Source organism: Leptodactylus fuscus, chromosome 3, assembly GCF_031893055.1.
Source record: "Leptodactylus fuscus isolate aLepFus1 chromosome 3, aLepFus1.hap2, whole genome shotgun sequence".
Lineage (NCBI taxonomy): Eukaryota > Metazoa > Chordata > Amphibia > Anura > Leptodactylidae > Leptodactylus > Leptodactylus fuscus.
This window is the reverse complement of record NC_134267.1, coordinates 130,806,959-131,058,732: the sequence shown is the minus strand read 5'-3', so window position 1 is coordinate 131,058,732 and position 251,774 is coordinate 130,806,959. Positions and strand designations below refer to the sequence as shown.

The 251,774-nt window shown below is 41.3% G+C and overlaps 2 protein-coding genes and 1 non-coding gene across 4 annotated transcripts in view; 1 reads left to right on the top strand and 2 right to left on the bottom strand.

The window, feature by feature from the left end:
• COL19A1 (collagen type XIX alpha 1 chain) overlaps nucleotides 1–25,711 on the top strand; it is a 661,532-nt gene extending 635,821 nt beyond the window's left edge. Inside the window, exons 51-53 of one of the 2 annotated variants that reach the window (XM_075268349.1) lie at nucleotides 3,779–3,910; nucleotides 24,630–24,707; nucleotides 25,515–25,711. In XM_075268349.1, the coding sequence (XP_075124450.1) occupies nucleotides 3,779–3,910; nucleotides 24,630–24,707; nucleotides 25,515–25,636 (332 nt within the window). In that variant the 3' untranslated portion in view covers nucleotides 25,637–25,711. Of the gene's footprint in view, nucleotides 1–3,778; nucleotides 3,911–5,587; nucleotides 5,657–24,629; nucleotides 24,708–25,514 lie in introns of those variants that run through there. The other variant, XM_075268350.1, reaches the window with a different exon arrangement.
• Nucleotides 25,712–120,988: 95,277 nt separating this feature from the next.
• Nucleotides 120,989–121,070, bottom strand: TRNAS-CGA (transfer RNA serine (anticodon CGA)). Its single transcript has one exon. It is a non-coding gene; the product is annotated as a tRNA-Ser (tRNA).
• Nucleotides 121,071–123,310: 2,240 nt separating this feature from the next.
• Nucleotides 123,311–250,710, bottom strand: COL9A1 (collagen type IX alpha 1 chain). The gene is made up of 38 exons (XM_075269540.1): nucleotides 250,660–250,710; nucleotides 250,292–250,365; nucleotides 248,572–248,649; nucleotides 247,534–247,666; nucleotides 246,136–246,532; nucleotides 210,581–210,664; nucleotides 203,441–203,569; nucleotides 201,284–201,358; nucleotides 201,084–201,119; nucleotides 200,942–201,004; nucleotides 184,574–184,627; nucleotides 182,973–183,008; nucleotides 180,026–180,049; nucleotides 178,867–178,920; nucleotides 176,427–176,480; nucleotides 174,162–174,194; nucleotides 174,015–174,071; nucleotides 172,157–172,210; nucleotides 171,571–171,624; nucleotides 170,311–170,364; nucleotides 167,240–167,293; nucleotides 166,783–166,836; nucleotides 166,213–166,266; nucleotides 164,511–164,564; nucleotides 162,563–162,616; nucleotides 156,420–156,464; nucleotides 154,916–154,969; nucleotides 154,105–154,158; nucleotides 148,336–148,389; nucleotides 147,776–147,847; nucleotides 137,136–137,171; nucleotides 136,973–137,017; nucleotides 136,115–136,147; nucleotides 132,459–132,605; nucleotides 132,324–132,378; nucleotides 130,981–131,169; nucleotides 126,602–126,679; nucleotides 123,311–124,348 (listed from the first exon to the last, which is right to left on the bottom strand). Exons 1-38 carry the CDS (start codon nucleotides 250,671–250,673, stop codon nucleotides 124,152–124,154), a joined length of 2,886 nt encoding a protein of 961 aa, XP_075125641.1. The 5' UTR covers nucleotides 250,674–250,710; the 3' UTR covers nucleotides 123,311–124,151.
• Nucleotides 250,711–251,774: the final 1,064 nt, after the last annotated feature.

The window sequence follows — 251,774 nt, the reverse complement described above, 5'->3', positions numbered from 1 at the left end:
TCCCATTGACTTAAATGGGAGCCGGCATATGTGCGCTACCCATTGAAATCAATGGGAGGCCTTTTTGGTACTTTTCCCTTATCGGGCCAGCATCGCAGTTCAGCATCAGCATCGGGACATGCTGAACTGCTGCCTGCTGGCCTGATGCTGGCGGGCACTGGAGCTGTGTATAAAGGAGCAGCGGATCACAGGATGCCAGAGGGGTTGCCCAGACCCTGCCCTCACTCGCGGTGTGGAGAGGATGGTGGAGCCCGTCCTGGTGTGAGTGATGTACCACCGTGACAGATGCTGTGTGCATGTCACTGCAGCCGCAGCATCAGGGGGTGACGTCCGGCTTCACCAAGTCCTCCGGGCACTGGGACGTGCAGCCCGGCCGCTGACAAGCTTGTGCTCACCGACAATCACCGCAATCCCCAAGTCAACCCACGTCCCTGTCGGGACATGAGTTTACTTGGTGATTGTCGGTGAGCACAAGCTTGTGAAGCCGGACGTCACCCCCTGATGCTGCGGCTGCAGTGACACGCACACAGCATCTGTCACGGTGGCACACCGCTCACACCAGGCCGTGCTCCACCATCCTCTCTGCACCGCGAGTGAGGGCAGGGTCTGGGCGCCCCCTCTGGCATCCTGTAATCCACTGCTCCTTTATACACAGCTCCAGTGCCAGCCAGCATCAGGCCAGCAGTCAGCAGTTCAGCATGTCCCGATGCTGATGCTGAACTGCGATGCAAGCCTGATTAGGGAAAAGTACCAAAAAGGCCTCCCATTGATTTCAATGAGTAGCGCACGTATGCCGGCTCCCATTCAAGTCAATGGGAGCTGCTTTTTACGCGCTCATTCTGAACGTGTTTTTACGTTCAGAATGAGTGCAGCGTAACTCCGTGTGTATGCTCCCTTAGTGTCCAGGCCTGCCGCTTAATTGCAAAAAATAGTACAGACATTATCACCTTTATTAAATTTTAGTCGTCTTTATTCTACTCTGTAAGGTGTTTAGAATAGAACGTGGGTGATGCCATCTCTATTACTGTCTCAGTTAGAGACTCCTATTCATTTATGCACATGACAAGTTTATGGTCTTTCTATATTACACAACATGATTTTCATGTTTAAAAATTGCATAACCTAGGAAGTCTGATAAAAAGAATTAGAATTTATATTTGTCAGTTTTCCCATTATTTTCTGCTAAACATAAATTATTTGACTTGCTTACATGGACCAATGTAATAACATATATCTTGACGGACCAATGAAGTGATGCAATATAGTGTGTCATGGATGACCCTTCATTAGACAAAGTAGAATATAACTATACATCATAAAAGGTATTCATAGAGAACCTATCGGCTCTTTAAAAAGAGTAGGGACAGTGGCATAGAAAGTGGAGTAACATTTCAGAATAGAAGTGTTAGACCAAAAGATGCATCAAATTTATTTAACATTTTCATAAATGAAGATTGGCAAAAATTATGGCATAGCAGAATCCAAAAAAACTGAATTTAATAGTTCTTATAAATCTCTAAATATATTCAGATACATTAGCGTGAAGGGTTTGTCCAGCACTATGGTGTATGCTGCCACTGTCCATTCGTGCGTCATACCTTTGCTGCCAGAAGTCCTGCGCTGCACATGGCCACATCAGTGGCCATAGGAAAGGGCATCACAGAGACATCAAAGGTCCTTTACAGCCAATACCTCCAGCAGCAAAGGCACAGTGCACTCCCAAATGGTCAGAGGCAGCTAACACTGGACAAGTATGATATTATTTTATGTTTTGCCTTCCCTGGCCTCCTCTGTAATTTGTCCAATACCTGGGCAACCACTTTAAGAAGTATTACACTGGAAAATAATATATAAAGAAAATGACCTGAACAAACTATTATCTGTTTGGATTTACTTTTCTCATTCACATTTCTCTGCCGTATCTACAGGACATGGTCTACTTGATTACATGTCACTGAGCAGACCATATGGTCTGCATGTGATACTGTATCTCATCACTTTCCATATAGCTAATTCCATGGAGAGATAAGTGTTTGTGGTATTACTTATTAAAATCATAACTGAGTTTAAGGAAACGATCCTTAGAGAGAGAAATTTTTACCCAAGCATTAATTATTTATGCAGTTGCTGTTACTGAATACATAATCTACCAACACCTTGAAACATATGGAAAGAGGCAACACACTTCATTTTTCATAAAGCTCCTATGTATTTCCTCTAACACTGGCTGTCAACTTGGATTATGTAAAGATCAGAACAATTAATATTATTTATTATTTATTTATACAGTGCTAACATGTTCTGTAGCGCTCTACAGCAAGGAATACAAAGTACTGTACCAATGGTAGCCAATTTATTGAACAAGACGTATTTTTATAAATTGTAGAATCATCTTCAAATATGGCAAGTGACCCTGCTCAGTAGAGCCTACAGTAGTATACATTAGTATATATTATAATATATTATATAATTATATATGTACAGTAGTTGTAGTTATCAAGTTAACAAGGGGATTCAGACTGAGGTTCAGTTGCAGGTTACTTACCACGTCCAACCATGTTTGTAAGAGACTGTTCCAAAATATGATAATTTACTCATGGGCATAGAATTCAAGAACAAAGTTAGTTTTTTAGAGTAAGGACAACACTATATAGTATCAAAAACTATGATACAGGATTTAAAGTATTGGTCTCGCCATATGAGGCAGATGAACTATTTTTTTTTTCATGTACTTTTTTTTTCTTTCATTTAATGATGTCTTTGTAGAATTGGTGGTAATCCACGCAAACACGGGGAGAACATACAAACTCCTTGCAGATGTTATTCCTGGTGAGATTTGAACCCAGGACGCCAGCGTTGCAGTGCTAACCACTGAGCCACCATGTTGCCCTTAGGCAGTTGAAGTATTTGAGCCCCACTTTAGGTTCCAGGTTTCCTGAATGAGTTGCATATAATAATTCTAACCCCCTATTCCCATATCTCCCTGGAGAAAAAATATCTTATAAAACTGTTACTTAAGTTGCAGTATTCTTTTTTTTTTTTTTTTTTTTTTTTATGTAGATTATGAGCCCCACATAGAGCTCACAATGTACATTTTTTCCCTATCAGTATGTCTTTTTGGAATATGGGATGGAAATCCATGCAAACACGGGGAGAACATACAAACTCCTTGCAGATGGTGTTTTTTGCCCTTGGCGGGATTTGAACACCAGGACTCCAGCGCTGCAAGGCTGCAGTGCTAACCACTGAGCCACCGTGTAGCCCCCGCAGTATTCTTTTTTGTACTTCCATTGCTCTTCCATTCACTAGCTTTAGTGAAATTGCTGAATTTTCCATGAACGGTATTACGGTATGTGACACATAATACATAGTTGAAGATAATATTTATCATTTTATATATTATAATTTACTATTTGAAAGTAACCATGTGATAGAAGACTGGAATGACCTAAACCGGGCTGACTAATTTTCTCTATTAATCTGACTTGTAGGTTACTGGCGAGCTACAAAACCAACAATTTCTTAAAAGTATAGAGATATATTCATGTACTTTAATTTAAATACAGATAATTCTTTACTATATATTAATTATGATATTGAATAATATGTTTCACATGCTATAAACTAAGGGAATCATTTTCTGTAGAAAACTCTACTACCGTATGTGCAATGAATGTGGTGTGCGAACAATCTGTGTCTCACACAGTCATTGCAATTTAAGATTCTTCCATTACATTCTCACATTCTGGAACTCACCTTTCATGTTTATTTCCTACAGAGAAAATGAGTGATTTCCTCTCTCAACTGAAAACACCAGCTGCTTTACTTGCTGCTCAAGGAAAACCTGGCCCACCTGGAAATGATGGCCTCCCAGGACCACCCGGAGATCCTGGGCCTCCTGGACCACAAGGTAAAAATCACAACCAAAAATGTTTATCCATATCTAAAGCTAGACTAAGAAAAATGTCTTAAAGGTACATTCAGGGGATATATTCTATAGTATGCCTTAAAAAATATAATAATGTAAAAAATACAAAAATATAATATAATAATATAAAAAAATAATTCATACCTGATACAGCAACTCTGTATTCTCAGAGGGTTGTAACATTTCAGTGTAAAGAGATTTGTATGTTGAGATATTTTAAAAGGTGTAATATCATTGTTTAACAAATGTAGCACAGACATACAATTGCCAAGGTTGCATGTACTTCTGTTTTATCATGTACACACGAGAACATGTCCATATTTCTATGGGATTAGCTATTTTCCAGAATGGGATTTCTAAGGCAGATGCAATGACAAAGTAAAGTGTTCTATAACATTAATTTACAAATGTGTCCTTTCTGTCCTTTTGGATGAACATATCTGGATATGTCTTTTCAAAACAACATGATTTCATAGTACTTTGTTTTAAGGGGTGTATTCTTTATATGTTTATATGAGACCACTGGATGTGTTGGGAATTGTAGCTTGTCAAAGCCTTTGTTAACATGTTTTATTATTGTGTCAAATTTTTCAATGTATTTACGTAACCAGATTTCAGAAAAAGGTAGGGGTGGACACATCTGTATATTAATTCTTGAGTTTGCAAGTATAACTATTTGAAATTTGGGATATTGTCTTGTGTTCTTTCCGAAATCATTGATGGATTTTATATAGAAATTCAGATATCATATCACATAAAGTTGTTGGATGAGAATCTTATTCACTTCACATACCATTTCTACACAACTGATGTACCGCTAAGCATGAGTCACACAACTTAAAACAGCCCTAAAAACTTTGCATCAAACTACTACATGACTAATTTCCACTTCAAGGGAAGAAAGCACTAACAGTAGATCTAACAACAGTTTGCTATTCATCTGAAAATGAGACATTTTGACCTTGGCTTTTGTTTCTAGCTACATTGTATTTGTGCATTACCATACTAAGTAATAATATTTCAATATGCATATGCTGTAGAGTATGCTAAGTCATATGCTTTTAAATAATTAACAAAGTAAGAATATGATATGCAGATACTTAATTGACATTAACACAAAGCTTTTCTGCCTACAAAAAAGCTTATCCAAAATTAATGAGAAAATCTAGGACGCTGAAATAAATGGTGAACAAACAATGGTCTCTTTAAAGTATTAGACTTTATTCAAGAGTTGCACTGAAGGTTTTTCAACAGTGTTTGCATTCTTTTTATGCTACAGTATATATTATAATTGTCCTGCTATAGTTGTGCCTAGCACTAGATGGACCATAGCACAGTTATGTAGATACTAGCAAGCCTCCCCAATGACATTATCATGAATCTTAATACTTTCTTAGAATTTACAGAGTCTTGGAATTATTGTAATCCCTCAGATTATAGCATTTGTTCCAAGTTCATAGTTACAAAACTGCAACTCTGTATCTTAATGGCTGAGAGTTCATCTAAAACCTGGACATTAGTTCCATCCCAATCTACAGTAAGAATAATGCATAAGCACTTAGTATTTTGTCCATACTTATATGCTTATAAAGAGACAAGCATGCCAGTCTTTTTGGTAGTTTCTTGATAGGTGGTTCCTATCTATTATTTTTCCGGTAGTTTGGTCTTCTCTGGAATCAAAATGAGACTGAAATGAAGACAAGACAAAGGTTCCTTGAAGAACTATGGAGTCTTACTTTGGAAAGCAACAACAAAAACACAAAAAAACCCACATTTGCTATGTATGCAAGAATTCTACTAACTGGAAAATAACAAAAAAAAATGTGAAGATTGCAGTAGTTATAGGTTATCTGACTGTATTTATACACTGTGTGTAATACTGTGTAGAATAGTTATGTTGTGCTTTTGACATGGTGATATGTAATGAATGATTTGTTATGTTATGAATTAAATGATGTACTGTATTCTAATAATATGTGAGTCAGATCATTGTATCTGACACTGAATGGTTAATGTTAATAAGGATAATGTCCACGTTGATCATCATGGAGTTTTCTAAAATTGGTCATACACATTCACTAGCTGTCAGATGGATGGCCATTCAGTTGGCAACTATTTTCACTACAGAAAGGGGACTAAGTCTCTGCCAAAAACCAATAATAGATGGTTGGGCAATCCTGTTGAAATTGGCAGCTTCATCTGACTCTGACTTTAGTGTAATGTTTATGGCCAGCATAAGTGGTTGTACCATGAATTAAACATCTGATAGTGGGGTCTTACTGCTGGGTCCACTGCAGAAGTTGAGAATGGGGATCCTGAGTTCCTCTTTTTGAAAAGAGTGGCAATAGCAAAGTGCTGTACTTGGCTTCTCTATATCAGTCTCAAAGAAAATGAATCAATTCAGACAGGTGACTTGGAACCCCCATTCCAAGTGATTGGACCCCCACTAAATCTATATATCTTATTGACGTGCTATTATTGTATTTGAGAGTGAATCTTCATTACTATTCATGCTTATTTTTTTACAAGCCACAAGTATGTTTTGGGCAAAATGTTGAGCACCCCAGATATTTATTTTAATGTGAAGTTCTCCTTTAATGTGACTAGATGTGTTTCATACTTTATTCTTATTTTGTGGATGAATCCTGAAAAGTCAAGTAATGTTTAGAAAATTTTCTATAGAGACGTAGCCTTCACAATGTTATATAATTTTTAGTGTAACTTTTATTTGATTTTTTGCCACTGTATCATGAGATATGTGGGGAACATTTTTGTAATATACTTTATTTACTTAAATCTCTAACTCTTTTTTTTAACATTAAGAATGTTATTGAAATTTTTGTTATATCACAAAGAACAAGTCAAAGTATCAACAATAAAGGGTGTACATGGTGGAGGGAAGGTCGGGGTATGGAGGAGATGGCAGGGAGAACAAGAAATGATAGGTAGGGGCAGGAAGGAACATGGAGGAGGGTGGAAACAATAGCTCTGTCACAGCAAAGCCAGGTACTTAATTCAGAAACCAAAACAATAGTAAACATACCTCATGTCATTTTTGGAAAATAGAAAGAAAGGTATCGGGGGGGTTGGGGGAGTAGGAAAAATCAAGAGGACACAGAGGGGAAGGCAGACTCAGTGGAATTCAGTGGAGTAATAAAGTGGTCCACAGGAGCCACGTTTGCTGATGGGCTCTATCATCATGTTTCAGTTCTGTGAGCAGATTTTCCATGCTGAGTATGCGTAAGACCTCCTGAAGCAAATACAGCAGAGAGGGGGTATCCGGGATTTCCACAGTTTAATGAGAGTGGATCTTGCTGCTACTAATAGGAAACCTAATAGCTTGCATGTGTGCTTCCTAAAACCTATGCGGGAAGATAGAAAGGAGGAGGGTCATCTTCCAAAGCAATCCCAGTGACCATCTGAATAACACGACATCTAACTTTCTTTTATTAGAAGACAGGCTATAAAATTCCCACTAGCAATGTGCTAATTAAGCATTGCCATGGAGAGTCTGTACGATACACCCAAAGCCAGAATAAAGGGTGGGCTCTCCACCACTGAGCAGGAAGAGGGGGCCTTTACCAATTGCAGCAGCTGGATAAGATGTGCACATTAAGAGCATGTTTCAATCTCTGCAACATGGCTCAGTCCCAGGGAGTATTTTATGGGTGAACCTCATGAGATTCATCTTGCAAGGGTCATCTGACGGTTTCATTCAGTCCAAACTCATCCAAAACGGTACTGCTATTATATGGTACTGCTTATCTGAAGATACCCCAGAGTATAATGAGCGGAGGCCTAGGGAAGGTGATTAAACACAGCAAGCAATGTTACTCCCCTGCCCTGGGCTCGAATCTTTGGTCCTCTTCTGGTCTCTGAGACTTCATGAATGATGTCAGAAACTGCTGGCATGCTGCGATTTACAAAAAACAAGCATTTTTAAAATCACAGCATTTCCGCTGCAAATTTTTTCTGAAATGTGTGGATGTGTCAAATTGCGACGTTTACAATACACTTCAGCTCTACACACTCACAATACAAAGGTGTATGGACTTTCCCCAGTAACAGATCAGTTAGAGGGTTGAGAGCGGGAATGTTACAACTTGTTTTCTATTAAAGGAAATTAAATAGGTTCATAAAGTATATTAGAAAAATGTTCACCAAACACCCCCTTATACCATAGCAAAAAATAAAATGTGAGTTATACTTTATTAAAATAATTTCAGCATACCAAGGATAAAACTCATTACAAAATATTAGGAGATCTTGTATGCTGCTGTATGAGATTTGAACAGACTGATCTTTTAGATTTTTCTGTACTGTTGATCATATCAATATCACTGAGTTATGGACATTATAGAAATTTACAAAGGATAGAAATATTTAATGAAAATTATGACCTTTTGGAGATTTCCTAAATAGCATGGCAGTTAGCAATCCAATGCACAGAGTTGTCTGTGTACTTACTGTAATGCAATATATACTTATGTATCCACATTTCTGCTTTAAAGAGGACCTTTCACCATTTTGCACACAGGCAGTTCTATATACTGCCAGAAAGCTGACAGTGCGCTGAGTTCAGCGCACTGTCGGCTTTCCCGATCTGGGCCCGGTGTGAAGAGCTTACGGTCCCGGTACCGTAGCTCTTCTATGGTCAGAAGGGCGTTTCTGACAGTGAGCCAGAGACGTCCTTCTTCACAGCACAGTCAATCGCGCTGTACCGTGTGAGCCGGGAGGAACGCCCCCTCCCTCTGCTCGCAGTACTCGTCCATAGACGAGTATTATCAGGGAAGAGCTACGGTACCGGACCGTAAGCTCTTCACACCGGGCCCAGATCGGGAAAGCCGACAGTGCGCTGAACTCAGCACACTGTCAGCTTTCCGGCAGTATATAGAACTGCCTGTGTGCAAAATGGTGGAAGGTCCTCTTTAAAGTCTACATTGAATTCTGCATATAAAGAGTTCTACTTTATATAAGACCAGTCTCTAGTCACACATAAAGGGATATTGTGATTACTTATGTTTACACTTGTAGGAGGCTTCTTTGTAGCAAGCAAGTTTAGCAGTAAAGCTAGGTTCAGACAGTGTTCATGGTTGATCGTTTGGTGTGTATGCTGGTAAATTTGCATGGCATAGCCATAGGTTATCATTACCCAGACATGTCCTAAAAGAATTTTGGCTGGTATATGTTAGGGTATGTTCATACAGAGTTTTTTGCAGGCGGATTTTGACACGGAATCCGCCTCAAAATCCACCAGCAAAAAAGCTCCCATTCATTTCGATAGGAGCCATTCGCTTTTTTTCCCCATGCCCTATCTTCCCGCGGATTCCACGGCTGGCTCAGCTGTGGTGTCCGCGGTGCGAGACCCACTCCCAGGTAGGCCCATTCATTAGGGCGTAATCAGGAGCGTGATGCCGTGCGGAGAAATCACGCGTGAGAACTAGCCCTTCGTGTACTTTCCCTCTAATTTATTGAAATGTATAGTTAAATATGGGTTTTAAGTCATTTAGAATAGGGCAAATGCAGGATTTTGCTAGAACCTGTATATGCAAACATGTAAATTATTCTAGAACAGAGATTGCATATTGCCAGGGCTGCAGTCATACCAATAGCAGTAATACATGGAAATTTGTATTAGATAACTATGTACTGGATACCTATGTGCTAGATAACTATGTTGCTGGAGATTGGACCTAATCCTATTTATTGATTTGGGCTACATCTAATACAGTTGCTATTTGTGGAAAAGGACATTTGTTGCTGAACTGTACTTACTAAGCTCTCAATGGATTCACTAGAAAAGCAGACAGGGACGTCTAAGATAAAAAATAGCTAAATCTTCAGTTTTCTTTCTTCCTGCAAACATTGTAGTAGTTAATAACTGATCTCATACTATCCTTTGTCAGCTTCACAAAAAGACTATGGCACTTTTACCATAACTTTAAATCTTTTCGTCTTCATCAATCATTCTTCATAATGATGCTTATCACATTTTGACTATTCTTTACATTCACGGTAATTAATATTCCATGATAGTGTTCTACAAGTACTGTTCTGCTATATAGCTTACTGTATAGGAAGTTTGTGAAGGAGACCTTGCATCTGTTTTTTATATAGAAGTAAAAAATGAACATACAAAGTTGTGTAAAATGGTCTTACCAGCCATGTATGGAAAGAAATACATTTGTTATATATCTCTTCTTAAAATGAGTGACCTGCTGATGCTTGTTCTAAAGTTATTGAGCTTCAAAGATTAAATCAATAATTGGATAAGCCAATAGCTTAAAGGGGTATTCCAGTAACAATAAGGTAGCCCTTGTCCAAAGGATAGGGGGTACCTTGATGCTCAGTGGGGGTCTGACTACTGGGATTTCAACAGATCATGAGAACTGGGGTGCTTATGTGGGGAAATGCACGTCACCACTTTATTCATTTCAATGGGAACTGCTGGAGAAAGTTGAGCTCTGATCTTTGGCTATCTCTGGTGATTGTCATTCAAATGAATGGAGCTACACATTTTCAGAAAGTCTCTCCATTTGAATTAGGGCAAAAAACACCACCATAATGGTGCTGGTATTCTGGTAACTTATTACCAGAATACCCCTTTACATATTACTCAGTGAGGTTTCATATGCACCAATATGATTTCAGAAAGTATCTCCTGGACCTGGCAATTCCTAATGTCAGTAACAGATCTTTTGGTGTATGAGCATTTACTGGTCTGGTGGCTTCCAGTGCTATAGTGGACCCGTTCCTAATGGTCACTTACCTGTTCTTCTGTTTCCATCCTCAGCCTATACGGCAACAGATATGTAAATTATTACAAGTGTGATCTGATTAGACACCGGGTCTTGCCAAAATGCTCCTTTTGGGTAGTGTACGCCATGGTGAGAGATTATTGACTTAGAAATACCTCTACTATGCATACCTCTGCCTCCATTTCCATCCATGTTTTTCAAGGTAATATTGTAATCACATACATATAACATCATTACATTCACACATGTAAAGTTTTATTTGATTTCAACAACTCCTTCTTCTTGGGGATCCTTCACACGAAGTTTACGCTCGCTCATTCTGAACGTAAAACTCGTTCAGAGTGAGCGGCGTAAAAAACAGATCCCATTGACTTGAATGGGTGCTGGCATATGCACGCTGCCCATTGAAATCACAAGATCCTCCTTTGTCTTCTTGCTCAGCCTGGCACTAGAAATGTTATTCATAGAAATTAAGAGGAGATGTGTTTCATAATGTACAGTATTTTATTACATGAGATGAGACCGAGTTTGGATCATTACTGCCACAACTGCTAGATGGAGAGACTTAGAGAACATGATACATGTTCTATTGCACAACAGATTTTTATTGTATAGTATCTCTAATTATTCACATATTACAGTTTTGTATGTTCACCATATATGAATCTATAATGTAATATTTGTAGTAGCAGGAGATGCCTCTTACCTCCTGTTCTCAGTTTACAGTTAGGGATTGCTGCTTGGCTATAGCTGTGTAATAATAGCAGATATTCATTGCAATGTTAAAGGCTTTGTAACATACTTCATGATTTTCCTAGGCAGTGTTAGTCTTCATTCATACCTCAGATGCCTTATGAATATGAAAACTGTTTACAGATGAAGTTTTTCTCAAATGCTTTAAATGTTTCTACTTTTGGTAAAACTGTGAAATAAAATTGCTAGATACAATCTCTGAAACTATGTGTTATATTGTCTTATACATTGTTTTGTTTGTTAAGTAAACTGACAAGTGTATGGGGGTCTCCTGACTGTCACCTGGTGACCTATATCAGGGTAAAGGGGGTTCAGGTATGTTAGGGACATAGGCTGCTGCTGCTGGAAATATTTCACCTCTCTGTTAGTCTACATTCACATCTCATTTTTAGCTTATGTATTAAACATTTCATGACCATTCACTTTCCCTGAATGGAAACATATTTGGGTGTTTGGTTCATGCATTTTTGAAAGCTGTGACATTTTTTTTTTTTGCTCTTTTATGTATCTTTTATCGTTTATATCTTTTTTTACCTATTTATTTTTGTATCTTTTAGGCTAGAGCCCCCAGTTGCGGAAACACAACATTTTTTATTGCAGATTTGGCTGTATTTTTTGAGCCAAAGTCAAAGTTTGTTTCTTTTTCATATAAGAAAACACCAATATGCCCTCGGAGAGTTAATTGCCATCCGTCTGGATTTATATATTCTATATAGGTGTCGGAAAGGGGGGTTAATGAATTCACATGAAAAATCCATTAGGTTAAGGCCTCATGTTGTGGACACGTAGCATTTTTTTCCAGCAGAAAAAAATCAGCATTTTAGGCTGAGAAATGCAGCTGCAGATTTTGATAAATTTTTTTGAGCCAAAGCAAGGAGTGGAGTGAGCAGAAGGTAGAAGTAGAAGTACTGCCTATATATTCCATTCCTTTAGTAGCTGTTCTTGGCTTTGGCTCAAAAAAACACAAAAAACTGTGTTTCCGCAACATGGGTTCTCAGTCTTATAATACTAGAAAAATGAACGAGATTCTGGTTAATATTATCCACACATTGTGAAGAAAAAGAGCTAGAGTTTCCATATATGTTGGATAGGGGGGAAAAAACTGAGAAAAACGCAAAAAGCAGCCCGTTTTTGCTATTTTTTTTTCTGCAGCATTTTTTAAGCTACGATTTGCAACATGGGGTCTTATCCTTAAATGAATACTTCCAACAGATGCTGTACAGTGACACCAATCACCATAGGGTTTCACGGAAATTAAAAATATATGTTTAAGGCTAAGGCCCCATGTAGCGGGTCACAGTCAAAAAGCGCTGTGGGCAAAACTGTGGTAGATACATATTGCACTTTTACCCGCAGCACTTTTCACAGAAAGTCCATAGAGGAAACCTTCTGGAATATTTATGCCTCTATTATACGTATACAGAAAACGTCAGAGTTTCCGTAGATATAATTGACATGCTGCGCTTTACATTTTTGCGTTTTTGTAATCTCAGAATTTCTGATGCAAATTTTTTCTGCAATGTGTGGATGGTATTAGCCAGAATCCCATTCACTATGTAGGTAGTGTAAAACGCAACATATTTTTGCTGCAGCATTTCTGCAGCAGCAAAAATGTTGCATTTTCGCAATGTGGGGTTTCAGCTTTAGGGTGCATGCACACTACGTAACGCCGGGCGTGTATGAGAGCCGTACACGCCGGCGTTACAGCAGGGCTGCCGAACACTTCCCATTCACTTCAATGGGAGCGCTCGTAACAGCGGCGTTTACGAGCGCTCCCATTGAAGTGAATGGGAAGTGTTCGGCAGCCCTGCTGTAACGCCGGCGTGTACGGCTCTCATACACGCCCGGCGTTACGTAGTGTGCATGCACCCTTAGATAGGAAATTTCCTCCATTCTAGTAGCTGTTAGGGTATTTTCACATGGTGTATTTTGAAGAGCAATTGAAGAGGTGGTTTTTACCTCAAAATCATTTCCAAAAACCACAGTATGAACATACCCTTAGGCTATATTCACACAACAATTTAACAGATGTCACGTGGCATCATTAAAGAGAACATTTCATGTGCTCTGGCATTTATATACCACTAGAAAGCCGACAGTGCGCTGAATTCAGCTTTCCCAATATGTGCCCTTGGTGAAGAGCTATCAATGCTGTTACCATCGCTCTTCACTGTCAGAAAGGTGTTCCAGACAGTCTAGCTGGGGGAGGTGAGAGAACCCAAAAAAACTTACCTGTCTCCGATCCTCCCTTGTCTTCCGGCTGAAGTCAACACTGCATGTGACCGCTTAGGCCAATCTTTGGCCTCAGTCAGAAACACGGGACATCACTACCTGTGACATCCCTAGATCCTTTCTCTAGGCCGCTTAGGCCAATCATGTGATTACCAATTAGGTCTCAGTGAAAGGGACACATGACGTCACAGCCGGCAAGTACTTCTGGCAAAAGAAGACAGCCGAGCAGCAGGACCGACCGTGCTGGGAGGACACTGTAGTACCGGGGGCAGGGGAGTATGGGTTTTTTAAATGCTTTTTTACCTCCCCCAGCCTAATTAAAAAAATCAAATAGAGTGGACGACCTCTTAAAGTTTATGAATAATAGAGCAACATTTAATTTCTTTAATTCCCTATGTTTTACAAGCAGCGCACAAATGGCATCTATGTGTTGTCCATGATTTTCATAGGCCCATACACCTTAATGGAGCTCTGTGGTCCACAAAATGGACCAAAATAGAGCACGTCTGAGGTTGTTGGCTAAGTAAATGTCACATTTTTTTGCTACTTTAGATTATTCTTATATATTTATTTCTGGTGCCAGTTCTATTGTTCTAAAGACGTTATTTTCTCATGAAATGTGGGCAACCAGTGTGACAAAGTACATAACCAAACCTGAATACGTTTTATCCCCTCAAGGTCAGAATTTCAAAAACAAAAGCAGTGTGCTTTCTTAATATGCAAATTCAGCCTATGTATACTATAGACTGGAAGAAAATTGTGTTTCGGCTACAAACAAATTAATCTCTTCTGCACTTGCCTACTCTCTTTATTCTAGTTTTGCTTGTTATCTGTATCGCATTCTCTTGAATTATTAAACATTCACTGGGAAAATCAAATCCATATTTTTCAAAAGTTCTGACAATAGCTTGTAATTGTATTTTTCTAAACAAATGTTACTTGGGGTCTTTCTGCTGTGTGGTATACTTTTATTAGACAAGTATATGAAAATACATTTTAGATGGTGTGTCATCAAATAGGAAAGCAGTTACAATGTTGTAGTGTTTGCGAATAATGATCATCCATAAAGTATGGCAATGGACTATGAAATGCCATGTATTTTCAAAGGGACGAATTTACAGTAGAAAAGAGACCAGTTACAAAAAATAGATGCAGTGATGGATCTTCAGATAATACCCAATGGTTTAGCATTTTCTGCATAAAAAAAACTAACTAAAAACATTAAAGGGATTCTACCACTAAAACACATTTTTTTCTAGTTAACACGTCGGAATAGCCTTTATAAAGGCTATTCGTCTCCTACCTTTGGAAGTGATCTCCGCCGCGCCGTTCGTTCAAAATACCGGTTTGTACCGGTATGCTAATTAGTTCTCTCGCAGCGATGGGGGCGTCCCCATCGCAGGAGCAGCGATGGGGGCGTCCCCATTGCAGGAGCAGCGATGGGGGCGTCCCCATTGCAGCTCGAAAACCGACCGCAGTGCCGCCTCTATGGTCTTTGGTATCCTCCCCTTCCTTCTTCAGCGTCCTGTCGGATGCCTGCGCAGTACGCTGTGTTCGGCGACGATTGCCGAACGTACTGCGCATGCACGAAATTGCGGTGCCTGCACTATGGCTGGGACCGCAATTTCGCGCATGTGCAGTATGTTTGGCAATCTTCGCCGAACAGAGCGTACTGCGCAGTGTCCGACAGGGCGCTGAAGAAGGAAGGGGAGGATACCAAAGACCATAGAGGTGGCGCTGCAGTCGGTTTTCGAGCTGCAATGGGGACGCCCCCATCGCTGCTCCTGCGCTGGGGACGCCCCCATCGCTGCGAGAGAACTAATTAGCATACCGGTACAAACCGGTATTTTGAACGAACGGCGCAGCGGAGAGCACTTCCAAAGGTAGGAGACGAATAGCCTTTTTAAAGGCTATTCCGACGTGTTAACTAGAAAAAAATGTGTTTTAGTGGTAGAATCCCTTTAAATAGTTAGATATTTGAAATTCTATAAAGTATGTTAACCCAGCAGCATATGTCCAACCATGCTAGTAATGAGTACAATAATATTCATGTTAAGCATGCTACCCTTTCCTTCCATCCACTGCCTGACAGATTTTCTGACTAAGCACAGTTATGGTGAAAGATTAGCACCTGCATGGTGAAAGATGGTGGCACTGGAGGACATGCATATCATGAATGTCATTGGACTCTTTGTTGGCCATGCTATGTGTATGCTATACTGTGTGTGCTCACCTAGTTGTTTGTGATGTGAATTGCAGCCTGTCAACGGTTCTGACTTTGTATCAGGAGAAAATAAAATTTGTATTAAAACGTGTTATGGTAGACACATCTATAAATTGTAAAATTATAGTACATGTCATTTCTTGGCTTACTCATAGAACAAACATATTATACTGTACCTGTTAATGTGCTTAGAGTGGTTTTTTTTATTTTTACAAATATCTGTTTACAATATCTGTTTACAACCTGAGACCCGTGGAATCTAAGACAGGCTTAATACTAGGAAATTGCTGCCCGAGGACACCGTCAAAGATGCAGCTGTTAGTCTATACATCTCTAGTGACCAGTCTGCCTTAAGTGATTCATCTCACAGTTCGGCTGGCACTGTAATAAGAGCAGAGAAAGATTAAAGTTATTTGACATCAGTATATATATATGAAATCTGTTATGTAAAATATTCCATTTCATTACTTTCAATGCAGCTACTAGTGCCTGTTTTAGGTTTGTGGGTTTCTGGTCACTTTTTATGTTTTATTTTATTTTTTCATTTTCCGAAATGTAATCATGATAGTTTTACCTGCAATAATAGACTTTTAATAAAATTTTTCAAAATGTCTACTGTTTACACCTTGGTATGCTTACCAAGCTTTAACTGAAACTGGACTGTTTACATAGTTACTACAATAGGTGCCTTAGTAAGTGTTTAAGTATGAAGGTTATTTAGGAATATTTTAGCAAAGTAGGTATATGTATAAGTAGTGCTTAAAATGATTTTGTGACAGATCATAGATACATGAGAGTAGATCACTTTGGAAGTCTCAGGTCATCACTGACTTCCACAATCTAAGGCTTTTATATAATATTTAAACCCATATCGCACTGCTCTGAGCCTTTCCTTATTGAAGTTGTGATTCTGCTTGACGTACTAGTTTGTACTAATACATTACTAATACAAACCACCCCTTCGAAAAGATCTTTTATATTTATATATACTATATAGTTTTCATTATATTGTAATGCCATTTTACTAGATAATGTAAACTACTCATGCATAATTTGTGCATTTGGCAGGATTAGGGTGTGTTCACACTAGCATCATGATTTCCATTTATAACATACAAGAAGAGCACTGTAGACTATATAATGATGTTTGTTAAAAACACTAGAATAGCACGAGAGAAGGAAAACTATGCCTATGTAAACAGAGCTTTGAATGTCTTACTATATATTCTATACAGTAGCTCAATGAAGCAATAAATTAGAATTCTTAGTGTTTTTTAACTTGTTATTCAACTTCAAGAAAGATTTATCTAGTATGTCACAGCGTGTATCTCCAAATCATTAAATAAAGTTTGACTTGTATAATACATCCTGTTTCCTTGACGTTCATGTATGTGTACGTTTTTTGCAAATCCTTTGGAAATGGGAAGTTAGGGGTATCTAGACACCTACATTACAGCATACTTTTGAGAAAACAATTGAATTAGGAAGAAAACTCATTCTTGCCCCAATTATGGTTTAGCAGTATCCATCATACACAAGAAGACCTTCCTTAATTGAATAGCATTTGCATAGATCAATTTCATCATAGTGTTGCCTACTACACATTCAGAATACCGGTGTTTAGCAAAGATACAGACATAAGCCATAAGTATGGAGTAACGGTAGAATGTTGCTGATACCATTCATCTATATGGGAGAGGAGGAAACCACATAGAGCAGTGACACTTGACTCTTTCTGTAAGTTCCACCTTTGTGGTCTGGACTTGCAGGCAAGTATTCCTAACTCGCCAGCAATTTTCTGCAATTCTAATATGCCTTCCATGACTTTGGCCAGCTTTAAAGTGAGTCCTTGAGATGTCCAGACTAGATACTTGTAAAGGTACTGTAGGTTCATAGATTTCATACAGGAACTTCTCTGACTGAAAAATCCATTCCGTATATCTAAGTAGTGTTTGTTTTTATAGAATACTATGGTTACTATCTCCTGCTTAGTTTACTGTAACACCCTTCTCCATGGCCTCCCAGCAAACACTTTCGCCCCCCCCCCCCCCCTCTATAGTCCACCTTAAACTGTGCTGCTTGCATAATACACCTCTCTTACTGTTTTTCATTGGCTACTCCCCTCTGCCAATCCCTTCACTGGCTACCCATTGCCCAGCAAATTGAGTTCAATATACTAACGCTGGCATAAAAAGTCATCCACAACCTGTCCCCCCCATATATCTTTGACCTAATCTGCCCACACATAACCTCTGATCCTCCAAAGACTTCCTACTCTGCTCTGCTGTTATCTGCTCTTCACACAACTGTCTTCAAGATTTCTCCCATGCAACCCCCATACTCTGGAACTCCTTACCAAGACACATAAGACTGACCCCACAATCACAGGCTTCAAGAAGGCCCTGAAGACTCACCTACTCAGGAAGGCCTACAACCTCCAATAACACTGCTGTCGCCACATCACCATCTGAACAGTCTCTTCCCCCTCACCTTCTGTCTCTATCCCACTTTCCTCATAGATTGTAAGCCCTTACGGGCAGGGCCCTCTACCCCTCTGTGCCAGTCGGTCATTGTTAGTATGGTATTTGTTTTGTATATTTGTGTACCGTATGTAAACCTTCAAATGTAAAACACCATGGAATTAATGGTGCTCAACAGATAAATAATAATAATATGAATATAGACTAACATGGATTTCTGCAAGCATCATTTAAATACATGGAACAATAAAAGAGACTTCTGCAACAAATCTGGCAGAAAAAATTTACAAAAAAACATCATAAAAGTCTTGTCTTTGAGTGAAATTAGCATTTACCTAATTCCTCACCTTCCTGGGGTGAATAGTGGGTAATGTGCTGTTATTCTATTTCACTAAGTGGCAATACCATTTAGTGGATGTGAAAGTACAGTAAAGTGTTGCTCCATGTGGGCATGTTCAATATCTATACTGGTATAAGTGGCAAACGTCAGCATGATATTGTGTGGCATTTTAGCGACCTGCTACCTGCTTACATGAAAAGTAGTCTGCATGTGCTTCCAGCTGTGATCATATCGTCTGTATTACAAATGTAGCATGCTTGTATGAGGCATGGCTTGTGTTACTGTAAATAGCAGAAATGAATGTAGATATACTTCAGACATTAGTACTTGTCTAAGATCGTCAATATTCAAGCTTTCTTCTTCCCGGTACAGGCTCACACTGGGAATGCAGGCTATGCTGCTGCGGGCTTTACTTGACAGAAATCTGCCAGAGCACATTTTAGTTCACGTTACATGAATTGACTGCACCGCATGGTCACTCACAGCCTTTCACTTTCAATCTTTACTATTCACTGAGAAAGTGCTCCAAAGGCCTGAAACTTTACTTTTTTATGTTGGGGGGAAAAGATTTATGGAGACCTTAATCTCAGTAGCAAGATGTGATGTTGTAAGGATTTCTAAACTGGGAAAAATACAACATGAATGAAGAGGTCACTTTGTAGATGTGATATATATTTTGGGATTGTACTTAAAAGGTATACATTCAACTTAAAAATTAAATATCCATTTGTATTAACTGAAATGGAAAGTAATATACATCATGAGGAACTGCTTGTTGGTATAGATACCTAATGTTTATTTGGAATAGATCTTTCCACACTTTCCATTTTGTCCCTATAGTGCCTACCAATTTTTATCAAAACTAGTGATATATCTGTTATTTAGTTTTACTCCCAATTGATCTCTGAATAATCTAATTCAGGGGTGCTCACACTTTTATAGCATGTGAGCTACTTTCTAAACTGACAAAGGGATAAGATCTTCTACCCAATTCTTGTGGGCGGGGCGGGCCTGTGGGCAGGCCGGGGTGGGGCCAGGGGCGGGGCAGAGCGTGAGATCAGGAGACAGCTCTCTGGTGTCTGCTTGTTCACAGCGCAGGCTGAGAATCATCTCTGGACACTGGCAGGCCAGGGCCTTGCACTCGTTCACAGTCAGAGCTGTGGCAGCCCCGCCTGCCAGTGTCCGGAGGTGACTCTCAGCCTGCGCTGTGAACAAGCAGTACCCCAGCTCCCTTCATCCCTAAGGGTGGGGAGCGCATCATCCCCCGGAGCTGCTGCTGTCCGGCGTGCTTGTTCACAGTACAGGCTGAGAGTTATCTCCGGACACTTGCAGGCGGGGCTGCATCCCGCAATCGACCCATACGTCCTTTGTGATCGACCGGTAGATTGCGATCGACGTATTGGGCTCCCCTGATCTAATTGTTTCAAGAACAGTAAAAATGTTTTACAGTATGACACAGCATGTAGTCAAAGGGTATGTAGATTTCTTTGATGAGTCCTAAAAACTATTAGAGAAATTCTATCCCGAAACTATTGTAGATTGGTCATATATTAGTTAATTAGTAATAGATATAGAAAGCACTGTTGCAACACTTAAAACTTAACATTTAAATAATAATGCTTAAAAAATAGGTCCCTACAATAATGCCATACATGATAATGTCCCCACAACAGATCGTAAGGTAAATAATAGTATGAAAAGTATTGATCTTACCAATGTATGTTGACGGAAGTCTCACGGTGAGGGTGCATTACAAAAGGGAAAAGACAGTCCCAATATTCACCCTCCAATGCTGTCCCTCAAACCCCATAATGACTCCCGCCCTCACCAGGGCAGTACCAAATTGTACCCTAATATGACCCTAAATGTCCCTAGTCTCTACACGTTTCCTGGTACAGTAACACACCACTCATCAGGGGACTTTCTGAACTAGAAGATTTAAGAGACCATCAAAAAATGGTTTGTGTCCTATTTTTACCTGTTTTCATGGATCCCTCAACAGATTCATATTTATGAGGGGTCTGTGAAAATGGGCACACCTTAGGTTTAAAATGGCTGTGAAAAATATCAATTTATCACAATCATTTGATCCAACATTTGTTACACTTTGCTGTAATATCTATACAGACCATACAAGAAAGCAGCATGTGTCTCCAATATGGCTGCCCCAGGGAAAATTACTAAATGATCAAATAAATCCTATAGCTACATCTAAGCAGCTGTACAGACACAGCTTTTCTCTTCTACAGTATTTCTCTTCTACAGCTGTACATCTAATTAATGAAACTAAAATTAAATACCAAAAGCCCCTAGAGATACAGCTAGAATCTGCAGGCACAAAACTTACGTCGCGCCCTAAGTCAACCTCAACATATTTTCACTGAGTACAAATTGTCAGTGTTCCAGTTGTTTAGAGGTATCAAAGAGCTTCTATTTCCTTACTGTAAACATCTCATTAAATAAAAGCATCAATTCATCTAAATTCACATAACTGTCACACAGAACTGAGACGTGTAGGCATAGGCCTCCAGTGACTGAGGATACAACAAGGGTTCTCTTCTATTGAAATATTGCAGGTAATATGGTTTGTGGAGGCCATATAATATACCACCCTTCATTACCTTATCTATGTTACAGATGTATGGGTTTATTGCATAAAAACATTGTTTGATAGCATTAATTTCAATTAGACATGAGCGAACAGTAAAATATTCGATATTCGTTTCGGATAGCCCCTCATTATTCGACTATTCGAACGAATATCGAACCCCATTATAGACTATGCGGAAGAAATGCTCATTTCAGGGGATCCCACTCTTTGACTCTGGAGAGTCACCAAGTCCACTATGACACCCCAGGAAATGATGCCAACACCCTGGAATGCAACTGGGACAGCAGGGGAAGCATGCCCAAGTCACTGTATTATGTTGGGATCCCTGTCAGCTTGCGATATGCGTGAGCTGACTTTTTCCCATAGGAATACATTGACCGGCATTGATTGGCCGTATGCCATATAGAGTATAGCCAATCAACGCTGGTTCTGTCGGAGGCTCGTATGTGAGGAGGCGGAATCTAAGATCAGACCAGAATGGAGACTGCTGTGGTCCGATCTTAGACTCCGCCTCCTCCGGCAGAACAGCGTTGATTGGCCGAATGCTGTACTCTGTATGGCATTCGGCAAAATCATCACTGGTCAATGCATTCCTATGTAGCAGTGCTGGTTGTGCGGTCAGCTCGTCTACACTGGAGATGCAGCCAAGCTGAGCGCACTGGCAGCACTGTTACACCTGAGATGTGAACCCTGCTGCACACTCAGCTCTGCTGCATCAGAGATGTAGCAGAACTGAGTGCGCTGAACTCTGCTGCACACTCAGCTCTGCTGAGATGCAGCAGAGCTGAGTGTGCAGCAGGGTTCAGCGCACACTCAGCACTGCTACATCTCTGATGCAGCAGAGCTGAGTGTGCAGAAGGGTTCAGCACATCTCTGATGCAGCAGAGCTAAGTGTGCAGCAGGGTTCACATCTCCAGTGTAGCAGTGCTGGCTGTGCGCTCAGCTCGGCTGCATCTCCGGTGTAGACGAGCTTAGCGCATGGCCAACACTGCTACATCTTGGCATAGGAATGCATTGACCAGCGTTGATTGGCCGAATATCATACAGAGTACAGCATTCGGCCAATCAACGCTGGTTCTGCCAGAGGAGGCGGAGTCTAATATTGGTCCACAGCAGTCTCCATTCTGGTACGATCTTAGACTCCGCCTCCTCACAGACGAGCCTCCGGCAGAACCAGCGTTGATTGGCCGAATGCTGTACTCTGCAATTCCTATGGGAAAAAGTTAAATCGTGCATATTGCAAGCTGACTGGGATCCCGACCAGATAGAGCCCCAAAGAGCTGGGTGAGTAACATTCCCACCTAAATAAAGGTAATCCCTATCTAACCCTGCCTGTACATCTATCCCTGTCTAGTTCACAGTCTCAAATTAACTGAATGTTAAATCCACAATTTGTATAAATTGGAGGTCACCTGATTTAGCCAGCCAATTACTTTTTCCAATTTTTTTCAATGCCTCCGCTTTTGTAGTTCCTGTCCCACCTCCCCTGCACAGTTATTGGTGCAAAAAAAGTGCCAGGGAAGGTGGGAGGGGATGCAAATTTTTTGTGCGTTTGCCTCGTGGCATTCGATTGGAATCGAATACCTCGAACGGCCTGATATCGAATATCTATTCAATTGAACAGTGTTCGCTCATCTCTAATTTCAATGTAATTGTAATATAAATAACACAAGTATATAATAAACACGCTACAGTTATAACTAACTTATGCTAATATTATAGTTACCACTAAAACACAAAATATAATATACCATGTTCTAAATTTTTTTTTTTGTAGATTGTGAGCCCACGTAGGGCTCACAATGTACATTTTTTTTCCCTATCAGTATGTCTTTTTTGGAGTATGGGATGGAGATCCACGCAAGCACGGGGAGAACATACAAGCTCCTTGCGGATGGTTTTTTGCCCTTGGTGGGATTTGAACCAAGGACTCCAGTGCTGCAAGGCTGCAGTGCTAACCACTGAGCCACCGTGTGGCCCCTCTAAATATATTATAAGCAGTAATCTACATTATTAGCAAATAAACGCAAAATAACTGAATGTATAAATGAATGATCATTCACCTCTTCAAGTCAGCATGCAGTATAGACACTCTTAAAAGCACAGGCATGGTGGCTCAGTGGTTAGCACTGCAGCATTGGTGTCCTGGGTTCGAATCCAACCAAGGACAACATCTGCAAGAAGTTTGTATGTTCTCCACGTGTTTGTGTGGGTTTTTTTCCCACACTCCAAAAGACATACTGATAGGGGAAAAAATAAAAAAGCGAATAGAGTCTTGAACCTTCATAGGGAAGACTTTAGAGGGAATTGATGTAGAGTTGCATTTTTCATGTCAATGGCACTAGTGGAGAATGCACCTAATTTATGACAATATATAGGTGTAGATTCACCTGTACCTGTCTGGTACAGTTATCTATTTCATTCAACTTTACACATATTATGTGTTTACTGTATGCTACAATTACTTTATCACACATGTAATCTTATAATTTTGCTTTTCAATAGATAATGTACATTTTCCATATTAATGAGCATGAAAAAATTATATATATTCTCTTATTTTAGATTTGTGAACCATAATGAACAAAGTTGAATATATAAGTTGTGTTTAATACAACATTAAAGGGGTTTTAGAGGATTTTCCACAAACATAACCCTAAAGTTATAGACATATATAAAGTTAAAGTTGTAGACAACTAAAATTTATGCAAATTTAAGTAATTCCTATTTTTCCAGCATTTTAAAGATTTTCTCTAAACATCTTAGTTGTGACAATCTGTTGTTTTTATTGGCTGTATCTTAAGCTGAATATCCATGGCTATGAGAACTACATTGTGCAGTATTATACCACTAGGCTATTGTATATGTTTTATCGTTGCACATATCCCAATATCTACACTTTTGGCAGTTTATTTTATCATGAGTTTATTGTTTGCATAATATTGGTTATGATATACACCAGCAATAATGTAGCTATAAACACATAAGGAAAATCCCTTTGTGATTCAAGTGTAATATTATGTTGTTCCCTCGAGAGTTTCAATATTCGGTGTAAATTGGTACCTTATGATGACCAGTGTTGCTAAATGGTTCAATTATAAAGCATTGTGCTATGCTCAGCTTCTTAAATGTTATTGTTCTGTTTGTGTCAGTCGGTCACTCTCTGGATATTACTGCTTGAGGTTTATTTTATTTACTGTCTCTTAGTTTCCATTATTGGCATTCAGTTCCATCGGAAGCAGTTAAAGAGGTATTCTGTGCACATTCAGTGTTCATGTATTATTTGTTTCTTCTTTTTAATAGGTTTACGAGGACAGAAAGGTGAAAGAGGTGAATTTGGAATTGGTCTTCCAGGGAGTCCAGGCCCCACAGGACCTACAGGTAATCACTTCCCATTGCCTTCTATGTTTTTCTGTATTTCTTTGCTGAAATAGCTCCGTTGGTCTATGTTAAGCAGTGTTTTTATTGTGTGAGTCAAATACTTTGCTGAACATAAAGAAATCTTTTTTTTTTTTATTTGAATACTATCTTTGCTACCAACCACAAAAGAACATGACTCTTTACATGTCCATTTTTAACTCTAGCATATTTTATGTATAGGTCTTTCGATCTTCAACCCTATAAACGACAGTATTTCCAGTAATGTAAACTATACATGAGAGAAATATGTATAGAAATACCTGGGACTGATATAATTCAAGATACATTTCTAATTTGAAATGGTATATTTAGCCATATAAAGCATAAATTGTCATTTACCATATCCATACATACCACATGAAAAATGTTAGACATTATATACTTGTCTGGTTTGCTAATATTACCAAATGCTTGAAATTATTAGTTTTCTGTCTATCTTGTTCTCTTTTTGATATTAGTAAGGCCTAATATGAAATCTTGGTGCATTTTTAATTGGCATATATAGGGCACAAGTGTCTCTCTCTATTCATTTCTGAGGGAGTACTGTATACAGTCAAGAAAATGTGCTATGCTATTCAGTTTGAAGAAACCAATAACCATGTAACATAAGATCTAAGTGCCCCTTTTTACAATATTTGCCAGAAAATACTGTATCTTCTTCAATGTTGCTATATGGTGACCAGTGATTAGTAATATCAATGTCTTGTAGCATGAATGGACCATTTTTTCTGCCTTAAGTGAATATGTTATTGATTTTTATTTTCTTAGGTGACCCAGGTCCTCCAGGAACTCAAGGACCCCCTGGGACTCCTGGTATAAGCGGAAGATGTAATCCAGGGGATTGTTATTATCCAACTGCTCATGGTCGAGCAAGATTGAATGGAAGATAGATTGATTTCTTTGGTATAGATTAAATTTACCAGTCCTGCCTCTTAAATGTGGCACATTGAAGATATGGAAAAACATAACAGCTATCCTCGCATGGCTGGGTGGTGCAATGGAACTCACTTTGGTACTTTTTTTCCAAGAAATGGTACATATCTTGGAGTTTCATTATTTTGAAATCTTAAATCAAGGAGAACAATCTTTTATTTATAGGAAGTACCAAACATTACATCAATTCTTGCATGATATAAGGATCAGGTTCAGATTTTCTTAAGGCAAGGTTTGTATATATTAATATTTTGTAATGAAACAAAACAGATATTCAAAGAAATGTGAAATACACCAAAGCAAGGTTTGATGTGTTGTCTATAGCAGCTGTTTGGGGACACCATATTTTATAACATTGATCTAAACCACATCTATAGTCTTGAAGAGTTTGAGTCATTACACAAACACTCTGTGGTGCTGATTTCACTTTCCTCAAGGTCTAGTCTTTTTCTTTATTGCAACGTATTATAAAGTTTTGTTAAGATATTTTCTAAAACTATATTGTTAAGTGATTCTGTTACACAATATGTCATATGAAAGACAGAAAAAGCACAGTTTTATTGATTTGTACCATAAGAGGGACAAACTGTACAAATGTAAAAATTTGGTGGTCTAGGAAATGTGGATGTTAAACACTGATTTTTTTTATTAGAAAACACTGGAGCTATAACCTGCAAGGTCAGCAGCTGCTTGAGAAAATCCATATACCACCAAAGTTTTAATAAAACTTGCACTGATTCCAATGTTGCTGACCTTCCTGGTGTACATATAATTTAATATAATGATTTGCAGTTTTTATACTGTGCACATATCTATTTTCATATGCATAAAAATATATTAATTTTAAGGCGGTGGACATTTTGATTTTGTGTATTTTTTTTACAGTGTTGTACTTATTGCACATTGAGAGATTACAAGTCTTAAGTCTTTGATCCTTCTATGCTGTTTGTCCATACATAGTAGCTCAAATCCTGGTATAACAAGTTTGGATAATGTTGGTTGATCATTTTAAATCCTTTGACTTGGAAATAGTGATGAGAGAGTAGTATTCGATGGAATACTTTGCCGGCATAGGTATGCGTGTAATCGGCCGAACACCAAGGGGTTAAATGCATCGAATATTTGAAGCGCTTAACCCCTTGGTGTTCAGCCGATTACACGCATTCCTATGCCGGCGAGGTATTCGATCGAATACTACTTGCTCATCTCTACTTGGAAACCTTACTAAGTAATATTGTTTTTCCTTGTCATAGATGCATTGTCAAATAGAATGGTTAGAAATATTGAGCAATTATCAGTTTTGCATTTTGTATCAATACTTGTTGGGGCTACGTATAATCCTACTTAAACAAGTAATTAATATGATTAATTAATGAAAGCTGACCTGTAGAAATCCGGCCTGGCTGCTACATAGTATACAAAGCTGCTTCCTGTTATGAACACTTGGGAGTATTGGCAGCCACATCTGTTGATATCAGCTGAAATGTGGGGAAGTCGGCTGTAAAGCTCCCACTTATCTGAAATTTCGGACCTATGCTAAGGATAGTTCATCAATATCCATGCCCCTGGAGAATAAAAAAAAATGTAATCAATCATAATAATGTAATATGTCTTATTAAGGTAGTGCCATCTTTCTTACCTTATAGCAGTTTGTTCTCCTCTCCAAAGTTAAAGATTCTCTGTTTATATTCAGAAACTTCTCAGTCCTCTAAAAAAACCCCCATCAAATTAAATAATAAAAACTAAACAATAAAGAGGTGAAGGAGAAGGATGAAGCTGAAGCGTCTCTGGCTCAGTGTTCCAGAAGGAGAGAGATATCCTATTTATATAGGAGATATATATATATATATATATATATATATATATATAGGTATACTGTATATATAGAGAGAGAGAGAGAGAGAGAGAGAGAGAGAGAGAGAGAGAGAGAGACCTTTCCCCATAACTCTATACAAATTTACTAAATATGTAGACCAATGTTATTGTTTTAAACTCAATTCACAGTAGTACTATAGACTTGGTCAAACTCCTTTTTTTCTTACACTAGGTTCGCACCTGCATCCGGGACCCCCTGAATAGAAACCTAATTCGCTTAAAAAAGTGGTTACCCATGGAAACCCGTGGATGCAATCGACTATAATGGGGTCCGCTGGGTGTCTGCCCCTTTGTGGAGAGAAAAGCACTGCTTGCTGGACTTTTCTCTCCACATTTTTATAGCAGAATGCAGAAGGGAATCCCCCAATGGAAACCCAGCGCAGGCGTGAACCTAGCCTTAAAGTCTTAATTATATGTTGTTTGCCTTTATGTTCATTTTATATTTACATTCAGGAAATAAAGAGAAAACTGTTATCAAGCACATTGCATGAGTGCAGGGAGTGTACATATACAGTGTAAAGAATTTTATGTATATTTTTTATTTTCAATATTGAAAACAGTACAAATGTATTTACATTTTTTTAATATATGTAGTTCAGTAAGAATGTTATGTTTTGAAAAGTATGTAATATTCAACTATATATTTTCATTAGTTTTCTATACCTTATAAATGTAAACAGATTCTTTAGTTGGAAAACATATTGGTAGGTATTAATAGGTAGGATCATTGCTCACCTCAGATGTACAGAAACTTTCATCTGTACTTCATTTTTTTTTACTTGTATTATTATATTAGGATCGTTGCTTACATTGTTACATCAATAGCTATGCATGTACAATCCTAGGTGTAACTATATTATGTGCAGCAGCAGTTGCATCTGAGCCCCAAAGTTTGAGAGAGCCAGAAAGGACTTTTTGTGCAGTAGGAAACCAGAGCTATAAATGGTGTCATAGCTGCGAGCACCTTTTTAAAATGATACATAAGATTGTTTAAAAAAAAAAAACTTCCTTTGCAATGGTATATCTGAACCATATTGAGAGCCAAGGGTGTAGCTGTAGGGGTTACAGAAGCAGCAATCGCTACTGAACCCTGAGGCCTAAGGAGGCCCAAAAGCCTCTCTACCACATACGATGTTGTTGAAGGGCCTACAGATTTTGAATTGGAACCCTTGAGCGTCAAGTTCATCTCTGTTAAGAGCCATCAAGTTTGACTTTATTTAAATGGTAACTATGCATATGTTAGTGCCAAATCTTGTCTGGATGGCAGGGGTATGTGTTGATTATCACTATTATTAAAATAATTACCTTTGTAATCCTAAGGCCCCAGCGAAAAAGCGCTGTGGGAAAAACCACAGTGGAAAAGCATTGAGTGAGTTTTCCTCTGTGGACTTTCTACTTCATTTCTAACTATAGCGAAGCTGCTGGCGTTTCCATAGGTATACTTGACGATAGCTCGATAGTATTTCTGTTGTGCATATTTTTCTGCAATGTGTGGATGGGATTCGCACATTGGTCACACATACTCAGTAACTCTGTCCCACTTCCCGGATCCCTTTTTACCCTGGCAACAAAGATATTCTTAAACTTGAGACCATTCAGTGAGTATTGGTTTGTTAGATGTGGATTCTCCTCACCAGGCCTGGACACGTTATTTGGACCTTTTGAGAGAGAATTGGAAAAAAGTACATAACAATATCTGGACACAATAGTTTATTTTAGTGATTGCAGTTGAACAAGTGTTAAATTCATTTCTCAGAGTAAAGTCATAAGTAATATGTAAGCCCTTTACTATATTTTAGAAACCATTTTTATCTTGTAATTGAATTACTTTGATGCTTTCAAAAACGTATGTTTTGTAACCTATCTATTACTGCTTGTATGGTGGTGCTTGCTAGCAACTTAGGTGAACTAAATAGACAAATGGGTGTGCTCCTCTTAGCTCACAGATCCATTTTACAGCTGGTTTTAGCAGCATTTATTTATCTTAGTTAAAAATGGTGCGACCAGATGCTTGCTGTTAGTCAAAAGGAAAATATAACACTTTAAAAGTTTTGGTTTGTGGCGTTTCTTTGCAGGAACTTTTAGGAGGTCTTGACCCCATTGAAATCAATAGTTACTAAAAGTAAACTAAAAATGTCTCTGTCTATATGGCTTATTAGCAGTATTTGGCGCAGTTATTATGGCATCTTGGAATGTATTTCAATGGAAAAGGTTTCAGTTTTTTTTTTATATTTTTTCCTTTTGGATTAATTTTTCCCTGCTAAATGTAGGGAATCCTATTTTTATACTACTAGTGACATTTAGCATTTTTTATTTGTTCACCTTCATCTGCAGTTACATTTTATTAGCAAAGTAAACTAAAACCGCTCACTGTCTATATTCTGCTGCCATGACAGTTTTTCAGTGCCAGTGTAAGGCTATACATAGCAGTACTAGGGGTAAAAATGTAAAATTATAAACTAATGTTAAAGTTATTTGTGTTAATCTGAAATCAGAATATGAATATTAGTTGATCTTTAATAAATGGCTGCAAGCATTTTTCAAGCCAGCAAGGCAACAGAAAGAGAAATGCACTGGCACCCCATTCAGAAAGAATGGCAGATCAGCATGTGTCCCGCAACTGATTTTGATCAGGAAAGCCATTGCTAGCTTAATGGTTTATGCAGGGAAATGTAATAAAACCAATAAATGTTTGTACATGTTTTACATGCGTGGCTCAAGTCTTTCATTATGGTACCAATCTTACAGAACAGCTTACAGAGCAGAGTTTTCTATACCATCCTTATGCCTTACTCCTATGGACTGAGGTTGCCTTCATAAGAAAAGCCCTTTAAGATTTTAAGAATCGCAGAAAGCCAGCAGTTTCTATTTGCCGACTCTAACGTTATTTTATTTCAACAGTTATTACATTTGCAGTTTTCTTGGATATAAGTCACTTTCACATTCTACTGTATATTCATTGCTTGCTCTATTTTCATTGTTCTCCTGGTTTTCTACCGACTGCACTTTTATGATTTGATAAAAGGTCTGTTGTTAGAACACCAAGACTCCATAAGCTACAATAATAACACACACTGAAAATAACAAGATGATAAAAGTAAAGCACAATGAGCCTTTAAAGACGTTGTTGTGGTATGTTTAGGACAAAGCCAATACTCCCTCCTATGACCCAGCAATCACAATCATGGTCAAGTGCGTTCTTTCTAATACACCAGACTTAGATGTTTTGGCTGTTAGTATACCATTGTGACAGTATGCAGAATAAAAACAAAACTCGTATTACCCCTGTGTGTCTACAAGTAAAATAACCCAGCATGCATTATTTTATTTAAAGAAAGAAATAACAAAAATGCTTTTACTTGTGCTAGGAAAAGGCTATATACAGTAACCAAATGTTTGTATAAATCTTTACAGAGCATTACCAGAAAACCTTTTATTGCTGATATTTGCAGAAGTGCTCCAGCAGTGTAAATCCAAGCCATCCACTTAACGGCTTGCTAAAAGCTGAGCATAGGAATTGCCTGCAATGTGTTGAGTTTTGACGATCAGGCGCTTGTGTTTGTTTCCTGCACCGGAGCTTACCTCCTACGTGTTTATTTATGGACACTTAATTAATTACACCATCGGGAAAATCTATAAACTGGAATTCAAATACACACACTTGTTTAGGATCTTAGATAAATTAGTCTGCTGGCTCATGGCCAGATGTCTTAGTAGACTGAGTGAATGTCTTAGAGAGTTATAGCAGAGTTCTTCCAGTATGCTGTGTATGTGTGCACGAGTATTTGTTGGATTTAGTCCTTCTAGTTAGTGGTGATACTATATCCCTAGTTTAGCTCCGGGTGTATGGATGCATTCAATATGTCCTGCTATAATTGTACGTTTTCTCTGTGGATTTCCAGATAGTGCCAACCAATATTGGCCCTATATCTCCCTCGATCTTCTGCAATCTTCTTCCTCCACTGGGAGTACATGGAGACCAGTAATTACAGTGTATGGGTGGATGGCACAAGGCCTTGTTTTTCTCTAATCACGATGACTCAAACATAGCATGTGTCAGTAATTGGCAAGACTTACTATCGCTGGATCTCACAACTTTTGTTATTTTTGCCTTTTATTACGGTTTCTGTATTATCCAATTATACGTATAAGTATTTGACATTTTCAGTTTTGATTTCTTTTGTATCTTTGCCACAAGTTGAAGGTGACATTAAGATCCCCTATATGGTATACCTTTTATACCTTATTTAATATTAGGATCATAGTTTAGTTTTACTGATAATTTATGAGTTAATAGAATATATACATTTTAGTAGGAACAGAAACATGTTAATTCCTGGCTGTTTTTCCTCACCCAATATGTGTGCAGAGACCTTGTATGGCGTAACACAAAGTCCCTATGGCTGTGCCTCCATATGCTGCTATATTATGGAGATATATAATTTATTTTTTGATGGATTTCATGTAAATCTATCATGAAAAAGGCATAAAACCAAAGGAAAAAGAGTCTTATGGAGAGATACTTTAGTCCTACAGATTTGTATGGAGCTTGATGGAGGTGTAATGTGGTCATAAGAAGGAGGACAAATCATGTTTTGTTTTTTGTTTTAATTTTTTTGGAATGCGATATTTATTGGTGATATTTTAGCAACATTTCACAAGTACTATTAGATTTGTAATATTTTAGTTGTAGCCTCCTTATTAGGCATTATATAATGAATAAATACATTAGAGTGTCTATCACCACCCCGGGCATATTCAACTGCAACCACTATGTCATAGAGCAGATTACAGTGATGACTTATATATCTTTGTTACTTATGGCACTTTTTTAGATTTGGAGGAAAACAACTTTGAAGGCTTATGCAAATGAGTCAATAAGTAAATTGGGGGTGGGCCTTCATCACTGGGAGCATTGCTCTTGCCACTCTAGTAGAAGAGGTTATTTCATAACAGTGTGAGGGTCAATTGTGATTGTACGGGGTAGCAGTAGCAAGAGCGGCCAGAGGTAAGAGCAACAAAAGCAGTGCTTCAGGGAGATGGAGTCTGACCCCAGTTCAACAACTTCCTGATTTTCATTATTCATCAAATCTACAAGTGTGATATAGGTAACAAATAAGGTTCCCTGATGTCCATACCAGCGGCAGAATTGGGGTTTTCTGCCCCTGTGTGCTGGTAGGACAGGTGGATTTTAATTAGCCAGTATCAAATTCACGTGGCTGACCCCTTTAAGAGGGCACAACTTCCTCCCCCTTGCATGTTTTTTTTCTGTCCTGTGTGGACCAGGACAGGTGGAGAGGACGTTGTGTTCTCTTAGGGGTCAGATTCAGCCTACCTGAATCCTGGCTCCTTTGCTAGCATGCCAGTGTCTGACGAGTGCCATCCCTTCACACAAGCTTCCTGTTGGGAAGCAGAGCAGTAAAGATTAGCTCCCAAGAGGTTGTAGCTTACCCAGTCAGATAAGCAGCCTTCTGTTCTTCTGTCCCTTTGCTGCCGAGGGACATCTGGAACCTTTCTTCTCCGGCCGGTTTCCGGTCGGACCCACCTCCGGGTACACTCTTCTGGCACGGACTAACTAGGCGGCATGCTAGACTTAGTCCCCTCTCGGATTGAGAGGGAGTATTTTCTCTAAGTTGGGGTAATACCAGAGTCCCCTCAAGGGTAAGCAGCAGTTTTTCTCCCCAGTGGGGAATTTTAAGCCTCTGGCACCGTTTGGGTTAGCCCCACCCCTTCCGGGCGGGAACCTTAAGAGAAGCCGCCTCCTGGGCTCTTTGCCTTCCGTGTCATTCGTGCGGCAGGTTCCACCCAGTACTAGGTGCCTTTACAACTAAGCGTATTACTAAAACAGAAGAGCATTTGGAAATTCACTCTTGGTAAGAGCTTTTATTTATTCCAGCTGATGTTTTACCTTACCCATGCCATTCTCTACTATAGGTTAATAACCATTGTTTCAAGCCTGGAGATGTCATCTTCCACTACACCTCCGGGAGATGGTGGCAGGAGGAGGAGACCTTCAAAACGGCGACTCCCATCTTGCTTAGCCTGTAACATACCATATACCAGGGAGTGCCCTGAGGGTAGGTGGTAGTCCTCCTAAGTCCTATATGAGGAGTTCCTAGTAAGGACTCTAATTGCGTTTTTTGCAGGCTATGATTGGTCGCACTGTCGAAAGTGTAGAGGTCCTCCATAGGAGGAAACCTCCACAAGAGCTGTTCTGGCATGGGTCAAGAACTATATGGTGAGTACGGTAGCTGTTAACGTGGAAAGGTATTTTCACTCAGCTTTATGCATCCTTTCTTCTTTTAGGATGATTCACTAAAAGACATACGTACCACCTTATCTCAGCTCACAAGTAAGAGACAACGTCTGGAGAGAGGTTCTGTCTCATTGCCTTCTATGGAGAGGCTCCACATTGAAGATAACTCCATTCCTTCAGAGGAACAAAGATCCTCAGATTCCAGCAGACCCCTGTTTCAGACCCATAGGCTGCTGAAGTCCATGCGGTCGTGGGACCAGGATGTTGAAGGGGAGGCCTCCGCGTCCACCTCCAATTTCTCCCTGCTGTGCTGTATACTCGGCTCTGCTACATCTGAGATGTAGCAGAGCTGAGTATACGGTAAAACATGGACAAAGCAGAAGAGTGGCAAGCTGCAGTAAATCACTCTGTGCTGCGCTGCTTTGAGGACGACGAGGCACTCGCTATATAATAAACCATGGCTGAAGTTCACAAGTAGATAGATACTACTGTACATTGACTTGTCTATCTACTCTTCTGCTTTGTCCCTGCTTTACCGTATACTCAGCTGTGCTACATCTGAGATGTAGCAGAGTCCAGTATATGGCACAGCAGGGAGGAAACAGAAGAGTAGATAGTATCTATCTACTAGCGAACTTCACTCAACTTACCTGCACAGATCTGCTGCCGCTCCCCATCCTTCTCGCTCCTCTTCTCTCTCATTGACATGCCTTCAGAGCGCCCTGCGCGCCCCCACCTCCCCAGACTAGTGTTAGAGATGCTGGGAGAAGGCGGGGCTTGTGGCTTAGGAGAGTGTGGGCGGGTACTGGGAGGGGAGACGTGAGTGATGCACTTACATATCCCCGCCCACACTCTCCTAAGCCACAACAAGCCCTGCCTACTCCCATCATCTCTAACACTAACTTAGGGAGGTGGGGGTGCACACAGCAGTCTGAAGGCATGTCAATGAGAGCGGACCGGACTGAGAAGAACGGGCAGCGGATCTGTGCAGGTAAGCGGACACTAGGGGGGCTAAGTAGCCGGGGGATTTTTTTTTTTTAATCACTACACAGCATGGAGTCCAAAAATTGAAACAATTTTTGGACTCCATGCTGTGTAGTGAATAGGATTGTTTTTAAAATCCGATCTTCGATTATTATAAAAAATGCCATTGACTTGCATTAGGATCGGAATTGGGATCTGGTTCGAATGGAAAATTATTGGAAATTTTTAAAAAAGATCCTGAAATTTCAAGGTCGGCTCAACCCCAGGAACAAAGGAATCCTATTCATCACTGTAATATGGTGTTTAAGTAGAATATGCTTGGAGGAGGGATGACTGACTGTTTATATGAGAACGTAGTGTTTAAGCACTTTAAGGAAATCATTTCCCTAGGTGGCAGTGTAAGAAGTTTTTTAACCCTTTGTGTTTAGTGGTTTGGTGTAGATCTGCCAAGGTACAGTTGTCAGCACAGTTGCTTTTCCTACTCTTTATTGTATGGTTGGAAGTTACTGATCTTTTTTGTTATATATATATTGAACGATAACCAACTAAATAAGATTTATCCTGGTAAGCGAATACCTGAATTTTCTTCCAAATGTGACAAGTCGGTGCGTAGTCAGACTTGGTCAGAAGTATCTCCTTGGACAATTTTAGCAATATATCAAACATACCAAAAAGAGCAAATGGAAGAAAGCTAAATGAGAGGTACACTGTGTTTTATTTCAGAATTGTCAATTGACTTAGGCTTTAGATTCAATCTATCTATAACCTACTATACGGGTAAGGTTGGATCATATGGATTGTTGACTATTCGTCATCAATATATAATTTGTGGTGTTTCATAAGTGCCAATGTGGCTGAATGCGTTCATAGCCTGTTGATGTATCTGATTCACTGGTAATTTAATGCCTTTTGCTAAACCATGAGTGAATGTGCCAAACTGTGATATTAAATTTGTTCTCTTGTTTTCATGTATCCCTTGTAGACCACAATGGTTTCTAAAATATGGTCGAGCATTTACAATTACTTTCCCTCAGAACAATGCAATAAAAATGTTACAAACATAACGTCTTTATTGTTTCCTTTTGCTTTATTGCCATCTATGAGTATAAGTATACAGAATATAAATACATTTGCTTCTTCTATCTAGGGCACCCTACACTCAAACTAAAATTATTGCACAGAGTCATGTACCTTGAAGTGAACAAATTCCTGCAGACAAAGTCACACTATTGTTACTTAATGCTTCCTTCTTTGCCTGCAATCCAAAGATTTCTGGTACTATAATTGGTGAGAAAATGTAAAGTAACAGAGCAGGTGACAAGTGACATGTCTGTATCAAATAGCTGCAGTAATCCATATCATAATGTGGTAATCTCTGTCAGTAGCAGATACAGATTGCTTTCATGACCTCAGTAATATATTATATGTATTCAATTTTAAGATTTGTGTTAATAAAAATAATTTTCTACAAATTTGGCTATTATTTTATTTTATCGTACGGTTGACCCATCTTTTTTCATTACTATTTTTCTCATTATAACTAGAGATGAGCGAACACTAAAATGTTCGAGGTTCGAAATTCGATTCGAACAGCCGCTCAATGTTCGTGTGTTCGAACGGGTTTCGAACCCCATTATAGTCTATGGGGAACAGATACTCGTTAAGGGGGAAACCCAAATCCGTGTCTGGAGGGTCACCAAGTCCACTATGACACCCCAGGAAATGATGCCAACACCTCTGGAATGACACTGGGACAGCAGGGGAAGCATGTCTGGGGGCATCTAACACACCAAAGACCCTCTATTACCCCAACATCACAGCCTAACAACTACACACTTTACACACTCAATACCACCTCTCTGACAGTAGGAAAACACCTTGAAACATGTGTATTTGGCACTTGCAGTGAGGAGAGCTTGTCACCAGCAGTGAATTTGGCCCTTGTAGTAAGTTGAGGTTGGCACCAACATTTGTTTTGAAAATCAGGGTGGATTGAGCCTCTAACCAGCAGAGTTTGGGCAAATTCATGGTGGAGGGAGCCTCTAAAAACCCCAGTTTGGACCAATTCATGGTGGAGGGAGCCTCTAAAACCCCAGTTTGGACCAATTCATGGTGGAGGGAGCCTCTAAAAACCCCAGTTTGGACCAATTCATGATGGAGGGAGCCTCTAAACAGCCCAGTTTGGGCAAATTCATGGTGGAGGGAGCCTCTAAAACCCCCCAGTTTGGACCAATTCATGGTGGAGGGAGCCTCTAAAAACCCCAGTTTGGACCAATTCATGGTGGAGGGAGCCTCTAAACAGCCCAGTTTGGGCAAATTCATGGTGGAGGGAGCCTCTAAACAGCCCAGTTTGGGCAAATTCATGGTGGAGGGAGCCTCTAAAAACCCCAGTTTGGACCAATTCATGGTGGAGGGAGCCTCTAAAAAACCCAGTTTGGACCAATTCATAGTGGAGGGAGCCTCTAAAAAACCCAGTTTGGACCAATTCATGATGGAGGGAGCCTCTAAACAGCCCAGTTTGGGCAAATTCATGGTGGAGGGAGCCTCTAAAAACCCCCAGTTTGGACCAATTCATGGTGGAGGGAGCCTCTAAAAACCCCAGTTTGGACCAATTCATGGTGGAGGGAGCCTCTAAACAGCTCAGTTTGGGCAAATTCATGGTGGAGGGAGCCTCTAAACAGCCCAGTTTGGGCAAATTCATGGTGGAGGGAGCCTCTAACCAGCCCAGTTTGGACCAATTCATGGTGGAGGGAGCCTCTAAAAACCCCAGTTTGGACCAATTCATGGTGGAGGGAGCCTCTAAACAGCCCAGTTTGGACCAATTCATGGTGGAGGGAGCCTCTAAAAACCCCAGTTTGGACCAATTCATGGTGGAGGGAGCCTCTAAACAGCCCAGTTTGGACCAATTCATGGTGGAGGGAGCCTCTAACCAGCAGAGTTGGTGGAAATCAGGGTGGAGGGAGCCTCTAACCAGCAGAGTTGGGGGAAATCAGGGTGGAGGGAGCCTAGTATTAGCAGAATTGTGCAACGCTTATGGTGGATGAGTATGAGGATGCGGAGGAATTGGAGAGGTTGAGTACAGACATGGAGTTTCATGTTGGGGTGCTTTACACAGGTGGGCACAAAAATGAAGGCTCTATCCAGTGGTGGTTCATTTCTATCAAAGTGAGCCGGTCGGCACTCTCAGCTGACAGACGGGTGCGCTTGTCAGTGATGATGCCACCGGCTGCACTGAACACCCTCTCAGATAGGACGCTGGCGGCAGGACAGGACAGCACCTCCAAGGCATATAGGGCAAGTTCAAGCCACAGGTCCAACTTCGACACCCAATACGTGTAGGGCGCAGAGGGGTCGGAGAGGACAGGGCTGCGGTCGGAAAGGTATTCCCGCAACATGCGCCTATACTTCTCACGCCTGGTGACACTAGGACCCTCCGTGGCGGCATTTTGGCGAGGGGGTGCCATCAAGGTGTCCCAGACCTTAGACAGTGTGCCCCTCGTTTGTGTGGACCGGTGAGAACTTGGTCGCCTACTGGAGGAACTGCCCTCCCTGCCGCCAACGTCACATGCTGGAAACATCTCCATCATATTCTGCACCAATTGCCTGTGGCAAGCATTGATGCGATTGGCCCTCCCCTCTACAGGAATAAAAGATGAGATGTTGTTTTTATACCGGGGGTCAAGGATAGCAAAGATCCAGTACTGGTTGTCCTCCATGATTTTGACAATACGCTTGTCGGTTGTAAAGCACCCCAACATGAACTCAGCCATGTCTGCCACAGTGTTAGTTGGCATGACTCCTCTGGCCCCACCGGAAAGTTCAATCTCCATTTCCTCCTCATCCTCCATGTCTACCCATCCGCGCTGCAACAATGGGACGATTTGAAGTTGCCCGGAAGCCTCCTGTATCACCATCACATCATCGGACAACTCTTCTTCCTCCTCCTCCTCCTCCTCCATTAAACGCGATGAAGCGGACAGATGTGTGGACCTACTCTCCAGCTGTGACGGATCGGATGCTATCCCTAACTCCTCTGTGTGATCTGAGTTATCCCTGATGTCAATCAGGGAATCTCTCAGAACACACAAGAGCGGGATTGTAAGGTTCACCATCGCATCCTCAGAGCTCACCCTCCTTGTGGACTCCTCAAACACCCGTAGGATGTCACAAAGGTCTCTCATCCATGGCCACTCATGGATGTGAAACTGAGGCAGCTGACTTTGTGGCACCCTAGGGTTTTGTAGCTGGTATTCCATCAAAGGTCTCTGCTGCTCAACCACTCTATTCAACATCTGAAACGTTGAGTTCCAGCGTGTGGGGACGTCGCACAAAAGCCGGTGTTGTGGCACATGCAGGCGTTGCTGGAGAGATTTTAAGCTAGCAGCGGCTACTGTCGACTTGCGAAAGTGGGCGCACATGCGCCGCACTTTCACCAGTAGCTCTGGAACATTGGGGTAGCTCTTTAGGAAACGTTGCACCACTAGGTTGAAGACGTGGGCCAGGCATGGAACATGTTGGAGTCCGGCAAGCTCCAGAGCTGCTACCAGGTTCCGGCCGTTATCACAAACGACCATGCCTGGGCCCAGGTGCAGCGGCTCAAACCATATTGCCGTCTCATCGAGGAGGGCATCCCTCACCTCGGAGGCAGTGTGCTGTCTGTCCCCCAAGCTGATCAGCTTCAGCACAGCCTGCTGACGTCTACCAACGCCAGTGCTGCAACGTTTCCAACTCGTAGCTGGGGTCAATCTAACAGCGGAGGAGGAGGCGGTGGCGGAGGAGGAGGCGGTGGCGGAGGAGGAGGCGGTAGAGGAGGAGGAGGAGGGGGGTGTTCTTCTCGTGTCCCTGCCAGGAATGTTAGGCGGGGAGACGAGGTACACCGGGCCAGTTTGGGAAGCAGTCCCAGCCTCAACTACATTCACCCAGTGTGCCGTCAGTGAAATGTAGCGTCCCTGTCCGCATGCACTTGTCCACGCATCGGTGGTCAAGTGGACCTTTGTGCAAAGCGCGGAACTAAGGGCCCGCCTGATGTTGAGTGACACGTGCTGGTGCAAGGCGGGGACGGCACACCGGGAGAAGTAGTGACGGCTAGGGACGGCATAGCGAGGTGCCGCAGTTGCCATCAGGTCCAGGAAGGCGGGAGTTTCAAAAAGCCGGAACGCCAACATCTCCTGGGCCAGCAGTTTAGCGATGTTGGCGTTCAAGGCTTGCGCGTGTGGGTGGTTAGCAGTGTATTTCTGCCGCCGCTCCAATGTCTGAGAGATGGTGGGTTGTTGTAAAGAAGCGCCTGATGGTGCCTTTGATGGTGCAGGAGAAGGAGATAAGACAGGAACAGGGGAGGATGAGGGAGAAGTCAACAAAGTGGGGGAGGCAGATGAAGTGGTGTCCTGGATCGTCCTCTGGAGTGCATCGCCAGCACAGTCAGCAGTGGCAGTGGCAGAGGCAGAGGCAGTGGCAGAGGCAGTGGCAGTGGCGTGAACAGCAGGCGGCCTTTGTCCTGCCGTTGCTGCCTGCCACTGATTCCAGTGCTTGGATTCCAAATGACGGCGCATTGAAGTGGTGGACAGGTTGCTCTTCTCAGAGCCCCTAATCAATTTCGAGAGGCAAATTGTGCAGACAACACTATATCTGTCCTCGGCGCATTTCTTGAAAAAACTCCACACCTTCGAGAAACGTGCCCTCGAGGTGGGAGTTTTTCGGGGCTGGGTACGAACTGGAACATCTTGGGAGATTCCGGGTGTGGCCTGTCTTCGCCTAAGCTGCTGACCTCTGCCTCTGCCTCTAGCTACCCTTTTTGGTGCTGCACCTGCCTCAACATCCACACTACTTTCCCCGCTTGACATCCCCCCTGTCCAGGTCGGGTCAGTGTCCTCATCATCCACCACTTCCTCTTCCAACTCCTGTCTCATCTCCTCCTCCCGCACAATGCGCCGGTCAACTGGATGCCCTGATGGCAACTGCGTCACATCATCGTCGATGAGGGTGGGTTGCTGGTCATCCACCACCAAATCGAACGGAGATGGAGGAGACTCTAGTGTTTGAGCATCTGGACACAGATGCTCCTCTGTTAGGTTCGTGGAATCGTGACGTGGAGAGGCAGGTTGAGGGACAATGAAAGGAGCGGAGAACAGCTCTGGGGAGCAGGGACAGTTGGGGTTATTGTTCTGTGAAGCTTGGGAATTTTGGGAGGAAGGAGGACAAGACTGTTGGGTAATAGGAGGAGAGGAGGCAGAGTCTGACTGGCTGCTGGACAATGTGCTGTAAGCGTTCTCTGACAGCCATTGCAAGACCTGTTCCTGGTTCTCGGGCCTACTAAGGTTTGTACCCTGCAGTTTAGTTAATGTGGCAAGCAAGCCTGGCACTGTGGAGTGGCGCAATGCTTGCTGCCCCACAGGAGTAGGCACGGGACGCCCTGTGGCTTCACTGCTACCTTGCTCCCCAGAACCATTCCCCCGACCTCGCCCACGGCCTCGTCCACGTCCCTTTCCGGGAGCCTTGCGCATTTTGAATTCCCAGTTAGAAATTGGCACTATATACCAGTAGCAAAAATTGTGGGTGCACGTAACCCCAATATATTCTTTGAATTACCAGTCAGAAACTGGCACTATATGGCAGTAGCAAGAAATGAGGGTATTTGTAACCCCAATATATTCTTTGAATTCCCAGTCAGACAATGGCACTATATACCAGTAGCAAGAAATGAGGGTATTTGTAACCCCAATATATTCTTTGAATTCCCAGTCAGACAATGGCACTATATACCAGTAGCAAGAAATGAGGGTATTTGTAACCCCAATATATTCTTTGAATTCCCAGTCAGACAATGGCACTATATACCAGTAGCAAGAAATGAGGGTATTTGTAACCCCAATATATTCTTTGAATTCCCAGTCAGACAATGGCACTATATACCAGTAGCAAAAATTGTGGGTGCACGTAACCCCAATATATTCTTTGAATTCCCAGTCAGACAATGGCACTATATACCAGTAGCAAAAATTGTGGGTGCACATAACCCCAATATATTCTTTGAATTACCAGTCAGAAACTGGCACTATATGGCAGTAGCAAGAAATGAGGGTATTTGTAACCCCAATATATTCTTTGAATTCCCAGTCAGACAATGGCACTATATACCAGTAGCAAAAATTGTGTGTGCACGTAACCCCAATATATTCTTTGAATTCCCAGTCAGACAATGGCACTATATGGCAGTAGCAAGAAATGAGGGTATTTATAACCCCAATATATTCTTTGAATTACCAGTCAGAAACTGGCACTATATGGCAGTAGCAAGAAATGAGGGTATTTGTAACCCCAATATATTCTTTGAATTCCCAGTCAGACAATGGCACTATATACCAGTAGCAAGAAATGAGGGTATTTGTAACCCCAATATATTCTTTGAATTCCCAGTCAGACAATGGCACTATATACCAGTAGCAAAAATTGTGGGTGCACGTAACCCCAATATATTCTTTGAATTACCAGTCAGAAACTGGCACTATATGGCAGTAGCAAGAAATGAGGGTATTTATAACCCCAATATATTCTTTGAATTACCAGTCAGAAACTGGCACTATATGGCAGTAGCAAGAAATGAGGGTATTTGTAACCCCAATATATTCTTTGAATTCCCAGTCAGACAATGGCACTATATACCAGTAGCAAAAATTGTGGGTGCACGTAACCCCAATATATTCTTTGAATTCCCAGTGAGACAATGGCACTATATACCAGTAGCAAAAATTGTGGGTGCACGTAACCCCAATATATTCTTTGAATTCCCAGTCAGACAATGGCACTATATACCAGTAGCAAAAATAGTGGGTGTATATAGCCCCAATTCTATTGCTAGGGGACTTGCAGGGTATTTCTGAGGTGAAGGTGGGGGGGCACACCGTTGGAACGGGGATTTGGGGTGTATATATGGGGTATACGGGAATACACTGTCAGTGTGTTCCATTCAGGATCCTGGGGAAGCTGGGTTGCGGCGATTGAGCTCGTCAGTGCCACGTTACACTGACAAGCTTCTCCCTGGAATTGAAGTTATATGTAAGCCCAATATATTCTTTGAATTCCCAGTGAGACAATGGCACTATATGGCAGTAGCAAAAATAGTGGGTGTATATAGCCCCAATTCTATTGCTAGGGGACTTGCAGGGTATTTCTGGGGTGAAGGTGGGGGGGGGCACACCATTGGAACGGGTATCGGGGGTATATATCGGGTATACGGGAATACACTGTCAGTGTATTCCATTCAGGATCCGCGGAAAGCTGGGTTGCGGCGATTGAGCCCGTCAGTGCCACGTTACACTGACAAGCTTCTCCCTGGAATTTAGCTCTTATAAGAGCTGTTGGTTGTCTTCTCCTTCCTATCCTAGCCTGTCCCTGCCTACCCAGAATCTAACCCCTAGCTAACTGGACGGAAACCTCCGTCCCCGGTGAATTGCAAGCTCAGAATGACGCGAAGCTGGGCGTCGCTGTTCTTTTAAATTAGAGGTCACATGTTTTCGGCAGCCAATGGGTTTTGCCTACTTTTTTCAACGTCACCGGTGTCGTAGTTCCTGTCCCACCTACCCTGCGCTGTTATTGGAGCAAAAAAGGCGCCAGGGAAGGTGGGAGGGGAATCGAGTAATGGCGCACTTTACCACGCGGTGTTTGATTCGATTCGAACATGCCGAACAGCCTAATATCCGATCGAACATGAGTTCGATAGAACACTGTTCGCTCATCTCTAATTATAACACTTTGAAATTGTACTTGGGATAATTCTGCAAATTTAATGAAACTATCACATGACCCAGTAGCCCAACATCTTACTGTACATATATGTATACGTTGTAGTTTATTCATGATCACCGTCAGCATCATCTATGTATACATTGTCATTAGATGTTATCACCTACTTCAGTTCTAAATTTTAAAGGCATTTTGCCATTGACTTGAACAAGTGTAGGCAATTTTCAGCACTTCAGCTGTTGTAGAACTACAAATTCAAGCATAACAACTTCCTCTGTTCTTATTGGAGCTACCCATAGAAATGAATAGAACATGCAAGGTATTGTAGTATTATCATACCTGGACTAATTTACCAAATAATTCCGTTCCTATACATTTATCGAATCAATATGATTTTTGTATTACAATATCTGACACTAAATTACATAATGAAGGCAAAATATAAAATAAGTAATAAGCCTCTTCCCCCCTCCCTCCTGTAATTCTAGCCCTGTGTCCAGTTATAAATATGCAGCCTCTACAGAGTGTTTTTTAGTTATATCTGAAGAAGAAGCTCAGAGGAAAGCTTCAAAACGTCATATTCTGTCATCATTATGAGTTAGCCATTAAAAAAGGTATCACCTACTGAAGACTTGCAAAGTTTTTTTTTTTTTTTTATATTTTATAACCACTGGCTAACACGGTACCAAAACAAACATTTTCCTGTTACCAAATGGAGGATACCAGAATCTACCGGAAATTTAAGGACCTGAAAACACTTCTGAAGAAACGGGCACAGCTGGACAGCGATATCTTTTTCCTATCTAATTGCAGAAAAGAGAAATTAATTCCTAAAGGACTCAGGCTCACAAACCCCATCGCATCTACATACAATACTCACTATGCACAAAACTTGTGTTATAGAACTTCAGAGAGACTGCGGAATCACCTCATACATCACTTCTACAGCATCAAGAGTAAAATCCAAATGGAGATTAAAACAAAATGGAACAATATCGAGGAGAGCTCCAGGATAACATTACTACAATACTATGATAAACTGCAGAAATCTCTGATCCTCAATAAGCGAAAGAAACTCCACAGACTGAGACTTGCTGCAGGATTCTACAAGAATACACACAAAGCAAAATATATATCTAACAACAACCGGGACCACTCACACGTGGATTTGGAAACACAGAACTGTGTTATCAATCTCTCCACCTATGAACCCACCAAAGCAGAATTTGGGGTACTCTCCAGGGGACTCTCATTTTGTCCTTCTAAAACCATGGATAAAATTGAACTGTGCAGCGACATGGAGGATTTTTTCAGGAGACTGCGCCTGAGAGAATATTTTCATGACACAGATGACACAGAGGAGACTCAACCTACCCCTTCAGAGATTCCAATCTTAGCAAAAAAGGAGACATCTGATTGGACACCTCCAACTGGACAAAATTTTGATTTGGATAATTACATAGACTGTTTCAGACACATGGTCAAATCCACTATACTGGATACAAATAAAGCACTGCCATCTAACATCACTGCCCAGGAAAGAAGGGCCATAAAATCTCTGAAAAATAATAACAACATCATCATTAAACCAGCGGACAAGGGTGGTGCTATAGTCATGATGAACACATCAGACTACATACAGGAGGCACACAGACAGCTGAATGACACACACTACTACTCCAAGTTGGATTCAGACCCCACAGTGGAGTACTCCAAAAAACTAAAAAAGGTTATCTCCGGCCTATCTGATGGAGCAATAAGCCTAAGCAGCCTCATACCAGCAAGTCCAAGGACAAGGACTTTTTATATGCTTCCAAAACTGCACAAACCTGGGAACCCAGGGAGACCGATCATCTCATGTGTTGGGACTCTCACTGAACAAATCTCTGGATGGGTGGAGGGCACTCTGAAACCCCTAGTGAAGGATACAGCCAGCTACCTACAGGATACTACAGACCTATTAAACAAACTATCCACTATAGGTCCCCTTCCAGATGGAACCATCCTGGCCACCATGGATGTAGAATCCCTGTACTCCAACATCCCACACCAGGACGGTATAAATGCCTGCCAGTTTTTCATGGAAAAGCGAGGTATGCACGCTGAATCGGTGGTGAAACTGACAAAATTCATCCTCACTCACAATTACTTCTCCTTTGGTGACTGCATCTATTTACAACGGACCGGCACCGCAATGGGGAGCAAAATGGCGCCACAGTACGCTAATCTCTTCATGGCCAAGCTGGAGAGTGACTTCCTCTCCACCTGCACCATTAGGCCTCGGGCCTACTATCGCTTCATTGATGATATCCTAATCATTTGGACCGGGTCTGAGGAACAGCTGAAAACCTTCCATGAACAGTTCAACCAGTTCCATACCACCATCAACCTGATGCTCAATCACTCCTTCTCCGAAATAAACTTCCTGGATGCAGTCATCAAGATACAGGACAACAAAATTGAGACATCGCTGTATCGGAAACCAATTGACCGCCCTACGTACCTAAGATGGGATAGTTTTCATCCTAAACACATAAAGAACTCCATTGTATACAGCCAGGCCATCAGATACCATCGCATATGTTCAAACCCTGCAGATAGGGACGAACACCTTGGGGGCCTCAAAAACACATTCTTGAGGCAGGGTTACCATCCAAGAACAGTTGATAACCAAATCACCAGAGCCACCAGGATACCAAGATCGGAGTTATTAAAATACAATACCAAACAGGAGAACACTCGGGTACCCCTGGTTGTCACATATAACCCCCACCTGGAGACGCTGAGAGGAATCACACGCAAATTACATCCACTACTGCAAAAAGACAACCGTCTAAAATCCATATTTTCTGACCCCCCTCTCCTATGCTACAGACAGCCACCAAACCTCAGGAATATGATTATTAGCAGCTCTCTGTCACCTCCAACTAACAAAGGAACATTCCCATGTGGACAGAAGAGGTGCAAAACCTGCCCCCACATACTGACCACTGACAAGATAGAGATACCAAACTCTAACAGGGAATATAAAATCCCAGGTACGTTCACCTGTAACACACCTAATGTGGTGTATTTGATCATTTGCACCAAATGTTCCACTGAAAATCTGTATGTTGGAGAGACTGGTCAGAAACTCAGAATGAGAATTAATTCACATCGCCATACAATCAAACAACAGAGAACTGATCTTCCCGTGCCAAATCATTTTTGCCAGGAACACCACAGCATCATCAATGACATGAAAATCTTGATCTTAAAAGGGAACTTTAAATCAAGGAAACAGCGACTGATTTATGAGTACAAGGCCATGACCCTATTCCAGACGTTGGACAATGGGATGAACATCTCACGTGGGTTTATGTCTTTTTATACACATCATTAAGACAGCCATTAAGATAAGAACTGGGGGATCTGGCAATTGATTGTTTGTTGTTATAAGTATATAGTAATAAGCCTCTTCCCCCCTCCCTCCTGTAATTCTAGCCCTGTGTCCAGTTATAAATATGCAGCCTCTACAGAGTGTTTTTTAGTTATATCTGAAGAAGAAGCTCAGAGGAAAGCTTCGAAACGTCATATTCTGTCATCATTATGAGTTAGCCATTAAAAAAGGTATCACCTACTGAAGACTTGCAAAGTTTTTTTTTTGTTTTTTATATTTTATAACCACTGGCTAACACGGTACCAAAACAAACATTTTCCTTTTACCATAATGAAGGCAGAAATACAAATTTGTATTCCACCTTTGTATCCCCTTACTTTTTTCTTATACAGTATGGTGTAAAAGAAATATACTGTAGAAATATCATGATCAACAAAATGCAAATGAGGCGATTGTTGTTTTTTTTTTTTTTTGCTCATCTCTAGACAAAGCAGTTTGGGGCAGAAATGAAAATGTCAAAGAAAATGAAGTTGTCTGAAGTTGGCTTTAGACCCAAGATAAATATTACCAAAGTGGACAATTCCTACTGCCCCCTACCTTATTCACGTATACAAATGGTAGATAGATGAATTAATTAGATAGATAGATAGATAGATAGATAGATAGATAGATAGATAGATAGATACAAAAATAGTAGTATAGAGCAGCACCAGAAAGAGACCTGACCCGGTCAGTGGGTGCAAGTTCCAAGTGATCAGGCATATGACCACATGTAGATAATGCAGCAAATGAACAGCACTCCAAAAATAAATAAAAAAAGGTGAGGATTTATTCCACAGCAACGTTTCGGTCCCAGAAGTGCAGGATTTTTCTCAAGCATAGATAGATAGATTAGATAAATAGACAATAGATTAGGTAGGCACATAGATTAGAATGTAGATCAGGCAGTACTCTCTTTCTCTGTTCACTAATCCTCTGTTTTTTGGCTCATTGATCCTTCCTCTGTTATTGTACAGTATTACAACAGATGTATAATTTCACAACATGATAACAAAAGCCTTGAAAAGCTTTACCATTGGGTGGTCACACACAAACACAAATAGATAGGATAGTTAGAATATCACTTCATGATAACTTACCACCAAACCACGTTGTGTTTAGATCACATGCTTTACTTGTGATACACATACCTGGACATGTCCATCCAATAGGATAGGTAAGGGAGGACATTTACATTCTCAGATAACACTATGTCATTCAAAAATACATTGCTTTAACATAGTAACTAATGCCTCAAAGATTAATTGTAACTAAATAACAACATGTTAATAAACAATGAAGCTAGTTTACATATAATATATAATATAATAATTGTGTAAATGTATTCAAAGCTCAAAGATATCATTCATGAAAATTATTAGACTGTTGTGAGGATATGATTATCAGAATTATATTGGAACCATGAAAACACATTCAGTGGGATAAATTATCTTAGCAGTTATGTTTCACAGCAATAACCTGGCCATATTGTAAAACAAACAACTAAGCATTACAGAACAGGATAAACTTACTGGTGTTCCTACTGTATGATTCCCTGTGGACTTACCTGAAGAAGATCCTATCATCAACTATGGCAAGAAATCCCTGCAAATGCCTAAAGATAAACAGTACTTGCTTGTTGTAGTTCCAGTTGTATATATAAAAAGCCTCAACTTCCCCCTGAAGTACTTGAAGTGTGGAAGTGATTGAGACATTCAATACCAAGGTCACTTAGCTAATTCAGGTACCTGGAAGCATTTTGTGCCTCTAAACAATGTGTACAAAATTCCTATCATCTTCCTTGGTCTTCATTCCTTAGTGCAATACTATCCCTCAAGTTCTTCCTACTCTCCTTACAAGTTGAAGTGCATATTCCAATGTATGGGTATATGCAGCAGATATTCTTTTGATGCTGAACTTCTGTTTCTAATTTAAAGGCTAGTCCGGCAATACATTCTTACTATAAGGGTAAACGGCCTTGTTGCTATACATTTTATTTAGAAAAATATTGTAATTAGAGATGAGCAAGTAGTGAAATACTCAATATTCGATATTCATTTTGAGTGGACCAGTGGTTCTCAACCTTTCTAATGCCGTGATCCCGCAATACAGTTCCTCATTCAGTTTGGAACATGCATCCATAACGGCATGCATTCCAGCTGCAGACAGTAGCACGGCTTCTCAGCGGCTAAAGCCATCGGAAGTATGTATTTTCTGATGGCTTTAGGCAAACCTACCAACTTTTGAAGATCAGAAAGAGGGCTAAAACTTGTGGTAGTAGCTCCACCCACTTTTATGCTGACTCCGCCCATTCTAATTTTTCATGTGCTCCCTCACGGTATAATCCTCCTATAGTCACCCGTACATTATATGTCCCTCTGCCATCTCTCCCCCAGTTTCATATAACCCATTCATCTGCCCCCACTTTCATGTCCCCCATCTCTGCTCACAGTTTCATGTCCCCCATCTCTGCCCCCAGTTTCATGTCCCCTATCTCTTCCCCAGTTTCATGTCCCTCCATCTCTGCCCCAGTGTCATGCTGTACCCCACCCCTTCATCTGCCCACAGTTTCATGTCCCCCTTCTCTTCCCCAAGTTTCATGCCCCTCATCTGTTCCCTAGTTTTATGTTCCCCCATCTCTGCCCACAGTTTCATGTCCCTCCATATCTTCCCCCAGTGTCATGCCACCCCCCTTTATCTGCCCAGAGATTTATGTCTCTCCATCTCTGCCCCCAGTGTCATGCCGTCCCCCCTTCATCTGCCCACAGTTTCATGTCCCTCCATCTCTGTCCCCAGTGTCATGCCATTCCCCCCCTTCATCTGCCCCAGTGTCATGCCGTCCCCCCCCCTTCATCTGCCCCCAGTTTCATGGGCCCCTTCATTATGTTCCACCTTAATGTTTAAAACAAAAAAACCCACTTATACTTACCTTCCAACGCTCGCCCACTGCTCTCTTCGCAGTCTCGCTCACTTATAGTTAAAGCAGGAGCTGAGCTGTGACAATTCCTGCTTTAATCGCTTGTGTGTTCAACTCATCAGTGTCCTCCGGGCGCTGATGAGTTGAAACCGGGACGGTTGGGAGGTATGCTTTAGGCGACCCCTGTGTTTTGGTCATTCAACCCCGCCAGGGTCGCAACCCACAGGTTGAGAACCACTGGAGCAGACCCTCAATATTCGACTATTCGACCGAATATCAAATCCCATTATAATCTATGGGGAAAAAATACTCTTTACAGGGGAAACAACTATTCGACTAATGAGAGTCACCAAGTCCACAACGACACCCCAGGAAATGATGCCAACACCTCTGCAATGCAACTGGGACAGCAGGGGAAGCATGTCTGGGTGCATCTAACATGCCCAAGTCCCAGGATTACCCCACTATCAAAGCCTATGAACTAGACACTCCAAACTCAATATGGAAATTGGAAAAATACTTGGAAACCTTCTTTCCTCTACATTAGTATGGATAGAAACACAAATTTTAAGGTAAAAAAAAACATTAGCATGCATCCCTTTAAATCGCGTTGCCCATGACAACCACAGATGCATAGGCAATGGGAAATCCAACAGCCCCCACCCTTAACTGCGATTGTTTATGTGTGTGTGATGTGGTGAGCCCTCCAAAAATTACTTTTATGGCCCTTCACGTGAGCCCTTCCAAATTAAGTTAGAGGACCTTAAGCTGAGCCATACAAAAATTTACTTTTCAGGCCCTTAGGGTGAGCCCTCCAAAACTTAGCTTCAGGCCCTTGGGGTGAGTTGAGCCTTGTACCGGCAGAGTATTAGGCCCTTGAAGTCAGTTGAGCCTTGCACCAGCAGAGTATTAGGCCCTTAATGTGAGTTGAGCCTTGTACCAGCAGAGTTTTAGGCCCTTGAAGTGAGTTGAGCCTTGTACCAGCAGAGTTTTAGGCCGTTAAAGTGAGTTGAGCCTTTGTGGAGCAGTCATATAGTAGTTGTATCATCAAACAAGTGAGTTGAGCCTTGCACCAGCAGAGTTTTAGGCCCTTTGGATGAGTTGAGCCTTGTACCAGCAGAGTTTTAGGCCCTGCGGGTGAATTGAGCCTTTAACCAGCAGTGTTTTTGGCCCTTTGGTTGAGTTGAGCCTTGTAGCAGCAGAGTTTTAGTTATTGGCCCTTTGGGTGAATTGAGCCTAGTAGCAGCAGAGTTTTAGTTTTTGGCCCTTTGGGTGAATTGAGCCTTTAACTAGCAGAGTATTAGGCCCTTGAAGTCAGTTGAGCCTTGTCCCAGCAGAGTATTAGGCCCTTGAAGTGAGTTGAGCCTTGTAATAGCAGAGCTTTAGGACCTTGAGGTGAGTTGAGCCTTGCACCGGCAGAGATTTAGGCCCTTAAAATGAGTTGAGTCTTGGTGGAGCGGTCATATAGTACTTGTATCATCAAAAAAGTGAGTTAGGCCTTGCACCAGCAGAGTTTTAGGCCCCTTGGGTGAGTTGAGCCTTGTACCGGCAGAGTTTTAGGCCCTTAAAGTGAGTTGAGCCTTGTACCAGCAGAGTTTTAGGCCCTTGAGATGAATTGAGCCTTGCACCGGCAGAGATGTAGACCCTTTGGGTGAGTTGAGCCTTGTAGTGGAAGAGTTTTAGGCCTATTGGGTGAGTTGAGCCTTGCACCGGCAGAGATTTAGGCCCTTAAAATGAGTTGAGTCTTGGTGGAGCGGTCATATAGTACTTGTATCATCAAAAAAGTGAGTTAGGCCTTGCACCAGCAGAGTTTTAGGCCCCTTGGGTGAGTTGAGCCTTGTACCGGCAGAGTTTTAGGCCCTTAAAGTGAGTTGAGCCTTTTACGAGCAGAGTTTTTGGCTCTTTGCGTGAATTGAGCCTTTAAACAGCAGAGTTTTAGTTATTGGCCCTTTGGGTGAGTTGAGCCTTTTACCAGCAGAGTTTTAGTTATTGGCCCTTTGGGTGAATTGAGCCTTGCACCAGCAGCATTTTTGGCCCTTTGGGTGAGTTGAGCCTTTAACCAACAATGTTTTTGGCCCTTTGGGTGAGTTGAGCCTTTAACCAGCAGTGTTTTTGGCCCTTGAGGTGAGTTGAGCCTTTAACCAGCAGAGATTTAGTTTTTTGGCCCTTTGGGTGAGTTGAGCCTTTAACCAGCAGAGTTTTAGTTATTGGCCCTTTGGGTGGATTGAGCCTTGCACCAGCATTGTTTTTGACCCTTGAGGCGAGTTGAGCCTTTAACCAGCAGAGATTTGTTGGCCCTTTGGGTGAGTTGAGCCTTTAACCAGCAGTGTTTTTGGCCCTTTGCGTGAATTGAGCCTTTAAACAGCAGAGTTTTAGTTATTGGCCCTTTGGGTGAGTTGAGCCTTTTACCAGCAGAGTTTTAGTTATTGGCCCTTTGGGTGAATTGAGCCTTGCACCAGCAGCGTTTTTTGGCCCTTTGGGTGAGTTGAGCCTTTAACCAGCAGTGTTTTTGGCCCTTTGCGTGAATTGAGCCTTTGAACAGCAGAGTTTTAGTTATTGGCCCTTTGGGTGAGTTGAGCCTTTTACCAGCAGAGTTTTAGTTATTGGCCCTTTGGGTGAATTGAGCCTTGCACCAGCAGCGTTTTTGGCCCTTTGGGTGAGTTGAGCCTTTAACCAGCAGTGTTTTTGGCCCTTTGCGTGAATTGAGCCTTTAAACAGCAGAGTTTTAGTTATTGGCCCTTTGGGTGAGTTGAGCCTTTAACCAACAGAGTTTTAGTTATTGGCCCTTTGGGTGGATTGAGCCTTGCACCAGCATTGTTTTTGACCCTTGAGGCGAGTTGAGCCTTTAACCAGCAGAGATTTGTTGGCCCTTTGGGTGAGTTGAGCCTTTAACCAGCAGTGTTTTTGGCCCTTTGGGTGAATTGAGCCTTTAAACAGCAGTTTTAGTTTTTGGCTCTTGAGATGAATTGAGGATTGTAGGAGCATAATATTATGCTCTTAGTATGAATTGAGCCTTGTGGGAGCCTAATATTAGGCCCTTGAGGTGAGCCTTAATGGGGTGATTTTAAATTTTATTTTTCAACTGCGATGGTGGAGGAGGAGGAGGAGGAGGAACTGGAGAGCTGGAGCACACACATGGAACTTCATGTTGGGGTGCTTGACACTGGTGGACATGCAAATGATGGGTCAATCCAGTGGCAGTTCATTTTGATCAGCGTCAGCACTGTCAGCTGACAGACGGTGATGATGCCACTGGCTGTGCTGAAGACCCTTTCCAATAGAACGCTGGCGGTAGGGCAGGACAGAACCTCCAAGGCATAAAGTGCAAGTTCAAGCCACAAGCACAACTTTGACACCCAATAAGTGTAGGGCGCAGAGGGATCGGAGAGGACAGAGCTGTGGTCGGCCAGGTATTCACGCAACATGCGCTTATATTTGTCCCTCCTGGTGACACTAGGCCCCACAGTGGTGGTAGTCTGGCGAGGGGGATGCCATTAAGGTGTCCCACACCTTGAAGAGTGTGCCCCTGCTGGATGTGGACTGGATGGCAGTTGTTAGCCTCTTGGAGGAACTATCATCTCTACTGCCAATGACAGTTGATGGAAATATTTCCATCATATTTTGCACAAGTTGCTTGTGGCAATCAGGAATGTGATTGGCCCTCCCCTCTACCGGAATGAAAGACGATATATTATTTTTATCCCGGTGGTCGAGAATTGCAAAAATCCAGTATTGGTTGCTCTCCAGGATTTTGACAATGCGTTTGTCACTGGAAAAGCAGCCCAACATGAAGTCAGCCAGGTGTGCCGGAGTGTTACTTGGCATGACTTCGCTGCCCCCACCGGAAGGGTCACTGTCCATTTCCTCCTCTTCCTCCTCTAGAGATGAGCGAACAGTGTTCTATAGAACTCATGTTCGATCGGATATTAGACTGTTCGGCATGTTCAAATCGAATCGAACACCGCGTGGTAAAGTGCGCCATTACTCGATTCCCCTCGACACTGGTGACGGTGGGACAGGAACTACGACACCGGTGACGTTGAAAAAAGTAGGCAAAACCCATTGGCTGCCGAAAACATGTGACCTCTAATTTAAAAGAACAGCGACGCCCAGCTTCGCGTCATTCTGAGCTTGCAATTCACCGGGGACGGAGGTTTCCGTCCAGTTAGCTAGGGCTTAGATTCTGGGTAGGCAGGGACAGGCTAGGATAGGAAGGAGAAGACAACCAACAGCTCTTATAAGAGCTAAATTCCAGGGAGAAGCTTGTCAGTGTAACGTGGCACTGACGGGCTCAATCGCCGCAACCCAGCTTTCCCAGGATCCTGAATGGAATACACTGACAGTGTATTCCCGTATACCCTATATATACCCCCGATACCCGTTCCAACGGTGTGCCCCCCCACCTTCACCCCAGAAATACACTGCAAGTCCCCTAGCAATAGAATTGGGGCTATATACACCCACTATTTTTGCTACTGCCATATAGTGCCATTGTCTGACTGGGAATTCAAAGAATATATTGGGGTTACAAATACCCTCATTTCTTGCTACTGGTATATAGTGCCAGTTTCTGACTGGTAATTCAAAGAATATATTGGGGTTACGTGCACCCACAATTTTTGCTACTGGTATATAGTGCCATTGTCTGACTGGGAATTCAAAGAATATATTGGGGTTACAAATACCCTCATTTCTTGCTACTGCCATATAGTGCCAGTTTCTGACTGGTAATTCAAAGAATATAATGGGGTTACGTGCACCCACAATTTTTGCTACTGGTATATAGTGCCATTGTCTGACTGGGAATTCAAAGAATATATTAGGGTTACAAATACCCTCATTTCTTGCTACTGCCATATAGTGCCAGTTTCTGACTGGTAATTCAAAGAATATATTGGGGTTACGTGCACCCACAATTTTTGCTACTGGTATATAGTGCCATTGTCTGACTGGGAATTCAAAGAATATATTGGGGTTACAAATACCCTCATTTCTTGCTACTGCCATATAGTGCCAGTTTCTGACTGGTAATTCAAAGAATATATTGGGGTTACGTGCACCCACAATTTTTGCTACTGGTATATAGTGCCATTGTCTGACTGGGAATTCAAAGAATATATTGGGGTTACAAATACCCTCATTTCTTGCTACTGCCATATAGTGCCAGTTTCTGACTGGTAATTCAAAGAATATATTGGGGTTATAAATACCCTCATTTCGTGCTACTGCCATATAGTGCCAGTTTCTGACTGGTAATTCAAAGAATATATTGGGGTTACGTGCACCCACAATTTTTGCTACTGGTATATAGTGCCATTGTCTGACTGGGAATTCAAAGAATATATTGGGGTTACAAATACCCTCATTTCTTGCTACTGCCATATAGTGCCAGTTTCTGATTGGTAATTCAAAGAATATATTGGGGTTACGTGCACACACAATTTTTGCTACTGGTATATAGTGCCATTGTCTGACTGGGAATTCAAAGAATATATTGGGGTTACAAATACCCTCATTTCTTGCTACTTGTATATAGTGCCAGTTTCTGACTGGTAATTCAAAGAATATATTGGGGTTACGTGCACCCACAATTTTTGCTACTGATATATAGTGCCATTGTCTGACTGGGAATTCAAAGAATATATTAGGGTTACAAATACCCTCATTTCTTGCTACTGCCATATAGTGCCAGTTTCTGACTGGTAATTCAAAGAATATATTGGGGTTACGTGCACCCACAATTTTTGCTACTGGTATATAGTGCCATTGTCTGACTGGGAATTCAAAGAATATATTGGGGTTACAAATACCCTCATTTCTTGCTACTGCCATATAGTGCCAGTTTCTGACTGGTAATTCAAAGAATATATTGGGGTTACGTGCACCCACAATTTTTGCTACTGGTATATAGTGCCATTGTCTGACTGGGAATTCAAAGAATATATTAGGGTTACAAATACCCTCATTTCTTGCTACTGCCATATAGTGCCAGTTTCTGACTGGTAATTCAAAGAATATATTGGGGTTACGTGCACCCACAATTCTTGCTACTGCCATATAGTGCCAGTTTCTGACTGGTAATTCAAAGAATATATTGGGGTTACGTGCACCCACAATTTTTGCTACTGGTATATAGTGCCATTGTCTGACTGGGAATTCAAAGAATATATTAGGGTTACAAATACCCTCATTTCTTGCTACTGCCATATAGTGCCAGTTTCTGACTGGTAATTCAAAGAATATATTGGGGTTTTGTGCACCCACAATTTTTGCTACTGGTATATAGTGCCATTGTCTGACTGGGAATTCAAAGAATATATTGGGGTTACAAATACCCTCATTTCTTGCTACTGCCATATAGTGCCAGTTTCTGACTGGTAATTCAAAGAATATATTGGGGTTACGTGCACCCACAATTTTTGCTACTGGTATATAGTGCCATTGTCTGACTGGGAATTCAAAGAATATATTGAGGTTACAAATACCCTCATTTCTTGCTACTGCCATATAGTGCCAGTTTCTGACTGGTAATTCAAAGAATATATTGGGGTTATAAATACCCTCATTTCTTGCTACTGCCATATAGTGCCAGTTTCTGACTGGTAATTCAAAGAATATATTGGGGTTACGTGCACCCACAATTTTTGCTACTGGTATATAGTGCCATTGTCTGACTGGGAATTCAAAGAATATATTGGGGTTACAAATACCCTCATTTCTTGCTACTGCCATATAGTGCCAGTTTCTGACTGGTAATTCAAAGAATATATTGGGGTTACGTGCACCCACAATTTTTGCTACTGGTATATAGTGCCATTGTCTGACTGGGAATTCAAAGAATATATTGGGGTTACAAATACCCTCATTTCTTGCTACTGCCATATAGTGCCAGTTTCTGACTGGTAATTCAAAGAATATATTGGGGTTATAAATACCCTCATTTCTTGCTACTGCCATATAGTGCCAGTTTCTGACTGGTAATTCAAAGAATATATTGGGGTTACGTGCACCCACAATTTTTGCTACTGGTATATAGTGCCATTGTCTGACTGGGAATTCAAAGAATATATTGGGGTTACAAATACCCTCATTTCTTGCTACTGCCATATAGTGCCAGTTTCTGATTGGTAATTCAAAGAATATATTGGGGTTACGTGCACACACAATTTTTGCTACTGGTATATAGTGCCATTGTCTGACTGGGAATTCAAAGAATATATTGGGGTTACAAATACCCTCATTTCTTGCTACTTGTATATAGTGCCAGTTTCTGACTGGTAATTCAAAGAATATATTGGGGTTACGTGCACCCACAATTTTTGCTACTGATATATAGTGCCATTGTCTGACTGGGAATTCAAAGAATATATTAGGGTTACAAATACCCTCATTTCTTGCTACTGCCATATAGTGCCAGTTTCTGACTGGTAATTCAAAGAATATATTGGGGTTACGTGCACCCACAATTTTTGCTACTGGTATATAGTGCCATTGTCTGACTGGGAATTCAAAGAATATATTGGGGTTACAAATACCCTCATTTCTTGCTACTGCCATATAGTGCCAGTTTCTGACTGGTAATTCAAAGAATATATTGGGGTTACGTGCACCCACAATTTTTGCTACTGGTATATAGTGCCATTGTCTGACTGGGAATTCAAAGAATATATTAGGGTTACAAATACCCTCATTTCTTGCTACTGCCATATAGTGCCAGTTTCTGACTGGTAATTCAAAGAATATATTGGGGTTACGTGCACCCACAATTCTTGCTACTGCCATATAGTGCCAGTTTCTGACTGGTAATTCAAAGAATATATTGGGGTTACGTGCACCCACAATTTTTGCTACTGGTATATAGTGCCATTGTCTGACTGGGAATTCAAAGAATATATTAGGGTTACAAATACCCTCATTTCTTGCTACTGCCATATAGTGCCAGTTTCTGACTGGTAATTCAAAGAATATATTGGGGTTTTGTGCACCCACAATTTTTGCTACTGGTATATAGTGCCATTGTCTGACTGGGAATTCAAAGAATATATTGGGGTTACAAATACCCTCATTTCTTGCTACTGCCATATAGTGCCAGTTTCTGACTGGTAATTCAAAGAATATATTGGGGTTACGTGCACCCACAATTTTTGCTACTGGTATATAGTGCCATTGTCTGACTGGGAATTCAAAGAATATATTGAGGTTACAAATACCCTCATTTCTTGCTACTGCCATATAGTGCCAGTTTCTGACTGGTAATTCAAAGAATATATTGGGGTTATAAATACCCTCATTTCTTGCTACTGCCATATAGTGCCAGTTTCTGACTGGTAATTCAAAGAATTTATTGGGGTTACGTGCACCCACAATTTTTGCTACTGGTATATAGTGCCATTGTCTGACTGGGAATTCAAAGAATATATTGGGGTTACAAATACCCTCATTTCTTGCTACTGCCATATAGTGCCAGTTTCTGACTGGTAATTCAAAGAATATATTGGGGTTACGTGCACCCACAATTTTTGCTACTGGTATATAGTGCCATTGTCTGACTGGGAATTCAAAGAATATATTGGGGTTACAAATACCCTCATTTCTTGCTACTGCCATATAGTGCCAGTTTCTGACTGGTAATTCAAAGAATATATTGGGGTTATAAATACCCTCATTTCTTGCTACTGCCATATAGTGCCAGTTTCTGACTGGTAATTCAAAGAATATATTGGGGTTACGTGCACCCACAATTTTTGCTACTGGTATATAGTGCCATTGTCTGACTGGGAATTCAAAGAATATATTAGGGTTACAAATACCCTCATTTCTTGCTACTGCCATATAGTGCCAGTTTCTGACTGGTAATTCAAAGAATATATTGGGGTTACGTGCACCCACAATTTTTGCTACTGGTATATAGTGCCATTGTCTGACTGGGAATTCAAAGAATATATTGGGGTTACAAATACCCTCATTTCATGCTACTGCCATATAGTGCCAGTTTCTGACTGGTAATTCAAAGAATATATTGGGGTTATGTGCACCCACAATTTTTGCTACTGGTATATAAAGCCATTGTCTGGCTGGGAATTCAAAGAATATATTGGGGTTACAAATACCCTCATTTCTTGCTACTTGTATATAGTGCCAGTTTCTGACTGGTAATTCAAAGAATATATTGGGGTTACGTGCACCCACAATTTTTGCTACTGGTATATAGTGCCATTGTCTGACTGGGAATTCAAAGAATATATTGGGGTTACAAATACCCTCATTTCTTGCTACTGCCATATAGTGCCAGTTTCTGACTGGTAATTCAAAGAATATATTGGGGTTACGTGCACCCACAATTTTTGCTACTGGTATATAGTGCCATTGTCTGACTGGGAATTCAAAGAATATATTAGGGTTACAAATACCCTCATTTCTTGCTACTGCCATATAGTGCCAGTTTCTGACTGGTAATTCAAAGAATATATTGGGGTTACGTGCACCCACAATTCTTGCTACTGCCATATAGTGCCAGTTTCTGACTGGTAATTCAAAGAATATATTGGGGTTACGTGCACCCACAATTCTTGCTACTGCCATATAGTGCCAGTTTCTGACTGGTAATTCAAAGAATATATTGGGGTTACGTGCACCCACAATTTTTGCTACTGGTATATAGTGCCATTGTCTGACTGGGAATTCAAAGAATATATTAGGGTTACAAATACCCTCATTTCTTGCTACTGCCATATAGTGCCAGTTTCTGACTGGTAATTCAAAGAATATATTGGGGTTTTGTGCACCCACAATTTTTGCTACTGGTATATAGTGCCATTGTCTGACTGGGAATTCAAAGAATATATTGGGGTTACAAATACCCTCATTTCTTGCTACTGCCATATAGTGCCAGTTTCTGACTGGTAATTCAAAGAATATATTGGGGTTACGTGCACCCACAATTTTTGCTACTGGTATATAGTGCCATTGTCTGACTGGGAATTCAAAGAATATATTGAGGTTACAAATACCCTCATTTCTTGCTACTGCCATATAGTGCCAGTTTCTGACGGGTAATTCAAAGAATATATTGGGGTTATAAATACCCTCATTTCTTGCTACTGCCATATAGTGCCAGTTTCTGACTGGTAATTCAAAGAATATATTGGGGTTACGTGCACCCACAATTTTTGCTACTGGTATATAGTGCCATTGTCTGACTGGGAATTCAAAGAATATATTGGGGTTACAAATACCCTCATTTCTTGCTACTGCCATATAGTGCCAGTTTCTGACTGGTAATTCAAAGAATATATTGGGGTTACGTGCACCCACAATTTTTGCTACTGGTATATAGTGCCATTGTCTGACTGGGAATTCAAAGAATATATTGGGGTTACAAATACCCTCATTTCTTGCTACTGCCATATAGTGCCAGTTTCTGACTGGTAATTCAAAGAATATATTGGGGTTACGTGCACCCACAATTTTTGCTACTGGTATATAGTGCCATTGTCTGACTGGGAATTCAAAGAATATATTGGGGTTACAAATACCCTCATTTCTTGCTACTGCCATATAGTGCCAGTTTCTGACTGGTAATTCAAAGAATATATTGGGGTTATAAATACCCTCATTTCTTGCTACTGCCATATAGTGCCAGTTTCTGACTGGTAATTCAAAGAATATATTGGGGTTACGTGCACCCACAATTTTTGCTACTGGTATATAGTGCCATTGTCTGACTGGGAATTCAAAGAATATATTGGGGTTACAAATACCCTCATTTCTTGCTACTGCCATATAGTGCCAGTTTCTGATTGGTAATTCAAAGAATATATTGGGGTTACGTGCACACACAATTTTTGCTACTGGTATATAGTGCCATTGTCTGACTGGGAATTCAAAGAATATATTGGGGTTACAAATACCCTCATTTCTTGCTACTGCCATATAGTGCCAGTTTCTGACTGGTAATTCAAAGAATATATTGGGGTTACGTGCACCCACAATTTTTGCTACTGGTATATAGTGCCAGTTTCTAACTGGGAATTCAAAATGCGCAAGGCTCCTGGAAAGGGACGTGGACGAGGCCGTGGGCGAGGTCGGGGGAATGGTTCTGGGGAGCAAGGTAGCAGTGAAGCCACAGGGCGTCCCGTGCCTACTCCTCTGGGGCAGCAAGCATTGCGCCACTCCACAGTGCCAGGGTTGCTTGCCACATTAACTAAACTGCAGGGTACAAACCTTAGTAGGCCCGAGAACCAGGAACAGGTCTTGCAATGGCTGTCAGAGAACGCTTACAGCACATTGTCCAGCAGCCAGTCAGACTCTGCCTCCTCTCCTCCTATTACCCAACAGTCTTGTCCTCCTTCCTCCCAAAATTCCCAAGCTTCACAGAACAATAACCCCAACTGTCCCTGCTCCCCAGAGCTGTTCTCCGCTCCTTTCATTGTCCCTCAACCTGCCCCTCCACGTCACGATTCCACGAACTTAACAGAGGAGCATCTGTGTCCAGATGCTCAAACACTAGAGTCTCCTCCATCTCCGTTCGATTTGGTGGTGGATGACCAGCAACCCACCCTCATCGACGATGATGTGACGCAGTTGCCGTCAGGGCATCCAGTTGACCGGCACATTGTGCGGGAGGAGGAGATGAGACAGGAGTTGGAAGAGGAAGTGGTGGATGATGAGGACACTGACCCGACCTGGACAGGAGGGATGTCAAGTGGGGAAAGTAGTGTGGATGTTGAGGCAGGTGCAGCACCAAAAAGGGTAGCTAGAGGCAGAGGCAGAGGTCAGCAGCTTAGGCGAAGACAGGCCACACCCGGAATCTCCCAAGATGTTCCAGTTCGTACCCAGCCCCGAAAAACTCCCACCTCGAGGGCACGTTTCTCGAAGGTGTGGAGTTTTTTCAAGGAATGCGCCGAGGACAGATATAGTGTTGTCTGCACAATTTGCCTCTCGAAATTGATTAGGGGCTCTGAGAAGAGCAACCTGTCCACCACTTCAATGCGCCGTCATTTGGAATCCAAGCACTGGAATCAGTGGCAGGCAGCAACGGCAGGACAAAGGCCGCCTGCCGTTCACGCCACTGCCACTGCCTCTGCCTCTGCCACTGCCACTGCTGACTGTGCTGGCGATGCACTCCAGAGGACGAGCCAGGACACCACTTCATCTTCCTCCGCCACTTTGTTGACTTCTTCCTCATCCTCCCCTGTTCCTGTCTTATCTCCTTCTCCTGCACCATCAAAGGCACCATCAGGCGCTTCTTTACAACAACCCACCATCTCTCAGACATTGGAGCGGCGGCAGAAATACACTGCTAACCACCTACACGCGCAAGCCTTGAACGCCAACATCGCTAAACTGCTGGCCCAGGAGATGTTGGCGTTCCGGCTTGTTGAAACTCCCGCCTTCCTGGACCTGATGGCAACTGCGGCACCTCGCTATGCCGTCCCTAGCCGTCACTACTTCTCCCGGTGTGCCGTCCCCGCCTTGCACCAGCACGTGTCACTCAACATCAGGCGGGCCCTTAGTTCTGCGCTTTGTACAAAGGTCCACTTGACCACCGACGCGTGGACAAGTGCATGCGGACAGGGACGCTACATTTCACTGACGGCACACTGGGTGAATGTAGTTGAGGCTGGGACTGCTTCCCAAACTGGCCCGGTGTACCTCGTCTCCCCGCCTAACATTCCTGGCAGGGACACGAGAAGAACACCCCCCTCCTCCTCCTCCTCCACCGCCTCCTCCTCCGCCACCGCCTCCTCCTCCGCTGTTAGATTGACCCCAGCTACGAGTTGGAAACGTTGCAGCACTGGCGTTGGTAGACGTCAGCAGGCTGTGCTGAAGCTGATCAGCTTGGGGGACAGACAGCATACCTCCTCCGAGGTGAGGGATGCCCTCCTCGATGAGACGGCAATATGGTTTGAGCCGCTGCACCTGGGCCCAGGCATGGTCGTTTGTGATAACGGCCGGAACCTGGTAGCAGCTCTGGAGCTTGCCGGACTCCAACATGTTCCATGCCTGGCCCACGTCTTCAACCTAGTGGTGCAACGTTTCCTAAAGAGCTACCCCAAAGTTCCAGAGCTACTGGTGAAAGTGCGGCGCATGTGTGCCCACTTTCGCAAGTCGACAGTAGCCGCTGCTAGCTTAAAATCTCTCCAGCAACGCCTGCATGTGCCACAACACCGGCTTTTGTGCGACGTCCCCACACGCTGGAACTCAACGTTTCAGATGTTGAATAGAGTGGTTGAGCAGCAGAGACCTTTGATGGAATACCAGCTACAAAACCCTAGGGTGCCACAAAGTCAGCTGCCTCAGTTTCACATCCATGAGTGGCCATGGATGAGAGACCTTTGTGACATCCTACGGGTGTTTGAGGAGTCCACAAGGAGGGTGAGCTCTGAGGATGCGATGGTGAGCCTTACAATCCCGCTCTTGTGTGTTCTGAGAGAATCCCTGATTGACATCATGGATAACTCAGATCACATAGAGGAGTCAGGGATAGCATCCGATCCGTCACAGCTGGAGAGTAGGTCCACACATCTGTCCGCTTCACTGCGTTTAATGGAGGAGGAGGAGGAGGAGGAGGAGGAAGAAGAGTTGTCCGATGATGTGATGGTGATACAGGAGGCTTCCGGGCAACTTCGAATCGTCCCATTGTTGCAGCGCGGATGGGTAGACATGGAGGATGAGGAGGAAATGGAGAGTGAACTTTCCGGTGGGGCCAGAGGAGTCATGCCAACTAACACTGTGGCAGACATGGCTGAGTTCATGTTGGGGTGCTTTACAACCGACAAGCGTATTGTCAAAATCATGGAGGACAACCAGTACTGTATCTTTGCTATCCTTGACCCCCGGTATAAAAACAACATCTCATCTTTTATTCCGGTAGAGGGGAGGGCCAATCGCATCAATGCTTGCCACAGGCAATTGGTGCAGAATATGATGGAGATGTTTCCAGCATGTGACGTTGGCGGCAGGGAGGGCAGTTCCTCCAGTAGGCGACCAAGTTCTCACCGGTCCACACAAACGAGGGGCACACTGTCTAAGGTCTGGGACACCTTGATGGCACCCCCTCGCCAAAATGCCGCCACGGAGGGTCCTAGTGTCACCAGGCGTGAGAAGTATAGGCGCATGTTGCGGGAATACCTTTCCGACCACAGCCCTGTCCTCTCCGACCCCTCTGCGCCCTACACGTATTGGGTGTCGAAGTTGGACCTGTGGCTTGAACTTGCCCTATATGCCTTGGAGATGCTGTCCTGTCCTGCCGCCAGCGTCCTATCTGAGAGGGTGTTCAGTGCAGCCGGTGGCATCATCACTGACAAGCGCACCCGTCTGTCAGCTGAGAGTGCCGACCGGCTCACTTTGATAAAAATGAACCACCACTGGATAGAGCCTTCATTTTTGTGCCCACCTGTGTAAAGCACCCCAACATGAAACTCCATGTCTGTACTCAACCTCTCCAATTCCTCCGCATCCTCATACTCATCCACTATAAGCATTGCACAATTCTGCTAATACTAGGCTCCCTCCACCCTGATTTCCCCCAACTCTGCTGGTTAGAGGCTCCCTCCACCCTGATTTCCACCAACTCTGCTGGTTAGAGGCTCCCTCCACCCTGCTTTCCCACAACTCTGCTGGTTAGAGGCTCCCTCCACCCTGCTTTCCCACAACTCTGCTGGTTAGAGGCTCCCTCCACCCTGCTTTCCCACAACTCTGCTGGTTAGAGGCTCCCTCCACCCTGCTTTCCCACAACTCTGCTGGTTAGAGGCTCCCTCTACCCTGCTTTCCCACAACTCTGCTGGTTAGAGGCTCCCTCCACCCTGCTTTCCCACAACTCTGCTGGTTAGAGGCTCCCTCCACCCTGCTTTCCCACAACTCTGCTGGTTAGAGGCTCCCTCCACCCTGCTTTCCCACAACTCTGCTGGTTAGAGGCTCCCTCCACCCTGCTTTCCCACAACTCTGCTGGTTAGAGGCTCCCTCCACCCTGATTTCCACCAACTCTGCTGGTTAGAGGCTCCCTCCACCCTGATTTCCCCCAACTCTGCTGGTTAGAGGCTCCCTCCACCCTGATTTCCACCAACTCTGCTGGTTAGAGGCTCCCTCCACCCTGATTTACCCCAACTCTGCTGGTTAGAGGCTCCCTCCACCCTGCTTTCCCACAACTCTGCTGGTTAGAGGCTCCCTCCACCATGAATTGGTCCAAACTGGGGTTTTTAGAGGCTCCCTCCACCATGAATTTGCCCAAACTGGGCTGTTTAGAGGCTCCCTCCACCATGAATTGGTCCAAATTGGGGTTTTTAGAGGCTCCCTCCACCATGAATTTGCCCAAACTGGGCTGTTTAGAGGCTCCCTCCATCATGAATTGGTCCAAACTGGGTTTTTTAGAGGCTCCCTCCACCATGAATTGGTCCAAACTGGGTTTTTTAGAGGCTCCCTCCACCATGAATTGGTCCAAACTGGGGTTTTTAGAGGCTCCCTCCACCATGAATTTGCCCAAACTGGGCTGTTTAGAGGCTCCTTCCACCATGAATTGGTCCAAACTGGGTTTTTTAGAGGCTCCCTCCACCATGAATTGGTCCAAACTGGGGTTTTTAGAGGCTCCCTCCACCATGAATTTGCCCAAACTGGGCTGTTTAGAGGCTCCCTCCACCATGAATTGGTCCAAACTGGGTTTTTTAGAGGCTCCCTCCACCATGAATTTCCCAAAACTTGGCTGTTTAGAGGCTCCCTCCACCATGAATTGGTCCAAACTGGGTTTTTTAGAGGCTCCCTCCACCATGAATTTGCCCAAACTGGGGTTTTAGAGGCTCCCTCCACCATGAATTGGTCCAAATTGGGGTTTTTAGAGGCTCCCTCCACCATGAATCTGCCCAAACTGGGCTGTTTAGAGGCTCCCTCCACCATGAATTTGCCCAAACTGGGCTGGTTAGAGGCTCCCTCCACCATGAATTGGTCCAAACTGGACTGGTTAGAGGCTCCCTCCACCATGAATTGGTCCAAACTGGGTTTTTTAGAGGCTCCCTCCACCATGAATTGGTCCAAACTGGGGTTTTTAGAGGCTCCCTCCACCATGAATTGGTCCAAACTGGGTTTTTTAGAGTCTCCCTCCACCATGAATTGGTCCAAACTGGGGTTTTTAGAGGCTACCTCCACCATGAATTTGCCCAAACTGGGCTGTTTAGTGGCTCCCTCCACCATGAATTGGTCCAAACTGGGTTTTTTAGAGGCTCCCTCCACCATGAATTGGTCCAAACTGGGGTGTTTAGAGGCTCCCTCCACCATGAATTGGTCCAAACTGGGCTGTTTAGAGGCTCCCTCCACCATGAATTGGTCCAAACTGGGTTTTTTAGAGGCTCCCTCCACCATGAATTGGTCCAAACTGGGGTTTTTAGAGGCTCCCTCCACCATGAATTTGCCCAAACTGGGCTGTTTAGAGGCTCCCTCCATCATGAATTGGTCCAAACTGGGTTTTTTAGAGGCTCCCTCCACCATGAATTGGTCCAAACTGGGTTTTTTAGAGGCTCCCTCCACCATGAATTGGTCCAAACTGGGGTTTTTAGAGGCTCCCTCCACCATGAATTTGCCCAAACTGGGCTGTTTAGAGGCTCCCTCCACCATGAATTGGTCCAAATTGGGTTTTTTAGAGGCTCCCTCCACCATGAATTGGTCCAAACTGGGCTGGTTAGAGGCTCCCTCCACCATGAATTGGTCCAAACTGGGTTTTTTAGAGGCTCCCTCCACCATGAATTGGTCCAAACTAGGGTTTTTAGAGGCTCCCTCCACCATGAATTGGTCCAAATTGGGGTTTTTAGAGGCTCCCTCCACCATGCATTTGCCCAAACTGGGCTGTTTAGAGGCTCCCTCCACCATGAATTGGTCCAAACTGGGTTTTTTAGAGGCTCCCTCCACCATGAATTGGTCCAAACTGGGGTTTTTAGAGGCTCCCTCCACCATGAATTTGCCCAAACTGGGCTGTTTAGAGGCTCCCTCCACCATGAATTGGTCCAAACTGGGTTTTTTAGAGGCTTCCTCCACCATGAATTTCCCAAAACTTGGCTGTTTAGAGGCTCCCTCCACCATTATTTGGTCCAAACTGGGCTGGTTAGAGGCTCCCTCCATCATGAATTTGCCCAAACTGGGGTGTTTAGAGGCTCCCTCCACCATGAATTTGCCCAAACTCTGCTGGTTAGAGGCTCAATCCACCCTGATTTTCAAAACAAATGTTGGTGCCAACCTCAACTTACTACAAGGGCCAAATTCACTGCTGGTGACAAGCTCTCCTCACTGCAAGTGCCAAATACACACGTTTCAAGGTGTTTTCCTACTGTCAGAGAGGTGGTATTGAGTGTGTAAAGTGTGTAGTTGTTAGGCTGTGATGTTGGGGTAATAGAGGGTCTTTGGTGTGTTAGATGCCCCCAGACATGCTTCCCCTGCTGTCCCAGTGTCATTCCAGAGGTGTTGGCATCATTTCCTGTGGTGTCATAGTGGACTTGGTGACCCTCCAGACACGGATTTGGGTTTCCACCTTAACGAGTATATGTTCCCCATAGACTATAATTGGGTTCGAAACCCGTTCGAACACACGAACATTGAGCGGCTGTTCGAATCGAATTTCGAACCTCGAACATTTTAGTGTTCGCTCATCTCTATCCTCCTCCCCTTCGCCCCATCTGCGCTGAAGCAATGGGATGCACTGAACTTCCCTGCTAGCCTCGTGTGTGACAATGATCTCATCTGCCACTTCATCCTCCTCTTCCTCCGTCATTACAGGCTGTGAAGCCGACAGGAGTGTGCACTGGCTATCCTGCTGGGATGGGTCTGCTCCTATCCCTGACTCCTCAGCGTGGAATGCTTTATCCCTGATGACGATGAGGGATTCTTGCATCACACACAGGAGCAGGATGGTTACACTCACTAGTGCGTCATCTCAGCTGACCCTCTTGATGGACTCCTCAAAGATGCGTAGTATCTTGCATAAGTCTGCCATCCATGGCCACTCATGGTGCAGAAACTGCGGGAGTTGACTTTGAGGAACCCTTGGATTTTGGAGATGGTACTCCATCAAGGGTCTCTGCTGCTCACACACCCTGCTCAACATATGGTACGTCCAGTTCCAGTGTGTGGGGACGTTGCACAACAGCCGGTGTTCAGACATATGTAGGCATTGCTGGAGGGTTCAGAGGCTAGCAGCGCCTACTGTCGACTTACGAAAGTGGGCGCACAAGAGCCGCACTTTCACCAGTAGCTCATGAACTTTGGGGTACGTTTTTAAAAACCGTTGAGCCGCTACCAGGTTCCGGCCATTATCGCACACAACCATGCCTGGGCCCAGGTGCAGCGGCACAAACCACATTGCTGTCTCATCGAGGATGGCATCCCTCACCTCGGAGGCAGTGTGCTGTCTGTCCCCCAAGCTGATGAGCTTCAGCATGGCCTGCTGACGTCTCCCCACGTCAGTGCTGCAGCGTTTCCAACTCACAGCTGGGGTTAATGTTATGACCGAGGAGGAAGAGGAGGAGGAGAGGAGGGTGGTTCTGAACCCCTGCCAGGAATCTTGGGCGGGGAGAGGAGGTAGGCTGCCCCACTTTGCGACCCGGTCCCAGCCTCCACTGCATTCACCCAGAGTGCTGTGAGTGATATGTAGCATCCCGGTCCGCATGCACTTGTCCATGTGTCAGTGGTCAAGTGGACCTTAGTGCAAAGTGCGGAACTAAGGGCATGCCAGATGTTCCACGACACGTGCTGGTGCAAGGCGGGGACGGCACACCAGGAAAAGTAGTGATGGCTAGGGAAGGCATAAGGTGCCGCAGCTGCCATAAGGTCACGGAAGGCCTGAGTCTCCACAAGCCTGAACGGCAACATCTCCAGGGCATGTTGAGAGGAAGAAGGTGCAGACTCTTGGCTAGGAAGACGACAGGAGGTAGTGGCTGTCTGGCTGATGGAAGAGCAGCTGGAATCCGTATCCACTAGCCACTACAACACCTGTTCCTGGTGCTCGGGCCTGGTCAATGTTGTACCCTGCACCTGGCTTAATGTAGCCATCAAGCCAGGGATTGTGGAGATGCACAATGCTTGCTGCCCCTCACAAATAGCCATTGGATGCGCTGTAGCTTGACCGCAACCTTGCTCCCCAGCTGCATTTCCATGCCCCCGGCCTCGTCCCTGTCCCTTTGCGCTAGCCTTACACATTTTGAGATGTATACAAATGTTATTTTTTTCTGTATACACAGAAGGTAGATATATTGAGCATATTTACTGCCGTATATACCGGATGACAGTATACAGGATTGAGTGAGTGAGTTCACAAATTGATGGATTGTATACAATTTTTTTTTTGTATACACAGAGAGTAGATATATTGAGCACATATACTGCCATATATACTGGATGACAGTACACAGCTTTCTTCTCACCTCTATGGGACAGTTAGATTGTATACCAATGGTGGAGAATTTGAGCCCTAAAAAGGGTTTTTGTGAAATTTTGGCAGGTTGAGTGTATATACTGGAGATGTATATATACTCTTCCTGTAGTGTAGCTCTGAAAACAGCTATTGGTTTTCAATTTTCCTGCCTAGCAAAAGCTACAATCTCTCTCTGACCCTGATCACGATGTCTCTCCCTATCTCACCAAACCGCATCTGACATGAATATTGCTAATACTATTCTTATAAATCAGAGGTCACCTGATTTAGCTAGCCAATGACTTTTCCTATTTTTTTCGATGCCTATGTTTTCCTGCTTCCTGTTCCACCTCCCCTGCACAGTTATTGGTGCAAAAAAAGCGCCAAGGAAGGTAAGAGGGGATATGAATTTTTACTACGTTTATCGCATGATATTCGATCGGAATCGAACATGATGAGTACCGTAATATTTGATCGAATATCTACTCAATCGAACGGTATTCGCTAATCTCTAATTGTAATCTTTGTATGATTTTATTTTTATTTATTTACAACTAGCTGGTACCCGCGACTTCGTCTGCGGTGATTGTAGCAGTGGGTATATACAGGCGCGGGTAAGGTTTTCGTACTGAGTATAAGGTATGGGATATGAAATGTAACTTTGTATCTTGTTTTTGCTGTAATTCAGAGAATACGTGAGACTTTTGTGTTGAAGTTACTTTGTATTTGAGCTGCTATATATACGGTGTTGTGAGAAACTTTACATAGTGACTTTGGGACAGAGGTATTTGAAGTTAACCCCTTCCTGTTGATGGCATTTTTTGATTTTGGTTTTTCATTTTTGACTCCCCTCCTTCTAAACCCCATAACTTTTTTATTTCTCTGCTCCCAGAGTCATATGAGGTCTTAATTTTTCTTGGGACAAATTTTTCTTCATGATGCCGCCATTAATTATTCTATATAATGTACTGGGAAGCAGGTAAAAAAAATTCTGAATGGGGTGGATTTGACAAAAAAATGCATTTCTGCGACTTTCTTAGAGGCTTTGGTTTTACGGCGTTCACTGTGCAACCAAAATGACATTTCCCCTGTATTCTGTGTTTCGTTACGATTCCGGGGATACCAAATTTATATGGTTTTATTTACATTTTGACCCCTTAAAAAAATCCAAAACTGTGTTAAAACTTTTTTTTTTTTGAAAAGTCGTCATATTCCGACAGCCGTAACTTTTTTATACTTCTGTATACGGGGATGTATAGGGCGTCTTTTTTTGCGGGGTTGGGTGTACTTTTTAGTTCTACCATTTTCGGGAAATGTTATTGCTTTGATCACTTTTTATTCAAATTTTTATCAGAATCAAAAGAGTGAAAAAATGGCAGTTTGGCACTTTTGACCATTTTTCCCGCTACGGCGTTTACCGAACAGGAAAAATATTTGTATAGCTTTGTAGAGCGGGCGATTTCGGACGCGGGGATACCTAACATGTATATGTTTCCCATTTTTTAACTACTTTTATATGTATTCTAGGGAAAGGGGGGTGATTTGAATTTTTAATCCTTTTTATTTGTTTTTATATTTTTTTTACTTTTTTTTAAACTTTTTTTTTGCATTTATTAGACTTTCTAGGGGTATTGACATGGGTGGGCAGTGTCGCGGATTGTCAGAGCGGTGGGGGTCGGCAAACATGGCTGCTCCGGAGCGTTAAAGAGAGCCTCCTGGAGTATCGTTAAGGGGAGGGGCAAAGTGGTAAAGTATATGTATATGAGATTGTGTGGGGTTAGGGGCTAGGCTGCAGAGGGCAATATGAATTTTGTGGCTTGCTATGGTCCAAAGTGTGTGAGATTGCAGAGATGGTGGTGTGAGTTTGGGTTTTGTGGGGGTCCTGGCACAAACGTATGTGCGCTGTTGAGTGTAGTGACTATGTTTGTGGAAAATTTCAACCAAATCGGTCGAGCGGGTTTTGCGTGATTGAGGAACAAACATCCAAACATCCAAACATCCAAACACACAAACCCACAAACATCCAAACTCACAAACTTTCACATTTATAATATTAATAGGATAAATGATCAACGTCAATAACCAGGCATTAGTGTACAAGATGAATGTTGTAAAGTGTATGCATGCCATGGCATGGTGACATCTATCAGACATTTAGCCTGCTACCTATTCCCCACATCCCTTTGAACAATACTGCAGACTTACGCTACGTTACCTGCGTTCTGGTCTCCGTTCTGTGGTTTCTGTCTTATGCATGCAAGAAGACGGAAACCACAGACTGGGTCCGGCCGTGAGCAGCGATGAGCATTTTATGCTCTTCGCCGCAAAACTGTTTTTTTAAATCCGGACACAGAGTACTGTATGTCTGACTCTGTGTCTGGATTAAAAAACCCGGTTTCGCGGCGGAGAGCATAAAACGCTCACCGCCACTCACGGCCGGATAGCTTTCTCACCCATTCAAATGAATGGGTGAGAAAGACTCCTGCAGGTTTCCATCTCCTGCCCTGTTTTAGGCAGGAAACGGAAACCTGCATAACAGACACCTGGGTGCAGATGTGAACGAGCACTTACTCAGTTGCTTCCAAACTATACAAGCCGAAAGGGGCAGCTTATAGTTATCAGAAAACTGAACCGTTTTATTCTTTTCTACGAGATATCAGCACCCTACCCTGGCCTGTCATTTTTGAGTACTTGTTCCCCCATCCACCACAGACCTCATTTCTAATATACAGTATACAAAACCCCATTGTACCATGTCATCTCTGTTGCCCCTAAACATGATTATGTGAACCGCTGGTAGGGCAGGAGAGGCAGGGAACGTCCCTAGGATTTCTAGGCAATTATATAGTTGCAATGCATGTAATATTGGAAGACTCTTAAAATATTGATGACTAGGTACCACACACCTAAATCCTATCCTATCCTATTAATATTATAAATGTGAAAGTTTGTGGGTTTGTGAGTTTGGATGTTCGGATGTTTGTTCCTCAATCACGGAAAAACCGCTCGACCGATTTGGCTGAAATTTTCCACAAACATAGTTAATACACCCGATTGCGCAATAGGCTACTTTTCGTCACAATAGCGCACATACGTTTGTGCCAGGACCCCCACAAAACCCAAACTCTCACCACCATCTCTGCAATCTCACACACTTTGGACCATAGCATGCCACAAAATTCATATTGCCCTCTACAGCTTAGCCCCTAACCCCACACAATCACATATACATATACTTTACCACTTTGCCCCTCACCTTAACGATACTCCAGGAGGCGCTCTATAATGCTCCGGAGCAGCCATGTTTGCCGACCCCCACCGCTCTGACAATCCGCGACACTGCCCACCCATGTCAATACCCCTAGGCAGTCTAATAAATGCAAAAAAAAAGTTTAAAAAAAGTAAAAAAAATATAAAAAAAATAAATAAAAAGGCTTAAAAATTCAAATCAACCCCCTTTCCCTAGAACACATATAAAAGTAGTTAAAAACTGTGAAACACATACATGTTAGGTATCCCCACATCCGAAATCGCCCGCTCTACAAAGCTATACAAATATTTTTCCTGTTCGGTAAAAGCCGTAGCGGGAAAAATGGTCAAAAGTGCCAAACCGCCGTTTTTTCACTGTTTTGATTCTGATAAAAATTTGAATAAAAAGTGATCAAAGCAATAAAATTTCCCAAAAATGGTAGAAGTACAAAGTACACCCGGTCCCGGAAAAAAAGACGCCTTATACATTCCCGTACACGGACGTATAAAAAAGTTACGGCTGTCGAAATATGGCGACTTTTCAAAAAATAATTTTTTTAAACAGTTTTGGATTTTTTTTTAGGGGTCAAAATGTAAATAAAACCATATAAATTTGGTATCCCCGGAATCGTAATGAAACACAGAATACAGGGGATATGTCATTTTGGTTGTACAGTGAACGCCGTAAAACCAAAGCCTGTAAGAAAGTCGCAGAAATGCATTTTTTCTTCCAATCCACCCCATTCTGAATTTTTTCCCTGCTTCCCAGTACATTATATAGAATAAATAATGGTGGCATCATGAAGAAAAATTTGTCCCAGGAAAAATGAAGACCTCATATGGCTCTGGGAGCAGAGAAATAAAAAAGTTATGGGGTTTAGAAGGAGGTGAGTCACAAACGAAAATCAAAAAATGCCACCGGCGGGAAAGGGTTAACTTCAAATACTTCTGTCCCAAAGTCACTACGTACAGTTTATACCAACACCATATATATAGCAGCTCAAATACAAATTAACTTCAACACAAAAGTCTCACGTATTCTCTGAATTACAGGAAAAACAAGATACAAAGTTACATTTCATATGCCATACCATATACACAGTACGAAAACCTTACCCACGCCTGTATATACCCACTTCTACAATCACCGCAGACGAAGTCGCGGGTACCAGCTAGTAGATGTATAAATTTAATCCCTTTATCCCAAAGATATGTGGGTGATGCCACATGTTGAGGGGCTCCCTTTATTATATCTTTTGGGAATGTTTTTTAATTATCCCCTTGTGGCATAAAGTTAAAATGTCTGCTGCAAGTGCTTTTCTATAAAGATCTCCCACTAGAGCTAGTGTGTATCTCCTAAATGTACCCTCAGGGCCTGTGGGAGGGAATAGGTAGCAGGCTAAATGTCTGATAGATATGTTCTACTGTAGATGATCTCTGATAATTCGTATGGATTTCCTTACCCAGATCAAGGACTTTCTCTCTAGGGATCAGCCCTCCTTCATCATACAATGCTGGTAGTTTTGGTACCTGGTATGCTATTTAGACTCTGTACTGTCAGCAGGGTGGTGTCAGATAGGAGCAGGAAATCAGGGGTGTGATTCTGACCTCTGACACTGACTCACTGATTGGAACTCTAAATCACACCCCTGCTTTACATTTCCCTTCTGACATTAAAGAGCTTGACAGGCACATCAGACATCAAAGGTAACTGCATTTGTTGCTCAGGGATGGTGAGGGCTAGAGAAAAAATTCCAACTGTACTGGAATCAGTGGAGTGGCACCTATTCATGGATTTTAAGAACTTGAATTGGTGTGGGTGGTGAAAAGTCCATTTTAACTCCTTAATGACCAAGTACGTAATAGTATGTGCTGTCCACTATGGTCTGAATGACCAGGGTCATACTATTACGTTTCTGGCATTCCATCCACTGAAATAGTGAGCGGGCGGCATAGCGAGTGGGTGTTAGCTGTACGGCTCCTGTAGGAGTTTAGTATTACAAGCTCCTCAGCTGTCCACTTAACTGAACATAACAGACTACTGCTATATCCTCATTGTAGGCATCTGTTGGGTGGACCAGCTAAATCTATACGCCACTTAACTAACCAAGTATATCTTGACCTCTAATGACAAAGAATATAATTATTTACAATACAAACTGAGAGATTCGGCAATTCTCCTAGGGAACCTAATATTAGGGGTTTTGGACTCACAAACACTGAGATTTATTATGTTGTTAAAGGCTATAGAATGTTGTAGCAGCCATGACTCTTTAAAGGGATCCTACCATTGAAACCCAATTTTTTCTCATTAACACGTTGGAATAGCCTTAAGAAAGGCTATTCTTCTCCTACCTTTCGTTCTCTTCTTCGAGCCGCCATTCGCTTGAAATCCCGGTTTTTGTCAGTATGCAACTGAGTTCTTACAATACTGTGTAAGCGGCCATTTTTTCGTGGCCGGCAGGCATGTGCAGTCAGCTTTGCCCTCGGCCTAGAAGTCTGATGCCTGCGCCGGAAGAAGATGGGTGAAGAGGACGCTGCTGAAGAAGATGGAGGTGGCACTGGAGAGAGATCTCTTGCAGCATTGGGGACGTCCCCAGTGCTTTTTGAGCGCTGGGGCCCACCCTCAGTTCTGCAAGAGAACTCAGTTGCATACCGACAAAAAAACAGGATTTCAAGCAAACGGCGGCGCGGAGAAGATAATGAAAGGTAGAAGAAGAATAGCCTTTCTTAAGGCTATTCTGACGTGTTAATGAGAAAAAATTGGGTTTCAATGGTAGGATCCCTTTAAAATATATCTGATGATCTTATTTTCAGCATTTTGTTCTATAGATATTTGGGCCACTGTGATTCTGACTCTTTACACAGCGATCCGGAGGAATAGATACAGTTGAAACCAGAAGTCTACATACACTATATAAAAAGACACATATGCATGTTTTTCCCACTATCTGACATGAAATCAGAATAAACCTTTCCTCTTTTAGGTCAATTAGGATTACCAAAATTATTATGAAAGAGAGAGAATTTTTTAAGACATCAATAAGAGGAGCAGCAATTATGAGCAGGGATAATGCATGGCTTTCACGGACCACTGGGCCAAAGTTTAGGGGTACACTAGCCACATCCAGAAATGCAACAAGGCCAGATTCTAGTACTGACACCATCTTGTTTGTGGAGGCCCAGTTCTGAAACCAGGTAGTACCCATCCACCTCCTTCATTTTCATCACAAGGAACCATTTCCCAACACATCAACTTTACCAGCTCTTCCACTCCCCCATCCTCATTTCATGTCTGTGAGGTGAAGCACACATGGCACGGCCCATGTTGGAGTATCTGTCTAAACAGCAGAAGGAGTTACTACTGTGTTATTTAGGAATCTACCATTGGAAGATCATGAGGGAACTGTGTCACCTTCCGGAGCCCTTTGTGGAGGTCACCAAACATGTATGTAGCATCAGCGCTGTCATCCGTTTGATATATATCTTAGCGGAAACACTTACAGTCAGGCAATCAGAGGTTTTTCTTGAAATTTTATAATATATTCTGCCAAAGCTATGTTGTGGTCCAAGAAGAGAAAACGGGCAGGATAGTCCTGGTTTTCTTCAGACTTCCAGGTATTGTTCTCTTTAAAGAAGATATTTCAGCTTTGTGTGCTGGCAGGTCCGCTGTTAGTGTGCCAGAAATTTTCTTGAAATTATATAAAATGTCACTCTGACATCTTCATGTGGCTCTGGCATTTACTCTCATAAAGGGATGACGGGCAGGGTGGATGAAGTTTTCCTCTGACCTCAAGTGTTGTTCACATCAAAGAAGATATTTTAGCTGTCAGGCTAGACTCACTGACAGTTTAACACAATTTTCTCTTGAAATTCTGTGAATTGTCAATCTGCATTGTTGGTATTTGCATCCAAAAACAGATAGATACAATAGATAATGATCCCAAAGCTGAATTCCCCCCCACTGTCCTTTCCTGCTTGCTGGTCCTATCCTAAGCAATAGGCGACAACTGGTCAACGAGCCCTTCCTAAATATGTGACAAAACAGAACGCAGACAAAACAACAACAAAGGGAGGTCAGCTAGCCAAGGGTCCAGTAACAGTCGAGCAAAGCAGTACAGAATCAAATCCAAGAGAGTAGTCAAAGAGAAAGCCAGAAGTCAGAGGTCAGAAATACAATAGTGGAAGAAGAGGAGATTAGCAGGGACAAAGTCACAGGAAAGAGTCACAATAGCCAGTGTGGGCTAATGGCCTGTATATAGGAAGCCAAAGACCCCCCTGGGCTTGATTGGTAGACAGACTGCCAATAACACAAGGAAGGCTAGAATTAACCATTTAATGAACAGATGGAAACAAGGTGCAGATGGGTGTGGTAGGAATTGAACCACAGAAGACAGACAAAAGAGCCATGTTCACACTGTGCAACAAAAAACGTCACACAAAGAATCAAACTTAACTTGCCTCTTGTTCTGCAGCATGTGAGCAGAGGGTGGCGAAGAAACCCGAAGAGACAGAGATATTACAATTAGAGATGAGCGAACAGTGAAATATTCGAGATTAGATATTCGTTTCGAGTAGAGCCTCAATATTCGACTGCTCGATCGAATATCGAATCCCATTATAGTCTATGGGAAAAAATGCTCGTTTCAGGGGAACCACTATTCGACTAAAGGAGAGTCACCAAGTCCACGAGTAGCAGGAGGAGAGTGTTTAGGAGGAGCGCTGTGCAGTTAAAACGCACAGACTACATTATAGTCTATGGGGTCCGTGCACTTTAACTGCACAGCGCTTGCAGTTGTGCTGATAAAAAGTAAGCTCCCTCATAACTGCAAGCTGCCAGCTCTCCTGACTAGCAAAGATGAGCCTGTGGCAAATCAATGCTGGTTCTGCAGCAGACTCGTCCTTGCTAGTCGGGTGAGCTGGCAGATTGCTGCTACGAGGGAGCTGACTTTTTTGTCACAGGAATGCATTGACCAGCGTTGATTGGCCAGTGTACAGCATTCGGTCAATCAACGCTGGTTCTGCCGGAAGCTCGTCTGTGAGGAGGCAGTGTCGGACCACAATGGAGACTGCTGTGGTCCCATCTTAGACTCCGCCTCCTCACAGACCAGCCTCCGGTAGAAACGGCGTTGATTTGCCAAATGCTGTACACTGGCCAATCAACGCTGGTCAATGCATTCCTATGAGAAAAAAGTCAGCTCCCTCGTAACAGCAAGCTGCCAGCTCTCCTGACTAGCAAGGAGGAGCCTGCTGCAGAACCAGTGTTGATTGGCTGAATGCTATACACTGTATAGCATTCGGCCAATCAACGCTGGTTCTGAATCGCATATTTACTGCAAATAGCTAATAGTATTTGATCGAGTACGAATATTTCGAATATTGTAGTATTCTATCGAATACCTACTCGATTGAATACTACTCGCTCATCTCTAATTACAATGTATAGCTAGTTTTATGACAGTATCTTTTTTCTTTTTTTTACGATACAGTATATGAATAGTATAATACAGTTATAATCATTTGGACATGGCAACAAGTTTCTAAGTTGACCCTGTAATATTTTACAAGATCAACAAAATAACTATTTGTCTACTGTTCTGCCTAAAAACCCCAAGCACCACAACAATGTAAATCTGAGTGTAATATGAATAAATGAACTCTGCCTTGTATATATTTCATGTGAACGATTGGGAAAAGCCCTAAAGATGTTTAGAAGATGAATTGGCTGCACAAATAATGAAATAAGCTGCAGCTCATTTTCAAATACATAAAGTATAAATGTTATTACATGCACATTAAAAATCAGCACAACTCACCGAAAACAATGAAAGTAAAAAATTATGTGAGTTCAGGCAAGATATGAGCCTTCGACTTAATGAATTTTAATAAGTGATTTTAAAAAGCATAGCTAGGAATCAGCATGCTAATGTTAGGCTCTCCTCGGCGCTTAGAACAAAATGTACTGCAAAATCTTCTCCCTATTAAGTGTCACTTTTATTTCTTAGTTGAACATTGCCCTTGGTATTTAGCCTTGTTCCAGTGACTTACTATATTACGACTGAATACAACGTTTGGTTCCATTTACTGGTCTTATATTTATTTTATTCCTTCTGATAGCGCTTTTTTTACAGCAGGCTCATAAGAAGTGAATCTAAGTGAATTATTGGGTATGTTGGAAAATAATTGCAGCTCTGTGATGTAGATTAGATGGCAAGAAAAGGGGCATAGACGTAGTGTGAATCACAATTATACTTGTTTAGAAGCATATAACCCGGCATTACTACCACTAGCCGCGCTAAAACTATAGTAAACACCTACTACTTAAATAGAATCTGACCTCTACCGCCTGCCGAAGTAAATATTTCACTTGCGTTTCCCATTGCATAGCCATTCTTGAGCTTCTTTCCTGACAACTCTATATTGTGTTGTTCATTGGTAATATGCCCTGGAAGTTTAAAGGGAGTCTGTCCCTACCAAACCAGCAGCACTGTTACCTAGCTTAGGCTTACATGAATAAAATGCTTTGGTTTTTCTTGTTTTTTTAAGTGTTTATTTCTTGGTTCTTTCCTCAGATACCAACTTCTTGCTAAATTTACATGTTAGCATTTTGGATCAATGGCATCAATCTCTTTTTCCCTGAAAGTTACGCTCTAGCACCTAGTCCATCTCTCCTTGACTGCAGAGATGGTAGCTAAACCCACATACAATAATTTCCCTCCAATAAAATACACTCGCACAACAGTTTACAACTTTATTGGACAGTGGTTGGCCACAGCTTTATTATTTTTTTTATTTTTATTTTATTTTATGGTAGAGTTGGAAGGGACCTCAAGGGCCATCGGGTCCAACCCCCTGCGAGTGCAGGTTTTCCTAAATCATCCCAGCTATATGTTTATCCAGATTCCGCTTGAAGATTTCCATTGATGGAGCGCCCACCACCTCCCGTGGCAGCCTATTCCACTCTCTCACTACCCTCACTGTCAGAAAGTTTTTCCTAATGTCTAATCTGTATCTCTTTCCCTTTAGTTTCATCCCATTGCTTCTTGTACTTCCTTGTGCTAATGAGAATAGGGTAGATTCCTCTGCACTGTGACTACCTTTCAGATATTTGTAGACTGCTATTAAATCTCCCCTCAGCCTTCTCTTCTGCAAACTAAACAATCCCAATTCTTTTAGCCGCTCCTCATAGGACATGGTTTGCAGACCTTCCACCATTTTGGTTGCTCTTCTCTGGACTTACTCCAATATATCGATGTCTTTCTTGAATTGAGGCGCCCAGAACTGTACACAGTATTCCAGGTGTGGTCTGACCAGGGAAGAGTACAGCGGAATAATGACCTCTCTTGATCTAGATTCAATGCTTGTCTTAATACATCCCAGAATTTTATTAGCCTTTTTTGCAGCAGCACCGCACTGTTGGCTCATGTTGAATTTGTGATCTACTATTATGCCCAAGTCCTTTTCCCCTATGCTATCACTTAGTTCTATTCCTCCCATACTATATATGTTTTTTACATTTCTGTTACCCAGATGTAGAACTTTGCATTTGTCCCTGTTAAATACCATTTTGTTCGCCTCAGCCCATTGTTCCAGTGTGTCTAAGTCCTTTTGAATACACTCTCCTTTTAAAACCATAAATTACTTAAAATGTAAAAACAATGTGACATAACATTTAAAACCAAACATTTAAACCTCTGGGTAAGGATATGACAGGGTGTGCCAGCCCCTGGACTCCCAGTAGGCATGTCCACCTTCAAACATGATGACCTGGTCTTCTACACATCACCAGCTGTGACTTTGACACCACTCGCAAAACAAACACCATTGAAAAAAAATGGAGAAGACAGGGCGGGGGGCTTTCTGTGCAAGGGTGAGCAGGAAAGAGGAAGAGGAGGGATAGTACACACAAAGATATAGCACCATGAGAGCCCACAGGCAAACAGGAAGAGGGGAAGCGGGAGACATGCACTTGAGACACAGCAACACAGAACAGAACATACCACACCTCAGGTGTCCCCCTTGTCCATTAAAGGCTGAACCAGTCACCTATAAACTCTGGGAAGGTGAAATCTCCTGGTAAATATGAAAAATTATGCTCTACAGTCCATGGATCCTTCCTTATGCAATGTGGTCCCAACTAGTCTGTCTACCCTTCCCCTGTTATGATTATACTGCCTGAGTCACTCAAAGCAGGAAAGCAAGGAGGTCGGAATGGACTGTGTTCTGAGTCAATGTTCAGCCTATAATTTTTTACACAACTACAGCTAGGTTCACCTCTACAGAGTCTCCATAGAATTTTTCTCTCCACTGGTTTCAGTATGAAACTGGCAGTAACCCAACGGACCCCATCATAGTCTATTTAATGGATGGGTCATCTTTTGGTTTCCCATCTTTGAATCCAGCGTCACATTGTATTTGAGCTATTGACAACACTGAGGGTGAAGTGCTAAGATGATTGTTTATTGGTCATACAAAGTTCATTACTTTGTCATACAAATGTGTCCAATCCTAGCTTGCTCTCAAATTTCTCCAAAAAAACACCAATTTCTCATCCTAGAGAGGTTGTAATTTACCAGACAACCACTGGATGACTGCATATAAACACTAGGGTTGAACCGATCTTGAGATTTCAGGATCGATGTTAAAATGCGATTTCTGATAATTTTTCATCTGATTGCAATCGTGAAATTTACTTGATCGCCAATCGGAATCTGTTCTTTTCCGATCCCGATCCTCAACCCTAGTCAATGCTTCTCTATGGGAAAAGTCACTTTTGGAGTTGAGATAACCTCGACCTCAATCCTGCTGGAAAAGATCGGGATCGGAATTCCGATTGCGATCGTGAAATTTACTCGATCGCCAATCGGAATCCGTTCTTTTCCAATCCGATCGCTCAACCCTAATAAACACATATAAAATCAAACTCTTGTAAGTATAAGAAAATTATGTTTTTGTATTTAAAAAAATCTTTTTTTAGACAATACATTTTTTTTGTAAGCTATGTTATGTTAAGAAGAAAGATAATGATGAAGGATAAATCTGTAAGCACTAGGGTTGAGCGATCGTGTTCGGAAAAGATCGGATTCCGATCGGCGATGGAGAAAATTTCACGATCCCCATCGGAATTCCGAACACAATCTTTTTATGTGGGATCGAGATCAGTGATTTTTCACACAATGCTTTGCTTAGCCTTCACACTGAGTATACGCTGTATATTCAGTGTGAAGGCTCCGCTGCAGTTCCATAGGAATAAATGGAAACAGCCGACACACAGCCTTAACCCCCTGCGCGCCGGCTGCCTCCATTCATTCGAATGGAAGGATAAACTAAACATCTCTAGCAGCTACTTACCTCTAGAGATGGCTGCTCCGGTGCCCTCCTTCTTCTTGCCTCGCTGCCCCGCCTCCCAGGTTAGTGTTTAAAGCGCTAGGTAGGCGGGGCTTGTGGCTTAAAGTGTGGGCGGGTACAGGGCGGGGAGATATGACGTCTCCCCTCCCAGTACCCGCCCACACTCTCCTAACTCGCCCACACTCTCCTAACCTGGCAGGGAGGGGGCAGCGAAGGAAGAAAAGCAGCGTGGAGCAGCAGCGAGGCGAAGAATGAAGGCACGGGGCACAGGACCAGCCATCTCTGGAGGTAAGTGGACACCAGGGGTGACTAAGTAGCCAGAGGATTAAAAAAAAAATCCTCTGGCTACTTTAGTGATTCACTACACAGTGTGGATTCTAACAATTGTTAGATTCCATGCTGTATAGTGAATAGGATTGTTTTTAAAATCCGATCTCCGATTAATAAAAAAAAATCCCATTGACTTGCATTGGGATCGGAATTGGGATTGAGATCGGGTTCGAATGAAAAATGATCGGAAATCGGATTTTAAAATCGATCCTGAAAAGTCAAGATCGGCTCAACCCCAGTAAGCACCTTTTCTTATGTTATAAGTAAGCACTATAGTGATCGGTAAGAAAGTGAGGCAACAGAGGGCAATTAAAGGGAGTCTGTCAGCAGGAAACTGGTTATTAATAGAGATGAGCGAACACTGTTCGGATCAGCCGATCCGAACAGCACGCTCCCATAGAAGTGAATGGAAGCACCTGTGACGCCGGCCAGCCGCCGGCAAAGTCAGCATCACAGGTGCTTCCATTCATTTCTATGGGAGGGTGCTGTTTGGATCGGCTGATCCGAACAGTGTTCACTCATCTCTAGTTATTAATAGAGATGAGCGAACACTATTCGAAACGGCCGTTTCGAATAGCACGCACCCATAGGAATGAATGGACGCAGCCGTCACGCAGGGGGTTAAGCGACCGGCCGCCGCATTACACAGCCGAGGGCCAGGACGAGCTGCCCATGTGAATTGCAGGTCGGAGCTCCGCTCCAATCGGCGGTATTAACCCTCCCGATGCCACGTACATCGAGAGCGTTTTCGGTCACATCACACACACACACCCCCCGGGCACCCCCCGCGGCGAAATCGGGGGGTGCCCTGATGAATTTTATGTAGCCCGTCTGGTTAGTGACCCCGGGCTGCTAGGACCCCTGCTTACGTGCTTGGATCCTTGCTGTCCTGCCGTGATGCCCGGAAGTGTGTCTCTGCGTCTGCAGAGACACACTTCCTATATAGCCTGCAATACACGTGTATTGCAGGCTATAGTACGGGACCAGCAATCAGAGTATTGCTGGTTCAAGTACACTAATAGGACAAATAAAAAATGTGAAAAAAGTGTACAAAATAAATAAAGTGTGTGAAATAAATAAATTAATTAATAAAGCCCCAAAATTCCCTTTTTCTATAGCAAATGAGTTATTAAAAAAAACACCTAAAAAATAATAAAAACAATGCATATTTGGTATCGCCGCGTCCGTAACAACCTGTACCATAAAACTAAAACATTATTTCACCTATATGGTAAATGTCGGGGGGAAAAAACGGAAAAAAAAACGCTGGAAATAATGTTTTTTTGCCATCTCACCTTAAAAAATATGCTATAAAAAGTGATCAAAAAGTCATATGTACACCAAAATAGTACCAATGAAAAGCACAGGTTGTCTCGCAAAAAATAAGCCCTCAACTAACTCTGTCAATCGAAAAATAAAAATGTTACGCATCTCAGAAGATGGCGATGCAAAAAACATTGATTTATGTCCCCAAATGGGTTTTTGTTCGGCAAAATTACTAATGCATAAAAAAACCTATAAATGAGGTATCGCCGTAACCGTACCGACCCGCAGAATACAGTTCACATGATACTTATGCTGTACACCATGTGGAAAAACATTTAAAAAGTAAAATGCAATGCCAGAATTGATTGATTTCTTTTTATCCAGCAAAAAAAGAGTTAATAAAAAATAGCCAATAAGCTATAGGCACCCAAAAATGGTGTCATTACAAAATGCATCAAATCCCAGAAAAATAAAAGCACACATCAACACAAAAATAGAAAAAAATATAGCTTGAATAATGTGAAGACAAAAAAACCCCAAAATCGCCAAATCATTAGAACAAATATGGTTGCGTCAGGAGGGGAATAAATAAGTAGTGCTGGCGTATGTCAGGGTACAGACCAGTTTTGCAGCTTACAAGAGAAAAAAACAATAGAAGAGACCCCCAAAGCGACCCCCCCAATCATAGGAGCTATTTTGACATAGTAGGGAATTTGGTGCTCCCAATGTCCTCCGCACCGCTTACATATTACCTCTTCACCATCTGCTGTGCATTCACATCTGGGATACTAATACTCACTACACCCCCTGATAAATTGTTTGAGGGGTGCAGTTTCCAAAATGGGGTCACTTGTGGGGGTTTCCCACTATTGTGGTACTTCTAGGGCTTTGTAAATGCAACATGATGACCATCCTAATGAAATTGCTGCCCGAAATCCCTAAAGGTGTTCTTTGATTTCTGAGGACACGTATTGAGTCACGTTGCACAGTAGGGCCACATATGGGATATTTCTACAAACTGCAGAATCACAGAAATAAATATTATGGTATGTTTTGTTGTTAACCCCTTCATTGTTACGGAAAAATGTGGTTTGAAATGGAAAATGTGCATAAAAAAGTGACTTTTGGAAATTTCACCTTCATTTTGAATTAATTCCTGTGGAACACCAAAAAGGGTTAATAAAGTTCCTATATACAGTTTTGAATAGTTTGAAGACTACCGTTTAAAAAATGGGGTCATTTATGGGTCTTTTTTATTATATAGGCTCCTCAAAGTCACTTCACAACTAAATAGGTCCCTAGAATACAAAATCTTGAAATTTTCTTGAAAATCTGACAATTTGCTACTAAAGTTACAAGCCTTCTAACTTCCTAGAAAAGTAAAAAGACATTGAAGAAACAATGCCAATATAAAGTAGACATATGGGAAATGTTAATTAGGAAGAATTTTGTGTGATAGGACTGTCTGTGTTTTCACGAGAATAACAGAAACTTTCAAAATTGATAATTTTATGAAATTTTCAGTACATTGTCCGTTTTTTAACAAACAAACGCAAAGTATAATGACCAAAATTTACCACCAACATAAACTACAATGTGTCACGAAAAAACAGTCTTGGAATCACCTGGATAGGTAAATGCATTATGAAGCTATCCTCACATAAAGTAAAAGATGTCATATTGGAAAAACAGGGTCTGAGCCTTAAGGCCCAAAGTACCCTGCGTCCCTAAAGGGTTAATTGAATAGTGGTTTCCCCTGAAATGAGCAGTTTTTCCCATAGACTATAATGGGATTCGATATTCGATCGAGTAGTCGAATATTGAGGCTCTACTCGAAACGAATATCGCTTCTTGAATATTTCACTACTCGCTCATCTCTAAAGATAAGTATAAATGCTATTTTATTTTTTTACACGTCGCCTGGGCCTCCACTTATTACACTCTGGGGTCTGAAGAAATCCCAGAGTATAATAATTCCACTTCAGGTTCTATCCAAACTCGTTCGACTTGAAACCAATCTTAAACGTGATCCACCCAAAACTAAATAAATCTGGAGATTAAAAAGGCTAGAGCCCAGTTAAGCCCCTTGCACACTCCTGTCACCTGTCCTGAGTTTTACGGTCCAGACTTTCGGTCTGTAAACAGATCCGTGTAATACATGATGGTGTGCATGGGAAGTCAGAAATGAATGGGTCAATGTGCTATCCATAATAATAAATCCTGAATCCCACAGCACTGTATAAAAACACATACACAGCTCAGGCTGACCACGTATAGTATGATACTACGAAAATACAGTAAGAGTAGTAAGAGGTTCTCCTCAATGGGAGAGGGATTGAAAGACAGATTCAAATTGAGTTTGATCTGTCATCTGTAGATATGTTGCAGAGTAAAAAAAAAAAGAAGAAATACTACAAGAAAAGGCAAAATGTATTTCCGTCTAAGGTTAATGCCTGGCTATTTATGGTATCTTGCACCGGTACATAATTTGACACTGTCTGCAATGTTTAGAATATAAAACATTTCATACAGCAGGCACCTTTTACGTCTCTGTGCATATTAGTGGGGGTGGGGGTCTTATAGTAGTGGTTGTGAGAAATCACACAATCCATCAGTGTCTGCACAAAGCTGGATCAGAATGAATGACGCTGTACAACTATATAAGAGCTAGTAAAGGCAGCATCATTCTAACATCATAGAACTTATACTTAAAACTGGAAGCAGTACGTCCACATGAGAAAACCCTAAAGCTAGGAGCAGGTCACAAACTTAAGAAATGGAGAGCGCATCCTAAAAATGACTTCTACTTTAATTTTTATCAATTGAATCACTAACATTGTATATATAAAATAATTTCTTTTTGGGAAAGATTTCCACTGGATCTATGGCACCCAACCCTGATCCTGCGCTGGTTTACACCACCAAGGAATATAGTAGAACTATTGGGTTTTAGTGAATGTGGGGATAAGTCTGATAGTAGTTAAAACTTAACTTTTAATAAATAGAAATAAAAACTATATATTAGACAAAATGTCCAGACAAAGAAATAAAATTGTGATGTTTCTTTATTAAACTAACTATAGTAACTATTAAGTTACTAAATAGACAGAGTGCCTAGATCAGCCTGCAATAGCGAGGAGATAGTGGACCCCAAACTGTAGGTTAGATGGTTGCCTCACTTATATCAGGGTCGTCTCCTGTTGCAGGAGGGCATACAGGGGATATACACTTCAGAGGGGATATCAAAATCCAATTGTTTCAAAGACGTATATATTGGAAGTATTGCTAGTCTGTCAGCTAAGTTGTCAGCACATGATCAAGGATTTTAATTTTGATGTCACCATTTCTGACACCTGGCACATCCCTATTACTCCATGACCAATGCAGATGATGTACTTGTGTCTAACAAGATGACTATATTAGCATGTGATATATGTCTGCAACTGGTTATAGAAGATGTGTCTTTCTAAGAAACAAATTAAGGTCTAAACTATCCCAGACCGTGTGTGTATGATAGCGCATTGGTCTGATAGTAGATGGCGAATCAGAACCAATGGACTATATAATAGTACTGGGCCACAGACTAAGGTTCACTACTGTGGAGTCTATATCCTGAAAAAATCTCTCTATTTACAGCCTGTTCTGATGAAATAACATGAAATTGCTGTAGTAAAATCCCAGAACTTTCCCAGGTTTCAGTTTGGTTCTCTAATGCTGAGATTCTAACATAATCTAAAGTCTAAAACTGGGAGTGGTACCTCGATTGTGGAAAACATCTTGCGTGGTACCAGTCCCAAAGAAACCCAACCCGATGGGCTACAATGACTACCGACCTGTAGCACTGACATCCCACCTGATGAAGGTCCTAGAGAGACTGGTCCTGACACACCTACGCCCCCTAGTGAGCTCTGCTCTGGACCCCCTCCAGTTTGCCTATCGGCCGGTCATTGGGGTAGATGACGCCATCATCCACCTTCTTCATAGAGCTCTCTCTCACCTGGAATAACCCGGGAACATTGTGAGAATAATGTTCTTTGACTTCTCCAGTGTGTTCAACACCATTCAGCCAGGGCTACTGAGGGAGAAGCTGAACCTTGGTGGAGTGGACCATCACCTGTCCAACTGGATCCTAGACTACCTGACAAACCACCCTCAGTATGTGAGAGCCCAGGACTATGTGTCTGACACTGTGATCTGTAGTACGGGGGCACCACAAGGTACAGTTCTTGCCCCATTTCTCTTCACACTGTACACTGCTGACTTTAGGCACAACTCATCCAGCTGTTACTTACAGAAGTACTCCGATGACTCTGCTATCGTAGACCTTATCACTGATGGCGACGATAGAGAATACAGAGACTTAAACCGGGATTTTGTTTAATGGTGCCAGCAGAACCAGCTCAGGATTAATGCTGGGAAGACCAAGGAGATGGTGGTGGACTTTAGTAAACGGAGAGGTGCTCCGACCCCGGTGGAGATCCAAGTAACATGTATTGAGATAATCAGGACCTATAAGTATCTGGGCGTGATCCTCAATACAGTAATAAACTAGACTGGGCTGATCACCTGGAGGCGCTGCACAGAAAGGGCCACAGCAGGCTCCACCTGCTCAGGAGGCTGAGGGCCTTCGGAGTCCAGGGGACACTTCTTAGGGCCTTCTTCAACTCTGTGGTTGCTTCTTTTTTGGAGTGGCCTGCTGGGGGAGCAGTATATCAACCAGGGACAGAAATAGACTTGACAGGGTGATCAAGAGGGCCAGCTCTGTCCTGGGGAGCCCCTTGGACCCAGTACAGGTGGTGGCTGAAAGAAGGATACTGTCTGTGGTGACCTCCATGCGGGAGAACAAATCCCACCCCATGTATGGGACCTTGATGGGACTTGGCAGCACTGTAAGTGACCGTCTGCTTCACCCCAAGTGTGAGAAGGAGCGCTATCGCAGGTCCTTCCTTCCAACCGCGACCAGGCTGTATAATCTACATCAAACCAAGCGTAGATCACTCCGCACAGAGAACTAATGATTATGACGATGACCATGAAGTCTTCCTCTTTCTCTTCCGTTTTTCCTTAGCTGCTATGGACTCCTAGTATATCTTCTCTTCTCAGCATATGTGTGCCTACGTCTGTATTATATTACTGTGTATTATCCTGTACCTGTATTACTATGCTGCTGTAACATGCAGAAATTTCCCCAATCTGGGACTATTAAAGGATTATCTTATCTTATTTTCTTAATGTATCCTACACATTTCCCCAGCACTCAGCTGGTTCATCAGGGCACAGAATCTGGCATAGATGTTGACTGCTAGGCAGTCTGATCGGCAGAGGCAGGTCCCATCACCCCATCATGGCTATAGTGGAAGTACTGTTGTGATGGATCTGGTCACAGTGCTCAGTAGTGGGGTCCAACCGCCTGCACCAGTATGACATCAGTAACGCAGTCAGAAGAAGATTCTTTTTGTTCTAGCTTGGGCCCTCTTTCTTTCACAACCATCACAAGCCTGCAGGACTGCGAGCCTCTTCATATATTCAAGTATTCGCTGAACTTATATGAAATGAACTATATGTTTAAGTATTCACTGAACTTCATGATGTCATTGAATAAAAATTAAAGCAGACAGCACCCCATCTAGTCTTCTATGGGCAAACGCCAGTATTGTGATGTAATCTGCTGCTCATCCACCCCTACCTGTCACATAGCCTGCTGCTCTCCCTAGTCACACAACCCGTCTGTCCCTAGTCATGTATCCCCATACCCCTCTCCCATCAGGTAGCAAACTGGCCTGAACTACTGCAAGCCCTAGGCACAATCAAATTTTGTGGACCCGCCCCAGCCTATTCCAGCCTCTGCGTATAAAATCACAGATCCCTGTGCTGCATTTTTAAACAAGCCAGGATCTAAACTGAGCCAGGAGGAGCAGAGACAAGCAGAGGAGTCCACAAGGATCGACCAGACCAGCACTTAGCCTCTTCTCTCTCTATGCCACTCACTGTCTAAAATGAACCTATATATTTTCTTAAAGTAGACACCTGCAGCATTGTCAGAATGCCACTTGGTACTGTATACGAACAGGCACCTTCATGCAATTTTGATTTAAAGTGAATGTTTTATGAAAAAATGCAAATAAATGTATATTAGTTGTTAAAAGCGGAAACCAAACAAAACATTAAATGCACCAAACCTCCTAAAAATAAGAGTTCAACATGTGCAGAGTTCATACATATCACTATGGCCTGAACCCGCATGCACGTGTCTTCAGAAAATCGCTAGAACTGGAAGGAACAAAATTCTGCTTTGAAGCTGGAAATGTTAAAAAAGTATCATCCTATAAAATGTAGGGATTACACACCATGAACAGTAAGTGAACCCCTAAACCCTATATATTTTTTGAAAGTAGACAACCTGAAGATTACAAATGTCTTAATGGGTCATCGATAGCCACATCCACCTTCATGCAACTTTGCGACCAACACTAATAATTTTTTGAAAAAATACACTAAAACACATATTTGCACCTAAAACTCATGTTCAATCTCACATTCATATACAAAATACTTTTAAAATAATAGCTTATGGTGTATACAATGTGTATATATACTATATGTACCGCAAACATCAACTACAACAAGAGCTCGGACTCCCAAAAACACGAATACAGAAGACAAGCAGGATTTTGCTGTTGTTCACTTATATGTTAAAAAGCTATACTGCACCTACCAAACTGTGACTGTGATACCAAAATCTAACTTTTTTCAGAGTACACAGCATACCGTATATAAAAACACAATTTAATAGTTTATATATACAACCACCTTCATTCAACTTCACCTGTCCATAAAACTGCAATATGTGAGGAGTTCATACATACCACACATGTATATATTTACAGGGGCGGGTGTTAAAGAATCGCCAAAATCGCAGAAATGCGCCATCCCATTTTGTGCATGCAAATTAAATAGGACTTTACATAAAAATGTTATTTTCCATCCCCCTATAATAATTTTAGCAATCTATACGTTCATCTCTAGTGATAATCGTTATTACTATTATTTTAGTGTGTAACGGACATCACTAGAGACGTATTTTACTGTAGAAAGCTCAGGTATAGACAGGACAGGGATTGGGTGAAATGTAAACTTTATTTGCGACTTTATGTATATGCTGTGTAAGTGTTTGGTGCGACTTTTTTTTTTTGGCTTGCGACCTGGACAATGGTAAACGTCTGGGTCACAGTGCCAACAAACTTCCTGGTTATGTTCAGGAGGTATAACATAAGAATACCCCACTAGTAAAGCTCAGGGGGGAATTACATTATAACTGTATGTGACAATCAGAGACAAATGTATAGTATACGCTCTGATTGGCAGGAGAAGGGTTAATAGGGACAATAGAGTCCCTGCCACCCCCCTCCTGCTGTCACATACAGGGTATGTACAGAGTCTGATTGTTTCTCTGTCTCTTCTGAACTGCTCGTGTCCCTCTCCCTTTCTTGTTAGAGATCACAAATTGCTTGCTTAGACAGGAGGGGGGGACACTTTGGAGCTCTATATCTTTGAACTACATCAACATATCTTGATGCTTTTAATTGCATTTTAAAGAGGAGAATCTCATCTTTAAAATGATATCAAAAACTCGATGATTGGATGTACAATTTTGGAGCAATTCACTGTTGAAACGCTGTCGGGAATTGAGATCTGCAGTTGGATTTCAATGCCAAATAGTGTTTTCAACAGTGAATGGCTCCAAGACTGTAAGTAAAATCATCAAGTCCCTGGTATCATTTTAAAGATGAGAGTCTCTTCTTTAAAATGCATTTTAAAGCATCAAGATATGTTGATGCAGTCCAGAGATATCGGCATTAGTAGGGAGGACGTAGTAACTACGTCCTCCGCTACTGAAGTGCCACCTTGGGAGCACGTACAGTGTATGTGCCTGGCAGCGAAAGGGTTAACTATTTTTTTTTTATGACCGGACCCTGATATAAAATGTACGAGAACATGCTGCATGTTGCTGCATTTTGGCACTTCTAGTTTGCAAGCAAGATTTTGCTACTAGCTTGACAAGTGGGCGTGGCTTTGTTGCAAAGGGGCGTGGCTTATAACAAAGCGCATGGCTTAATTACAACAAAATGTGGCTCACTGTGGCAACATTTGTGATACCATTCCTCCCCAATACAGATAGTATGAATTTAGACAACCTTAGGGTGCATTCACACTACGTAAACGGCAGCTTATTCTGAACATAAAACACATTCAGAATAAGTGGCGTATAAAGCAGTTCCATTCATTTCTATGGGAGCCGGCATACGAGTGCTCCCCATAGAAATGAAGGGGCTGCTTTTTTCACTACGAGTAGTCCCATTGAAGTGAATGGAACTGCTTTATACTCCGCTTATTCTGAACGTGTTTTACGTTCAGAATAAGCTGCCGTTTACGTAGTGTGAATGCACCCTTAAGATGTATCCTCCAATATCAGCCACAGTCATAAGCCTTACACATTGCCAGTTTGCTTGTCTATGTTCATACTGTGTAACTAATAATACAGTAGGTATGTGAGTTTTTACACCAGAATTCTGGATAAATTCTCCCCTGCCATATTGTATATCTTTCTTCAAACTAAGAATCATTTGAGAGTGCAGTGAACTTGCTCCTTCTGCTCTTGTAAAAGCTTTCAACATCGAATTTATTTTCTTGTTCTTAAATGGACATCCTAATAACATCACAGAAATTTTGGACTTGACCCCTCTAACCACGATCTCAAACTGGGAATTCCATTTCTGATAAAATATGTTTTGCTGCTGAAATGGAAAATTTGTTCTAAATTATTTTAAAAATATGGCAAACATGAGAACTGGCAAGTGGCATTGTCTGAAGGTTTTTCATTGTAGTCACTTTCCCGAGATCCTGCATTCATTAGCGTATACTATCAGTTCCCACTCTACTATAGCCTAATCTTCAGTAGGATATAATGTTGAATATATATACTGTATTTTTGAAGACATTCTCATTCCCCAATGCATTTCTCACAAGCATGTTTCCCACTGACAAATGGTCCGTGTTAATTTCGTGTCTGGGTTCATCTAGCAAATAACACACTTCCAGTTGTCATATTGTTTTCAGCTTTGTGGTAGTTTGGAAAGGAAACATGTACTGCTTATTTATTAATGCCTGCAAATCAGCATTTTTTAGAAAGTAGTTGTTTCAATTTAATCAGCCCTTCATATCCTTTGAGGACAAGAGCAAATGCCTTTGGTTGTATTACAGAAAATAAAACCATTTAGTGATTCTCAAGAGAACATTGCCATCTGGTGGTTTCACTAGCTTGTTTGGTAACTTGCAAATTATATGTGCTGAGATCATTCTCTACGTTTTCCTGAGACATGCAAAAAATTGTTAAAGTAATATATAAGTGTTTTCTGCTTTTATTCTTCTTCTGAGAGTTTATAATTAGTGTAAAAAAAAAGAGCAAGCTCCTACTAATGATTCTGTATCGGTATTAAAGGGAGACAGTCAGCAGTAAACTGCTTCGAAACCTAATCCCAGTACCTAGTAGAGGCGATTCTACAGTTTCCAAATATACCTCTGTTATTAGCTTTGGAGCCACATTAGCATTAGCATATCACCAGTGGCGTAACTACAGCCATAGCAGCAGAGGCAGCTGCCACAGGACTCGGGACATTAGGGGCCCGGTGACAGCCGCTACTGCTGCTATCATTATACTCGGGGGTCTTTTCGGACCCCCGAGTATAATGATCGGCGGACGTGGAGAGGTAATAAACATAAAAAACACTGATACTTACCCTCTCCACAATCCTGCCAGGCCTCCTTCCTGACATCCTTTCTGACGTCTCTGATGTCACATGAACCCGGCCTGCGTCCCAGGTCATGTGACGTCCGACGTCATAGAAGAAGGACAGCAGCAGAGAAGACAGTGTAGGAGACGGGGGACAGGTAAGAAACAGTAGTTTTTTATGTTTTTATTCCCCCGGGTCTACGATTATTATACTCTGGGGTCTGAAAAGACCCCAGAGTATAATAGTTGTTTATGGGTGTCCACTATGGGCAATAATACTGTGTGCAGGGGCAACTATGGGGGATAATACTGTGTGCAGGGGACACTATGGGGGATAATACTGTGTGCAGGGACCACTATGGGGGATAATACTATGTGCAGGGGCCATACGGGGGATAATACTATGTGCTGGGGCCACTATGTGGGATAATACTGTGTGCAGGGGTCACTATGGGGGATAATAATATGTGCAGGGGCCACTATGGGGGATAATACTGTGTGCAGGGGGCTCTATGGGGCATAATAGAACACGCAGGAATGTGTGTGTAGGAGGGGGTCAGTCGAGATCTTCGTCTGGCGTCTGTGTCGATCGGGGGGGGGGGGGGTCTCCATGTCAAAAGTTCGCCACGGGGCCCCGTCATTCCTAGTTACGCCACTGCATATCACTGTTTTACTCATATGCAAACAAGGAGGAAAGTGTTTTGGGGTGTGCCTTAGCTAGCTTGGACTTTGGTCTCAGCTCTAGATTCCCCCATTGCCATAGGAATAAGACAGTGATTTACATTAGGATGTTAAGTACCTGGGCGTGCTCCTCAATAAGAAGCTGGACTTTGGAGATAACCTGGATGTGCTGTACAGAAAGGGCCACAGCAGGTTCAGGAAGCTGAGGGCCTTTGGAGTCCAGGGGGCACTTCTTAGGGTCTTTTTCAACTCTTTGGTAGCAGCAGCCATCTTCTTCAGAGTGGCCTGCTGGGGAATTAGCATACCACATAGGCACAGAAATAGACTTGACAGGCTGGTTAGAAGGGCCAGCTCTGTCCTGGGCAGCCCCCTGGACCCAGTACAAGTGGTGGGTGACAGAAGGATACTGTCCATGGTGAGCTCCATGCTGGAGGACAACTCCCATCCCATGTAGAGACTATGTCAGTGACCAACTGCTTCACCCCAAGTGTGAGAAGGAATGCTATTAGAGGTCCTTCCTCCCAACTTCGGTCAGGCTGTGTAATCAACATCAGGCTAAGCGGAGAACACTCCGCAGAGAGAACTAAATGATCCTGAGTCTTTCTTTCTTTTCTTCTTAGTTGCTATGACTCCTAGTATCCATTCTATCTGCTATGAGCATGTATGTATTCTTTGTTGTAATATATTACTGTATTATTCATGCTGCTGTAACACACTGAATTTCCCCATGGTGGGAATATTAAAGGATTATCTTATCTAAAATGTTGGCCTACCTACCAATATGATATTGATGGCTTTGTCAGGCTTCTAATATGGTGCATGTTGTTATGACAGGAAGAATAGTACTGTGTGACGTACTGTTCCTCTCATCAGATAAGACAAAATTTGCAACTGAGATGCTGAATAGACTTATTGGGGAACAGGTACTTGAGGTTAAGTCTCTGTAAGCAGATCTGCATCTTCACGTAGGGCCCCGGACTTAGACGTTTTTTATTTTTTAGCATGTGTATCGCTTTAACCCTGCTGTTCTGTTCGGGTCAATATGACCCGAAATGATTTTTGAGATCCCGCAGATTTTTTTTAATGAGGATTTGAAACTAGTGGTTCCTTGACTTTTCCTCATTTGTGGAGCTCTACATTTTTATTTTTTTTTTTGTCTTTTTTTTTGTTTACTTTTTGCTACACGCTGATTGTTACACTTGTACTGTTCGGGTCAATATGACCCGATAGCATTTTATACTGTTCTACAGGTCTCTGAATATTTCTGACTGCAAAAGTTATGTTTTTTTATGTGTTCTTCATCTCCAAATGGTGGTGGTTTCACTGTTCTTATCAGTAAGCAGGTAATTATTTGGTCTGTCTCTGTGAGAGAGGAGACTGGTTGTCTATCATTCAAAGGGTAAAAGTTTGTGGAATTGCGAAACCGGTCGCCACATATTTAGAGCTACAATGTGTCTTGAAAGGTTTCATGACATTTCGAGAGTACTGCAGTTTGATTCTAAAACAGATAGAATGGAAAGAAGAGCTAAAGATAAACTAGCCCCTATTAGAAATGTTTGGAATCAATGGGTAGAGATTCTACCAAAATTGTATAACAGTGGTGAAAATGTAACTGTTGATGAGCAAACTGGTGGCATTCCGAGGTAGGTGCCCATTCAGACAATATATACCAAGTAAGCCAGCAAAATATGGCATCAAGATCTGGACACTTTGCGACAGAAAAAGTTTATACGCTCTAAAGGTTCAAGTGTATACAGGAAAAGCCCCTGATGAAAGACCTGAAAAAAAATCAGGGTATGCGTGTTGTTCTAGATTTGACTCATGGACTAAAAGGACAAAATGTCACATGTGACAACTTTTTTACATCCTATCAACTAGGCCAGATGTTGAAGAAAAAACAACTTACCATGCTGGCTACTATGAGAAAAAACAAACCTGAACTACCGCAAGGTATCCTTAGCAAGAGAGAGGTGTACAGTTCAACTTTTTATTTTTCTGGAAATACAACTGTTGTTTCTTATGTTCCGAAAAAACCCAACAGGTAATTCTCATGAGCACAGTGCACCATGACAATGCCGTAAGTGATAGAGAAGACAGAAAGCCTGACATTATTTTGGATTATAATGCCACAAAGGGAGCAGTTGATACTTTAGACCAAGTAATATCAACATATACATGCAAACGCAAAACCAATCGGTGGCCAATGATTTTATTTTATAACATACTGGACGTTTCTGCATACAATGCATTTGTCTTATGGAGAGAAATTGTCCCCGATTGGAACCGGAATAAGCTGCATAAAAGAAGATTATTTCTTAAGGAATTGGGAAAATCCCTGGTGAGGCCATATATTGAGAGCAGAAAAGTGACCCCCAGAAGTGAGGGAGCAGCAGCCATTGTAAAAAGTGTCCAGCATGCTCAAGAAAGAGACTCCACATCCACGGCCTCCACCAGCACAGCTACCAGCAAAAAAAGGAAGAGATGGAGCTTCTGTCCATCTTCCTGTGACAATAAGACTAATCTGACATGTGCTGGATGTTCAAAAGATCTGTGTAAAGGACATGTGTCTTACTATTGTGCTCAGTGTAAAATCGCATGAACATGTTCAGTTTTTCTTTTTTCTTTCTAAAATGGTTGAAGTTTTTATGATTTTTCATTAGTTGATTTATAAAATTTGTTTTCAAAAAGATAAATTTCATGTTTTAGTAATAGTAATGTAAAGCTTCTTTATTATTTGTGTGCAGAATGTCAACAATCGAAGATAATTGCAAAAAGCCTGTGTAAACTTTTTATGAAAAAAAAATAAAAAATTAAGTTTGAATTTAAATTTTTCTTTTGTTTATGATCAAACATGTTCACATACAGTATTTCAATGAAAAAAGTATTCAAATAAAACAATTAGAGTAGCTAAAAATCAAGAATTAATAGGTCGGGTCATATTGACCCGGGAACAGTACAAGTGTATAGCAAATGCGAACAGAACAGCAGGGTTAATACATTGAGCACGTAATAAAATTAAGCAGTGAATTAGTTAATCCAGGGGAATACTGGGTAACTTTATCCAAAAAACATGGTAAGAATAAAAAGCAGTATCTTCATTCATCAACCTAAGAACTGCTCAAGGTACTGCACCTATTTTGAGACCATAATGATACAGTAGACTATTAACGTGCTTTTTAGTGTGAAGACATTTACAACACAATGGAGATGTACTCAGTACCCAGTGACAGAGAATGAATGGTAGTGCTTACCGTTTCTTCTTCAGACGATAAATCTTCCAGATGTCCATAACAGTCTGAAGGTGGCTACATCGGAAAAAATAACTTTACTCTGGTCCATTCCCCATACTTTCTCTAGAATGTCAATCTGTCCTTGATATCCTTCGTGGAGAGCAGTGGCTTTTGGAAGAATGATTGTCCAGAGAAGAAAAGGTGAGCATTACCATGAGTCCTGTGCCATGCCAACAGTAAAGGATCCTGAGACCATTCAAATGTGGAGTTGCTTTTTATCTAAGTGGGAGTGGGCTCACTCACAATTTTGCATAAGACAATTGTCACGAATAAAGAATGATGTCTAAACATCCTCTAAGAGCAACTTCTCTCAATAACCAAGGAGTAGTTGGGTGATAATGTTTTTATTCCACCATCATAGAGCACCATATCACATGGTGAAAGTGATAACTAAGTGGCTCACTAAACAAAACATGTAAATTCTGAGTCCATGACCAGGAAACTCCCCAGCTCTCAACCCCATTGAGAACATGTGGTCAGACCTCAAAAAGCAGGTGGACCAACATAAACACAGACATTGTGATAAACTCCAAGAACTGATCAGGCAATATTAGATTATCATCCGTGAAGAATTAGCATAGAATCTGATATCCAGCATGCCAGATAGAATTGCAGTAGTCTTCAAAAATACGGGCCACTGCTGTAAATATCGAGTTTTTGCATATAATAATCTGTTACAGTATGTCTTTAATTAACACCGTCATACAGAAATACCACTATACAGGGGCCAAATAATATCACCACATATTGCCACTTAGTGTCTGAATAATAACAAAATAATGTTACTAAATAAAACATACTATACAGAACACTAAACAAAATATAGCATTATCATAGCAGATACCAGCACTGCTAAGGGCTCGTTCACATCTGCGCCCGGTCTCCGTACGGCAGGTTTCCGTTTCCTGCACAAAACAGAGGCAGGAGACGGAAAACTGCAGGACTCTTTCTCACCCATTCATTTGAATGGGTGAGAAAGCTGTCCCGCCGTGAGCGGCGGTGAGCGTTTTATGCTCTCTGCCGCGAAACCTTTTTTTTTTAATCCAGACACAGAGTGGGACATGCAGTACTCTGTGTCTGGTTTAAAGAAAACGGTTTCAGGGTGGAGAGCATAAAATGCTCACTGCCGCTCACGGCCGGACCCGGTCTGTGGTTTCCGTCTTCTTGCATGCAGAAGACGGAAACCACAGAACGGAGACCCGAATGCAGGTGTGAACCTAGCGTCAGAACGTCAGCACAATTTAGGTGAACACAATACAACATACTTTCATAAATGAATAGTATATGTGAGTATAAGAAACTTTGTTACATATCTTTATTAAATATTTTAAATATTATTAGATTGTTCTCCCCTTCTTATCTTATCTCAGAAAGTTTATTTATATACTGTAGAATCTACCTCCATATTCATCCTGACACATAAAAGTCTATGGAGAAGAAGAGGAGAGAATGATGCTGCCAGCCAGTTAAGTGATTTATTTCCTCATTTTGTGCAGGGGTAGAGTCTTACATAGAAGATATATCAGTGGTAAAAGATCTGTGTATCAGCTGCAATTATGTCTGTCTATTCCAGCAGCCTCTTCATCCCCCTCCCCTCTTCATAGAATTCTATGTAAAGTAATTCAACCTTGGAAGTGGAGAAGGAACAAAGGATTATGTAGATAATCTTGTTTCCCTTAGTCCTAACAGCGGCACAATGTGGGGTATTTCGTGCCCCTGTGTGCTGGTAGGACAGGCGGAATTTTAATTAGCCATGTATTAATTTCACATGGCTTGTTCCCTTTAAGAGGGCACAGATACCTCCCCCCTGTGCGTAAATAACAAGTAATAATACATACATTCCAAAATAAACAACAATAGGGGGGGAATCCTTGTGCCGCTGTTAGGACTAAGGGAAACAAGATTATCTACATAATCCTTTGTTCCCTGTCGTCCCTACCAGCGGCACAATGTGGGGAAATAGCAAGTAATCCCCATAAGGGTGGGAGATTAAACACAAGCAGAATGTAATACAGTACGCCCGAAGGCAGTAGCTTCTGAGCCATACCGATCAAGTCGGTAGTGCTTCACAAAGGTCAATTCTGAAGACCAGGATGCTGCTGCACAAATCTGGTCCAAGGTGAGAGCCTTGACCTCTGCCCAAGAGGTCGATACTGCCCGCGTCGAATGGGCCCTTAGGACGGTCGGCGGAGGTAAGTTCTGACTCACAAACGCCAACTTGATTGCTTCCTTCACCCAGCGAGAGATGGTGACCTTAGAAGCCTTGCGGCCTTTATGGCCCCCTACATAATTTATTAACAAGTTCTCAGATCTCCTGAAAGCGCGTGTGCGCTGAAGGTAAATCTGCAGGTTCCGGACTAAATCTAGGGTATGCCACTTCTCCTCCTCAGGGGAAGTGGGCACGGGAAAAAAGGTTGGCAAGCAAATGAGCTGACTCACATTCGCCCTAGAAGAAACTTTCGGCCTGAATCCTGGCAGAAATCTCAACTGAACACGGTCTTCAAAGAAGGCAATGTAAGGAGCTTCCGATGAGAGTGCTTGAAGCTCCCCTACTCTTTTTGCCGAGGTGATAGCGAGGAGAAAAGATACCTTATAGGTCAGCCACTTTAGATCCACCTCCTCCAGAGGTTCGAATGGAGCAACACAAAGTGCCGTTAGGACCTTGCTGAGGTCCCATTGGTGGACAGGAGCAGAAACTGCTGGTCTCAGCCTAGTTGCCCCTTTGATAAAGGTGCTCACTAAAGGATCCTGAGACAACCGCCTCCCCAGATAGGCGGACAAAGCGGCTACATGTACCTTCAGGGTAGAAGCTGCAAGCCCTCTGTCTAGGCCGTCCTGCAGGAAATCCAGGATCGCCCTCACAGGGGGATCGGAGGAGTCCACTTCGTGTTCCGTGCACCAGGCCTGGAAAATATTACCGATCCTACGGTAATTCTTATTGGTCGAGGTGGCTCTGGCGCTGGCTAAAGTCCTTAGGACGCCTTGAGACAGTCCTCTATTCCTTAATAGGGACTGGTCAACCTCCAGGCTGTCAGATTGAATCTCCTCAGATCGTGGTGTCTCAGCTCTCCTTGTGTCACCAGATCTGGGAGGGGGGGAAGCCTCCAATACCTGCCTTGACTCATCCACATGAGCTGGGCAAACCAAGTCCTTTTCGGCCAGAACGGGATTATGGCAATTCCCGAGACTTGGTCCTGTCTGATTTTCATCAATACCTTGGGTATGATGGAAACTGGAGGGAAAATGTATATCAGCCTGAACCTCCATGGGATGGACAGGGCATCCACTGCCAAGGCATTGTCCTCCTGGTACAGAGAGCAGAAGGTTTCCACCTTGGCGTTGAGTCGGGTTGCCATGAGGTCGACATCCGGAAGGCCCCATGTTTGGACAATCTGATGGAATATGTCTTGATTGAGAGACCATTCTCCTGATACAGGGATACCCCGACTCAACTGATCCGCTACTATGTTCAGGGAGCCCTTGATGTGAACAGCGGATAGGTGGGTCAGATTCTTCTCTGCCCACGTGAAGATCAAGTTCGCCTCTCTCAGTAGGGCTGGAACCCTGGTGCCGCCCTGTTTGCTCAAGTATATTACCGTCGTCATATTGTCTGACCGGACCTTGACTGCCTTCCCTTCGAGAAAGGGGGCGAAGTACTTCAGCGCCAGATACACTGCTTTTAGCTCCTTCAGGTTGGAGGTTCCTACCTCTGGATTCCTCCACAGACCCTGGACAGTCCTGCCGTCCAGGTGGGCTCCCCATCCCGAATGGGACGCATCTGTTGTCAACAGGGTCCAACGAGGTTGAACCGAGGACCTTCCGTCTTTCAGGTGTCTCCACCATCTGAGGGAAAGACGGGTACCGGGAGAAAGGCAGATCTTCCTGTGCAGTCCCCGTGGAGATCCGTTCCAGGCTCTCAACACTTCCATCTGAAGGGGACGCAAGTGCCATAAAGCCCAAGGGACCGCCTTGGCTGAAGAAGACATCAGGCCTAGGACCCGCATGGCGGTGCGAATGGTGATCCATCGGGACCTGAGGAGGCCCCGAACCGAAGCTTCTATTTTTGCTCGCCTTGGACGAGATAGGAAAATCTGCATGCTCTGGGAATCCAGAACAAACCCTAGGAATTTCTTCCGGGTGGATGGCACTATTTCTGACGTCTCCCAATTGATCAGCCAACCTAACTCCTGGAGGAAGGCGATGGCTATCTGGAGGTGGTGATGGAGAATTGAAGTAGACTGAGCTTTTATAAGCCAGTCGTCGAGGTAGGGAACCACGAAGAGGCCTTGAAGTCTGAGAGCGGCGGCAACTGGTGCGACCATCTTGGTGAATACATACGGAGCTGACGATATGCCGAATGGCAGAGCAGTGAACTGTAGGTGCTCTCTGTGACCAGCCATAAGAACGGCTATACGTAGATATTTCCTGTGTGGCGGGAAGATGGGGATATGTAAGTAGGCATCCTTCAGGTCCAGGGTGACCATGACCTCGTTGCGCAATAGGAAATTGGTTACTGAGTCTATGGACTCCATCCTGAAAGGTTTTTTCTTTATGAAGAGGTTGAGGAACCGAAGATCTATAATCATCCGCCACCCTCCTGTGGACTTTGGAACCAAGAACACGGGTGAATAAACTCCTTGACCCACTTCGGGAGGAGGGACCCTTTCCAGGGCCCCCTTTAAGAGATATTCTGCGACGGAAGCCTCCAGGCAGTCTTGTTGTAGGGCTGGTAAGACCCGCGTAGTGATGAAACGATCCACCGGAGGATGGGAGAACTCTATTGCGTATCCTCGCTGAACAACTTGAAAGACCCATGGGTCCAGAATGTGAAGATGCCATGCCACAAGGAAATTCGAAAGGCGCCCTCCTACGGGAGAGCTGGTCACAGAGAGCGGCGTCTCCTCAAAACCCCTTCTTCTTAGGGTCCTCCTTGGGGATCCCGCGACCCGCCCCTTTCGGACGGTATCTGGGGCGTCTCTGGCTTCCTTGTTGAGGCCTGTATTGAGACGTGGAGCCTCGACCCCTAGAAGGGGGAGGCCTTCTTTCTCTGGTTGCTTGTGGTAGTGATCTCCCTCTACCATCAGCCAATCCCTCCATCAGATCGTCCAGCCCTTGGCCGAAAACCTTCCCAGGTTGAAAGGGGAGGGAACACAAAGAAAACTTGGAGGCGACATCAGCCCGCCAAGGTTTGAGCCACAAGGGCCTCCTGGCGGCGGTATTGAGGGCCATGGCCTTGGAAGCCAGCTTCACCTGCTGTCTTGCCGATTCTCTCAGGAAATCCGTAGCGAGACGGATCTCCCCCATGGATGCCAGGATGTCGTCCCTGTTAACCCCGGAGTCGATATCCCGTTCCAGGCGGTCCAGCCGGGCTTGAAGCTTATCAGCTACTTCCGTTGAGGCGATGCCCACCGTCACCTGGGCTGAAGCAGATGAATACGCCTTCTTGAGCGTTGAATCCACTCTTCTATCAAGCAAATCCTGAAGATTTGACCCGTCATCGATGGGCACGACAGTGCGACGGGAAAGCTTAGAGATGGCTAAATCCACCTTGGGTGGCGGACCCCAGCGATCCAGCTGGGAGGGATCAATCGGATACACTGCTTTGAAAGCTCTGGTGGTGACGTAAGCCTTCTCCGGCTGCTTCCATTCTTGTTCCATTAGGCTGGCCATGGAGGCGTCCACTTGGAAAACCCTCCGCTTCCCAGAGGTGGACGCAGAGGCTTCCCCCTCGCCAACCTGGTCCCACGACCGGATGGCCTTCAGCAGTTTATTAGTCTTTTCCCGATGGAAAATTGGTCTGCTGGTACAGGAGGACTGATCGTCCGATGATATGGACACCTCCTCCACCTGGAGGCGCTCCAGGGAGGGCAGTGAAGCAGAACGCCTTTCCACGCGCTGCTTCTTGGTGAGCTGAGCCAGTGAAGTACGGATATCCTTTAAAGAATCATCCTGCAAAAAACACAAGGATACTTAGAAGCCGGAGGGGACCCTTCCCCTCTTTGCGGCAACCGTACTCACCATGTACTCCTTGACCCATGCTACCATATCACTGGTAACGGGTTCCTCCCGCAGAGGTCCCCTGCATTGCTGGCAGCGTGACCAGTCATAGCCTAAAGGCAAAACAATGACATTCAGGATACTCCCACCATTGGGAGAATTAGCAGACGAAAAAACCGCACCTACCATCAGGTAGTGGAACGTCACATTCAATGCAAGCCAGGTGTCTCCTTTTAGAAGACTTCTTCCGTCTTACTTGATCCCCGGGAGGGGTAGAAGAGGAAGACATGACAAATAGAAACTAGCTTTCAGCGATACCTAAGCATGGAATATGAAACATCAGAGGAGTACATTCAAGGAACCATATGAGGAGACTCACCCAGCTTCTGCAGGCCACTTACCAACCTTCAGCAGAGTTTGCAGTAGAATAAATGCAGATTGAAGCGGTAACCACAAGCCACAGCGGAGAAACCAGCTAGGGATTAGACTAGCAGGCAATGAGGGATGCAACCTGCCCCCTTTTTTACAGCCCCATATCCGGAAGGGGCGTGGCCTTAGTCAAAAGCTCCGTTCCTTTGCCCTTCATAACACTCCTAGCCCTTCAAGTCACGCTCCCCCTTTGAGCCAACTACATTGGCACGTACCTTAATCTCCTGAGGACCTCCAGTGTCCAACGCTGCTGTTCGCGTGGTCCCGGAGCGGCGAATGCCGAAAACCGGAAGTTGCCGGTGTTACACTTCTAAACGACCGGCCGGAACCCTCCTACACAGAGGAAAGGTTCCGCGAAAACCGGAAGTTCCCCTCATGGAGCCGCGCGAACACGCCGGCTGGCTGCGCGCGGCTCCGAAGCCCAGCAGGACTGGATGCCGGGGAACAGGAGGTAGGATTGCGTGAGGGAGGTGGGCAAAATAGGTAACTTTAATCTTACCTATTCTCTTTGCAGGACCGACAGAAGTCCAAAGGGGCAGAGTGCATCATTGAAGACACCTGAACAGGTCTGAGCAGGTAAGTACCTGAAACTTCTTCTTACTCTTTCTCTTTAGGAGGACACAGAGTCCTCCCCACCTGTCCGATCCTTTACACAGGACAGAAAAAAACGCACAGGGGGGAGGTATCTGTGCCCTCTTAAAGGGAACAAGCCATGTGAAATTAATACATGGCTAATTAAAATTCCGCCTGTCCTACCAGCACACAGGGGCACGAAATACCCCACATTGTGCCGCTGGTAGGGACGACAGGGAAACATATTTCTTTACCTGCTCAGAAGTGCTGCCGCTGCCCTCTGCTGGTCCGGTCCTCTGTCCTTCATGTGGCTTCAGAGCGCCCTGCGCCCTGCCCCCACCTCCGCCTCCGCCTCCCTAGACTAGTATTATAGAGAGTTAGGAGAGTGTGGGCAGTTACTGGGAGGGGAGATGTGAGTAATGCACTCATGTCTCCCCATCCACACTCTCCAGCCGCACCAAGCCCCACCTACTCCCTGCATCTCTACAATACTAGTCTAGGGAGGTGGGGGGGGAGCTGCAGGGCGCTCTGAAGACATGTGAAGGACAGAGGACCGGACCAGATGAAGAAGAACTGGGAGCTGCAGCTGTACAGGTAAGCAGACACCGGTAAGGGGGGGGGGGGGGTTAATCACTACACAGCGTGGGGTCCAAGAATTCAATCAATTTTTGGACTACATGCTGTGTAGTGAATAGGATCGTTTTTAAGATCCGATCTCCGATTATTTCAAAAATCCCATTGACTTGCATTGGGATTGGAATTGGGATCGGGTTCGAATGGAATATGATCGGAAATCGGAATTTAAAAATGACCCTGAAATTTCAAGATCGGCTCAACCCTAATTACAAAGTTTCTTTAATTCACCTGTATTATTCATGTATGAAAAATTGTTTTATAATTGGAAATAAGATTTAAATCCAGTGTTGTCTCTGCATGGACTTCCAGCGTTTTGTCTGTGCAGAGTTTTCTCCTCAGGCTTTTTACCTCACTTTTCCAGCATCCGTCTAACCTGCTAAGCATCCTCTACAAAATGTTCCTGCCCTTGAGCAGTACCATCCTACTGCGTTACCCATCAGTGTTCCCGCTGATACAGCAAGTGCCAAGTTCTCTCACATAATGTACTTTATAAATACTGAGGGAAATGTATTACAATTTTTAAGTCAGAAAGAAAATTTGTAAACAGTTGCACTTTTCAATGTATGGCAGATTTTGCAACTTTTTCTCTGATTTATGCCCCATATGCCCCTCTTCTGAAAAGTGGCAGTGTTGGAGGCAGAAAGTGTATGGCCTCCACAGCCCAATGATTTACACAATAAGCTGGCATAAATAATTGCTCAAATCTATTCCAGCTTCCAGCACCAAAAACCTTGAAAACTTTTTTAATAATGATCCATAGTACACTGAAATTTCAATCCCAATCTACAATTCATGTGACAAATGGATCTGTGGCTACTTTCTGAGAAGAGGTAGTGGAGATCAGTATCATAGCCCCAGAGAAGCCCTTTGAGCTACATCAAGGGCACCCCATCACCATCAGGAAGGAAACTATACTACAAGGTCTGCCCTAAGGGACACTACTAACACCAAGATCCATAGCATAGGTCCCCTCAACACTGGATCAGCCCCTACGAGAACTGGATGTTTGACAGAGACAACTATTGCAACCATGACTGACTCCCTACATTTGCTCTTCCACTGGGTTGCTAAAAGGAAACATAGTAGCAGTTAGGATCTGCACACTACTGCATGCCTTTTCTCCAACAGCATTATGATTGTGGTTGTAGGGGATGCGGTACGGGGCCCACATCCAGCTGGAGACGGCCAGGGCCCTACTTCACCATGATAGCAATTGGGTAAACCTGGTTCCTCAACTGCTATACATATTGTTAATGGAAAGGAGTCCGGCATTCTGCCAGGTCCCTTTCAAATAGAAGCCTGCCCAGGGGAGGTGATCGAAAATAATAAATACTTATACTCATCTCTCCTGGAACTCCAACGGTCATCAGTATCCTATTTGGGGCTCTTCTGGTCTGTGACTAAGACCACATACCCCAGGGGCTCATGTGGGGCTTGCCGGCGTGATGATGTTAGTGTGCACCACATGACTGTTGAGGTCCAATCACTGCCCCGTAACCTCTGGGGTGTGTGACCACAGTGGCAGAGAAGGATGTAGCGATGTGAATAATTTTTTTTTAGGAAAACTACTTAAAGGAGTTTGTTATTGCTATTAGTAGGTTAATAAGTGGCCCAAATACCTTTAGCAGTGTTTTGAGTAATTTCTGAGTTTCTCTGTGACCTCTTAGCAACTTCTGCATTGGTTTACATGAGCATCTTCCTGTCATGTGTTTTCCTACGTCTACCATGATACCTTGGGCTTCACTGAGAGCTGACACTACCTCTCTTTCTCACTCTCTTCCCCTCCATTTTTCACTCATACTCCCTCTCTGTTTTCCTAGCTAGTCTGCCCATTACTAGCCCTTCTTGACTAACTTAACAACCCCCATCCAATTATACTTACCTTTCATCCATTCCAGACCTTCTTGACGTCTGCTGGAGGTCAATGCCTGCACAATAGAGCCCAAGTGCCACCCAGACGCAGTGATGTCTCATGCCCAGAAATTTTGGACTGGAAGACAAGCAAGTATGATGAAAGGTCACCAGGAAATGTGCCTGGGCCAATCTAGGTAAATATACATTTTTGGTAACCTAAGTAATTTAGAAGGTAGGCGGTAGAGGGGGTTAGCTTACATTATAGATATCAATTAACCCCAGACAACTCGTTTAACTTGTGATATACATATCTGGACATTTCCAGCCATGAGCACAGGCAAGGAAGGACATCTCTGTATATTGTAATTTAGGTCACAGGTTTTGGATCTAAATACCTAGCATCACCACTGACCGGCACTGGCAACTTTGGCTGATCGGCGAACAATCTTGTAGATGCCAGGGAAAGTGGAATGAGACATGCACAATCCATTGTTGCAGCAGATGATGAGCTACTGCTAGTAGTGTTTGGATTGAGTTATTCCCCTTCTTCCCATGTTCACTTGGCTCAGCACATTTATTGTGGAGTAGGATAGCTCTTTCTTTAATGGCGTTCATCTGACAGTTTTCTTATATTTTGTCCAAAAAAACCTGTCAGACATTCAGTAATACGTTTCTGAACATGGCCAAATGAGCTGTTTGACCTGTCTAGAACCATTTTATTCTGTAAATCGGACTCAATATGATCTTTTCATATATATCAATGACTTATAATATGTGCTATTAAACATTATATTACATTGTAATCTGTGCTTGATAATAATTTACTTATACCAAACCTGAAATTATTCAACTTGAGTACTAGAAGGCAACTTTATTTTAAAGGAGCACACAAACTTCTTGTGCGTCTATGACACCTGACGGGATCATGTTGGTATAAATAGCCTGCTGAGATCTTTTCAGAGATAATTAAGAGCTCTCGGGCTGGCAGGAGGTTGAACCATTTCGCATAACAGCCAAGTATATTAGAACAGTATGCAAATCTAATGTCTAGTTATGTCGCTGTCTTTCAATTAGCAAGTAGAATACTCCACAAAATAACATAGGAAACATTAGAAGTGCTAAAATATTAATTTTTCATATACATGCTACCTGCGAGAATTAATTTGCACCTTGCAATGTGCACTGTAGGTGGCGAGACTTTGTCCTGAAGACTACCCTGAACATCTCTTTTAGGTTTATTCATATGTTCTCCTTATTACTTATGATATTGACCTACAGAGAAGTAAGCTTTGTGACATTTTCCAGCTATGTCAAATGAATAGAACCTGAGAATGGGATTGTGCTGCAGACTGTACCTTTCACTGGATAAAAACAGGCCTCTTGACATACCAGAGGAACTAAGAGCTACATGTCAAAAAGATCCTTTCTGATTTACTTTCATCTCATCTGGTGATCGAAACATTTTATTCCTCCCACACACTGCAGTACTTCTGACAGGTTCCTCATTAGTTTGTGATGCTATTGTTGGATCGCGTCATTGAGAGCTGATTCTGTCCATGCAGCCTTAGCGTTAGATTACCAGAGTGTGAAAAATGTGTAAATTATAACCATACCTATAGCACAGGATGAGATGATTAGCCCGAGAATTATCAAATAAATCACAGATAAATATATGGCACGGTTATGCTATTATTCTTCCTACAATAAGTGTGGTGTTCAGTGCTGAGTGATCGCCGAATGCTGATGCTACACAATTACATGCAAAGGAAAGCTTTGTCAGTCATACATTATCCCAGAGATGAAACATTTCATCGTTTCCATAATTGTTAGTTACCAGGAGTCACATAGAGCAAGCTGCTAAATTGCTGCCAATGACCCTTCTCAAACCCTCAATAGAAGAAATTTACTCAACGGATACCCAAAAAATGTAGTAGTACAGCTATACATATAGAAGTGTTATGGCAGCTGAAGGAATTCGACAAATGTCTGCCACAATAAAATCAACTAAATTAGACATTTTCAGGGTAGGTGCACTTCTCCGTTCGGGGATTTTATTCCCCATTTTGCTTTAAAAATGCTGAGAGGAAAGACCTACAGGCAGGACGTTTCTCCCCGCATTTATCAGACAGAAACCTGGTGGATCCCATTATAGTCTAAGGGGTCCACAGATTTCCACGGGTAACCATTTTTTTTAGACGGATTGACTTTCTGTTTTACGAGTTCACAAGTGGAACTAAAGAATGGAAACCCAAGCCCGGGTGTGAACTTAGAGTTAGATGGTGGCTGAGCAAAAATTATGTTTGGTCTGATCGTTTGTTGTTGGCCAATTATCACCCAACTTTTAAAAACTTACTGTGCATTGTTTTGGGTTTTTTTTTTTTTTTTTTTTTTTTTTTGGGGGGGGGGGCGGGGGGTTAACAGCAACACTATACCTCTAACTGCACTACTTCAGCAGTTTAATTTAGTTAATGTTTATGGTGGGATTGGTTGTACAATGGTGGTCATCCAAAATCTAATGCGTAAGGCTAGTCCTAGAAGCATCAGGTAAAGAAATTAATTTTTCTTCAACATTGTTCACTGCTTGGTAAGCAGCCACTACGCTATTTGTTACTTCAAAGTTTAGTAAGTAACATAATACCTAGATTCACATGTACCTATACTAATTCTTTGGGAGAGAAATTCAAGCAATTGGTTTAGTTTCACACACAGGATTTTGACAAATTTTCATTGGTGTTTTTTGCTGTGTTTCTCCACATGTTGAACATAAACAATGCTAGTTTAAAGTCTATGGACCACACTTGCTACTAGTTAGACAGGGTAACTTTAGACTCCAGGAATATAAGTGTCTCATGCTGAATGACAAATCCGGTGCATCTTCAGACCATCTAAGTCTAAGTTTATATCACCTATCAGTTTAGTTAGGCTAGGTTCACACTAGCACCGGTTTCTCTTTCATCTATTGGGTGTCCGCTGTTTTCTATACATAAACTGGTGGAATCTTCAGTGGACTCTACTATGGAGACTTTGACGTGGATGCAAACCTATATATCCTTTGTTGCAGTGTTTACAGTAATATGCTGCTGCTTGCAATCTTGACCAAAATTCTGCCCACGTGCATCAAACATGCTCTTCACTTTTGCCAAACTTTATCCACCTTTATGCACCAATGCACCATTTCTGATACATGCCACAAACTGCCACACACTACATGTGATGTTTCCTGGAACCCACCTAGTCCAGCGGGAAAACATTATTTTAAATCTGTAACACACTACAGTAATATGTCAGTTTTTGTTCATAGCTTATTTTTTTCATTTATAGGGATCTACTCAGACGCACATAATTTATCATTGAACCTGCTTTGCAGTATTATAATAGTTCCTTAAAGCCAAAGGTCAACATAAATGGAAATAAGGTTCATCTAATATGTTATGGGACTGACCATCTACATTTATGATAAACTACCCAGGAGGAAAAAGTACGAGAATGCATAAAGCATGGCCGGGCTGCTCCATTTGGTATAAACCTGGTAGGATCACAAATAATTGATACTGTCTCTTGCAGCATCTGGCTCATCTCCACCAAACATAATTAGTCCTACTAACATGTGTATACACTCACTCGGTGAGAGCCGAGCGCTGTCCCAGGTGTTTACCTTAGTTCCTGCTCAATCACTTATGTTAATAATGACCGACAATTGTTTTGACAGCTTTTCAAGTCTTCTCAATTATCCTTAGACCATTCAATTTTCATAGGTCGTTCTGCCTACCTTACACAGGGAAAATATTTTAAAGGAAGTGTGTCGTACAATAAATGTTAAACATATTATCTCTGAATTTAAAATGATTTTAAGGGTAATTGTGTAGTATAATTTATACATACATGTATTATGTTTCATACAAAATATGAAAATTATGTTTTTACTCTTCTGCCCAATACAGGACTTCATTTCACTTATAGACTTGCTTCCAAACTAAAAGTAGACACATTAGTACATATGACATACTAGTACATATTACACATTAGAACATATTACACATTAGTACATATTACACACTAGAACATATTACACACTAGTACATATTACACATTAGCAAATATTACACATTAGCAAATATTACACATTTGTACTAGAGATGAGCGAATACCGTTCGATTGAGTAGATATTCGATCGAATATTAAGGTATTCGAGATATTTGATTCCAATCGAATACCACGTGGCAAACTCAGTGAAAATTCGAATCCCCTAACTGTGCAGGGAAGGTGGGACAGGAAGCAAGAAAACATAGGCATAAAAAAAAAATGGAAAAAAAATCATTGGCTGGCGAAATCAGGTGACTAAAGGCTCAGTTCACTCCAAGGGCCAAAAACTAAATCGCTGCTGTTTAAAGGCTCAACTCACCCTAAGGGCCAAAAACACTGCTGGTTAAAGGCTCAGTTCACTCCAAGGGCCAAAAACACTGCTGGTTAAAGGCTCAACTCACCCCAAGGGCAAAAATCTCTGCTGGTAGCTCATCTTAAGGGCCTCTAACTTAATTTGGAAGGGCTCACGTGAAGGGCCAGAAAAGTAATTTTTGGAGGTCTCACCACATCACACAAACATAAACAATGACAGTTAAGGGTGGGGGCTTTTGGATTTCCCATTGCCTATGCCATTTGTGGTTGTCAAGGGCAACGTGATTTAAAGGTGTGCATGCTAATGTTTCTTTAACTTTAAATTTGTGTTTCTGTCCATACTATTGTGGAGGAAAGAAGGTTTCCAAGTATTTTTCCACTTTCATAGAGGTTCTATTGAGTTTGGAAAGTGTCTAGTTGATAGGCTGTGATATTGGGGTAATACTGGGACTTGGGCGTGTTAGATGCCCCCAGGCATGCTTCCCCTGCTGCCCCAGTTGCATTCCAGAGGTGTTGGCATCATTTCCTGGGGTGTCATTTTGGACTTGGTGACCCTCCTTAGTCGAATTGTGGTTTCCCCTGAAACGGGCATCTTTTCCCCATAGACTATAATGGGATTCGATATTCGGTCAAATAGTTGAATATTGAGGAGCTACTTGAAACGAATATCGAATATCGAATATTTCACTACTCGCTCATCTGTTTTTATACACATTATTATACACATATTACACATTAGAACATATTACACATTAGTACATATTACACATTAGTACACATTACACATTAGCACATATTACACATTAGCACATATTACACATTAGAACATATTACACATTAGTAAATATTACACTATAGTCCAAAATTGCTGAAAACAGATGATCGCAATCCAAACTGTTGTTGTCTATTCCCATCCATAAAGAAGATGGCTGTGTTTAGAATTTGTTTCTAGCTTACAAACAACCTTTACATTAAAGAACATTCCCAGAAACATTGCTTGTATTTTGATCAGTGTCATTGAACATGTGCAATTGGAGTATGTGGGTTGAATAATTGCTCACCAGATAACTGTTCATCTATTGACTTCTTATTTCTAATGTGTACAACTACCTTTGGAATGTGGTTCTTTATGTGCTTAGATTGCATTTCATTGTGTATCGTAGACTTGTCATTAAGTCCCCAGTAGGGTCATATTTACGGCTCATGTTGCACTAGGTAGTGAGATTGAATATGTCTGCATCAGGTCATTTATGAATGAAGTATCCTGGTGTTTAGCATTGTAGTCTGGGTCTTATGAGTCTTACACTGTGTTGGGAATACAGCAAATACTATTGGATACTGTAACAGGATCTGCAACATGTATTCATGACAGGACTATTCTTTATAAGCAACACCTCAATTTTCCCAAGTTAACCTATATATCAGGGACACTCAACTTGCAGACTGCGCTCCTCCAGCTGTCCAGGTTTCTGCCACCAGTGGTCAGGAGAAAGATTAATCTCTGGACCACTGTTCCCTAAGCCCTAAGACTCAACATCGTCCTTGCCATCTGTTTATGTGCAGGTATAGTAGCCCTTGAAGCGTTCTAGCGAAAAGGGCAGGGACTATTTGGCAGATGCATCCTGAAGAATTTTGAATTAGCTGGCAGACTCATTTTTGTTTGTCTTTAAATTTTGGTATGTCAATATCACCTCACCTCACCTTCACCCTTGAGTTAGAATTTTCGACAAAGGAGGGAGGAGAGGCGGAGTCAGGCAAAACTGAAGGTGCAGTCTCCTATTATATATCAGGGGTATGTGGGCGGAGACTCACCTTCTGCCGTAAGCGCTTATGCAGTGGTTTTTTGTTTCTTTGGATGGTGCCCCTTTTTGCTGGCTGTTTTTTCTTTCTCTGTTCAGTTGTCACAGCGTGGCGGATGTTCCATGCCCCTTGGAAAAATTGAAGATTTGCCTACATGGCCGCTGCCCCACAGCGGTTATCATTCGGGTGGAAGTTTTGAAGTTCAAGGGGGCGAGGCATGGAGATGTCGGATGTTTACGGTTGTACACTTTATATTATTTTAAAAGAAGTTATCCTTTTGGTTGTTTATATGTTTGTTAATAAAATCGCTGTGGCCAACCCAGCTTTAAGAGAACTCTCTCCAGCGACAAAAAACGGGATTTCAAGCGAACGGCAGCGCAGAGAAGACAACGAAAGGTAGGAGAAGAATAGCCTTTCTTAAGGCTATTCCAACATGTTACTCAGAAAAAAAAGCGTTTGTATGATAGAATCCCTTTAATGCTCCACACATAGTGTAAAACTCTTTATTTCCCCTACGCACAGTATAATACCATGTTAGTGTCTCCACAAAGCATAATGCCATGTTAGTTCTCCCGCTCAGTATAATGCTTTTCAGTGCCCCATACACAGTATAATGCCATGTGAATGCCCCCACACAGTTTAGTGCCACATTAGCACCCTGATACACAGTGTAAAGCTTAATGCCTCCAACAGAGTATAGAGCTCCCTATTGCCCCCACACAGTGTAAAGCCACATTAGTACCCACACACACTGCATAAAGCTCATTATTGCCCACCACACAATATACTGTCCAGTTATTGCCCCACACAGTATAATGTCACATTAGTCCCTCCACGCACAATATTAAGTTCCTTAGCGCCCCCTCACTAGTTAGTAGTATTGATCGCCTCGATTCCTTGTGACACCAGGGAAGGTTCAATTAAAATGAAATACTTTTTCACAATTATTCTTGTCCAAATCTGGGGGAGCATCTTATCATCAGAAAAATACAGCAAATATTGGATGTGTTTAGCTACTGTTCAGCTCAGACCTGCTTGATGATGGACCCGAGTTCCTTTGCTAAAAGTAGTTGAGTATCCCTACTACATATGATAGTATACCACTAAGTAATAGTTATATATTGTAAAAGGATCCCACTTAGTAAGACTATCATCTCCTTATCATGATCACATAGTAAATTAGGCTATCATTGAGAAATCAAATAACACCAGTATATAGTGTCTGAATTGTACCCCAAATATCAGCCATATTTTGGTTAGATTCCACTTCTACACACGTTATCTCCATATTATCGTTAGTAAGGCATAATTCTGGAGAATGCAGAACTGATCGAGTGCAGTTACAGACCGATTAAACGGCAATGAAATCCAATGCTTCACTTCAGACATTTTGTTTGATTGGAGTTGTTTCCCAAAGTTTCCAAATATTGATCTACAGATGGACATGATGACATCATAATGTCACACCAGTAAATGTGTATGTGTCAGTGGGTGCTGTGTACACTACTGGTTAAAATAAGTTAGTAACCTATGCAGTGGATGATGGTAGGAAGCCAGAGGCATTCTGAATCCAGCATTGTTTGTCCCACAGTGATCATAATGAGCACTGAAAAGCCACCAGAACCAGCAATGGGTATGATGTGAGGCAGGGCTGTGGGCGGGGGAGGGGAATATTTTGTTTTTGCATGTCTCTTACTAAATTTCACCCTAGGCACTGAACCTACAATTAATATGATGAAATACATCCCTCTGGAGGGGGCGGCGCCGCGGCAATCAGCTTTTATTTTACTTTTTTTTTTCTAAACTAGCGCAGGAGAGGGGCCACTCTGAAAACAACTTGAGCAGTCTTCTCCTTTGCTGGTTTAGACCTCTGCGTCTCATCGCAGGCCACCTATGCTGAGACGCATATGTCTCATTGCCAGGTTAATAGGAGGCGGCAGCAGCAGCGAGGTCAGTAAGTTAAATACTTTTTTTTTTTGTTTGTTTTATAATAGGCCTCTACCTGCTGGAGTATCCCCAGCAGGTAGCGGCCTACTTACCTACCTGCCTGTTCCTGCTCGCTGATGGGACTTTAGCGAATACTATACACACATTGTGGGAAAATAGGCGCTGCATACATGCTCCGATTTCCAAAACCATTGTGGTTTTGGAACCATTTGCTGTACAATATTATATCTCAAGCCATACTCTCTTTTGATGAGCCATGCCCCTATAACAATATGCCACACCCCCTTGTAGGGTGAGGAACAGTAAATGTCTAAAACTCTTAATCCATGTGGTTCAATGCATGTGCACCCATTTTTGGTGCATATTTTTTCTGACAACAAGCATAATAAATATGTGCAATGATGACCAGCAGAAAATTCAATCATGATCGGTCTTATACTACAGACTGTAGCTCAGGATCAATACAAGATAACTAAAGGGCTTCCTCCCATTACAAATAACTCAGAATGTCATAAAACATAGTCATACTGTGATCTCCCACTGCTCCCCTTCCCAGTCTGACTGGGTCTTCACTGGTCTCTAGTGGTCCTGTCTTGACACAATGAAAATACCAGAAAATTCCAACTTAGCCAATCAGCTAATCGCTACAGGGAGCCAGAGTCTGGCCAATGGAGGGGAATCTGCGGTGGAAGTGTACCTTCAGTTTTGGCAATATGAACAGCCCCTTATCGTTTGGAATTAAAGCGGACCTGTCACCACTTCTGACATGTCTGTTTTAGTAAATTGTATTCTCAATAGAATAACAATTCTATAATATGTTTTCTTAGGACTGTGCATTGACTCATTCCACTGTAATTCTCATAGAAATATAGAAATATATAACTAATGGTTATTACCATTTGGGGGTGTATCCCTCCAAAGTCTCACATTATCAAATCTCCTACCTCCATACCACACCTACTTTAACCTTTTAAGGATGCAGAGATTTTGATCAATAAAGCATACCATCAGTTAGAAACAACGTTTCAGAAATGAATAGTACTAGTTAATATATGAAACTTTGTAATACATATAATTAAAGATAAAAGATTTCCTTCTCCACTTTTCAGGCAGAGTTACTTTCTACACATTAGTATATGAAGAGAGTAGGTGAAAAGAAAAACACAGGATGTAGCTAAGATGCTAATAGTGCACAAAATGAAGCAATAAATCAATTAACTAGTCTACAGGAAAGCCTACTCCAACCCTCCCTTCTCCGTAGAGTTCTATGTGTGAGGTTGTATAAGGAGACCAATATAAGGTAAGCAAACAGTCAGAATGAAGATAAGCAGCAGGAGAATAGCTTAAAAAGTGGTGAAGAAAACGAGTGATTATGAAGATAATCTTGTTTCCCTTAGTCCTAACAGCGGCACAATGTGGGGTATTTCTGCCCCTGTGTGCTGGTAGGACAGGCGGATATTTAATTAGCCAATCAAATGCGTGGCAGGCCCTATAAGAGGGCACAAGAACCTCCCCTCTGCGTGTAAATACAAAAGTACCTCCATTACATTTATATACAGTTTTATACATAAGATATGATTCCCAGGGTGGGAAATCTTGTGCCGCTGTTAGGACTAAGGGAAACAAGATTATCTTCATAATCACTCGTTCCCTGTCGTCCTCAACAGCGGCACAATGTGGGGATATAGCAAGCAGGTCCCCAAGATGGGTGGGACAAACCCATGACCGAACTTAAACTGGTCTGGGCAAAGGCAGTGGAATCTGCCACTTGGTCCTTCAGGCGGTAATGCCGAATGAAGGTGGATTCAGATGCCCAAGAGGCAGCTGCATATATTTGGTCCACAGACAAAGCACTTCTTTCTGCCCGTGAAGTGGACACTGCCCTGGTTGAATGGGCATGAAGGAAAGATGGAGCCGACAGCCCTTGGGCGGTATAGGCGACTCTAATAGTCTCGGTAACCCACCGTGATATTGTAGCTTTGGCGGCTTTGGCGCCCTTGTTTTTCCCCGTGTAGCTGACCAACAGGTTTTCAGTCCACCTAAAGGGGCGAGTGCGCTGCAAGTAGATCTGCAGGCATCTAACCACATCCAGCTTGTGCCATCTTTCTTCTTCAGCAGAAGAAGGGAACGGAAAAAAATACTGGAAGGGAAATCAGTTGGTTCCTGTTTACAGCAGATGGCACCTTGGGACGAAACCCAGGGAGGAACCTAAGCTGTACATGGTCAGAGAAAAAGGTGGTATATGGCTCCTCAGCGGACAAAGCTTGTAGTTCACTAACGCGTTTGGCAGGTGTGACTGCCAATAGCAGCGCCATTTTGCCGGTTAGCGACTTGAGGGAGACCTCTTCCAGAGGTTCAAATGGCTGGCCACATAGGGCGTTCAGGACCGGAATAAGGTCCCATTGGTGGACACGGGTGTTTACCACCGGTCTCAGCCTAGTTGCCCCTTTAATAAAGGTGCTCACTAAAGGATCCTGAGACAAACGCCTCCCCAGATAGGCGGACAGGGCCGCTACGTGTACCTTGAGTGTGGCCGCAGCAAGACCTCTGTCTAGTCCGTCTTGAAGGAAGTCCAGGATCACCTCCGTAGGGGGATCGGTGGAGTCCACTTGATGCTGCAGACACCAGGCATTAAAGATGTTACCTATTCGACGGTAGTTCCTGTTAGTCGAATCTGCTCTGGCGCTGGATAGGGTCTTCAAGACGGCTTGTGACAGTCCTCTATTTCTCAATAGGGACTGGTCAACCTCCAGGCTGTCAGGTTGAGTCTCCTCAGATCCTGGCATCTCAGTTCTCCTTGGGTTACCAGGTCTGGGAGTGGGGGAAGCCTCCAATATATGCCCTGACTCATTTGTATGAGCTGAGCAAACCAAGCCCTTTTTGGCCAGAACGGGATTATGGCTATTCCCGAGGCTTGGTCCTGTCTTATTTTTATCAATACCTTCGGTATGATTGGAATTGGAGGGAATATGTAAAACAGCCTGAACCTCCATGGGATGGACAGGGCATCCACCGCCAAGGGATTGTCCTCCTGGTACAGAGAGCAGAAGGTCCCCACCTTGGCGTTGAGTCGGGTAGCCATAAGATCGACCTCCGGGAGACCCCATCTCTGGACGATCTGTTGAAATACGTCTGGATTGAGAGACCATTCTCCTGATACGGTAATACCCTGACTCAGCTGATCCGCTACTATGTTCAGGGAGCCCTTTATGTGAACAGCGGATAACTGGACCAGATTCTTCTCCGCCTAGGCAAATATGAGATTCGTCTCTCTCAGCAAGGTTGGTGACCTGGTGCCCCCTTGTTTGTTTATATAGACTACCACCGTCATATTGTCTGACCGGTTTTTGACAGACTTGCCTTTCAATTCTGGGGCAAAGTGTACTAGGGCCAGGTACACTGCTCTGAGTTCCTTGAGATTGGATGACCCCAGCTCCATCGTCCTTGTACAGTTTTGTCTTGACAATGGGCTCCCCATCCCCACTGGGATGCATCTGTTGTCAACAGGGTCCACACTGTCGGGACCGTGGACCTTCCGTCTTTCAGGTGTATCCACCATCTGAGGGAAAGACGGGTAGCGGGAGAAAGGCAGATCTTCTTGTGCAATCCCCGTGGAGACCTGTTCCAGGTTCTCAACACTTCCATCTGCAGGGGACGCAAATGCCATAAAGTCCAAGGCACCGCCCTGGCCGAGGATGACATCAGGCCCAGGACTCTCATGGCGGTCCGGATGGTTACCTGCCGAGTGCGCAATAGGAATCGTGCACTGGCTTGGATTCTTTCCTTCCTTGGACTGGAGAGGAAGATCTGCATCGCTTCTGAATCCACTATAAATCCTAGGAATTTTCTTCAGGTGGATGGAACGATTTCGGACTTCTCCCAATTGTTAATCCTAACTCCTGTAGGAAGTTGATGGCAAGGTTGAGCTGCTGGAGGAGAGCAGCAGGAGACTGAGCTTTCAGTAGCCAGTCGTCTAGATAAGGGACGATGAAAAGACCCTGAAGTCTGAGGGCCGCGGCGACCGGAGAAATCACCTTGGTGAATACCAGTGGGGCGGATGTGATGCCGAATGGCAGAGCTGTGAATTGATAGTGCTCCCTGTGGCCGGCCATAGCGACGGCAATCCTGAGGAACTTCCTGTGGAAATGAGCAATGGGGACATGTAGATAGGCGTCCTTCAAATCGAGGGTAACCATCACCTCTCCTGGCTGAAGAAACACAGCCACGGAATCCACGGTTTCCATTCGAAATGACCTCTTCCTGATAAACCGATTGAGGTACCTCAGATCTATTATCATCCTCCAGCCCCCGGTGAACTTGGGGACCAGAAAGACGGGGGAGTAGACTCCCAGACCGAGGTCTGAGGCTGGTACCTTCTCCAGGGCGCCCTTGGTAACATATTCGGCAACCAAGGCTTCTAGACTGGCCTGCTGAGAAGGTGGAAGAGTTTGGGTGGAAACGAACCGATCTGGAGGTGGAAGATGAAAGTCGATGTGATACCCGTGTTGTATGATCTTCAACACCCATGGGTCTTGGATATGGGTGAACCATGCTCTGGAAAAGGAGGAAAGACGTCCTCCCACAGGAAGGGGGGCCACAGGGAGCTGCCCCACGTCAAAACTCAGGCTTCCTCTTGGTGTCCTCCTTGGAAGCGCCACGACCATCTCCCCTAGGGTGATATCTAAAACGCCGTTGTTGGGAAGGGCGTCTATAATTAGAGGAAGAACCTCTGCCTCTAGGGGGAGCACGTCTGCCCCTGGATGCTTGAGGTAGAGACCTTCCCCTACCTTCAGCTAATCCCTCCATAATGGCGTCTAAGCTTTGGCCAGACACCCTTCCCGGCTCAAAGGGGAGAGCACAGAGTGCTGCTTTAGACGCAAAATCTGCCCGCCAAGGCTTTAGCCAAAGGGGTCTACGGGCCGCAGTAGACAACGCCATAGATTTGGCGGAGATTTTAAATTGATGGCAGGAGGATTCCGCCAAATAATCTGCAGCCCTATGAACTCTTTTCATAGAGGCCAGAATCTCATCTCTGTCTACGCCCAAGTCTATATCCCGCTCCAAGGCGGCTAAGCGGTTGCGGAAAAAGTCACCAACCATAGAGGAGGCTATGGCCACAGAGGCTTGCGCGGAGGAAGCTGAGTAGACCTTCTTCAGAACGGAGTCCGCCCTACGATCCAGAGGGTCCTGAAGATTTGAACCATCTTCCAAGGGCACCAGGGTTCTGCGGGACAGCTTTGCTACGGCCAAATCCACCTTCGGGGTAGGCCCCCAGGAATCCCACTTGAAGATCCTGGAAAGCGAATGTCCTTTCTCTGGCTGTTTCCACTGCTGCACCATAAGGTCGGTCAGCGTGGCGTCCGCATGGAAGGCAATATGTCCCCCAGAGGCAGACGTGGAGGCTTCCCCGTCAACATCTCGGCCCACTGTAGACCGGATGGACTTCAGCAGCCTGCCCGTTTGTTCATAATGGAACGCAGTTCTGCTGGAATAACTGAGTCATCCTCGGAGGAATCATCCTCTGCCACCCGCAGGTGTTACAAGGGGGGGGGAGAGACGAGGAACGGAGCTCAGAGCATGGTCTCCTGGTGAGCTGAGACAAGGTGCAATGGATCCCTTTGAGGGAATCATCCTGCAAAACAAAAAGGAGAGTACAAGCAAGGGAAAAACTATTTACCCAAGCGATGCCCAAACTCACCATCTCCTTGACCCATGCCATCATATCTCTGGGAGAGGGCTCCACAGGTGGAGGACCTCTGCACCCGCGACAATGGGCCCACTCATAGCCTGAAAATAGGCAAGTTATAGGACCAGTAGTACCCCGCAGGGCACAACCTTTCAAGCCGCTACCTACCATCAGGGAGCGGTGTGTCGCAATCGAAGCAGGAAAGATGTTTCCTCTTGGAAGAGGTTTTCCTCCTACCATCCCCAGGAGGGGTAGTAGAGGATGACATATCCTACAGAGAGAGATAATAGACCATGCAACACTGTCACCATGACATCATACCAGCTTTTAAAAAAAGGGTAAATCTTACCAGGTCCTGTAGACCGGACAGAGAGGTGACTTGGCGCCCAACGTGCGACTCGAACCCACGACCTTGAGATTAAGAGTCTCATGCTCTACCGACTGAGCTAGCCAGGCTGGCGCTGTGAACAGGATCTGAACCTGTGCGGGGAGACCCCATTGGATTTCGAGTCCAAAACCTTAACCACTCGGCCATCACAGCCGGTTCCCAATAAAGTTTGCAAACTGGAAAAGAGTTCAAGATCAATGAACACCACAATCGCACGCCTTCAGCAGATACTGCAGGAAGGTCTCTGACACCAGGCCAGCCAGCCTCTTAATTCTGGTCGGCTGGAAGTGGGCGGAGCCACAATCAAAGCAGGTGAGGCAACCTGCCCAGACAACTAACCCTGTAATCAGGGGTCTGCAAAGATATACATTCCCCCCCACCAAGAGGCCCTTAACACGGGCACTTACCCCCACATCTCCCCGTCTTTTCCGGCCTTTAATAAGGCCTGAATCTTCCCTGAGTGAGCGGCCGCCAGCGCCAGGCCGTTGCCATGGCGCTATGATACTTCCGGCGAAACCGGAAGTGCGCGCTTACAGCGGCCGGCGGGGAACAGGATACACAACAGTGTGGTTCCACCCGCCGGCAGTCCGCGCGGCCACCAGAGGCGGCATGCGGAGTCCCCGGACTCTCACCAAAATGTCAGGTAAGTCACAAGGAGCAGGGGAAGCGGAGGAGAGGGGGGGCAGGGGGGATAGAGGGGGGTAGCCACACATGGCTAACAAGCACCTTCTCCCCGCAGGGCACAGAAGGTGACAAGAAGAAAACAACCGCTCAGGAGGTGAGTGATCCTGCTGAGCTTCTCTAAGAGGACACAAGTCCTCCCACCTGTCCTCTGTCCACACAGGACAGAAAAAAACACGCAGAGGGGAGGTTCTTGTGCCCTCTTATAGGGCCTGCCACGCATTTGATTGGCTAATTAAATATCCGCCTGTCCTACCAGCACACAGGGGCAGAAATACCCCACATTGTGCCGCTGTTGAGGACGACAGGGAACAGATATTCTTAAGGGGTTTTCCAGGCAAAAAAAAATTAATTTTCAAAAGAGGTCTGCTAGTGCTATTGAAAAGTTAATAAAAGTGCACCCAGTTACCTTTAGCAGTGTTTGATTGAACTCTGGGTTCTCTGGGAGCTCATGGCATCCTCTGCATTTATTTACATTGTCATCTTCCTGTTCTCTGCCTTTCCTACAACTACCATGATTGTTTGCGCAACACTCGGAGCTTACTCACTAACAACCCCCCCCCCTCTCACTCACTGCCCCTTCCTGTTTCCCAAGCTATCCCGTCCACTATACCCCCAACAACCATCTTTAGACTCCCAGTCCTTACTCACTCAATAACCTTCTCCTTTGTCTGTAATATTGTAATCACTTCTATATATCATCATTACAGTCACACAGAGATAGCTTTAGGACAACAATGAATTCTTGATGGTTTTTGGCATAAAATAGATAGATAGACATACATAAGCAATCTAATGCTCCACAGAGGCACCTGCACAGTAAAATATGCTCTTAAGTGGCCCCTGTGCACTATAGTGCTCCCTAGTGGCCCCCACATAGTATAATATGCTAGTACTGGGCCCCAGTTGTATAGTACAGCAGGAAAAAGGTAGAAGTGTGGAAAGCCACAGCTCCTTTGCACAGGTCTGTTTCATACTATTACATCTCTGAGTGTTAATTATACTGCAATGCAATATTACAGTGCAGAGCATTAAGGGGTTAAACAAAGAGCTGAGGGTTATGTACTGTCTATAAAGTCACCAATTTCTGCACATCAGAATACTAGTGTAGAATCAATCAAAAATTCCTGTGGTTTTTTTTTTAGCAAAAGCCAGGACTGGATGTAGCAAAATGGAGAACTATAAGTGCGTCTTTTATATTTCCTTTTCCTTTTCAAGTCAAACTTGGCTTTGGCTTCAAAAAAGAAAAAAGGAAGCAAAATATGTAACAAAAAAAACTCGCAGCTTTTCTGCAGTGTGTGGCTTCAGCCTTAGTAATTATTGTACAATATTGAAGATGAGGCAATTTTAAACAAATTGTAGAAGTAATATTTCCCAAAGTTCACTTCTGCTTGACACGCACTATTGATCTTTGTAGCCACCCGCAAGTCACCCACAGCTACTAGAGAATATGAGGGAAGACTGACACAAAGCAATCTACCATATGTTTCTAATAGGTCTCCTAACATTAATTAAAGTTAATGCCATTACTTTGATATATAACCCCCTGTAGTGTCTATATAGCATTTGATAAATTAAGCATACATCTAAACTTTGAATTATCCCATTTGCAGAATAAATGTTAGAAACTGAAAGCCAGATGTCTCCTCGGGGGTCCGGTTCAATTTCCTCATTTAACTTAATTAAAGCATACATTGAAAAAATGCACAGGGTTACGAAACAGTATTTATTCTTCCTTTACTTTTACTCAAACAACCAGAGATGCCACATGAAAATAAATATTCTCAGCTATAAAACAATTTTATTTCTGGATATTAAAATCTGCTATTGCTTTCATCACATTGAGGAGCTGATGTCACATAGAGGTGGAGTCAGATTGCTTAAAAAGAGCATAGAATCAAGAAGAAATATCATTTTGCTTTCATTACAATGCATGTTGAAGGCACACTGGTTGTCGGAGTCACTCGTAGCACATTTACAGAGATTTACAGCACATTTTGTGTACTCAGTGTACCACATTTTGTACAGGAACCATTCCCCCCATGGACATACAGTGAAACAATATAAAAAGCACACAATGGATTGACCATAGATGAGAGAGTTGTTTCATTTCCGGGTTACCATTTGGTCTGGGGTCTTTGGTCTGTACTTGCTTTAGCTTTCAATATTGTATACCACACGTCACTGATGTATACCTTTATATGTAGTCAGTTGGGCTATAGACAATAACTATGACGGGGATTAAAACTTGAGGTAAACAAGAGGCCTTTCTTCATCCATGGTATCGCCTGTACGTACTGGAAGTGGCAAACTAAATATTTATTGGAGTGATATATTTCAGAATTTTCAGAGCCGTTATGGAGGTTTTCACTGAGTATTTTAAGCACCATCTTTCTTTTCCAAATTCGGTAGTTATTTCTTTTAAATTATAAATGTCACAGTTTGTTAATGTCTGCCGTTCAGCATTCAGAAGAGCCTTGTTTATCATCTCTCCCATTTAATCCACTCTTTGATGTTGGTTGTAATTGCAGACAGTAACATGGTATTAGCTGTTCAAGGCCCTTTCATGTTAGAATCTTTAGCAGACTGGGGAGCAGCAATGGCCTGAAGACTGCAAGAGGAAGGATCACAGTATCCAGCTTGGCCAGGAGGACCTGGTGGTCCTGGAATTCCAGGTTGCCCAGCAGGGCCAGGTGGACCTCTCTCTCCATCACGACCTTCGCGCCCATAGCTTGGCTTTCCTGGTTCACCTTTAAAAAATGAAAAAATATTTTTGTAAGACCGAGATATTTTTTTATCAGTCCAGAAATCTTTAAGAGGGCTGAAAAATAGATTGTGCAAATTGTACTTTGTGATGAGTGACATTCTAATTTAATATCATGCTGTGAGCTCCCTCTTTCTCAAAATTTGCTGTTTCTCACTAGTATAGTATACCTAAAGTAAAAAAAATCTAGCTAATCTTAACATTATTATATATATTAGCCAGGTCTTGCAAGCTTAAGTCCAACATAATTACCGGAATTCATTTCCCATGCATTTTAAAAGCTTGCGATGAAATCTTCCTGTATTTTACAGATATTTTCAATAAATCTGAAATATTACACAGTCATCCTATATCAAAAGTCCAAATTATGAACAGAAGCTAAATATCTCAGGCAAAAAAAAACAAATATATCTAGCAAAAAGCCCCAAACTGTGAGGCAAAATGCAGCCAAAATGTGCTGCAGAAAAAAAAACGCACCTAAAACGCGTTGCGTTATTTTGTCCTCAAAGTTTTTCACAGAATTATTGTAGTATTTTCCACAACCATTGCTGAAGATGCAGTTTTTTTAAAGTTTTTTTCTGTAATGTGTGGATGAGATTAAATGAAATCTCATTCACTTTGATGGTACTGTAAAAAGTAGCGTTTGTGGAGATGATCGGTTTGAGTTTGGATCAGATAGATAACATTTGTATGTGATTACTTAAATACTTGCCCACATGGGAGCACTATAGATTTGGTGAATCATTCAGGCGAATCCTCATCAGACCTTTGGCCTGAGACAACTTTTTTCTGTCAAAGATAGACATGCTATTTTATGACACAATTCTGTCTGTTTGGGGAATGTCTTCAAACTGGAAAGAGCAATGAAAAGTGAAGTGCATCGCTTCTTAAATTTAGGTGAATATCAAAAGTGATTTAGTATTCTCTAGCATTGTTACTTTCTCACATGTAATCATACATAAAATTGGGGGTCTACCCACATAATAGGACGCTTGTGGTGAGTGACTCTAAAGACAGCTCTTAATGGGGTTATCTTCTAATGGACCATTGATGCCCATTACTGTATCAGAGCCTTTGCCCAATGGCAATCCACTATTATTTTAGTGAAATCGGACCACAAGGTTTCACAGAAAGGAGACAACATTTGTCAATGAAATATATTACAACATGTATTAATGACACAAATACTGCCTTAAAAACACAAGTTGTTTGAGCATTGTTACGCTTTTACCTGCTACACTGCTTTATCTATCTTGCTCCCTTTGCTAGTTACTACTCATTACTGCCTTTCAAGATAAAACCACACATAGCACACCGCAGCAAAAAAGTGATTTGGGAAAAGCCATGGCAGAAACACCATGGTTTTTCTCACAGCGCTTTTCACAGAAAGTCTACTATTTTTCCATGGTTTTGGAAATCACAGCATTTCCACTGCAGGTATTTGTCTGCAAAACGTGGATGGGATTTGCTTTCCATTTGTAAACGTCACATTTTTTGCCACAGCATTACGTCACCGGAGCACTCTTTTAGCCCCTCTGTATGTGAATCCAGAGATAACCTTGTGCAGTTTTGTATTGGCCTGAACTGTACATTACGCAGGCTAAGTCTGCCTATTACGGTAACTTGTCACTGAAAGCAGGAAGTGGAGGCAAGAGCTGCAAAATCTAGATTTTAATTTTGGGACAATGTCAAGGAAATTACTAGGAAAACAGTAGACACCTCTCAAGAACACTTTAGGAATATCTCAGTATAATTCTTAAGCTAACTAAACAAGTGATAGTCATGTCCTGCAATTTTCTAATATTCTATGTATACAGTATATTCCCTGGAAACATTATAAATATAAAGTGCAATTAATAATGGTAACATTAACATTTCATTAGAAATGCATCTTTAGGGAATCTAGAATTCTGTTAATTGGGTAGAATTTCTAACCACTCTGGAACAGAGGACTAATCTATTTATATACCTATGGACAGCATGAATAGTTCCTATGGCTACCTTCAATCCTGATGTAAATGGTATGCAGTAAATACAAATAAATACACATCTTTCCATGGACATTAGCTGTGCCTGGCAATCTGTTGCAGATCTCCTGGGAATTGACACTGTGTCCTTTTTTTATGTGCGCTCCATATGGTTTGCAATCTGCATGGCTTGTCTTTAATGTTTCTATTTATTTTTCACAATTCCATCATTATGTATCCGCCATGCACAATAGCAAGCAAACTATTCATACCTGTAAGCCCTGGTATTCCTGGCAATCCTTTAGGACCTCTGCCTGGTAATCCTCTCTCTCCTCTTTCACCAGAATCACCTAAATGTGAATAGTAACATTTAATGGATTATACGGGTACAGTACAGTGTCCTTTATACATTTCTTATATAGCAGGAAGAGATTGTTCGGCATTCACTTGTATAGTATTAAAAGCGTTCTGTATTTCACGCACACAATAGCTTGCACTGCATGACTCTTCCCTGGAGATCTGGAATTATGAATCATATGCCATTTATGCAATTATGCAAAGCAGCCATGAAAGCAGTGCTGGAATATAAATATGAAAAATTAGATTCTCCTTTCACACAATAAATATAGCAGAGGTTAAAATACAAATTAAGAATCATGTCGAAAAGGAAATATATTCTGATCCGCTCTATCCTTTAGCTTTGTAAATAGCCTGACAACAAATACTCTGTGTGTTTCTTGCTGCCTGATAAATGAAAATGGGATTCTGATGATGTATTGACACTTTTAGTATGGTGTGCGGAAGTGTCAAATAGAAGTGAGATCAAGCCTTTTAAGCTCCCGTTTTAATGCCTGATGCTGTCCGCAAACTGACATAGTAATGCCTATTTTACTGTGCCGCTAAACTGATATACAGCGTGTACTCCTTTACTCTAATATACTATAGGCCATATATCATCATGAGACAAAGGACATTTCTAGTACATCGACAAGCTTAGACAAACAGTATTAAGCTTATGTTTATATTCTTCTTCACCATTCACATCACTACTGCAGTCTGTATACATTATCATACCACTAAAAGTATACTTAGATACAGAACCCCACCTGTCATCTGTACCTAATAAAAGGCCTTACACAGTGCTTTATTTTGGAGATCTGGGCTACCTTTTAGACCACAGCTGCCCTGAATTGACCTTCTCTCCGACTTGCTAATGCATAAACTGCATGTGAATTGGACATCAGATTCTCAATGACTATGGGAGTCTGACTATTGGTTTACATGGAATACACTGTGTATATCAGAAAAAAACAGAAAGAAAATCAAGTGCGGCAACAGTGGTCTATAGGACAGCCAATGCCTCAAAAATAAAGCGCTGTTTGAAGTTTTTTTTATATGCATTACCCTATAAACACACATTTAATGGGAGTCTACCTCCTCCGCTAAGCATCGCCACTGCATTACAGAGCACATTACGGGGTTAAACAAAATACCTTTGTTATGTATGTCACTTTTGTAGATTTGGAGAAAAACAACTTGAGGCAAAGACTCCATGATGCGGAAATGCAGTTTTTTTTGTTGTAGATTTGGTGCATTTTTTGAGCCAACACCATAAGTGGATTGAGCAGGATGTAGAAGTAAAGTGAGTTCACACAGGGCAAGAGGGGGCAGATTTTGGCGCGGAATCCACCTCAAAATCCGTCCCCTCACAATAGAGGTCTATGAAGACCTCTACCGAACTTTTGTCCTCAAGCGTTTTGTTCTCGCTCGTGGAAAAAAGAAGCGAGCTGCCCTTTTTTGAGGTGGACGCCGTGGCAGAAACCGTCACAGCGCGTCTGCAGCAGGCGCATTTTGGTCCTGATTCTGACGCACTTCCCGCGTCAAAATCAGGACCAAATTACACAGTCACTAGCCCCGTGTGAACTAGCCCTAAGAGCTTCCTATATATTTTTCATTCCTTTTGTAGCCATTCTTGGCTTTGGCTCAATAAAATGCAGCAAAATCTGCAACAAGAAAAGTTGCGTTTCCGCAATGTAGTCTTGTGTAAAAGAAATAGTTGGTGAACTGGGACAGGCCTTCAGCACTGGGAGCATTTTTTTGCAAAACAAATTGTACTTTGTAATGGCTCCATTCAATATAATGTGCAATATAATGAGAAGCTGGAAAAAAATTCAGAATAAGGTGGAATTGAAAGAAAAACACAATTGCACCTATTTCTTATGGGTTTAATTTTTACAGCATATTTTTCTATTTTGCAAAGTTTTAAATTTTTTAAGTTATAAAAACATCATAGATTTTATATAAGTATAGAAAATCTATGATGTTTTTATAACTTAAAAAATTTAAAATTTTGCAAAATAGAAATAAATTGTGACGTCATTTTTTTTTCATATTTATGTGTATAGATATGGTATAATGATATTTGGTATGTGGTATAGGTGGTTTTGGCGTCTTTTTATGTGGTTGATCGTTTGTTTTGTTGGCCATTTGATTTTTTTCTTCATTATGACTCACTAATATTTTTATACTTTAATAGTTCAGGCATTTTTGAGCATGGGGATCCCTCGCTACTTTTGTTTATTTTTATATGTGATCCAGGGAAAGCGGTGTATTGTGTATTTTGTGTTTTTTTATACTTTTAAAAATGTTTTTAATTTTTTTTTATTTTATTTTCAGAACCCCTAGGGACCTTGAACTAATGTAAATTTCTTATTTCTTCCATATGTAAATTAGATTTCAAACAGCACAGGGGGCTTTGCTGTCTGAAACTTCTCCAGTGATGCCTCTGTCTTCTTCTCCGGACCACCTCTTCACCAGGGCATTGGCCGCATATTCATCCAAAAGCGCTGACTACGTATGTCCGTCGGCTATTTTCCTTGTGTAAGAGGCCAATAGAAAATGGCCAACAGACATGCGCAATTGGCACTTTTGGATGAAGATGCGGCCGATGACCTGACGAAGAGGTGGTCTCGAGAAGAAGACAGAGGCATCGCTGGAGAGTTTTGGGACAGCACGGGGGACGCCCCTAGTGCTGTCTGAAAGCTCATTTACATATGGAAGAAATAAGGAATTTCTCAAGATCAGAAAAAAAGGTAAGAGAAGAATAGCCTTTCTTAAGGCTATTCCGACGTGTACTTACGGTAGTTAAAATATGCCACCAATATTCACCCAATGCTCAGTATGCCTCCTTTCATATGGAGGCACACAAAGGGGATTTTGTGTCTATTGCTACACAAATCCAACAAGAATAAACTGTTATATTGTGCAGATGCCATTTTTATAGAGGCGTTTTGTCTATTGCATCCAGGAGTGAATATCTCCATAATGAAATGCTACATGATGGCATGATATAGCAGCATATGTAGTAGCTATGGCTCTGCATTATTTTACAGCACACAAAGACTTTGTGTGACTCTGTACAGATCTGTACAGTCTCTTAAGAGTCCGACATCCAAAATAGTGTTATTCAAATAACAAAGATATGAAATGAGTAATGAAATGTTCATTGTACAAAATGTTTATGCATACCTGCAGTACAGTTATGAATAGACATATGTATTAACTGCAAAATGTGATGTTGCTGGCACACAGAACCATGGAAATTGCCAAGTCCAGTTGCACAGGCAATAGGTTCTAAAAAAAATCGTTCTAGCAACTGCTTATGATGCCCTTGGCAGATTGTCAATGTTACTAGGCAACAGGTGCATTGTAATAGTCATCCTGGATATTTAACACAGAAGTAGCGTATGCATTTGCAAGCAGCAGTGAGAAACCCCCAGGAAAACGCCATTAAACAGCTAATAAATATCCTTGCTAAAATTAACAATATGTGTTAGAGAGCTTTGTTTTAAACATGTGTTTATTTCCTTGAATAATCCTGGAAAACTTTTCTTATATAATGACATCCTAGCACAATCACTCATAGCTTAGTCATTTCCATTGACAGAAGTAGTACATTTCACGTGACTGTGCTAATATCAGCCAGACTCCTCCACTAGAAATAATTAAAAGCATCCGAGCGCACAAATCACACCATTATAATGCTGCTAGACATGCTCTTTAGCTTATTTTTTCCAGATTTCTTTCTAAATTTGAGTACAGGCAAAGAGAGAAAAGAGAAAAAAAGCACCTCTGGAATATCCCATTGCTTTCATTATGATTACTTACAACTTCTTATTAAAGAGGTCTTCTCACAAAAAGCAAGTTATTCCCCATCTACCACCAGAAATAGCTGAGCTTTGTACATCAGCTTTCTCCTAGACTTCCATTGAAATGAATGGAGTGGTGTGCAGACTACTTGACTACTGCACCATCCACAAGTAAGGAATAACTTGGTTTCTTTGGAAAATCCCTTTAATTGAAATCAGGGGTGCGAGGGTTACTTATGAAAATTAAAGAGGTATATGTGTGCTAAATCTGCTTGGAAGCATGTGACCATGACGAGATAGATAGATAGATAGATAGATAGATAGATAGATAGATAGATAATAGACAGATAGATAGATAGATAGATAGATAGATAGATAGATAGATAGAGTTATGTACATGTAGAGAAAGGCTTGTGACTTCATAGGAAATCAACAGGACCTTGCCTACTTTATTTTTAACCAGGTGTAGTATAGTATTGTCGATTAGTTGTATAATTTCTTACCTTTAGGACCTTTAAGACCAATTTCGCCAGGAGGACCTTTTAGCCCAGGAAGGCCTCTTGCTCCAACATGTCCAGGAACACCATTATCTCCTGGTGATCCAGGTGGTCCTGGTGGACCTGGGGGTCCTGGTAAACCTGTTGCTCCAGATTCTGGCCTTCGTAGACTAGCTGCCAAGTTTGCTAACTGGTCTGTGGAATTAAAGATATCACATAAAGAATAGTTGCACAATAATTTCCCTTTATTTTCAGAAATAATACTAAAAAAGGAAACATGCATATGTAAATGTATTAAATAAGTCAGGTCTAATGTTAGTAATTAGTCTTTAAGAAAATAATTGATGCTTATTCACTAAAATAGATTTGTTGTGAAAAAGGGATAATTTTTTCTGTTAGATTCTAGATAAGCAGAGGCAGCAGCTGCATCCAGGCCTTGATATCTTAGGCAGCCCAAAGGCCCTCTATTACGTAAGAAGATTCCACTACTCTATATGGCAACCTGTAGGTGGAGCATTTTATTACATTTGGGATCCAGAAGCATCAAGGTAGGCTAACTTCACACCTGTGCTGGGCTCTCTGTCGTTCAGGTCCGCTGGGAGCCAAATGACAGAGAACCGGACCACTAAAGCAGCGATTACCTGCGGACACCCGCGGACCCCACTGGATTTCCACCATTTTTATACTGAAATCGGAAGAGTAAAGAGTCTTCTGTGATGATTTTCTGCAGTTTCTCCAATGGAGAAGTGAATCAAGCCTGAGGGTGTATTCACACAGAGTTTTGTGGTGCTGTTTTTGCCACAAAACTCATGTAAAGAAGTAGCACTGTAAAAACAGAATCCCATTGAGTTCAATGGGTTCCGTCTTACGCGCGCTACACATTGAAATCAATGGGAGGCTTTTTTACCCATTGATTTCAATGTGTCGCGCATAACACATTGAACTCAAAGGGTAAAAAAGCCTCCCATTGAGTTCAATGTATAGCGCGTGTAAGACGGAACCCATTGAACTCAATGGGATTCTGTTTTTACAGCACTGATATTTGACAAGAGTTTTGTGGCAAACACAGCACCCCAAAACTCTGTGTGAATGCACCCTTACACCACTTTGTTATGCAACTTAGTTAGCTGGAAGGACCTCCATACCAAGTTCCTTCAAAAACTGTCTGCAAGTGTGCCTAGAAAACCTGGTGCTGAATTGTTTATTCACTTTGTTTTTTCTTAATTGACAAAAATAAACTATTGACTTCCATTTTTAGAAACATAATTACTTTTTCAGCATTTTTCCACACCTGCCTAAAACATTTGCACATTATTGTATAATTAATTTGTCTATAATAGGTAACATACCTTGCAAAACTCTCATGCAGACTTGCTTAATGTGCTGATCTGTGGGTTCTCTACCCTGTGAATGAGAGCAGGTAAAGTAGCATGTAATAAAGTCAAGAAAATACATCAAATTTAACAGCAAAATCAATCACTTACTGCGGGGCCCTGACTTCCTGGTAGTCCAGGTGCACCTTGTTCACCTTGCATACCACGAGGACCAGGAGAACCTTGAGGACCTTCTACACCTGGCAGACCACGACTTCCTTCTGAACCACGATTACCAGGCTCTCCAGGACTTCCAGTCTAGACATAAAGGTAAGATTGTTAGATATCACATTGTATAGATAAATATATCAAATATAAAAATATGCGGTACATGGAATCACAATGAATATGAAGAAAAAATCTGTCCATTGTAATGCATGGACAGATGGTTCAAAACTCCCTGCTTGAATAGAGTGAAATAAGGTAAGGTTTATAACTGCATCCATTGCAGATTGTGTTATAAAAAGAAGTAGCACTGTCTGCAGCACTATACTTTTCTGCTAAAATGATGGACCCCAAAAAACATCAATTGTACCCATCAGTCATCATTGGTGTCCATTATGTTCCTATGGCACAACAGCCCAACTGAAAATGCAAGTACTGATGTAAACCTAGCCTTAAAGAATTCTGGCAGCCTAAAGTGGCTGAAGGGGGAGAAGCTTAGTAACTTACTGCAAAATGTGTTATTGCAATGAGTTCTTAAAGGGGTTGTCCCATGACAAGCGTCCTATCTATACTGCTAGTTTATGTGGATTTAAGACTTTCCTAAACACATTGATTTATCAAAACTGCTTTGTTTGGCCGCTATCTTAATTTATTCACTTCATTGTTGACACTGTGTTTCTATGGCCACTGGGCTTATCTGCTCATTTCCCAAGTGACGTATCTGCCTGCTCTCAGGGGGGGAGAGAGGGGCTGACAAGCAACGGAACTCCTCAGATAGGGGAGGGGAGAGGTGAGAGCTCCGGGATTACTGTGCTGTCTATCTTCAGCTTTTCCACTTATCAGCCGGTTTAATTGAATGTGGCTGATAAGGGCTGGGATAAGGAGTCCAGTTACCTCTGTATGTAATGCAAGCTGACTCAAATCCAGCTCTGCTACATCAGTTTCCACATCAGTTTCATACTGTGGTAATGCATAACAGATAGCAGAGCAAGTGAAACCCGCCCACCAATGTGCCGAGAAATCCAGGAAGTGAAGAGAGCACAGAGCCTTCAGGCTGCAGAACAAGAGTTCTGGGAATACCCCTGTAAGACCCCCCAGTGGCAATTGCAGGTGGTGCCTACATAACTATCCAGTGTTAAAGGGGCTCTATGATTGGGAAATGTCATTTTTAGCTAAGCACATACTTGCATAGAATTTAGAAAGGCTATTCCACACCTACCTTTAGTATGTAAATTGCCTCAGTAGATTTTGAATAAGTCCGTTTTTATTCATAAGCTAATTAGTCTTCTCCGTGCACCGGAAGTCTCATTGTGCACTCCTCTCTGCTATTCTCTGTGTATGTACAGCAGAAGCTGCTGTGCTGATGATTCATCTCTACTGTACATACACATAGAGCAGACAGTGCACACAGACACTTCCGGAGTGCATGGAGAAATCTAAGCATATGAATAAAAACGGACTTATTCAAAATCTACTGAGGCAATTTACATACAAAAGGTAGGTGTGGAGTAGCCTTTCTAAAGGCTATACAAGGATGTGCTTATCTAAAAATTACTTTTTCCAATGAAAGAGCCCCTTTAATCTCAAAAATGATATGTCAATCACTACCTACAAAAGAGGATTAGCTGCAATGTTTTTCCCTCAGGACTTGTCCCTTGGCTGCTTTTTATATAAGCTCTATTAGGGCAATACTGTGATCAGTGACATAACTACCGGGGTAGCAGCTGCCACAGGGCCCAGGGCATTAGGAACCCGGCGACAGCCACTACCGCTGCATTTTTTTTTTCTTAATAGGCCATTACCGGCTAGGTCTTTTCAAACCCCCGAGTATAATGATCGGAGGCCTGGAAAAGGTAAGAGAACATTAAAAATACTGTTACTTACATCTCCAGGCAGGCTTCAGGCCTACTTCTGTAACATCACTGACGTCATTGAAGATGGCCGCCATCACCGAGGAGTATAGATAAGTAACATTGTTTTTTATGTTGGTATCCCCCCCCAGGTCTCCGATTATTATACTCTGGGGTCTGGGGCATAATAGTGTGTGCAGTGGCCACTATGGGGTATAATACTGTGTGCAGGGTCCACAACGGGGTATAATAGTGTGTGTGTGTAGGGACCACTAGGGGGGGGGTCGGTCGGGGTCTTCAGTGTCGGTCGGGGTGAGGGTGTCAAAAGTTCGCCACGGGGCCCTGCCATTCCTAGTTACGCCACTGACTGTGATCTATGACTACAATTCATCTGCAATGCCTACAGAGAGTCTAAGGCAGTCTTAAACCCACCATCTGCCTCATCATTGTCTCGGACTGTAGCCGCCTTTCTTTTTATGTTTCTATTTGCTTTGCAATAATGGCAGCATGCACCTGTATATATAGTTCATATTGCTAATAATTAATATAAGTAGTGTTATATTTGCTATTTTAAAGAGTTTTAGTTATCAATATACTGTACAATATTTGTATATACACACCATAGAAATAGCAGCATGCACAATAAAAAGCACTTTTTATTGTGCAGAGAAATGCAATTTTGGCACTTTTAATGGGAAGTATCGCACAGTATTCAGCACTATTCATGACAGATATGAATTTCTTCAATAAGGTCTGCTGGGTGCTTTATGAATTTGCGGTATTACAGATTTGGCGCTACCCTGTGGCTGCTTTTGTGGCATGAGCAAAGTCCAAGTGTGAGATCACATGTGCACTGAAATGGCACATCCTATACGCATTGGAATAGGTTATTTAAGGGATTCCAGAATTATTATATTATCATTACTTAGGACAGAAGTAATAACAATAAATTCTATTCAGTAGAGCCTTATTATCTGCCGGCTTGCACTATGTCTGTTAATACAATGAATGATACAGTAGTTTTGACTTTAGGTTGTATTTGAAACATAAGATTTAGATGAAATCAGGTCACTAATAACTGTATTGTGTAAAATATCAGATGATACATTATGGTAGAAACAGATGGAGGCCACAGAATATTATGCTGGCAATAAAAATGATATCTTCAGGATCTTTTAATAAAATCTGTTCAAATATTTTAAGAACGAGCAAGTTTCTGGAAATTTTATACTCATTGCATTAAAGCTATCTCATTCATATATCTCATTTATTGTGCCTCTACTTAAAATGTGAATGTAGAGCGCTATACAGGTATAAATAATGCTATTGGGTTTAAAAACATTGGGGATGATTTATCATTAATGTACAACGCATACATCTATTAAAACTGGGCAAGCTGTACCAAATTTATCAAAATGGCACATACATTTGCTGAGGCTTATAATGCATTGAGATTGGGAATGAAAGATTCAGCTACTTCTATAGAGTTGGAATGGAGAAGTAGAGTGCATGCTCAACCCCAGCCATATGGAGACTCGTCCTTAGTACAATCTGTATACACATGGTTTAGTTCAATCTGGCATCTTTGGGGTTAATGGCATTTTCTCTGGGTATGACGTTTTTATCACATTATTCCCATAATATTTTCTTTAGGATTTCAAAAATGACAGAAAAAAATGCATAAGTGTACAAAATCTAAAATCAAAATTGTAAATCCAAGTGTTCCCATATTGTATGAGTGATCTTACTTACCGATCCCTTTGGGCCTGGATTTCCAGTTTCACCCTAAATAAAACACATCATAAGTAAATAAGACTGTAAATATATGGCGTATGTGTTTCTATGAGCTTTCTATTTTCACAAATAATCTCTGTAATGTGGGATTTTACATAGTGTACAAAAATACCTTCACAAGTGCTGGTGACCCCAGTAACACCCTGAATACGGTACTGAACCTGTGTTATAATATGTGACTAAGATTAAATCACCACCATGTTGCCCACTGAGTCATTCAGGTGGTACCAGTGTATGGAATAGAAATAGTCCTAAAAGAATCAGTTCTATACTTTGGTGACTGACATGCATCCTTTAGCTTGGCCAAGGAGGAGTTGGGGGGTTTGTATCTAGGACTGCCCTAAGCCATCAAGTTGAATATTTATTTGTTTTCTTATGGATTCCTTCCATACTCCAAGAGTATGTGTAGATGTATGAGACTGTATATGAGATCGATAGATAGATAGATAGATAGATAGATAGATAGATAGATAGATAGATAGATAGAGTTCCTTTAGGGATCAGAACATAGCCTATGGAATAAAGATTCACCTTTGCACATTTTAATATTTGGGGGTGTTGCCTATTCCTTTGATTACCTACAAGGGATCTTATGCCTGACACCCTATCTATCTATCTATCTATCTATCTACCGTATCTATCTACCTGTATCTATCTATCTATCTATCTATCTATCTATCTATCTATCTGTTATATGAACTCATATTTCATTTTTACTGACAGTAAATTTTCATGTCTGTGCTATTGAATACATCTCCTAGATAGATAAATAGACGAGTTTGCTTAAAATAAGTCTGCATTGAATACTTCTCTTACCTGTTCACCTTTTTCTCCACCAAATCCTTCTTCTCCTGCACCTCCCTGCAATAAACAACATACTGTTAGATACCCATATCACACATATCCATCAATAACAGTATAATAGTATTTTTAGTAGTATTACTTAGTATTACTAGTATTTTTCAAAGATAAAATTTACCTGCTCTCCCTTAGGTCCAGTCTCACCGACACCACCCTGTAAGAATGCGAATTATACTTTAGTAAATCCAGTTTAAGGATGATCATATGACATGCTATGTTGTATATCACTATGACCCTAACCGCATATACAAAGAGACGCTAAGATCTCCCATTTAATGGTAAGGTCAATAATGTCCCTTTCTTATCCAACACCTAAGTGGCCATCCTGCAGATGTAGATCTGTCAGTATCTGTATATTGTGTATTTAGGTCTTGCCGTGTGAGCATTTCCATTTAAATCCATGGCAGAGAGCAAGTAAGTGTGGCACAGCTAGATACATTCCAGTAATTGCTGACAGGTTGTAGGCTGCACAGAATATGCCGGATGTGAAACAGTATTTGTTTACCATGTTTATTTTATGCAGAAAATGGTTCTTTCCGGTGACTGTATGCAAATAAACACAAATAAAAGGAGCAGAGCAGACTGAGAATATCACAAGATTCGGTTGAGATAAATGGATTAAGTCCCAGGAGATAAACTACTTTTGAAAATATTCCAAGCATCCTACAATTACACGGAGATGTTTTAAGCATGTATTTGCATATGTTTACTAATCAGTGCAGTCAGGAATTACCAGCACTGGATTAAAGTTACAACCATCCAAATTCCGCAAATCAAACAAATGTAATTTTATTACAAATCCCATGTTCCCTCGCAGCTGCATAGCAGGCACTTCAAGACGGTTTGAAAAGGTAATAGAGAATTAAACAAACTAAGGCAAGTAAATTGAAAAAAATCTACCTGTCAAGCTAATTACATAGAAAGTGCGGGATCTGACACTAACAAACAAATGACTATTACTTCTCATGCTACAAACTGAATCAGTTTTGTCACTAGAGGATTGGACCATTGGAAGCTCAGATTTTACTGTCCATTAAATAGAATAGAAAGCCTGCGTCACTGAAATAAAAATTGCTACAAGTGGCAGAATTGTACAGAATATGCAACACAATACAAACACTTATATTGATCAGCTATTCACAGTTTGTGTGATAAATGGATGACTATACGGAGCCCTCACCAACCTATGGGTCCAGCTCCTGTTTCTTCTCACTCCATGACCACAGTAAGGCCTCGTTCACATCTGCGTCGGTAATCCGTTCGAGAGAGTCGGCATGGGTACCCCCCTGAACAGACTACCGAATGCATTTGCAAGCGGTGTGCAGTGAAAGCACAAGGATCCTCATAGACTATAATGGGGCCCGTTTGCTTGCCATGAGATCTCCACAGGGAACATGCAGACAGGAAAGTACTTCATAATCTACTTTCCTGTCTGCATGATTCATGCGGCAGCACACGGCAAGCACACAGCAAGCACACGGACCCCATTATAGTCTATGGGGATCCTTGTGTTTTCATTGCACACCGCTTGCAAATGCATTCGGTAGTCCATTCAGGGGGTCCACATGCGGACTCCTCGAAGGGATTACCAAATACAGATGTGAACCAAGGGTAAGGCTGAGGCCCTACGTTGTAGAAAATCTGCTTTTTCTGATATGGTGATACATTTCCATTGTTGAATAACACTTTAAAGATCTATTGATGGAAAAAGACCAGAGATCCATCATATTTTAGAATTGTTCATGGTTTAAATATAAAGCATGGCCCAAACTAAAATATAATATTTACAATTAATATATACATTTATACAAGTATGAATTAATACTCTGCACTATAGTGATGGGGCTAGTATTAAATACTGCAATATATCCTGTTATGTAAAACCCAACCTGAAAGACAGGGGGAGCTCTGTTAACATAGAATGACTTGGAGAGGTCTAAACAGAAGACGTATTCAGAAAAGAGAAGTATCCTTATTGAACTTGGAATTCTAGCTTTTTCTAAATTTGATCAGGTTGAGGGATGGAAAGGGGTGGAAAGTTGTAAACAGCAGAAGTTAGTTCATGTGAATTATTGCTCTCTGTAATAACCTAAGGTTTATGTTAAACTTTTTGTATCTTGAAAAGTTAAGTGACCTTATGCCATACATCTGCTTTCATATAGCAGCAGACTGTTGCAATGTGTCATATGCCTGGAGTCAGGTCAGGAGATGGCTTGATAGTTGATAAGAAAGACTAGATATTAACTTGAGGTATGCGTAGATAGAGCTGGGTGTGGACTGTTCAGCCTCCAGATTAATCAGTTTTCCTGTCTCTTATTTAATCTGATGCTTTACTTTTAATTCTGACGTATACTATATATGCCCATGACCCTTGTTGTTTTTCCTATCATCTGGATGTATGAGAATGAGCTGCAAAACAGACAGGAATAGTACCTGCTTTGAGTTTTGATCCCCCAGTCTCTATACAGTATGTACCTGTCAATATCGCAGTCATGTACATGAGAACAAAGAAATAAATGGGTCCATGTGATATCCATTAAAAACATGGACACCACACAAAAAACGCTAAGGTCTAGAGAATCCTGAAAGGCTGGAAAATGTAGGGACTTTATCAAGCCCTTTAGAGCAGAATCCTTGAGTAAGTGCACACAGTTAACCTGTCAATCTGTCTGTAATTCAGATTTATTAGCTTTGACTATGTAAAAAGTTGCAGACGTTGTTGCAAGTTTCGCTTAGTTCATTAGAGTATATAATTGTAGAGCTTGGAGAAAGCAGAGTGTTTTATCCTATCACACTCATCATTACAAGGCTCCATGGGAATTCATTCTTATAGTTCATTCTGCAGTAAATAAAGTAGTTTTGACATCACTATGGAGACGTTAAAACATTCACAACAGCCCGGTCTCATCTGTGCAGTCCATCAAATCTCTACTATAAGCAGAAATGTTCAGTGATCATTAAAGATGCACAAACCTGAACCCCAGCCTTTTCCCTTGTAAATGACTTGTGCTTCTTCCTGTTCCCTATTTATGTCTCTGGATAAAAATCTCAAAAGAAGAAAGAATCCAAGGAACTACTGGCATCAAATGTAGGTGAAACATTTCCTCTTCCTATTGTTGCTCGTTCTTAAGGATGATGGCCAACACCCTGGGAGAATGTCACTCTCCTTTTCAGCGCACAATAATTTTATATGCCACCTATTACAAGCTTTTATGCTGACTGTATGCATAGACAATTCCCACATACAGAGGAAACATAGACATGAAGCTCTCCACTTAATACTCACGTCTCTGAGGAGTTTCTATTCATGTCAGATATGTATGTGGATGTCTAGTAGGCAGCCTGCTGTTTGCCACAGACTACAATGGCATACAAAAAGAAGTCTCATACATGTGCAGTTGGAGGCTTGCACCGCAGGCAATAATAGCTTTATTCTATTAAACTGACATTTTCTGCATTTTTGTTCTAATAATTCTGTGACAGCTTCCTTGACCTGATTATAATAAAAGAGAATGTGACTGCCAGATTTTCATCAGTTCATCCTTTAAATGGGTTCTCGGAGATGAATAATTCATTTTTAAATGAATAATTACTAAAAATATTAAAAATATCTATAATATAGATTCAAAAAATTCAGTTCCCAATAGATATATGTGTTTGTTTACAGGTTTCCATACAGCCAAGCCCCTGCATACATTAAAGTCTGCATAGAAGGCATGTCCACAGAGACTGCTGCATAGAAGTCTATGTGTTAATAATATTGTTAGCCTGTCAGTGTATTACTTCAATGAAGTGATGGAGATCAGCAGGGTGAAATTAATTCATGAAGACGTGTCACCTCTCCTAAATTTGCTTGATCATCTTTTCTAGAGTGAAATCTTGTTTGATGTTCCTCTGTTATTCCTCATCAATAATTATAAGTAAATTGACAACTAGGTTTTCCCATGACACTTGTGAAATGGTGGATATCTATATATATCTGGCTGCAATGATTGGACAGTGCCGGACTGCATAGGGACATATTCTCAACCGGTAATACCCAGTAGTCAATTTATTCATAAGTTTCTAGAAGGTATGACAGAGAATCAGCACAATGTAGAGTTTTGAGAAAAGATACTCCAGAAATCTTACAAGTACACTGTCTACCAATAAGTATTTGGACACCCATGCAAATGAAGATATCTGCGGTCATGATGTACCTCACGCCTTCTGCCGTTAAATAGGAAACAGCATTGGCATTAGTCGCATGCAAGATGCCACGAAGTGCAGGGTTGTCCGATTTGGAGAAAGGGGTAATTGTGGGGTACCACAGAAATGGTCAATCCTAAAGGGACATTGCAAGTGAACTGAATTACCCAAAATTGACAGTGGCGTATGTGATTACCAAGTGGAAGGTGAACAGTGATTGTCAAAATGTGCCACACGTCAGAAGAAACCCAAAACTGGGAGATAGAGAAACCGCGCCCAACCGATGGCTCACATATGAGGGGGTACCCAAAAGTTTCCAGAAAAATAGTTTTTGAAGCGTGTATTTATTTTTTGTACAAAATTCCTTCAATCTCCTTCAAAGTACTCTCCTTTAGAGGCAATAGACTTGTCAAATCTCGTCTGCCATTGTTCAAAACATTTTTTAAACTCATCTACTTTGATGTGTGCAAGTGCCTCTGTCGTTTTCCTCTTCACCTCCTCCACATCGACGAAACGCTTCCCCTTGAGGTTCCTCTTCATTCGTGGGAATAAAAAAAAGTCACTGGGAGCCATATCGGGTGAATAGGATGGGTGGGGCAAGACAGCCATGCCGTTTCTTGCCATGAAAGTGGTCACCGAGATGGCGGTGTGGGCTGGGGCATTGTCGTGGTGGAAAAACCTATCACCAGACTGCCACATTTCGGGCCTTTTTCGCCGCACACTGTTGCACAACCTCTTGAGAACCCCCAAGTAGAAAACATGGTTGACAGTCTGACCTGTTGGAACGAATTCTGAGTGCACAATCCCTTTTGCATCAAAAAAACAAATGACCATTGTCTTCACATTGGACTTCACTTGACAAGTGACGGATGGACAAAACAGCTCTTGCAAGAAGATTCACTGCAGGTAGATGAAACCTTCCACATCAACGCCGCTTGGCACACTGACTGAGAAGGCGTGGTTGAACAAATAACTAGCTGCAGAATCGCGTAATACGAAAACTGCGCATGCAGGAGCCTCATTCTGGAAACTTTTGGGTCCCCCCTCGTACACCAGGAGTTTCAACAGGCATTAACAGGCAGTATGTGTCAATCCATACCATTTGTAAGGAAGCATCTGCTGGGTTCTACCAACTATTGAATATGAATAAATGTTGTTTTTCTATTCTACCACAGATGTCCAAATACTTATTGGTAGACAGTGTATTCTCATAAACAGACATGTCAGGAGAGGTGACTGACTGGACAGTATCAGAGTACAGAAATAACTATCTGGAGTCTAAATGGACATTGGTCTACAGGTGGTGGCGCTAGCTTTTGGTGCCTACGCTACTATACACCATTCCAGTCAACTCACTAGTATCAGCCCCCAACATCAAAAAATTTACAACAATGCCTAAAAGATTTTAGTTGAAAATAATTATCCGTCCAAATTATGCATCCAATGTTTTCAAATATTACTGTATAAAAATACAGTGGCATCAAACATAAGCCCGCCAGAGCAATCCTGGGATGAACTGATCAATACATCAAGTTTGCAATTTACAGTTCACAGATACACAACTGTTTACTAGATAAGGGCAAATTGATCCAAATACCTTGAAGCTCAAAGCTAGAAAATCAAATCCCCAAATCGATCATTTTGCTGATAGCTAATAACAGATAAAGAACTGACTCATGAACTGCAGATATTTAATATACTCATCTCCACCTGGCCTTTTACTGCAGCCCTGTTATAACTCAAGCATACATTATATACATTCCATGTATCTAGAATACTTCCCCATGGGTCACATTGTACTCTGAGGCACAAAAGTGGAATAAGATGCCAATATACTAATCTACTCAACAGAATAGGAGCAGTTTAAGGGGATTCTCGAGGATTTAAACAATGAAGACCTATGCATGCTTCATATCCCCTTAACTACTTACACAGGTACAATGGTTCATCTGTAAGATCGGCTGCAACTGGCGCTGTAGCTCTTCTCATTCAATACACTTCAAGTGAATGAGATGAGTTGCCTCTAAAGACAAGTTGTAATGCCTATGCAAAAAAAAAAATCCTAGCAGAAGCACCAGTGTCCCTTCAATGTACTAATCTGTGCAGTCCTGGATGAAGGGCTTCTGTACCAATTTTAATACATTATAGAATGGAACACGTGTGTCAGAAAATATGGTAAATAAAATGTATGCCATCATAGGTACCAGAGTAGCAGATATACTGAATTTGGTGGGCCCCGTAGGAAACACTAAGGGACGAATTATCACTGAGACCTAGGATACAAATAGTGATAACTATGGATGATGAAAAGGGATGTAGAACATTGAATGGACCTGCATTATATTACTGGAACATTATAATACCTGTATGTGGCATCATTAGAATCATTTTCTGTAATGCCACAAATGGATGAAACTTGTGCTATAAATTAATTTCATAAACTTAGACTGGAAACACATTATTTTAGAACCTTTGAAAAATATTTATTTCTACATCAAAGGTGAAATTAACTGGTCATTGGCAAGGTCTTTGAAAAATTAATATGTCTTTATGGCTTTTCTCAATTTGATTCCTAGCAGGGGACATCCCTAATTCCTATCTACTGTATTAAATATTTTACCTCTGATAAAGAGAAATCCCACTGAGTTGTTATTGTGTAATTGCTAAATCGAATCAACCAGCAATGTAAAAATGATTTCAAAGAGGAGGGTTTTTTTAATGCCTGCTATAAAGATATGTTACTCCTTATGTGTTACCTGTATAGGAAACAACTGTCCAATTAGACTTCCATATAGTTATGATTTATGATAAGCCAATACCAACACTATTTCCTAGTTGCCATGATCACTAGTAGTTTGCAGCAAGGCAATGGATTTATTTTCATGGTTATCCACAATCCCAGTAAATCTTAAATACTGTAAATAATAATAACCATGTTTGTAGAGAAGGCATGCTGGAAATTGTTGTACTCTTTTCAGACTAATAATCTGCATTATGTAAATGTTTATGAATGTTACTTTTATCCTAATGCATGAAGTCAGCCTATGGTTCAGCAAAAACATTAGGCGGAATTGTGGATAATAAAAATTTTGTTTCAGGAAGACTGAAGTTTATGAGTAAACAATTTTAGTGTTACATATATGCATACTGTAGTTAGCAGGTTGAAAAAAAGGCCTCCACACATACGATCGCCATATCAGACACCATGTCTGATAATTGTATGATTTGTTTTCTTCACTTTCATCCGCAGTTTTCCCTGAGCTTACTCCACAGTGGATGAAGACTAGCTGCTATAATGAATCCTATACACAACACAGACAGGTTAGAGTAGATCCTTCTCTTGTACAGCATCTCTCTTCCTCAGAAGCAATAGCACACCCTCGGAAGCAGCAACAGCCTAGCAGACATTATTTAGCAGGACTGAGCAGTGTTACTATGAATCCAGCAGTGGGATATAGAAATGCAAGCAGCAGCTTCCTTCTCCCTTTCTCCTTTGCAGAGACTTCTACTGGCAGAAGCTTTATCCTGATCTCTTAGAGTATGGAGTACTGTGTTGTATGGATTTTTCCAGTGAACTGACAGTAAGTGATACAGTGCAGGATACAGAGGTTAGGCTGAGAGTAGCTTGATGCTGTAAATGGAGAATACGGCAACTTTTATGCCATTAAATTGAAATAACTTCACTGTGTGCATTGGAGAAGCTTTCAGGGCTTATGGAAAACAACCCCAAAAATGAACAAATATAAAAACTATATACTGTATGCTATATGTTTTTTTTTAAGTGGATGCAACAGTTAAAGGGGTTGTCCAGGGAGTTAATATTACCTTAATTAATCTGATTCCTGAGACTGGACCCAGGAATCCCAGCCTAGTTCCAACCCCCAGGTCACATCATCATAACCACCCAATCACTTTCGTTGTCTCAGTCCTCTCCCTCCTCTCCTGATCTTCCAAGCAATTCCCCTTGTTATGGGGGCTGACTTTACTACACTAAAGTAACCCGGTAGCCAAAACCAGGGGATGGAACCATCAAAATTCTACTGGATTAATTAAAGTAATTTGAAATCCCTTTAAACGCAGTCACCACCTGAATTGAGGGTCTTTTGGTCTCCACTAGGTGAACGAGGGTCTATGAATCTATATATCATACAGTATGTGCTAGAGCTTTCTATGAGCATATGGTAAACTGATGTAAAAACCAGGAGGCTAAAGCATTTTTCTGCGATAAGATATATTGCAAGGGTTTTTTTTATCTTTGTTAATATTACTGATTTATGGAAAGAAGTTAAATAGTTACTTTTCATCCTCTAAATCATATGGGTAATAACTTATGGAAAGGCCAAATAGGTCTAGGCTATGGATCTTTCATGATACTATTGTTATAAATAGTGGCTGACCTAGCAGCTCAGTTCACATAACTCAAGAACCTGAAATATTACACAGCACTTACAATACAAGACTTAATACAAGACCTTACGCATGCTGTGCATTTCATAAGCAGAAAATCATAGCAAAGGTTGATGTTTCTCCATTGCTCGGCTACAGAAGTGCACAGAGGAGTAACACTGAATAGACTCGCATTGCATTAACTAAGTAGGGTTAAGCAAAGTTTAGTTACACTCCTGCAGAGGGGTAGCTAGCAGTACCATGTGGGGGGGTGGCAGTAGCAGAATACCAAGAAAGTCAAAATACATGACTTCCTGCTCTGCCACTCTGTAAGCCACAAGTCACTTCAGGTGTTGTTGCCACAGGCAAGATGTACTTGAACACAATAACATCACAGTATTGTGCCTCCATTATTGGGACACAAGATGCTAAAATGGAGTGGGTAAAATAAAATGCTGCCAGGGGTTTGTCCAGCTTATTTTAATTGAGGACCTATCCTCAGCAAAGGTCATTAATAAGAGATCAGTGAGGGTCTGACGCCTGTGGACCATGCCGACCAGCTGTTTCAAGGGGTTACAATGCAAGAGTAAGTATGGGGAGCTCTTCACTGTTTACATTGCACACTGTCTGTATAATAGCGGCTCATATAATACAATACAATTACAACATCACCCCTAGAAGTGAATAGGACGAGAATATAGTTACATTGCACGGCCACTATGAGACAGACAATACAGCGTAAACAGAGAAGGGGTCACAGCGATTGCCTTGCTGTTGGATCCCCATTGATATCCCATTGATGATCTTTACTGTGCATAAGTCATCAATAACAATGATCTGGACAAGCCCTTTAATAAAAGAGGCACATAGGGGGCACGATTTAAAGGGACAAACAGAGACATTATTAATTTAAAGATACACACAATGTTGCTATTCATTTCCAGGGGATTCTTATGCTATTCATTGTATAATGTGGTATAGCAGCAGGATGGGGACTTGTACTTGAGAATAAAGGGGGTTTGGTACCTGGAATTGTGTCACAAACTTTGCAGAAACAAGTTGGAATATGTGGTTATGGGGGTCTGAATGGGAAATGTGAAGAATTATAGTCGGAGATTTTAATTGTAAGTCACTATACGTTTTCTACACTATTCACCTAAATAGTCTGCAAAGCTATATGTAGAGCAGGTATCTATCACTATACAGTCTCAACTCAGTGATAATATTGGCATACCTAAGTTGAGGGGATATGACTATTCAACTTGTACTAAACCCTTATCCACACCTCTGAGTTTTTGTATGATATATATATATATATATATATATATATATATATATATATATATATATATATGTAATGCCTAATACATGTGTAAATTGGTGTATAGTATAATTTTTCAGAATTCATTAATTCATACCACAAAGACCTACAGTGCAGCAATGATGATCGCTGGAAGTTCACAAGAAAAACGCAAATTATATTTAAAATTTATTCAAACCCATTTGTTGTAAGTTGCCAAATTGTCTTCTATGAAAATATCAAGTGTAGATTTCATAATTTTCATCATACAAAGTGGCATATCAAACTGAAGGCTCAAAATTTGCTTTTGCCAAATCCTTAAGTTTTGCTGTCTTGATATGCATAGACACATAATTGGATGAAGTACAATGGTTATGTGCACCGTTATCATTATCTCTGCATAATTTGCAAATGTTCCAGTTCTACCTCAATTATACATTTCTGGCCAAGAAGTGCTCCTTCTCATTCTGTTAATTACATGCCCTAGTTGTTACTTGCTGTCTAGCCAGCAGGAAGATATCCCCTTTCATATAAATGTCAGAGACAGAGATTTTAGTTTGCATTTGCCACATGCTGTAGTATAAATTGTCATATGCTGTAATCCGCAGAGATCTCTAATATCAAACATATGAAAGAAGAAGAAGAATTTTGTAGATTATACAAATCCAAAACATTATATCACCATCATAAGTAACCAGGTATGTTCTGTATGTATTTTACATTCATTATTATTATTATTATTATTATTATTATTATTAATAATAATAATAATAATAATAATAATAATAATAATAATAATAATAATAATAATTAATAATACTACTAATCTATTTGTCCAGTGTATAAACACAATGAATTGATGAATTTATTGACACAACACTTACCCTGTCACCTTTAAGTCCTGGAAGACCAGGAGGGCCGGGCAGACCTAGAAAGCCAGGATCACCTCGTGGACCCTTAAAAAGAAATCACACACTGAAATGAATTCTCTAGCACATTAGTGAACATTCACATAGAGTGGAAACGTTGTTGTTCTTCGCATGCAAATTGTATTACTTTAAATAAGCTAAAAGGAAATGACAGTGAGCGCTGTTTATTCTTGGCTTCCACCAGGAGCTACAATCCCCAAGGTTTACATTCCTTATGAACAGTGTATTCTTTCACACAGGACCCTCTCTGCCGATGCTATGTAAATAGTGGCCAGGCTGCATAGAAAGAGGGCATTCATAGACATGCTCATTGCTTCCAGACAGAGAACATCTTTTCACTTTTCTGATCTGAAACTTGCAATATTTTCTTTCCCTAAATAAGTTCATTGCTTTATGTAATTATTCCAGGAAACTTTTATCAGTAATATTTTCAGGATTTGCTGATTTTTAGGATATGTTTAAACATGTTAACAAAATATATTTTTTCATTTCAGTATAAATGTGTTTTTACTTACTTGTTTTCCAGGTGGTCCAGGTGGGCCTGAAGGACCGGGCTCTCCTCTGTCACCCTGAATTAAAAGAACAAAGCAGAGAAATTATATACAATGTAACATTTTAATGATACACTAAAAAGTCACAATAACTACAGAATGACAATGACAAAGATTTGCACAGTGTAACTCCAGCTGTACAGAGAACCACAACTCAAGAAAATGTGGCCATGTTGAAGTACATCATCTGCAGCATGCATCTTAACCAAATTGCATCTTAACCGAAGTGCAGATTAACCAAAGTGCACTTATACATGGCACTTAAACAGGGCACGAAACAGGCTAACCATGGCAGAACACCAGGTAAATTTCAACCTAAAACAACAAGTTTTACCTCATGGTATCCTGTAGCTGCACTGTCTCTTACTATCTTAGCCATTGTCTTCCTGCAGATCTCTCCTCCATCTCTACCACCAGTACACACCATCCATATCAGTCCCTCTTTTCTTCCTTCTCCCATGTACAGCTCTCACACACTTTTCACACTCTTTAATCATCCCTTTATTTCTTTTAGCAGTGACACCAAACAGAAGCGCCCACATAAATCACTGAACCACCTTCTGTCTCTGTCCCTGTTACTCCTCCTCGCTGCTGGGGACATCTCTCCTAACCCCGGCCCTCCTTCCTTCACTAACTCTTCTTCCTGCACACATAGAAGGCCTACAAACCTCATCAATATTTACCATGTTCCTTCCCCTCATCTCTCCCCTGTCTCCTTTAACTGCTCTCTCTGGAACGCCCGCTCAGTGTGTAACAAACTAGAATATATTAATGACTTATTCCTTAGTAAATCCCTCGGCCTGCTCGCCTTTACTGAAACTTGGATCCAGCAGGCAGACACTGCCTCCCCTGCTGCTCTGTGTCATGGTGGCCTACAATTCTCACATACCTCTAGGCCTGACAACAGGCAGGGTGGTGGGGTAGGCTTACTCCTGTCCCCACAGTGCATTTTTCAGTCCATTCCCCCGGTCCCCTCACTCACATTCTCCTCATTTGAAGTCCATGCTATCAGACTTTTCCGGCCACTCTCCTTACGTGTAGCTGTGATCTACCGCCCACCTGGCTCACCCTACCAATTTTTGGACCACTTTGCTTCTTGGCTTCCCCACTTTTTATCCAGTGACATTCCTACCCTCATCATGGGTGACTTTAACATCCCTATTGCCCCCCCTCACTCCCCGGCTGCCTCACAGTTTCTCTCATTAACCACTTCTCTTGGTCTCTCACAATGTTCTTCTTCCGCCACACATATAGACGGTAACACGATTGATCTAGTCTTCCATCGACTCCTCACAGTCTCTAAATTTTCTAACTCTTCTCTGCCGCTTTCTGACCACAATCTTCTATCTCTCACCATCAGTGCTCTCTCCCCTTCACAAGACGCCCCTATCCATCACACATATAGGAACTTGCGTGCTATTGACACCCAGCACCTCTCAGATACTCTACAGTCCTCCCTGTCCCCCATCTCTTCAATCTCCTGTCCCAATCTGGCCACCAGTCACTATAATGATACCCTCAAAAATGCATTGGATGAGGTTGCTCCCCCCTCCACTCGTAAAGTCCCACATAGGAGGCATCAGCCCTGGCACACGCCACAGACACGATTTCTTCAGCGCTGCTCTAGGTGTGCCGAACGTCTATGGAGAAAATCACGCTCACCTGCAGATTTCCTCCACTTCAAGTTTATGCTTAAAACATATAGCTCTGCCCTTTACCTTGCCAAACAAGACTATTTCACCGCCCTCATCTCTTCTCTCTCAAGCAACCCTAAAAGGCTTTTTGAAACCTTTCACTCCTTACTCACACCCAAGGTGCAGACGCCATTCACAGACCTTAGTGCTGATGACCTGGCCATGTATTTCCATGATAAAATTGATAAGATCCATCAGGAAATTACTGCCCAAGCCCCAGGTGGCATTGACTCCCACACCTACGATAGTACTGATCCCCTCACCAGCCGCACTTATGACTGTCCATTCTCATCTTTTGAACCTGTCACAGAAGAGGAAGTTTCCCAGCTACTTTCTTCATCTCGCCCCACAACCTGCAGTAGTGACCCCTTCCCCTCACACCTTCTCCAATCTCTGTCCCCTGCTGTCACTACTTACCTTACTAAAATATTTAACCTCTCTCTCTCTTCTGGAATCTTCCCATCCTCCTTCAAGCATGCTGTTATAATCCCGCTACTGAAAAAACCCTCCCTGGACCCATCCTGTGCTGCTAACTATCGACCCGTCTCTAACCTCCCCTTCATCTCTAAACTTTTGGAACGCCTGGTTTATTCTCGGTTAATCCGTTATCTCTCTGCTAACTCTCTGCTTGACCCCTTACAATCTGGTTTCCGCGCTCTGCACTCTACTGAAACAGCTCTCACAAAAGTCTCTAATGATCTACTAAAGGCTAAATCCAATGGTGACTTCTCTCTTCTTATTCTTCTGGACCTCTCTGCAGCTTTTGACACTGTTGACCATCAACTTCTCCTCACTATGCTCCGCTCAGTTGGCCTCAATGACACTGCGCTCTCCTGGTTCTCCTCTTATCTCTCAGGCCGCACTTTCAGTGTATCATTTGCGGGCTCTGTTTCCTCCCCTCTTTCCCTTGCTGTTGGGGTTCCTCAGGGCTCGGTCCTCGGCCCCCTGCTCTTTTCTCTCTACACAGCCCCCATTGGACAAACCATCACCAGATTTGGCTTCAGGTACCATCTTTATGCTGATGACACCCAATTATACACATCTTCCCGTGACATCACCCCTGCACTCATTCAGAACACCAGTGACTGTCTCTCTGCTGTCTCTAATATCATGTCCTCGCTCTATCTGAAACTAAATCTCTCTAAGACTGAACTACTACTGTTTCCACCATCTAACAGATCTGTCCCTGATATATCCATTGCAGTCTCAGGCCTTACTATAACTCCTAGGCAGCATGCCCGCTGCCTTGGGGTCATATTTGACGCAGACCTTTCCTTCACCCCTCATATTGAATCACTCGCACGTTCATGTCACCTCCACCTCAAAAACATCTCCAGAATACGCCCTTTCCTTACCAGAGATACACTAAAGACACTTATTGTCTCTCTGATTCATTCTCGCCTTGACTACTGTAATTCCTTACTAATCGGTCTTCCCCTCACTAAACTCTCTCCTCTACAATCTATTCTGAATGCAGCGGCCAGGCTCATCTATCAGGCTAGACGCTACAGCGATGCCTCCGGTCTGTGCCAGTCGCTACATTGGCTGCCTATTCATTATAGAATAAAATATAAAGTTATTACTCTCATCCACAAGGCTCTCCATAATGCCGCACCTCCCTACATTTCTTCCCTCATCTCTGTCTACCGCCCAACCCGTGCTCTCCGCTCACTCAATGACCTAACACTTACATCCTCTATTATCAGAACCTCCCATGCTCGTATACAAGACTTCTCCCGAGCTGCACCACTTCTCTGGAATGCTCTACCCCGGACAATCAGATTAACTCCCAACTTCTACAGTTTCAAACGCAAACTAAAGACGCATCTTTTCAGACAAGCCTATCACAATTCCTAATGCACAAAATTGTCTGAACACTGTATAAGCAATGCCGCCCCTGCTACCTCTTGTGTCACCCTCTCTACCTCATAGATTGTAAGCTCTTTTGAGCAGGGCCCTCAGTCCCATTGTGTGAAATGACGTTCTTTGTTATGTATGTCTGTATCTGAACCCTATAAATTGTACAGCGCTGCGGAATATGTTGGCGCTATATAAATAAAATGTATTATTATTATTATTAAGTACATCAGGCCATATGTAATGTAAAATGTAATGTAAAAGGGCTCACTGCCACCTAAAAACTACTGCTAATGTTTATTAGTTGGCCAGAGATTGTGGTAGTAAATTTTATATCCCGCACTTACTGTTGCTTCTTAGTGACAGGGACACATTTAAGAGTAAAGAACATATATACAGTTTTGTGAAAAGGTTTTTGGCTGATGTGAAGAAATGCTGCAAAATAGGAATGTTTTCCAAAATGACATTTCCACAACCTACAAGATTGAAATAAAATACTGCAATAAAGTAATCAGCTTTAATAATGGCTGGTCTGTTGACAACATGGTGGTACAGTGTCCGCACACACAAGAAAACTCCATTACCATGCAGTTAAATCTTGTATGTGCATAGATTTACTTATCTTATACTGCTGGTTAATTATAGGATATTTTATTCACTTTTTAGGCATAACAGTAAATTTAGAATTCTACTGATTTCCTGTTATCAGAGAGCAATGCATTGTGGGAGTTGAGTTGAATGTACCCAATTAGGGGATGTCCACACTCCTGTCATGAACGTCTGCTGCTCTCATCCATCACAGGATGAGAGCAACGGACAATAGTTGCAGTGGAGTGATGGATGCCATTGCCATTGATTTCCATTTTAAACCCACCCTTAGAAAAACATCACTGTCTGCAGATGGCAGATGAACTGCATATAGATCCCCAATCAGAATAAATTTTACTAGAATATAGGATGTTTTTCATTGGTTGCATAGACAGCACATATGGATGGCCTATAGTCTATGTATGGATGTCCCCTGTCTTTCCCTTGACGGCAGATATCGGGGGTGGGGTTGTTGGGTGATTAATCAGACATATTATATTTCAACATGCCTGATCCTTTTGTTCTCAAAGAAGGTAAGGTCTAGCATGGGCTTCTTCTACTCTCTACAGTGAGAAGACATGCATACTCATTTGAGTCATGTGTGCATTTATATGAAGGAGGTTGGAAGGAAAAGCTGACGGTGGTATGAGTATTCAGCCAACAGCTATCTACAGTGTATTGTATGGCCAGCTTAATATGCAATGTTGGCGATACACTATAGGATATCATTATATACTGTGCAAAATATAGAGATGTGAGATTCATGAATCTATATTAAAAAAAAACAAGTCTTTGTACTCCACAGAAACCAATAACAGCTTTGATTTCATATTCTGGTGTTAAAAAATTAAAGCTCCTGAATTTCTATAATATGCACATATCTGATAAAACATACTTTTGGATCACATAGAGGTTACTGCATGTCTTGACCTACATACAATATACAGTACTATACACTGTGATCACAGTTCAACAATCTGAACTACAATACAGGTCCTGTTTCCTAATACTGGTATTAAGGCTGACAGAAATGTGACATATTATAGTAGCTCTCGCAGTTTTATTTTTGTTCTCTGGTCCCACAGAAAGGTTCATGATGCAAACTGAAACCTTCTTACTGATAGTTGTATATGTGAATTAGCCACCATCTTCTAGTAAGTTTATTAAATCATGTTTCCAGTGCCAACCCCATTAAAGATTGTTCCCTTCTGTACATTGTGTGTCATTCTATTGACTCCTAATAGTTCTTAAGGGCCCCTACACATGGAGTATACGTGCGTGTATTTTGGCAAAATGTACGTATAAAAATACACGTGTAAAAATAAGACTCCCATTGACATCAATGGCATTTTTTTTTTTACACGTGTAAAAAAACACGTCAAAATACACATCAAAATACACATAAAAATACAAGTCAAAATACACATCAAAATAAACGTCAAAATACACGTGTAAAATGTCATTGAAGTCAATGGGAGAGCCCCTTCACACGGAGTAAACGCGCATGTATTTTGGTAAAATACACATGTAAAAATACGACTCCCATTGACTATTCTATTTTATACATGGACAACCACTAAGCTTTTTTACTTACTGATGGTCCACCAGGTCCTCTTGGACCAGACTCCCCTTGAGGTCCTTGGTCACCCTGTAAAGATTGATTAAAAACAGATGGTCAATAGCTTGAAAACAGTAGATGCCATTGAGTCTATACAAAAATTATCCCCATACTGCTCTGTTATAACTTGGTTTTAACGCAAGCATTCTTGGGGTTATTAAAGGGGTTTTCAAACACTACGATACTGATGACCTATTCTCAGGACAGGTCATAAATGTCATATTGGTTATTTGAAGAAGGGGCAAAAATTGGACAAATGCCGCAGTCTCTTCACCTATTACCAGCCATAAATTTTCTAGTGACTATGGGACTAGATTCCAACATGCCAAACAGGCAATTGCAGACATCTGATAAGCAGGAAGGGGTGGGTGTCAGACCCTGGCTGATCTGATACTTATGACCCATCGTAAGGATTTGTCATCAATATTAAATTTATAGGAAATTCCAATAATATATATTTTTTTTTAAAATGTAGATTGTGAGTCCCACATAGAGCTCACAATGTACATTTTTCCCTATCAGTATGTCTTTGGAATATGGGATGGAAATCCATTCAAACATGGGGAGAACATACAAACTCCTTGCAGATGGTTTTTGCCTTTGGCAGGATTTGAACACCAGGACTCCAGCGCTGCAAGGCTGCAGTGCTAACCACTGAGCCACCGTGTGGCCCCTCAAATTCCAATAATAATTCTGGATATTAATAATTAAGTGTATTATCTTCCTCAGTTCATAAGGGCAATGTTAAATGTACAAAAACATCACAGAAAACAAAATTAAATCTTACAGGTTTACCAGATTTTCCCATTAATCCAGCAACACCGGGAGCACCACTGTTTCCCTAGATAATACAATAAAAGGTAGATTGTTAGAAATCAGAAACATTGATGATTTATGCTTTAATCATTTTTATTATATTAGAAGGCAAATGGAAAAAAAAACATAATGAGGGTTCTTTAAGACCTAATTACAGACTTATCACATCCTCATGCCTAAGGCTTTATTCACATGGGTATATCCTTGATCTGTGTTCTGTCTTGTCTACAATGGACTACAAATGTACAGGATACAGACCTGCAGCTGTACCAGTCCAGTCTGTATTTAACTGAATCCAATAATCTACAAGTCTGTTTGCTCTGTAGACATACAGATTTTCATACTGTTTTAAAAATCACAGTTTGTTGTGAATGTATCTCATACATCTGGCCCAATGTATTACAGCTCCAAACAACCTTCAGGTAACATTCCTTTGTAATTCAGTGTCCATGCTCTAAAAATCCAGCTTTTCTGTGATTTGTCTATAGCAGCATGCTTCACCAGACCCAATTCACCGAGATAGTCTCCTCTAGTAGCATTGCATTGATTTGGGGTGGGGGGGTCTATCTGCATATAATAGTGTCATATGGCACACTAATCATTAGCACATGGAATATCTATGACTCTACAGCATAGAGATGTAAGTACTCTATAAACACAGCTTTGTTGGGTATATGTGGCCTAGCAATGACCTACAACATTTTCATAACTGCAGCAGCGATCAATGACATTAGTAAGTCGATCGGTGCTGATTAGTTCCATTTACCTGGAGCAATCATTCTTATTACGATCATTCACATACAGTTTCATTATTGCCATAACCACATCTCATGTTAACACGAGTAGATACGCAGCCAACAAGTAATTTTTAATGTCAGCATCAATGATGAGACAAATGACGGATAAGTATTTTTCCTTTGTCATTTCATCTGTGGAAGTGCTTGCAGGTATCAATGATCAGGTACAAACATGCCTACCAATGTACTGTTGGCTGTTTATCAGCCTGATTCAAAGGCCCGTAACAAAATTTGTAAATCGGAACTAGGCTATAAAATATTTGCTCGAACATCAAATAATTTATGGACATGTGTAAGCACCTCGCATTGTTTCATTCTATAAATACATTTTTGCTGGCAGAGCCAATCTCCCTTATATATTAAGAATAATTTTATTCAGACTGGATGAATAGATTTTATTTTTTACCTTTGAATAATTTATTTATTGGCTACAGTATTCGTTTCTGAAGGAATATTCATGAACTCTAATGACTGAACATCTTTGCCTCTACAAAAAAATAATGTCCAAAACATTTCTAGCTAATAAACTATCAACAAAAGACAAATTATATGTGTAGTACAGATTGCAACAGTTATCTGCCAAAAATATCAGATCTAACATACAACATGTGCAGTGCAAAATCTTTTGAAATGAAATTCGAAAATGAACATTGCATCTAGTTAAAGAGACATTGTTACCTTCTCTCCAGCTATTCCTTTTGCTCCCGGACTGCCTGGCAAACCCTAAAAACACATAAAATGCAACAATTAAGTGTATTATACTTACATTATCTGTGGGTAGCAAACAAAACAACAAAGATATTTTCCACGCGAAAGAAATACAGAAAACAACAAGATTAAAATGTACATACTCAAGAACTATTGGCGCATCTGTAGAAGAGCCTAAATCCCAAAAGGTGCAAATTACTTTACAGTGGTACAACTGTCCTCATTTTTATTCCTTTGTTATTTACTGTATATGTTTATATTTTTCTGTCTGAAGTGCTCAAAAAAGTTTTTATAACAATGTAATCAAAAAATGATTAATTGGATTAATGAAACTTTTAAACAAATGTTTGTAAGGGTTTCTACCTTCTGGATATCTCAAGCTCCAAATTTTTGGCTGCCTGATGTCTACAGAATAAATGCCTTGTGTACATGAGAAAAAGTCATAGTTTACGTGATGTTTTATTTAATGTTTTGTCTAGAGAACTAAAAAAGTCACAGGTATGTGTGTGGTTATGGGTGACGGAATGATCACCCAAATAGTCACGTGACCACATTATTATAGCGTATAACGTAGTGGCAAGGCAGTGAGTCTGCCAATCATGTAATGACCTCCTGGTCACCTGATCCCCTTAGACTGGCGGTATACTTTACGTTCATTTAGCCATTTGACTGCTAAGGAGATACTTTGTACTACCCATCCCGCCATCAACATTAATAAATAAACTGCCTGGTTAGGGAATAGTTTAAAAGTTAAAAAAAAAAACGTTCTGTGAGTCGGCAGAGGTTGGTCAGAACCAACCAGTGATGCCAAACACTGATATTTTCATTAAGATAAGATAAGATAAGATAATCCTTTAATAGTCCCACAATGGGGAAATTTCAGTGATACAGTTTCATAGATGGTACAGTAGTATATAACAAGAGAGAAACACGTACAAGCTCATGGCAGATAGAGAAATCCTAGGAATCATAGCAACTAAAACGAAAGAAACACAGACACACTGCAGGATCATTTAGTTCTCTGTGTGGAGTGATGTTAATAATAATAATAATACAGCCGAATGTGGTTGGAGGACACTCCAGGACATCACAAAGCCAGGCAGAATATCCAGCATGGCTACTTTGTTTTTAGCCTGCCATTGGACAGCCACAAATGATAATTTGCAGCATGTATATGTCAGACAGCTTCACCCAACCGTAATATAATTTGCATGCCAAGCTATAGAAAAAGTGCAACAATCATTTTGGCAAACTGTCCGCTTGCTTCTAAACCGGTGGTGGAATAGCATTGAAGCAATCTAGAGTCTGTGTTGTAAATATGAGCAGGCAGTTTAACAAAATAATTGCCAAGCACCATCTAAGTGGGAGGGACAAGTACAGAGACAATCAACAGAAGGGATACAGAAATCATAGCAATATTGAGGTCTTGTGACCATTGAGGATAACATGGGATTTGGTGCTAAAATGGAAACTACCATATGCTTGGTATATATTGAGTATAATGCCCACAAAACATGTATCTATTTAGCTGACCAATCAACTTCATTTGTTATAATACATCTCAGAATTATTCTCTTGGATACAATATCTTATGAAAGTCTCCTTGAAAGAATTAGGAAGAATATCTCAAATACATAGAAAAATGGTGTCAATATGGTCAACAGATTATGATAACAGTATACTTGTGATCTACAATTTTTTACATGGATATTGGTAAAGGCTACTTTATTCACACCTTCCAATTCAATATTCCTTTAAATTTGGACCCTAATAAGTGGATGTGAATTGTAACCTAAAAGATAGCTAGAAATTACTGAACACATTTCTATGGTGGGATGTCAGGCATCTTGTGGTGCTTTAGATGGATGAGCATAGAAGCAATGTTTTGAATAGACTCGAGTGGGAACATATGGTTTATTAGGATGCCAAATAGGAACATTCTGCAGCAGTTGAAGTGAGACATGATAAGTGGCTTTAATTATAATCTTAGAACAGATTCTAACAATGTTCTACAAGTAAAGATGGCAGAGTGCATAGATGAATGAAAAAGTGATAGATGACTGGCTATGACTTTTATTGTCCGATAATCATAATACGTGAGAGCGGGATTGAAAAACATGGTCTATAATTTAGCTTGGATGCTTTAATGCTGCTTGTATGTTGGTTAAAGAGGCCAGATAGTAAATTTTGGTTTCCAGTTTTTTAACTGCTAAGTGCTACATGTGAAGAGCAAGTCAAACAGAAGTCAAGCTACAAGGTACAATGACTTTATAACATTTAGAATAAGTAGGAAATAACATTATCATTAATGTTGCTATAAATCATCACATATGCCATCATTTTCTTTTGACAAAAGTTCCATAATCTGCAGCTGTAACCTTGTTATACAACAACCAATAGGTGACTGAGGAACCCAATGATGAATCAATAAGCAATATTGTATGTAGTTCTCACAGTTCCATTATATGTTGGTCATGATGCTAGTATAGATAGCTACCATGGATGTTATCTGTCTATGGCTCTTTTCCAATTTTAGGCTAAGGTCACCCACTTTTCAAGGACTGTAAAAAGCTATGTTTTTTGCCACTGCATCATTTGTGACCCCAGCCTTAACAACAAACTAAGCTTAATATTCCATACCTATATGACAATGTTGATGAAATAAACCTGTACTTTATCAAATATATGAAAACCTTATTATACACACAAAATCCAATAGAATTGCTGAATACCCAATAAAAATAACTACACAGAAATAAATAATACAGTATAGACCAACATAACTAATGTTCTTTATATTTGTAGGTGTATTATAGCCTTAAAGTCTAACTAAACTTTCCGATAACCTTTGATTTTCTGGTAATATTTGTGTCATTAATACATTTTGTAACATGCTTTATTAAAGGGGCGCTATCAGCAAAGTTTTGCTGTATGAACCCCACGTCCTCTTCTTCCAGCGGGATTGGTTCAAATCCTGCGCGTGCGTAGTATGCTCGTGTAGTTCTAAGGGGAACTGAGCATACTGGGCATCTAGTATCTCATTACCCCACCCCCAACCCGTACCCCCGGAGGGAGCGCTACTACGCAAACGCGGCATTTTAACCAATCCCGCCAGAAGAAGCTGACGACGAAGCCGGGAAGGAGCCAGGACCAGGGGGCGTCACAGCAAGAAGGTGTGCCAGAAAATGATGTTGGACAGTGCACGACCGCCCACCATGCATGATAAGTATAATTTGCATATTCGTTTTTAGGGTATTATTTTAAAACGGGGGGGGGGGGGAGTTTAAAATAACATTAGCGGTGCCTGAATAGCCTTTTTAAAGGCTATTCACGCATATGTGGGGCTCATACAGCAAAATTTTGCTGATAGAACCCCTTTAAGACATTTTGTCTCCTTTCTGTGAAATCCTGCAACTCTATATTCTTTCCCTTGCTTTTGTATTGAAAGCTATTACTGCCTCTCACTGATAACTGTGTATTTATTATGGGCTTGGAGTTTGGGGCTGTGTAAAATAACGGTTTTGGGATGGTCACTTCAACAGTTATATCTCAAATGTTTTAAAATGTAGAAAGTGGAGAAAAAAGGAGATTCTCTGCTTTTATAGGTTGTAGTGCTATCTACTTAATTTCCAGAGATATCACTGGCTGAAAACATAGTCAGGATTAGGATATTTATATATCAGGCTTCTTGGCCTGTATTATGCCTGTATTACTGTATGTACCTGAATTATATATATTATTCCAGTCCCGACTATGGCTAGGTTGTTTTCTATATGTATCATTGTAAAGTACCCTGACATTTACTGCTAGCTTGCACACTAGTCATCTGTGAAGACTAAATGACAATCTTTCGACATTATGTTCTCTTCATATGTGTTCTTTATTTTTTAACTTTTTAGGATTGAAATGACATTTTTGCTACAGGCACCTATGGATGTTCAAAGTCACAGATTCTGGATTCATGATGTCATGCATACTGTATATACTGTGCAAGGGTACATGCAAGACAAACTACCATGGGGCCTATGGTTCTACTTTCATTACACTTTAAGCAACATGAGGGATAATGAAGTAGCCAAATATCATGGCATCCTTCTTTCCCAATAAGGGCAGATGGGTTGAACAATTTGGATAGAGGTCTGTGGTACTGTATACCAATAAGTAAAGCACTTTCTGCCTACATCTATTTCTATAGATATATCCTAGTAAATAAATAGGAATGCCTGAGATACCGTCTTAAGCTTGCAAGATCCTCTGTAAAAGTCATTCCGAGGAAATCTCTGTGTTAAATCTACTTCCATCAGACTAAATGTGTTTACTCATTACAAACCATAGTTCTATAAATAAAGAACACAGAATTGAAAACTTGTTTGTGCCTGTCTATTTTCTTCAGTCTATACAATAGCTGCCAACCGGACCCTGTCACAGAGAGGCAGATAATTATCTCGTATGAGGTGACGACGCTTGGAAGTGACGCGTAGTCAGAGACAGGTGATAATTATTCTTCTGTGAAAATTATTTAGGCTATGCCACGAGTACCTGTCAAAGTATTAAGGTTTTCTTGTAGATGACTATAATGATCTCCATCAGTGAAAACTTCTTATTAATTTACAAGATGCTCATACCACAGTCTCTACACGGCTCTTAAAGCGGCCTGATGTCTAAGAGCAAATATTACGGTGCTGTACAAGAAAACCTACAATTTTATGTTTCCTTATAAAGATATTGTGATTTTACCCTTTACTGTGGGTAAGTAAATAATAACATAGCTGCATTTAGATGCCAAAGTTCTGGTCCAGATTCTTGACTATAAGAAGCCATAGTAGTGAATATTGTTGTACTATATATATCTAGTGTCGGTTACAAAGTGACATCAAGTAAGACGACCAATGTCACTACATAAGTATTTTTTAGTAAATCTTTAACTTTCTATTGCTCTTATTGCAGACCAAATGAGAAGCTATCTGGTCTTTTATAATTGATATCAAATCCAATTGTAGACTAGCAATGCTTCCCCCAACCAGTCAAGCTGCAGCGTTTACTCGCTGTACTTTTATTAATGGCAGTTTTGAGTAATGGAAATTCAAAGGGTAAGTATAAGGGTATTATGTGCCCATCTATGAAACTAAAGTGGCAGTACTAGAGCAATGGCTCCCATAGACGTATATGAGACAACTGCTGCAGTACTCACAACCACAGCTGGTAAAAGTACAGTGAGCGAGATTGCATCGGCATGGAGAAAGAGCTGATCTAATATGCCAGGCCCCAGCAGTCTGACTGCCGCCAATCTAAAATTGGATAGGACATCTATGGGGGCATTCACACTACCGTCTGTGTCCGACAGGTAGTGTCCGCTCCGTGTGTCCTAGTGTCCGACATGTCGGGTTTTTCTGTCCGCTTGAAAAGTCGGACATCTTTACATGCGGACAGTGAAGGAAGGGCACAGAGTGCAAAAGAACGCACCCGATCGCCATTTAAATAAATGACAGGTGTCACGGACACAGCTAGTGTCCGCTTCTAATGTCCGTGAGAGATTTTGAACGGACACTAGGAGCGGACACTACCTGTCGGACACAGACGGTAGTGTGAACGCCCCCTATGTTAAAAGGCTGGCTAAGCCTTCCAATCTGTATGTTTATAAGCAGAAATCATATGCTTTTCACAATCTATATACAGGGAAAGCTCTTTGAGATGACAACTCAAAATTGCATTTAAAAGTGGTCTTCAGCAGGGAGGTCATCTAAAATAAGATGCACAAAATGCAGAAAGGAATCAACTAAAAAGTTAAAAAATGTATATGATGAACTAAAAATTTGTCACAGAAAATCTGTTCTAGATAAGGTGGTCTTTTAGAGAGGTTTCACAGTACACTGTGATAGGACTAGCACTCAAGGATGTCAGTCCTCTACTTCTAAACACAATCAACTATAACTTTTCAATTATGAATACAGGAATGAACAACTGACCAAATGTGAAATATTTGCATTCAAAGTGAAAGCTTGATATATTATTATGTTTATATTTAGTTAGAGTTTACGTATTAATTGTCCACTACAATAGCCAGGATGCAGTAAAAGATACAATAATATTAGATATATCAAGTATAAACTCACTGGCAGTCCTTGAAGACCTGCTTCTCCTGGGGCTCCAGGTTCTCCAGAGTCACCCTACAAAAAATACATGAAATGTAAATGTACAATAAGCAGATAAAGCTAAAAAGGTGCAAGTGGGTCATTTCAAGACAACAGCAAAAAATGAATAATCAAATAGATAGAGTGACAACTTGATAAAAGCCCATGTGGTCCCAGTGTGATTCGGCCCAGCTGCTCCAGTGTATTCTTTGAGAAAGTCCCCGCCATATGTAACAATCACTACCTGTGTTGTCCCATGTCCTTTCCTTACACGAGACGTCACAGTACGCTGGGACTTCTGGCAAAACAAGACAGCTGAGAAGCAGGACTGGACTGCACTAGGAGACATTGGAGCAATGGGAACAGTATGGGGTTTTTTTCAACTTCCCTGGCCTAACAGATAAATAGGATTGGATGGATGAAAATAGATATGGAGGTAGGAGGTACCAGCACATGGGTCTTCATTACTTTAAAGTACGATGCCATCAAGGCATGTGTCCTGGTGGTTGGATATCAGTGGTGGCACCAACAAGCTACTTTCCTGTATGTATATAAAGTATAAGGAGATAAGAAAAATAAGCATATAGCTCACCACCTCCAGTTAGCTTGATAAGTCCTTATAATTCCTGGGTGCACGATCCTGGCCTCTGACTAAGGCACTTTGTAGTTGAAGCATATAGAAAAGGATAGTAGGATCCGCTCGACCAGGTAAGTTAAAAAATAACTTTTAATCCGACATGGTTAAAAAACACACAAAAGTAAATAGATGTGAAATGACAAAAAAGAAGAAAAATGGTGATTAAAACCACATTCTGATAGCTCTAGCTGACGCGTTTCAAGAAACGCGTCAGCTAGAGCTATCAGAATGTGGTTTTAATCACCATTTTTCTTCTTTTTTGTCATTTCACATCTATTTACTTTTGTGTGTTTTTTAACCATGTCGGATTAAAAGTTATTTTTTAACTTACCTGGTCGAGCGGATCCTACTATCCTTTTCTATATGCTTCAACTATAAAGTATAAGGGTAGCGAACTGAACTTGTGCTCCAAGTGAAGGAAAGCCTAGCTACAGCTATACTGTACAAAGCATGTGTAAAACCTTTGTGACTGGCATATTAATCATGCTTGTATTACATTGAGATTGATTGACCTGTGCCTTGAGTTTACACTTTTTCTTACATACTAGGTTTTCTTCAGTATTCACTTTCGCACCTTGGAAGGGAATTATTTATAAATGTGTAAACCATATTTGAAGAATTCAGATCCCATTAACATGAATCAAAGCAAAACATGTACATTTAATTATGTTAATAGTGCTAGGTATCATATTGGTTACTGGCCTGTAAGATCATTGTATCAAAGTGTTTTATACCTCTTTTAAGTCATTATCATCAGTACGTAATGCCAGAATAGGTTCTAATGGTATAATAATGGGAAGGATCAATCAAATTCTATTCATAGACTAGTGACACTTCTAAGCTGTCATTAACCTTGTCAGTTTTAGAAATCTGCATCAAACCTTCCACACTTTATAACACTCATTTCATTTGGCATAAGCATTACAGAATGGGATATTAAATAAGTCATGTGTTTCATGACATTAATGCCATGTACTTGATATATGACAGCATTATTATCATTGACTGCAATGAGGTGCTGAGAGGATAAGTACCACTCCGATGAATTCCCTTTATGTCAATGTAAATTATCAAACAGTACGGAGATAATTTTTGCTGTTACTGTAATGTGTGAAAAACAAACATGTACTTAAACTGTGCACAGATTATCATCTTCTAGTGAATCTTACAACCATTAACCAGCATGCAGACAGATAAAAGCTTTATTCATTGTAACATATTCTCCATTGTCGCTTTTACTTTGCTACCTAAAAGCCTGTAATGCTATACTGAGTGTTCATTGTTCCTTATTACCTTGGATCCTGGCATTCCAGGGATTCCATCACGACCATCAACGCCTGGCAATCCCTAGAGAAAAAACATATTTTTAATGCACAGGAAATTTCCTATACCTTTATATAGTATGTCTTGAAAAAGAGATTGAAGTTATTATTCATATATGTCCCAGTTTGTCTCACAATCATGTTAGATCCAAATGAATAGAAAACCAATTCATCTAACAGTATGTTTTGTGACTATCAGTCAGTCCTAGAGATCAATATTAAAATCAATGTTACTATGATAAGCCTAGATATGAGTCTGCAGTTATATTTTTCCTTCTGCCTTTGGTGCTTCAATAGAAAGTGTTTTAATAATACATTTATTAACATTCAACCCAGTGCAGCACTTACCAATAGTCTATTACTCTACTTCTACAAAACAGTTGAAGGCCACAAAACATGAAGAATCTGCTTTAACCCTTTCAGGACCATCGTCATTGATACCCCAATACTCAGGCCAAAATTAGCCCTTTGGTATGCATTGCTTTACACCTCAATATCTGTTGAATGGTTCAACTATATTTACCATGTTTTCTTCAGGACACATAAGGATTAAAATAAGTAGAATTATTTGTTAACCAAGTTGAAATTTTTTTATCGTTAGAGGTGGAAGAATGTTGTAAAATTTTGAAAAAAAAATTAAATTTTGTTTCTTTTACCTAAAAACAAAATAGTTTTTATATATACCGTTGCATATAAACATGTTAAAATTAGATTTTGCAGTTCTTCTGATCACAGGGGCTACACATTTCTACAATTTTTCAACAAAAAAAAATAGGTTTTATATTCAGTATAGTTTATTTTCTGGACCCCTGGTCCATGTGTAAATTACCCAGCAGTTTAGTATGGTAGAGGACTGTAAACTGCTTGTGTTATCTCTAGCTAGGCTCCCTCCCTGGCAGAGAAGAAAGATCTTCTGTCATAGTGTGAATGCAAAGACAGTTTCACTTTACTGTGATCACTAAAAAAAGGGTCAAATTTTGTTGATAAAAGTGATGAGAAAAGTCCTACAAGCTTCTCTTTTCACAGTGTAATGCCGCACTTATCATTTCAATAGGAGCAGCTATAAATCACAGGTGTTCAACTTTAAAAAAAAAAGTGACTGCAGCATCGGGCATCAAATAAGGCAACGTCCAGGGGTTAAATAGTTTTATTTGCCAATATATAATAGAACAGTTTTTATTCACTGATACAACTGACTAAAAGGAATTAAATCTGTATGTATCTGCCTTTCACCCAACACACTTTGCCTGGTACTTATCCTATTTGTCTAATCAAGCATTTTCTAACCTATTTACCGCAGGGAAGTGCCTGAAAAATTGTTCTACTCCAAGGGAATCCTTAGGCTAAGGTCCCATGTAGCAAACTGCAGCAGAAATACACCGCAGAAAAGGTGCAGCAAAAACACATCACCTTTTGTTCCACAGTGTAACTTACAGATTCTAGCAAGGCAAAAATTTAATAAACTGATTGGTTGGGAATATGATATTCTATGCAGAACCACATGGAAAGTCTCAGATTTTTTTCTATACAATTGTTAATATTTGCCTATGGAGATTTAATGTTTGATTTATGAACCTTTTAGCTATGACTGTGGCTGAAATTACCCGATTTCCAAATGCTTTTGACCATATTTTGTATTTTAATAATAAAAGAATACTATAATAAATACATACCGATTCCCCCTTTGAGCCTGGCATTCCACTGATTCCTCTTGGTCCAACAGGTCCCTGCAAGATGATATTTAGAAATATTGGAAAATATGCCTAATTGTAATATTTTGGTAAACATTATTCCACATAATGCTTATAGCTACTAAGATAAATCTTAAAGAGGAAGTCTCAACCCTTGTTTATATGCCCTATTGTGTAATGGAAATGGAGCCCCTCACTCTATACATCTTTAATGAGCCAGAATGAAGAGCTGCTCTGTGTTTTCTGTTCTAGTGGACTTAACCCAACCATGCCATGCCATATAATACTACATTTTCTCTGTAGCACCCACTGCAGGAGAAATGATGAGCTGACCACATGTTTCCCCAGCAAAATCAGCTGGGAGTGCCAGTAGTGGGACCTAAGAATGTCTGTCGAGTGTCCTGAGGGCCTCATTCTAAAAGGGAATGTCTCCAAAGTGACAACACTTTTAATAACAATTGGACAAAATATTTATTGAATTAATCTGCAAATTATATTGTTGTTAATGCTCTTTTTATAGTCAACAATAACAAATAACTATAGTATACTTACTCTTTCACCTTTTGGCCCAGCTTCTCCTATTGAACCTCTCTGACCTACATCACCCTGGTGAAATAAAGGAAAACATGTACATATTGCTTCAGATATTCCTATTCATATAAAAAAAATGAAAGGAGATTTTAATGTCCAAATAAGATAGGCAGCACTGTGATAAGTAGATATAGTTATCCTCAGATACACTGATCACCAAATAGACATCTAAGTGCCTGGAAAAACAATCCAAAAAAGAAGAGTGGCTCGCTGCCTTCAAATAGAAATTCAATGTATTCATCCATTGTGCAACACTGCAGTTGCAAATAGCTTCATTGTGATTTTGAAATTCTGATAAATAATATTTCTATAAAACATGTTAAGCTTGAGTGCCACTCTTCTCTTCAGATAGTTGAGATATAATAACTGACAGCAATACTGTGCATGCTATAACAACTTATCTGACTGTAGAACTCACAGTAGCACCAGCAATCCCTCGAGGACCGGGCTCTCCATCTGTTCCACGAGCACCCTAAAAAATAAGCATTATCAAAGTTATCAAACACCTTACAATATTTAGTGATATGGTGCAACAGCTACACTAAAAAATCATTTGTATAAGAGAACATTTTGGAAACTGAGAAATATACCGCAATATATTCAGGTTGACAAAATGAAAACATAAGCCACTTGTCTGGCCACGTAAAAAGCTTATCCTATCATTTTAATTTGCCCAATGAATTCTTAAGATTTTGTAAATGGTACCAGGAAATATTCTGAAACACCACAGTATTTACCAAGATGATGAATATGCAGTAAACAATTTGAGATTTTAAAGAAGTGAATTGTCAAAGGGTTTTTTTCAGCATTATACCATATAGGAGGGCATGAACTGTAAGCAATATTAAAGGGGTCACCAGAACAATACCAATTGAATTACAAGCACAGTTAGACCGCTGGGGTTTACGTGGATAAAACACTTTTATCTGCCTTCAAATTGCTGTCTTTGTTGCTGAGATATTAACTCTTTTGCTGGTATTCAGGGGCGTAACTACTGCTGGTATTCTAATGGGGTGTTTGGTGAAGCAAGGGCGTCACCTTTCCTCTTATCACACCAAAGAGCTATACTTTACAACACTCTGTCCCTCCATCCCCCCTAAATGGCATGTACATGGCCTTGCCAATCATAGTCTTCGTGGAAAGGTACCTCTTAGGGGACACCCTCTGATACCCTCTTTGCACCAAACATTTCATTAGAATATCATGGAAAAAAGCTAATATCTCTTTTTTTTATGTAGATTGTGAGCCCCACATAGAGCTCACAATGTACATTTTTCCCTATCATTATGTCTTTTTTGGAATATGGGATGGAAACCCATGCAAACACGGGGAGAACATACAAACTCCTTGCAGATGGTTTTATGCCCTTTGCGGGATTTGAACACCAGGACTCCAGCGCTGCAAGGCTGCAATGCTAACCACTGAGCCACCGTGTGGCCCCTAAAAGCTAATATCTCAGCAACAAAGGTACAAATTGGGAAGCAAAAAAAAAATATTTTATGTACGTGAACCCCAGTCTGAGTTTATCCACCCTGAGTTCAATGGGTACTATTCTAGTGACAGATCCCCTTGAAGACATGACATACTACACTTTACAGTTATATATGGTATATGGTAGTCAGTAAATGTGTGTCTGTTTAAGATTCAGTACTGTATGGGATTATTGAGCATAACAAGACCCAAACTCTACTCCACATTTGCATAATATAGTCAATCGCTGCATTCCAAACTTTCTGTACCCACAGACCATGAGACATTAATCTCAGATCATCTCACCAAATTCCAGTATTACGTAAGTCTGACCAAGTCATTTTATGTTTCCTTTCTTAGTGAAAGAATCTTATGAAATTTCACAGGATGAATCATCTATTCTTATATTGAGGTTTTAATGTACTATTTGGGGTGCTTCCTATTAAGCTGACTTGTTACAACTTCTTTAGTAAAAAAAAATTTAATCTAGCAGAGTGAAAGGATTATAGTTGAAGATAATGCAAAAATTGATGTTGCGAGAATGTAAATTCAATCATAAGCTCTTGTGATGTTTTAATGTAGGGCGCTGTGACATTTGTTTGGATTGCCATCTGCTTCCAACATTAGAACAGCTTGATAGACAAACAGACCTTCTTTATAAAACAAACATTTTCCTTTTAACTTATTTATGTAATTGTTAAAAAGCTTCTCTGGGGAAAAAAATCAACTAAAAACCATGTCAATAGAAATACATATATAAATAGCTTTCATTAGCAGAACATGCTGGTTATGTTCAGGGGTGGTAAGCAATTTAGTAAATAAAGATGTCTATTGCCCTGGTACACAGTCTAGACTACTAAATTGTAACTAGGATTGGTGCTAGAGGCCTATGGAAGAGGAGAGGAAAATGTTCCACAATCAATTGTACAGAGATGGATTAACACATTTTGCTAATTAAAGTATTTCTGACTATAGATGTATTTGTAATGACATATGCTCCCTTTTTTGTTTTTCTGGAGAGCCTCTTTAGGCCAGGGCCCCAAGTTGCAATACGAAGCGTTCTGGTCACAGCGGAAAAGACGTTGCAAAAAAATGCTGTGTTTTACATTATCTGCAAAGTTGATGACATTCTGGCTAATTCCTTCCACACATTGCAGAAAAAAAATCCCCACCGTCTATGTAAAAAAGTGTTCTTCGGATTTGCAAATTATGCTTAGGGAGCACAGCGGGCGTTCCCCCTGTGCTGCGAGCACACCAACCTCATCAACTGCTCACCACCCTATAATGCCTCCTGTTCACTCCCCCCCTGCATCTTCTGTTCATATTCAACCTTGCATAGGCTTCAGACATTGCGCTATACGTGATTGAAATCGTGTAACAGACCAATGCAAAATGGCCGACGGAGCATGCACAGTCAGCTCTGCCCGAACCCGAAGTGACTCTAAGGGGCGTCGAACAGTTGATGACACTGGTGTGCTAGGAGCATAACCCCCGGTGCCCTCTGAGCATAATTTACATATCAGAATAAACGTTTTGTTTTTTTTACAGAAATGGCGGGGAGCACAAGAGAATCAGAGGAAGGAGAAGAATAGCCTTTTCTAATGATAGAATCCCTTTAATAAGGCTGAGGCTGAGGCCACATGTTCTAGAAAAGCTGCGTTTTATGGTTGAAGATTAGGTTGTGTTTTTTTTTTAAAAAAATTTAAGCAAAAGTCAGGAGTGTATTTAGCAGAAAGAAGAAATATAAGTGCGCCCTTTATATTTTCCATTCCTGTTGACTTTGTATTTGAAAATGAAGCAAAATCAACAACAAAATTGCATCTATTCAGCAACATGTGGTCTCAGCCTAAAAGTCTTTCCAATTGCATTGAGATATGCCACCATTAATATGTCTTTATTTTTCTAAGGTCTTATTAAGTTGACAATCCTGTTGTATATCACGTCAGTCTTGAATGCTTTTGTGTTTGAAGGCCTCGATAGTGATATGACTTTACTCTGCATGTCAATGTCAAAACTTACCTTGCCACCTTTTGGTCCCATTATGCCAGTAATTCCTCTTAAACCTTGTGGGCCCTAAAATGAAGACAAATACGTAAGAGATAAGACTTGATTTATAGATCCCACTGCATTTAGTATGTTTTAGATATGTGCAAAGGCTTAGTAATTTATATGGTATAAATGATATACATTGCTTACTCAGGCACCCCAGTAAATGTTAAAAATAATTTCCTATGAATCATGTACTTGTCAAAACCCAACTAATAATTGTGCGGATTATAAGACAGAATCTATCCTGAGCAGTAATCCTGCCCTCCTACACATCCTAGTTCTAGGGATCAACAAAGTAAACAAACATTTACCAATTTTTAGTTAAATCTCCGGTTAGATTGGCAAAATACAAAGTTAAGAGTCCAACATCTTTACTATATATCAATGAAAGCAAAATGTCCATCTCCTGTGGTTTATGCCACAGTAACCTTCTCCACCTGGGTTTTTTCATTAATATGAAGACCACATTAAAGTGGTTTTTAGTTAACCCTCGGTGATCAGAGGAGGTGTGAAATACAAAAAGTAGTTAAACTCCCCTATCCCCTGCATTTTGATTGGCCAGGCCTGAAGTGGTGAGGCTCCCACGACTGCAGTGGCCAGTTACTGGCAGTCATATGTGCAGTATTGGTAACTTATCAGAAGTGAAGTCACCAATAATTTGCTGCAACAGTCAAGGGATCTTTACCACTTCCAGATGGGGCCAGCACCAGAGGGAACAGGTGATGTGCTGCTTAAATGGAGCACCAATGTATGTCAGTATTATTTCTTTATTTATCTTCCCTGCAGTGGCGTAACTAAAGTCTTACAGTCTCTGATGCAATCTTTTGTCTGGGGCCCCCTACTTCATCCCTACAGCCAATTCTTGATAGTGATGGTTACGGGTGCTAAGGAATTTAATCAACCTTAGTGTGGTTAGGATAATTTGTGGGTCTCCTTGGCTTCTGGCCAGATGGAAGCTGTAATCTCAATACTGATGTCAGTGTTATGGGCCCCCAAAGGCTCCTGGACCCCGATGCGACTGCACCCTCTGCACCCCAACAAGTTACGCTCCTGCTTCCCTGGGTACCTCAACCTAGAAAAGTCCTTTAAGATTGTCATACTATACCCCCATTCCCTAAATTGGCCTTTAACTACACATTATGCAATTGTCAAAATGTACTATGAATCCAGTCTAGATTGTAAAATGCTACATCACAAACAGCATATTATAAAAACATAAAAGAGCATTACGGGAGGTCCTTGTGCACCAATTTCACCAAGCTCTCCTTGTTCACCTTCTTCTCCCTGTAAAGAAATAACAATATTCAAAATTAGAGTGAAAATGAAAAGTATCTTAAATATTACTATTGTCAAAAATATAGACATTCCCATTAAACAAATCAAAAAGGGGGCTGTATGGCTTAGGAACTGGAGCATAGCCCAAAGAGGAATGCATGTGACACACTCATTTGACATTCACATCAAAAATGTCATCTCCTCAGATGGGTACCTCGCACTTATTCAGAAATCTACCAGCTTCCTCATTATAATACATCAATGCAGGTGAGGTTATTATATTCCAAGGTATTAGATGAATAGAACTTACTTTACTATAGAGGCTTCATGCATGATGACACACAATTTGTCAGTGTACAGTCTGCTAATATGAGATGCATTTGTAGGCCTCTTTTATTAAACCTATATCTTATGATTACATGGCAATGTAGAATTGTGTAAAATATATTAATATAAAGCTCCACAAGCCCAATAAAATGATATAACCTTTACTGGATATGAAGATTGTATGTAGCCATATGTCAATCTAATTAGATATTACCTTATGACCTTGTTTTCCAGGTTCACCAGCTTCACCCTTAACACCCTTGTGGCCCTGAAATCAGATATAAAATACATATAAAAATTACTATGAAAGTAAAATCAAATCTTCATTTCATGTTTTCATATATCTGAACATCATATCCTAATATGATAGCACACGGATGCAAAGTTCTTCCCTTCTAAGATATAGCACTTTAGTTCAGAAGTGAGCAAAACAAGTCTGAAAAGTCTGGAAGTTATGAACAAATTTTAAAAGTAAACTTTTTCTTATCAAATCTTTATTAGAAGTTATTAATAGAAGGAGCAAAACATTTACAATCTCAGCATGTAGCGTACTTTGACCCAAGATAGCTATATCTAATCCTAAATATCCAATTCAGATATAAATTCCACTTCAACAGCAAAGATCAGTCATTGATGTTGCTTACAGTCTTCATGGACTGACCTTTGCCATATTTCAGCTTAGGAAATGTGTCTTTTCTGGAGTAATTTTGCCCAGATATGGAAGTACTTGAGACCTCGGCCAATCCATCTGAATTAATCATCTTCAGCGGCCACCTATGTATTCTATCCACTCTATATATTTTGTTCAAGCTTGGAATTGGGAACCCTTATTATAAGCTGCACAATATCAAGTAAGTAAAAGGTAACAGAAATTTACACTTTTTTTATACTTCTTTCACTTAAAGTGTAAGTAATTTAAAGGTGTTATCAGTGACCAAAAATTAATAACTTATCCTTATGATAGGTCATTAAAGGGGTCTCTCCTCTTAGATAACCATATTTGAATTTGTAGACAATTAAAAGTGGACCTTTCACCACCTCCACCAACTCCAAATCCCTACACTCTTCATTAGGTGTTGTCCCATTGATTCCACTACTGTTGGGATTTTTCTCTATCCCCTGTTCCTGCGCAATCATTTCTTATAGTTTCAGCACCCAATATTAGACTAATTAGACTCTCGTCTGTCAGGTGGGTGGACCTGGACTGAGATCTATAGTTTGGAACCATCCAACTAATTATAATGAGCTTCGTTTGTATATTTGATATTGAAACTAAAAGCATTATCAGAAACCCAGCCATGATTTGGACAAGGCATGCATGAGAAGAAAGCCTTGTCACAATAAGGATATAATGGCGCTGTAAATTTTTACATTATTTTCCACTTCAAAAATGTTTAGATATTAATAGCCTACACATCTTTAATACAGCTATGTTTGCAAGATTCTCCCTTTAATTTCATTAAAGTCTGGCTTTGGATAATCCCTTTAACAGTCAACCTACTATTGGATAACTTAGTATTCTTTGAGCAGTTCTCCCTCATTTATATGTTGGGGCACAAATGCTAGTCCTAGCACTATCTACTGAAGCAGTTACTGAGGTGCTCAGGAGTTCCACTACAAGAAACTAATAATGTGCCACCTAAGTCAACCATCTCCATGAGATAACTGGTCAGTTACAAACATGCGTATCTTCCACTGTCTGACTCCAGATACATTTCTCTCATTTATCTTGGAGCACTTTATACTACCTGAACTTCTGTTTTCCGTATATATCTTTAGATATTTTATAAGGCTAAAGGTACATCTTCACTCTCATTAATATTTCCATAATCAATTATTATGTCTACAACTAAAGCAACCTATTCCTTACCATTATAACTAGAATTAAGTTATTCCAATGCCATTTCATATAGTGGCATTGCCACAAATCTGTGCCACCAGAGTCAGGACGACTTTCTAAGCGTTCTCTTCCGTGTAGACTTTAAATACCCTTCTGCTCGCATATTCATTCTCATCAGACTTTAATTTGTAACTTTAGAAATTGAACAAAGTATTCTAGAACATTGTTTTACCTTCATTCCAGCCAAGCCTGGATATCCCGGACGGCCTGGTGGGCATGCATTAGGGCACTGAAAATAAAATCACAGTTTTGATAAGTAACAAATTGAAAGAGAGGAGAACACGGCTACAACTGTTAATGCTTTTCACACAGAGCTCACCAGGGGATCTCCTTCGGGCAGAGCAACTGTCCCCTGTCGAAAACAAAAATAGACGTTTGCTGTAGTCAGTCAGAAACACATCACACCAGAAAACACAAGGAAATCAATTGTAATTGCAATACTGGAGAAAATAAAATGCCTTCAATGTTTCACATTATTAAAAAGTCTGAAGACTGTTCCTCTCCAGCCATTGGATATGATATCATAGTTTTGTGTATTAAAGCGCAGTCCACTGACTCAAATATTATTAACATAAAAGTTTAATTTTGGTGTTACAATTGGAAAAACTGTATTTATATGAATGGCATCCTGCTGTTTCTTTAATGTCTTATCTGCATGGGGAAAATACTCTTTAAGGCTGGGGCCACACGGGACGGAAACAACGCGATTTCCGCTGTGAGAAAAATTGCAGTGTTTTATACTCAGGGCAAAGTGGATGGGATTCTAGCGAATCCCATGCCCACTTTGCAGTAAAAACCACGAGGTGGACACGCTGCAATTTCCAAAACCAGTGCGGTTTTGGAAATCGCAGCATGTCAGTGATGCCTACGGAAACGCCGGTGGTTTCCCCATACCTATAATTGTAACATAAAGTCCGCAAAAGAAAAGTCTGCAAACTTTCTGTCTTAAGCACTGCATGAAGAACTGCAATGTGTTACTGGCGCTTTTATTTCCGCAGCACTTTTTTTTGCTTTAGGCTAAGGCCTCACGTTGTGGAAACACAGCTTTTTGTGTTGCAGATTTTGTTGTGGTTTTTTGAGCCAAGAAAGGCTACAAAAGGGATCAGAAATATATAAAAAGCTCTTATACTTCTCAATTCTGCTCAATCTAGTCCTGGCTTTGGCTCAAAAAACCACAACAAAATGTTCAACAAAAAAAAGCTGTTTTTCCGCAACGAGGCCTTAGCCTTACACTAAGAAAAACCCAGATAAAAAAAAAATGCTGTGGAAAGAAAATGTAGTGAAGGCTTTTTTCCACAGTGTTTTTCATTTCTTTTTTGTGGCGTTTTATCTTGTGTTTTTTTTCTTCCTCTATTAAATATATTAGAAAAACACTTGAATTCTCCAGCTAAAATTAAAATGTAGAGTATTTCTGCAGCTTTTCCACAGCTTTTTTCTGCAATGTGCAGATGAGACTGACCAGAATCTCATTCACTTTGCTGGTACTGTGTAACGCTGTGTTTTTTTTACACTGCATTTTTGCAGCAGCCAAAATGCTGCATTACCACAACATGGGGCCATAGTCTTTGGATATATCTGTAGGAACAAACTGGCCAACGGTGGAATATTTGCATATTCTACGCTTTGGGGTCACAAAGTTAGCTGCTACATCTTCACTAGTGTCTAACACTATGAGATGTATAGTAGAAACATAGTGCAAGAAACTTCACTAAACCCTTTCCACAGGCTTCTAATAAATCCACTAAAGTAAGTGCAGCCTGTCAGTTCTCTTTAACCAGATACTTTCAACCTTTGTAAAGCAAATGTTAGAAGTGGCAGGAAACCTCTGCAGAGTCTTACAGGTGTGGGACTGCCCCCTATTTGAAGTGTTTTGTAAGACAGTGGCCTTCAAGAAAGCACACTGTTAAATTTACCTGACAGAACCTATATGTGCTATGTGTAGCCCCTGCCTTATAGCTAAACCACAGGAAACCAATAATACCAAGGGGCGATAAACCTCCAGCAAATTTCCTGCGAAAGCACAATTATTACTTGAGCAACACATCCTAGTGAGTATAACTACCATCTACAATAAACCAGTTAATAATGGCCAAAAATAATTGAAAAAAAAATATTAACAATAATCAAGGCAATATATGTTTAGAAAAATATTCTGGTAATAAGCTATCATCTATCCATTGGATAGGTGATAAATGCAATGTCAGGGTGGTCGGTTGGGTTTCATGTCTCCTGATGGCCCAACAACAAGACTGGAAAATTGGTTAAAATGGAGATCATTCAAGTACTTTGCCACTCCATTTCACTTTGCCACTATTTCATGACAAATCTGATGAAAATTGTCCAGTCCAGTAAGGGCATAATGCAGTAACAGCAGGACTCCCCAATGATCTAGCAGTTATCACATACCCAGTGAATAGATAATAACTTGTTAGTAGCAGATTTTTGTAAGTTGTGGCCCTGTAGAACTCAAGGTCCCTCATGAAACAAATCACATTGGAGCTGCAAGTTCTAAACTTATAATGTTATCGTATTGTTTCCAATCATCCAAGTAACATTGTTTTAAGTTAAATACATGACTACTTACTGGTGGTCCTGGTGGCCCTGGTGGTCCTGGAGTTCCTCTTCCACCAGCATCACCCTAAATGAAACATAGAGTTCAGTACCATGTATAGTATTACAAAATGTAGTAAGGGGAATAATAAAAGAAGATAAAAGAACTTTCATTTTAAAAATTGTGTAAGTGGCTTAAAGAAGGGGTAATGGTTAGGCCTTTTGAGATACACCCTTCTTTGCAAAAAAAAATAATAATAATAAAAATTTAAAATAAATTGGTAGTTTTAAACAGTGGAAATTAAGAAGTTTCAGAAGAACGTAAAAATATAGTGGCGGCAGGACTTTCAACATTCATTTCATTTTCTATATATATAGTTGTGTACAATAAAGTAATAAAACTCAACATACTCTGACTAATCGAACTTATTTTGACAAAACTTCTGCACTTAAGAACTTACTGTGCAATTTTAAGCCCAGCATTATCACATACTGAATGAAAGACTAAATGAAAATTGCTTCTCTTGGGGAGATGAAAAATGCACATATAATTTAGAAATCAAATCTGTCAAGATTTGGATTTATTACAAAATATATTTGTGTGTGTCACAAAAATGCATTTTCAGTTCAAGAACAATTTGCGATTTTACTCTAGACAACCTCTAATTGAGAATGCATTAGAAGACAGTTTTAATTCAGTTTTTTTTCATGGCCAGCACCAGCAGAGGAGACCCTATTCAACAATGGCAGAGCATGTCAATGAGCAAAGCTCTGATTTCTAGTGTTTTCCAGCTAGTGTTTGGGGAAGTTGCATTCTGAAATGTTGCCTACTTGCAAAATAGTCAGTCTTTCTAGACACATTGATGTTCTCAGCCATGTTAAGTCTCAGTTTATATTGAACTATTTAATCAATAGCTCAATGCCGCATTGAAAATAACCTTTGTGGGCATTCAGGTTGTGCTTGTAATGTCAATAGGTTATATTTTCCAAGCAGACCACTTCATTAACAAGTGCATCAGCCCTGGCTTTTATTTTCCAACAATTACTCCCATGGCTACAGTATTTGTAGCTGAACCGTGATTGAATGCTCTTGTTAAAGTGATGTGCATAGAGATAAGCTAACCACAGAGAAGTAAGGGATGGTAAGTAAGTAATGGAACAACAAACTCTATTCTTCATGTTTACAAATAATGGAACTTTTTAATGTTCGCTTTTGGGCGCTTTAGTGGCTTTTACGGTTTTTTTAACACTGACAACAAGTAGCATTTATATGGCATATTCCCTGGGTCTTCAGTTACTACCATAAGTGTCCAGATTCCTAACTAAACTCTTATTTTGTGTTCTGATATGAATGTGGGATAGAATCATATAGAAGAGCAGAAGGGTAGTAAAAGTATTGCAGACTAAATCTACAATAGTGTTGAAAACAACATAAGTGATGTAGAGAAGGAATGATGTCATGCATAATGGGAAAAAGGATTGAGTATGCTACAAGGAGGTCATGATGTGCTGCAAAATAAAGTGGGAATTATGAGCTCTAATAGGAAGTGCTTGATGTGTAATGGACAATGGAAAACAACATGAAGTGTGTTTCTTCATTGCTATTTAATTCTGCATTCATTGTTTTGATTAGCCATTTTGTTAATGCCGTAGTTTTAATTGCTAATTTTTGATCATTTTACTCATAAAATCTTAGCAATTATTTTTAAAAACACTCGTAACCGTTTCTATGACAATGACAAACATTTCTAATGCGCTTTTCTCATTTGAAGAACTCAAAGTGCAGGGTAGTTAGTGGCTGCCGTACTGGCGCTCATCTCCAATATCCACAAGGGTCAATTGTTTTACAAGAAGCTAATTCAGCTGTTAATATATTTTTGGAATGTGGGAGGAAATCCACACAAACATGGGGAGAACATAGAATCTCCATGTAGATGTTACTCTTGGTTGGATTCAAACCAGGACATCAGTGGTGCAACACAACAGGGCTAACCACTGAACGACAGATATTATGTAAGATAGCTTTTAATTTACCTTACTTCAACTTTTGTGTCATTCCTGTCAAACTGTATCTAGGTCAACCCAGAAAGGCTGTGGTTTAGCTAATTTTACATGTTGTTTCTGTATTTGTTTTCTTTTCAGAGGGTGATAATGAAATCTGTCTAAATTGTGCTCAAGCAAGTTACATGACATTGCTTTGAAGCCACCTATTCTCTCCACAAGTGTTGGCTATCTAAAAAGTTTCACAAATCAATGATAACATTTTTTCATGACAATTAATCTTTGCTTTCCTAATAATGTGTCCACTCGGAAGTACATTTATGCTGTATTTTATGTTACAATACACATTTACTTTGTGTTGGGTTGAGGGTATGGAAAAAAATCGACCCAGGTTTCTTGAAAATCATATTACCACTGCTGAAGATCAAATGTGTTAGAAAGAAAATCTGTGAAATATTTTCTGACTTTCTTACCACTGGACCAGATCGACCCAACTCTCCTGGAAGTCCAGGGGGACCAGGTACTCCCTGTAATGGGAATTAGAAAAAGAGTTCCACAATATTGGTAGCCATTCAGACATAAGAATTCCTTTTAACAAAGAAATTTTAAAAAGTTTTATCTTTAACAATTTTACTAAGATTGACTTTATCAAGATATTTCTTCTGTTGTTCAACTGATATAAAAGACGGTACGTAATATTGTTTCAACGTTTTTGATAGCTACAGAAATACTGTATTTTAGTACACTGGCATTTCGCATTAAGTAGCACAATCACAATATGACTGCTGACTGTAAATAAAAAAGGCCAAAAATCTTTTGAGGCTGTATCAGATTTTTTTAAGGACCACTGATTATCAACAAAACATAACCATCAGGACTCGTTCTACACAGGCCGATTCAGAGTATTTGCATGAGGAACGATCGCTAAAGCAATTGTTCCCGGGGATGTACTTCCATTGTGTGTCGTGAGCACAGTCCTTATTACACAAAGCAATGTTCTCCCGCTGAACAATGACTTTCTGTCCTGCTGAAAGCAAACATTTGGCAGCCTTCATCAGGCTAAAATCTTATGCTGATTATCAGGAACCAGCAGTATTTCCCAATTATTGCCTTTGAATTCACATTTGTCTAATAGAGCCATCAGAGTGGCCCTACAACGTGTGCCCAATCCATGGCAAACACATATGGCTACACCTGTATTGATATTGTTTTTAATTCATATGCATTTACAGTAGCTGAGGTGCATTGTGTATAGGCATCTTCAGTGTCTAATTTTATTACAACAGCAAGTACACAATGAAATTACAGGGAGCAAATATTTTCATTTTTAACTATCACTGTACAGAATATCTTGGTGCTACATGACAAATTACTGAACTATGAATAGAACTCATTCTGGCAAAATATCATGCAGTAGAAAATCACCTACATTATCATCCTACATGAAAGTAGCACCAGAGCGTTGATGATGTATATACAGTCAGCAAAATGTACATGAAGTAGCAGTATTTTTAATCAACTCACAATGAATTGATAAAGTAATTGTATTCAAACTAAATTACTTAATGGTATACAATAATATATTACTTACAACATTATTTCTTGAACAAAATTCAGATTTGATATACTTACCCGTGGCCCTGAAACTCCTCCACCCTGAAAAGGGAAATGAAAATATGATTACATTGTTCTGTATGTGTGATTTCAAATTAAAGACAATTTAATGAAAACATTTTATTTATTCACTAAGGGGGAGTTCACACTACCTTTATAAATGTCCATTGCTGTCTTCCATCATTGGATGTCAGCAACAGCAATTAACGGTAGAGAACGGTAACAGACTGATTGCGTCTAGTCCCATTGCTACTAATGTGAACAACATAACAGAAGCTAGCTTCCATCATGTTTGTTTATCTTTTTAATGGAAGCTAAAGTCAAGCATGCAACATAATAAGTTGAGATCCTGGGAAGATGAGTAAAAAGAACCAAGAGTTATACTCACCTTGCCACACCTCTCCTGGGCATCCTTATGGTGTTTGACAGTCTCTGATATCCTCTTAAGGCCTATGGTGTCATGACACCTGTGAGTCTCACGTGCCCGGTGAATCCCAATCACAGGCCAAAAGAGGCCAGAAGATGATGCTAGAGACCACTGGATGCGCAGGAGAGGTGTGTATAAGTTTTTGTTATTTTTACTCTTCTTCCCTGGGTAGGTTTCTGTTGGAAAGGAGCCTGGCGGCATATGTATAAATCACATGACGCTGGGCCTCTCTCCATCATGTGGCTGGGCTCTATCTGGGCCCATCAGAGGATCTTCTGGTCCTCCAGTGGGCCAGTCTGACAACATAAATATGTATAGTATTTCTCCTGTTTATGTTAAAACATGTTTATGGAAAAGTAATAATCAAAAAATCAAAAATTTGTGGGTCATCTCCAATGCTAATGGACCACAGTATAGAAGTGAAATCCTTTATTGGTTGCCAATATATTTTTGATTTTCTAATTATTTGCTACATGAATATATTCTGTTATTGATTCAGACAGCAGACTGTGCAGTGATGGACTCATGATATACCAAACCTACAGCAATATTGTGCTTGCACAGAACATATTAACTAAGTGAGCAGATTACTGCTGTTTGTGTTTTTACATGATCCATACTGTTTACATTATGGAAAATTGTGTTTTTCTCTTTTTCTTCCAGTTATTATGGAAAAGTAAGTCAAAACTTTTACCAACATATCCATATACAGACTAGTGTTTTTTCAGGATATATTGTAGTTTTTATTGGTTACGTTTTATTGGTAATGTCACATGACTTCATCTGCCAATTTGCTAGGGTGGCAGCACTACTGCAGAATGCGACAACATTTCTAGCCACAAGCATGTTGTAAGAAACAGAAACCCATTTGAAAGTGACAATGACTACGTTCATAATATGTGGTCTGTATTAGAGCCTATTCCTCTGTAACACTTAACTTATAGTGATGCATTCCTCTGATGAACATGAATAGTAATGTCAATTATCTTTGGGTAAGTATAGAGGATAAAGATCTTTACAATGTAAAAAGGACTTCTCTGCTGCTTGTAATAAAGACTTATCTTCTTGTGTGTTGCTTGTTTCAATGTGGAATCTGAGTGTAAGGGTTAACATTCCACATTGCATTACTGGATGAGATAACAGTCAATCATCCAAACTAAAATGCACTAGCTTAATATGCTATCTCACCTTAATATTTCTAAAGCAATTACTTCACCAACTTAGTTTCTACAACAGCCCAAAATGGGTAAGACATACTTCATTTATTAAAATAATTTATAGTTCTGATCAGCATTATATATAACGTGACATTCACACTACATTTCACTTTCACTTAAAGTTCTAAACGAAGCAAAATGAAATTACAAGATGTAAGTAATCATCTATTGTCAAATGCGGACGCTAAAACTTCTACCTTTATCCAATTAAGCTAGATTTAGCAAATTAAAACAGAATGAAGTGGAACTGCAAAATCATCTTCTAAATGGAAATCTAGGTGGTTTCTCACCCTGACATATATGCATTTACAACCACCTCTCCATTTCCCTTATGGAGATGTGTGGGGCCCAGTGGTGAGACCCCCAACAATATTCTGTGGATATTAAATAAATATGTAAGATGAGAAAACCTCAGTATTGGGATATCCTAAATATAAGTTACCCCTGTTTATTCCCTAAATGTACATTACATTTTGGAGATGGATTTCTCTGAATAGATCATTGGATCCTATTTCGTTAGAACTCTGCGCTGTGTCATTCCATCATCATTAATATACTGACAACTGGGTACTAATGTTGTGTCTCTCCACAGTCTGACACTGTCTTGCTGCCAGTATTAGACTGTATGGGGAGTTAATAACTCCCAGTTGTCAATTTATTCACAAATATTCCTGAAGAGAAACAGAGGAATACAAGAATGAGTTCTAAAAAACCTATAATCTAAAAATGTTACTTTACGGTAAAGTTAATTGGACATGTTAGGAGACTTGGCAGGTCCTATTAAAACACTGCTGTATGTTAGAAGGGCTTCTCCAGCCATAGCTTACTTGACTATCTCCAGAGTTGTCCATTATCTAGCCATTCACTGTTGCTGGACAACTCCTTTATTATTATAGATGGAAGTAATTTACATAAAAATCTGAGAAATGTAATAAAAACATTGTTATTTTTATTCCCAGTTCTTACAAGATTCACTTTACATCCCACATTAAATAGGTTTAGTGAAGCTGAACTGTCAGATCAACAGAGTAAAATCTGTACATGCATTAAACAAGCTAGAAATGTTGGAAGATTGGAATTCTGAAGCCTGTAAATTTGTGACTGCAGCTCCGGACTATAATACAAGCCATCCATTTCACCTATGGTAACTATATATTGTTTTACATTGTTTTGTACATCTACGCCGATATATTATTACTATATGTGCTCAGGATCATTCACTGTAACTATATTTTTATTGTGTCCCAGGTTTTCTTAATGTTAAGTGGTTTCACCAATGGAACAGGAAAGATATTTTTATGAAGCTGTGAATTTTACTTACCGACAAACCACGAGAACCTGGCAATCCAGGCTCACCCTGAAAAAATAAAATGTATTAAGTTAAAGTGCGTATTAATGACTGGAAACAGAATTTTACAATATCCACAACAGCAATTATTGTGTGATGTATATTTTCTACCAGACTTGTTCAATTCATTAGCAGGAGGGTTGGAAATATAGAGAAGAAATCCATCACCAGCTTGCAGTCCACAGTGGATAGTTAAGTAAGCCTGCTGGCATCTGGCGAATGTGGAAATGTGAATGTATTACTGGAATGCAGTTTCTACTATAATTATATATCAGGATTTTACACTATGAATTGAATCCCAGCTAATTCCACTCATTCCAACTAACTCCATACTTACTACAGTTAGGAGTTTACACAGTGGGATAGTTTCACAGATAAAACCATTTCCACTATTGAACATGGCCCACCACTACTTTCTAAATGATGCTCATTGGTTGCTGGGCCTGCTGGTAAGCAATGAGTTCTCCTATCAATCATTGCTTATCAGCGGGGCCGAGGAAATCAGTGAGTACAGTTCTGTGTACTCCCAACTCCTAGGACTCCTCATTCCTTCTCTGTGTGCTAGCCTTGCTCTGATGTAGTGTGGAGTAGGGAAAGAAGTGGGGAGTCCTAAGAGCACTGGGTACTGAGATGCATACTCACTGTTCACTACCTGAGGCATGTCCTGTGTTGAGACTTGAGGAATTATACTATGTAGGAGCTGGGGGTATTATACTGTGTGGGAGCTGGGGGTATTATACTATGTGGGGGCTGGGGGAATTATACTGTGTGGGAACTGGGGGAATTATACTATGTGGGAGCTGGGGGTATTATACTATGTGGGAGCTGGGGGTATTATACTATGTGGGAGCTGGGGGTATTATACTATGTGGGGGCTGGGGGAAATATACTGTGTGGGAGCTGGGGGTATTATACTATGTGGGGACTGGGGGAATTATACTGTGTGGGAGCTGGGGGTATTATACTATGTGGGGGCTGGGGGAATTATACTGTGTGGGAGATGGGGGTATTATAGTGTTTGGGGGCTGGGGGATGAGCAGAACTATTATACTTTTGGGGGGAATAATAGGATATTTTACTGTGTGGGGGTCACTGAGGGCGACTATACTTTGCTGGTGGCACTTTGGAGAGTATTATATTGTGTGTGAGGAGATCCCCCTGTACACCCTCGACTTCTGTCAAGAAACTGTTAGGCCACTACCCTTCTTTTCCATATATGAGATACATATATATATATATAATTAAACCCATTTTTTATTGGGTTTGTATCATTGTCTTTCATCAATTTGTTACACATACAGTCATAATCATAGTAAGGCTCAGTTCCCATCAGTGCTAAAACTTAGTCTTTTCTGGATCTGTTACATGATATTATTGACTATTAATGGGATCCTTTGGATTTCTGTCATGGTGTTCATCATTTAATCCTAAATAATATGCTAAATGTGCTAGTTTTTCAGAAAAAAAAAAAGGAAATTCCTTCAAGAGAGCAATATAAGAGAAGAACCTCCAGAGTAATATGTATTATTTTCTACTTTTTATCACAAATAATCCTAGGCTTCTGATATACCCACCTTTTGACCTCTTGGTCCAGGAGGCCCAGAATTTCCTTCAGGTCCGGTCAGTCCCTGTAACAATCCATATTTCAGTTATTGTCTCCATCATTTGGACAATTTAAAAATCAGAGTAAAAATATAGCAATGGACATTATTAAAATATGGAACAAAGTGTTTAGGGAATGATGATCAGACAGATAAATAGATTTTAGCATTGCATTTTTCCATGACAACATTGACAAGTCTAGAAAGCAAAAGCTTACTACAGTCTGTCTATGCAAGGTAAACTTATACAATAATGTGCTTAAATGAGGTGTCATGTAAAGGCTCCATTAAAGAAATAAAAGTATGATAGAACAGCTCTATTAGTAGAGCTATATGATACTTATTTTCCAGATTGCTGACCTCAAAGTGTCAAAACCAATAACACCGTAAAAAAAGCAGATGAAAAGCATACACTGTACATCCAATAAAGAAAAATGCATATTCTTTATTTAGATAATAAACTGCAAATATGTACAGATACCAACCATGTTATGCAATAGCCCCCCTCAAGTACCCATGATATAGACCTACTGATATATTAATATAAATGGTACAACCCTGCATACAGTATGCAATAAAAATACACAAAACATCTCGATGCAGAATATCAAATTCTCTACACATATACAAAGGCCACATGCCAAACTATCAAGGTCCCATCATACAATCCTTATTATTGACCAGAAAGACTCAAAAACACTAACATGGGACACAGTGAGGCATTTAAGGGATGTTAACACATAGGAATTTGGTCAATCATTTAAAATTCTACTACAATAATATAAAATAGACATTGGAAGTTTTTGATTTTTTTTTTTTTTGTTTAAAGCTTTAAAAAGCTCCACAATCTCGATTGAATTCAGCAGGATTTTCGAATGCAACCAACCCAAAGAACAGATAAGGTGCTCCTTTTTTCTGCTAGCTAAAAAAAAAATCATCAAAAAAAAAAATGTCTGCCTCTGACAACCATTAAAATAAATGGCAGGCAGACTTTGAGTTTGGTTTTAAGGCTGCAGCAAAAAAAGCACTGCAGGAAAATAGCACGCATCGTGGTTTTTCCCGCAGAAGAAACCTATCAACTTCCATTATACCTATAGGTAAACCATTGGCGTTTCCATATGTATAATTGACATGCTGCAATTTCCAAAACCACAACGGATTTGGAAATCTCAGTATGTCCACTGCAGGTATTTTTCCACAATGTGTGGATGGGAGTCGCTAGAATCCACTTTGCAGGGACTGTAAAGCGCTGCGGTCTTTGCTGTGTGAACAAACCCTAAGGGCTAGTTCACACGGTGTCAGAATCTGTGTGTTAGAACCTGTGTTTCATCATCATGTGAAGATGCTGTTCCAAGGATCTCCACTGGTGGCCGCTATTCAAATGTCATTACTACTCCCACCACTGGAGGCTGCTGTTCCCTGACTCTTGCCCACAGTTAATATGGCGAGTATTGCTTCATGACCATGGCCATCTTGTTTCCTGTTGGCGGCCATCTTGTTTCCTGTTTGGCCCTATATATAGCCAGAGCATATTATAAACAATGCTTGAGTATTGTGTTTGTTCCCAGTCCTCTAGCTCTGAGGTATTCTTGCTCAGTATACCTTGGCTTCTCCTGCTTACCCGCTCCGTGTACTGACTCCTGGCTTCTCCTGCTTACCCGCTCCGTGTATCGACTCCTGGCTTCATCTGACTACCCGCCCCGTGTACCGACTCCTGGCTTCACCCGACTACCCGCTCTGTGTACCGACTCCTGGCTTCATCTGACTACCCGCTCCGTGTACCGACTCCTGGCTTCACCCGACTACCCGCTCTGTGCACCAACCTCTGGCTATCCATCGACCAAGTCTCCTACTCCGCTGTGTCTGCCGTCCTTCCTGGCTATTGGATTCCAGCTGTATCACCAGTATCGTAACAGGATACTCAAGCCTTAATAATGGAATCCGCCGGGATTAAGAGTCTGGAGGACCGTGTGAACCAGATGCACGGTACACTGTCCAAGCTTCATAGTGAGGTGCGTGACTTCAAGACTAAACATACGGCCTTGGAAAATCAGACTACACACCACATTCAAGTTTATGGACAAGCCATCCAAAACTTGCAGGAATTGGTACGTGATCTAACTGACCGCGTGGTCAAACTGGAGTCCCAAGAGCGTGGTGGAACAGCATCTGCCCTTCCCACTCTGCCACTTCCACCCTTTAGGTTTGGTGGGGACCGAGATAAATTTCGAGGATTCCTCAATCAGTGCCAACTCTTTTTTGAAGCTCATCCCATGCATTACCCCACAGACCGATCCAAGGTTTTGTGCGTCATCATGCTCCTGACACATAAGGCATTAGCCTGGGCTAGCCCTTTCATCGAGACAAACGATGTTCGGCTGAATAATTTAAAAGACTTCCTGGCAGCTATGAGTGAAGTGTTTGACGACCCCAACCGAGTGGCTACAGCAGAGGCGACTTTACTAGCACTACGCCAGGGCAAACGCTCAGTAGCTGAATATGCCTTGGAATTCAGGAGGTGGGTAATTGACACTAAATGGAATGATGCTGCTAAGCTTACAATCTTCAGAAATGGACTTTCTGGGACAATAAAGGATGAGTTGGCACGTGCTGAAGCCCCCACTGAGGTGGATAAATTCGTACAACACTGTATCCGGATTGACACTAGATTGGCTGAACGTAAACAGGAGAGATGGGGCTCCTTGTGGTTCCGTAATAATAACAGCTATACTTCTGTTTCAGCTCCAGCTACCAGAGACTCCCAGGAGAAAGGGTACCAGGAATCCGGAGTAGAGCTGATGCAAGTAGACAGCATGCAGAGACGTGAAAATGCTGAAAGAAGAGAACGTAGGCTTCGAGAGAATCAATGTTTCTATTGTGGAAAGAATGATCACTTCCTCATTAATTGTCCCCACCGGGGGCGCAAGACTGTTGCCGCTATGGTCGAACCAGAATTTTCAGATGAGGAATCTGTGTGCTCTGAACATGTTTCACCTGTGGTTGCAGTTACCCGCTCCATCGCACCTGGTATAGGAAAGGAGAACAAGGACTCCCACTGTGTTATATCTGTAAAATTCCTAGCCAACTCCCAGTGGATATCCACACAAGCTATGGTCGATTCTGGAGCTAACGGTAACTTTATGGACATTGACTTTGCCAGAAGACATGGGGTGAAACTGCAAAAAAGGCGGTCTCCTATCGTTATGGAAACTGTGGATGGGTCTCCACTGAACTCAGGACCAGTTGATCATGAGACCGAACCCCTGGAGATGGTCATGGAGCTTAATCACCATGAGGTCCTATCTTTCCTTCTAATTTCATCTCCACACTTCCCTATTATTTTGGGATTGCCATGGCTGCGTACACAGAACCCTATAATTGATTGGGAGACTAAGAAAATATCCTTCCCATCTGAGTCTTTACAACAGGAGTGTTTTTCGGAACAACCCCAGAGCAAGCCAGAGGAGAATCCTCAATCAACTACAGGATTGCCATCCATATATGCAGAATTCGCTGATGTCTGCGATAAGAAGAATGCTGACAAACTCCCGCCACACCGCGATTATGACTGTCCGGTGGAGTTGTTACCAGGTGCGGCTATACCTTTTGGAACCATCTATCCTTTAGCCAAACCAGAACTGAAGTCTCTCAAGGAATACATTGATGAGAATTTGGCAAAGGGATTTATTCGTCCATCTTCATCACCAGCAGGCGCACCCATATTTTTTGTTAAAAAGAAGGATGGTTCCCTTAGACCATGCATCGACTACAGGGAGCTGAATAAAATTACCATTAAGAACCGTTATCCCCTCCCATTGATTCCTGAGTTGCTGGAGAGAGTCCATCAGGCAAAAATATTCACAAAGCTAGACCTCCGAGGAGCCTATAATCTTATTCGTATTAGACCAGGGGATGAATGGAAGACAGCGTTTAGATCACGATATGGGCATTTTGAATACATGGTCATGCCCTTTGGTCTTTGTAATGCACCGGCAACCTTCCAACACTTTGTCAATGACCTTTTCAGAGATTTACTAGACTTATTTGTTGTCATCTACCTTGATGATATTCTAATTTTTTCCAACACGTTAGAAGAACATCAAAATCACGTGAAGACCGTGCTGAAACGTTTGAGGGACAACCAACTCTGCATCAAGCTAGAGAAGTGCGAATTCCATCAAAGGGAAATACAGTTTCTGGGTTATGTAATCTCTCCTTCAGGATTATGCATGGACACTAGTAAAGTTCAAGCAATCATGGACTGGCCCATTCCCAAAAATGTGAAGGAGGTGCAACGGTTTGTGGGATTCGCCAATTTTTATAGACGTTTTATCAAACATTTTTCGGAGATAATTGCACCAATTACCCGATTAACAAAGAAGGGAGCAGCCTTCGTCTGGTCCACACAGGCACAAGAAGCTTTCTCTCAGCTAAAGACAAAATTTACAACAGCTCCCATACTGATACATCCTGATCCGGAACGTGCATTCATTGTCGAAGTGGATGCCTCGGATTGTGCAATTGGAGCCATTTTGTCACAAAGAGTTGGGGAAAAAGACATGCTACACCCTTGTGCCTACTTCTCAAGACGCCTGACCTCATCAGAAAAGAATTATGATGTAGGAAACAAGGAGCTCCTAGCGATCGTAGCCGCTTTCAAAGAATGGAGACATCATTTACAGGGCGCAACACAGCAAATAGTGGTCTTAACTGACCATCGCAATTTAGAATTTGTCAGATCTGCCAAATGTCTGTGTCCTCGTCAAGCCCGATGGAGCTTGTTCCTGAATCAGTTTAATTTCTTAATTTCCTACAGGCCTGGTTCTCGGAATGGTAAGGCCGACGCCTTATCTAGAATGTTTTCCACTGAATCCTCTCCTGCAGAGCCACCAAAGACTATCCTCCCTGAATCAAGATTCTTTGGGGTGATCCATAACACAGACCTGCTGGGGAAGATAAGAGAAGCCTATACAAGTGACCCAGTCTTGGCACATCCCCCCAATGATTTATCATTAGTCTTCAAGAACAAGGTGTGGATCCATGAGGACCGTCTCTATGTTCCTGAAGCAGTACGACTAGAAGTCTTAAAACTAATTCACGACTCCAAGATAGGGGGTCATAAGGGAGTGCAGAAGACACAAGAATTCCTATCCCGCTTCTTTTGGTGGCCTGATCATCTCAGGGATGTGAAGAAATATGTGACATCTTGCAGTACCTGTGCAATGAATAAGATTCCACGCTTTTCACCTATGGGGTTGTTGCAGCCCTTACCAATTCCATCTCGCCCCTGGGGATCAATTTCTATGGACTTTATCGTTGATCTGCCAGTTTCGAAGGGGAAGAATACCATTCTGGTGGTGGTGGATCGTCTCACTAAGGCTGCACATTTTGTCCCTTGTTCTGGATTACCTTCAGCTGAGGAGACAGCTGATCTTGTGATTCACAATATTTTTCGGCTTCATGGAGTGCCTGATAAGGTTGTCTCAGATCGTGGAGTACAATTTACCTCAAGATTCTGGCGAAGTTTTTGTACGGCATTAAATATCGATATTAATCTATCATCTGCCTTCCACCCTCAGTCTAATGGACAAACAGAGCGCACCAATCAGACCTTGGAACAATACCTACGATGTTATACATGTCATCTGCAGGACGATTGGTTCGATTTACTTCCTGTGGCAGAATTCTCGTACAACAACTCACAGCATGCATCAACGAAACAAACTCCATTTTTTGCAAATCTAGGTTACCACCCCAATATTCTTCCTAACTTTCCGATAGAAACCTTCATTCCTGCAGTCACCGATAGAATCCAAGCATTACAGCAAAATCTCAAGATGTTAAAAGAGACTCTGAAACTTGCTCAAGAGAAGTATAAGAAGACAGCTGATAGATTACGCAGACCTTCTCCGACCTTCCAGATAGGGGATGAAGTTTGGCTGTCTACTAAAAACTTAAAGCTCAATGTACCATCAGTAAAACTGGGACAGAAGTTTATCGGTCCTTTTAAGATAACAACACAAGTAGGCTCTGTGGCTTTCCGTCTCCAACTCCCCAGGACAATGAAGATACATCCAGTATTTCATGTTTCACTATTGAAACCAGTTGTTCCTAACCCTTTTCCAGGTCGTCTGTTGCCTCCTCCGGGTCCCATTAAAGTTGCTGGAGAAGAACACTACGTGGTTGAGAGAATCCTGGATTCTAGGATCTTCAGAAACCGTCTGCAATATTTAATACAGTGGCAGGGATACGGTCCTTCAGAAAATTCATGGGAGCCCATCAGCAACATCAATGCTCCTCGTTTGATTAGAGAATTCCACCAAAGATATCCAGACAAGCCAGGTCAAACAGCGTCCAGAGGCCGCTGTTAAAGGAGGGAGTAATGTCAGAATCTGTGTGTTAGAACCTGTGTTTCATCATCATGTGAAGATGCTGTTCCAAGGATCTCCACTGGTGGCCGCTATTCAAATGTCATTACTACTCCCACCACTGGAGGCTGCTGTTCCCTGACTCTTGCCCACAGTTAATATGGCGAGTATTGCTTCATGACCATGGCCATCTTGTTTCCTGTTGGCGGCCATCTTGTTTCCTGTTTGGCCCTATATATAGCCAGAGCATATTATAAACAATGCTTGAGTATTGTGTTTGTTCCCAGTCCTCTAGCTCTGAGGTATTCTTGCTCAGTATACCTTGGCTTCTCCTGCTTACCCGCTCCGTGTACTGACTCCTGGCTTCTCCTGCTTACCCGCTCCGTGTATCGACTCCTGGCTTCATCTGACTACCCGCCCCGTGTACCGACTCCTGGCTTCACCCGACTACCCGCTCTGTGTACCGACTCCTGGCTTCATCTGACTACCCGCTCCGTGTACCGACTCCTGGCTTCACCCGACTACCCGCTCTGTGCACCAACCTCTGGCTATCCATCGACCAAGTCTCCTACTCCGCTGTGTCTGCCGTCCTTCCTGGCTATTGGATTCCAGCTGTATCACCAGTATCGTAACACACGGGCACAGAGGGGGCGGATTATGGCACGTAATCCACGTCATAATCCGCCCCCTCACAATGATGGTCTATGGAGACCACCAGGCTTCTTTTTTCCGTGAGCGGCAAGTTGCCGCTCAGGGAAAAAAGAAGCGAGCTGCCCTTTCTTCAGGCGGATTCCGTGGCTCGTTGAGCTGCAGCATCCGCCTCGCGGCAGCAACCTCTGAAGTCGGCCCATTCATTTGAGCCTACTCCGGAAGGGGAAGGAGCGACTGTCGGAAGCCGCTACAGTCATGGCAGGGGGGTTTTGGCCCGAGAGTGACATGGCTCCCCGCGTCACTCTTGGTGCCAAAATCCGCCTTTACGCTCCTTGTGTGAACTCACCCTAATACTCCCCTTATGTCTTTTAAAACCTATTCCTGCACCTTACAATATCTACAAAAGTATTGTAACCACTCAGCATAATGTTATGACCTTTAAATATTGAAAAAGTGCCTCCTGGAGGTAAAAGCATTCACAATTCTGACATTTCATGAAAGATGATACCGTGTTTTATTGTAAAAAATGAGTTCAGAGGTAAAAGTAAGGGCCTTCAAATAATTGTGAGCTAGGTAAAGTGTAATGCACATAGTAAAATGACACATTTAAAAGACCTAAATGTCAGTAATGCACAGAGATTCCGATTCCTATTATACAGTCCTCTCTTCACACTGGGAAAGACATGTTTATACTAACAGAGTCTGGAAATTGATGTGGGCTTTGATATCGCAAGGTCTTCCAAGAAAACTTTCCCCACCTCTTACATTGTATGTATTATTTCTCTACCTACTGGTTAAAATAAATTGTTAACATTAAGTTTAAATTGTAAGTATAGGTTGTAGAACAACATACTTTGGAATAATACAATATCATATCTCACCACCTACAAATTATAGCAGTAATGATAAGACAGATACAGGATTAATAAGTCTGCCCCATATTCTCCATACGCTTATGTTTTTGACTACTGATAACATGTTGCTGTTTTGTCTTAAAAAGGAAAGAATACTAAAGTCTGGTGGTATGTGACTCCATGATGTTAGTATCTTGAACTTGGGTTTTTGTTTGTAACTTTTCGATTTACTCCTGTTGTTGTGGCTGTTTCACATTTGGGGTTGTTTCACCCTTTATTACAACAGTAGTATGTGTGTCCCTTCATTGTAATATATACAGGTTACTTTAACCCTTCATTTTATTTCTACATTTGTCACTACTTAGAGATGAGCGAGTACTGTTCGGATCAGCCGATCCGAACAGCACGCTCGCATAGAAATGAATGGACGTAGCTGGCACGCAGGGGGTTAAGCAGCCGGCCGCCGTCAAATCGGAAGTACCAGGTGCATCCATTCATTTCTATGGAGCGTGCTGTTTGGATCGGCTGATCCGAACAGTACTTGCTCATCTCTACTACTTACCACAAGTTTTACCATTGAAGTATTGGTCCCCTGTCTTATGTGTTGTATAATGTAACTATTTTTATGTGCATTTATAATAAAGATTGCTTATTTTATTAGTGTTGCTTCTGTCTCCTTGACATTGATACATACTACATCTAGCAAGCTGCACAGTTCTATTCACTGAGCCCTTCTGATGATTCAGTGCCCCAACTTCTCTTCAACCTCTCCTGAACATTTTCTAAACTGATCTATTACCAAATCACATTAAAAAAGCTGTGTTGTATCCAAAAATGCATCTGTATGAATAAAAAAAAAAAAGTTTCCAAAACAATTACAGGTGTATTCCGGTGACAAGAAGTAACTTCCTGTGTACTCGGAGTCTAATGGTTGGGACTCCCACTGATCATGAGAACTGGGGTGTTTCTATATACAGTATGATCCGTTTAAATGGGAACCACCAGAAATAACCATAATACAGCGCTTGACTATCTCCAGTGGTTCCCAATGAGATGAATGCCACTTCATACAAACTCTCTGTTCTCTTTGTCCTCATGAAGAGTGGGGGTCTCAACAGCCAGACCTCTGCAATCAGAAAGTCTCCAACTATCCTTCAGATAAAGGGTAACTTCTATTTATTAGACTATCCCCTTAAATGGGTCTAAGTCTTATGAAAAGAGTTACTTATTATTTCAGCCAGCTGGTTACTGTACATATGTCCAAGATCTTGCACTGCATACGTGTGAAGAGAAGTGCCACTTGAAACTTCTAGGCCCGATGGAAACTCTGTAATGGGGCCTACCTTGTGTCTCTTAGAATAATCATAAATTTTATGTAGAGAGGGACTTTTAGGGTTCCCTCAGGGTCCAGGGCCTAGAAGCAACCACTATCTCTGCATTCCCTATAGCCACGTATCTGCGTGTGAATAGAATTTCTATTTGTTAGCTACATTAGTATAAAAATACACTATATTACCATACCTCCCAACTGTCCCGAACTCTGTGGGACGGTCACGGATTGTGGGTCATATCCCGCAGTCCCGGTCAGCAGGAGGTATGTCCTGGATTCAACTCATCTGTGTTCGGAGGACGCATATGACTTGACTTCAATAGCGAACGAAGCAGAGCTATCTGCGGACAGCTCCTGCTTCTCTGTTCTGTTCCCTGTGCACTACGGCCCCAGGTTGCTGTAGGTGCAATGTGATGACGTCACTCACATCATGCATATAGCTCCTAGAAAGCTCCAGGAGAAGAGACTGCCAACACAGTGGCAGGGGAGCGAGGAGAGGTGAGTATCAGTGTTGTTTATGTTAAACTGTGGGGGCAAATTAAGGGGAACATGAAACTAGGGGCAAATTAAGGGGGCACATTAAACTGGAGGCTGATGAAGGGGGGTATGAAACTGGAGGCAGGTGAAGGGGGGACATGAAACTGGGGGCAAGCATAGGGTGGACATGAAAATGGGGACAGATGTAGGGAGGCATGAAACTGGTCTGCAGTGATGAAGGGGGAACATTAAACTGGCAACAGATGAAGGGGGGGCATTAAACTGGTGGCAAATGGAGGGGTGGGGACATTAAACAGGGGGAGATTAAGAGGGGCATTAAATTGAGGATAGCTGGAGGGGGACATTAAAAAATGGGGGTCACTGGATGGAGACATTAAGCTGGGGGCAATTTGAAAGGGACAGTAAACTGGAGGCAACATGTCCACCTCTAGTTGCCCCCAGTTTAATGTTACCCTCCAGCTATTCCTACAGTTTAGTGTCCCTTTATAATGTTAGGTTGACTGTAGGAGCATTATACTGTGTGGGAGCACAAAGAAAAATGGATTAGAATGGGCGGAGCCAACATAGAAGTGGGTGGAGCTACAATTGCCACGGCGCACATTTTGTCCCTCTTTCTGTTCTTTGAAGGTTGGGAGTTACGTATTACAAATGTAACATTTAGTAAGCATAGAGAAGTTTACTATATAGGTTGCATTTGTACAGATTTACAATATTTTTACCACTAAAATACTAGGGCTTTAGGTAAAATACCAGAGAGCATTTTGCCAGAAGCCAGTTGGACATCTATAATGCAGAAGATGTTAACATGAAATAATCATATTAAACTGACTGAATATTTCTATGATAAAATCCAATAGTTTACAGTAAGAGAGTATTAATCAACATGTCCAGAAAATATGGACAGAATTAGCTGAAATGTCAGCCGCATACGGAACTGCTGGTGTGGATTTTCTGGATTTTCTACAGTAACCCAAGGTCATCAGGCACACTTTAAAAATAACTCACGAGTAAGAGAACTTGGCTAAAAAAAATAACAAATATCACTGTTGTCTAAAAACTGAAATATATATAATCTAGATGAGTAACAGGAAGAGTCTCAAAAGACCAGTTACCAAGCTCAAGACCATGACAAACCAGACAAGAAGAGAACGACACAACCTGAGTGCCATCTAATGGGCAACCGCAGCACTACATGTACATAGAGTAATAAAAAATGACATGCACTGTAAAGTACACAGTAAAACAGTAAATGCATCAACTACATCATTTAGTCATCTCTGTTATCTTCACGCACAAATCTCTGTACACATCTGTAACCTGGTAATCTGCAAACCTGCCTCAAAAATATCTCCAACCACAGGGACAAAAGTGATTTTCAATTGTAAAAACATTCAGAAACAAATCCGCAGAGACTGAATTGGATGTGTCACCACTCTTGAAGAAAATACCTATTCATCAAATAAGAATTCTGGAGCATATTTTCGAATAACCTTGCATTGTGGTAATCCTCTGATATTCCTCTTGGAAATGTATGAATAAATGGGATATTTCAAAAAGGAGCAAATGGACACAGAACAAATACGGTATACAAGAACTATCAAAATTGGACAAGTATGGCCGTTTTTCAAAAATATAAGGTCCATTAATAGCAGAACGGTAATGCGAATAAGATCTAACACTGTTAAAATCAAGTGCACAAACTGTCAGAGTGTTTAGGGACACAATCCTACATTGTAACACCCATTTGTCACAATACATACTTCTAATGAAAATTAATTTTATGTATCGAAGAATATAAAGATTTCCTAAAATAGACATGACAGGAGAGATAACAGGTTGCCTTTATGACATTTATTTCAATATCATACATAAAAGGGGAACAAAACCAATCTCTACCTAACCTATTCCTGTATCAATATGATGGTCTAATATGAGACTCAGTAATACATCGTGTGAACCCGGCCTTAGGCTTATTACGTCCCTGATGAAATCCCCTTGTGATCATGTTTGCCTGAGCGTCGATTGTAAGAATGCAGTAGTGTAGAATCCAATCTGTCCTATTTGTTTAGTTTACTAGCTTGTATCCTTAGCAGATTTAGCTATTGCAGGAACCATATGGCTTTACTTAGTAACTGCAGCTGTTAAAACACGAACATATACAAAGCGGCAGCACCAAGTTTATGGTAAAGTGTGTTGTGCTACCCTTGGCATTCTGCAGGACTGTATGTAATTCTACATTTACATTAGGTTACATGACCAGTTGAGCTCTGCTATATCTGTACATGCAGCATAAGATTTGAAAAGCTGTGTTTCTTTATTTCACCTCTTTTCTGCATTGCTAAAATAACAATGGCAAAGAGAAAAAATCTGCTCATTTTATCATCCCCTCCTGTTGTTTGTAGGCAACTACAGAATGTCCCTTCTGGAAGGTTGGGAAACACCTGTAGATGGCACAAGCAAAACTAAACCCTGCCCCCTGTAGATAATTACCACCTCTTTGTAAACCATGGAGAATTCTATAGTGGTAACGGCTTCTCTGGTAGATTTGTACATGACTGTTTCAGAAGATAGCAGAAAAGTCCAATGCTACATATAAGTATCAGTGAATATATATTTGCTTTCTATGTTTATTTTACTTTACTCAATCTTTTCTAGGTAGAGCATTCCTTTAAGGCCTCCTACACATGACTGTGCAGTGTACGAGTCAGTAAAAACACCACAGATGACACACAGATTGGTATCCGTATGTCATCCGTGCTTTTCACTAACCCATACATTGAATTGATTGGACCGAGCCCCAAATACAGACAGGTGCTCCATATTGAGACTCTTCACTATGGCCCAGACACACAGTTGCAAATACTACAGCTACTACAATACTACATAAAAATTAATGTGTCTGTACTTTAATCCACAACTGTGAATCAAAAGTACGGTCGTGTGAAAGAGGGTTTAGGGTTTGTTTATTGCGATCATCTTCAGTCTGGGATCCTATTATGCCTTCAGTATGTTTGCATGTACATTACAAAACTTAGTACACAATTTAAATACTTTAAGTATAAGTCACTAAGCAATACGCTTAGGCTATGTTCACACAGCAGAAAATGAAGAGGAATTCCTCTTCATTTTTCCGCCGCCAGCATTTTCAACTGTGGTTACCCATGACCGGATGCTGATGCAATGTTTCGTCATTCCATTGCAGAAGAATGGGAGTAATCAGCAGGGAGTCTCAAACCGCGGACTCTGTGGCTGAATCAGCTGCGGAATAAGCAGCAAGATCAAGAAGGATCCAGGTGGAATCTGCCCCGGATTCAGTGGCAAAACCAACCCCCAAATTCGTGGCAACTTCCGCCATGTATGCTTAGGATTGTGATCTGAAAACCATATATACAAATGAACTTTTTTAGGAGATATTTTTGGTAGTGTGGGATAATGCATTTTTAGGTTTTTGACTATTTAAAGGAACATTCCAGAAAAAACTAATATACCGTGCAGGCCTGAGGAGACCGTATATGACAGTCTTTGCTGTTGTTGTAAATCTTTGTACCAACCATTTTAGAAGAATGAATAACACAGTGTATCACACATTTTGTCTGGAGAGTGTCTTTAAGAACTAGGGAACTATTTTTTTTTCTCCAGGTATGTGTACATTGTGATGAAGTGACTGATCTTGATATTATCTGCTATATATCAAAATTTGTTTAAGCTCCCATACTCAGAAATTGAAAGTTAGTCGAACCAGTTGGTGCAATCGGCTGACTTAGGGTCCATTCACATGGAGGAAAATGGTGCCTTATTTGGCATTGAATTTTCAGCACTGAAAAAAAAGCCTCCCATTGACTTCTATGGGTTCTGCTAACTTTTTTTTTTCACTAGCGGAATTTTCCGCTAGCCATTTTCCTCCATGTGAATGGACCCAAACTTACTGTATGTATATGGGCTGACCCTCCACCGGCAGATGATGTTAAGGAAAAGAAGGATTGGCCATGTTAAATTTCAACATGCCCAATCCTTTATTCATATGGGAGATAAGTTACCACAGGTGTCTGGAAGTGACGTTTTCCACTGTCTGGTTAAAAACACATGCATGCTCATCCAAACCGTGTGTGCATGACTGCCTTTAGTATTTGCTAACTGGATGTTAGTAGCGACAACTTATTACATAATTGAAACAATTAGTGAGGGGAAATTATTAAGACTGGTCTTTCCAGACACCCCAGAATTAGAGTCCATTCACACGGAGGATAATGGCGCTGAATTTGGTGTGGAATTTCAGCACTGAAGAAAAAAGCCTCCCATTGACTTCAAAGGCTTCCTTTTTCTGCTTGCAGAAAAAGGAACCCATTGAAGTCAATCGGATGGTTTTTTTCAGTGCTAAAATTCCACACCAAATTCCTCACCATTTTCCTTCGTGTGAATGAACCCTTACTAAAAGGATTTGGCCTCTTAATTTTTGCCCATATAGGTGCACTTGAATAATTTTCATCAGCAAGTAGATTTCTGGTATAACTCACTCCAGGTTTATCGGGAGAATTGCAGTATTCTATTACTGAATATGGAAAAGTGAACAAATAGTGCAAATGCATTCTCTGCGTGTGGCAGTCTTTATTAAACATCAAAGAATGGGAACAATGTGGCCCACAACAGGTAACAGGAAATCACAAACCCCAAAAGGCTAAAGTGCACTTATTAGAATTGACAAGGCCAGGGTCATTCTCTGAGCCCGCAGCGCACAGTGCTACAACATGCTGGGAATTTTAATTGTGTTCTACATCATTCTGGTAAATGGATTCGCACTATGTATCATCTTCAAGTCCAAATTTTAGTTAGTGACACAAAATCTGTCCTTTTTATGAGCTTTCTATTCTTAGCTGCTATTCCTTCGGTATATGAAAACTGAATGTGTTAAATGCAGGCAAATGGTGAAATCCAGATTATATATGACACCTGCACATTTATATAGATCAATTTTATAACTCATTCAGGCCAGGGCCCTACGCTGCAAATACGCGGTGTTTACGGTGCACCAGAAAACACCGCATATTACAGTACCTGCGTCTTTGTAAATCCCAGCATGCCATATACCTACAGAAACGCTAGCGTTTCCCATATAGGTATAATAGGGACAGAAAGTCCAGAAAGGAAAACGGTAGACTTTTTGTGAAAAGCGCTGTGGAAATGCATTACACTTTCTGTCCCTATTATACGTATATAGAAAACACCAGCGTTTCAGCAGCTATAACACAATGGTTTTTGAAAACACAGCTTTTCCGCTGCAGATTTTTTCCTGCATTGTGTGGATGGGATTAGCCAGAATCTCATCCACTTTACAGTGACTATAGTACGCTGTGGTTTCACAGCATGGGCCCCAGCCTAGAGAAACATCTTCCGTGCAGTCCATGAAATACACATGAGGTAGGAAAAAAGGGATTTATTTATAGCTCCCCAACATGTGTTAATATCACAGCAGTAAGACAATGTGTCTGTAAAGCATGGAGGATTCGTATACTATCAACCATGTGTATACAGTATATGTAATTGTAATAATTACAGCCAGCCTGAAGGCCTCTATAAAGTCACTCGATCACAGCTATATGACAAACATACAATTCCATCAGAGCAAAAACCGTGTTAAGCAGGAAGCTATGTGACTTCTCAAATAAAGTCACAGGGTAGAGAAATGTCGGCTGTGATATGGAGAACACTGTCATAACATATGTTAATGTCTGATGTATGAGACAGGATTTGTAATACATCCGAATGTGCATGGCCAGGCAGCTGTCATTCTACTAATGGATAATCACACAGCACGTAACATAACATGCTGATACTACCTGCAGGCATTAGCTCTTGTCTGCTTCCTAGAAAGCTGTGTGACAAGTAATATGGCCACCAGTATGACTAGGCCTGGGGTTGTCACACAGCTTTCCAAAAGTAAAAATCTACTAATTTATAAAGTAAATATCCCCTTATGTCTGTTTGCTCAGATAAAGCAGCGATGCCATTCAGGAGTGTGTAAGGGCTGCAGTGTTGGCCATATCAGTTGCTACACAACTTTCCCAATATCAGATGAATAGAATTTGCACTAACTTGACAGATGAAAATAACTCAAAAACACACTTATCCTCATTACAAACTACAAAATCATGACTTTATACCAGTGGATCAGATGCTTATAACAACTATTTCCAGATTTTATAAATACACTATTATACTTGGAAGCAAAACTGTGTTTCAGCAAAGTGTAGTCAAACCACTAAGAACAGACGTAACAACAGATTGCAAGTGAGCAGAGTTTGCGTCTGCATTGTTTGTGCCAAATGACAAACTCAGCTTTACTGCATCTGACAAATTCAACTCCATATGTGCTACATAATATCCAAGATACTATATGGATTCTGCAATATTAATAACTGGCCATTTACTTCAATTAGAAGTACAAGTGAAGACTGGGATTGCTTAGTGAATGGTTCTCACACACAGCCTACTGTGATATCTGAGCCACAGTCATCTTCTCCAACGCTGGTCTATGTGCAGACAACAAGCCCTCTATCCAGACACGACTTAGAGGAGACGTCTGCAGGGACCTCCCACCCCCTCGGCATCTCTAAAAACACCTTGTAGCACTTATTATACTCACATCGGCTCCTGGCTCTCCTGGTAACCCGGGAGATCCTGGTTTGCCTGGATCCCCATCAGGACCCTGATAAGAGAAAATATCACAATCAGTAATGAGAAAAGACAAAGAGAACCCAACAGTCTGGAGGATAAGGGAAACTTACCGGCTTGCCTGGAGGACCATCTGGACCCCTGTCCCCCTGTTATAGAAGAAGTACAGACAATTCAGCTCTATTGACAAATCACAATTACACTTAACACATGGGTGACAATAGATCACATGGTAGAAAGGACCTGAACTAAGGATACATATAAAGTTAGTAATGTATATAGTCCAGACAATATCAGTGCAGCCTATACTTACATCAATGCCATCTATGCCAGGAACTCCGGATGGCCCGGGTGGTCCCACTGGTCCAGGGGGTCCTGGGGGTCCTCTCTGATAAAACATTAGGGTAAATTAGGTATAGTGAAGACAATACAATGCACCTCTTCTCAATATTGCTGGATTAACCTTTCATAGTTAATGGATCAACAATGAAGACATGACTATGGGTAGATTGTAACACATCATTGATAAGATGGCATCTAATGGATTTTTGATTGATAATAGATTAAATAGATGAATACTAGTAGATTGTAACACATTATTGATAAGATGGCATCCAATAGTCTTCTGATTGATAATAGATCAATACTAATAGGTTTCTTCTTGATAACTATTAGTAGATTATAGCAAATTATTGATAAGATGGCATCTGATAAGTTTATGCTTGATAATAGATAGATGTTTACTAGTAGATTGTAACACTTTATTGATACAATAGCATCTAATATGTTTCTGATTAATAATAGATAGAATAGATTTAATACTAGTAGATAGTAACACATTATTAATGAGATGAGATCTAACAGGTTCCTGCCTGGTAATAGATAAATAGATGACTACTAGGTAGATTGTAACACATTATTGATAAGATGGCATGTAATAGGCTTCTGATTGATAATAGATAAATAGATGATTACTAGTAGATTGTAACACATTATTAATAAGATGGTATGTAACAGGTTCCTGTCTGGTAATAGATAAATAGATGATTACTAGTAGATTGTAACACATTATTGATAAGATGGCATCTAATAGGCTTCTGATTGATAATAGATCAATACTAATAGGTTTCTTCTTGGTAACTATTAGTAGATTATAACAAATTATTGATAAGATGGCATCTAATAGGTTTCTGCTTGATAATAGATATATGATTACTAGTAGATTGCACACATTATTAATAAGATGGTATATAACAGGATTCTGCCTGGTAATAGATAAATAGATGACTACTAGTAGATTCTAACATATCATTGATAAGATGGCATGTAATAGGTTTCTGCCTGGTAAAAGATAAAATATAGATGTAAAATTGCTAATTTATTATGAGATAAACAGTTGTTGGTATATTTTAGGATTTTTGTTTATCTAATATGACATCTGGAATAATTACTAAGCATATTAAATAGGGAAAATGCATGTATTATATAACCATGTACTGTGGTATATTCTATGGATGCTCCAGACAGCTATGCAGTGTAGTGTGTCCAGGGTTCGGCCCCTGCAGGCAGGATGAATGTGCTCTTTCTGGTTTTCAATTTTTTTTTAACTCAATCTATTTTTACAGTGGCTGTAAGGGGCTTTACAAAGAGGACATTGTGAGGTGGAGGTCTCTCCTCTGCCTCCCTCCTCTATGTGCAGAAAAGCTGGGGAAGGGGGGGGGACTTCAAGTCCATCCCCTTAGATGTGAACTGGTCCGAACTCCTGCACATCACTCCATTAACTCTACCTGAAATCCTATGCTCTGCTTCCTTATAAATTCTATATCACCACCTGATCCTTGTACTATGCTTTCATTCACCAGTTATTAACTTAACCCTTACACAAAACCCCTCATTAACGCTTTGTCTTCCAAATCTGTCAGTTCTTCACCCTGTACAACCATAAATCCTAATCTGCAATTACATTAACCCTACTATACCTTAATCCCTCTTTATTGCTATTCCCATTATTAACCTTATCACCCCCTAACCCCTCTATTTCCCTGCTTAACCCTTTCTCACATGAACCCTTGTACTCTATATCCTTAAAGCTCTCCATGCTAGCTGCATCACTGTTCTATAAAGATTCTGGTGTGTAAATAGCATTATATCAGGTAGCTGAATAAGAAAGTTGTCTCTTTCAAGCCATGACCCTACTGTTCTGTATGTAAAAAAGACATGTGTAGACCACTATGCTATATGAATATCTGCTGTATACATTGTATCCCGGCTCATTACTAATGCAGTGCTATAAACTTTCCACAAAGTAATTCAAGCATTATTTTTCGGTTAACACTTTCTTTGCTGTAAGTACACATCGCAGACACATTAAGGTCCTAGCTGTAAACAACTATGTTGGAGCTCTTTCTTACCTGTATCAGTACCTGGGTGACCTGGAAAAGATAAGTGAAGGAAGTTAGTTGACACTTACTTGAGCTGAGGATATGCTGATGAGGTGTAACACTAGCACCAGCACAAGGGCACTGCAATCCCTGACACTCTTAGCCATGGTGGGACCTATGGCCAGGGAAGAAATCACAGTATCCTTAGCCCTTGTCCAATATTAGGACCCACAAGTAAATCCCCCAAGTGAATGAGCTAACACAAGTAGCAAGGTAAGCCCTGGAGAAGGCTCAGATCCTTATGTTTATTAATGTTCTGGGAGGAGGGTAGTAATGATTGGAGGATGCCTTGACTGTGGGATGGGAAAGGTAGGACGGTGAATGTCCTTTAACCCTTTCTCAGGATGCTGGAATTTCATTCCAATACTACCAGTGCATCCACTTAGAACTGACAGTAAAGGGTTACTGACCTTGCAGAGCACCCTCTACAGTCACGTATAATAACTTCATTTTTATTGGACCAATCTGAAATTCCCACGCAGTCACCTTATAGCCCATGTCTTATCAGGAAGCTGACACCACTTTTTTTTTTCTTTTTCTTTTGACTTCATTCCATTACTTTTATAAATTTACATTAAATTTGCAGGGTCAGTGAGAAACTGGCCCTCCCATTTAGCAACGCATATGTAAAGAACATTCTCCCAAATAAAAATTCAGTATGAGTCCTTGACACGTCCTGGCAAAAGGTTAACTCAAGTAAGCTAGAGTGAGATCTGCTTATGGGAAAGCTGGGTGACAACTATACTGATTTCCATATTAAGTTCACCTAACTATTCCAAAGTGTTAGCCAGTTATAGGTGAGTTTACAGCACATATGAATACTATATTCAATGCGGCAGGAAAGCCCCAGGGACTTTCATGAATGTAGCTATAAGGCCTTATTGACCACTCATATGGATGGTCTGGCATTTTCATACCTTTTGAAATGTTTGAAATAGCATAACAGACTACGCCTATGCAGAGACTGTTAGAAATAAAGGACCTCACACAGTACACAGTTTTTTTTACAATGGAGTCCTATGGGCAATTCATGGACCTCTATGCATATACAGTGACATATTGTATGTCAGAGCTTTCTGACAGACAAATTCCTTCTGATGTTTATCTCCAGTGAAAGTCCTGATAAGATACGTTCAAAGCCGGGGCTGCAATGGCTAGGTGGGTGACAGCCATAGTGAGAGTTGTGGTGGCCATATTGTTTTTTTGCCTCTCTGTTCCCAAAATAGATAAAACTAAGAAAAGGTTCTGCATTATAAATTGTTGACTGATTTTGATATTGATAATTTTTCACTTATGAGAAATGCCCTTTTAAAAAAACTAATTTAAATAAGTCTCAGTGCACATATATGCTGTGGATTAAGCATATACTGTATTCAGGGAGAATTTACTGCTTTATTATTATAATAATTATTTATTTATTATCTTACTTCAGTACCTTTACATGTCTATAGACTACAATAGCCAAACATTCAGCAAAAGAGGGTATTTTGGGCTATTTGGTGTTTTGTACAATATCAGTCAATGCCAGACGAATAACTGTATGGGCCAGAATTAGCATATTTCAAGGACATAACTTCAGTGGCATAGTTCAAATATGTACACCCTATGTAAGCCCAAATCACAAAGTTTAAATGGGTTTTCTAACCAGATAAAAGTTAGATCCTTGGGGGTCCAACTCTTTGCTTCTCTGGTGACAATCTGTTTGAGGGGACTATAGCTCTAGTGCAAGTGCTGCAGCCTCTTCAGGAATCACAATTGCAAAACGCCATCACAGTTCATAGCAGCTGTGAGTGGCATTTTATTTTCTCATTCACTATAATGGGGAAACTCCACTATAGCTTATGACAGTATTTTGCAAGTGTGAGCACTGAAGGGGTCAAGGGGTCACTTCAAACAACCGATCAGCTGTACCACCATCAATCTAATATTAAGGGTCTATCCTAAAGATAGGCACTAAGTTTTATCTGACTCAAACCTCTTTCCACATTTTTTTATTATTATTTTATTTTCCTTTTTTTAAGAATTAGAAAATGTACCATTCTGTGGCAATCAAATCAAAGCACACAGTCAACAAAAAGAACAAAATCAGGAACATTACAGACACAATGGTCAATATACTGATAAGCAATGGAGTGTCATATGTAGGGGGGACTAGCAGACAAGTCAACTACAGATAATGGGGAAGCTTAACTGTGCAACAGAACTGTGATACACAGTATTATAGTATTACTAGCTAAAGGAGAACATGGAAGGTGCCCTCCAACTTGGTTGGCACACCAGAGGATAAGTAAAAATTAGTGTCTGGAATAGGAAGTAGCACAAGAGGAAGAGAAAGAAAAAAAGAAGTAAAAACCCCTTTTATTGCAATATCTGGATATTCATTTACTTGCAAAATTGAACAGTTGGTTTGTTTAGAAAGATATTGTTAAAGGGAGTCTGTCAGCAGAAAAATTGGAATTAAACTAATGACAGTACTTTGTAGGATGGCTTCTACACTTTCCAAAGATACCTTTCCTGTTCTTATTTTTTTATTATCCATTTTCATGAAGATCAATGCTTTATTCTAATGCATATTAGCTGAAAAGGGCTTCAGGGACATTTCTTCTTCTGCCAAGGCTTCAACTCTAGATAACTGCCCTTAAATGCAGAACAGTGTTACAAAGTGGAAGATCACTCAAGCAATGAGGGTAGGAGCTTGGCAACAGTTAGGGGCAGTTATCTAGAGCAGTGGTTCTCAAACGTTTCAAGTGAAGTACCCCCTATTGAGCAAACTTCCCAACTGAGTGTTCCCAAAGTGGTGATCACTTATAAATATTAATAAAATAAAGCTTAGTTTGGAGGCTTTGTTAACAATTTTGTAATGACCCCCTCAGTGCCTCCACACTCAGTCGAATGTCCACTCTAGTGCTCTCATGCTCAGTATAATGGCCCTGTCAGTGTCCCCACACATAATATAATGGCCCTCATCCTACAGTATCCCACATGTAATATAATGACCCCCATAGTATACCCAGATGTAATATAATGGCCTCCACATGTAAAATAATGACCCCCACTAGAGATGGACGAACCTCCCAAGATTTGTCTCTAATGGGTTTGGCATCTCAGGTCACTAATTTGTTTAGGATCAAACAAATTCAGTACGAACCTCAACTTAAATTGGTTTAAAACATAGTGTAGAACACTTTTAGGGTTCTTAGGAACTTATCTAATTTCTAGCTCTCAAAGGTAAACACAGCCAATAGTTATGCCAAAGTGCAAGTGACATTATTTTACTAGGGGGGCCACACGGTGGCTCAGTGGTTAGCACTGCAGCCTTGCAGCACTGGAGTCCTGGTGTTCAAATCCCGCTAAGGGCAAAAAACCATCTGCAAGGAGTTTGTATGTTCTCCCCGTGTTTGCATGGATTTCCATCCCATATTCCAAAGACATACTGATAGGGAAAAAAATGTGGGGCTCACAATTTACATTAAGCTACCTTCATTACTTACCACCAGGGTGGATTAAGGGTACCATTGTTCCCAGGTAGTTAATAAAACGCACCCCTCCACCATTCGTACCAAAGATTCATGTGACAGTATAATGTCCCATAGTGTCCCCTCCACACAGTATAATGTCTCATAGTGGCCCCTGCACACAGAATAATGTCCCATACTGGTCCCCTCCACGCATTATAATATCCTATAGGGGCCTCTCCACACAGTCTAATGTCCTATAATGGTCCCACCACACAGTATAATATCCCATAGTGTCCGCTTCACATAGTATAATGTCCCATAGTGGCCCCTGCACAATGAATAATGTCCCATAGTGGTTCCCTTCACACATTATAACATCCTATAGAGGCCTCTCCACGAAGTCTAATGTCCTATAATGGTCCTTCCACACAGTATAACGTCCCATAGAGTCCGCTTCACATAGTATAATGTCCCACAGTGGCCCATCCACACAGTTTAATATCTTATAGGCGCCCCCCCACACAGTATAATGTCCCATAGTTTCCCCTCACAACACTGTATAATGTCCCATAGCGGCCTCTACATAATATAATGTCTCATAGTGGCCCCTCCAAACAGTATAATGACCTGTCATATGCAGTCCCATATAGTCCCACAGTGGGCCCTATATTAATAAGATTAAAAAATCCCACATACATAGGGGTTTTCTAAGGGCCAGTTCACAGAGTTTACGGGCGCACATTCTGGCACGTATCCAAAATTGCGCGCGTTATACGCCCGTAATGACCCATTGAAATGAATGGGATCTGTTTTGAGCGCTCACATTCTGACACGTGTATACGTGCCAGAATGCGCACCCGTAAACTCCATGTGAACTGGCCCTAACAATTTCGGGTTAGGAGAACCTGCATTTATCTGTGGTTTGGCTGAACATGAAATTTTGGGGGTTTGTCTCCCAAAAAGTGCTATTATAATATGGGGTCTCCTCGGACCCACAAAGTATAATTAGTGGAGATGCAGGGAAAGTGAATAAACATAACAAACAGTGTTACCAAAGCTTCTCCCTGTGATGTTACAGCATCCAGGAATATCAGGGACTGCCTCTGGTTGGGACTCAGTGGAAAGATAGGTCACGTGATGTACCGTAATTATACTATAATTCTGTGTCTTTTTGTCACATGAGTGCTGAGGCCTGTGATTCAGCCCTGACGTCATATCTGAGAGTCCCAAGAGTATAATAGTAGTTCATGGGATTTGAACAGGATGGGCTCTTAGCACAGTGCGTATCCCTGGGGATAGCTATACATACCCCCAGGGGTACATGTACTACACCTTGAGAACCACTAGAGCTCAGAGTAAAGAACCTGCAGGAAAATAACCAACCCTAAAGCTCATATCAGCTAATAGTCATAGGAATAAAAGCCAGATTTTCATGAAAATGGATCTACAGTGCAGAATAAGAGAGGTATTTTTGGAAAGTGTAGAAGCTACACTCATTACTTTGATACTGAATTTCCTGAAGACAGCCCCCTTCAAGAGGTTTTTGTGGGTTAACAATATTGATGGCCTGTCCTTAGGGTAGGTAATCCTTATCAGATTGGTGATATTCCAATTCTTTGCAACTTCAGAGATCACTTGTTTGAAGAGACATTACAGCTTCTTATTGTTTACATCAATAAACTGTGTACACGTGTCAGGAAAAGTGAAACATCTGGATTTGCTTACAGAACAGCACCATCGAACTAATGGATATAATCTAAGAATTATTGCTAAACTCCTGTTATTTATTTCCTCTATTTGCAATCTGGTTATCAGAAGCCAAAAACAACGTGTGTGTGTGTGTGTGTGTGTGTGTGTGTGTGTGTGTGTGTGTGTGTGTGTGTGTGTGTGTGTGTGTGTGTGTGTGCATATAACATGTAGATAGATAGATAGATAGATAGATAGATAGATAGATAGATAGATAGATAGATAGAGCCAGATAACTGTATACACAGAAGTCATATGGATTACATCTGTGTGATGTCTGTTGTTTTCTGTGTTCCATACGCTTCTTTAGAAAACACAGAAGTGTGCATGGGCCCATTAAAATGAATGGATCAGTGTACTATCCAAGAAAAACAAGGCTAGCACACTGTAATCGCATACGGTAGTGCGCATGAGGCTTTTATTATGCCTTTCATTTACGAAGCGTTTTGTCCGCCTATTGTTTATATTTGGTGAAGTATCATTATTAGAGATGAGCAAACAGTGAACTGTTCGAAGTTCGATTCAAGTAGCCGCTCAATACTCGACTGTTCTATCGAACATCAAACCCCATTATAGTCTATGGGGAATAAATACTTGTTTAGGGGGAAACCACTATTCGACGTAGGAGGGTCACCAAGTCCACTATGAAACCCCAGGAAATGATGCCAACACCATGGAATGCAACTGGGACAGCAGGGGAAGCATGTCTGGGGGGCATCTAACATGCCCAAGTCACTGTATTACGCCGGGATCCCTGTCAGCTTACGATATGCGGGAGCTGACTTTTTCCCATAGGAATGCATTGACCAGCGTTGATTGCCCGAATGCTGTACTTTGTATGGCATTTGGCCAATCAACGCTGGTCAATGCATTCCTATGCCAAGATGTAGCAGTGCTGGCCGTGCGCTCAGCTCGGCTACACCGGAGATGCAGCCGAGCTGAGTGCACGGCCAGCACTGCTACACCAGTGATGTGAACCCTGCTGCATACTCAGCTCTGCTGCATCAGAGATGTAGCAGAGCTGAGTGTGCGCTGAACCCTGCTGCACGCTCCGCTCTGCTGCATCAGAGATGTGCTGAACCCTGCTGCTCACTCCGCTCTGCTGCATCAGAGATGCAGTGTGTGCTGAACCCTGCTGCACACTCAGCTCTGGTGCATCTCAGCAGAGCTGAGTGTGCAGCAGGGTTCAGCGCACACTCAGCTCTGCTTCATCTCTGGTATAGCAGTGCTGAGCACATGGCCAGCACTGCTACATCTCGGCATAGGAATGCATTGACCAGCATTTATTGGCCGAATGCCATACAGAGTACAGCATTTGGCCAATCAACGCTGGTTCTGCTGGAGGAGGTGGAGTCTAAGATCGGTCCACAGCAGTCTCCATTATGGTCTGATCTTAGACTCCACCTCCTCACAGACGAGCCTCCGGCAGAACCAGCGTTGATTGGCCGAATGCTGTACTCTGTATGGCATTCGGCCAATCAACGCTGGTCAATGCATTCCTATGAGAAAAAGTCAGCTCCCGCATATCGCAAGCTGACAGCGATCCCGACCAGATAGAGCCCCAAAGAGCTGGGTGCGTAACATTCCCACCTAAATAAAGGTAATCCCTAGCTAACCCTGCCAGTACATCTATCCCTATCTAACAGTCACATAGTTCACAGTCTCATATGAACCGGATATTAAATCCACTGTTCGTATAAATTGGAGGTCACCTGAATTAACCAGCCAATTACTTTTTCAGATTTTTTTTCAATGCTTATGTTGTCGTAGTTCCTGCCCCACCTCCCCTGGGCAAGTTATTGGTGCAAAAAAAGCGCCAGGGAAGGTGGGAGGGGAATCGAATTTTAAATGAGTTTGCCACCTGGTGTCCAACTCGAATCTCGAAAAGCCTGATATCCGATCGAACATATACTCGATCGAACGCTGTTCACTCATCTCTAATCATTATAAACAAGTCCCACTTACCCCTCTTATGGCCTCCAGCTCTGTACACGACTCTCTCTCAGGCCTCAGCGGATCACAATGAATTAACATCCACTGCAGGTCAAACTGTTTGAGAAAACAGAATTGTGTCAGGTTAAACTGCAATCTGATGTTTGCTGTGCAAAACAAGTCATGATGGATAGAAGCAAATTAAGTATCTGAACTTTACAAGGTTTTATGCACTTCAAGTCATGTAAAGTCAAAACAAAGTAAAAAATACAAATAGCACTTTTCAGATCTACACAGATAATGTAAAAAGGTCAAAGATGCCATATCCATGAATGTACACGGACAGATGTAGCAAAAGTTAACTTGACTTTTAACATATTATACACCATAATGCAGCAAACTGCAACACACCACATACAATTGAAACTGTCAAATTAAAGCATACTTAACCTTTCTAGCGACTTTTTAACATAAAATCCTGTGTGCACATGAAAAGTAACGCTATTTCTGGCTATTATACAACTTGTATTCTGCATTTTCTAGCAATTATCTCCAATTCTAAGTTGTACCTGACAGTACGCTCACACTAGGCCCAATGGACACACAGAGCCTGGCAGACCCTATTGACTATAATGGGGTTTCAGTCATTTTTAAACTGAAAGTGGCAGAGAACAAAGTCCTTTGTGTAGGACTTTTTCCTCCTCCAATTTCAGTCGGACTCTGCAACAGAGACTAACGCAGATGTAAACCTAGCCTGATCTAGCTGCTATGATGTGTCTCATAGACAAAACATGGAAAAAAACAGGAGATTCTGCCCTAACTCTCTCTTACTAACCAAGAAGCAGCATATAAGACATTTTATAGAAGTATTGAGCAGTACTGATGTATCTGGATGTCATCCATGGCTTTCACTGACCAATCAATTTTGTTGCATGGACCGAGCTACAAATGCGGACAAATATAGGACATGCTAAAAAATTTGCAGCTTTTAGATGCAGTCCGGAAATAAAGCTGCAAAGACTTTAGCTGTGGATATAGGCTCATTAAAATTGTGCTAGTGTACATGAGACCTTATGAATGAAAGCTATTCACATGACCAATGTATGAGAGGTCCGTGAAAACAGCTGGGTGAAAGATGGCTATGAAAAATGGAGGTTTTTTACGGTCGTTTGGCACCTTGGTCGTCTGAATGTATCGTTATTCTGTCCATTGAGAAGCACAGCAAAGAACTGCCATAGAAGTAGCTTGTGAATGAGTTTAATTCTAGGAATGACACTAATGCTAGGTGGGTGTATTTACTGTGTGCGCTGGTGGAATGCACTGCATAAAGGCAGGCTCACAAGGGGCTCTCTGTGACTGACTGCTATGATCCTGTGAAATGTTTCACCAGTGTGAGATATGTAGACTGGCCCCCATAATGTGACCTATGATGAAGAGCTAAAGTCTCTTGCAACTGCCTGCTGTACGGTAACTGCTATGGGAGATAATGAATTCCTTTCATACATAAATGATCATTGCTATGGAAACTAGGAGACAGAACACACTGCAGTTGAAAATGGCGTGCACATTATTTCTACAGAGAACGGAATGCTCAGGAAAAATACATTTATGCGACCAGACAGAATCATTTTGCAAAATCATGGTCATTAAACTGAGACTTTGCTGCCCTCTGTGTGCATGATGGTTATTCGGATTTCCACATAGGAAATCAGCAGTGCAATGTAACAGGCTGCCCTCAACTGCTCAGCATGCCAGAGAGCCATGCTTCAGCGCTTCTCACTTGGGCTAGCCTAATTGACATTTACAAATTCAGCCTCTCATGATAGCGTAAGAAAAGAAAGTTATGCTATCAAATATTATGGAAATTATTTTATTGAAACAAAGATCAGTCAGAGACACTTTCACATTTATTTATCATGTTAAGCCTCAATAAACTGGACTTGTATTGCAGAACCCCGGGGAATGAAAAGATAAGATTTATATGTCTTAATGTTTAGCTGGGAGTTTAGCTTTTGTGAACATTAGACTAATAATGCTCTTATTACCCTGGGCCTTGGGCTAATGTCAAGAATAATCAGTATTACAAGCATTTCTCAAGCAAAGTTTCACCTGTTGTCATATTAGCAATGCAAGAAAGATAAATATTAAAAGCTCATAAAAAGGACATAAATATTTGATTTTAAAATGATAAGCAAATATTTCTAAGACCTTGACACCACTTTGCTGCAATCCCCAAATATATCTATTAACTACTTCAATACTTCAGATCAGTAGCAATACTGAATTATTGCTCCACAGTTTTTAACCTTTGCAATACAACGGTTAAACTCAGGTCAGCCATCAGTGAATCACTGGAACTGGACAAGCCACCAGTGTCGTCTGAAAGTGACATAGAAAGCCAGCTGACCTTGCTGCTTTATTTGCATGCAAGTCCACTACAGGATGAAGTCTGCAGCGGACATGACCTATGTGTCTTTAGCTTAGAGGTGTTATCTGGCAGCTCTCATTTACCATTCAAATTGGACTCAGTAGCGGTAATCTTAAAACCAGATAACACCTTCAAGGGGTTTTCCCATTTTGGTGTTCAGCAGTCTGTCTCTTGTCTCTTCTTTTCACTTCCTGTATCCCCCCCTCTCCTCTTGCTGAATGGGCCTGAAAAGTTTCACAACACTTATACAGATTACATAATCTGCAGATGCTTGTACAGAATTGGCACAGTGTTATCTGTGTGTTTACATAGCGAGATAACAGAATCGGCTTTATCAGCAAAAATGCAATTCGTTGGACGGATTGTCCTGCCGGCAATAGCAGTGGGGGAATGACGTCACTTGTCTTATAGGTCTGTAGTTATAAAAACGCTGTGTAAACAATGGAAGGAATACGTTTACACAGCAGGCAAACAAAGCAGCATTTCTAAAGCAATACATTTAGGAAAAGTCTTCAATTTACATAAGCTACCAGTATAGAATGGCTCCTTGAGATGGGACAACCCCTTTAGGGTGGAGATTCACTTTTATATATGTTAGGCCTCTTGCACACGACAAATTGAGCATCTGATGTGGGGCCAAGTTTACAGCGGATTACATTCAAATGACACTCAGAATGACAAGGAGAAGGATGGGTTATAATCCTATCCTATTATCGTCAGAACAGAATGGATCAGAAGCCCCCCCATAGTAAGTACATCACAGAATGCACTCGGATGTCACTCCAATTGTCATCCAAATACATTCCATTGTAAACTTGGCCCTACATAGGAAGTACAGTCGGTTGGGCGCAAGGGGGTTTTATATTATTTTTAACACTATTCACCCATATTGAGAAAAATATATCCTTGCTGATGATCATAGAGGATTTTTTGCTACAATCATACATTCATGCATTACAATTCTAGCAATGATAACTAGACTATGAATTTTAGGTATTCACATATTCAGGCAATCCAAGGATTCAGATTTTTTACATTTACATGTAAAGTATAGCCAATCTTGGTAGAAGACATATAATACAATAATCAATGAAGCCAAGCAGTATAGTAGGATTTACAAAGGGGTTTGGCCTACAGTTTGGGAGCAAATAGCCTTCTCCAGCATAGAGGAACAATTATTTAATGGTTGTATCTCCAGATATTAATGATCCTTCCCTGATACAGGAATAATGCGGAGGACTACAGAGCCTTCTTAAAGTGGTTTTCCCATCTCAGTGTTTCAGCTTTGCCTGCAGTCTCTTCTTTTCACTTCCTGTATTTCTCCCCCCCCCCCTCCCAGCTTGCTGAGCGGGCCTGAGAAGGATCGCAATACTTATGCAGATCAGATAATATGCACATGCTTGTACAGAATGGACTCAGTATTATCTGTGTGTTTACATGGAGAGATTATAGACTTGGCTTTATCAGCAAACCTATAATTAGCTGAACTGATTATCCTACTGACACTGAGTAAGTGACATCACTTGTCCTGCAGGTCTGTGGTTATAGCAACACTGTGTAAACAATGTGAGGAATAAGTTCACATAGAAGGCAAACAAAGTACAATTTCTAAAGTAATATATTTAGGACTAGTCTTCAATTTACATAAGCTACCAGTATAGATAGGATCCTTGAGATGGAACAACCCCTTTAAGACCTGCTGTTTAGTCTGGGATTTACCTTAAAGGGATCGACTAGGAGTGATGTGCTGTAGTATTTGGATGTACAAATTGCATTGGCAATTAAACTAGTCTCAAAATCCTTAAGTACATACGGCAAGAGCTGGCACTTATTTTGAGGCAGATTCTGCCCTGCAGAATAAGTATCCTGCTGATCTTGCCATAAGACAGGGTGTCTTATGGCAAGATCAGCAGGATACTTATTCTGCAGGGCAGAATCTGGTTAGGCTCATTCATATGAATATTGTATAGCTGTTTTCTTTACTCTTTGTGCATACTTTGAGATGTGTTGGGGAGGTTTTCACTAGGGTCGAGTGATGGGGATTGGAAATATTCGGATTCCGATCGGCGATCAAGTAAATTTCACGATCGCGATCGGAATTACCATCCCGATCTTTTCAGGTGGGATCGAGATCGGAGGTTATTTCCCACAATGCTTGGCTACTGGCCAATCATTGGGGGAAAAGCTTAGCACCCATAGGAATGAATGGAAGCGGCTGGCCACTTAACCCCCTGCGTGCCGGTTGCATCCATTCATTCCTATGGATTTACCGCAGCCTGCCACTCTTCTGCTTCGTCCCTGTTTTACTGTATACTCAGCTGAATATACGGTAAAACAGGGATGAAGCAGAAGAGTGGCAGGCTGCGGTAAATCACTGTGTGCTGCGATGTTGTGAGGACGATGAGGCAAGTTCGCAAATAGATAGATACCACTGTACATTGATTTGTCTATCTACTAGACAAGTCAATGTATAGTAGTATCTATCTACTCACGAACTTCACTCAACTTACCTGCACAGAAGTGCTGCCGCTGCCGTCTTCTGGTCCGGTCCTCTCTTCTTCACATGCCTTCAGAGCGCCCTGTGCCCCCCTGCCTCCCTAGACTAGTATTATACAGATGCTGGGAGAAGGCGAGGCTTGTCGCTTAGGAGAGTGTGGATGGGTACTGGGAGGGGAGACGTGAGTGATGCACTCATATCTCCTCGCCCACACTCTCCTAAGCCACAACAAGCCCCGCCTAATCCCATCATCTCTAACACTAGCCTAGGGAGTTCTGAAGACCTGTGAAGTAGAGATCAAGACCGGACCAAGAAGAATTGGGAGGGGCAGCGGATCTGTGCAGGTAAGCGGACACCAGGGGGGATTTTTTTTAATAACTACACAACGTGGAGTCCAAAAATTGTTTCAACTTTTGGACTACATGCTGTGTAGCGAATAGGATTGTTTTTAAAATCCGATCTTCGATAATTAAAAAAATCCCATTGACTTGCATTGCATGGAAAATGATCAGAAATCGGATTTTAAAAACGATCCTGAAATTTCAAGATCAGCTCAAGCCTAGTTTCTACTCATATACCTAGTAATGTCAAATAAATTCTATGCATTCTTTTTCCGTTCTCTTAAGGCATTCCTTTATTTGTATATTCAAACTCACTCAGAAAAAAAGACGCTTTAATTGTAGTATTTCTTTGGAGTTGCAATCTAGAATAACTGAAGGAGTTCTATACCTTTTCTGTAGCGAAGTCAAAGCAAACAAAGAAAACATGTAATAAGAAGATGACTATGTTATCTGGTCTCTGCTGTGCATTCTTCCAGATCTCTGGGTGCAGCCATTAACGTAAATAGTGGATATGTAATTGTTTCCATGGTTACATCTAGGAACATGTTTATACCTATACTATAATTGTGTTTTTCTTACTATCATACTAAACTTCACCCTAAATAGTTAAACGTCACCCTGTATGGTTGTAAACTGTTTTAATATAAATTGGGACAAACGTGATTTCCCAACCTGTCCTACTCCATCCATCCTGCACTCCTAGATATGTTTATATTTGGCATTGGCAAGACTCTCTGGATTAGTCAGCAAATTGGATGATCTTGGCAGGAACAAATATATAAGCAACCCTTCTCATTCAGTCCTTTTGGACGCAGCTCAGTCCTCTCTGAGGAACTGAAAAATAAAAAAGGATGATTGCATTTATTGTCTGTAAGGCATCTGAGCTGATCTAAACCAACAGTCTGATCACAAGGCCACAATGAGATGTATTATAATATATTCAGTATACTGTATATATATTTATCTATATTCAGTATATATATATATATATATATATATATATATTCTGAATATAGATAAAACCAGAAACTGATCTTAGGCTAGGTTTACACAGCAGAAAATGAAGAAGATATATTCCATATACTGTCTCTGCACATCCTAGGGTGTAAAGCAAACCAGAGAAGAGCGAGCATATTATCCCCAGACACTCTGTGGCTAAACAGACACTAGTCATGGATTCTGTGGATGAATTAGTCCCAGCGTCTTCAAAATGAAGAATCCATCACTGCCTCCCAAGGAAAACAATTAGATTATTATTAGAGATGAGCGAACACCGTTCGATCGAATAGGTATTCGTTCGAATATCAGGCTGTTCGAGGTATTCGTTCCCAATTGAATACCACACGGCATACGTAGTAAAAATTTGTATCCCCTCCCACCTTGGTTTTTTGCACCAATAACTGTGCAGGGGAGGTGGGACAGGAACTACAACAACAGAGGCAGTTAAAAAAAAATTTTAAAACCCATTGGCTGCCGAAAACATGTGACCTCCCATTCATAAGAACGGCCACCGCCATATTCGTGTCATTTCGCAGTGAGAGATAGGGAGAGAGACATATCTGCTGAGGTCTAGATAGGCATTAGCTTCAGATAGGCAGGAAAAAACCAAAGAACAACAACAACTCTTCTCAGAGTTATACACTGTCCAGCTTTCCACGGACGGTGGAAAACAGGGACACAGAACAGTTACTTGCTGCTATATATGTGCACACCAGCTTTTGTTAGGCGTGTCCCCCCACAAAATAGCAGGAATCAACAGCAGTTACTTTTTGCTATATATGTGCAAACCAGCTTTTCTTTGGGGTGTCCCCTCCCCCCCAAATTTGTAGGAATACAGAGAAGTTACCTCCTGCTATATACATGCAAACCAGCTTTTCTTTGGGGTGTCCACCCCCACATATTTGCAGGAATACAGAGAAGTTACCTCCTGCTATATACGTGCAAACCAGCTATTCTCTGGCCCAGGAGATGTTGCCGTTCTGGCTTGTGGAAACTCAGGCCTTCCGTGACCTGATGGCAACTGCGGCACCTCGCTATGCCGTCCCTAGCCATCACTACTTCTCCCGCTGTGCCATCTCCGCCTTGCACCAGCATGTGTCACGCAACATCAGGCGGACCCTAAGTTCTGCGATTTGCACAAAGGTCCACTTGACCACCAACGTGTGGACAAGTGCGTGCGGACACGGACGCTACATTTCACTGAGAGCACACTGGATGAATGTAGTTGAGGCTGGGACCGGGTCACAATCTGGGGTGGTCTACCTCATTTCCCCACCCAACATCCCTGCCAGGGGCTCTGAACCACCACCCTCCTCCTCCACCATCACATCGACCCCAGCTACCTGCATTAAACGCTGCAGCACTGGCATGGGGAAACGTCAGCACGCCGTGCTGAAGCTCATCAACTTAGGGGACAGACAGCACACTGCCTCCGAGGTGAGGGATGCCCTCCTCGATGAGACGGCAACATGGTTTTCGACACTGCACCTGGACCCAGGCATGTTTGTGTGTGATAACGGCCGCAACCTGGTAGCCAACCTCCGACATGTTCCATGCCTGGCCCACGTGTTCAATTTAGTGGTGCAATGTTTTTTAAAAACGTACCCGAGCTACTGGTGAAAGTGCGGTGCTTGTGCGCCCACTTTCACAAGTCTCCAGTAGCCGCTGCTAGCATCCGAAGCCTCAAGCAATGCCACCATCTGCCAGAATACCGGCTGATGTGCGACATCCCCACATGCTGGAACTCGACATACCACATGTTGAGTAGAGTGTGTGAGCAGCAGAGACCCTTGATGGAGTACGATCTCCAAAACCCAAGGGTTCCTCAGAGTCAGGTCCCACAGTTTCTACACCATGAGTGGCCATGGATGGCAGACTTATGCGAGATCTTGCGTGTCTTTGAGGAGTCAATCATGAGGGTCAGCTGTGATGACTCACTCGTAAGTATCACAATCCCGCTCCTGTGTGTGATGCGAGAATCCCTCATTGCCATCAGGGATAACGCATTGGACGCTGAGGAGTCGGGCATAGGAGCACAACCATCCCAGCAGGATAGTCAGGGCACACTCCTGTCCGCTTCACAGCGTATATTGAGGGAGGAAGAGGAGGAGGAGGATGACGAAGTGCTAGATCTCATTGTTACACAGGAGGCTAGCGGGGAAGTTCACTGCGTCCCATTGCTGCAGCACGGATGGGGCGAAATGGAGGAGGAGGAGGAAGAGGAGGAAATGGAGAGTGACCATTCCACTGGGGGCAGCCAAGTCATGCCAAGTAACACTCTGGCACACATGGCTGAATACATGTTGGAATGCTTTTCAACTGACAAACACATTGTCAAAATCCTGGAGAGCAACGACTACTGGATTTTTGCAATCCTCAACCCCCGGTATAAAAATAATGTTTTAATTTTATTCTGGTAGAGGGGAGGGCCAGTCGCATGAGTCATTGCCACAAGCAACTGGTGCAGAATATGATGGAGATGTTTCCATCAACTCTCGTTGGCGGCACACAGGAGAGTTCCTCCAACAGGCGAACAACTGCCATCCAGTCCACACCTGGCAGGGGCACACTCTCCAAGGTCTAGGACACGTTAATGGCACCGACTCGCCAAACTACCGCCACTGAGGGGCCTAGTGTCACCAGGAGGGACAAGTATAGGCGCAAGTTGCGGGAGTACCTGGCCGACCCCAGCCCTGTCCTCTCCAATCCCTCTGCGCCCTATACTTATTGGGTCTCCAAGTTGGATTTGTGGCTGGAACTTGCACTGTATGCATTGGAGGTCCTTTCCTGCCCTGCCGCCAGCGTGCTTTCGGAAAGGGTCTTTAGCGCAGCCGGTGGCACTATTAATAAGCGCAGCTGGCTGTCAGCTGACAGTGCTGACCGGCTGATGCTGATCAAAATGAACAGCCACTGGATGGACCCATCATTTTCATGTCCACCTGTGTCAAGCACCCTGACATGAAGTTTCATGTGTGTGCTCACCCTCTTCAATTCCTCCTCCTGCACCATCAGCGTTGCACTATTATGCTTCTACTAGGCTCAATCCACCCTGATTCCCCCCAACTCTGCTGGTTAGAGTCTCAATCCACCCTGATTCCCCCAACTCTGCTAGTTAGAGTCTCAAACACCACCTGGGAATGCAGACAATAGTTTAGAAATAAAGATAACCACTATGTATATAACATAAGACAGAGACCGATGTTATCATTATTTAGCACATCTGCATTGGACGTTTCATCAAATGTCAATGCAGCATGTTGTTCTATTTTGTCTGCTGAAATGTTGAACATTGTAAAGGAAACCTAATAGACCCTAATATAGTCAATATACTCTCATTGCCCTGCTCCTGCAGTATGACAGATCTGAACAACAGAAATAAACACAGATGGGAATAGAGTATTAGACATAAGGGCAAATACGTGTTAGATTAGAATAGAAGACACCATTTATTACCACAACAGAGCACGTCTTATAAAAGGAGATGTCATCTGTTGTGACAGCTTCAATACAAAATACAACTTAGAAATGAAAGCGAAGGTTATGAACTCATCATCAATACAAACCATCCATTTACTAGCTACTTTTATAAAGTCAAGAGAGTGGAGAGTCAACCTATAAAGTCAGACTTTACATGCCCTCAAACAGCCCCCTGTAATTTCATTGACATCTCTGAGCACAGGGACGTCTCAACGCAGTTTATGTCACAATGCAGTTTTGTCGCTGCCAGAGACTAGTAACTGGCTTCAATATCAGTTCCAAATCTTGGATCTGGTAGACCAAGTAGATCCTGTGTATATATATGCCACTTGGGAAACTGGAAGTCATATAAACATAGCACTGGTCCAAGCACTGTTCTAGTCGTTGGCTAAAATGAAGTATGCATAATGCATTCTCAGGGTCATCGTACAATGAGAGTTTATGTGGTACCACTCGGGACAGACAACTGAAAGTCCTTGTGCAAGAACAGTTATTTCCAGTATCTCAGCATAGAGTACCCCCTTATGTTCCTCAGGCAATTCACCAGTAATTGATAGTCATGAATTCCTTTAGCAATCTATGAGACTGCATAAAGTTGCTGTTAAAGTGATAGCCCCTCTGACCTACTGGGCCCCAGTGCAGCTGCTTTAGTTGTGCTAATAGTATGGTATGTCCTCCCCTGGTGCCACTTTGTAACATACGTGTGTGGAATTGTCATTGTTTAGGAGGTAAAAATGTAATGAGTTTTCCCATCAAAGTAAGTTATGTCCAGCTGTACTTCAGCTATCTCCAGCACTCCCCTGTTCTTCATATCAGTGGAGGTCTGAGCAGACCCTTTAAGGATAACATGCTTTGATGGCAAGACCCCGATATCGTTTCAGCTGTAACACTGTAGTTGTAACATTCTCATGATTATTTCCTTACACTTACAGAATTTTACAGAAAATTGGACGATTAATTTGCTCACAATTTGCACCTAACACTTTCCTAAGAGTATAAAAAGCCTTTATACCAGACACACAACCTGCAACCCAAACTGTCTTCCTGTGTAGCCCCTCATGAGGAGAGGAACTGCTATGTATAATGTATTTGCCTTGTACTGCTAAATTTATAGGTTTTGTTTATCATCCTTCTGGAAATTATTAGCTCTGGTTAAAGTAGAAAGGTTGCTAAATATTCTTAGTATCTTAAACATAGAATTAGTCAATAGTTTATTCCCTTGCTACTAAGAATAGCTAAATTGTTTTCCCCTGGCAAGAAAATAATGCTGCATTACTTAATACTGCCATCTACTGGTCATTTCAAAGAATGCAGCACATGAAAATTGCTTCTTAGTTGTCCAGGTAGAAATCATTTGCTATATGTTGTGCAGAATTAGCATTTTCATACATGAGAATGATATACATTTAACATATTTGTAAAGTTATGGGTCTTGAGTTTTCTATAAACTTTTGGTACTCTAGCTGCTGTGAATCTACAACCCCCAGCATACTCCTTTAACTTCTATGGGTAGCTCTAAAATGAGCATAGCAAGTAGGGATAGGACATGCTGGGACATGTAGTTCCACAACAGCTGGAGCACCAAAGGGTGCCTACTACTCCTGGGGTACGATGTATTGTCTGGAATGCAAATCATAAGGAAACTGTATACACAACTCCGACCAGACATCACACAGCTTTGTCTTACTTCACTATTCATCAGTCCTAATGTCAAAAATAAATGTTCCCATTTCTCATTTTTTGTACCTCTATATACCTAAACAAAAGCAACGTTATAACTATTCCATGTGTTTTTGTCAGTATCACACTAGTGTAATTGTGACTTGACTATTAAATAGTAAAAATCAATGTGCAGCATATGGAGGCATATAATGTGTAATAGTGAGGTACCTGACAGTCCAGGGGATCTAAAGGCTACAATTCTAGGAATATAAAAGCTGATGTGATTGAAGTTAATGAGCTTTGAAGCTGCATCATAAGAAGACGGTTTATTATTTATTATACTGTATGTTATTGTCTTTACATTAGACACTTCATCCACCTTATGAATTACCAGTGTATGATAATCTAACAGAACACATTTACTTTAATTGGACCTGTCAGAATTGCAGTTTTTACAAGGTGTTCTATCATAACAGTTTCTCCTGTTTGGCCTTTGCAAACAATGAACACCTGTCAGAATGAAGGAAAGCAAAATGTGATAATCTTCTAATATTAAGTAAAGACATTAAAGCAAACCATCTGTGTACCATTCGCTTAAGGAAAAATGTCACCGTAAACATGGAGTATTACATATAAAAAAGAATTCTCCCTATATATTTACAGGTCTGATATCAGAGCCGCAGCTAGAATTATCCAGACCCAGTGGCATAACTACCGCGGAACAGGGCCCGGGACATTAGGGGCCCGGTGACAGCCGCTACTGCCTCGGTTTTTTCTTTTTTCTTAATAGGCCATTATCGGCTGGAGTTATTCCAGCCGGTAACGGGCCCTATTTACTTACTGATCCTGGCTGGGCCGGGATCGGTAACACCACGGGCCCCACAAAGACTATTATTATACTCGGGGGTCGCTGCAGACGGAGCCGGGGGACAGGTAACAGTGTTTTTTTATGTTTTTATTCCCCTGGGTCTCCGATAATTATACTCTGGGGTCTGAAAAGACCCCAGAGTATAATAATTATTTATGGGTGTCCACAGTGGGACATAATACTGTGTGCAGGGGCCACTATGGGGGATAATACTGTCTGCAGGGGCCACTATGGGGGATAATACTGTGTGCAGGGGCCACTATGGGGGATAATACTGTGTGCAGGGGACACTATGGGGGATAACACTGTGTGCAGGGGCCACTATGGGGGATAATACTGTGTGCAGGGGCCACTATGGGGGATAATACTGTGTGCAAGGGCCACTATGGGGGATAATACTGTGTGCAGGGTCCACTATGGGGGATAATACTGTGTTCAGGGGCCACTAAGGGAAATAATAGAGCGCGCAGGAATGCGGAGGAGGGGGTTGGTCGAGGTCTTCGGTGTCGGTCGGGGGGGGGGGGGCATGTCAGAAGTTTGCCACGGGGCCCCCGCCATTCCTAGTTAAGCCACTGTCCAGACCCTATTATATATGTCCAGACCCTTGATATATGTGACCTCCAACCTTGGTCATAGCAGTCCGGAAGGTCCTCAAGTGGCCGGTACTAATACCTGTTAAATTTGCTAAAATATAGAAAAATAACTCCAGCTCACCCAACAGCTTGTGAATAATTTCCAAATACCTCTAGCCGAGATGCACGGACACCGATGGACTCCCTCGGTCAGTGTAGACTTAGATAGTAAGAACAAAATTCCAGCATTCACGGACAAGAAGATAATATAAAATCTTTCTCTTTATTTCTTCATATAAAACAATTCATTTCATAGTCCTAGAGGTGCTGTATCGGCAGATCCAGCATATCGTTATGGATGATAGCTACGCGTTTCAGGACATAGTCCCTTCCTCATGGTGGCCATGAGGAAGGGACTATGTCCTGAAACGCGTAGCTATCATCCATAACGATATGCTGGATCTGCCGATACAGCACCTCTAGGACTATGAAATGAATTGTTTTATATGAAGAAATAAAGAGAAAGATTTTATATTATCTTCTTGTCCGTGAATGCTGGAATTTTGTTCTTGTTAAATTTGCTACAGGATTGGGATCAGTGATGTTACTGCAAGTTTTTACTTTTCAGTTCTCTCACTGGTGCAGTAAGTGAATTCTACAGTAGGGTACATATCTAGTGAATGTTTACAAGGAGTGCCAGCAATTCCACTTAAATGGGAACACTGAAGGACCATCTTTTTTTGCCTGCAGAGTAGTTCCGTTAAACATTATAATAATAATAATAATAATAATAATAATAATAAATTTTATTTACATATATATATAAACATTACATTTTGCATTTCTTGAAGAACTAATTTTTACCAGCATAGATATCACAGAGTAGCTGGCCTACAAAGCTGATCCAAGCACAGTCACAGTTAAGAGAACACTGAGTACACCCTCTTTTAAAAAAAGTCTGGTCCTAAGAAGGTCTTAGGTACATACTACCTCAGATGAACAGGATAAATTACATTATGCTATCAGTTATTTAACAAAAACTAGGACAAAATGCAAAGAGAACGTGTGAAAATTTAAGCAGACCGTTAGGCTGTGCTGACATGGAGGAATTTGCCGTGGATTTCACCCCCAAATCCAGCGCAGATTCCGCCCAGAATCCGCCTCGCATTGTTTTCAATGGGAGGCGGAGATCGTAGCGGAATTGTTGTTTTATGGGAAATACAATTATTTACTTGGACATATTAGGAAGCCCTTTTTAAACTAAATTTTCCCATATTCACTTTTTTCCTTTGTATTGTGTTTATACATGGTTTAATTATGTATAGACAGATTTTATTTATTTTGTGACTCGCATTGGTGTTAGAAATAGAAAAATTAAGTAAAAACACTAAAATAGATATTAAAAAAAGCACAGCGATAAAACAAATATTATATTATATTATATATATATATATATATATATATATATATATATATAGTTTAGAGAAGGAATAGTTAATTTACAGTTTCTGCCCAAGTTTTATCAGTCACTTTAGTCAATAGGAAAATTGGGACTTAATTCATTGTCTATCTCCTTGTCTCTGCCTTCTTTAAATGTTTTCAGTGTGTGAATGTTGGCACTTTACAACAGTCTTGGTGGTAGAGTAGACAATGGAAGCACCATCATTTATCATCCCATCATAGATTAGATTAAGATAGATAATGTCCAATAATCTTTACCCTCCTGGCTCCTCTTCAGGTCCAGGCACTGTCCATCAGGTCCTTGGTCTGACCAGTGATGTGTGGTGCCACAAACAACATCCTGACAATGGGCGTGGAGGCAAGCAAGAGCAGGCTCTAGAGAGCCCAGGGAAAAGGTAGGTAGGTATATCATGTTGGTCCTGGTCATAAAGTACTTTCAATGAATGGGGAAACAGCACTAATTCCCCTAAATGGAGAGCAAAGCTTTGACCATAGTGAAAACCAAAAGAAGTGGTGCCAACAGACTCCAATGACTCATGAATGTACAAAGTGAGAAAATAAATATAACCCTATTAGTTCTCCTATGCAGTGTGCTGTGCAAAATAAGAGATTCATCTGCTCATAAACACCATATTATACTGACTTGCCTAAAGGTAAATCTCAGTTATTTAGTCATGGACTGAATGTTTCTTTGACATCTGTAAATAGGCCCAATATGGTTTACAGAAGCTTTGATAAATAAGGCAGGCTGAGGAGGGAGGGGGGCTTGCCAAGTTGATTTCTGATTATGCTGTCAGCAAGATGAAAATCCATGTTTGAGCTCCATAGCTGATTTTCAAGAGCCAGAGTGATTGCTTGGTATTAATTCAGGGGTCCAAATACGTCATATCCTTCTAGGTTCTGAAATTAGGCGTCTGTTAATGTTCTGCAATTATTGGGGGTCTGGTCTAGAGTCTGCATTAATTTAGATGGTCTGGATATTTAATCTACCACTGATGGTAGATAAGGGGACAAACATAGCCACCTCTAGTTCCAGTCTCCAATGTGGCAGAAAATTTATGGATACAGTTCAACGTAAGGGGTTACATTGTATTAGAACTATCTTTACTTAGTAACTAGCCTCTGCCCGCGACTTCATCTGCGGTTATTGAAGTGGATGATCTGCCTATATTCAGCAAATTGCTGCCGTCAATGGTTTGCATGCTCTGGCAGCTCTAACGCTGTCCTGCTTCTGAACTTGTTCCTCGCGCCATGCCTTTGATTGTTCCGGTATCTCAGCAGCTCGCTGGGACACCATATAATGAGCGTGTTGTTGGTATTGATGATCCACTTGCTCCAGCGTTTAGGCATCTCTCAAGCTAGCCTGCCACTGAACTCGTTCCTGGCGCTGTGCCCGTGATTGTTGAGGCATCTTAGCAGCTCGCTGGGACGCCGTATAAGTAGCTCGTTGTTGGCGTTGATGATCTGCCTGCTCTGGCATTTCGGCAGCTCTCAAGTTGGCCTGGCACTGAAGTTGTTCTTCGCACCGTGCCTATAATTGTTCCGGCATATCAGCAGCTCGCTGCCACACCATATAATGCATGTGTTGTTGGCATCGATGATCCCCCTCAGGAGAACTCTGTTGACTTCTGGAGGTGGGACAGGAACTACAACAACAGAGGCAGTTAAAAAAAAATTTTAAAACCCATTGGCTGCCGAAAACATGTGACCTCCCATTCATAAGAACGGCCACCGCCATATTCGTGTCATTTCGCAGTGAGAGATAGGGAGAGAGACATATCTGCTGAGGTCTAGATAGGCATTAGCTTCAGATAGGCAGGAAAAAACCAAAGAACAACAACAACTCTTCTCAGAGTTATACACTGTCCAGCTTTCCACGGACGGTGGAAAACAGGGACACAGAACAGTTACTTGCTGCTATATATGTGCACACCAGCTTTTGTTAGGCGTGTCCCCCCACAAAATAGCAGGAATCAACAGCAGTTACTTTTTGCTATATATGTGCAAACCAGCTTTTCTTTGGGGTGTCCCCTCCCCCCCAAATTTGTAGGAATACAGAGAAGTTACCTCCTGCTATATACATGCAAACCAGCTTTTCTTTGGGGTGTCCACCCCCACATATTTGCAGGAATACAGAGAAGTTACCTCCTGCTATATACGTGCAAACCAGCTATTCTCTGGCCCAGGAGATGTTGCCGTTCTGGCTTGTGGAAACTCAGGCCTTCCGTGACCTGATGGCAACTGCGGCACCTCGCTATGCCGTCCCTAGCCATCACTACTTCTCCCGCTGTGCCATCTCCGCCTTGCACCAGCATGTGTCACGCAACATCAGGCGGACCCTAAGTTCTGCGATTTGCACAAAGGTCCACTTGACCACCAACGTGTGGACAAGTGCGTGCGGACACGGACGCTACATTTCACTGAGAGCACACTGGATGAATGTAGTTGAGGCTGGGACCGGGTCACAATCTGGGGTGGTCTACCTCATTTCCCCACCCAACATCCCTGCCAGGGGCTCTGAACCACCACCCTCCTCCTCCACCATCACATCGACCCCAGCTACCTGCATTAAACGCTGCAGCACTGGCATGGGGAAACGTCAGCACGCCGTGCTGAAGCTCATCAACTTAGGGGACAGACAGCACACTGCCTCCGAGGTGAGGGATGCCCTCCTCGATGAGACGGCAACATGGTTTTCGACACTGCACCTGGACCCAGGCATGTTTGTGTGTGATAACGGCCGCAACCTGGTAGCCAACCTCCGACATGTTCCATGCCTGGCCCACGTGTTCAATTTAGTGGTGCAATGTTTTTTAAAAACGTACCCGAGCTACTGGTGAAAGTGCGGTGCTTGTGCGCCCACTTTCACAAGTCTCCAGTAGCCGCTGCTAGCATCCGAAGCCTCAAGCAATGCCACCATCTGCCAGAATACCGGCTGATGTGCGACATCCCCACATGCTGGAACTCGACATACCACATGTTGAGTAGAGTGTGTGAGCAGCAGAGACCCTTGATGGAGTACGATCTCCAAAACCCAAGGGTTCCTCAGAGTCAGGTCCCACAGTTTCTACACCATGAGTGGCCATGGATGGCAGACTTATGCGAGATCTTGCGTGTCTTTGAGGAGTCAATCATGAGGGTCAGCTGTGATGACTCACTCGTAAGTATCACAATCCCGCTCCTGTGTGTGATGCGAGAATCCCTCATTGCCATCAGGGATAACGCATTGGACGCTGAGGAGTCGGGCATAGGAGCACAACCATCCCAGCAGGATAGTCAGGGCACACTCCTGTCCGCTTCACAGCGTATATTGAGGGAGGAAGAGGAGGAGGAGGATGACGAAGTGCTAGATCTCATTGTTACACAGGAGGCTAGCGGGGAAGTTCACTGCGTCCCATTGCTGCAGCACGGATGGGGCGAAATGGAGGAGGAGGAGGAAGAGGAGGAAATGGAGAGTGACCATTCCACTGGGGGCAGCCAAGTCATGCCAAGTAACACTCTGGCACACATGGCTGAATACATGTTGGAATGCTTTTCAACTGACAAACACATTGTCAAAATCCTGGAGAGCAACGACTACTGGATTTTTGCAATCCTCAACCCCCGGTATAAAAATAATGTTTTAATTTTATTCTGGTAGAGGGGAGGGCCAGTCGCATGAGTCATTGCCACAAGCAACTGGTGCAGAATATGATGGAGATGTTTCCATCAACTCTCGTTGGCGGCACACAGGAGAGTTCCTCCAACAGGCGAACAACTGCCATCCAGTCCACACCTGGCAGGGGCACACTCTCCAAGGTCTAGGACACGTTAATGGCACCGACTCGCCAAACTACCGCCACTGAGGGGCCTAGTGTCACCAGGAGGGACAAGTATAGGCGCAAGTTGCGGGAGTACCTGGCCGACCCCAGCCCTGTCCTCTCCAATCCCTCTGCGCCCTATACTTATTGGGTCTCCAAGTTGGATTTGTGGCTGGAACTTGCACTGTATGCATTGGAGGTCCTTTCCTGCCCTGCCGCCAGCGTGCTTTCGGAAAGGGTCTTTAGCGCAGCCGGTGGCACTATTAATAAGCGCAGCTGGCTGTCAGCTGACAGTGCTGACCGGCTGATGCTGATCAAAATGAACAGCCACTGGATGGACCCATCATTTTCATGTCCACCTGTGTCAAGCACCCTGACATGAAGTTTCATGTGTGTGCTCACCCTCTTCAATTCCTCCTCCTGCACCATCAGCGTTGCACTATTATGCTTCTACTAGGCTCAATCCACCCTGATTCCCCCCAACTCTGCTGGTTAGAGTCTCAATCCACCCTGATTCCCCCAACTCTGCTAGTTAGAGTCTCAAACACCACCTGGGAATGCAGACAATAGTTTAGAAATAAAGATAACCACTATGTATATAACATAAGACAGAGACCGATGTTATCATTATTTAGCACATCTGCATTGGACGTTTCATCAAATGTCAATGCAGCATGTTGTTCTATTTTGTCTGCTGAAATGTTGAACATTGTAAAGGAAACCTAATAGACCCTAATATAGTCAATATACTCTCATTGCCCTGCTCCTGCAGTATGACAGATCTGAACAACAGAAATAAACACAGATGGGAATAGAGTATTAGACATAAGGGCAAATACGTGTTAGATTAGAATAGAAGACACCATTTATTACCACAACAGAGCACGTCTTATAAAAGGAGATGTCATCTGTTGTGACAGCTTCAATACAAAATACAACTTAGAAATGAAAGCGAAGGTTATGAACTCATCATCAATACAAACCATCCATTTACTAGCTACTTTTATAAAGTCAAGAGAGTGGAGAGTCAACCTATAAAGTCAGACTTTACATGCCCTCAAACAGCCCCCTGTAATTTCATTGACATCTCTGAGCACAGGGACGTCTCAACGCAGTTTATGTCACAATGCAGTTTTGTCGCTGCCAGAGACTAGTAACTGGCTTCAATATCAGTTCCAAATCTTGGATCTGGTAGACCAAGTAGATCCTGTGTATATATATGCCACTTGGGAAACTGGAAGTCATATAAACATAGCACTGGTCCAAGCACTGTTCTAGTCGTTGGCTAAAATGAAGTATGCATAATGCATTCTCAGGGTCATCGTACAATGAGAGTTTATGTGGTACCACTCGGGACAGACAACTGAAAGTCCTTGTGCAAGAACAGTTATTTCCAGTATCTCAGCATAGAGTACCCCCTTATGTTCCTCAGGCAATTCACCAGTAATTGATAGTCATGAATTCCTTTAGCAATCTATGAGACTGCATAAAGTTGCTGTTAAAGTGATAGCCCCTCTGACCTACTGGGCCCCAGTGCAGCTGCTTTAGTTGTGCTAATAGTATGGTATGTCCTCCCCTGGTGCCACTTTGTAACATACGTGTGTGGAATTGTCATTGTTTAGGAGGTAAAAATGTAATGAGTTTTCCCATCAAAGTAAGTTATGTCCAGCTGTACTTCAGCTATCTCCAGCACTCCCCTGTTCTTCATATCAGTGGAGGTCTGAGCAGACCCTTTAAGGATAACATGCTTTGATGGCAAGACCCCGATATCGTTTCAGCTGTAACACTGTAGTTGTAACATTCTCATGATTATTTCCTTACACTTACAGAATTTTACAGAAAATTGGACGATTAATTTGCTCACAATTTGCACCTAACACTTTCCTAAGAGTATAAAAAGCCTTTATACCAGACACACAACCTGCAACCCAAACTGTCTTCCTGTGTAGCCCCTCATGAGGAGAGGAACTGCTATGTATAATGTATTTGCCTTGTACTGCTAAATTTATAGGTTTTGTTTATCATCCTTCTGGAAATTATTAGCTCTGGTTAAAGTAGAAAGGTTGCTAAATATTCTTAGTATCTTAAACATAGAATTAGTCAATAGTTTATTCCCTTGCTACTAAGAATAGCTAAATTGTTTTCCCCTGGCAAGAAAATAATGCTGCATTACTTAATACTGCCATCTACTGGTCATTTCAAAGAATGCAGCACATGAAAATTGCTTCTTAGTTGTCCAGGTAGAAATCATTTGCTATATGTTGTGCAGAATTAGCATTTTCATACATGAGAATGATATACATTTAACATATTTGTAAAGTTATGGGTCTTGAGTTTTCTATAAACTTTTGGTACTCTAGCTGCTGTGAATCTACAACCCCCAGCATACTCCTTTAACTTCTATGGGTAGCTCTAAAATGAGCATAGCAAGTAGGGATAGGACATGCTGGGACATGTAGTTCCACAACAGCTGGAGCACCAAAGGGTGCCTACTACTCCTGGGGTACGATGTATTGTCTGGAATGCAAATCATAAGGAAACTGTATACACAACTCCGACCAGACATCACACAGCTTTGTCTTACTTCACTATTCATCAGTCCTAATGTCAAAAATAAATGTTCCCATTTCTCATTTTTTGTACCTCTATATACCTAAACAAAAGCAACGTTATAACTATTCCATGTGTTTTTGTCAGTATCACACTAGTGTAATTGTGACTTGACTATTAAATAGTAAAAATCAATGTGCAGCATATGGAGGCATATAATGTGTAATAGTGAGGTACCTGACAGTCCAGGGGATCTAAAGGCTACAATTCTAGGAATATAAAAGCTGATGTGATTGAAGTTAATGAGCTTTGAAGCTGCATCATAAGAAGACGGTTTATTATTTATTATACTGTATGTTATTGTCTTTACATTAGACACTTCATCCACCTTATGAATTACCAGTGTATGATAATCTAACAGAACACATTTACTTTAATTGGACCTGTCAGAATTGCAGTTTTTACAAGGTGTTCTATCATAACAGTTTCTCCTGTTTGGCCTTTGCAAACAATGAACACCTGTCAGAATGAAGGAAAGCAAAATGTGATAATCTTCTAATATTAAGTAAAGACATTAAAGCAAACCATCTGTGTACCATTCGCTTAAGGAAAAATGTCACCGTAAACATGGAGTATTACATATAAAAAAGAATTCTCCCTATATATTTACAGGTCTGATATCAGAGCCGCAGCTAGAATTATCCAGACCCAGTGGCATAACTACCGCGGAACAGGGCCCGGGACATTAGGGGCCCGGTGACAGCCGCTACTGCCTCGGTTTTTTCTTTTTTCTTAATAGGCCATTATCGGCTGGAGTTATTCCAGCCGGTAACGGGCCCTATTTACTTACTGATCCTGGCTGGGCCGGGATCGGTAACACCACGGGCCCCACAAAGACTATTATTATACTCGGGGGTCGCTGCAGACGGAGCCGGGGGACAGGTAACAGTGTTTTTTTATGTTTTTATTCCCCTGGGTCTCCGATAATTATACTCTGGGGTCTGAAAAGACCCCAGAGTATAATAATTATTTATGGGTGTCCACAGTGGGACATAATACTGTGTGCAGGGGCCACTATGGGGGATAATACTGTCTGCAGGGGCCACTATGGGGGATAATACTGTGTGCAGGGGCCACTATGGGGGATAATACTGTGTGCAGGGGACACTATGGGGGATAACACTGTGTGCAGGGGCCACTATGGGGGATAATACTGTGTGCAGGGGCCACTATGGGGGATAATACTGTGTGCAAGGGCCACTATGGGGGATAATACTGTGTGCAGGGTCCACTATGGGGGATAATACTGTGTTCAGGGGCCACTAAGGGAAATAATAGAGCGCGCAGGAATGCGGAGGAGGGGGTTGGTCGAGGTCTTCGGTGTCGGTCGGGGGGGGGGGGCATGTCAGAAGTTTGCCACGGGGCCCCCGCCATTCCTAGTTAAGCCACTGTCCAGACCCTATTATATATGTCCAGACCCTTGATATATGTGACCTCCAACCTTGGTCATAGCAGTCCGGAAGGTCCTCAAGTGGCCAGTACTAATACCTGTTAAATTTGCTAAAATATAGAAAAATAACTCCAGCTCACCCAACAGCTTGTGAATAATTTCCAAATACCTCTAGCCGAGATGCACGGACACCGATGGACTCCCTCGGTCAGTGTAGACTTAGATAGTAAGAACAAAATTCCAGCATTCACGGACAAGAAGATAATATAAAATCTTTCTCTTTATTTCTTCATATAAAACAATTCATTTCATAGTCCTAGAGGTGCTGTATCGGCAGATCCAGCATATCGTTATGGATGATAGCTACGCGTTTCAGGACATAGTCCCTTCCTCATGGTGGCCATGAGGAAGGGACTATGTCCTGAAACGCGTAGCTATCATCCATAACGATATGCTGGATCTGCCGATACAGCACCTCTAGGACTATGAAATGAATTGTTTTATATGAAGAAATAAAGAGAAAGATTTTATATTATCTTCTTGTCCGTGAATGCTGGAATTTTGTTCTTGTTAAATTTGCTACAGGATTGGGATCAGTGATGTTACTGCAAGTTTTTACTTTTCAGTTCTCTCACTGGTGCAGTAAGTGAATTCTACAGTAGGGTACATATCTAGTGAATGTTTACAAGGAGTGCCAGCAATTCCACTTAAATGGGAACACTGAAGGACCATCTTTTTTTGCCTGCAGAGTAGTTCCGTTAAACATTATAATAATAATAATAATAATAATAATAATAATAATAATAAATTTTATTTACATATATATATAAACATTACATTTTGCATTTCTTGAAGAACTAATTTTTACCAGCATAGATATCACAGAGTAGCTGGCCTACAAAGCTGATCCAAGCACAGTCACAGTTAAGAGAACACTGAGTACACCCTCTTTTAAAAAAAGTCTGGTCCTAAGAAGGTCTTAGGTACATACTACCTCAGATGAACAGGATAAATTACATTATGCTATCAGTTATTTAACAAAAACTAGGACAAAATGCAAAGAGAACGTGTGAAAATTTAAGCAGACCGTTAGGCTGTGCTGACATGGAGGAATTTGCCGTGGATTTCACCCCCAAATCCAGCGCAGATTCCGCCCAGAATCCGCCTCGCATTGTTTTCAATGGGAGGCGGAGATCGTAGCGGAATTGTTGTTTTATGGGAAATACAATTATTTACTTGGACATATTAGGAAGCCCTTTTTAAACTAAATTTTCCCATATTCACTTTTTTCCTTTGTATTGTGTTTATACATGGTTTAATTATGTATAGACAGATTTTATTTATTTTGTGACTCGCATTGGTGTTAGAAATAGAAAAATTAAGTAAAAACACTAAAATAGATATTAAAAAAAGCACAGCGATAAAACAAATATTATATTATATTATATATATATATATATATATATATATATATATATAGTTTAGAGAAGGAATAGTTAATTTACAGTTTCTGCCCAAGTTTTATCAGTCACTTTAGTCAATAGGAAAATTGGGACTTAATTCATTGTCTATCTCCTTGTCTCTGCCTTCTTTAAATGTTTTCAGTGTGTGAATGTTGGCACTTTACAACAGTCTTGGTGGTAGAGTAGACAATGGAAGCACCATCATTTATCATCCCATCATAGATTAGATTAAGATAGATAATGTCCAATAATCTTTACCCTCCTGGCTCCTCTTCAGGTCCAGGCACTGTCCATCAGGTCCTTGGTCTGACCAGTGATGTGTGGTGCCACAAACAACATCCTGACAATGGGCGTGGAGGCAAGCAAGAGCAGGCTCTAGAGAGCCCAGGGAAAAGGTAGGTAGGTATATCATGTTGGTCCTGGTCATAAAGTACTTTCAATGAATGGGGAAACAGCACTAATTCCCCTAAATGGAGAGCAAAGCTTTGACCATAGTGAAAACCAAAAGAAGTGGTGCCAACAGACTCCAATGACTCATGAATGTACAAAGTGAGAAAATAAATATAACCCTATTAGTTCTCCTATGCAGTGTGCTGTGCAAAATAAGAGATTCATCTGCTCATAAACACCATATTATACTGACTTGCCTAAAGGTAAATCTCAGTTATTTAGTCATGGACTGAATGTTTCTTTGACATCTGTAAATAGGCCCAATATGGTTTACAGAAGCTTTGATAAATAAGGCAGGCTGAGGAGGGAGGGGGGCTTGCCAAGTTGATTTCTGATTATGCTGTCAGCAAGATGAAAATCCATGTTTGAGCTCCATAGCTGATTTTCAAGAGCCAGAGTGATTGCTTGGTATTAATTCAGGGGTCCAAATACGTCATATCCTTCTAGGTTCTGAAATTAGGCGTCTGTTAATGTTCTGCAATTATTGGGGGTCTGGTCTAGAGTCTGCATTAATTTAGATGGTCTGGATATTTAATCTACCACTGATGGTAGATAAGGGGACAAACATAGCCACCTCTAGTTCCAGTCTCCAATGTGGCAGAAAATTTATGGATACAGTTCAACGTAAGGGGTTACATTGTATTAGAACTATCTTTACTTAGTAACTAGCCTCTGCCCGCGACTTCATCTGCGGTTATTGAAGTGGATGATCTGCCTATATTCAGCAAATTGCTGCCGTCAATGGTTTGCATGCTCTGGCAGCTCTAACGCTGTCCTGCTTCTGAACTTGTTCCTCGCGCCATGCCTTTGATTGTTCCGGTATCTCAGCAGCTCGCTGGGACACCATATAATGAGCGTGTTGTTGGTATTGATGATCCACTTGCTCCAGCGTTTAGGCATCTCTCAAGCTAGCCTGCCACTGAACTCGTTCCTGGCGCTGTGCCCGTGATTGTTGAGGCATCTTAGCAGCTCGCTGGGACGCCGTATAAGTAGCTCGTTGTTGGCGTTGATGATCTGCCTGCTCTGGCATTTCGGCAGCTCTCAAGTTGGCCTGGCACTGAAGTTGTTCTTCGCACCGTGCCTATAATTGTTCCGGCATATCAGCAGCTCGCTGCCACACCATATAATGCATGTGTTGTTGGCATCGATGATCCCCCTCAGGAGAACTCTGTTGACTTCTGGCTTCCTTCATAGCTCTCATTGTTTGCAACAAATTAGATTTTCTTTTTCCAGGTATGTTTAAAATTGACAAACTGCCAATTTGGATTAAAGGTGTTTGCCCATGTTAGTTTGTCTGCACTGCCTGGAGCAGATAAGATAATATGCAAATGTATTTACACAAACCACTGAGAGTGTGTGTTTACACGTAGAGATAACAGCCCTGGCTGAGATAAGCTGCTGCAGGAGCAGTGTAATATAGTATGTGAACATAAATTCATAACAGTCGCGAAGCCATGTCATTTACCAGGATAAAAAAGTAGCCTATGTGTTAATCGTGGTTACAATCTATCTATGTGCCAAATTTCTTTCAAATCCGTTCAGATGTTTTTGCGTGATTGACTAACAAACATACAAACATCTAAACTTTCACATTTATAATATTAGTAGGATGCACTTCTGTATAAATGTTGATAAGATATATATACTGTATCTATAACTGTTATTGCATGTCTTTGGGCAATGCCCAGTGTGCATTTAAAGAGGACCTGTTTCCAGGTCTCATAAGACGAATGACATATGTCATCTAATAAGTGCTGTCACCCTGTGTATTGTGGTGGTTTGTTTATCCAAATTGGTTCAGCAATTCCAAGAATATAAGCCCCATTAGTGTTTATACAATTGAGGATCTATTAGCCAAGCGGGCAATAACACTGTAGGATATACTGCACACAGACACCACATCCGGAGAAATCACAGTGTTATCGTCCACTTCACTAATAGACCCTAATTTGCATGAACACTAATGAAGCTTATACAAATTTGAACTGATAGTAAGATTGCAAACTCTTGTGAGCAGGATCCTCACTCTTATTGTCTGATGTGTTAATTTATCACACCATAATGTCTCATACTGTCAGTTCATATCCCCTTTGATTTGTAAAGTGCAGCGGAATATGTTAACGCTATACAAATGAAGTTATTATTTTTATTAGTTTAACAGTTTTTGTCCAGATTTGGAAATACATAAATGCTCAGGGTACAGATGATTAAAGGGATTCAATTATTAAAATTCATTTTTTTTACCCAACATGTAGGAATAGCCTTAAGAAAGACTATACTTCTCCTACTTTCTAGGCATGCACAGTCGGCTCTGCCGTCAGCCCTTGGGCAGGGCTAACTGCGCATGCCCACGGCAATTTTCCTGTGGCTGCTTACACAGTAAACTGATGTAAGCAGCCATTTTCTTGTGGCTGCTTACACAGTAAGCAGGGGTAAGTGGCCAAAAGAAAATGGCCGCAGGCATGCGCAGTCGGCCCGACGGCAGAGCCAACTGTACATGTCTAGTAGAGATGAGCGAGTACTGTTTGGATCAGCCGATCCGAACAGCACGCTCACATAGAAATGAATGGACGTAGCCGGCACGCGGGGGGTTAAGCAGCCGGCCGCCGTCAAAGCGGAAGTACCAGGTGCTTCCATTCATTTCTATGGAGCGTGCTGTTCAGATCGGCTGATCCGAACAGTACTCGCTCATCTCTAATGTCTAGGAGTTTGAAGCCAGCGCTGGAAGAAGACACAGGGAGAGGCCATTCCAGGTGAAGAGAGAGGCGGCACTGTGGAGTTCTCCCGTAGCAGTGCTTTTTGAGCGTTGGGGCCCAGTGCAGCAAGAGAACTCATTTGCATGCAGAAGAAAACCAAAGGTAGGAGAAGAATAGCCTTTCTTAAGGCTATTCTTACATGTTAGGGAAAAAAAATTGAGTTTTAAGGATTGAATCCCTTTAATGACATTGGGTCTTTGAAATCTGGTGACAAGTCAGCAAAGGGGTTGTTCAGGCTATTAATATTAGATTCTCACTGAGGGCCAGGGGTTGGATAAAATTTTTAAAAAAATTATACTCACCTACCCATGATCCTCAGTTTGGGCGGTGCATTCCCATTTTCCTCCAATCCACAGACTTCCTGGGTCAAAGGTGCAAATGGACAAGTGATCACCAGCTTTCATAAGGATCTGCTCATATCTTCAGGAGACAGACCAGATTACACACTATGCCATGTGTTTTGATTCATACATTGTGCTTGTAGGTAATAAAATGTAATTCCACTAGGAACAAACACAGGAGTCCATATGTGAATTGTAACACCTCTAAATAAGCCTTGGCAACATGCAGTGTAAATGCTCCTCTTGCGTTGAAAGATATATCAGCATCGTGCCAAGAAGAGTCCTAATTATTATTCTGTGCATCCAATAGCACTGTGTGCCTGTGTATGAATGACAAACTGCTTGTTCGGTGTTTCCATAATTTCTAACACCAATTAAAGGTGTAATCACATTTCAGTATTCATACTTAATAGGAAATTCATCTCAATATCTATATTTAATGGGATATTCACGTCGACATTCACATCTTAAAATTCACATTTAAGGGATATTCACATCTAAATATTCATATTTAAATGTGTCCCATACACAAAATTAACTATATTTGCAAGTAACAACATTGCAGCTTAAAAAGAGTGAATGACATGGCCCCTGGACATGGGCAATACCCAGGGAGCGCTCTGATTCAACTGCTCTGAGCACATGAAATGATATCAGTGTTGATTTTGTACAAAGTCTATTGTACATATGTGAGTTATACCATTTCAGAGGAACTACTAATAAAATACATAGCAGAATCGGGTGCTGACCCTGACAGTCAGCACTTATGAGCAGTGATGACAGTGATTTTCTACAATGAGAATAACTCTTTAACTATTCTTGTTTTGTAGTACATACCATACAACCTTTGATCATGTGTCTTGCTGTAAATCCCTCAAGACAATAGAGTAGTGTATTGTGCTGATAAGATTACTTAATGTAAGACACATTGGTTCTTCAGATAGTTTGAATGAACATGTGGGCGTGATGAAGATGAGTTTCTTATGTTCTACTGGGTGAGGTTATGAGATGATATAAAGGATTGTGCTTCCCTCGAACTGTAGTTAAGGATTACACGCAGCAACCATGAAGGCACACCTGAGTTGTGGATTCAGAGGGTCTGAAGACTACTGTAGCTGAAAAAAGACCCTGGCATCACACTGCAGATCTAGGGAGGTCCTGCTCTGTCCGCTAATATGCAGACTGTGACATGTGGCAGTGGACAAAGCCACATAGTCAAACATGGCTGCAGATCAAGTCACAAAGATGAACTATCACAAACAATATTGATGTACTAAGGAGGTCCCACAGGGTGATGTATGGAAAATTTTAGAACTGATGCACTGAATGGCAAAGTGTCCTTTCCACCATATTCATACTGCATAAATTGAACAGTTTGCAACATTATAAAAACTGTGCCTCTCTGCAACAATTGGTGGTACTATTACCGCATTATGTTCAGTAAAGTGAACAGTTTTACCGTATCAGTGCTATTTGAGGATAGACTAAAGAAAGTAATACTAGTTGTATTTCACAGTGATATGAATGCCAAGAACTATAAAACACAATCCCTTAACCCTGGGCTGCTGCATGTAATGCTTGACTAGCAAGGTTCACATTCCATATAGGTAGACCATGCAGCAGTTGTGAGGGTCCCTGGAGACATGGGAGCTTAGACTACGTTAAATCCATAAACATGTAGAAAAGGAAGTCCAGCACCACATGACAAAGTCATATAAAACAGCACCAGATACAGAAAAGGCAAAAAACTGTTTCCAAACTTACTGAAACATGATGGTAAGACATGCACCAGATGAGACACAAGGGGGAAAAAAATCACCTACGCGTTTCAAAGCTACTGCTTCTTAGTCACTTAGGACTATCACTGTCACTGTTTACCATAATGTCTCAGTAAGTTTGGAAACATTTATTTGCTTTTTCTGTATCTGGTGCTGTTTTATGGGATTTTGTCATGTTCATTAAAATTTAAGTTTTAATCATTGCTTGAGCTACTTGGTGCTGGACTTCCTTTTCTACATGTTTATGGATTTGCCTTGACCGGGACTCCGGGAGGTCTATTTTGTCTGGGCATAGAATAACCAAGAATTTTTTCACTTGCTTACATCTGATTAATTTTGGGCTGTGGACTTTTGTCTTTTGTTATCTTAGACTAAGTTGGCTGATTTCCTTATGCAGAAAATACCACTAAACAGGTTTTAAACTAAGTGTCTTGTAAAGACCTGGGAGAAATACCAAGTTCTTCTCTTTCAGGTGTTTATACTATAGGCAATGTTACCAAGAACCAAAGGGGGGGGGAAGGGCTAGTTTAATGATTTTTATGGAGCCCTCTCTGCATAGTCCCCTGCTTGATAATGAGATGTTGTCCTTTTAACTGTTCCTCCATTATGGCCAAGTCTTGTTTTTTTCGTTCTATTTCGTACAATCAGTCTTGGCAGGCATTGACTGACAGTAAAGCACTGGGATAATTGTATAATTGGCCGCATAGTTGTGAAAATAATCAAACACAAACAACCCTTCTGCCAGGTGAAAAGATTATAGTACAGTATGTCAACCTCAATCTCAGCCATTCACTTGGAAGCCTAGACAAAGAAGTCAGCTGCACTATTCATCATAGAACTAGTGTTTAGACAGTTTCTTTTAATGATCTTTTTCTTTCTATTACTTTTAGAAATCTTTAGCCATTCCATGTTCAGATGTCCACGGAGATACCATTTAGAAGATCTCAGCACTGACTGCTCATAAGTATCACCCAGACGATCAGGGCAACATAATAAAGTTAAAAACCATTTTCTAGATAAATGCTAATTTGTTTTCCTAATACAGTCTTCATCCTGTATAAGAGTGTGCTTCATTCTCTGGAGAGAAGTTGCTGCAAGAACATTAAAGGGAGTGTACCATTGCACCCATCCATATGCAGCTAACAGCAGTTGTGTGTAGGGCAATGCATACACTTCTTAAAACATACTTCTCCTGTCAGCTCGCAGATATTAAATTTTTATTCTTTATGCAAATAATCTAAATGGTGCACCAGGGGCTGACATATTGCTGAAGAACAGGAAAGTGTTTAAAAAGCTTATGCATTGTCCCACACCACTTCTAATAGTTCCATGAAGCCAAATTTAATGGTAGACTCCCTTTAAAGCACAGTCACTTATTTTTTAACATTTTTATTACCACGTTTAATGAGTAAGACGAGGGTAAATTCCCTAAACCCCACTTCATCAGTTTCTCGTATCCACCATGTTATTCGTACATGATATCTGGAACCCTAATATGTCATCCTATTACCAGCTTTCAGTAATGTTTGGGCATTAAGTAGGACATTGATGAGTGACCATTCTGCTGATTATTAGACAATTGACATCGATATTAGAATATAGTACTGAGTTACTCAAAGACTGATAATGCTGTTAGATAGAAACAGCCATTGCACTGGTACTATAATGTATATTATGTTTTATAGAAAGAGTCCCTCTCATTAGTTCCACTATATGGTTTTATAATCTCAACCACAAAAAAGTTATTGGTTATTGTTATTTGTATAATATGTGGCTGGTTATTATTTTTGTCCTATTATTGGCCATCCCTTTTTTACTTCTATTTTTCCGATTAATGGCAAAAATATCTTCTCTGGATGTGATCATCAGTAAATCTCTGTGGTCCTCATGCCTTTAAATATATGTATGTATAATTTTGTACTGAATAAAATTGATATATTTTGATTAATTTTGGCATGAGCTTTTTGTGGTTAAATATCTTTTGGACGCTTCACCCAGCATAATGGTCTGATTATATTAGAACTTACATGTACTTTTGTATGATGTTTGTCCACTATTCTTGTAGCTATATAAGGTATATTTATATAGTTTTATAGTGTAATGGACAGTGTGTGCCATCCCTCTGTGCCACTTAGCGGGATTGACTTTGGGCCTCTCCCAAGGGCATTATCTAAGTAGTCTTGCCAGTATTCACATTCTGAGCCCTTTGGAAAGGCTACCAGGCCACTACCTCTTGGAGTGTCCCTAGTGCAAGAAGTGGATGGCTGACAGACGCAGAACCCCTGCTGCTTTGCTCTCTAGTATGCAGACCTTAAAGAGACTGGGACATGTGGCAGTGAACAGATACATACAGGTGAACTGTCACAAACAATATGGATGAACTGAGGAGGTCCCACGGCAGTGGCGTAACTACCGGGGTAGCAGCGGTAGCAGCTGCCACAGGGCCCGGGACATTAGGGGCCTGGCGACAGCCACTACTGCTGCTTTTTTTTTTTTTTTTAAATAGGCCATTACCGGCTGGAGTAACTCCAGCAGGTAACGGGCCCTATTCACTTACCAATCTCAGCAGGGGCTGGGATCGGTAAGTGACGCCACAGGCCCCATAAACACTAAAATTATACTCCTTTTCAGAGACAGGAGAGGTAAGGGAACATAAAAAAACACTATTACCTCTCTGGGCTCAAGAGAGGCTTTGGGCCTACTTATGTGACATCCCTGACATCACATGGCCGGGGCCTGCTTCCCGAGTCATGTGACGTCCCAGACGTCATTGAAGATGGTCGACACCACCGAGGAGTGCCACGGAGCCAGGGAGAAGTAATAGTGTTTTTTATGTTGGTATCCCCCCTCGGTCTCTGATTATTATGCTCTGGGGTCTGTATGCAGGGGTAAGGGGGATCAGTCAGTCGGGATGTTCAACGTCATTAGGGGGTCCCCATGTCAAAAGGTCGCCACAGGGCCCTGCCATTCCTAGTTACGCCACTGTCCCACGGGGTGATGCGTGGAAGGTTTTAAGACTGAGGAGAGAGGCTGAGTTAAAAGAAGGGACAAAACATAAACAAGGGAAGGAGAGATGGCGGATGCTTCTGCCAGACACAGCTCATGGCAGACACAAACCACCAGTGCTAAATATAGTATATATTAATATACAATGTATACCATTTTCTGGAAAATTGCAGATGGTTTTCTTTCAAGGCAAAGACATCCATTTGCTGCATGTATTCACGTGAAGCAACTGACATTCGCAGAATAGCCTTAAAAATTATGCTATTATTTCTGGTCAAATTCTATTTCTCCAGAAAAATTAGGAAAATGTACTCCTGATGAATTCCAGGCTAATAATACAAGGCTAATCTCACAAGCATAAAAGATAACTTCAATGAGACATTAACTTAGCATTTTTACTTGATTTATTAGGTCTGGGTAATAATGTGCCTGATGTATAAAAGTGTGCCTTAAAGTACTATCATAATATTACATTATTGGGGCGGTTATGGGATTTTAAAAAGAATGAATTAGATGATGTAAAAGTAATTTATCTTAAAATATTGAGCTTCAGTTTTTTTTATCTAGACTAAATGTCATTAATTTTAATTTGCAATGTTCTCCCATTAAAATTACTAAAATGTTGAATACGGTATATTATTCTTGAATATAAATAATGTATTGTTGAACATACATGTCACCCTACAGCACCATGAGCTTCAACTTTGTTAAGGGCAACATACTGAAGTTGTACTATGGGGTTTATTTGTCATGAATTCTGCTACAGTTTTGGTGCATTGTCCTAATGTGCACCAATTTAATGAAATGTCAAACCATGTTTAATGCATCTGTCCTGAGATAATACACCATTTTATATGACAATCCCTTACTGAATGGAAACATTGCTGTGGCTTAGGTAAATATTTACCACATTCACTGAAGAGAGTCTTGGAGTGCTGTGGGTTTTGTTTTGTTTTTTTCATTTTCGTACCACTTACTGAAGGGAGAATGCAAAAATTTTTACAACTTTTTTTTCCAAATCACTTTTCTTAAAACCAGTGTACATTAGCTCAAGGGGATAACCATGCCCAATTTTCCATCTATTTTTCAAAAGTGGAGTTAACGGCATAAAATTGCAAAATGTACAAATGTGTCTAGAACAATGCAAACCCTATTTTTGTGATTTTTTTTTTTTTTAGGTACCAGAATCCTAAACAGAATCCTGAACTGCAGGACTTGTTTAATTTTGTCACACATTACATACAATGTATGTTCATTAGGGTGGACCGAGATATCTGAGGGTCTCTTTGCAAGAATAGTTATAGGCCCCTTTTTTTACCAATACCTCAGTATAGAACAACCGTCTTACATTTCTCTAACAGTCTGCCAGTAATCACTAGCTATGGAGTTTATTAACACACATTTACCCTTAGTCAGTAGAATGGACACTAGAAAGATGTTGTTGAGGCCATAAAGCCCCTGACCTACTGGCCCTCTGTGTAACAGGTTGCCCCAATGGTATGTCCTCTCCTGGTCATCATACAACATGACAGAAATAGTCTATTCATAACTTTTACGGACCCATATACGGTACATAGTTTAGTTAGCCAGTCCCATTGAAGTGATTCAGTTCAGCTTACTTTTGGCGTTCCTCTGAATCACCCCTGATAAATAATGTCAGGGAAAGAAACAGCTGTGCAGGATAGATATTACCATGCTCAGCCAACTGTGTACTCATGAGAAGTAACCACCACCAGAAGTGTCTGGCTACAGATTGTTCCCAACTGAGAGTGGAAGTGTATGGAGGGAGTTGGCAGGAATGACTGTCAGAAGAATGAGCATTCGGTAGACAGCTATTGAACATGGATGGGTACTTTTCACTCGGCATTAGAATCCTTATGAATAAAGTAATTAGTCACTAAGAAATGTGTTAGGAAGTAATTGGGATGAAATCTGTGTTGCAAACCTTCATTGCCCATACACATTCAATAGTTGTCTGATTCACAGATATTATTCCCAGCTATGAACTGAGGTGGCGTGTGTTGCCATATGTGAGAGGAAAGCAAGCTGCTGAGAGACTCTTATGGACACAAATGATTGGACAGAGGAGTCCGGCATCAGCTTTCTGTCTTCTGCCACTGCATTACACATCACTGCTAGGCCAAGCATGTATATCTGAATGTCTGTCTAGATATACTGTCAATCTGTATGACATCAGACTAACATAACTCATCAAGTTTAGCTGAATCTACTAATGGTAGAGAAATATCTCATCTCTATGGCCAGCTATTCACAGCTGTTCCTTCTGAATTCTGCATACACATGCACACTCAGTTTGCATGTGTTTTTCAATAGAGAAGTAAATCTGTAGTAAATCACTTCCAGAAAGGTGGTGGCTTATCTCATATAATAAGAAAAGGATCAGGCATTGTAATTCACCATGTCCATAATCTGTCTGGGGAGAGTGGTGACATAATCTTGCCTGAGGAGAATTGTGAGGCCCTCATACACCTAAGATATCTGCCAAAATTGGTGAATTTGGCTGTCTTTTCTCTTATGCTTGTAGGGGCCATAAATGGAAAGAAGAACAGTAAAGTCATTTGATTATGATATATTTACATTAAAGAGGTTGTGCAGAAAAATATGTCTGCCTTCTTCCAAAAACAGCACCACACCCAGAGGCGTACCTGGAAGCCTCGATGCAAGATCTGAAACAAGGCCCTCATCTATCATGTTCTATGTATAATACAGTGGCGTAACTAGTAATGGCGGGGCCCCATGGCAAACTTTTGACATGGGGCCCCCTGACCAACATCAAAGACCCCGACCGACCAACATTCCCCCTGCTTGCGCTATTATGACCCATAGTGACCCCTGCACACAGTATTATGCCCCATAATGGCCCCTGCACACATTATTATGCCCCATAATGGCCCCTGTACACACAGTATGGTACCCCATAGTGGCCCCTGCACACAGTATTATGCCCCATAATGGCCCCTGTACACACACAGTATGATGCCCCATACTGGCCCCTGCACACATTATTATGCCCCATAATGGCCCCTGTACACACAGTATGGTACCCCATAGTGGCCCCTGCACACAGTATTATGCCCCATAATGGCCCCTGTACACACACAGTATGATGCCCCATACTGGCCCCAGTACACAGTATTGTGCCCCATAGTGGCCCCTACACACAGTATTATGCCCCATGGTGGCCCCTGCACACAGTATTATGCCCCAGTCATGTGACATCAGGGACAGCACACTAGTAGGCCTGAAGCCCAGAGCCAGGAGATATAAGTAAATGGGGCCCATTACCAGCTGGAGTTACTCCAGCCGGTGACGGCCTATTACAAAAAAAAACACAGCGGTATCGGCTGTCGCCGGGCCCCCTAATATCCCGGGCCCTGTGGCAGCCACTACCGCTGCTACCCCAGTAGTTACGCGACTGGTATAATACTAGCGTCTTACTATACTATATAGAGGCGTTTGGGCCCTCTGAGCCTCCAGGGCCTGGTAACAACTGCACTTCTTTCTATGTAGTTATGTGTAGTATCGCAAATTAGTCCCATTTACCTTAAATTGAGCTGAGCTGTAATATCTTAAACAACATGTGAGTCTCTCTTTTTGGAAGAATTTGTTCATAAGAGTTTCCTATGTGCAATAGAAATGAGTTATAACAGCAGAAAGCATGTACTTACCGGTACAGACACTTCATTGTTACTCTTCAGTTTTCCAATGATAGTATAGCCATCCAGGCTAATTTTGCCTCTTGGAACAAGCGTGAATGTATCCACTTTGATGCAGTCAATATAAAGTGTGATTTTATCCTTTTGCACACTAAATAGAACTTTGTGGAAATTAGTATCAAACAGGAAAGGGAGGTGGGAAAAGGTGACAGTTTTCAATTTCCCATCTGTTCCCTTGTAAGAGAACTCAAGGGCTTTTTTAGGAGCATTGAAATTGATAGCTGCTTGCTGCTTTCCCTCAGAGTCTACGATTTGCCAAATACTCCAGTATTTGTTCTTTGTGCTGTCTTTCATCCGGAAAGTAAACATAAAGGAATATTCCTCTGGTAGCCCGCTGCCATAGATGTGCCTAGAAGCATACCATGACAGTACATAAATGGATGCGCTTTTCAGAGCCCAAGGAATCAATCCATAAAATACTTCTTTCTCTCTTTGCTTCTCTTACATTGCAGTAAAACAATACATGCAAAGCACGGCATTAACATTATAAATGTACTCTCATGAATGAACAACTTCAGAATTAAAATACATTTTTGAAGATGTTAAGAGCAATTAAATATAAAAGACATTTAGTCTGTACAAAATGTAAATTTGTCTAATTGCTTTTATTAATTAAATTGTCCAATCCAGTCAACTGCTGTTCACATTAATTGCCCTATTTGCATATTTGATGGAACTGCCACAGTTAAGTGTGCAATCAGCAATTGTGCCAATTAGCCCATTTTATGCACCTTCTAGTAGGAAGGAAGACAAGTCCATAACTAGACAGAATTGTATTGCTAACTACAATGAACACAAATTATTATTCATGCTAACAAAATTATTATTATTATGGATATAGAAAATATTACTAATATTCATGCAAAATGCATAATAAAAAATTACATAATTAAAACAAAAATAAATTATTATTTTTTAATTATTCTTATTATCATCATCAGTAACAATAATCATACCTACCCTGTAAATTTCAGCACTACTACCTTAGGACAGCGCCTGCACTATTTATTTTATGTCACTAGAGGGAGCTTATTGACAATACTTGCGAAATAAATGCGTTGAAACAAAGAATAAAAGAAAAGAATGCTGTCTTTGTCATGAATTTAATTTGTTTACTGAGTCACATAAGTATCTTGGACCTGCACATTACATAGTCTTTTATTTGCTTTATCATTTAATATACACTAGCCTTTTACCCATAAAATTGCTGGAAACATAATCTCAGTAGTTTGGATAAACAGGAAAGCAATTACAGAGCAGTCACACGTTACTAATGTAATACACAAAACAAACACCGTACTCTGTATATTCACCATCGTCATACTTACAACTGATCTACAAGTAACACACCTGGTCAGAATCCTGAAGTCAACATTTGTCCCCAACTGATAGGCCACTTGGAATGGCGATGTCCCCACAACAGTCTGTATGGCTCCGACTGATGCAGCTCTGTCTATCTGGAACTTGGAAATCAGATCAAAGCCTAAGGAAGGAAATGAGAAGTTCATGTTTGTTGCAAAGGAGATAAACAACTGTTAATGAGGTGAATAGATCTCTAAATATGGAGTGCTGGGGAATGGCAAGCTACTAACATATACAAGTATACATGCTGGAAACAACCAAGATTAGGTACATATACAGATGCATCAGTCTGTAATATGAGTATTGATTATTACAAATAGCTTTGGGTAAAATTGGTTTTGTTAATATGTTTTGGAAAGATAAATGGAAATGAATATGCCCACCATTGCACCTTAGGTCACACATGCTACTGAATATGCATCAGCTGAAAACCACCACCATCACAGATCCACTCTTGCAGGAATCCTTGTGGCTCTCAAGCTGCATTCATCCTTTACATTATTGGTAAAATCTGCAGCAATAATTGGCTTGCTGTGGATGGAAAACTCCCAGTGTTGTGACTTTTTTTCACAGCCCAGTTAAATCTCATCCACAATGCTGATAGATATTGCAGCAGATTATAATAGGCTGACCCCTAAAGGATGCATCTGCTAAGTGTTACTATAGTAAAACATAGGAATGGGTCACTTAATAAGGGAAATTATTTCTCACATAGCAACCTTGCAGGAGATTATTATAGTAGTCGCACTAGCTGTAACACACCTTTGCCAAAAAACAAATAAATCTATGGATAAATAACTTTAGTGAATGCTTTAGAAAGATATTACTACTGGTGCTTATCTTCATTGAGGACAAGAAGAGTCTATCCTGTTCAGTCCATGTTTCCCCTGACTCCATAGCATGATATCTTAGCATGTAACATCCCTCATAAGAGCTTAAGTGCCAGCGATGTGCCTATTAAGACCTAATGACAAAGGCCATACATGATATATGGGTTTTGCTGATAAGCTGTCAAGTCTCTTTTACCTGGTAGATCATCCTGTCCACCATTGATTGGTGGACATTTGTGCTGGACATTGTTGAATTTTAAGCTGAATGGAAATCCTAAAAAGAAACACAATATTAACATACAGAAAGTTCTAGAAATACTGAAGCTAAACTACGTTATGTGTCAGGTTATTGTGTTGCTTGCACATAGGAATTGTACACTGATTTTAATGTGAATAGAAGCTGTGACATTACTGGCTCTCCAGGCCTTCTCAGAGAACAAGCCTCACTGTATTTCTAGTAATCCTACTGTAGCCACATCCATTACAGTAGGACTGTTTGGCATAGATTGTAAGGGGCGAGCCACCCTTCATTGAATGCTCCCCCGCCCATCCCTCATTATTGGAAGGAATGTCTACAGGGACTGTGTGGCTTTGCTGCCGGCAGGTTGTGGTTTATTGACATTTACAAGAACTAGAGAGGGGAGATCAAATAGACGACCACCTTAATCTAAACACTCAATGGTCTGCTTTTCTGAAAGCACTCACTGTGTGCAGGAAAAATAAACATTTTTCTTTACAAACGAGTTCAATATGACCTAGGAACATTTTGGAAAATGTTGCTCAGGTCTGGTTTGTGAGTACAGGGGTTTGAAATGTGGCCTCTGGGCAGAGCACCCACTTTTACACAGAGGGCTCTTTTTTCACACAGTGGCCCAGTCTGTACGGGTCTTTCCTTTGAACAACATTAGCAGTCCAAAAACACCTTTCAGTCCCAATGTAACATATACTGTATCTGCAATTACAGTTATCTGGCTACAAGCCAACTATATAGGATCAAAGCTGAATTCATGCCAGTATGATCCAGCCCCACCTTGCAGTTTACAGGAAATACAGGCATGATAAAGTATACCTTAATACACAACATTTACCTAGAAGGATAAGTGTACTATGTATTGCAAGTCAGCACTAATGGAGGTTTGCAAACATTTTCATAAATAATACCATTTTAAGGCTGTTATGTCCATCTATTTATCTAACCTGAATTCAGTCTATCACATAACCATCTGCATATCTAATTTACGTTTTATATACGTATACAACATATAGGATTTCTCTAACCTCAGACTGTCTATCTGTGTAATATCTATTCATATTTATCTCATTGTCTACTGATATGAAAAACGCAGAATATCTATCTTTTATAAAATCCACATTTTGTCCTCTGCAACAATCTGTGACATGGTGAGTCACAATACAATAAATACATAATAACAGTCAGTCATATAAGAAGTGTTCTTGGCTACACCTTTATCTCTTTGTGTCATATGTATTGATCCATCCATCTATCTAGAATTAAAAAAAAAAATAGGCAGCACTGCAATATCAAAAAATGAAGGGACTTTTATTAGCCAAGTGCATTGTTTCAGAACTTAATGAACCTGTTTCAAGTCCATTAAGGACTGAAATGTGACACTGAGCTAATAAAAGTCCCATCATGTTTTGATATTGGAGTGCTACCTGTTTTTTGGGAATTCTATTATATAGTGATTGGCTCTGCGATGTGCGACCCAACGTTTTGTTTGGTTTGGTGCTACTTTATTTCTTTTATCTATCTGATCTCCTTTTGCATACTATAAAGTCATGTTTTCAAGTTGTATTTTTATCATCTATCAATGTTATATGTAATTATTTGTTCAGTATATAGATAAAATGATTGATAGATAGATAGATAGATAGATAGATCATAGATCACTTACTTGTATAGTGTTCAATTGTGCCATATACCAGACTTCCCAGGAAGCTGATGGTATACAAGGCAAGTGGAAGGTTCCTATAAAAAGAAAATTTGCTGATTACAATACCAAACACACACACACACACACACACATATATATATATATATATATATATATATATATATATATAATCTTATACATATAGAATGTCTTGCAGACTAATATATCAGTCTCCACATTATACAAAAATTCTATCGTCAGAGCTACCTAATGTAACTGTTTTCAAGTTATAGTAGATGTTTTCAGTTTACAGTTCACAGATACTTGTTATATACTGTAGGAGTAATAGTATTACTTTTCTATACTTCTTACAATATGGTTGCACTTACCAGATGCCCTTCATGTCTCCTTATTCATTGGCGTTAGCTCCCTGCTATCCCTGGGCACTGAAATTTTTCAGAAGAGATCTAATTATTTATAGGGAGTATAATTCTTTAGCATTTCTAGGCCAATGAGAGACGGTTTGGCTGGCCCTGGACTCCACCTCTGCAGCTATTAGGATGTGTACAGTGTACAGTTTGTGTAGTACAAGAGGCTCAACCAGGGGTCTGCAGAGTAAAGAGCTACTGTGAAAGGTGAGCTTAGAGTCCTAGAAGCAGGAGCTATTCTCTACTATTCCGAATTTATTGTAATCTGTCTGGAGTGGCTCTGCTTACACAGCCAAATCTGAAACATTGATAGAATTGTGCAGTAAAGAACTACCACAATCCCAGCGCTAGATGTATTTCTATGTGGTTATAGATGTATTTTATTTGGTAAGACAACAATAAGCGATATTACATTATAATCTCCAATTTACAGTGTCCAAAAATGAACAATGAATCTCTCTATTATTGGTTAAAAAATAAACAAGATAAGGAATAGTGGATTATTTGGAAATAGGAACGCTAAAGGGAAGCAAGACTGTACCCTCATCAAAGACAGAAATTATTTACTGTAAGAGCAATGAGGCCATGGTGTTCTTGCTACATGATGCAATGATTACAGGGAAAAAAAACATAACAAGGGGCTCCATGCAAGAATACGTGTGGACCCCCTTGAGAGAATATGAGTACATGCTCTCTAACAGCTAAGAACATCTCCCTTTATGTCTGGCTAACCATCTGTCAGTAATTGTGAGGAATAGTTATGTCCTTCACTAAGTACGTTACATGTAATCTAATAGACAGTAGAGAGATGTTTTTGATGGGCAGAGGGCCCCTTTTCCACCTGAGCCCTTGTGCAGTTGCACAGGTTGCATAAAAGCTCAGAAGCAGACACTGACAACAAAGGGCGACTGTGCAAAAAGTTTGACTTGGTCCCTTCTGTTAAACAACAATATAATACACTAATATATAATATAGTATAACCCAAATGGGACACATGAGGCACACATTTCAGTGGCTGTGTCGCAAACTGCTAGTTCCCAGGCTGCTTATAACACGATTGGATGTGTCAGGATCTT

What these genes read in the sequence shown, in the direction of transcription:
- COL9A1 (XM_075269540.1), bottom strand. An exon ending in CAGGGCCACCAGGACCACCA is followed by an intron (nt 174,195 to 176,426) that starts GTAAGTAGTCAT and finishes TGTTTTCGACAG; the next exon opens with GGGACAGTTGCTCTGCCCGA. An exon ending in CTGGACCACCTGGAAAACAA is followed by an intron (nt 147,848 to 148,335) that starts GTAAGTAAAAAC and finishes TTTCTTTTTAAG; the next exon opens with GGTCCACGAGGTGATCCTGG.